This window comes from Pongo pygmaeus, chromosome 10 (assembly GCF_028885625.2).
Source record: "Pongo pygmaeus isolate AG05252 chromosome 10, NHGRI_mPonPyg2-v2.0_pri, whole genome shotgun sequence".
Classification (NCBI taxonomy): Eukaryota; Metazoa; Chordata; class Mammalia; order Primates; family Hominidae; genus Pongo; species Pongo pygmaeus.
In genome coordinates, this window is record NC_072383.2 from 80297820 (window position 1) to 80586177 (window position 288358).

Below are 288358 nucleotides of genomic sequence, written 5' to 3' on the forward strand. Positions count from 1 at the left end.
CTATTTCTCCACATCCTCTCCATCATTAGTTGTTTCTTGACTTTTTAATGATCGCTATTCTAACTGGCATGAGATGGTATCTAATTGTGGTTTTGATTTGCATTTCTGTAATGACCAGTGATGATGAGCTTTTTTCCATATGTTCATTGGCCAAATAAATGTCTTTTGAGAAGTGTCTATTCATATCCTTTGCCCACTTTTTGATGGGGTTGTTTTTTTCTTGTAAATCTGTTAAAGTTCCTTGTAAATCTGTTAAAGTTCCTTGTAGATTCTGGATATTATCCCTCTGTCATATGGATAGGCTGCAAAATTTTCTCCCATTCTGTAGGTTGCCTGTTCATTCTGCTGATAGTTTCTTTTGCTGTGCAGAAGCTCTTTAGTTGAATTAGATCCCATTTGTCAATTTTGGCTTTTGTTGCCATTGCTTTTGGTGTTTTAGTCATGAAGTCTTTGCCCATGCCTATGTCCTGAATGGTATTGCTGAGGTTTTCTTCTAGGGTTTTTATGGTTTGGGGTCTTATGTTTAAAGTCTTTAATCCATCTTGAGTTAATTTTTGTTTAAGGTGTAAGGAAGGGATCCAGTTTCAGTTTTCTGCATATGGCTAAGTCCATCATCTCAGCCCAAAATCTCCTTAAGCTGATAAGCAACTTCAGCAAAGTCTCAGGATACAAAATCAATGTGCAAAAATCACAAGCATTCCTATACACCAATAAAAGACAAACAGACAGCCAAATCATGAGTGAACTCCCATTCACAATTGCTACAAAGAGAATAAAATACCTAGGAATACAATTTAGAAGGGCTGTGAAGGACCTCTTCAAGGAAAACTACAAACAACTGCTCAAGGAAATAAGAGAGGACACAAACAAATGGAAAAACATTCCATGCTCATGGATAGGAAGAATCAATACTGTGAAAATGGCCATACTGCCCAAAGTAATTTATAGATTCAATGTTATCCCCATCAAGCTACCATTGACTTTCTTCACAGAATTAGAAAAATCTACTTTAAATTTCATATGGAACCAAAAAAGAGCCCATATGGCCAAGACAATCCTAACAGAAAAGAACAAAGCTGGAGGCATCTTGCTACCTGACTTCAAACTATACTACAAGGCTACAGTAACCAAAACAGCATGGTACTGGTACCAAAACAGATATATAGACCAATGGAACAGAACAGAGGCCTCAGAAATAACACTACACATCTACAACCATCTGATCTTTGACAAACCCCTTTCGTATTTTTTGTTTGTTTGTTTTTGTTTTTGAGATGGATCTGGCTCTGTTGCCCAGGCTGGAGTGCAGAGGTAAGATGCCGGCTCACTGCAACCTCCACCTCCTGGGTTCAAGCTATTCTCCTGCCTCAGCCTCCCGAGTAGCTGGGATTATAGGTGCCTGCCACCACGCCTGGCCAATTTTTGTATTTTTAGTAGAGACAGGGTTTCACCATATTGATCAGGCTGGTCTCAAACTCCTGACCTTAGGTGATCCACCCGCCTCGGCCTCCCAAAGTGCTGAGACTGTACCCAGACTAAAGAAAAGATACAGAAGTAAATAAGAATTACATACCTGTAAAATTTAGTAAAATTAAATGGCCTGGGAAATTGCTGTTTCATAGGGTGTTAAAAATAAATGCTGTTGATGTGATGATTTGTGATTATAGAAATTAGTATTTGAATTTTAAGCTTTCTAGTTAAGTAAGGGGGAGGCCAATTTTCCATGAGAGTATTTTCAGAAAAATCATCTATTAAAAACAGATATAGGCGGGGCACAGTGACTCATGCCTGTAATCCCAACACTTTGGGATGCTAAGGCAGGTGGATCACCTGAGGTCAGGAGTTCGAGACCAGCCTGGCCAACATGGTGAAACCTTGTGTCTACTAAAAATACAAAAATTAGCCAGGTGAGGTGGTATGCACCTGTAATCCCAGCTACTTGGGAGGCTGAGGCAGGAGAATCACTTGAACCTGGGAGGCAGAGGTTGCAGTGAGCTGAGATTGTGCCACTGCACTCCAGCCTGGGTAACAGAGCAAGACTCTGTCTCAAAAAAAAAAAAAAATCAAAGAATTAATAGAACACGGTGTTTTGGATGCTATGTTATTTGTTATTGTTGTGTTTTTTTGTTCGTTTGTTTTTAGGTTTTTTTTTTTTTTTTTTTTTTTGAGATGGAGTCTCACTCTGTCACCCAGGTGGGAGTGCAGTGGTGTGATCTCGGCTCACTGCAACCTCCACCTCCTGGGTTCAAGCAATTATCCTGCCTCAGCCTCCAGAGTAGCTGGTATTACAGGCAGGTGCCACCACACCCAGCTAATTTTTGTATTTTTAGTAGAGACGGGGTTTCGCCATGTTGGTTAGGCTGGTCTCGAACTCCTGACCTCAGGTGATCCACCCGCCTTGGCCTCCCAAAGTGCTAGGACTACAGGCATGAGCTACTTGGCCCAGCCTCACTCCCACTTTTTGAAATTCTCTCTTTGCTTTGTCTATTATTCTGCTTTTGCTGGGGTTTGCTATATTACAAACAACTGCAAAGTCTTGTTGACTTAAGGAAACTAACAACTACTTCTGACTCTAATTACATGTTTTCTGTGCCTCATGTCTAGTTACAAAGTTTCTGTGCCTTGCTTGGCATGGCTTTGCTCCAAATTATGCACTGGTTTCATACTTACAGGGTCTCAGGTTAAAGGAGCAGCTTCTCTCTGGGACATACCCTTCTTTTGGCAGGGGGCTCCAGAACAAAAACCTTGGTAGAAATTTGTAGTGCTTCTAGATCTGCTCAGATATGGTGTGTGTCATGTCTGCAGATTCTCCATTAGCCAAATAACATGACTGAGCCCAAAGTCAGTGAGATGTCAAAGTATTCTCTGCAACTTACCTGGCAATGGGCAGAGATGAATACTCTTTAAGAAAGGGAGAGGTATGGTGGACACAATAATAAATCTATCACACTTCTGGCTTTTCTCCTTTCATTGGCTCCTTCTTTTTGATCTTTTTTATTGTTGTTGTTCTTCTCTACCTTTTTAATGTTGAAGGACTTCTCGAACTCCTGACCTCAGATGATCCACCCACCTCGGCCTCCCAAAGTGCTGGGATTACAGGCGTGAGCCACTGCTCCTGGCCCTTAATGTTGAAAGATTTCAAAGATTATTTCTAGACGACGTTTTTTTCCTTCTATATATGTACTCTCTTCCTACTTTATCTCAGCCATTCTAATTGTGAGAAACATGCTTATGTGTCCAGACCCAAAGAATGGACCAGAGGCACTAAAAACAGCACTAATTAGGCTTTTTAATAACGGTCTTGCAAGATCAGGTATCTGATGAGCAGGCACATCCCGCGCAGTCACAACAGGTCCTTTATCTCCTAGCATGCAAGTCCCTCCCCCAGTTCCTCATTGGTCGACTGCTGTGGAGTTACAATCTTCCCAGACATCGCCTAAGTTTCATGATCCCCCTTGTAAGGTTATACCCCATTCCCTTCCCCACTTAAGTTTCAATTTCCCAATAACAAAACATTCTTGCCTTTTATGGGCTGACCCCTCCTCTAAATTCCGTTTGCTTATTGTGACCTTCCAGGTGCATGAGCCGTGCGGTTTGTTACATTTGCAGGCTGGCTGCCAGTGCTTAGATTTATCATGCCTTGAAAATAGACCACTCAAAATGTTTTCTCACATAATGGTTCTTAAATATTAAGTCCATTTTAATGACTCCCAAATGTACATTTTATTTTTTATTAACTTCTCCCTTGAGATACTCCAAGCAGTACCCTTGATTCATCACACACACACACACACACACACACACACACACACACACGCACAGAATCCCTTATGTTTCCGTATCTCATTTTATTACTCCATTCTCACACTGCTATAAAGAACTGCCCAAGACTGGGTAGTTTATAATGAAAAGAGGTTTGATTGACTCACAGTTCTGCATGGCTAGGGAGGCCTCAGGAAACTTACAATAATGGCAGAAGGGGAAGAGGCATGTCTTACATGGTGGCAGGTAAGAGAGAGTGAGTGTGAGAAGGAAGAACTGTCAGACACTTATAAAACCATCATATCTTGAGAGAACTCATTCTCTGTTATGAGAACAGCATGGGGGACACTGCCTCATCATCCAGTCACCGTCCACCGGGTCTTTCCCTCAACACATGGGTATTACGGGGATTAAAATTCAAGATGAGATTTGGGTGGGGACACAAAACCTAACCATATCACTTGCTAAATAGTTCCAATTGTCCACACCAAAAACAAAGAATTTGTTTTGTTGATTTATTTCTTCCATCTGACATTTCACTCGTTATCATATCCCCAAAATTTTGCCTTTAATACATATTAGGAATTGTTTACTTCTCTTCATCTCTGCTACCTCAACCCCAATTCATCTACAAAGAAACCAAATCATGGGAGATTTGTTGACTATATAAAAAAAATACAGTCCCAAGCCTCAGAGAGCACCCAATTTAACAATATGAACCAACACATGCATTTTTAAAATGGTAAAATCATATGACACATACTAAATTTAAGGAAAGTATTTTGGTAGTAAGAGATTCATGTAAGAAATAAATTAATTCTGGTTTTGGTAGCGACAGAAATTAACAAAAATGAGAAAATTCTCCCTCTGCTTTTTCTTATGGGATTAGTACCATTTTACTAGGCACACTCTGAAAATGGGTGCATATATGTTAGTGGGGAAGATTTAGGGGTAATGATTTTAACATAAAGGATGGGAGAGAGAAAAAAAAGATGAGAAGACAGATAACCAGTTAGAAAGCTGGTGAGCAATCCTGAGAACCTCAATTTGAGTATTGAATGTGGAGATAAAGAAAAAGACAGAAATTCTATAGATGGAAGTTTCCTTCTTTCACACAACTCAGTTTTAATTGTGGGAGGAAATGCATGCTTGCTTTTACACTAAGTTATAACAAGAAAGACATCCCTCAAGACACTTATAAATTTTGGTGGCTTTCTCTATACTGAAATTATGCAATATATTTCAATGTCTATTATTAGCTAGATCTACAACACCCCAAAAAAGTGGGAAATGAAAGCCAAAATAAGACAACCAGAAGGAAACATATATTGATATTCTAGACTTATTGTATCCTGTTCTCATTTTTAGAAATACTCAAAATTTTTAGAAAATGGAAATATGTCATTTAGGTATCACAACCCTTTACTGAGGTAAGCATTATCTTAGTCTCAAAAACTCTTCGTTTTGTTTCAAGTTAAAAATCAGTGAAAGCATTATTGATCTAGCCTCTTAATATAAAACACTGCACCTTCACCTTCACCCAAGCTGTAAATTCAAAACTCAGCGTATGATTGCTCCATCAGTCCAAAAAAAAAGGCTGTTGGAGGAATTTAGAAATAAAATTTAATATATACAGGCATCCAAGATATGACTTATTCATACTTTTATATTTTTAGTGTCAGCAGTGAAACTAAAGTTTTCACTACTTTATGTTAGATTTATCTTGGATACATTTTAAGCATTAAGAATGAAATGACAGAGTCTATCATTTATATCAATATTATAATCTCTAAAGTGACCTGTGAGGTTCCAAATATATGCATAGAAAGCCAGTAATACATTATGATAAGTATATATTACATATGATTCCCTATTGTCTTCTGTCAGTCCACTAAGCAGATGCATCTCTGGTCCCAAGGGGCATAGGTAAGGTAACATGTTTATATATGTCTGAAAGTTCCCATTTGACAATCCTTTCTCTACACCTCTAGCCAGAGGACAGGTTATGCAACTGGAAGGAGTAAAGCAGTGTGCTGAGATAAAATATAAATAAATCCCATAATACCTCTCCTGATTAAATCCAGTTTTCTTTCCTGAAACTTTGCTTAAATGTTACCCATTCTGATGACAGAAGCCATCTGTTTTTGTCTGGGCTTTTAAATAAACATTTATAGAACCCTTATCATATGCTAGCTACTGTTCTATGTACATGGATTATCTCATTTAATTTAATTCTTCTAAACACCTAGTGAAGTTTGCACTATTATTATCCCCATTATGCTGATAAAGAAATTAAGATTTAAAGAGTTAGTGACTTGCAGAAGGTCACAAACCTAGAACACAGAGGCTTTGGTTGAGACTGTTTTTTCCGTAATAATTCTTAAATCAGAAGGGTCATGGAAGCATATAATCAGGCATTCTGTTCTTCCAACGCTAAACATTTTTCCCACTTAAATTTGAGATTTACTTCTTTTCCATGGAAACAGAGATGGGTCAAGAGAAAGGGTGGGAATTATATCTTTTTAATTTGACATTAGGCAATTGACATATTTCTTTTTCTTCATGGAAATAAGTCACCATCCCTTGAAACTAATGGGTCATCTTCATGTTTTAGAAACATTAAATTTAGAAATTTAATTCATGATGCAATTTACCAAATACTATACAATCATTCCATATATATTTATTTTATTTATGTATTTAAGTCCTACTTTATCACACAAATAATTGAGTTGTTCATACAATATTAATTATAAAATAAAACTAGGTCCCTCCTAATGTAACTATAAACTATAAGGTTGAAGGAAACTTAGACCATCGGCCGGGCGCCGTGGCTCAAGCCTGTAATCCCAGCACTTTGGGAGGCTGAGGTGGGTGGATCACAAGGTCAGAAGATCGAGACCGTCCTGGCTAACACGGTGAAACCCTGTCTCTACTAAAAATACAAAAAAAAAATTAGCCGGGCGTGGTGGTGGGTGCCTGTAGTCCCAGCTACTCAGGAGGCTGAGGCAGGAGAATGGCGAGAACCTGGGAGGCAGAGCTTGCAGTGAACTGAGATCGTGCCACTGCACTCCAGCCTGGGTGACAGAGTGAGACTCCGTCTCAAAAAAAAAAAACAACAACAGAAAAAGAAAGAAACTTAGACCATCATCTCTGCCAACCACACATAAAATATTTCAAACATGTATTGTATCCTACCTAGGTTTAAACATCTGTGATAGGGAGAAAATCACCATGTACAATGTCAGATTGTTCCATCAAAAACTCATATACCTAGCTTTTTTTCCCATATATTGAGGCAAATAAGTCTTCCCGTACAATCTATTTGTTGAATCTAATTTATCCCTTAGGGGTCATTTTTTTAACAGTTCATCAATATTCACATATCATACAATTCATCCATTAAAGTGTACAATTCTAACTTTTTAAGTATATTCACAGAATTGAGCAACTATCACCACAATCCATTTTAGAACATTTTCATGACCCCCAAAAGAAACATCCTTCCTATTAGCAATCACTCCCATTTTTGCCCCAATCTCTCCAGCTCAGGAAACCACTGAGCTACTTTTTGTCTCTATAGATGTTCCTATTCTGAACATTTTATATATATGAAATTACAAAACCTGTAGTATTTTTTGACTGGCTTCTTTCTCTTAGAATATGTTTCAAGATTCATCTGCATTATAAAATGTATCAGTACTTCATTTCTTTTTATTGCAGAATAATATTTCATTGGATGAATATACCAAATTTTATTTATCTATGTCCCAGTTGATTGATCAAGTTGTTTCAACTTTTTCACTACATTGAAAATTCTGCAGCAAACATTTGTATACAAAGTTTTTTTTTGTAAATGTATGTTTTCAATTCTCTTGAAATTCCATACCTAGGTCTACCTGTAACATTTTAAGGAACTGCCAAACTGTTTTCCCTAAAACATAAAGTGTCTGTGCCATTTTATATTGCCACCAGCAATAGGTGTGAGGGTTCCAAATTCCCCACATGTTCATCAACACTTATTATCTATCTTATTTTTAAGCCATTCTGATAGGAGTGAATTAGTATCTCATTGGTTTTGATTTGCATTTCCCTAATGCCTGATGGTCTTCATCCTCTTTTCACTTGCTTTTGGCCATTTGTATGTCATCTTTGAAGAAATGTCTACTTGGGTCTTTTGCTCTTTTTTTAATTGGTTTATTTAATTGTTTTAAAAATTGATTTGTGTTGTCTATATTAAAGATGTGCAATATGATGTTTTGAGATACATACAAATAGAGAAATGATTACTGCAGTCAAACGAATGTACATATCCATCACCTTCCATATTTACCTGGTGTGTGTGTGTGTGTGTGTGTGTGTGTGTGTGTGCATCTGTGAGGTAAAAACACCTAAAATATACTCTCTTAGCAGATTTTTCAGTATACAGTAGAATATTATTAACTACAGTCTTCATACTGTACATTAGATCCTTAGACATATTCATTCTTCCTAACTGCAAATTTGTAGCCTTTGATCCACATCTCCATTTCTTCCTCTCATAATAACTACAGTTCTAGTCTCTGTTTCTATTTATTCAACTTTATATTGTAGGGTTCTGCATATGAGAAAGGTCATAGAATATTTTTCTTTCTGTATATTGCTTATTTAACTTAGCATAATGTCCTCTAGCTTCATCCATGTTGTCAAAAATGGAAGTAGAGTCAGTCCTCCATTTCTGTGGGTTCTGCATATGCAGATTCAATAAACTACAGGTAATAGATATTAAATAGATAAATAAATAAAAATTAATAAAATAACACAAATAAAAAACAATATAGCATAACAACTATTTATGTAGCATTTACATTGTATTAGGTACTATAAGTAACCTAGAGATGATTTAAAGTATATGGGAAGATGTGCACAGATTATATGCAAATACTATGCCACTTTATTTAAGGGACTTAAGCAACCACAGATTTTGATATCTCCAAGGCATGCTGGAACCAATCCCCTGCAGATATCAAGGGATGACTATATCTATTTTTTAAAAACTGAATAATATTCCATTGTGCTTGTGTGTGTGTGCGTGTGTGTGTGTGTGTATTTTTCATCCATTCGTCTGTCAGTGGGCACTTAGGTTGTTTCCACATCTTTGCTACTGTGAATAATGCTGCTGCAATGAAAATGGAAACAGATATATCTATATGAGGTTCTGATTTCACTTCCTTTGGATATGTTCTTAACAGAGGGATTATTTGCTAACAAGCCCACTAAGAAAACACAGTGGGGGAGGATAATGTTTTCAATAAGTGTTGTGAAAATTAGATACACACATGCAAAACACTGAAACTGGACACTTGTGCATGGTATCTTATGCCATACACAAAAATTCAATATGGATAAATGACCTAAACAAGAAACCTAAAACCATAAAACACCACAAAGAAAACATACAGGGAAAGCTCCTTGACATTAGCCTTGGCAATGATATTTTGGATATCACACCAAAGCCCAGGCAACAAAAGCAAAAGTAAACAAGAGGGTCTACATAAAACTAAAATGTTTATGTACAGCAAGGGGAACAATAAAATGAAAAGGTAGTCTATGTTTTCAAACCATAAATCTGACAAGAGATTAATATATAAAATATATAAGAAAATCTCACAATTCAATATTTAAAAAAATGAACAATCCAATTTAAAAATTGGCAAAAGTCCCAAATAGAAATTTTTCCAAAGAAGGCATAAAAATGACCAACAGGTATATGAAAAGGTGTTCAACATCACTAATCAATAGGAAAATGCAAAAAAAAAAAAAAAAGCCAAAATGAGCTATCACTTCACACCTGTTGGGATGGATATATCAAAAAGTCAATAGACAAAAGTGTTCCTGAGACTACCGAGGAAAGAAAACCCTTACACACTGTTGGTGGGGATGTAAATAGGACAGCCATTATGGAAAACAGTATGAAAATGACTCAAAAAATTAAAAATAGAACTAGCTTATGGGTTACTTTTCAATTATTGAATTGTAAGAATTTCATATATACATACTCTGGATACAAGTCTTTCATCACATATGTGGTTTGAAAATATTTTCTCTTTCATTCTGTGGTTGTGTTTTTGCTTTCTTGATGGTATCATTTGCAGCACAAGAGTTTTTAATTTTGATGAAGTCCAATTTGTGTATATTTTTATTTGTGCTGTTGGTATTATTGGGGCCATTTTGACAACAATAATCAAAATTCCATATAATGGGCCTTCAAATATTTGAAAACAACTCTTATGTCTACATGAAATCCACACTGCACCTAATCCATATTTCTTTATTAAATATTCTAATGTCAGATCTTTTCAATATATTCATTGCTTTACTCTGTAAGTGACTATTTTAAGTATAGACTGAAAAGTCTAGGTAAGACTAAAAATTTTGTGTCCTTCACATTATTTTTTTACTTCAAATACTAGTTCTTATTGGATCATGTTGATATTATAGATATGTAACATTTCTAAGTTTCTTTGCTGCTTTCTATATTTGTGTACAAAGCTCTGTAAGCAACATTGTTTTTAATGTAATGCATAATACTCTATTGTGTATTTGTGTGCATGTATATAAAATTTCACCTTAATATTTTATAGAGAATGAAACCAAGCATCATTTAAAAAATGTAAAATTATCTTTAACGGAGTTAAATGTATTTTAACATCTTATATATTGAAACATTGAAACACACACCTTCAGACACAAGTAAGAAATACATCAATAAGATAACAGATATTTATTAATAGAAATTTTAAATACCGCTTGTAGTTTTTTTCTCAACATAGATTTTAAAGATATGCATTAAAAATTACATAAAATATACCTGTATAATTTAAACTATATTTATAAAACAAATACCTGATTTAACCAGGTAGAGAAGTAGGACATTGACAACATTTTGGAAAGCCTGGAATTATGTCTTCCTCTGTAACATCCATTTCCCTCCTGCCTTGAGACACCCAATATTGTAACTTTTATAACAATTATTTATTGCTTTTAACAATGTTTTTTCTTGTTTTTTAACTTTATATAATTAGAATAATTTATTATTTAGCGACTTGGCTCCTTTGTTTATCATTATATTTTATCAGTGCTATGTGACATTCCGTTGTATGAGTATACCACAATTTTTAATCCATTTTCTTGTGGATGAACATTTATGTTGCTTTCTATTTGTGGTTATATTTAAAATCTGATGCTTGTAACTATCTAAATTCTTATAACTATCTAATTTTAAAATCTAATTCTTATAACTATCTCCTCGTACACACATGCAGGAGATTCTCTAGAGAGTATATTGGGAAAGGAATAAATGTTCTTCATGTCTTCAACTTTACTAGAGAATGTCATACTCTTTCCCAAAATATTTATTAAAACACTTGTACTTCTGATTCATACCAGATTTTATTTATTTTTAAATTTCACATGTCCCTCTAGTGAATAAGTAAGGATATCTAGTTACGAATTTAGTTTGTATTTCTTTAATAATAAATGAGGGGGATTAGCTTTTTATTTGTTCAATCACCCTTTGGATTTTTTTTGTTTTCTAAAGTATCTGTATAAACCTGTTGATTTTCTTCAATGAGTTGTAGGAATCTCTACATATTAAGGATATGGATAACCTATTTGTTATATGTGCTGCAACTTCTATTCTGCTATTTTTTAATTCTTTTGATGAAAAAAATATTAATTTTAATGTATTTGAACACTTTAAGGGTTTTCTTGTTTTAATGAAGAAATCTTTCTTCAGCCCAAGATCATAAAGACATTATCTGATTGAATATTCTAAAATCTTAACTTTAATCCACCTACACTTCACTTTTGTACATGGTATGAGAAGGAGTTTACAATATCCATTAATTTCTTGATGAATATTCAATTATGCCATTACGATTAATTTCAAAGCCCATCTTTTTCTTACCTAATTGCAGTGCCACCTCTGTTATATATGCCTGGTTCTTTTTCTGGACTCTGTGATCTGTTCCATTGGTCTATTTCTCTAAACCTGCCCAGTACAGCACACTATTTTATAGCTTTATAAGGAATTTTAATATCTTTTAGAATGCTTTCACCAACAATTATGTTTTTCTTTCAAGAACGTCTTACTCTTTTGCATTTCCATAAAAATTTTGTAATCAACCTCGTAAATTCAACAATACCAAATCTATAGTGATCTCCGTGGGAACTGTGCCATAACTACAGATCAAATTGGAAAGAAATGTCATCTTTTTAAAACTAAGTTTCCCAATCCATGATTATAATACATTACTGTTTATTTATATATTTTAATGACCTTCAAAAACGCCATAATTTTATCCATAGAGATCTTATACACTTTTGTTAAACTTGTTCCTAGGCATTGACATTTTTTGTTGCTACTGTGAATGTTATATTCTAAAGCTTCATTTTCTGTTTGTGGCTCATATAGCATTGTATATTAATCTACTGTTTGGTATCAATTTTGTATCCAGAACCTTTACTGAACTGTCATTAATTTTACATAAATTATGTATTTAATGTTGAATAGGATTAGTATTATCAGCATCCAGGTTCCAAAGCCCAAGAGAAAGCTTTTAGTATCTACTGAAAATTGGTATCTTGGTAACAATATCACATAAGCCTTATCAAATGAACTAGGATACATATTTCCTTATATTTCCTTTTCTATCCTCTGGAAAAGTTTGCATAAAATAAGAATTATTTCTTGTTGGATTATCTGGTAAAAGTCACAAGTAAAGCCATCCAGATCTGAAGTTTTTTTGTGAAAAAATGTTGATCACTCAATTTATTTTATGTTTATAGGAATATAGAATTCCCATTTTCTATTTTCCCTTGATTCAGTTTGAGTAAGTTATCATTTCCAAGGAAGTTGAACTTTTTTCCATATTTTAAAATTTATTCACATAATTATAATACCATCTATCTAGTTACGATATGCAGCACCTGTAGTTATGTTCCTTTTTACATTCTTTATATGAATTATTTATGCCTCCTTTTTTTCATAATTAAGCCTGCCAGAGGTTTGTCAATTTTATTTCTCTTTTCTCTCCAAAATGCAGAGTTTTGTCTTGGTTGATACTTTCTCTTGTATATCTGTTTTCTAGATCATTAATTTTTCTCTCACATTTATTATATTCTTCCTCATACATTTTAGGGGTTTATTTTGCTATACTTTTCTAAATTTTTGAGACAAATGGTTGACATTAATTATCCTTTAAGATAAATCTTTAAGGACACAAATATCTAATCATTGCTTTAGCTATAGGACCCTGAAATATCTATTTAGTTTTTCACTATTATGAAGTTAAAAATATCTTCTAATTTCCAATATGATTCCTTCTTTAAACCATGGATTATATATAACTGTTTAATGAGTTCCCATCTTATGGAATTTCTCTTGTTAACTGTTACTGCTAACCTCTCAAAACTTAAGTGCATTTTGGTAAGAGAACATGTTTTATATAATTTCAAGTGTTATTACATTTTTGAAGCTTTCTTTGAGAAACATTGTCAATATTTTTAAAGTTTTCCATATATGCCATATATATATATAAACACACACACACATATATACATAAAATATGTATGTCCTTGAGTATCTGGGTTCATTAGGTCAAGAATGCTAATTGTATTGTTCATACTATACTTATGTTTTGATCTCCTTGTTGTATCAACTAATGAAATAAGTATGCTAAAATCTGCCACCACAACTGAAGATTTATTTATTTATTTCTATAATTCTGAATGTTCTTCCTTCATATATTTGAGGCTATGCTAGTAGGTATCCATATTTACATAAATTTTCTATCTTCCTTAGACATTGAACCATTTATCTATGTGAAGTGACTGTCTGCATCTCTCAGAAATCTTTTATACACTGAAGCCAATTTTGCCTAATAGTAATATAGCAGCACCTGTTTTGTTGTTGCTCTTGTTGTTAGTGTTTGCATGGTAAATTATTTATGGCTTGTGGGTTGTTGTTATTGTTGTTGTTTTTACTACCCAAGTGATAAGAATTTCTACCACAGTTCAATTCAAAATCTCACATATGATGGTAATTTCTTAACGAATTTTTTTCTTTTCTCCAGCTCTGCTAAGTGCAAGAGAAACTTTTCTTGTAATATCCTAGGGATGAGGGGATGGGTAGGAACACGTTTAGCTTTTAGTTCATACTTATTGTGAGATTGTAGTCCTTTGAGGTCTCAGATTTATGTTGGGGCCTCAGAGTTTCTGCATTAGCACTGCCCCACACCTTTTTTATTGTTTCCCAGTCTTTTATTTCCACACACAATTTGTCATCAGGCCATCAGATCTGAAACTCAAGTTGGTCCAATTAACAAAATTCCCATGGAGCAAGAGTAACTTCAGCTCTTGGCCTCAGCCTAGCTTTCAAATTTCCCAGGATCGTAATTAGCCATTCAACACATTTGCTATCCCTCTAAAAACTTTATAATCATTTTTTTCTATATATTAACTGGAAAGTTAGTATATTATAATAACTAAGAATGCAAATGCTAAATGCATATATCTCAACCCTGCAGTTTACTAGCACTATGATTTGGGCAAATCACTTCACCTCTCTGAGCCTCAGTTTACTTCTCCATGAAGTGTAGATAAATATACTACTCACCTCATAGCGTTATTGAGGTATTTAAAGAAGAGACTGAGCTTAAGAGATGTAGCACAGCTCAGGATACATTAGTCCAAATACTTTGAGTTGCAAGTTAAAAAAAAAAAAAGAACCCTGCCTCAACTGTCACAGTAGTAGGAAGTTTTACATTACACACACTTCTGAAGGTAGGAAAGCTCCAGGTTATTGTATTTACTGGTTCAAAGACATTATGAATGAGTGAAGTATTTCTATCCTTTCCTGCTATACTTAGCAGGTTGACTTTTTCCCTTCATGGTCTATAGATGATATTTTCCTCTTCAACCATCTTCTTCTTTATGGAAAGGTTTGAAGACCTTAATAAACTTTTCTTTTCCTCTGTCTTTCAGAAACTTTCCCATCTTAGTTAACTTTCCTTAAAGGTCAGAATGTTCTCCTGTCCCTTTCTAAACTTACCAGTGGTAAAACGTTATAGCGGCACAATGATGGTCTTAAATCAATCATGACTCTGGAGCTAGAGTTGATGTTTTTTCCCCTTGAACACATGCTACACAAAAGACAGTTAATAGCTGAACAAAATTTGTGTTTTGTTAGTAGGAGAAGGAGAGGATTTGCTTTGGTTAGAAATAAATAATATCTTCTAAAATTTCTATTATTATTCTTAATTGGGTAATTGATAAAATGTATTCCACAGGGCACAACAAAAGCTAGACCCTGAAATGCACAGTTAGAAATTCTCTTACATGTTTACATTAATTCATTAATCAGAACTCTTTGAATAAAGTTACTACGCAATTATTTTTCTAAACAACTATTCAAATATCTTTTTTCTTTCTCACAAGTATAAGATTAAAGAGCTTTTCTACTGACTTACTAAAGTTCAGAAACAAAATGCCTAATGTTTAGTGAGTGAGGTTGTTTATCAGTCTAGTATTTCTGTCCAAATGAATTTAGACTGACATGATTCATTTGAAATGAATTCCTCTTGGCTCCTGGTGGCCAATTATTCCTTTCCTAGCTGCTCGTAAATTACTATTTCAGTAATTACTTCTTGTTTTTGGTCAAGAATCAACATCATAGATGTTGATCTTCCCCATGGATTATAAATATTAATAGTGGTGGCAGTGGTAACAGTACAGATAATATTTTGAAGGAATCTACTATGTGCTAGGCTTTTTGCTAGGGTCTTTAAATATATCAAATCATTTAATCCCCATGGCAACCCTGTGAATCTGAAACCTTGGCACAGAGTAGACAAGTTTCCTGTGCCAGATAAAAGTATCCAGAATCTGGAGCCCACACTCTGGGATACCGTACAATAATATAATATTGGCTTGTACTCAAGCCTCATAAGGTGTATGATATGATTTGACTGTGTCTCCACCCAAATCTCATCTTGAATTGTAGCTCCCATAATCCCCACGTGTGGTGGGAGGGATACAGTGGGAGGTAATTGAATCATGGGGGCGTATATTCCCTGTGCTGTTCTCATGATAGTGAATAATTCTCATGAGATCTGATGGTTTTATAAAGGGCAGTTCGCCTGCACACACTCTCTTGCCTGTTGCCATATAAGATGTGCCTTTGCTCCTCCTTTGCCTTCCGCCATGATTATGAGGTCTTCCCAGCCATGTAGAACTGTGAGTTAATTAAACCTCTTTTTCTTTATAAATTACCCAGTCTCTGATATTTCTTCACAGCAGTATGAAAATGGACGAATACAGCATAATGTAATATATGGTAATTTTATTGTGAGTTCTCAACAAGATCATGTGACGTTTCTACCATATTATGTTTAACTACTTTGATTACTTTGCTTTTACCTGTCCAGTATCTCAATCTTACTTGGACTGATAAATGAATTTCCAGTTAATATCTTATCAATGTAATTAGCTGCTATTAATCTGTAATTTCATGTTTGGGGTTGGAGTTAGCTCAAGTCACTACCTCCTAATGCCAGATTTTCCATAATTTCATGTTTGAGATCTCCTTAGAGCTGTAATTTATTTTACCACCGCTGCTTCCTAATCCTAAACAAGTCCATTGGACCTTATTTTTGAGAACAATTCATAAAACCTTCACATCAGGAAATATTGACAAGTGTCAACAAAATGTGTTTGAAGACTTAATAAACTTTACTATAAATAATCCTTATTTTACAGTAACTAAAGTGAACCTTTCAACCTTATTTTTCACACATATATTTAAGTCTATATGCAAAACAGAAACTATTTATTCACCTCTCCCTAAGTGGAATCAAGATCTTTGCTGGTTTTAAGGGGAAAAAATTTAATGTCAACAAATATAATTTTCTGTTAAATTCACACACATTTTGTTCATGGGCTTAGAATAAATTTTTAGGAAATGTAAATATAGCTCTAGACAATTATGTGAAATTATACTCTCACTTTTTTCTAAAATTTAAAATGCTATCCATATATAATATATTGCATCACTGTAGTAACTTTTCAGTACAGCTGTGGTTTTCATCATAAATTGGTAGTCAATGAGCTATATCTCATGTCCAAGCCATCACTGGTATTCCATCTGTAGCTTTTTCTAAGTCCAGAACATTTTTCTATTCCCACCCTGATGTCAGTCCACAGCTGTACTTCCTCCTTATTTTCTCAGTTTATATAACTGCTTCTTGGTTCATTCTACTAAAACATACTGTATCAATATCCAAATATAGCAATGTTAGAAAATATATACTAAATCTCAGATTTCATAGGCAGTAATGAAAATGACTTTGGGAGGGAATGTGTAACCATACTGCACAGCATTCTCAACTTTTCTGTCTTTCTAATTATTCTTTTTGTCTTCACCCCTCATTTATTGGATTCCCTTAGTTTTCTGTCCCTGACTATTCAGATAAGGCTATGTCTGCTTATTGGTATGGTAGGGGAAGTGGTTGCAGGGGAGAAGGTTATAGGCATTTGGTAAGCTATGCATTATCTCACTAGAAAAATGCCCATATGTACCTACCTATCACACCCATACCCCCCCACACACAATAGACAATCCAAATGGAACAAATCACCTATGCACCTTGATATTATGTATTCACAATACAAGTATTATTTTCTTACCTGCCAATAAGGAGTTATGATTACCTGCAGTTTGCAAGCTGTTAAAAGAAAAAAGAAATAACTTCTCATTGCATAAAGTTCTCACATTTGGAGGTAAAAAGCATTTATAATCGATTTACTTTTATTAGCGACTTTGAAGAAATTGATGAGGAAAGTATTTTCATCTGAAGGAATAATAATTGAAGGCCCTAGTAATTAAACCAGAAGACTTTTTCCCCCACATTTAAAGGACCATTACTCTGTCATGGGTCTCATTTTGATTTCAGATGGTGGCCTTATTACTGAACCAAGAAAAAGTATTGAATATTAATTATAGAGAAAGAGTTTCTCTGTTTTATACCAATCTTAACATGTATTCTCTTTGCATTTACTTAAAAATCAGCAACTACTATAAATTCAGCATGAAACTTAATATCACACACTGTTCTAAATGTGGTTTGCAAGCATTCAAATACTCTGATTTTCTCAGTTTGAAATGGGATCTTCTCCTACATCTTTTCCCTGTCTTCTCATGAGTTGAACTAAGAAAGTGTATGAAAAACTACAGCCTTTTGCATGCATTGCTACCAAAATTCCTTTCAATTCCCACCTCTTTTTTTCTTAGTGGTACAGTGCCTCTTAGATTCTGATGCACACACCCAGTCTCTGATTGTATACAGAAGGGGAAGAACTGGTGTGGCTAGAGGTTGACAGTACAAAGAGAACCTCAAAAATCAGTATCTGAAAATAGACAGGATGTAATGAAGGGATGAGAAAGGGAGTGGTGTCTTAGGCAAAATATTAGAGCTGTGAATGCAATGATGACCAACATCTGACCCAGTCCTGCCCTCGTGAAGCTTGCAGTCAAGTTGGATAAAAAACACATTAATCAAATAATCACATAGTAAAGGCAATGTACAGTATGCCTTGAGGGCTTGTAACTGAGAACCTGAAATGGTCTGAAGGGCCAGACAGAGAAGAGTTCCCTGAGGAAATAAGACTTCAAATCTGAGGAAAGAATGGTCTTAAGTAGGCCAGTGAACAGGGATCTTCCCTGTTTTCCGGCAAGCAGGAGGAGCTAATGGAGACATAGATCATTTGGACCAGTGAAAGAAGTGCAGCATTAGAGCCTGGAAAAGAAGGGGTAGAGGTGTTGAGACCAAAAAGATTTATGTAAATCATGATAAAGATTTTGGTTTTTAACTTGAAAGCAATAAAAAGCGATAAAGAGTTTTATTCAAAGTGGTGACATTATTAAATTTGTATTTTCTTTTTTTTAAATTTTATTATTATTATACTTTAAGTTTTAAGGTACATGTGCACAGCGTGCAGGTTTGTTACATATGTATACATGTGCCATGTTGGTGTGCTTCACCCATTAACTCATCATTTTGTATTTCAAAGATCATTCTGGCTGCAGTTTGGAGTTCTCTTCTGCATACTTCTTATCTGTGATCCCCTATCTCCCCTTTTTGGAGCCTAGAGATGCGGTTGCAAAGGATTAAAGCAAATTACTCTTCCATCACACCGAATAAATCGGAGCAAATGGTGACTTGTTTTTCACATCTATAGCAAATTTAAGGTGTTTATTCCCACCTCTGAAACCATTAAGACGGTTTGTCTACATTCATACCATCACAGTAACTAATATCAACTGGCAAGCTTCTCTTGGTGGTACCTGCCTCTGGAATTTATTGAATGAAATCTGCATTTGCTTTCTTAGAAAAATAACTTAAACCTAAATGTTCATTCTGACATCTGCCTGATTATCACTTAATTATATTCAAGAGTCCCAGTTAATAGACATTTACATGAATAATAAGTTTATATTTTATTGCTATGCTATTTGTATTGTTTTTTAAGATGCATTTTACTATATGAAAATAGAAATGACAGTATAATCCTCTTCTCTGTAACACACTTATGATTTTTTTCTGAGATAAATATGATTGTCTGCTTAAGGCACAAACTTAAAGCCATATATCATATTTTTTTTTATTTTAGCACTATCCAGTTTCTAACTTCTCTGAGATGTCTTATTTCCCTAATCCATTATCACTTTTCACAAATCCAGATAAAGGAAAAGCTGAAATTGTATAATTTATGTGGCTAGGAAATTAATAAATAAGCTAAGGAAATACGCCATCAAAACAGTTAATTCTACAGCACTTTTTTCACCTTTCATTGTAAACTACACATTTAAAATAAAATAAAGTATTAACAGTACTGTCTAGACAAGTCTTGCCAACCTGTCACATATATATACCACCTGATGCCATTTTTCATCCCTTTTCAATTTGTAGAAGTTCTAAAAATACAAAAAAAAACTTTCTAAGAATAGTAGCATTGATATCTTGAAACAGCAACACTATTTTTAACTATTATTTTCTATTGCTGTTTTCTGGTAAAACTAGCTCCATACTTCCACCCAGTGGGATTTTTTCACAAAAGGATTAGAGAAAGAGGAGAAGAAAGTAAGAAATGGGAAGGAGAAGAACAGAAAAAGAAAGAGAAGAAGGAGAAAGAGGAATTAGAGCATCAAGGAGAAGGAGGATGATAAAATTGAGGAAGAAAAAGAAAAAGCACTCTCATCTTTCATATTCCATGGGTGAAAAAAAGTCTTACTTTACCGCAGACTCCAATGTCATTTTTTGAAGGATATCCACTACTGAGTTATATTCTCACTTCTGTTTAGCAAAATGTGGTCTTGCTATGGGCAGGAATGTAAATGTATAATTAACAATAGTATCAGATTGGTGCAAAAGTAATTGCGGTTTTTGCCATTATTTTACTTTTGCCATTAAACTAATGGTGAAAACCACAATTACTTTTGCACCCATCTAATAGTCCAATATTGCATTTGACAATATTTTATTCTAATTCAGCAATCTAGAAAATCATTTGAAGCTCCAATGTAATAGTGCTTGAAAACATGTTCAGAATGAGGCCATGTTAGTGCCTTTTTAATGATAAAATTCTTTTCGAGGAATTATTTTAAAAAGAAACAAAAGTATTATATTTTATATAACAAGATATATAAAGAAAAATAATGCATATAAAAATCCCAAATCAGAGAGCAATTTAAGTGAATTTTTAGAATTAGTGAATCTGTAAATATCATTGATTTATTCATTTAACAAATATTTATTGAGCATCTACTAGGTATTAGGAATGGTAGATATAAAAATGACAAAAAGATTGTCCTGTCATCAGAGACATTTCTTTCTTATGAGGAGACAATCAGTAAGCATACAAATAAATAAATAACATAATGCCAGATAGTGAAAAATATTTGAAGAAAATTAAAGCATGTTAAGGGGAATGTTATAAATAAGCTATCCAGGGAATGTTTGTCTAAGGAGTTAACATTTGAACAGGAAACTAAATGACATAGAGAAGTAAGATCTTGTTTTAGAGCATTGCAAAATGAGGAAATTGCATGGAAAGGGCTATGAGGTGGGCCTGTATTCAAATAACATCACAACAGTAGGTTGGACGTTTTGTGAATTCTTCCAATTTTTTTTATATAAGCTTGTATGAGTTGGGGCTCATTATATGCAAACAAAATTATACACCTTATAGAAACACATTGGAATATTTGAACGCCTATTGGCGAACTTTGGTCTAAAAAAATGTACCCACAATTCTCCAAGGGCTGTTGTCTCCATTCAACCACACAAACACACACACACACACACACACACTGACAGACTTCCAAGCCAAGAAGTTTTCTGGTCCCTGAATGACAACGTAATATATCCACATACTCCTAATTCAAGAGACCATTTCAGGCCGGGCGCGGTGGCTTATGTCTGTAATCTCAGCACTTTGGGAGGCCGAGGTGAGTAGATCACTTGGGGTCAGGAGTTTGAGACCAGGCTGGCCAACATGGTGAAACTCCATGTCTACTAAAAATACAAAAATTAGCCGCGCGTCATAGTGGGCACCTCCCAGATGCTCGTGAGGTTGAGGCATGAAAATCACTTTAACCTGGGAGGTGGAGGTCGCAGTGAGCTGAGATCATGCCACTGCACTCCAGCCTGGGTAACAGAATGAGACCCTGTCTCAAAAAAAAAAAAAAAAAAAAAAAAAAACAATTTCATCCTATCTGTCCTGGGCTAGTTGTGTTAGTATCATTTGTATGTACTACTTGAGCAAGATGAGTTTTAATGCCCTAGTGTTGAGTGTTATATCTGCTCCTTTAAGGGAGTCCAAACATTCCTGAAAAAAGATAGTATAGTGTTACAGTAATACCCTACCGATGAATTTAGCCAATGATTCCAAAAATCTCTGGTTCCTCATGGGTCTATTTGCCAATCCTTTCACTATCCATTATTTTTTACACACCTTTTAAAAAAGAATCCATCATTTTAGTGATTCCTGTTGGCATAATATATTCTTCAGAATCTATAAATTCATTTTGAAAACTTTATCAGATATTTGTGATTGAGATTGAAATGATCATGGCTGTCTTAAAAGACCCAGAAAGGAATCAATTCTGGCTATTATTCCTGTGCATGTAATACTTGAAAAGGCTCAGTGAAACTATTCACTTCATGGGGGTAATTAAACTTCAAGAACCACATTTAAGCTTCTTTACTAGGAGGATGGGAATATGTCACAAAATAAATGCAAACAACCATCATAGTTGAAAACAACTCCAGATCATTGTGAAATTAAAGTGGTGACAAGGATGGTAATTGCTGTTCTTTGTATATTTCAACTTGAAGATCATAAATAAGCCTGAAAGGCTGAACTACAACACAGATATCTAATTAAAAAGCAATATTTGACTGTACTAGCAGTGTAAATCACTAAAAATGGCCTCTGCCCTATTTTTGAACGAGGAATTTATTATCACACAGCCCACCTTGAACCTCACCTTCCTCACCTAGCAGCAGTATAAACTGGTCTATTTGCCCAGCTGATTTGCTGATACTTACATGACCTCCTATTTGTACCCATAAACAGACTTCATTGTTGGCACTCATCTCTGCACTTCTGTCTGTACGTCCCTTCCAGGAAGGCCCAGGAAGATAGTCTGGCTGTGCCACAGCCTGTCTGGATTTCAAAATGCTGTTTAGATTTCTTTTCACCTGTATTTGCCATCTGGGAACTCAGTATGCTTTAGGTGTAGTGTCCATGCCTGGAAAAAGGAACTACCCTGAAAAATTCCAAGTAGGTAAGTACTTATATAGTATATATAACTACTACATTATAGTAATCAAAACAGCATGAAGCAGACACATAGACCAATAGAACAGAACAGAGAACCCAAAAATAAATCTTGCATTTACAGCCAACTTCTGTTTGACAAAGGCGCCAAGAACATACACTGGGGAAAGGACACCTTCTCCAATAAATGCTCTCAGAAAACTGAATATTCATATGCAAAAGAATAAAACTAGATCCCTATATCTCATTATATATATAAATCAAATCAAAATGGATTAAAGACTTAAATGTAAAATCTGAAATTCTGAAACTACTAGAAGAAAACATTAGGAAAAAGCTTTAGGACATCAGTCTGGGGAAAGATTTTTTTGAGTTAAGATACCAAAAGCACAGGCAACCAAAGCAAAAATTGACAAATGGGCAAATGGGTTTATATCAAGCTAAAAAGCTTCTGTATAGCAAAAGAAACACAGTAGAGAGACAACCTATGGAATGGGTGAAAATATTTGCAAACTATTCAACTGACAAGTGATTAATAATCAAAATATATAAGAAACATAAACAACTCAATAGCAAAAAAAACCCACAAATAAGCTGATTTTAAAATGGGCAAATGATTTGAATAGACATTTCTCAAAAGAAGACAAACAAATGGTCAACAGGTTTATAAAAAAAATGCTCAACATGACTAATCAGAGAAATGAAAATAAAAACCACAATGGGATATCATCTTACCCCAGTTAAATGGCTATTATCAAAAAGAAAATAACAAATTCTGCCAAGGATTTGGAGAGGGAATGCTAGTACACTTTTGGTGGGAATGTACATCAGTGCAGCCAATATGGAAACAGTATGAAAGTTCCCCCCCCAAAATAAAAGTAGAAATACCATATGATTCAGCAATCCCACGTCTTTATCCAAAATAAGGAAGATCAGCATATTAAATAGATGTCTGAACTCCCGTGTTTATTGCAGCACTATTGACAATAGCCAAGATACAGAATCAACCTAAGTGTTCATTAGTGAATGAATGGATTTTAAAAATGCAGTGAAATATGCACAGTGGAATATTATTCAGCCATAAAAAGAATGAAATCTTGTTATTTGCAGCAACATGTATGGAACTGGAGGACATTATGTTAAGTGCAAAAAGCCAAGCACAGAAAGACAAATATTGCATGTTCTCACTCCTATGTGGGAGCTAAAAAAATTGATCTCCTGGAGGTAGTGAATCTAACAGTGGTTACCATAGGGTAGGGAGAGTAGTAGGGGGAAGGATGAAGAGTGACTGGTTAATGAGCACAAAATACAGTTCAATAGAATGGATAAGATTTAGTTTGATAGTACAATAGGGTGACTATAGTTAACAATAATCTATTGTATATTTTAACATAATCATAGGAGTGGATTTGGAATGTTCCCAAAACAAAGAAATGATAAATGTTTTAGGTGATGGATATCCCAATTTGATCATTACATATTGCATGCTTTTGTCAGAATATTACATATTTGCCATAAATACATACAACTATTATGTATCCATAAAAATAAAAACAAAGTAGCCACCATATTAAAAATGTTCTCCATGTGCTATAATAGGTCTGAATATATAACCTCCCAGACTAGATAATTAACATTACAGGATACAGGTTATTTTCCATTTGTAAAAAGCTCTTATAGATAACCCCTAATTAAGCTTTCCATATAATACTGTAATGCCTATAATTTCTGTACAGTACTAGCCACATAAGTGATAGCTATTAATAATGATAATAATTATCATTAGCAATTATAATTTGAAATATTCAGTAAGTATTTCCTAATTGATGAATAATGTGCCATCATGCTAGGATGTAGAAAATCAATAGTGAAGGAATAATTTTGGTGTATATTTTCATGGAATTTATAGAATATCAAAAATATTCATTAAACTAGCAGTATAAATAGGTGTGATTTCAGTGACATGAGAGAAGAAAAGGAAGTACATGTGCCCTAGGAGTATATAATGAAGATGGGTGGGTGAGTACATGGGGGATGGTGACAAGAAAAACTCTCTAGAAGAAGTGACACTTAAATTGAGACCTGAAAAACAGACAGTCATCAACGGAGTTGTGGTGAAGGTGAAAGGTAAGAACTAATCTGTTTCAAGCAAAAGGATCAGCACATTAAAAAGCCTTGGGGTGGAAAACAAAATGATAAACCTGAAGAACTTAAGGAAATCATTCTGGCTTCATACAGATCACATGGCGAGAACTGGATATAAAGTGGGGACAAGAGAATAAAAGTCAATGAAAGACATCCTTTAAAAATTAGAATTTATCCCAAGAGCATGGGAAATCACTGAAGGGGTTTTATACTATGATATAACCGGACTTGTGATTTAGAAAGAATAGCATGGAAAAATATACAAAATCTATGAGACTACAGGACTTTCCTTATCACCACAATAACAAAGTCTGCTGCTTTTTAAATCCACTTTGTATTGCCCATGAATATAGATTAATTTCTTACATAGGGAGACCTAGAAAATCTAAAAGCTCTCAAACTACAAAACCCCTAAGCACATTGGATAAATGCAAGAAACATTTTAAAAATACATAGTAGGTCAAAAGAAAGTAACACAATTTCACAGACAAAAGTGAGGAGTAAACTAAAATCCAGAACTGTAAATGCCAAGTTGGTGGTATGTTTTGGTGGCGTGCACTGTTGATCTTACTAAAAGCTATATGAATTAACTGCCTCAAGTCTTACACCATTCCCCAACCCCAAACATAAACCTGGGGCCCTTAAACAGGGTACCTTCATATGAAATGGTGAGCTATAAAAATGTTCCGTTTTCTCACCGAGAGAAAAGAAAAGATAGCTCATCTCTTCTTTCTGGTCTGGATCTGTGATGGAGGAGAAAAGAAATTCAGCCAATAAATGTGACCATAGGCCTAATTTTAATCAGGTTTTGTGTTTGAATTCCCACCACCTGCTTGGTCCAAAGCTTAAAATGTATATAAAATGTTGCCTGCAGGCTGGTAAATCTTTAAGATTCTTGATAGAAGGAAATGCAAAAAATCATTCTTATAGGATGCACCCTAAATCCAGAAAACAGAGGATCGCCTACTGTAGATGAGCAATTTAAAATTAGAAAGCACATAAGGAAACCAAGAGCAAAAATCAGCAGATGCTACAAACAGGAGGTACACCCCTAAGACTTCAGAAAATAGAACAATCTTATACAAAATAGTAAGTTTATTTAAATGACTAAGTAGTTAATGGATGGAGGAGAAACTCTGAATATAAAAATAAATACAAAAAAAAACCCAGGCAGATTTGGGAAAGCCCAAATATATTTTCTAGAAAATAAAAATTTAATAGAGAGCAAAAATAGAAAATGAAATGAAACTGAACAGATGATTACTAACTTATTAGATGATTCTGAAAAAATTACCAAGGAAATAAGAAATGACTTCAAATAAGAATAATGATTAATTTGGGTAGATAAATAAAGGTGGAATTACAGAACACTTGATCACAATAATATGGAAAACTTGATGGGGGTTATTAAAAGGAAAATATACTAAGTCAATTATTTATTGGGGAAAAAAGCAGAAATTCCGATCTCTTTAAACTTTAGTTAACTATATATGTTAAATTTAGAGGGTAACATTTAAATGAATATAAACAGAATACATCATTTACAAATGATTAGAGAGAATAAAAGACAAAGTAAATTCCATCAATCTGATGGACTACATCACAAGGAAAAAACAAGCATAATAAAAGCAGCATAAAAATGGCGGAAATAAAATTAACAATAATTACAATGAACATAATTTCTAAATACCAAAAACATATAGACCCCAAACAATTGCACGTAAAATGATATTTTTTTAAAAGACAGCAAATACTGTCAAATACTAATAGAAGCTATTCTTCCAAAAAAAGTTGGCATAAAACAATATAAAATTTATGAACAAAAGGAAAAATATATGAAATTATTATTAGGCAAAAAGAATGACTGAATGATAAAAGGAAAGATTCACCATAAGTGTGTATGTACCTAATAACAAAACTTTGAAACAATTATTTTTAATTTTTGTGAGTACATAATAGAGGTATATATTTATGGGGTACATGAGATGCTTTGATACAGGCATGCAGTGTGTAATAATCACATAATGGAAAATGGGGTGCCCATCCCCTCAAGTATTTATGCTTTGTGTTACAAACAATCAAATTATAGTCTTTTATTTATTTTTATTTCTTAAGACAAGGTCTTGCTGTGTCACCCAGGCTGGAGTGTAGTGGCATGATCATGGCTCACTGCAGCCTTGACTTCCTGAGCTCAAGCAATCCTCCCACCTCAACATCCCAAGTATCTGGGACTACAGGCATGTGTCACCACACCCAACTAATTTTTTAATTTTTTTATAGAGACAGGGTCAAACTATGTTGCTCAGCCTGGTCTTGAGAACTCTTGGGCTTGAGTGATCCTCCTGCCTCAGCCTCCCAAAGTGCTGGGAACATAGGTGTGAGCCACTGCACCCAGATGCTTTTATTTTAAAATGTACAATTAAATTATTATTGACTATAGTTACCCTAATAATATAACTTTAAATACATAAAAAGCAATAGTAGGAGAGCTAAAATCTCAGGGTCCCTTATCATTTTGGCTCTCAATTCCCTCCTCATTTTTTGTGATTTCCTTTCTCATGAGTTTAACTTCATGTTTGAGAAACTTTTCTTATATTTTAACCAGTCTTTCCAGACGTTTGTCAGGATACTTTTTCAGGACATCAATTCCTGTACATAGGTAAAATTGGAAACTTAATTTATGGTTTGTGGAAACCGACATATATTGTAAAATATAAAAAGATTCCTGGTGATGATGGACACCTAAAGGAAAACCTCAGGGGAGGGAGAAGTAATGAAGGGGTGGTTACCTCAGGGGAAGGAGAAGTAGTGAAGGGAGAAAGGATGAGAAAGAAATAGGTTTGTAGAAGAATACACAGGGGTTCCAAAGTTATCTGTAACGTTTTCTTTTTAAGATAGTTGGTGGTACTCAGGAGGCTGAGGCAGGAGAATTGCTTGAACCCAGGAAGTGGAGGTTGGAGTGAGCCAAGATGGCACCACTGCACTCCAGCCTGGGCGACTGAGCGAGACTCTGTCCCAAAAAAAAGAAAAAAAAAGTGATTACCAAAAACATGTAGAAATATTCTTTTAATTCTCCTTTTGTCAGCCTTAGCTTATTCCCTGTCTGCACATTTTTCATTTTTTTTCCACACAACAATTGAACGAGAAGACTGCAATAATTGATGGATTTAAAATAAAGCATGCCTGAAGAAACTTTCATGCATAATACCATATGTAAAACAGCTTAAAACTGGCTGTTTTTGAAACAGCCAGTTGTAAACTGAAACATCTGAAACATCTGTCAGACTTTGTCGGATCAATTTAGATATGTTCCCCTCATTCTAATTTCCTGTTAGTTTGGCCATTTCCCTAGTTCTGAATCCTTTTTTTTTTTTCATTATTATACTTTAAGTTCTAGGGTACATGTGCACAACGTGCAAGTTTGTTACATATGTATACATGTGCCATGTTGGTTTGCCGCACCCATTAACTCATCATTTACATTAGGTATTTCTCCTAATGCTATACCTCCCCCAGCCTCCCACCCCACAACAGGCCCCAGTGTGTGACGTTCCCTGCCCTGTGTCCAAGTGTTCTCATTGTTCAATTCCCACCTATGAGTGAGAACATGCGATGTTTGGTTTTCTGTCCTTGCGAAGTTTGCTCAGAATGATGGTTTCCAGCTGCATCCATGTCACTACAAAGGACATGAACTCATCCCTTTTTATGGCTGCATGGTATTCCATGGTGTATATGTGCCACATTTTCTTAATCCAGTCTATCATTGATGGACATTTGGGTTGGTTCCAAGTCTTTGCTATTGTGAATAGTGCTGCAATAAACATACACCTGCATGTGTCTTTACAGCAGCATGATTTATAAGCCTTTGGGTATATACCAAGTAATGGGCTGCCTGGGTCAAATGGTATTTCTAGTTCTAGATCCTCAGGGAATCATCACACTGTCTTCCACAATGGTTGAACTAATTTACACTCCCACCAAAAGTGTAAAAGCGTTCCTATTTTTCTCCACATCCTCTCCAGCATCTGTTATTTCCTGACTTTTTAATGATTGCCATTCTAACTGGTGTGAGATGGTATCTCATTGTGGTTTTGATTTGCATTTCTCTGATGACCAGTGATGATGAGCATTTTTTCATGTGTCTGTTGGCTGCATAAATGTCTTCTTTTGAGAAGTGTCTGTTCATATCCTTTGCCCACTCTTTGATGAGGTTGCTTGATTTTTTCTTGTCAATTTGTTTAAGTTCTTTGTAGATTTTGGATATTAGCCCTTTGTCAGATGAGTAGACTGCAAAAATTTTCTCCCATTCTGTAGGTTGCCTGTTCACTCTGATGGTAGTTTCTTTTGCTGTGCAGAAGCTCTTTAGTTTAATTAGATCTCATTTGTCAATTTTGGCTTTTGTTGCCATTGCTTTTGGTGTTTTCAACATGAAGTCCTTGCCCATGCCTATGTCCTGAATGGTATTGCCTAGGTTTCTTCTAGGGTTTTTATGGTTTTAGGTCTAACATGTAAGTCTTTAATCCATCTTGAATTAATTTTTGTATAAGGTGTAAGGAAGGGATCCAGTTTCAGCTTCTACATATGGATAGCCGGTTTTCCCAGCAACATTTATTAAATAGGGAAACCTTTCCCTATTTCTTGTTTTTGTCAGGTTTGTCGAAGAACAGATGGTTGTAGATGCGTGGTATTATTTCTGAGGGCTCTGTTCTGTTCCGTTGGTCTATATCTCTGTTTTGGTACCAGTACCATGCTGTTTTGGTTACTGTAGCCTTGTAGTATAGTTTGAAGTCAGGTAGCATGATGCCTCCAGCTTTGTTCTTTTTGCTTAGGATTGTCTTGGCAATGTGGGCTCTTTTTTGGTTCCATATGAACTTTAAAGTAGTTTTTTCCAATTCTGTGAAGGAAGTCATTGGTAGCTTGATGGGGATGGCATTGAATCTATAAATTCCCTTGGGCAGTATGGCCATTTCCACAATATTGATTCTTCCTATCCATGAGCATGGAATGTTCTTCCATTTGTTTGTGTCCTCTTTTATTTCATTGAGCAGTGGTTTGTAGTTCTCCTTGAAGAAGTCATTCACATCCCTTGTAAGTGGGATTCCTAGATATTTTATTATTTTTGAACAATTGTGAATGGGAGTTCACTCATTATTTGGCTCTCTATTTGTCTATTATTGGTGTATAGGAATTTTTGTGACTTTTGCACATTGATTTTGTATCTTGAGACTTTGCTGAAGTTGCTTATCAGCTTAAGGAGATTTTGGGCTGAGACGATGGGGTTTTCTAAATATACAATCATGTCATCTGCAAACAGGGACAACTTGACTTCCTCTTTTCCTAATTGAATACCCTTTATTTCTTTCTCTTGCCTGATTGCCCTGGCCAGAACTTCCAACACTATGTTGAATAGGAGTGGTGAGAGAGGGCATCCAATTATAACTTTCAACCAGTTCCTATTTTCTGGGTTATTTTTTAAAATTTACATTTCTAATACAGCTCTGCTTCTGAAATCATGGACTGAATTAAACGTCTTCTCTTACTGTCCTTTACTAACATTTTTTGCCATCAGTTTCAACAATACCTAGAAAGCGTTAATGACAAGAAGAAAGGAATACTGTATCAAATCATACACCCGTAACCTGAACCTAATAATCTTTGCTGCCAAGGGAAAAAAAATAGCTCTCAGGCAGGAATAGACATAATTCCCTAGTAGTTAAAAACATGGCTGTAAAGTCAGATGAAGCTGAATTTATATCCACACTCTACGACATCCAGATATGTCACCATAGGCAAGTTTCTTTTCCTCACCTAAAAAGCAAGGCTGAAAATACCTATCTTACAAAGTTGTAAGAATTACAAAAACAAAGTATAAAAGTGCTTAACCATTAATTAACATTAAAGTAAGCAGTTATGAAAAGATACCTTAAAGTTAGGACAATCATGACGCTATCAATTGTTTTTGTGACCACTTTTTAAAGTACAATAACTTCCTTCTGCTCAGAACTCTTTAAGATTGAGTATTCTTTTCACTTGGATGTCAGATATATATAATATTTACCTATTCACTACATTTGTTGTTTATTGTGTGTCTCCTCTACTCCCTGATGGACTATAACTTTGACAAGGGCAAGGATTTTTGTCTTGTTTTTTCATTTGCTTTTTCTAACCAAATGCCTGCACAAAGTAAATGCTCAATAAATACTCACTAAAGTAAATTTCATTGATTTTGTGAGTACATGTGCAATCACATCCCACACAAACACAAATCCTGTTATTATAGTTCTAACCATGTTAACACCAACCTAACTTTAACTTCATGATCATGAAATCTATTTTTGAAACAACATTTATATAATGATAAAAATTTAAAATTTTCTAAACTCATATTTAATCATTAATCATCATTCCTAGTTCTCATTTAATCATCACAGCAATATCATACACTGGGTGCTATTATTGTGTACATTTTACATATGGAGAAATTTAGGCACAAAAAAGTAGTTGATTTGCCTAGAATCCACTGCAGTAAGTGGTAGAGCTAGGCTATACCCATTTGTTCCACAATCACTCAATATTCAAAACGTCATAAATATATAGAGCTCCTGCAATTTGTGACAAAAGCAGAAAAGTAGAAAATCAACATAGGCTTCCTGAATGCCAAGCTACAACCTGAGGATTAGTGAAGTCTCTCAGCTCCTGCAGCAATTGTCTCCACTTCTTTTCTGTTACTTTAATGTTGCCTCATAAAATTAATCTTCTTAAATATGTTACAAGGTCTTTGAGTTCAGAAGCCATGGATTAGAAGTCTTTGAAGGATCCAGAGCACCTTATAGAATATATTATACATATAGTACATATAAATCTCCCACCAGTGCCTGACAAAGAGTAGTCAATAAATGTTAGGTCCCTGAATCTCACAGTGGGGTGGTGGGAAAGAGTATACAGGTCAGACGAATAGGTTTGAGTGCTACGTCTGTTACTTCTTAGATGTGAGGCATGATTAATTTTTCTTAATTTCTTTGAGACTTGGTTATCTCATTACATAAAAGTCATATAGTAATACCCACCTTATTGCTGTCCACATTGAGAATAGCATATAAATAGACACTGACATGGTTGGTGCTCAATAAATATTAGTTATGCTTTCCCTCCACTAGATGATTGACTTTATATGGTATTGATCTTAGGGTTTATTATAGACATCAGATCCAGAGTCAGCAAAAGTACTACTCTTGAATATTTCTGCATACAAAATACAAAATGTGGATCTCATTGAGAGTGCAGTCTCCGAACACCTGGAGTAGTCCATTGCTACTAAAATGATTTTCTGATCGCAACTTTAATTAACAGGGCCTAAATTCAGAATGGATGAAAATAGTTATTGTAGCCACTACTTTTTGGCACACTGAAACTACTTAGATGATCATAAGCAGCTCAGACAGAAAAAAAGTACTTTAATAGATATGGGAAGAATAAGATACTAGAGAATGACTTTAAAAGGCACACTATAATGCAATCAAATGAAAAGTATAGTATTGGAAGACATTCCCTAGTGTGCTACATCATAAATGGGAAATTTTCTCTGTGTGCATGTATTTTAATTAGGTGCATTAGGCAGGCAATGTATATTAAGGGTGGAGTTGTCAACACTACAAATTCTACAAATAGCAACCTGCTTAAATAAGAAGAAAAAAAGTATTCCTCCAGTTTGGACCTCCCATAGGAAGACTACAGATTTTATTCAGAAAGAATAGGGTCCTAAGGCACTGAGACTTTTGACCTGTCTATCCCTAGTACATCAGAGGTCTAAAACAAAAGCCAGAAAAAATTGTTGACTGTCGTGGAAAACAGAACTGAATTATTTTATGAAACATAAATAAATAGTGTTTGTATCTCAAACAGCTTTACCTCCAGCACCTGACATCATTTATAGTTTGGCTTTAGCGTCAATATATTAGTGAATTAATCTCATTATGTTAAAAATAGACCTCTTTGCTCACACCATTTAAAATTGAAGTCACAGATTGAAGCTCACATTTCAACAAAGGACAAAAACCTTTGAACCCATCAAGCCAGTTGATTTATCAACTTGTCTAAACATTTATCTTTGGTGTCTAATACTTGTTTTTCTCTGATTAATCTCAGATTCCAATCTTTCCCCTTTAAACATGCTTCTATCAAAGTATAAGAGAAAAAAAAGGTACTTTTGGAAATCCCGGCTCAATGTTACTTGAAACGCCCTCTCCTAGTACCGCACAACAAGTCATTTTGCTGTTCGCAACTTGCAGAGGTTGCTATGCAACCACAGGGAGACTTCAAGCCACAGAATATGGGCACATGAATTAAGGTGTTAGAATAAAATTAGTTGAATGTGTGTGTGTGTAGGCAAATACTGCATAAATTATCAGACAGTAATAAGCCGTAAGTATAAAGCAGTTTTTCTGTGAGGAAAAAAGAAAGTGAGCCAGAAGCAGCAGATTTTTTAGTTAGAAGCTTACAAAGTTCTTACAGTTAATTAGGTCTACCATTTAATTTGATCATTCGAACTGCAGAATAAGCATAAGGTGCAAAGAAAAGAACAGTGGGTGGACAGTTAGTAACTAAATTGGGCAGCTCACACCAGTATAAACCTCTTTTTTTTCCCTCCACGTGGGTAGGAAGAACATAAGAATATATAAAACTAGAGCATTGTACTGAATCATGTGTGACACTATTTATGACAAGATGGGATACATGATATTCACAACCTCCCACTTTTATGCAAACAAAAATAAGGATACACTAGAAATATATGTGAATGGAGCATTACCTCAAGCCTACGTGATCTGTAAAGCCAAAGGCAAAGTGGAAATGTTCAAATAGTCTGTAATGAAATAATTTCCATTTGGGATGTCCTTTCTTCCTAAGCTTTATGAACCAAAAAGATCTTTATAAGTCTTTATCACTTGGGAAAATAGTACTTTAAATGCTAGTAATACTAGTAATGGTAGTAACTAAAATCTAGATTTTAGTTGGGCAATTGCAATACTTTTGTCAATGCCCTTCAGCTAAAGACCACCAGAAACATACCTGCAGTTGAACAAGTTGAGTTTATTACTTATTGCAGTGAGGAAGAATATGCATAAGAAACTGTGGGACATCATAGTAAGAGGTTTCATAGGCTGAATCATGTTTTCTCAAAATTCATATGTTGAAGTCCTGACCATAGCACCTCACAATGTGATTACATCTGCAGATAAGGTCTTTACAGGGATTAAGTTAAAATGAAACCATTAAGATGGGCTCTATTCCAATCTGACTAGCTTTTTAATAATAAGAAATTTTGACACATTGAAAGATTGATAGTTTTATACAGAGAAAAGACCATATGTGAACACAGCAAGAAGGCAGCTATCTACAGGACAAACAGAGAGACTTCAGAAGAAATCGAACCTGCTGACACTTAATGTTCTTGGACTTCTAGCTTCCAGAATTGTGAGAAAATAAATTTCCATTATTTAAACCACCCAGTCTGTGGTACTTTGTTACAGCAGCCCTAGCAAACTAATATAGAGAGTGTTAGAAAAAAAAATCTACTATAGGGTTTGTGCTTTGGTTGGGTGCTTTTGAAGAGAATCTAAGTAAGCAGGAGTTCACTCTAAGTGCTGACAAAAAGAAGGGGGCAATTCTGTGTTCTGATATCTCAGTAAGTATCATCTATATGTAAGGCAGACAAGAATGAGGCTAAAGCTGTAATTGGTAAAGAAGTAGAAGTCACTCATGTTAGCCATGAAAGGGGGATGTTTGCCATTTTGCAGATGGCACAGTGACCTTGTTTTTTCTGTGTTTTTAAAAAAATTAAGTGGCCTTGTTTTGTCTTGCTTTGGGACAGTCTCAGAGTGACTTTGATGCTGGTGTTTGATGAGATTTCTTACATCCAATAGGTGAACAACTAGCTACGAATGCCAGGCCAGCTTCAAATGACACTGGAGAGGCTAGAGCTTTGGCACAACAGTTCCTGGTTCTTGTTCACCTTTGAATCATTTTAAAATAATAACCCTTTCACTTAATTGTAAAATTATAATATACACATATACAAGGCTTGAGACTGTTTAGTACCATGTGGAATTTACTAGAGGAGCCAAAAAGGTTTACTGCCACACACAATATGATCTTCTTTCATCCATATTGTCATAGATGTATTTTCTCAACACAGTCCTATCTCAGCTGAGTAGCTAGGCTGCCATAAATATAAGTGACAAACACTCCTACTGATTAAATTACCACAACTGTTGATATTTATATTGTATTTCTTATTTGCATAAGAGCTTTTCATCATCCTGTCAGTTTTTCCTCACAAATAAAGGAGGCTATGGATGACCCAAAGAGATCAGATGGCTTTCCAAAAGGCATAGTTGGTGGAGTCAAAGCATGAAGTCATCTTCTGAGCTGTGAGTTCACTCTCAATATATTCATGCTTTATTTATCCAACTAACATAACACCATGGTGGCTGATAAAGCAGATCTGGGGCAGGCTACCTCCATTTATACCCCACTCTGCCACTAACTACCTCTGTGACTTCTAGAACATTGTTTACCATCTCTGTGCCTCAGTTTTCACATCTGTAAAATGGAATTTCTAATAGTATCTAGCTCATCAGTTTGTTTCACAGATTAAACAAGTCAGCACATGAAAAATGTTTGGGATAATGAAGACTCATAGTTAGCATTTATTAAATGCTGGCTACTGTTGTGGGAGAACTGTATCCCTTCAAAATTCATATGATGAAGTTCCAACTCCCAGGGCCCCAGAAAGTGTGTGATGGTTAATATTGAGTGTCAGCTTGATTGCATTGAAAGATGCAAAGTATTAGTCCTGGGTGTGTCTGTGAGGATGTTGCCAAAGGAGAATAACATTTGAGTCAGTGGACTGAGAGAGGCAGACTCACCCTCAATGTGGGTGGGTCAGTGTGGGTGGGCACCATCCAATCAGCTGCTAGCATGGCTAGAATAAAGTAGGCAGAAGAAGATGGAAGAGCCAACTTGCTGAGTCTTCTGGCCTTCATCTCTCTCCCATGCTGGATGCTTCCTGTTCTGGAAGATCAGACTCCAAGTTCTTCAGCTTTTGGACCCTTGGACTTATTCCACTGGTTTGCCAGGGGCTCTTAGGCCTTTGGCCACAGACTGAAGGCTGCAGTTTCAGCTTCCCAACCTTTGAGGTTTTGGGACTCAGACTGGCTTCCCTGCTCCACAACTTGCAGATGGTGTATTGTGAGACTTTGCCTTGTGATCGTGTGAGTCAATACTCCTTAGTAAATTCCCTTCCATAAATACATATATCTCATTAGTTCTGTCCCTCTAGAAAACTCTAATACAGATTTTGGTAACAGGAATGGGGTGCTGCTATAAAGATACTCAAAAATGTGGAAATTACTTCAGAATTGAGTAACAGGAAGAAGCTGGAACAGTTTGGAGGGCTCTGAAGAAGATAGGAAAATGTGAGAAAGCTTGGAACTTCCTAGAGACTTGGAGGGCTCAGAAGTAAGGAAAATGTGGGAAGGTCTGGAACTACCTAGAGACTTTTTGAGTGCCTTTGACCAAAATGCTGATAGTCATAGGGACAATAAACTCTGGGTTGAGGTGGTCTTAGATGGAGATGAGGAACTCTGGAGGAACCGGAATAAAGGTTACTCTTACTATGAAAAGAGACTGGCAGCATTTTGCCCTTGCCCTAGAGATCTGTGGAACTGCGATGTTAAGAGAGATTATCTAGGGTATCTAGTGGAAGAAATTTCTAAGTGGCAAAGCATTCAATAGGAAGCAGACATAAAAATTTGAAAAATTTTCAGCCCGATGATGCAAAGGAAAAGAAAAACCCATTTTCTGGGGAGAAATTCAAGCCACCTGCAGAAATTTGCATAAGTAATGAGAAGCCAAATGTTAATCAGCAAGACAATGGGGAAGAGGTTTCCAGGGCATGTCAGAGAGCTTCACAGCAGCCTCTCCCATCACAGGCCTGGAGGCCTAGGAGGGAAAAATGGTTTTCCGGGACAAGTCCAGGGCCCCCCTGCTATGTGTAGCCTTGGGACTTGGTGCCCTGTGTCCCAGCTGCTCCAGTCATGTCTAAAAGGGGCCAAGGTAGAGCTCAGGCCGTTGCTTCAGAGGGTGCAAGCCTTAACCCTTGGCAGCTTCCATGTGGTGTTGGTCCTGCGGGCATATAGAAGACAGGAATTGAGATTTGAGAACTTACACCTAGATTTCAGAAGATGTATGAAAATGCCTGGATATCCAGATAGTAGTCTTCTGAGGGGGGGAGTCCTGATGAGCCTCTGCTAGGGCAATTCGGAACAGAAATCTGGTCAGAGCACCAACACAGAGTCCCCACCAGGACACTACCTAGTAGAGCTGAGAAGAGAGCCACCATCCTTCAGACCCCAGAATGATAGATCCACCAAAGGCTTTCACCTTGCACTGAAAAAGCCACAGACACTCAACACCAGCCAGTGAAAGCAGCCAGGAGACGGGCTGTATCTTGAAAAGCAACAGGGATGGAGCTGAACAAGGCCATGGGAGCCTACCTCTTGCATCGGCATGACCAGGATGTGAAACATGGAGTCAAAGGAGAACATTGCAAAGCTTTAGGGTTTGGCTGCCCTGCTGGATTTTGGACTTGCATGGACCCTGTGATCCCTTTGTTTTGGCCAATGTCTTTCTTTGGGATGGGTGTATTTACCCACTGCCTGTACCACCATTGTATCTAGGAAGTAACTATATACTTGCTAGTTACTTGCTTTTGATTTTACAAGTTCATAGGTATAAGGGACTCACCTTGTTGCAGATGAGACTTTGGACTTGGACTTTTGAGTTAATACTGGAATGAGTTAAGACTTTAGGGAACTGTCGGAAGGGCATGATTGTGTTTTGTAATGTGAGGGCATGAGATTTGGGAATGGTCAGGGGTGGAATGATATGGTTTGGCTGTGTCGCCACCCAAATCTTATCCTGAATTGTAGTTCCCATAATCCCCATGGGTCATGGGAGGAACCTGATGGGAAGTATTTTATTTATAGGGGCAGTTACCATCATGCTGTTCTCATGATAGTGAATGAGTTCCCATGAGATCTGATGGTTTTATTGAGGCTTTTCCCCCTTTTGCTCAGCACTTCTCCTTACTGCTGCCATGTGAAGAAGGACATGTTTGCTTCCCTTTCCACCATGATTGTGAGTTTCCCAAGGCCTCCCTATCCATCATGAAGATGTGAGAAGGTTTGGAACTTCCAAATGTGAGTCAATTAAACCTCTTTCCTTTATACATTGCCTAGTCTTGGGTATGTCTTTATTAGCAACGTGAGAATGGGCTAATACAAAGCAAGTATATTTAAAATAGTAATTAAATTAAAATGGAGTCCTTAAGGTGAACTCTGATCCAATGTGACTGGTGTCATTATAAGAAAAGGAGATTAGGGCACAGACAACACAGACACACAGGATGAACATGTCAGGACACAGTGAGAAGGCAGCCATATGCAAGACAAGGAAAGAAACCTCAGAGTGAAACCAATCCTGCCAACCATTGATCCCAGACTTCTCAAAAATTGTGAAAAAAATAAATTTCTGCCATTTTTTGCTGCTAATTTACCTTGAATGTGTCTTTTCTTTTAATTTATTCTGCTTTTTGTGCTATTTTTATGATTAGAGAAAGACATTTTCCACAGACTGAGTAAAATAAATCATTTTCTTATTGTTCACATGTTTTGAGTAAGGTAGTTTCACAACTGACTTGATTCATTTAACTTCTTTTTCTTTTCTAAAGGTTAGCAGTGTTTATAATAGGTATCGTTTTGAAAATGTTCTGTTGGTCAAGCCACCCAGCATATGCTATTTTGTTATAGCAGCCTAATTAACCTAATATAGCTGCATTTATAAATATTAGCCACTGCTAGTGACAGAACAATTCCAATAAATTCTTCTTGTCACTTCTTAGTAAAGATATTGAAAGAACACAAAATACCTTGTTTCACTTTTTAAAATATTTGACATCTTAGATTTTTAAACTGTTTTTCTTTTCTTTATTATTATTATTATTATTATTATTATTATTTTGAGACAGAGTCTTGCTCTGTCGCCCAAGCTGGAGTGCAATGGCATAATCTCTGCTCACTGCAACCTCTGCTTCCCAGGTTCAAGCGATTCTCCTGCCTCAGCCTCCCGAGTAGCAGGAACTACAGGCACATGCCACCATGCCCACCTAATTTCTGTATTTTTAGTAGAGACGAGGTTTCATTATGTTGGCCAGGATGGTCTTGATCTCTTGACCTCGTGATCTGCCCACTTCAGCCTCCCAAAGTTCTGGGATTACACATATGAGCCACCGTGCCCAGCCTAAACTGTTTTTCTTTCTCTTTTTTTTTTTCTTTGAGACGGAGTCTCACTCTGTCGCCCAGGCTGGAGGGCAGTGTCACAATCTCGGCTCACTGCAAGCTCTGCCTCCCAGGTTCAAGCAATTCTTGTGCCTCAGCTTCCCAAGTAGCTGGGACTACAGGCGCCCACCACCATGCCTGGCTAATTTTTTTGTATTTTTTAGTGGAGACGGAGTTTCACCGTGTTAGCCAGGATGGTCTCGACTCCCGACCTTGTGATCCGCCCGCCTCAGCCTCCCAAAGTGCTGGGATTACAGGCGTGAGCCACTGCGCCCGACCTTCTTTTCTTAATGTTTCTTGATATGGTTTGGCTGTGTCCCCACCACCCTCCATACTCAACTTGAATTGTATCTCCCAGAATTCCCACATTCTGTGGGAGGTACCCAGGGCAAAGTAATTGAATCATAGGGGTGGATTTTGCCCGTGCTATTCTTGTGATAGTGAATAAGTCTCACGAGATCTGGGGGTTTATCAGGGGTTTCCGCTTTTGCTTCTTCCTCATTTTTCTCTTGCCGCCATCATGTGAGAAGTGCTTTTCGCCTCCCACCATGATTCTGAGGCCTCCCCAGCCATGTGGAACTGTAAGTCCAGTTAAACCTCTTTTTTGTTCCCAGTTTCAGGAACGTCTTTATCGGCAATGTGAAAATGAACTAACACAGTAAATTGGTACCAGGAGTGGGTTGTTGCTGAAAAGATACCCAAAAATGTGGAAGCAACTTTGGAACTGGGTAACAGGCAGAGGTTGGAACAGTTTGGAGGGCTCACAAGAAGACAGGAAAATGTGGGAAAGTTTGAAACTTCCTAGAGGCTTGTTAAATGGCTTTGCCCAAAATACTGATAGCAACATGGACAATAAGGTCCAGGCTGAGGTGGTCTCAGATGGAGATGAAGAACTTGTTGGGAACTGGAGCAAAAGTGACTCTTGTTATGTTTTAGCAAGATGGCTGGTGGCATTTTGCCCCTGTCCTAAAGATTTGTGGAACTTAGAATTTAAGAGAGATGATTTAGGGTATCTGGTGGAAGAAATTTCTAAGCAGCAAAGCATTCAACAGGTGACTTGGGTCCTGTTAAAAGCATTCCGTTTTAAAAGAGAAACAGAGCATATAAGTTCAGAAAATTTGCCGCCTAATGATGCAGTAGGAAAGAAAAACCCATTTTTTGAGGAGAAATTTAAACCAGTTGCAGAAATTTGCATAAGTAGCAAGAAGCCTAATGTTAATCCCCAAGACCGTGGGGAAAATATCTCCAGGCCATGTCGGAGACCTTCACGGCAGCCCCTTCCATCACAGGCATGGAGGTCCAGAAGGAAAAAGTGGTTTTGTGGGCCAGGTCTATGGTCCCTGTGCTGTGTGCAGCCTGGGGAATTGGTATCCCATGTACCAGCTGCTCCAGTCATAGCTGAAAGGGGCCAACATAGAGCTTGGACTGTGGCTTCAGAGGGAGGAAGCCTCAAGCCTTGGCAGCTTCCACGTGGTGTTGAGCCTGTGGGTGCACAGCAGTCAAGAATTGAGGTTTGGGAACCTCCGCCTAGATTTCAGAAGATGTATGGAAACACCTGATGCCCAGGCAAAAGTTTGCTGCAGGAGTGGGCTTTCATGGAGAATATCTGCTAGGACAGTGTGGAAGGTAAATGTGGGACTGGAGCTCCCAAAGAGAGTCCCTACTGGGGCACCGCCTAGTGGAGCTGTGAGAAGTGAGCCACTGTCCTCCAGGCCCCAGAATGGTAGATCCACTGGCAGCTTACACTGTGCCTGGAAAAGCCACAGACACTCAGTGCCAGCCTGTGAAGGCAGACAGGAGGGAGGCTGTACCCTGTAAAGCCCCAGAGGTGGAGCTGCCCAAGACCATGGGAACCCACCTTTTCCATCAGCAAAATCTGTGTGCCAGATTGCCCTCACATCTGAAAATGGATATTTCTTTTCTACCACATGGTCAAGCTGCAAATTTTCCAAACTTTTATTCTCTGCTTCACTTTTAAACATAAGTTCTAATTTCAGATCATCTCCTTGTGAATGCATATGACTGTATGCTTTCAGAAATAGGTTACATGTTGAATCATTTGCTGTTTAGGAAGTTCTTCTGCCAGATACCCTAAATCATCTCTCTCAAGGTCAAAGTTCTACAGATCTCCAGAGCAGAGGCAAAATACTACCAGTCTCTTTGCTAAAGCATAGCAAGAGTGACCTTTGCTCCATTTCCCAATAAGTTCCTCATCTCCATCTGAGACCACCTCAGCCTGCACTTCATTGTCTACATCACTATCAGAATTTTGGCCAAAACCGTTCAAGTCTCTAGGAAGTTCCAAACATTTGCACATTTTCATGTCTTCCTCTGAGTCCTCCAAACTATTCTAACCTCTGTCCATTGCCCAGTTCCAAAGTTGCTTCCACTTTTCAGGTATCTTTATAGCAGTCTCCCAAACTCCTGGTACCAATTTTTTGTATTAGTTTGTTTTCACACTGCTATGAACTACCTGAGACTACATAATTTATAAACAAAAGAGGTTTAATTGACTCACAGTTCCACACGGCTAGGGAGGCTGCAGGAAACAAAATCATGTGGAAGTCAAGGGCAAAGCAAAGCACGACTTGCATAGCAGCAGGAGGGGGAGAGAGAGAGAGAAGGCTAAAGGAGAGTGCTACACTTTAAAACCATCAGCTCTCATGATAACTCACTCACTGTCAGGAGAACAGCATGGGGGAAACCACCCCCATGATCCAATCACCTCCCACCAGGTCCATCCTTTGACATGTGGGGATAACAACTTGAGATGAGATTTGGGTGGTGACACAGAGACAAATCATGCCAATATGTAATATAAATACATATATGTAAGAAAAATACACACTATTCACTTCATATATATAAAAAAGCGTCAAGTCATTAGGTTGGTGTTTTCATCAGAATCAATGTGAATTCACCAGAGATAGAAAAATAAAACAGAGAAAACAAGTATACTACATAATATTCTGGATTCTTTTCATCACAAGAATAGGCCAAGAACGCACAAGAAAACCAAATAAGTCAAATTAAATGTTTTTTGCAAAATTGCAATATACATATTGCCCTCTGGTCATCCTGAAAATAGACATCATCCCCAGCCCCACTTATAATGAAAAAAAAAAAACTCAAACAAATTAAGCATTGATTAGAGGTACAGCCAAATATAGGCTCAGTGATAAAAGAGCTAGGGAGAGTGAAAAAGATCCTATCAGTATAAGTGATGTCATTATGGGGAAGAATATGACCCAGGCATAAATGGATTAACTTGATCCTGTGAATTTGAGAAAGTGTTATTCTATTGAACCTGGCCTCATCAGGGTGCATTATTTAGGCTACACTGCTGTAATAAAGAAAATTAGCATAATTAAGCAGCTTAAAGAAGACACAAATTTATTTCCCTCTCATTTGATGGTCTAAAGTGAGCAGTCCGGGTTAATAGGCTGCCTTATTTCATGCAGCCTATTTCATTTTCATTCACTCAAAAACCCAGGTTCCTTTCTTCACATTCTCTCGCCATTTTTTAGTGCCTTCCCTTTACCTGTATGAGTTTTGGGTCACTGCCACATTAAGGTTGCCTCTGTCTAATAGGCAGAGGAGAGTGTTATGGAAAAGAGCCAGGAGTAGGTTCAGAAGTGGCACACATTGTTTCCATTCACATATTTTTTAGACAGAATTTACTCACATGACCACACTTAACTTGGAAAACTTGGAAATAGGGCTATCAGTGTACCGAAGACAGGGCAGGTGAGCCTAGATGGAGTTTGCCTCAATATTGAAGCAACATAATCATGCTAAAATAACTAATAAAAACAGAGAAATGGGAATTAAGATGTATATTTGTCTAACCTGAAATTTTTAAAAAGTTTTCTAGTTGCTTTTTTTCTTATTGAATGAAAGTAGGTATAAATAAAAATGTCTACCAATAGCTAATTCACACAACAAATTTCAGAATGTAAAACAAATTTAAGTCTTTATGGGAAAACGTACAATAAAGTGTAAATCATCACTATATAGTGTTTGAAATATTTAATTGAAACAAGTGTTGTAATTATTTTATCTTTTGTAATGATGTAAAAATGTAGTTTAAAATCTATTTTACACAATTCTAAATCACTTTAAATTTTGTTCTTATTTTACACATGGCAATAGCCTGAATACAAAAAAAAAAAGTTTTCATTTAATAAATTCAATTCAAGATGTTATATTTTTGTGGTTACCTAGGTAATAGTTGCTATAGCTCTGGAATGCATTATCAGTTTAACACTATATTCATAATAGGTCCTACAGTGTAGATTCAGATCACTATTTTATAGACTGTCATAAATAAATATGTTAATCTTTGCATTATCCATCAATATCAAATATGCTAACATGTTCCATTATCATCAATATTCCAAATACCAATTTAAAATCTATTCTTCCCTAGACAGGGAAGATAAAAAAATTATATACAATTTCATAATTGTATATTGTACATATATTGGTTTTAAAGATGTTAACAGCTATATAATTGAATGTCTTCAAAAAAGAAAACATCAAGTACATTTCTATGCTAAAAACATACAAACATATATAGAGTATAAATAATCCAGAAAAGATTTTTAACATGATATTCATTTCTACTAATTAAATCAACTGTTATGTAATTGGTTAGCCAACGACCCTCTATCTTGAAAAAAAATTTGACTTCAATTTACATGTATAATTCCTGGATTTTTAATTATTAAATTGGAATCCATTCTGAAGTACATAGAAGTTTTGATTGATGTCTCACAGGGCATAAATAATTGCCTCTTTTAAGCTGTTTGGTAATTTTAAAGCAATAAGTAGCATTGCATACTAGAATAAGCTAGAGCTTACTGTCAGACTTGCAATCAAATTTCGTGTGTGAAATTAGCTATGTGATTTTGCACAAGTTACCTAAAGCTCAGAGCCTCAGTATTCTCATCTCTAAAGGACATTCATAGGATCATTTTTCGTATAAAGTGAGGTAATTTATATGGAAACCATCTAATAATAATGGTATGTATGAACTCAAAGCAATTACTATAACATAACTACCAATCAATTTCTCCTTTACTGGTTTAATTGTAGATGCAAAGATCCAAAGCAAATTGGATGTTGCTCCAAACTCAAAAGATGTTTTTAATTTATGTTGATTATTGATATATTTAGCTCTAGGTATCGAAGGTAGAAACTTCTGTATTACCAAAACTTTTCAAACTCTTTTTCCAAAACACAGTGTTTATAAAGAGGTTACCACTATCTATATTCTAACTATAGCACCATAAAATTCAACTAGCTTTACTAGCTCTCTCGACTAGAACTCAGATCCCTCATCTGTACGATATATGAATATGATGAATATGGTACAAAAAACAAAATATATTGTACCTTTTAAAAATCAACCTATTCTAGGGATAAAACGTAAACACACTCACACATACATACAGACACTTATATTGCCTCTCTTTTCTCAGGCTCGAATTCCCTTTTCCTTACCCTTGCTTTCCAAAAAGGCTTTCATCCCTTCTATTCCAATGAAATTTCTCCTATCAATATTGACTTCCATTTTACCGTTTCCAAAAGTCAACACCAAGTCCTCATCTTAGATGACTTATTAGAAGCATTTGACATTGGTGATTATTCCCTCTCCTCCTTTTATTTTAATAGTTGGCTTTCCAGGACACTACATCTTCTAATGTTCTTCTTACCTTTCTGACTGCTCCTTCACCATCTCCTTTGCTACCTCCTCCTCTTCATACCTACTTTTAGATTTTGGAGTGCCTTAGGGCTTAATCAAGGATATACTTCTCTATTTATACTCACTTTTATAGGTGATCTCATCCAAATCTGTAGCTATAAATGTCATCTGTACATTAGTGAGTCCTAAATTGAATTGTCACTCTACTTGTCCTATGACTTTTAAGAAACCCATATCACATTAACTGTTTACATGTCAACAAAGAATCTCATGATCACCTTAAATGTAACATATCGAAAACAGAATTCTATCTCCCCATCAGGCTCACAAACCTGTTCCTCACTCAATTCTTCCCCTTTATGTGTACATTTGCTCAGGTCATAAGCTCTGGAACCATCCTTTACTTCTCTCTTTCCCTCATTGTCTATATCCAACTCATCAGAAAGGTATGGTTTGAATATACGTCTGATTCCTACCTCTTCTCATGGCCCTACCACTAACACTCTACTGAAAGGCACAATCCTCCAGTGTGAATTTTATAAAAATGTAAAACAGATTATGATACTCTCTAGTTCAAAGTTTCCATGGGCCATCTGTAATACTCAGAAAATATCCTAACCATAGCCCTTATGTTCCTAGTCTATCTTCACAATCTCATCTCCTATCTCTTTCTACTAATTTTCTTCACTTCAGCCATGGCTTGTTCCCATGTTATCACATTCTCATTTTCTGTCTCCTCTCCCAGAATGACCTTGCCCAGATTTTCTTGTGGACTAAAGCTAACTTCCAAGTCTCTGCTCAACTATTATATTATCAATGGCCTTTTGCATCATCTTATTTAAAATAAACTTCCCATATCACTTTCTCTTCTTACCTTATTTTCATCTATAACAAATGTAGTGAACAAAGACATGTTGCTCTCAGACCCACTTCCAAGAAATAATCTGCTGCCTAGAAATGAGCAATGGCGTTTTCTGACAGTTCTCAGCCATTAACTCAACGAGTATAGGTGATACTCTGTTCTGTGTGACATGAGCTAATGGCTGAGAAATGTGTTACTACAGAGACCTAGCCATTTCTAATGGATTTTTTTTTTGTTCTGGAGTGCTTCTGTGGACTGCCAGATACATTGTCAATTACAGCATCATAACTGACCTCTGTTCATTCCCACTGCCTCTTTTTCCCCTTCATTGGTTTCACTGGTTTGCACTCCAACAAAATTTTAAAATTTTACCCTCCATTTTAGTGTGTTCTTTCTAGAGGACCCAAATTATACAGCAAGCTATGTCACATATTTGTTGACTATATGTCTCCTTCAATAGAATGAAAGTTTTATTAATGCAGTGAGTTTGTTAGTCTTCTTAACCATTATATTCCCAACTACCAAAAAAGAACCTAGGATAAAGTAGGTCCTTAATAATTATGTATGATTAAATGAAGAATGACTTTGAGTAAATGAATTACCTAATGCATAAACATTATAGTACAATTAATAAAACATAAAAAGGAAAAAATGTCAACCCACAGTTTTGCCATCCTAATAAATCAAGCCTTTAAATTATGTTTTCTTCTCTTTAGCCACACACTTACAGTATTACACATAGTTTTACTCACAGCATTGCAAATATAATTTGTAGTCTACTGGTTATTTTATGTTAATACAAAATATTTCTAGGTTGTTATAGTGTTCAAACTTTACATTTCTCATGTTGTTTATGTTTCATTGTATAGATATACAACAATTTGCTAAATTGTCAGGATTTTTAAAACAAAGTTTTTAATATTAGAGGTCACAACACAGCAACTTTTCTTTAAATGTTTACATTTTTTTTAACAAGTAACAGAGCTAGATTAGGTGATTTTCAGAAATATTAGGTTAGCAATAGGGGATGTATATTTTTAATTCCATACAATGAACAAAGAGGTATAGCTTGTTGCACTTTACCGAAGGCAATCAGACAGGTGTTAGAAAAGGCTTTCACATTTTAGGTGGGCCTGATAGAAAGACTATAAATTAAAGGGAGAATAAACTTAAAGTTTTGCCTGACCTCTAGAATTGTTTTTGAATTATCTTTACAATTTTCCTGACCTTAAATAAATTGTTTTCTAAATGGGCATGCAAACTTAGATTATGTCCTCAAGTTCCCTGCATAGATGCTACAGATGCTAATAAGAGGTTGTAAATAGAGATGGTACCAGGTTCATAACAATATAATTAGAAATGTTTGATCTTTAGAGCACAAGTTACTTAATTTGAATAGTAAGAGCATTTCTCTCAGTTTAATCTAATAGTGGTCTCAAAAGCTGACAATGTAACAAATGTATATTTTACCACATTGTGGTGATACACTGAGTGAAATCTGGTTTGAAAAGATATAATCTAATGCTACTTCCTAGTCCTCGATACATACAAGTAGAAGCTTCTTGACATATAAGGTAATGAAGTAGGAATATCAATAATCCTTATGTATCTACTATAGACTATAAGATAAGAGTCACCAGCAGCATTAAATATTGTTTCACAAAAATGCTTAAATGCTTGCTCTAGTACTCCAACTAATTCTTTGACCTATTTGCAGAAAAGCTTTTGAGGGCTTCAGGCTTGACTTGAAGTACAATAGAAATTATTACATTAAATGAAATCTTTTTAATCTTTTTTTCTTCAGATTACAAAAGTAATGCATATATTCATTGTATTAGTTAGGTTAGACTAAGCTATGGTAATAAATTCCAAAATTTCAGGGGACTAACATTTATTTTTGGCTCATATATATCAGTGTGGCTCTCCTCCGTGCAATAAATCTGAACTGAATTTCCTTCCATCTTTTGGCTTTATCATTCTCATCAGCCTCCGCAAGCAGCCAAAACTAGAGAAAAGAAATCATGGAAGAGACCTACTCACTCTGTAAAAGCCTCAGATGAGAATAACACATTTCATTTCCATTCATATATTTAGCTGCATAACTATACTTTGTCCACAAGGGAGTTAGAAATATATAGTCTCAACATGTTCATGATGATAATCCTATTAATATAAAAGGAGAGAATAAAATTTTGAGGAAAAAATCTGTTCCACATTTATACAAAATTGAAACATCATGAAAACATGCCTTTAAAAGTAAAAATTCCTCTTAAAGCTGCCCCTCAGAAACAACTACTGTCAAGAATTTGTTACATATTCCAACTCACTTTATTCATATGCTTGAATATATTTTAAATAAGTCTATAGTGTGCCTAATAGTTGTAAACTTTAGAATAAAATCAAAGCATTTTAATATGGATAATAAGATGTTAAAGAGACTACTGAAGAATTTCATCTCCCCTTCCTCACTGCATATCAGCCACGTAATTTTTACTTCTGTTCAGGAAATAGTCCCATTTACTTTGCAATTTTCTCTGTCTGAAACCTTCCAATTCATTGCAGAATGACAGCCTTATTCTTCAGATCTCAACTCAGAGGGCATCTCCTCAAAGAAGTCTTCCTTCAGCATTGATCAAAGGTGGTCTTTTCCAGTCAACCAACTCTAGCTCAACAAAAATTTAAATTCCTTTTCACCGCCTGAAATAATTTTCTTTACTTATCTCCACTAAAATGTAATCTCCAAAACAAAAGGACCTTATCTATCTTGCTCAGCACTCTGTGCTCAGTATATACAATGATGCTTGATGTTATAGGTGCTGGATGAATGAGTGTATGAATGGATGTTTCTATGGTTGTGTAACAAACAAACTGAAAATGTAGTGGCTTAAAAAATTAATTTAAAAATGATTTGTTATTTTTCATGACTATGGATCAAGAATTCAGGCAATGCTCAGTTGAGCAGTTATTCTACTATACATGATTGTAGCTGGATTCACTCATATGTAGCTAGCTGCAGCCAGCTGGTTGGTCCCGATGTACTAACCAAATGTACTAAGTGGATTTCTCATGCATCAGGGTGTCTTTCTATATTACTTCTAATTATCAAATTATCCAGCCTGTACTTCTTTACATCATGGCTGCTGAGATCCAAGAGGAAGGAATAAAAGTTGTAGTATCTCTTAAGGTCTAGTGTAGAAATCCAAGAATATTACTTCCACTGTATTCAATTAGTTTAAGCAAGAGATAGTACAGCCCAGGCTCAAGGAAAGAGAAAGTAGACCAAATTTGTTCGAGTCTGTGCATGTACAACAAAGGGAGGAATTATTGAAAGCTACATATGGAGATTATATACCCCAGTCCCAATAACTGTGTCAGTCAGGACACAATCAGTGAATCACTAATAGCTAATATTACAGTTGTAGAATAGTTACAGAATAAGAATTTTTTTTGTGGGAATTAGACCTTAAACAATTGTGGGAGAAGCTTGAAAATTAAAGTCTGAAAAGGGAGGTTGGAGGATCAGAGGTGTCATTGACAGTCAATCTGAGATGCCACATAGATTCAACCACCAAAAAAGGATCATAAAAGAGGAGTGGGTGGAAACACCTACAGGAAGGTGTTATCTTTATGGGTTCCCATGTAATTATCTGGTGATGAACTTGGGGCCACGGATGGTCACTAGGGCCCGCAATTGGAGAGAAGAACTAGACAGACACTGGAACAAAGCCAAGCAGGAACTTGCCAGCATTTGTGTACCTCTTATCTGGGTCTGAGACTGATGGTCAGCAAGGCCGGGAGTCCAAAAGAAGAGCTGGACACATAGTTGAGATGCATAGGGAAAAGCTAAAGCCCAACAGGCACCTCTGTATTTGTCTGTCATTTCAGATAACCATGATGACCATCAGAAAATGAAGCCATTGCTTGCTTCTGCTTTCCCAATCTCAAGCAAATTACTCTTTTGACCAACTATAACCTGAAACCATTCATGAAAAGAGTTGGGAGAACATAATTAAATTGATACTTTAGAAATCACAAAAATGTACTTATTCTTTTCATTGGTCAACATAGCCTGGATATCTTTCAAAATCAATACATGGACATCTTTCTCATTATTTTTAATAGCTGTATAATTTCTTTCCAAGTTCTGCTATTGCAAGCAGTGCGGCAGTGAATTGCCTTGAACAAGAATTCTTTTCAATTGTGAGAGAGGTCTGTAAAATAAATTTCTAGAAGTGGAAATGCTAGCATAAAGGGTATATAAAATTTTAAAGCAGTTATTGCCAAAATGTCTTCAAATAGGCTGTAACTATATTGTTTTGGAGACTGCCATAATTGAGTCAGCCTTTCTCTCAGATGGATCATATTGTGATTCTCATAATTGCAATGAAAAGGAAATTGCAAGGCATGGAGGAACAAAATGAAATTAAATGCCTTCATCTGCCTTTTAGTCCTGATTAAACATAATGTACCTAAAATGTTTGAATATTATCCACTCTGATTTTAGTCTTGTCCCTGAAGGTGAGAGTTTACTCCTTTGAAGAGTCCTAAATTCCAGACATATTAGAAGGTAAATGAGGAAAAATAAGGGGCCGGGCGTGGTGGCTCACGCCTGTAATTCCAGCACTTTGAGAGGCTGAGGCAGGTGGACCACGAGGTCAAGAGATCAAGACCATCCTGGCCAACATGGTGAAACCCTGTCTCTACTAAAAATACCAAAATTAGCTGGGCATGATGGCACATGCCTGTGGTCCCAGCTGCTTGGAGGCTGAGGCAGGAGAATGGCTGGAACCAAGGAGGCGGAGGTTGCAGTGAGTTGAGATCGCGTCACTGCACTCCAGCCTGGTGATAGAGCAAGACTCCATCTAAAAAAAAAAAAAAAAAAAAAAAAAAGGAAGTAAGGAAGGAAGGACAGATGCTTTGGTCCATGATCATTTTCCCTAGACAGAGATCAATGTCAACAATAAAATCTAGCCAGCCTCTCAGGACTTTTCCCTGTAGGCCTCTATTTAAGCAAAATCTCTTTAGACATGCTCAGCTGAGAAATAAAATACTTTTCCCTCCATTAAGTTTAGTTAGCAAGTTTGCTGAACACTAGAGGCTCAAGAATGGGCTTTAGATACATTTTTTACTCTCCCTAATAGGAAAGGTGAGGATAATAATGACAGAGATCTCAACCTAGTGCTTGTTAGAATCCCCTGGGAGTATGCTAAAAATTAGCAATATCTATGCTCCAGTTCCAGAGATTTTGAGCTGATTGGCTGGAGGTATCCAGCACTGGTATTGTCTAAATGATACACAGGTGTTTCTCATGTGCAGCCAGCGTGAGAACCTCAACCTTGGAGAAGAAGCACTATATTCCAGTGACAACTGGAAGACCTCATTTACAATTGATATCTGTAGGACTCGTTTTATCCAGTCCCATTAGAAGAAATGAAATTACTCAACTTTCATTAATTGGAGATTTTTCTGAAAATTCCCGTATAACAAATGTTTGCCACTCCTGCTTACAAAGTTTGAAAGTGTCTGTTTCCCCACACCCTGGCAAATACTAGTTATTATTAGTAATTTCCTTTTCTTTCTTTTTGTTAAACAGAGTGGAGTCAACTACTTCAACATTGTTTCAAATATATCCTTTGCATTATTGCTGAGATTGAACATCTTTTAATAAGTTCTTTGGATATCATGCCTACTGTGAATTGCCTGTTCATATTTGTGCTCTATTTTTTGTTGAACTGCTCATTTTTCTTTCATTTATTTGCAAAGGCTATTCATGTAGATAATATCCATTTGTCTTTTATATATGCTATACACATTTTCCCCAGTTATTCACTTATTTTTTAACTTTTGTATGGTGATTTAAGAAGAAAATTGTTTAGTCAAATCTGTCAATACTTTCTTTTCTTATTTTCTTTCATGTCTCCCTCAATCTTATATTATTTTTTAAAAGACTACATTTTCTATTGTGTTTGTTTTAATCTTTCATTCTATCATCTTTCTGAAATTAGTATAAGTAAAGTAGCCAATTATTTTACATTAATTAGCACAACACAATATATTATTACAGCACACTTCCATTTTTAGATACATTTTTTACAAGTTATAAGTGTTTTTAGCCTGATTATTCTTAAAATCACTCATGTTGATTTCAAGAATCTGAACTGGTTAAATATAGATCATTCTAGCTATTTTACTGTAATTCTCAGAAAAAAAGGAATTAAGTAAGAAGCTATTTATACTTTTTCTCTCAGTCCGAAATGCATTCTTTATGTCTGTAACTTTTGACACAAATACATTTTAGAGATATTTTTAAGTCCTCCAGGTTTGAATTTTAGAACTAAAAAATCAGAAACATCACATTCTGTAGCCATCAATTGTTTATCTTGCTGAGGAGATTATCACTTTTCTGTGATTCAATTATGCAAATAAACTCTAAAAACAGAACTTAGCATAAGTGAAATGCTACTTTAAAAAGCAAAATTTTATAAAAAATAAATATACACAATAATTATCAGCTCCTTTTATTTCTTTAGATTAAGACTGATTCTGTAACTCTCATGCTTGTGACAAAGCAACGTGACCTTGGAAAGATGTCTATTTCCTTATCTCTAAAATGAAGATACATAATAATGTTGATTTTAAAGTGCTATTATAAGGATTAAATAAAACAATACATGAAAAGTGCTTAGCAAAATGTCAGATGGAAAGCTAACACCCATTACATAATTGCTGTTTTTATTCAATTAGCAGTCCTATTACTACTACATATGTTATGAGGCACACATTACATTTTGATATTTTCATTGTTTTCATAGTGCCATAGGAAAACTCACTCTAGTCTGGCTTTGTCCTCATTACTCCATTTGGTACTGTTTATGTCAAAGCTACCAACAACTTCCGTGAAACCAAATCTCATGTTCACCTTTCTGTTTATATCTTACTTATGCTTCTGTCTGCCTACCATATTAACTTTATTCTCTCCTCTTGCCTCTTATCTTATTCTTTGCTTCTGTCTTGCTACACTGCTTCTTTATGATCTTTTCTTCTCTACTGAACTGCTAAATGCTGGATTCTTTGAGGCTCTGTTTTAAGTCACTGTCAATATTCCCACAAGGTAATATTTCTAGCCTATCTCATAGGATTCATGGCTTTAAATACCAACTAAATATCAAGGGCTCCAGCCCTGACCTAGAACCTGTCTGGAGTCCTAGACAACAACTTTCCACCTGATATCTCGACATGAATGTCAAATAAATATTTCAGACTTAGCTGTCCAACTTCTCCCTACCTCATAACCTAGTACTTTAAAAACTGTTAAAAATGTAAATTAGATTTTGTTTCATTCTTCCTTAAAATCTTCCAATGGTTTCCCATTGTACTTTTTAAAAAAATCCAAATTCTTTACCCAGTTTACAAGGAACACTCCATAGTCTCTTTCTTTGACATTATCTAATTAGCCTCTTCTCTAATTAGTAGTCATTTATACTTCAGCAACATTGGCCTTCTTTTTATCTTAAAACGCAACATACTTAAGTTTGCCCTAACTAGTACTGCTTCTGGTTTGCATGCACCTAGCTATTCCTGGTTCTTCATCACCTCTTCAGAGAGGATGAGTCTACTAACATAGCTCCACAGTCACTGTATCATGAAGTTCTTTATATTCATTGGAATTAAATATTGTGTAAGTGCTTATTTATTTGTTTGTTTCCTCTCACCAATGCAAGCTTCACAAAAGTAGAGTTCTTCTGACCTAGGTTCACATCTCAAAGAACAGACCCTAGTACTCAGTAAGAATTTGTTGAGTGCATAAATAAACACATTATCCCTCTTTACCAAAGAAGAAGTAAAACTTGAAGAACTAGTGCCAAACTAACAAAAAAAAAAAAGAGATGAGAAATCACTTTCCCTGAAACTTTTCATACTTTAATTGTTTTTAAACAAATTTTCCATTCAATTAATGTTCACTAAATTGCTAATTAAGTGCTATCTGGAAACAAACAACTAAATATTAGGCATGATTCCTAAAATCAAGAAGTTGTTCCTTTATATGAGGACACAACTGAACACATGAAAAGCTAAGTAAATACTTGATGGTAAATGTTAGATGCTAGAAAAATGACTGATATACATAATAAGAACTATTGTAATATTCAAATGTATTTATGTTACAAGATAATTATTGGCAACATTTATTTCTGTTTTCTTCATTATTGAAATGTAATTGCATTTTTAAAAACTTTTGATTCCCAACTTGATATATAATCTGGTAACAAAACTTTGAGAAACTCTAAAGAACTATGTTAGACAATTCAAAAAAGTTTTAATGTAAACAATACTTACTAAGAAAAGATAATTAAACTAAAGCCATTTTCAAGTCGAGTAAGTGTTTGGGACAGAGAAAAAACTGTTCTGTTTTGAGTAGAGATGGATATATTCGGTTGTTCTGATATATATATATGTATATACTGGGAATTATTTGAAAACTAGTTATATGTTTTATACAGTCATGCATTGCATAATGACATTTTGATCAATGACAGACCATATATACAGCATGTACAACAGTGGTCCCAAAGATTATAACACCATATTCTTACCAGACCTTTTGTATGTTTAGATATGTTTAGACACATAAATTCTTACCACCGTGTTCCATCTGCGTACAGTATTCAGTAGAGTGACATGGTGCACAGATTTGTAACCTAGGAGAAATAGGCTATGCCTAATAGCCTAGGTGTGTAGCATAGCCTAGACTATCTAGGTTTTCATAAGTGCACTTTATTTTGTTAGGATGATGACTAGATCACCTAACAACACATTTCTCAGGCTGTGTATCTGTCATCAAGCAATGTATGATGGTAGTTGTAAACTAAAAATAGTTTATTGCCTACTTTTGATGCAGAGATTTCTACCACCAGTGTCACTTCCCCCCAAATTTTGTTTCTCTAAAGTAACTCACTGTACAGTCATGATTTCTGAGGTGAGTCTACATAATGCAACTCAAATATAGTGATATGATTTTGATTTTTAAATCACAGTATAAATGGGATTAATAGATTCACATATTTCTTGTTAAAAATGTCTGAGGTAATATTAGTTCATCAAATGCCTAGAGAAAATGAATAATACTGTTGCTGGGGAAAGGTCACAAAAAAAAGGAAAGTGTAAAGATTATAAATGTTACCTACTTTATACTTTTGAAAACAGCCATCCTGGACATCCACTAACACCAAGATTATTTAATTATTCTTAGAAGAAATGGCAGAGAAGGTCAAGTTTAAGTAGAGTCTATCAGCAAAAGACAACAATCCTCAATTCTCCCTGAAAACCACTCAGCAAGATATAGACTTGAAGTCATCGTGTATGACCATATCACCATGGTAACCTCCAGCTCAGGCTACTTGATATCTGCAGAGCAGTAAAAACATTCCTTTAAAGAGAAAAGAATGCATGTAGGTCACACACAGGCACACAAAAAATGAATGTGAGAGACAAAAAGATTCATTTCCAGGGAGGTGCATGGCAAATGTTGTAGGCATTAAACATTTGGACAATAAAACTGGGAGCATTTCTAATATGGCAAGAAGGAAATAACCATAAAATAAAATTTTCCTGTACTTAATCTAGAAAATTTTCCCCACCTAAAACCAAAGTGGGAGAAATCCCACTTCTCCTCCTCTGAAGATACAAATTACTTTTTCAAGAGCCATGAACATCTATCTGAGGTATTAGTGAAGAAGGTATTAGTGAAATATATTTGCCCATAAAGAAAGCTGTGCTTCACTCTTTGGTGACAATACACGTCTGCATGAGAAATAAGCACAGAAAAATTAACTGTATAATACACATGTATAATGTATATTAATTGGTAGATACTTTATATGCATTCACTTTCTTAATTTTTCCCATCAGTCCTGAAGTATAGGTACTATTATTTTTCCTAGTTACAGATAGATGAAGAATGTAAAATACAAATAAGTTCAGAAATTTTCCGCAGGACACACAGCTAATAAGCAACAAATCCAAAATTCAAAGTGAGACAGTTTGGCTCAAGTGCCTGTATTTGTAACCATTGTGCTAAGACAAGACTGTAATACCAACACAGAATTTCTTTCTCTTTACGTACAAATGATAAAATGGCTTAATTCTTAAAATGATAAGCATTTATTATCTATAAGCTTATTTGCATTAGGAATTCAAGAGTAGCCAAAATAAAAAATTATGGCTTAGGGTTTCTTAATGAGGTTGTAATTAAGATGTTGGCTGAGGCTACAGTTATCTGAAAGCATGACAGCAGCTAAAATATCTGCCTCCACAATGGCTCCTTCATGGCTGTTGGCAAGAGACTTCACTTCCTTATCTGTTGGACTTCTGCATAGAGCTTGTTTGTGTGACCTTACAAAACGGCATCTGGCTTCCCTCAGAGTGAGAGCTTCCCCAAGAAGTGAGAGTAAGGCAGTAGCCTAATTATCACATGCCATCGCTTTAGGCATATTCTGCTGGTCATGGAATGGCATGTGTTTATGAATACCATATACAAAGCCATGAATACCAGGAGGAGGGGTAGACTGATTAGCGCACCTGTAATTTTAATTTCTTTGATTAGTACAAAGCAGAGCTGGGACCAGAGTGAGGCAAGTGAAGCATCGAAGGGGCAAAATGTAAGGAGGTACTCATCCTTGTGTGCCGACTCTGAACATATATGACCCAGAGAGAGAGTCCCTCTTTATATTTTGTGTCCTAGGTATCTTGCTTGCTTTACCCTAGTCCCAGCCCCGGTATAAAAAATAAACGTTTTTCCATGTTTTACTTCACCATTTCTTCTTTTGTTTATTATGAAAGCAGAGTCATCACTTACCTACTGGAGTCTTTATCTTATGATTTTGATTATCTTTAAATTTTAAAGATATTAAGACTATATTTCTGTTATAATTTTTGTGGTACACTTTGTCTTTAACATATTTCCAATATTCTTACTTCTGTCACCTGTCTTAGAGGACAAGAGTGGAAATGTTGTTTTAAAGTGGTCTTAACATGGAGTCCCATGAGATGCTCCCTGAACACCTTAATATTATGATGTTTGGGTTATATTATGCCAATTTTTTTGAGGTTATGATTCATGCTATTAACCCAAAAAAGTTTGAATCTACTGCTTACTTATGAATTACAACATCATATTTGCAGACTTTGGTTTAGATGCTCTCATTTGTCCTACAACACTTATTTGTCATTTTAAATAAGGAATATGAGTTTCATTACTAATTACTGATTGGCAAAAAGAATTAAGACAGGAGTAATTTCTGGAATTCAATTTTACTTAATTAAACTTTAAGAAGAGATTTACAAAAAACACTTTAAATAGACTTAAAATTTATATTTATTATACAAGCAATAGTATGACTAAGGACAATGCCAGAGGAAAGAATGCATACCAACTCTAAACATATCAATTTTTTTTTTTTTTTTTTTTGAGAAGGAGTCTTACTCTGTCGCCAGGCTGGAGTGCAGTGGCACAATCTCGGCTCACTGCAACCTCTGCCTCCCGGGTTCCAGCCATTCTCCTGCCTCAGCCTCCCAAGTAGCTGGGACTACAGGCATGTGCCGCCACATCCAGCTAATTTTTCTATTTTTAGTCGAGATGTGGTTTCATCATGTTGGCCAGGATGGTCTCAATCTCTTGACCTCTTGATCCTCCTGCCTCAGCCTCCCAAAGTGCTGGAATTACAGGCGTGAGTCACTGCGCCCAGAATGAACAAAAGTTTTTTAAAATCACTAGTATGATTACATTGCCAAACCCAACCTAGTATTTAAGTATTAACCAGAGATTACTAGTTGCCGCCAATCTTAAGTTGTTATTATTATGCTGTTTAAAATATGATTTCATGCCATTTTAAGTTACTCTTTAATTCTTAGAAAGAAGTAATATATTTGGAAGTCATCCAATATATCCCTATGAATTAAACTCCCTCACTTTATAATCATGTTATTTAATCAAAAATTAATTTCCTGCCAGAGTGGCCTGTTAAGGATTTGCTTATTCTGACTTTCTTCTCTGAAACTTAATTGAACTCAGCAGTCAATAGCTTCTCTCCCCAGGTCTTGGATAACAAAATACATTTTAGTTTCTTCTTTTTATTTTTTTCCCCATATTTATCATTTCTCAAACGTAATTTTTTTAAAAAAAAATGCTTTTCTTTTCTACAATGATTAAAGCAATTGAAAAGAATAAACAACTCGCCATTAATTGATTATTCTTGAGGCTTTGCTATTTTTAAATCAACTTGGGATGATTTTCAATCTCTTCTGATATGCTTTCACATCCAATTAAAAAGCATATAATAATGTGGAACTTTCTAACACAGTCTAGTCTCTTGGGCAACTGAATGGTGTTTGGTTCATTCTTGCTTCTGTTGTCAGCTCTGGTCCATGGAAGATATCCTTCCGTGGTGATCTAGGCAACCTCATGATGAACCAGGAATGTGGTGAAAGCCTTTCATGAAGGTGTGAAAAGCTTTAAAAATTTAGGTTGCAACTGGAGCACTCCAGTCTGGCGAAAGAGTGAGATTCCGTCTCAAAATAAAACAAAACAAAACCCGTTTGTTCCAAACATAGCACAATTTTTATTGCTAATTTGAACACACACACGTAGATAAAATAGGTAATGATGAAATCTACACTCCAAAAAGATTTGGAGCAATAATGAAAAGAACACTGGAAAGGAGGTTGGTAGTCAGCACCACATCCTAACAATAAGTAAAAAGCTGAACAAACTGAAAAATTAACAGCTCTTCTTAGATCTGTCAGAGAAGTGAGATCACAGGGCAAACCACTGCCCCCAAAATTGTAGAGACAGACAAATAGAAGTGGAGAATCACAACTTATTAAGCAGGAACTACCCAGAAGAAATGTCCATGAGAACCAGTGCCAGGGTAGGAAAACTTGAACTGTAATTGACAAATACCTGGAGGTTGACTATGGACAACTCTGAGTGTTAAAAACTCCAGAAGGAGGCAGTCACGGAGGTGCCCTCTCCCTTTTGTGAGTTTTACCTCTAGGAACTCTACCAAGTCCTCACAATAAATATTGGAGAAAAATTCTCGTATGCTTCCAGAAGAGGGAGGGAAAAAGTAACCATTTAAAAAATACAACAGAGCATTCTGTTCTTCTTAACAAGGCCTGTCCTCATGATAAACTATTTTACTACAGGCTAACATGGTGGAGTTTTATCAGAGCCTAACATACCAGGAGGAAAGGAAATATCCAACTTCAGTCCACTGTAGCCATCCTGTCCTACCTAAGCAAGAAATAAAACTTAGAAGCACTGGTGGAGTTCAAAGTTCAGGAATACAAGTTCATCAGAAGTCTGAGACAAAATCATAAGAGTACATAATGCTTCCCCTTCCCTTAAAATATACCATCACACCACTAAACGCCTATTTACTAGAGTTCCTTTAACCTAGTATATCACGTCTATCTTTCAACGCAATATTACAAGTCATACTAAAAGGAAAAAAAAAACCTATAGTTTGAAGAGATTTAACAATCATCAGACTAGTGTCAGATGTGGCAAAAGTGTTGGAATAACCAAATAAGGAATTAAAACTATACACATATATGTATATATGTTAATAACATGCTAAGGGTGAAAAACCTGACATGTGAGAACCAACATATAATGTAAACTGACAAATGGAAATTCTAAGAAAGAACCAAAAAGAAATGTTAGAAGTCAAAGACACTGTAACAGAAATGAATAATGCCTTTGATGGGCTCCTTAGTAGACTGGACGGAGCTAAGGAAAGAATCTCTGAGCCTGTGGATATAACAAAAAAACTTCAAAAACTGTAAAACAAAGAAAAAAATTAATAAAATAGAACATAATATTCCAGAATTATGAAAAAGCTACAAGGTGTGACATATGTGCAATGAAAATGCAAACAAGAAAGAAAGAGAAACAATATTTGAAGCAATAATGACAGAAATTTCCCAAAATTAAAGTCAGACAGTGAAGCACAGATCCAGTAAGCTTAGAAAATATCAAGCCAGATAAATTCAAACAGAACAAAACAAAAACTATACATACGCATATATTTAAATTTAAGAATATCAAAGAAAAAATCTTGAAAAAAGACAAAGGTGAAAAATAAAACAGCCTTTACATACAGAGGAGCAAAGATAAGAATGACATATAACTTCTCTTCAGGAAACACACAAGTAAGAAGAGAGTAGAGTGAAATATTTAGTGTTGGGAGGGGGAAAAAAACAACAACCTAGAATTCCTTACCCTGAAAAATTTTCATCAAAAGTGAAATAGAAATAAAGAATTGAGGGAATTTGTTTCCAATAGACTTACCTTGCAAGAAATGTTGAAAGATATTCCTCAGAGAGAATGAAAATGTACACGTCAGAAACTCAGATCTATATAAAGAAAAGAAGAGTATCAGAAAGGGAATTAAGTGAACGTTAAATTAAAAACTTTTATTTTTCTTATTCTTAATTGATCTATCAGATAACAGTTTGTTCAAGATGATAATAGCAGCAGTGTATTTGATTATGTATGTTTATGTACATGCTTTACGTGTACATATATGCTTATCTATGCTGATAGATAAATATTTGAGATATGAATGACAGCAATGATAAAAGGTACAGGGAGAAGAAATTAAGAATATCTTGTTATTATAAGGTAATCACACTATTTGTGACATGATACAGTATTAGTTGAAAATGGACTTGGATAACTTGTAAATGCAAACTCCAAGGAAAACAGTTAAAGAGTTTTAAGTTAAAGAGTTTTAAGGCTGGGCACGATGGCTCATGCCTGTAATCCCAGCACTTTGGAAGGCCGGGGTGGGCAGATCACAAGGTCAGGGGTTCAAGACCAGCCTGACCAATATGGTGAAAACCTGTCTGTACTAAAAAAATACAAAAATGAGCCAGGAGTGATGGTGCGCACCTGTAATCCCAGCTACTCAGGAGACTGAGGCAGGAGAATCACTTGAACCCAGCAGGCGGAGGTTGCAGTGAGCCAAGATCCCGCCACTGCACTCCAGCCTGGGCAACAGAGTGAGACTCTGTCTCAAAAATAAGTAAATAAATAAATAAAAGAATTTTAAAATAAGTATAATGGATATGGGAATAAATGTGAGAAAATTGATTAAAACCAAGAAAAGGCAGGGAAAAAGTGAAAGACAAAAATAGAAACAAAGAGCAAGGTTAACAAATAGAAAATGTAACACATATGGTAGTTATTAATCCAACTATATCAATAATTACTTTGAAAGTCAGTGGTCTAAATGCACCAATTAAAAGACAGAGATTGATTGTCAGAGGGGATCAAAACAAGACCCAACTTTACGTTGTATACAAGTAATTCACTATAAAGATAAAGACGTATACATTAAGAATAAAGGGATGGAGGAATATATACCATGCTAACACAAATCAAAGAAAGCAGAAGTAGCATTATTAATCACAGACAGAGCAGTGTTCAGAGCAAGGAAAGTTATCAGTGATAAATTATAAGGGATAAAGAATGGCATTACATAATGATAGGGTGACTAATACTCCAAGATGACAAAACAACCCTTAATATGTATGCACCTAACTACAGAGGATCAAAATATGTGAGGCTCAAAATACATGATAGATTTGCAAAGTGAAATAGACAAATTCACTATTACATAATTGAATATTTTAATACGCCTTAATTAGACATGGATATATACATCAGGCAGAAAATCAATAAGGACATAGTCAAACTCAGCAGAACCATCAATCACCTGGATATAATTGAAATAACTACTTTATCCAACAACAGTGTAATATACATTCTCCTCAAGCTCATATGGAACATTCACAAAGAGGGAACAAATTCTAGTCCATAAAGCAAATTTAACAAATTTAAACAAATATAACAAATTTAAAATATTTTTTAAAAAAATTCTTTAAAAGTAAAAAAAAAAATAGAAATTATGCAATAGTTGCCCTCATACAATGGAATTAAACTAGAAATCAATAACCAGAAGGTAGCCAGAAAAATCCCAAAATACTTAAAAATTAAACAATACACTTCTAAATAACAAATGAAATAAAGAAGAAATCTTAGGAGGAATGTAAACATTTTTAAGCTGAATGAAAAATAAAAAAAAAGTATGAAAATTTGTAAGGGCACAGCAGTGCATAGAGAGAAATTTATAGCATTGAATGCATCTATTAGAAAAGAGCAGTGATCTAAAACTCAATAGTCAAAGCTTTCCACCTTAGGAAACTACAAAAAGAAGAGTGAGACTAAAGTAAGCAGAAGAAAATAAATAATAATGATTGGGGCAGAGATCAATAAAATTGGAAACAGGAATTCAATAGAGATAGACAATGTAAATAACTGGTGGGTTTTTTAATTCAAATTGATATTAGAAAAGATCAATGTAATCAGTAAGCCTCTAGACAGACTAAGAAAATAGAAAAGAGAGAGAAGACACAAACTACTAACATCATGATGAAAGAGGGGACATCACCACAGATCCCATGGACATTACCACACATCCCATGGACATTAAAATGGTAATAAAGGATGCTATAAACATCCTTTGGGATGTTTATTTTTGGCATTTTGGGCATATCTCTATGCCCAAAAATTTAATAACCTAGATGAAATAGATCAATTTCTTTTTTTATCATTATACTTTAAGTTCTAGGGCACATGTGCACAATGTGCAGATTTGTTACACAGGTATACATGTGCCATGTTGGTTTGCTGCACCCATCAACTCATCAGTTACATTAGGTATTTCTCCTAATGCTATCCCTCCCCCAGCCCCCCGCCCCCCAACAGGCCCCAGTGTGTGATGTTTCCTGCCCCATGTCCAAGTGTTCTCACTTTCAATTCCCACCTATGAGTGAGAATATGCGGTGTTTAGTTTTCTGTTCTTGTGATAGTTTGCCGAGAACAATGGTTTCCAGCTTCACCCATGTCCCTGCAAAAAACATGAACTCATCCTTTTTTATAACTGCATAGTATTCCACGGTGTATACGTGCCACATTTTCTTAATCCAGTCTATCATTGATGGACATTTAGGTTGGTTCCAAGTCTTTGCTATTGTGACTAGTGCCACAATAAACATACGTGTGCATGTGTCTTTATAGTAGCATGATTTATAATCCGTTGGGTATACACCTAGTAATGGAATCACTGGGTCATATGGTAATTCTAGTTCTAGATCCTTAAGGAATTGACACACTGTCTTCCACAATGGTTGAACTAATTTACACTCCCACCAACAGTGTAAAAGCATTCCTGTTTCTCCATATCCTCTCCGGCATCAGTTGTTTCCTTACTTTCTAATGATTGCTATTCTAATTGGCATGAGATGATATCTAATTGTGGTTTTGATTTGCATTTCTCTGATGACCAGTGATGATGAACATCTTTTCATGTGTCTGTTGGCTGCATAAATGTCTTCTTTTGAGAAGTGTCTGTTCATATGCCCACTTTTTGATGGGGTTGTTCTTTTTTTCTTGTAAATTTAAGTTCCTTGTAGATTCTGGATATTAGCCCTTTGCCAGATGGGTAGATTGCAAAAATTTTCTCCCATTCTGTAGGTTGCCTGCTCACTCCGATGGTAGTTTCGTTTGCTGTGCAGAAGCTCTTTGGTTTAATTAGATCCAATTTGTCAATTTTGGCTTTTGTTGCCATTGCTTTTGGTGTTATAGACATGAAGTATTTGCCCATGCCTATGTCCTGAATGGTATTGCCTAGGTTTTCTTCTAGGGTTTTTATAGTTTTAGATCTTACATTTAAGTATTTATTCCATCTTGAATTAATTTTTGTATAAGGTGTAAGGAAGGGATCCAGTTTCAGCTTTCTACATATGGCTGGACAGTTTTCCCAGCACCTTTTATTAAATAGAGAATCCTTTCCCCATTTCTTGTTTTTGTCAGGTTTGTCAAAGATCAGGTGGTTGTACATGTGTGGTGTTATTTCTGAGGGCTCTGTTCTGTTCCATTGGTCTATATATCAGTTTTGGTACCAGTACCATGCTGTTTTGGTTACTGTAGCCTTGTAGTATAGTTTGAAGTCAGGTAGTGTGATGCCTCCAGCTTTGTTCTTTTGGCTTAGGATTGTCTTGGCTATGTGGACTCTTTTTTGGTTCCATATGAATTTTAAAGTAGTTTTTTCCAATTCTGTGAAGAAAGTCATTGGTAGCTTAATGGGGATGGCACTGAATGTATAAATTCCCTTGGGCAGTATGGCCATTTTCGTGATATTGATTCTTCCTATCCATGAGCATGGAATCTTCTTCCATTTGTTTGTGTCCTCTTTTATTTCATTGAGCAGTGGTTTGTAGTTCTTCTTGAAGAGGTCCTTCACATTCCTTGTAAGTTGTATTCCTAGATATTTTATTCTCTTTATAGCAATTGTGAATGGGAGTTCACTCATGATTTGGCTGTTTGTTTGTAATTGCTGTATAGGAAGTTTTGTGATTTTTGCACATTGATTTTGTATCCTGAGACTTTGCTGAAGTTGCTTATCAGCTTAAGGAGATTTTGGGCTGAGACTATGGGGTTTTCTAAATATGCAATCATGTCATCTGCAAAGAGGGACAATTTGACTTCCTCTTTTCCCAATTGAATACACTTTACTTCTTTCTCTTGCCTGATTGCCCTGGCCAGAACTTCCAACACCATGTTGAATAGGAGTGGTGAGAGAGGGCATCCCTGTCTTCTGCCAGTTTTGAAAAGGAATGCTTCCAGTTTTTGCCCATTCAGTATGATATTGGCTGTGGATTTGTCATAAATAGCTCTTATTATTTTGAGATACATTCCATCAATACCTAGTTCATTGAGAGTTTTTAGCATGAAGGGCTGCTGAATTTTGTCGAAGGCCTTTTCTGCATCTCTTGAGATAATCATGTGGTTTTTGTCATTGGTTCTGTTAATGTGATGGATTACATTTATTGATTTGTGTATATTGAACAGCCTTGCATCCCAGGGATGAAGCCAATTTGATTGTGGTGGATAAGCTTTTTGATGTGCTGCCGGATTTGGTTTGCCAGTATTTTATTGAGGATTTTTGCATCAATGTTCATCAGGGATATTGACCTAAAATTCTCTTTTTTTGTTGTGTCTCTGCCAGGCTTTGGTATCAGGATGATGCTGGCCTCATAAAACGAGTTATGGAGGAGTCCCTTTTTTTTATTGATTGGAATAGTTTCAGATGGAATGGTACCATCTCCTCTTTGTACCTCTGGTAGAATTCGGCTGCTAATCTGTCTGGTCCTGGACTTTTTTTGGCTGGTAGGCTATTAATTATTGCCTCAGTTTCAGAAGCTGTTATTGATCTATTCAGAGATTCAAATTTTTCCTTGTTTAGTCTTGAGAGGGTGTATGTGTCCAGGAATTTATCCATTTTTTCTAGATTTCCTAGTTTATTTGCGGAGAGGTGTTTATAGCATTCTCTGATGGTAGTTTGTATTTCTGTGGGATCGGTGGTGATATCCCCTTTATCATTTTTTATTGTGTCTATTTGATTCTTCTCTCTTTTCTTCTTTGTTAGTCTTGCTAGCAATCTATCAATTTTGTTGATCTTTTCAAAAAACCAGCTCCTGGATTCATTGATTTTTTGAAGGGTTTTTTATGTCTCTATCTCCTTCAGTTCTGCTCTGATCTTAGTTATTTTTTGCCTTCTGCTAGTTTTTGAATTTGTTTGCTCTTGCTCCTCTAGTTCTTTTAATTGTGATGTTAGGGTGTTGATATTTAGATCTTTTCTGCTTTGTCTTGTGGGCATTTAGTGCTATAAATTTCCCTCTACACACTGCTTTAAATGTGTCCCAGAGATTCTCGTATGTTGTGTCTTTGTTCTCATTGGTTTCAAAGAACATCTTTATTTCTGCCTTTATTTTGTTATTTATCCAGTAGTCATTCAGGAGCAGTTGTTCAGTTTCCATGTAGTTGTGCGGTTTTGAGTGAGTTTCTTAATCCTGAGTTCTAATTTGATTGCACTGTGGTCTGAGAAACAGTTTATTGTGATTTATTTCTGTTTTATTTTGCTGAGCAGTGCTTTACTTCCAACTATGTGGTCAATTTTGGAGTAAGTGTGATGTGGTGCTGACAAGAATGTATATTTTGTTGATTTGGGGTGGAGAGTTCTGTAGATGTCTATTAGGTCTGCTTGGTGCAGAGCTGAGTTCAATTCCTGGATATCCTTGTTCACTTTCTGTCTTGTTGATCTGTCTAATGCTGACAGTGGGGTGTTAAAGTCTCCCATTATTATTGTGTGGGAGTCTAAGTCTCTTTGTAGGTCTCTAAGGACTTGCTTTATGAATCTGGGTGCTCCTGTAATGGGTGCAAATATATTTAGGATAGTTAGCTCTTCTTGTTGAATTGATCCCTTTACCATTATGTAATGGCCTTCTTTGTCTCTTTTGATCTTTGTTGGTTTAAAGTCTGTTTTATCAGAGACTAGGATGCAACCCTTGCTTTTTTTTGTTTTCCATTTGCTTGGTAGATCTTCCTCTATTTTGAGCCTATGTGTGTCTCTCTTCAGAGCTGTCAGACAGGGACATTTAAGTCTGCAGAAGTTTCTGTTGCCTTTTGTTGTGCTATGCCCTGCCCACAGAGGTGGAATCTATAGAGGCAGTAGGCCTTGCTGAACTTAGCTGGGCTCCGCCCAGTTTGAGCTTCCCGGCCACTTTGCTTACCTACTCAAGCCTCAGGATTGGCAGACACCCCTCCTCCTGCCAGGCTGCAGCCTTGCAGGTCAATCTCAGACTGCTGCGCTAGCAGCAAACAAGGCTCTGTGGGCGTGGGACCTGCTAAGCCAGACACAGGAGAGAATCTCCTGGTCTGCTGGTTGCTAAGACTGTGGGGGAAACACAGTATTTGGATGGGACTGTACAGTTTTTCCAGGTAGTCTGTCATGGCTTGCCTTGGCTAGGAAAGGGAAATCCCCTGACCCCTTGCACTTCCTGAGTGAGGCAATGCCTCACCCCGCTTTGGCTCACTCTCCATGGGCTGCGCCTACTGTCCAACCAGTCCCAATGAGATGAACCAGGTACCTCAGTTGAAAATGCAGAAATCACCCGTCTTCTGTGTTGATCACGCTGGGAGCTGCAGACTGGAGCTGTTCCTATTCGGCCATCTTTGAACAGACCCCTCATGAATTTCTAAAAGACAAAATCTGCCAAAATTTACACAAAAAGAAATATAATTTTTTCTATTAGACATAGACAATCTGAATAAGGCCCTGTCTATTAAAGAAATTGCATAAATAATAACCTTCCAAAAGAGAAAGCACACAGCCCAGATGGGTTCACTGTTGAATTCTATAAAACATTTAATGAAGAAATTATACCACTTCTCTACAATCTCTTCCAGAAGGTAGAAAAGAGGAAATGCCTTCTAACTTATTCTGTAAGGCCAGTATTAATCTAATACCAAACCCAGACAAAGACATTACAAGAAAACTACAGACCATTATCTCTCACGAACATAGATGCAGAAATCCTAAACAAAATATAAGTACACAAAATTCATCAAGGTATAAAAAGAATTATGCACCATGACCAAGTGGGAGTTTTCTCATACATGCAGACTGGTTCAAAATTCAAAATTAAGCTTATCGTATTATCAAGTGAAAGAAGAAAAAAATCAAATGATTGTATCAATAGATGAAGAAAGGGAGAAGGAGGGATGAACAGGTGGAGTGCAGAGGATTTTAGGGCAGTAAAATTATTCTTCATGATTCCACAATGGTGGATACATGTCATTATACTTTTGTCTAAACTCACAGGATGTACTACGCCAAGAGCGAACCCTAATGGAAACAATGATTTTGAGGTTTCGATGTAGGTTCATCGATTGTAACAAATGGGTAACTCTGATGTGGCGTGTTGATAGTGGGGAAAACTGGGAGTGTCAAGGGCTGATGTATATGAAAACTCTCTGTACTTTCTGCAGAATTCTGCTGTGAATCTAAAACTGCTCTAAAAATAACGTCTTAATTTTTAAATACTGGACTAGCTGTGAAATGATTTAGTTTCTAGCTTCAACTCTTTCTCTAAGTTCTTATATCTTTGGATCTCAAAATCCTTATATAAAATGTATGGGGTTGAACTAAGTTAAAATATGATGATTAAACTAAAATCTAAAATGAGAATATTTACCATGTATACAGTATAAAATAATGACAAAATTTTAAATGGTAGCTGTGTTTAAGTTTCTATTTTAAAAACAGAAGTTATTAAAAATATCCATAGTGACAAAAATATTACCTGCCTGAGCTTAATTTATATTCAGATGGCAGAAATATCAGGGGAAAAAAAGAAGTATATGTCACTGTATGATACTGTTACTGTATGACATCACTGAAACAAGCTTTATTGCAAAGAATAAAAATTAAAATATACACTCACCATAAGTAATGCTAGAATTCCTTAATGCTTATTAAATCTGTATTGAAACCTATTGATAAACATTTTGTTGTAAATTCAATTAACAGTTTCTATTTAGGATGCAACACTTAATAATGAGCCCAATTATTGAATGTTTGAGAAATAATTGTGGTTGACCTAGATTATTTGATACATCTGAGGACAAAGTCTATTTAATTACAGATTCTGAATAGGAACAGAAAATACTCTAAGTTGATGGTTCTTCAAGTGTGGTCCGTGATTTAGCAATCTGGGAACTTCTCATATAGCCATATTCTTGGATCCTACTCCATACCTAATAAATCAGAATTTTGGCAGTGGAGCCAGATAATATGATTTTTTAAAAGCCCACCACCTCATACTGAGGGATATCAAAGTTTTAGAATTATTTATCTAAATATTTTATGTAAGAATAAATTTAATACAGGTTAGGTGCTTACAGTATAATTGAGAAAGCTACAAGAGCAACCTCTGTACTGTGCCTCCAAAAATAAAGAACAGAAAAAGAACTGACCTGCTAAAGTTACCACCTCCTTATCTACTACTGGAACAGCTGGTTTCAAGAATGTAAGCTATAACTGCAAGGTGTCAGGATGCTGAAGTTAAATTTATTATTTATGCCAGATATGTCCCTCTCAATACCAAAAGCTGAAGAATGAAGGCTGAGAAGCAGCTGCAGACAGACTTCACTTCTCTAGGACTTTGTTTCTCACAGAATGACACTCAAAGAGGACAGAAAGACTGCTCCTGTCTTCCAAATCTCATGCCACTGCTCTTGATTGATAGATCACAGTGTGCAATCAGAAACAAAGATGTAATGGTATAAACTTAGGGCTATCTATTGACACTCAATGGGCAACACAGTTAAATCTCCACCTAAACATGATCCATATGAATTATCATTTGGTTTCACCACTATATTCAAGCATAATTTCAGAAATAGTAAGGAAACAAAAGTTTAGAAGCAATTACAGTATTTTAAAGTAATGACTACCAATTTGTTACATATCATTGTCATTATTTATGAATTTATGTGTTTGCATATTTATTGGCTAAACCGAGCAAATGAAATAATTCTCAGCTACACCTTGGGAAAATATGCCTAAGCAATTTATATAAAGAAAAATAGATGATAGATACCTAGATTGATAGACAATAGAACATATGTTTGTATAATATAGTATGTTACTCTTTATACACTCTGATTGAGGTAGGCAGAGTATAATATATTTTTATATGAAGAAACTGAATTCCCAAATTATAAAATGCCACACGGTCACATGGCTGATAGGTGCATAAAAGAATGTATGTATCCTAACTCATAGGTCAATGCTTGTTCCAATACACTTTAATGCCTTTGTCTATATATCCTCTGAGAATTCTTACAACAGCAACAGGGCATGACAGAAGAAAATGGGTACTGAGCCAAAGGCAGGAAAATAGTGTGAATGCAGAGTAAACAGAGGAACAAAATAGTGGCCCAGGGGTTTAAAATAACACATCAAGTCCAAATGCTAATATTGCAAGTCTAACACAATTCCATGTATATATTAGTCCAAACAGCTTGGCTATGTCTGCTAAAAACAAACAAACAGACAAACAAACAATCCCCGAATCCCAGTGACTTAAAACAATAAAGTTTATTTCTGGCTCCATTGAAGGATAGATGGGGACCTTAATTTGCCTTCTCTTTATTCATGAACTCAGGCTGATAAAGCAACCATTAACTGTAACATTACTGATCATCAAAACAGAGGAAAATCACCCTCTATAGAGTCCCTTCCTGATATTTAAATGACACACGTCACTACTGCTCACAGCTCATTGACCAGAGTAAATCACATGGACTCACCCAACTACAATGGAGCTAGGAAGTAAAATCCTATCATATGCTTGCAAGGTGGAAACAAAGACAGAAATATTTGGTGAATGGTATTACTGATGACTACCACAGAGTCAAAGTCAAATTAGAAAAAAAAAAAAAGAACAAAAGAAATGTATCAAGAACTTGAAACTGAGGGTCAGAGATAGCCAATTTGAATAGATGAAACAATGTTTATAATAAACTTGGTATTTGTTAGTAATTATTTTCCATCATGGATATAAAGAAGCAAAAGAAATCTGTCTACAAACTTCTTTGTAGTGAGACAGACGTTCAGAGAAAAACAGAGCAAAGAGACAGATTATTACAGCTAGGAATCCTAATGATTTTCTTGGTCTTGACTCTATTCAAGAGAGGCTCTTCTGCCCTTCAGTTCCTTGAATAACTCAACATCTATTATTAAATTTCCTATTTCTCTTAAATTCACTCATATTAGTTTCTATTGCTTGCAGTCAGCAGGGTTTTGATTAAGGCAATGGTACTAATTAATTTTGTAATATTTCTCTATCAGGTGAAATACAATATAGGTTCTAACATGGTATATTGAAGTAGTTTCTCTCAAAATTAGTGGGCCTTATTATATTTTCCCTGCATGTTATCTACTGATAAGAATTATTTTTAAATTGGAATTACTATCACAATATTAGATAAAGGAAGACAGTGATAAGGAATTTGGATATTTTCCTCTAGGTTAAAATATTGAATATCATTACATTAAGTGAATACCAATTAAAATAAGTTGTTAATTTTTTTAAGGTTTTTTTTTTGCCAAAACAGAAAAAAAATGTAAGGGAATTTATTTAAGAACTGAGAAAGTGCCAGTTGACCCAGCAACTCTCATCTAGAACTTAAAATGCTAAAATAAATTTCATTATCAGTCAGAGAAGAACAAATTATCAAAATGTATAATGATATTCAGAGAGAAATGAAAGACAGACATCTTTAAAAAGTGTTCAAGTGAAAGAAGCAAAAATAAAATGTTGAAATTCAGAATAAAATTTAAATTACCTCCACCAGAGCAAGTGTAATATAAAAGAAAAACTTTCTAAAATCCTTAACATGATTCTTTCAGGAATATTTCATATCAACTATCCATGTCTTTGCATGTAGCTATAACATCTCCATAAATTCTCAAATTGCAAAGCAGCAATCATAGGAAATCACCTTTCAATCTTTTTTGTACTCTATATACAAGAAAATAATTTGGCTCACATTGTGAAAAAATTAGACAATTGTGGATGAAGGCTGTCAGATAATCCAAACTGTCAGTTTGGTTTGAACATTTCTGAAAAGGGGAAAAACTTTGACCAGAACTGCCAAAAATATGCCAGTCACTTTAGTGCATACTTGAATAAACATGAAACAATATTTGTATATGCTGATTAAAGACAAGATTTTGCTATGGATTATAAGATTCCACTCAAAAACGTTTTTTTGTTAGTAGGAAAGCCAGTAATGCTTTTAAACATAAAACAAATGCTGAAATCTGTTTCCTAGAAAATGTCACATAAGAGTATGATATTAATCACAAAAGGTTAAGTTTAATGATCTAAAGTAAAACATATATTGCCTGCCATATGACTGTGGTTTAATAATTTGTCTCCCTGCATACTCCTGCGATTTTCAGCAGCAAAACATATTTCTCCAAACATATGCTTTTGAATATTTTTCTTTTCAATTTACATAAGATACAAAAAATGTGATCTTAAAAATCATTCCTATTCTCCAGTCTCAAGAAGTTTCAAAAATACTTAGCAGACATAAAATTAGCAGACTGAGATCCAGTGGTGAGTGGTTCTCTGCAATGAAATAGTATTGATCTATTTCAAAAATAGTTGAGTGTCTACTGGGTGCCAGATGTTATTTTTAACTGCTCAGGATTCAGCTGGGAACATGGTAGGCCAAGGTCTCTTCCTCAGTAAATGTTATTAACAAGTGATAAAATATTCAAAACAAACAAATAAATATGTGATTAAAGTGCTACAGATAAAAATTAACTAGGGTATTATGACAAAAAAATTGTATACCAATGTTCCTTGTCAAGATTCAAATTGGGTATTCCAACAACTTCTTTTAACCTTATCTCATAGCCTCAACAATACAGCATTTATTTATCTATAAACACTTTTAGCATGTGAAAATGGTAATTCTTTTCCCATACAATGCCATAGATTAAAAATATATTTATTAACATTAGCCTGTTTTTTCCTCAAAATGGACAATAACAGCGTCTTAAAACATTCATTTTATAGATGGAGAAAATGAGCCTCAGGGAACTTAAATGGCTGGCTCAAGTTTATGTGGCCCAGCAGAGACTTGAACCTAGGTGCATTGAAGAGAAGTTTATTGGAATTTGATGATGTTAGGCACATCACAAATATTATAAAAATGAATATGGCGCAGTCCTGACTTGAAAATGTTTCATAGAGAACATGGTTTGCTGTTCCTAATCCCCGGGCAGCAGCAATCATGCTTCTAAAAATAACCAAGGAAAAAAATCTAATTCTCAGAAGACACGCGACACCAGAAGAAAGTCTGAGGCTTAATGTCAGTCTTCTGGTTTGATGACCCTCACCTCCAGAAGCCATCAGAGATTGGGTACAAAATATTTAGGTCACCTAGCTTAAAATGTAACCACCCCTTCCATTTTATAAATGTTATCTAAGGTAAATAGAAGAACCAAAGATTAAGATCAAGAAAGACCATTGGCATGGACTTGGTTACTTTCCTCATGTGTAACTAACATGCTCATATTTGAAGGCTGAGGAGTGGTCATCACCAGAGTGTACTCAGTATCATGTGCAAAATAGGGGAAGTGACTCTCTCCTGGTTTAAATGCAATCTGATAAAATGTAGCTTCTCCGATCATTGATGTGGTGCTAAATGGCTTTCAGAGAATTAGACTTAGCCGGCTAATTGAGAGACAATCCAGTAGATTTCCCTAGAGGTACTCTGGATAGATTTTCAAACTAAAGGGTTGCTGAATTCCTGGAGGTATCGTCTTTTGAATGAGATTCAAAATGGAAGTGTTCATGTTGGGGCTAAAAGGCCTAATACTGGTTAATGTCCACAGCAGGACAGAACAATTGCAAATTTAGGAAATTGTTCTCATTTATGTCTCCAATAATATAGGTAATGTTCGCAAATCAAGTTCTTCCCTGCTTCAATTAATTCATGTTTATTAATAAAATGAACAGATTAAGTATATTTGACTTTATTGTACACTATATATACATTTGGGAGATCTCCCACATACATATCACTAGAAAAAAAATTGCACATTGCATTAAATAATTTAATCATTAAAATATTAAAGTGGGACTAATTATTTATTTTCCTTCCCTATCTTTACCTTCTTCTCAGGATCATCCAGTGTATATACCCAATTATCTTGGAGATGCTACTTCTACAATTTTGTTTTGTTTTGTTTTTGCACATAATAATTGGGTCAATCAAGGTTCAAATAAATGAGAACAAAACCCCAGGAATCTCTGTGACATTTATATTCACAATTCCCTCCATGGCGTCCATCCAGTCCTGGCACAGACCAGACTCCTGTGTGGTGCCTATTGTGCTTTGCAGAAGTAACCTCGTATGTGCTATTAAGCAGGTAGATAGGGGAGACTAGTTCTTCAGACAGCCCAAATGCAAGCCTCCTGCGTAAGCACCTGCTCCCACATTCATGACTGATAATGCTCCCAGATACAAATTCAAGCTCACTGGGTAAGGCAAGGAAAACAAGAGGAAAAGGAAGAGAAATAGAGAGAGAACACAGAACGGTGACACTTATGACATTAATTAATCAATTAGGAAAATAGAGGAATTGAAGAAATTGAGCATAATATGGTCAAATGTAAAAAGCAGGCCAAAGAAGACAAGTTTAAGAACAAGATGAGAACTTTTAATCTAATTAATATGCTTTTGGTAAATCAAAAAATGTATACTATGCTAAAACTGACTAAATCATAAGACTACAAGGGAGTCCAAGAGTATGTTAGCTTCACTTCTTGTTCTCTGAAAGGTGAATTTCTAAACTTCCCAACTGAATGGTTCTCTCATCTTTTCCTGAAAACCCCTAGGGACAAATGACTTCGTAGCCTCCTGAACAGATTGACATAAAAATTTCAGGATGGTAAACTTGATGGTGTTAGATATAAAAGAAATGGTTAATTGCTGTGCCATTTTGAAACTTAATTTTTTCTAGTTTTCCAATAAATCATTTTATGAGGTCTATTTTAATTTAGTTTTTTTATAGTAAGAGAATTATAAATATAAAAATTTGAATCAGCTCTGTAATAGAAATTTTGGAAGATGCTAGAAATTATGAATAGAAAAATTAACCACCTATATTCCTACCAACCAGCATCCCAGCATTAGACTTTCTTTAATTTCTTTGGTATATTTGCTCCTTCACATTATTATTTTATTATTATTTGTATTTTTTTTTTTTTGAGACAGAGTCTCACTCTGTCATCCAGGCTAGAGCGCAATGGCGTGATCTCGGTTCACTGCAACGTCTGCCTCCCAGGTTCAAGCTATTCTCATGTCTCAGCCTCCCAAGTAGCTGGGATTTCAGGCACCCGCTGCCACACGCCCCACTAATTTTTCTATTTTTAGTAGATACGGGGTTTTGTCATGTTGGTCAGGTTGGCCTCAAACTCCTGACCTCAGGTGATCCAACCACCTTGGCCTCCCAAAGTGCTGGGACTACAGGCATGAGCCACTGTGCCTGGCACCTCCTTCACATTATTAATTCAAAAATTTGGCCAGGTGCTGTGGCTCATGCCTGTAATCACAGCACTTTGGGAGGCCAAGGTAGGGGGGATGACCTGAGGTCAGGAGTTCAAAACCAGCCTGGCCAACATGGCGAAACCCCATCTCTACTAAAAATACTAAAATTAGCTGGTGGTGGTGGTGCACACCTGTAATCTCAGCTACTTGGGAAGCTGAGGCATGAGAATTGCTTGAATCCAAAAGGCAGAGGTTGCAGTGGGCCGAGATCACACCACTGCAGTGCAGCCTGGGTGACAGAGCAAGACTCTATCTCAAAAAAAAAAAAAAAAAAAGTCAAAATTTGGATTATTTTCTCTGTGTGAAAATATATATAAATATATGTGTGTGTATATATATACACACACACACACACAAACATACACACATATGCACATAGAAATAAAGTTTTGTATCCTCCTTTTATTCTTTTTCTTTCTTAGAGACAGGGTCTTGCTCTGTAGCCCAGGCTGGAGTGTATTGGCGCGATCACAGTTCACTGCAGCCTCAAACTTCTGGGTTCAAGTTACCCTCCCACCTCAGCCTCCTCAGTAGCTAGTACTACAGGCACACACCACCATACCCAGCTAATTTTTTATCTTTTGCAGAGACTAAATCTCTCTCTGTTACAAGCATGAGCCACTGGGCTCAGCCTACTTTTTTAATTAAACATTACATTATGAACATTTTTAAAGATTTTAAACAGTAACCAAACTAAGATTTTTAAATAGTGCTGTAACAATGTAACATATTATAGTGGGTTGAATGGTAGCCCTCCAAAATATGTCTACTTGAATCTGTGACCTTATTTGGGAAAAAGAATCTTTGCAAATGTGATTCAGTTAAGGATCTTAAAATAAGATAATCCTGGATTAAGGTGGGCCTTAAATCCAATGATACGTGACCTTAGGAGAGAATAGAAGGGGCAAAAGACAGACAGAAGGTGTTATGAAGATTGAGGCATAGATTGCAGTGATACACCAAAGATTCCAGTGGCCACTAGAAGTTAGGACGTGTGGAACTCATTCTTCTTCAGAGATTCCAGAAGGAATCAACACTTCGATTCTAGACACTGGCCCACAGAACTGTGACACAATACATTTTTTGTTGTCATAAACCACCCAGATTGTGGTAATTTGTTATGACAGCCCTAGGAAAATAATACACATGGATAGATCATGATTTACTTAACCATTCCCAGAGGAATTTTTAAGATGAATTTTTTTCTTTTTAAAAAAATTTTGCTATCATTAATGATGCTAAAATTAATATCCTTGACATTCATTCATTCATTCAACAAATATTTATTATAAACACCTACTACATGCTGGATACTCTTCCAGAAAATTGGAGAAATGAGACATCATGGAGCAAGGCAAGGGTTTCAGTCCTTGTTGAGCCTAAATTTAACTGAGGGAAGACATGATAATGAATACACACGATAAGTACACAAATTATAAGTATGTTGGAAGATGTACTGTGCTATGGAGTAAAGGAAAAAAAAGCAGAATAAGGGAGTTTGAGTTGGAAGGATTCGATCTGCATTTTAAACAGTCTAGTTAGGAAAGACCTTATCGAATAGGTGACATATGAGTAAAGATAGATGAGAAGACAGTGGGGAGTTAGCCATGTAGCTATCTGAGGAAGAGCTTCCAGGAAAAAGGGAGAGTCAAAGTAAAATGCCAAAGATTATATCTTTAGGATAAATTATCAGAAATGTAATTATCAGGTCAAAGTGTGTGGATATTTTTTAACCTCTTGATAAATGTCAAGAAATTGTCTGGAAAACTGCATCAAATTAGACCCTCTGAAAATGCATCTGAGTTACTGCTTCCCCAAATTTCAATACTGTATATTATCATTGTTTTCATTAGCCAAACTGAAAGGCAAAAAACAGATGAAAAACTTCATCGCTCAAATTTGCTTATTCTGGTGAGAATGTATCTAGAAATCATTTTTATTTTTTTCTTTTAAGAAATACCAATACTTGGAAATGCATGCTTTTAAAAAAATATTGAATTGGGAAACTTTATTCTGTGAATCAGAAAAGTTTATTCTGTGATCTACGGTCTTTAATATATTGTATAAATGTCTTTTCCCAGTTTGAAGCTTGCCTTTTAACTGCTTATATTTACTTAAATATACAGAAATATTTTTAAGTTTACATACTAAAATATGTACAACTTTTTGCTTTATGATGCACTTTAGGGTAATACTCTATTATTTCTTATCTCCAAGAAAAGATGGATAATCAAATATATTATTTACAATTGTTTTCTAAGCCTGTTTTAAAATGAGTGTATTTTACAAGAATACTACAACTTTTTGTGAAGTATGACTAGGAATTTAAAAGTTGTTATATTTGTGTTTCCTAGCAAAATTCAAAACTTAAATGCTCATTTTATGTAAAATATTTAAAATGAAAGCATGGAAAATTCAATAATGATAAGAGTTTAAATATATCATTCTGAATATTTTTTCAAAATTTAATTATGGCTGTACTATGTATAGCATATAGTTGAGAAATTTTAGTTTTAAAATAAATTTTAAAACCTTTATCAACACATTATTGTACCTTTAAATATTCAATTTTATTTATAACATATTGTGCTTCATAAAATAAATTACACATCACAATATTATATATTTAAATAAATCTATATAGGCTTATTTCAGAGATACTGTGGGTTCAGTGCCAGATCACCACAATAAAGTATATATGGTAATAAAGTGAGTCACATGAATCTTTTGGTTTCCCAGTGCATATAAAAATTATGTTTACATTATACTGTAGTCTATTAACTGTACAAAAGCATTATGTCTAAAAAAACCCAATGTATATACCTTAATTTAAATATACTTTATTGCTAAAAAAATGCTAGTGATCATCTGAGCCTTCAGGAAGTCGTAATCTTTTTGTCAGTGGAGAGTCTTGCCTCGATGTTGATGGCTGCTGGCTAATGAAGGTGGTGGTTGCTAACGGTTGGGATGGCTGTGGCAATTTCTCAAAATAAGACAATAACAATGAAATTTGCCTCATCAACCAATTTTTCTCTTCAGAAAAGATTTCTCTGTAGCCTGTAGCATGCAATGCTGTTTGATAGCATTCTACCCGCAGTAGAAGCACAATAAAGCGGAGGGCAATAAAATGAGGTATGCCTGTATATACACACATAAACATACACACAGCAGATAATATATATAGAAAACAAACAACAAAATCTAGAACAAAAATGAAATGGATATATCAAACTCAGAATAATAGAGTTACTTTGATAAAGCATTAAATTTAACACTAAGCTTCCTGACTTAAATAATATCTGATACAACAAAATCAGGTCTACCTCTGCTATCACATAACAAGCAGCCCACAGGGCTTTTGTAACCTTTGCTTGATTTAATTACTGTCACTGAGAAGTTCAGTGAAGCATTTTCTGCTTCCTAGCAGTCTCCATCGTTCTAATATTTATAAATAGCAAAGAGCAGCAGGCTGCAAATAAAACTTCCATTGGAATAACATACCCAAGATTAGCTCATTTATAAGTTCCTGCTAAATAGTCAATCCCCTTTTAGCTGATCATGTTTTCATCCTTTTCTAATTTCCTACACTTGAAGGGGAAAAGCACTTAAAAATATTTAGAGGTATTATTCATTCAAGGTTTTCTTCTGTTTCTATGTATATTCTTACATTTGAAAACTATGCTCATGTGATCAAATAAGACAAAAGAATATATATTTATATATATTTATTAACTATTTTACAGTCTTCTGATTTTTTTCTGACTTTGGTCATAGAAGGTAAGTAGAAATCACATTTAATCTACTCATTTCAATTTTATGTTATCTGCATTGTGTACATAAACTAAATGTATGCCAAAAATTTCCCTCCTTCAAAAGGAAATTTAGATTCATTCCTAAATGATTTGACTTTTGGAGGGCTATAAATATATAGGCACTTTTTTATTATGTATGTGTAAACTTTGACCAATCAAGATATTTGAGTGAATATTTTGAATTCTTAACTTTATTCCATGAATCAGTAAAAGAATACATTCTTAAACAATTTGTAATTCCTCACTAGTAAAACAATGCCTTGAACTCCCTCTGCTGGCCTTATAAGGGTAGTTTAACTTCAAAAAGTCATCCACATATTTGTATAATAATCTAGCATCGAAAAACAGAAACACTTCATATGTTGTATAATGACTTCAACTATAATAAAAATTCAAGTTAAAATATACTTATCCTCTTTTAACCCTAAAAAATACAGTTTATATCATAAAAAGTGATACTGAAAGGCTATTACTATAATATAAAATCACAATAATCAAAATAGTTTGAGGCCTGGAACTCCCAGCCTCAAGCAATCCCTCCACCTCAGCACTCCAAAGTGCTGGGATGATACACATCATATGCCTGTATCAAAATATCTCATATACCCCATTACTACATACACCTATATACTCACCAAAATTAAAACTGAAAAACAAAAAAAACAGAAGCAGGCACAGGAAAAATTAAAAAAGAAAGAAAAAGATCAGTATAAAGAGTAGAGCATCCAAAAGAGTGTGTTAGGAATTTAAGGAATTGTTACAAGCATGACAATTTAATCAAGTTGGGAATTAGGAGTTTATTAATCAATGTATACTTAAATAGTTGGTCATATTTCGAAAATAAAACAAAGACGTACATCGACTTCATACTCTAAACCAAAATAAATTCCAGACGGAATTTAAAAAATTTAAATATAAACATTAAATTAATATAATCATTGCAACAATATTTTGAAGAATTTCCTATCTTTAGATGGGAAAGGTCTCTCTAAACAAAACAGGAAGCTTAGCAGTGACAAGGGAAAAATAGTCATATTTATCTACACACATATTTTCATAAAAGGAAAACACCATAAACAACATCAAAGGCAAATGATTGGGGCAAATATTGCAACAGATATGATAGATAAAGGCATAAATTTCCTAATACACGAAAAGCTTCTATAAATTGGTGAGAAATAGTAAAGGAACTCAATAGAAAAATAAGCAAAGACTTATGCTAAGGAAATTCACAGAAGAAATCTAAATAGTCAATAAACATAAAAAATCCTGCTTGTCCTCACTAATAGTCAAGGAGAATAAGAGTAAAATGCACAGTGAGGATTACAAGTCATTAACGGGATACTTAAGCCTTGGGCTAATTGGCAAAAATTCAAAATATAACAACATCCAGTGCAAGCTGCTGCAATCATTTAAAAAATATTTTGGCAATATCAATAAATCAAAGACACACACACACACACACACGCACACACACACAGGCACACAACTTTTGCTGAAGTAATTTCACTTGGAGAATATCTCCAATGAAAACAAAGTACCAACACCAAAGGACATGCATCTGGTAACACGTAATGTAATTTGTTTGTAATGGCAAAAAACAGGAAACATTCTAATATTAATCAAATATGAAATACTTGAATACATTTTAGTACATTTTCTTATATAATTATTTAAATAAAATATATAATTATATACATATTTGTCAGAAATAAATATGTATTGCTAATGATGAATCATTAAGATGAACCATGATAAATAATTTTAAAAAGCAGTCACAACAATATGGCATTTGTATATGATTTTTCATGTTTGGGTCAGCATAAAAGAAGTTGTGGAAGGAAAGGACTAGGCCCTTTACAGCAGCTATCAATGAGGTAGGAATGGAGAGGGTGGGGGGAAATTTTAATTTTTCTATATACATTTTTGAACTTTTTTACTAATTAAAATGGGTATTAATATTTTTTATAATTTAACATCTTAATAAAAATTAAAATTCAAAGATAGACAGCTAAAATGAGGTATTCCTATATATCTTTCAGGACATAAGGTTTGTTCTGTACATTTTAGGTCATAGGCTCTATCATAATTCCTCTTTATTTTTCGTTTATTACCCCCAAAATGTAAAAGAAATGCTAACCTTCCAGCAGTCATGTCCATGAAATTCAGGTGAGGAGAGGAGAGAGGCAGCAGGGGAATTTTCCAGCACTCATATTTCGGAAAACTCCCCAATGGATGTTGAAAACCACCTCTTCAAAGCCCACCCTGTGCTCAGGGCAATGGCTTTACATGTTAGGTAAATGATAAAACGTTCTCCCCACTTGTTTTCCACAGGTTTCACTGGGGGCTGGCTGTGATCACCTGTGACAGCAATACTGATTCCAAATACAGTTTCAAAATTATGCCAGAAAAGTAGTGCAATATTTTTTTTCTTAACCTTGTCTGCACCTTAGAATAAATTAGAGAATAAACAAAGAAAAAATATTGTGCTCAAGTTGATTGAATCAAAATCTTGGAGATAGGCATTGGTTCTCCTGTGCTGTATTTTGTTTGTTTGTTTTTTGTTTTTCGTTTTCTTTTTTTTTTTTTTTTTTTGAAGCTCTTCAGGTGCTTCAAAAGCACAGTGAGTGTTGAGAACCATTAACAGGGTAAGGGTCTCAGGCCTGGTGCTAAGGTGGTAATTGGAAACTATTTTTTCAAGTTTCTGCCCATTTTAAAAGCAAAGGAATTAACTGCTCTTTTACTTCAGACTACCTTTTTTTTAAGGACTATCTGTATAGTGAACAGCGTTGAGAGAGCTGAGAGTAGGTTTGTTTAGTGTCTAATATAGTAAAGACAATGCCTCCCTCTGGGTCAAAGGTTGGGCAAATCACAAAAGATACAGATTTTCTAAGCTCAGAGTTCCCCTGTTGTGATAAAACCCCACTGCATTAATAGCATCCAGCTGGCCTTTACTGAAGAACCCTGTGGGAATCAGGTTTCAGGGAACTGGTGAAAAAAAATGATAATACTCTGGCTACTGCTATTGTTGTAAATAATAAACTGTTCTCTGTCTTTGAGTCAAGAATCTTGTGTCTTCTACCAGTATTCATAAAATGTGGAGGCTAATTTGTTAGCTTGCAAGTTGGGTAAAATCTCAGACCCTTTGCAGTTTTTGACAGAAAGTTCCAGTTTCTCCATAACCACATCCACCCTTCATATCATCTTGGCCATTCTAAGAGATATGGTTTTAATTCACATTTCCCTAATAACTAATGATACAAGGCATATTTTCCTGTGCTTATTGCCATCTATATATTTTCTTTGGTGATATGTATCTTCAGATCGTTGGCCCCATTTTTACAATGGATTGTTTGTTTTCTTGTTATTGAGTTGTAAGATTTATATATTTTGGAAGCAAGTCCTTTGTCAGATACGTAATGTGCAAATACTTTCTCCCGGTCTGTGGCTTGTGTTTCCGGTTTCTTAATGATGCCTTTCAAAGAACAGATGTTTTTTTATGTTGACAAAGTCATAGTTATCAATGTTTTACTTTATGCATCATACTTTTTTTTTTTTTGATGGAGTCTCGCTTTTTTGCCAGGCTGGAGTGCAGTGGCGTGATCTCTGTTCACTGCAACCGCCACCTCCCTGGTTCAAGCGATTCTCCTGCCTCAGCCTCCCGAGTAGCTGGGACTACAGGCGCGTGCCACCACACCCAGCTAATTTTTGTATTCTTAGTAGAGATGGGGTTTCACCATGTTGGCCAGGATGGTCTCGATCTCTTGACCTCGTGATCTGCTCACCTCGGCCTCCCAAAGTGCTGGGATTACAGGCGTGAGCCACTGCGCCCGGCCTACGTATCATACTTTAATCTAAGTAACCTTTTCCTAAGTCAAAATCACAAAGATTCTTCTAGAAATATATTTTTAGCTTTTATATTTAGAACTATGAATCATTTGAAGTTTTATACAGGCCAAAGTTCTTTTATTTCTGCATATGAATATTGCAGAATTGAATATTTCATATGAACATTGATTAACCACCATGCATTGAAAGGATAATGCTTTTCCTCCTGAATTACCTTGTTAACAATGAAAAAAATTGATTGACTCTACATGGGTTTATTCTGGACTCAATTGTATTTTATTCATCTTTATATCTACTTTTATGCTACTTGCACACTGTCTTGATCAATGTAACTTTGTGACAAGTTTTGAAATCAAATAGCTAAATTTTCAATTTTTTTCTTCTTTTTCAAAATTGTTTTGCATATTCTAGGTCCTTCACACACTGCTATGTTAGGCCCGTTCAGGATGGCACGTTGGAGTTAAAGTATAAATGATGTTCAAAAGGGCTGAACAAAATGAGAAGTCACAGAGTTTGCTGGACATTAAGACAGGGAACATGTGTACATAAATCTGGTTTGCACAGGGTCAGTAAGTTATTTTCCATTTGTGGTATCAATTAATGGGAATCTGGTTTTATTGTCTGACCATTCCATGTCCTCTTTCATTCTGATATTTTTGGTTGTTCTAGTAAATTAACTACTGTCATTCGGTCTTATCAACAACTGCTAATTTCTTCTTTTATTTCATGTTTTCTTGAAGGTTCTGTTATGCACTACATGCAAAAGATTGAGTCAGTCTCAGAGATTTGTTGAAAGGACTGTACCGGGTAATCTTTCCTAAAATAACCTGTAACTGTAACTCATGGTTACAGGTTTGGGAGTTAATGTGAACATCGCTCAGACAACATTTAGACTCCACCAGAGGACTGGATTATGATTTCCAGGAATCATTTTAGTCCAGATGCAAGGTTCAAGAAAACAGATCCAGAAGAACAGAAATTAATTACATAGAATCAAATACATTAGTAAAGCATATTTAATTGTGGTTATTTCTTTTGGCATGCTATTGGTATTATTTTTATAAATCTATTTTGTGATGCATTTTAAAGGAAATCTTTCCCTTTATGATTAATTTATCTCTAACCCTTAATTCAGTAGATTATAGTTTTGCAATTTGAAATGAAACTTTTTAAAAATGTTATCTGATTCTCAGAGACCTCTCCAAATTCAGAAACAGATGACTGTACTGAGCCTTTTTATTCATGGCAACATTTATTTCATAGGTTCAAGAAGAATCCATCCTTCCTTTTACTGGGACAAATTGACAGTACCACTCAGGTCATATCATAGAATTACACTTGATCATAACTCTCTAGAGCTCATCATTAAAAAGATAAGTATTTAACTTCACATATGGAGCAAATACCCAGAGCATCCTCACACCAAACTGGGCTGTCACCTATGATATGACTTAACAAAGTCCCAGTCTTGCAAGTGATAAGGAAAGTCACTTCCTAGCCAGGAATCTAAGAATATTTGAGTGATTGCAAAGAGAAAATTCACTCAAATTTATAGGCACTGCAATAAATCTTGCATAAAAAGACTTTTGTTTTTTGTTTTCTAGACTCGAGCAAAAAAGAGAAATTTAAAAGTCTAATCCTGTTTTCCTCCTGAAATATTCAGACCATAGTTAATTTTCTAATCGCAATTTGTTCAACCCTATATGCCCTATGAGGCTTATATTAATTAACACTTCTCAAGGTACCTATGTAAATAATCAGGTTAAAATATTATGAAACTAGCCAGCTTTGTGATTTGGAACAACCTTTAGAAATTACTTATGATCATTATAAGGGGACGCTTAAGAAAAATTATCCAAAATTTGGAAATAAGGCAAAGTGAGAGCAGCATATCCTTTTAATGTCAAATTCAAACATTGATCAACTCAAGAAATAGTCCTTTATCTAGGGAAATCAATAATTCTATTGCTATGTTTAAAGAATTATCTACTATTGATTAAAGACTCAAACTATGTAATTTTAAATGTTAACTTGTGTAATTTTGTCTGGTATTTCCTTTCAGTAGAAAATATAATCCCAGAAATTATGGTTTTATTGCTTTATAGGATATTAACAAGTTTTGTGTCTCACTGGCAAGCTCACTCAGTATTATTTTTCCAGTAAGAATATAATTCCTGTTTATTTGAACCAGCTTAGTCTTCCTGATAGTTATCTCATTAATGAGTTGCATAAATTTTGACAGGTGTTCATCTGCTATTTTATGATAATCATATATATATATGTAAATATATATATATTTAAGAGATAGAGTCTTATAATGTTGTCAAGGAGTATGCTGGAGTATAACAGCTATCCACAGGCATGATCATGGTGTACTACATCCTCAAACTCCTAGGCTTAAGCAGTCCTCCTGCCTCAGTCTCCTGAATAGCTGGGACTACAGGTGCAGGCCACCATATATGCACTTGCATTCAATCTGTTGCAATATGTTGTTTTGGTTGAAGTATTTGAAGACGTTCGTGCTTCACACAGATATGTAGTTGGGGAAATAATAATTATTTTTACAATAGTCTTTTCAGTTAATTAGTCTAATTTTTAATGATAGCTGTGTTTAGCAGCCAGTTTGCAAAATTCCATGCTTACCAGGCTCACACCTTCCTCAATAACACATTTCTTAGTGCCTTGAGAAGGAAGTATCCTCAATTGCCCCACTTTAAGGTAAAGTAAAAAGGGGCTGGGCAGATTCATTCCAACATTTCTATTTTTTTGGGTGTTTGGACTTCATCCTTTAGAGAGTGCCAGCAAAGTTCAGGCATTTCCTCTTTTTAAAACATGGGTTATTGGTGAGTCCACACTTCAATTAGTCAACTTATCAGGTTATTAATGTCTTTTTACATGTGTTAGTGAAAATATTAAATTCCATATTATGGGTGAATGCATCCATGACAATGAGTTCAACACAATTGCACCTTACATTTTATCTTCCTTGGTATAATCCCTTAAAACCCATTCCCACACACATTCTCTTGTCAATACAGATTGGTGAAGTGCTGAAATTCTTGCACTACTTTTCATCCATTCTAGGTCTGGAAGAAATTATAGGTGCACCATGAGAAGAATAAGTTTGTGAGGCAAGTGTATTCATTCAAAGATTTTTTTATACAGAAGAGATTTGTTTTTGTTTTTGTGGTTTTTTTTTTTCTTTTTTTACTATTTGTCTTCTATTTGACGAAATTGATGGTTGGACTGGGAAGAACATGAAAATTCTCAGCCTTATCTATGCTGCTCAAACGTCTCTGTCTTGTGGTTTAAAACTTCACTGATTTTCCACTGATACTTTTCTATCAGCATAAGATACCTAGAGATGTTGAGAATTTATTTGAATTAAAACTCCACAACTGTCACAATCAAACCTTGGACTTAGTTCTCTTCTATATCTTCCCTATGGCCATAGGAAATGAGAGGCTCATTCAAATCTGCCTTTAGGCTTTCTGATCACCCACACCAGATATTTTAAATTTTCAATAGCACAATTTCTACATCTACACTCTCTGGTGTTATGAGAAGAAGCCGGGTGACACCAAAAAGTTTATAATTACTCTGTTAGCCATTGCAGCCAAGTTTCATAATCATTAATATCCCAATCCCTCGGCCTGCTCATGTATTTCATCCCATGACAAAAGCTGTAATCATTTGAGTAATAGTAATGTCACTACACATAATGAATTATCCATATCTCATTTATTCCCAATACTCCTCAAATATGTAAGAAATTCATTTCCTAAATTTGAAGTTCTGTTTCCTGGGGCTGCTTCTGATTACAATTATTTTTATTTATTTATTTATTTTTTATTATTATTATACTTTAAATTTTAGGGTACATGTGCACAATGTGCAGGTTAGTTACATATGTATACATGTGCCATGCTGGTGTGCTGGTGTGCTGCTGACACACCAGCATGGCACATGTATACATATGTAACTAACCTGCACATTGTGCACATGTACCCTAAAATTATTGTACCAATCAGATTCCTGACAGAAAGCAGATGACACAAATCAACTAGAGAAGAGGTTCATAAATAAACCATTTACACAGGTACAGACAAGGTATAGGGAAATCACAAGGATTGTGCCAAAACCTGATTACAGTAACATTTCGAGGTTCTTACTCCCCACTTCCCTGTACACACACAGACTCTGCCTATGACTTTATTTTAGTATTTCTCACAAAAAAATAAATTGGGGGGTAATCCAAGATTCTCCCTTGCCTACTGCATCCCACTTCAGTTAATTAAATACCAAGTCCCATCCATTTCACCTCTTATATATACAGCCAACTTATCTTCTAAACACAGTGACCCCCTGCAGTGTGGCATCATGGTTCGATGCTTACTGAGTGATAAGAATTTTAGTATAACATTCATTGTATAATGTATACACCGGAGCCTCAGAAGAAGTTGTGTAATAAGGAACTAAGTTGCATAGGTTCTTCTATGTCATAATAAGAAGTTCATTTTTCTTTAAATTACAGCAACAGAAAAAAATAGGGGTAGCAGAGCCCTTTATATGTCCATAATATTTTTGTTTTTGCAGTTAAATGCTCAGCTTCAGAAAAAGCATTAATACATCAGCACAAAAGACGTGGATTTTAATATGTAGCACATTCAGTTATAGCACTGCAAAGAGAATTAGTAAAGAAGTAACTATAAACATCCAGCTGCAGAGTTTAAGCAGTCTCATGCTGTGACTACAGAGAGTGCAAATTATATATTCTCATCTCATTTTAGAAACAAAAATGCATTATATTAAAGCCTAATTTATGTTACAACCTGGGAATTATTAAGTTTAACACAATTTATACAATGTATAGACTTACTGAATTCTTTATTTTGGTTAGTATCACTGAATAAATGTTAAACTGCATTACATGAGATAGATAGCATCAACACATACAAAGGTCTCCCTACCTGAACTACTGCACCATTTTTTTTTTTAAGAGACAGGGTTTTACTCTGCCAACCAAGCTGGAATGCAGTGGTGTGATCCTAGCTTGCTGCAGCCTCAAACTCCTGGGTTCAAGTCATCCACTCACCTCAGCCTCCCGAGTAGCTAAGACTACAAGGGCACACCACCATCCTTGGCTAATTTGATTGATTTTTTTTTTTTTTTGGTAGAGACACAGTCTTGCTATGTTGCCCAGGCTGGTCTCGAACTCCTCGCCTCAAGTGATTCTCCTATCTTGGCCTCCCAAAGTGCTGAAATGACAAGCATGAGCCACTGCACCCAGCTACTGCACCACTTATTGACAATAAATGTCAAGACAAAGCATATCTATAGTTCTCTCTGCTTATTTTGTATTACCTACATAATCTGTTGTAGTAATATTTATTAATATAAAGTGTGGGTGGCTGCATTACTTGCAAACTAAGTGTAACTTAAATTCATGGATCTTAGTCTTTTTCGGTCATCTAAAAAGATCTAGAAGGTATCATTTCATTATAATTCATTTTTAAAGATAAAATATGATAAAGAAGTAACTTTCTATGAGACCCCTATGAGAAAAACTAAGTAATATCTACGTACATGATGTCCCACTCCTATATTTATTTATCCTGTTTTTCTTCACTCAACAGCATGTCTCTGGCCCAATTTAATCCAAAAATGTAAGACATACTTATTTCTGAAGAATGATTTTCACTATAGGATAGAACAGACAACTCTCTGAACAGTTGAAACAACTTCACCATGTTAAACACTCTTCAATTGCTAGAAAAAAATAGACCATGGAATCTTGAGTTTTTATAAAGCAGTACAGAAGAAGACATTTGTAAAATAAGAATAAATGCTAGGTGGAAAGATCAATTTGCCTTTCTTTTCTAAGCCCCATAAAGAATTCTTCAGGCCAGACAGGCTTTAATAACTGTCTAGCTTTGGTTCAAAGAGTATATATCTAATAGAAAGAAAGAACAAATGTCCCTCATGTGTTCCAAGGAAAGGATTCCTTTATAAATGTCAGGGTAATAGCTAGAGTTTTCTGCTATTCTGAAATTAATCATTGCAATGTTAATGGTTCTTTATATGCTCAGGAAGTGGGGAAAAGCAGAATTAACAAATACATAGTCCAGGGCCACAATCTCCCTATAACCTCTGTTTATCAAACCCACATTCTTGGGTTCCTCAATATGGGTTTCCATGTTCTGTTTTGTTTTGTTTTTTAAGGGATAGGAACATAACTCAAAATGTTAATATCTAATGCTAATCTCTTTAAATGAAAAAATAAAATTATTTTCTGAAAGCGTATTTCCTTCCTGAAAGATCTGAATAAAACGAAACCCTCTAGAGAACTAAAGTTTCTAAGAGCATACTACAATATATCAGATATTATTGAAAAGAAATGTGGCAGCTATTTTGCTTCAAGTTAATTAGGAAAATAAAATATGCTTTCTCTTAGAAATCATGGAAATTGTTGGAACTTTTTGATAACTTAATTAGGCAATTTTATATTTAAATAAATGTAAATAAGGAATTGGAAAATAATCATTTTCCTCTCACTCTCTTTCAGAACGATGCAATACTGTTTTTCTGCATTTCCTTTTCAGTAAAACCGATTATTTGGGCTATCCAGGGGAGTTTTTAAACACTTGATGTATATTTATGATGATAGTTAATATGCTAAAGCTTCCCAAATACACATGTGATATAAATTTATTTAGAAGTATTTAGTATAAAACAGAAAATTTTAAAGGAAAACTCATTGGAAAAATGTTTAAGGATTTATATACACAAATTTCATTACATTGTCTTTTATTTTAGGATAGTCATAATTGAAAAGTCAAAATTTGGAATTAAAAGATTATGGCACAAAATTATAATAAATATTATTCCACTATGAATCACTAGAATGCTGATTTAGAATAGTTGAAGATGTAAAAACATGTTTTTTAATATGGTGAGAATAACGGACGGGCATGGTGGCTCACGCCTGTAATCCCAGCACTTTGGGAGGCTGAGGCAGGCAGATCACCTGAGGTCAGGAGTTTAAGACCAGCCTGGCCAACATGGTGAAACTCCATCTCTACTAAAAATACAAAAAAAAAAAGAAAAAAATAGCGGGTGTGGTGGCGGGCACCTGTAATCCCAACTACTCGGGAGGCTGAGGCACGGCAATAGCTTGAACCCAGGAGGCAAAGGTTGCAGTGAGCCGAGATCACGCCATTGCACTCCAGCCTGGGTAACAAAAGTGAGACTCCTCCTCCTCCAAAGAGAAGGAAAGAAAGAAAGAGAGAGAGAGAAAGAAGGAAGGAAGGAAGGGAGGGAGGGAGGGAGGGAAGGGAAGGGAAGGGAGGAAGGGACAGAAAAAGAAAGAAAGAAAGAAGGAAAGAAAGAGAAAGAAAGAAAGAAAGAAAAAGAAAGAATAATAAGAAACACTATACAATTGGGAAGATGTATATCAATGCATTAATCATTCATAATTCTAAATCATTTTTCTTTTTAAAAACTCAATTTCTGTGACACTAACATTTATATTTTTCTAAATATAATATTTATATACATACGCATCCTAAAAATATACTGCTATTCAGTTTATTCATTAGCAGAATTAATACTGTATAAAAATTTCTTGGTCATCAGATAACTGAATCATTTTGCATATACCTTTGATACTAGAAAACAAGATAAGTATGTACAGCTGGTTTTTAGTTACAGTTTCTTTGGAAACATACACCAGTTTGGTAAGTTTTGAATATCTTTTTTTCATTTTTGCAATTGTGAAATGAATCACTGGCTTAAAAGAAACTTTTATTAACAGATAATGAATATCATTCCTATTTGGAAACCAAATGCTTGAATCAAGTAGGGTACTAAGTTGGAAAATTCTGTACACAGAAAACAAATATTGAGTAATTTAATTTGGATGCATACTATTCTATGTATGAAGTGTGTGGATCCTGGACTGCACATAAGTTAATTTATTAAATATGGTGAAGGGACACAAAGCATAATTTTCTCAACTGAAAAATGACAGCAATAATAGTATCTATCAGATAATTGTTAAGAGGATTAAATGAGACAATGCAGTATTGGACAATTTTAATATTACTATTTTATAATTTCCATGTTATTATTCAACCAATCATAGGATTAAGTGGAATCATAGGGTTCAATGTGAGATTAAATGAGATACTATTCACAAATCTCTTACACAGTGCCAGGTACTTATATGAATAACAATAAAAATGGTAGTTTTACTTCCTAAATATGTATCGTACCAGATTAATAGTGTCTCAATATTTACATATTCCTCTAACATTATTTCTTTCATGATCCCGAATTACTAATTTGCTATTAATTGGCCTCAAAATGCTTATCTTTCGTGTGGAAATATTTGGTAATTGTGTTATGAGAGGAAAAATAATATGCTTAACATTCAGCAAAGTACTTCCAAAGTCCAGAATGTCCAGACTCTTAGCTTATATTAATATGAAAATATGTTTAGAAATCTACTTCTGAAAATGGGCTTTTTCAGTGAAAAACATCATTACCCTTTTTGTGGTGCCTGCATTAGTCTACTTAAAAAAGTATGTGCAATTAAACTGAGAGGAATATAAAGTTTAATTTGTGTCATATACTTAAAATAATAATAATTATTATTATTTTGAGACTTGGTCTTGCTCTGTCACCCTTGCTGGAGTGCACTGGCACTAACATATCTCACTGCAGCCTTGAACTCCTGGGCTCAAGTGATTCTCTTGCCTACCATCTTGCATGTAGGTGGAACCATAGGCACATGCTACCAAACCTGGCTTGCTTATTGATTGATTGATTGATTGATTGACTGTAGAAGTGGGATCTCACTTTTGTTGCCCAGGCTGGTCTCCAAACTCCTGGGCTTTGAACAAGTGATCCTCCCACCTCCACCTCCCGAAGTGCTGGGATTATAGGCATGAGCCACCGTGCCCAGCCAAAATATTACTTTTTGAGTAACATTAAGTGTCTAAAAAGTTTTCAGGAACAGGGAGACAAGGGTAAGTAATTAAAATATTGGGAGATATTATTTGTAAGGTATTCAACACTCTTAAGTGTCATTTGAGAATTTTCGTATTCTCCTTTAAGGGTTTTAATTGCCATTGATTGAACAAGTTTAAATCCTGTGACAATGACAACTCTGCATGATTTTCAATCTGGCAATATAAAAATGATATTAAAGATTATTACTACTGCCTCTCTGGGGTATAAAGAAAATATTATTGATATGAAATATAATGTAATTAAGACCTATAATATTACAGAGAAATAATTGCAATTACAGGTAATTACAGGTGTTGACACATATAGGCTTTTTTCTAAAGCAGTTATTATTTTTGGCCTTTAATCCAACACAAATTTTATCAGCAAACCTGCCAAATCCATCCATGACACATTTGGTGGAAAACTTTTTCTAACTGACTGTACTTCATTGCAAACAATATAAAATTGATGTATAACATATCAGAGTTAATATAATAAACAATAATAGCTAACATATATGAGCATTTACTATGTGCCAGTTGCTGTTCTAAGTGCATTGCAGGAAATACTGTATTCAACCACTTAAGTTCTTATGATATACATATTATTTTAGGTCTACAATTTCTTACCTATTATTTTGAAAGCCAAAAACCTCTGAAAACTTTGTTTCATTTACTCTCACACAGGTAGAAATCTAACTTGGATTGATATGAAGCTATTTATATTCTTGAATTATGTCTCTTAGTTTGAATATTTATTTATTTTGCTGCAGTGATTTTAATATGCCTGAGGCTCTGCTGTGACGGTTATATAAATGTATGGTATTCACTGAACTATTTTTTTAAATCCTAAATATCCAGAATTCTGAAATACTCCCAGACTCCAGAGTTTTGGGAAAAAATATTATGAACCTATATCATGCTCATTTTACAGATGGGGCACAGAAAAGGTAAATGATTTTGCAAAATTGCACTGCCAGTAAGCAGTTGAAATGTGATTTATTTCCGTGTAAACATTTAATATGGTTTTAAATGTTTCTTCCATCCGCCTTCCTTTTTCCTTTACTACAGAATCTCAGAAATGGAATACTAGATGCACACCTGTAGATGAATGTCATTTTAAGAAGGAAAAACTACCTATAGGGTACTATACTTACTAACTAGGTGACAAAATAATCTATATACCAGACCCCGTGACTCACTAGCTATATAACAAACTTACACGTGTACCCTTGAACCTAAAAGTTAAAAAAAAAAAAAAGAACAGCTTACTGCTCCCAATACTGCTAGCTTAAAAAAAAAAAAAAGTCATTTGTCTTGAGAAGATCACATTGGTCAGCCCAGATGAGCTGATTGAAGCTGGGACATTAATTAATTTGAATGTGTATGTGTGTCACGGTTGCGCCGACAGGGTGCCAAGTGCTGTGCCAGTTTCTACTGTTCAAAAACCCCACTGTGAATTACTATATAATAATCAGTCTGAAATGTGGAATTACAGAACAAGCAAAGCCTTCAACGGGCTTAACAACATCTGTCTTGATTGAAATTTCAGATGGAATTTCTAGAGATATCTATATAGCAGCTTGGGATGGGAGTTAGGAAACTGAGTTTCTGTTTCTAGCTCAGAAACCAGATTATTATGTGACCTTGAATAAATAACTAGGAAGTATTTTACTTCATCTCTTTCCATTTATAAATTCTGAATTACATTTAGAATTCATGGTAACAGAATTTGAAATGAAAGAAATATATATGAGTTTAGTTAATTAAGCCATTTTTAGGAAGGCCTTAGAGTAGTATTTATTATTACTTCAGTGTCTAATCTTGAAGCTCTATGTCCCAGTTTCACTGTGTCAGAAGCCAAACTCAGATTTGTCATTTCTGCAGTGTATTCCAAGATAAAACATTTAAGCTAGTTCTCAAAAAGTCTTTAATAGGTTTTTTTAAAAGTGACAACTGAATAATAATTTTGTAATCACAACTCTAAACATAGGTTCCATCCTTAGCCAAACTGTAAATATGTAAGTTAATAATTCGAACATATTTGTTCCTATCATACTCTATATAAATCATTAATAATGTTTCTCAATTTCAGTAATTATTGGAACAGCAGAATACTGCATACTGATAAAGTATTTCAACCAACAGCAAAGAACAATTCTCACTTTTCATATTAGATTAGTGGTTTCTAATTTCCTAGAACAGTACATACATCTTACTGGTAAAATTTCTATGTATACAAAAAGGTTGTAGGCATGACTCATATGAGTGGTCCACTTTTTAGGCTACTAATGTAAAAACATCCCTATAAAATTGAAGAATGCAGATAAGACTTCAGAATTGATGACAGAGCATATACTCTTTAAAGAATATATGAATGTCCCTAATTATAGATCATAATTATTCATATTGCAGAATACATCTCAAAAATTTTTAAGTGACTAGCCATGGGTTATTATAAATTGTAAGCCTCTCTTCTCTGATTCAAAACTTTGATTTTCTTCTTACTCTATTAATAAAGCATACCAAAAATAAATTTGCCTAGAAATGCAGTTTGGGAGTAAGAATGTAATGAATGAATTTACCAGTAGTTTATCATGTTTTACTAGGGAAAACAGTTATTGTGAATGTTTGTAACTTAAGATGATACATTAGTGCCAAATTGTACATAGATGAAGACAAAAGAAATCCAAAATACCATTTTCAAAATGCAAGCATAAAATGCTAGTCACACAAAAATGTCAATGCTTTTAAAATAAATTCACTTTTTAATCTACATTTAAAAGCATAAAAATTAACCTTCAAAATGTATAGCCACAGTGACTCAAGTAGAATTTCCAAAAGATTTTTTCTTAAGGATGGCAAGAGGGAATGAATGGTATTAAAGATGCACTTGACTTTCTCCACTGCTGTGAACTGATAATTTGAGGCCTACTCAGGTGTAAATCTAACAAACCCAACACTTTTTAACCCAAGCAAGGTTCCTCTACTTGTTTTTCTATTCCTGTTGTAAAATTTTATACATAATACGTAAAACATATATATGTGTGTATATATATGTGTGTATATATGTATATATGTGTATGTATGTATATATGTGTATATATATGTGTGTATAGGTATACGTATATGTATCCATATGTGTGTATATATACCTATACACACATATATATGTATATGTATGCATATGTATATAATATTGGAGGCTCCCACAAAAGAAACTTGGAGAAGGAGAAATAGAGTAGATCCTCTATATCCCCAAGATCCTCAATCATCTCTGTTCTGTATTAGGAAAGTAAAGTTTCTCAGTGATGTTCTGGGGATGGCTATATCTGAGTTTGTGGATTAAGTAAATACTGAGCTGGTTGGATTGTTTGTGTGGGGTATTTTAGACTATCTAAGCTCCTCTGCTGTGTGAGTTCCCTAATTTGGGATTATAGCATTTGGCTGACTCTGCTTTGTAGGTGATGTGTCCAAAGTGTCAAACTTCATCAGTTCCTTCCTGTAGTTTTTCCTCTATCCCAGAGGAGAAGATTTGACCATAAGGAATTCAGTCAATTCTAGGATACATCATCATTTAAATGTCACCATATATCAGAAGTTCAGCCATGGAGTTGTTTCATTGAGATAATTTTCTGAAACGTATACATCGACATTGTATTGCTATAAACAAAACAAGTCGAAATTTTCCTTGAACTAACGAACCCACCTAGCCAGTGATGAAATATTTTTGATGGACAAAATATTTCCTTGCCATCTCTAATAGATCCTGTCAATCTGCAACACTGACATAAGGAAGGCTAAATGACTAAGCCTAATAAGTTAGCAGGTAATAGCCAATAAGCTCTAGTTCCATAAACCCAATTGGAATAGGGAAGAAGGAGTTACTTACAAATCAATCTTTAGGACTTGCACTAAAGACTTTTTGTCTTATTTCCCTTTATTACTTTGATATTTTTCATTTCTCAAATATTGCTGAAACTGACATATTTGTGATGAGAACTATTGTTTTTAGCCCCTGAAACTGAGTTATAACAAAGGTTGTCCCCATTCAGACCACATGACTTGTGTAATTTTCAATCAGGTAAATTGGGCCTCTTCAGAGAATCACAAGAAAGATTTCACAAACCTCAAGTGGATTATGACCACTGGGGACTAGAGCAATCACAGATGTGGAATAACTGGAATTACAAGGGACTGGTAGTATGGAGATATTCTGTGTATGAAAAAGAAAGTTTTCATACACACAGTCATTTTTGCAATACAAAGGCACAGGCTGTCACTATGTATTTTGAATATACAGTACTAAGAACTGAATGTGGTTAAGTGCTGAGAAAAAAAGAATGATCTCATGATATTTAGGCTAAATCACCAAAGAATGCCAGAATAATAATATTAAAAGGGAAAGATTTCCTAAGGAATTCATTCTGCCGTATTTTATTTTGTTGGCTCAGGGACAGAAGATGATATCACTGTCATCTCCTTGGTTCAGGGTTATTGGGCAGGATGACTGTCTCTTAAAGTTGTCTGCTTCTAAAGACTTTTGATGTAGCCTCAGTTTAATATCTCATGTGAAAGAAACCTACTGATTTGGGTTGGCAGTTGTTTCCACAGTGACACAGAAGAAACAAAAATGGTGTCCCAGCAATGTTGTAAAGCATTTTTACATTGATGTGTTATGCATTGTGTATCCTCAAAAAAATACGTTGGAGTGATATCCTCCAGGACCTCAGAATGTTACTTCATTTGGAGATAGAATCTTTACATATGAAATCGAATTAAAATGCAGTAATTAGGGTAGACCCTAATTCAATGACTGGTGTCCTAATAAAAAAGAAAATTTGGGCACAGAGACATACACACAGGAAGAATAACATGTGAAGACTGGAGTTATGATGCCATAAGCCAAGGGAATTACCAGAGCCAGAAGAGAATCCTGGAACCAATCTTTCCCTGTGATGCATCTTCAAAGGGAGCATGGCCCTCCTTACACCTTGATTTTGGGTTTCAGACTTTTGGCCTCCAGAACAGTAAGACAATACATTTTTGTGTTCTAAGACACTGACTTTGTAGTACTTTGTTATTGTAGCCCTAGGAAATTAATACAATATGGCTTCTAAACGACACACTTCCTGGGTTGGAGGTCATGCAAAATTTTAAGAGTTGTTTCCTTTGAAGAGGTAGCTCATCCCTGCTGTGCATAAAACTGAGTAAAGGAAGTTAGTTTCTGACAGCATCCAGGTAGGTCTGCATGCATTAGTAAAGTTTTTCCTAGTGGTAGATGGTGTCTTGTAATGATCTTATAGAAAGTCCATGGGAGCTCTGAGGAGAGGACTACATGGTTATTAATGGTAGTGGGAAAATGTAGACCAGGGAAAATTAAATGTTTATGAAAATTTGGACAGTGTCATCTTCAGTGTCTCCTTTACTCATTCTACTTCTCTTTAAGACTGGGGTAATGCTAACAGTGAATTTTCTGGGTTAGTGGAAAGATCTAACAGAGTTTCTTTATGCTTATTCTCATGAAATGAGTATTTCCATTTGGGAATGTATGGTTTAATATTTTAACAACTGTGACAGTGTTAGCTCTTTGGCAAGGAAAAGCGTCTATCCAGCCAGAAATTTTTACCAACAATAACTAATGTGTATACATAGCCTAAAGATTTAGGCAGTTGTATAAATCCCATCTGTAAATCCTCAGGAGTCTTGAGTAGAGGAACTGAACCATGCCTCACCTTAACAGATGTACCTGGATTATGCTTGTTATCTACCATTACTTATTTAATGCAAAAGTAGTTTTTTTAATTCTATAACGTGAACAATCATAGAATAATTTGACCTGGGTTCAGTGGTGGGATTGTGGTGCTATAGGGCACTAAATTCCAAAATTGCCAAAATCTATCTTTATGGAAAGGGGATCCCCAACTTTGCCTTTCAGAAGGTTGAGCTAATCACTGTAAGTCAATCATAGCCAGTTTAAATTGAGACAATTCTTCTTCTGAGAGTTTGGTGGAGAGAGATGTCCATTTTAAAGCATCCCTTTTAGCTGGAATTTGAAAAGCAGCTCATTTAGCATTTAACCTTGCAAGAGCATTGCCCTCAGATTTTGATCTGCATATGCACTTCTATCTTAATAACTAGGATCTCCTTGTGAGTTTTTAATCACTTTCACTAAAACATTACTATTTTTCCACTGGTAGTCAAAATATCTTAAGAGGTCATAAATCCTTCCAGTTTTCATAATATTCCAAAATCATGAACAATTCTTAAAGCACATCTGTTCTCTTTTTATCTTTTGCCACAATACAAGCTTTAGTCAGAGCTATTAATTCAGCTACCTGGGAAGATAGAATACAATGTAATGAGCTGCTTTAATGGCTGCATTTTCAGTGGATACAGAAAGAAGGGGATGCCATTGTCTTTTTTTTAAAGTAAAAACCCATCTATAAACTATATTAAATCAGAATTAACTAAAAAGGTGTTTGTAAGGTCTGACCTGGGTATGCTTAATTCCTGAGTTATTGTTATAGCCATGTTTTCCCTTCATCTTGAAGAATTCAAGTTATAAGAGTACAATTTGAACAATGGTAAATAGTGATGCACAAAGAATAAAAGGGCTACATAAATGTAAAAGTTGTTGATAGAGAAATGTCGAGTGCTGCCTAGAAGTAACAGTGATTTCCCAGTACATGCAAACCACAGAGTTAATGAAAAGTAAATGCCACATTGGCAAAAGCTTTCACCAGTTTGGCAGCTGCTGCCACCTCCTGCAAACATGAAAATTGGGTTAGATCTTAGTTACCAAACCAAGGGATATGCTAAGAGACAAAATAAACAGGCTTCTCTTGAGTTAATATTCCCAATGCATCATCTTGTCTTTCTTGAACAAAAGAGAGAAGGTTTTTAGATGATTTAGGGATACCCAAAGTGGGATGTTGTTAAAGAGAATCCAAAGATGAGAAAGCTTCTTCTAGTTTTATATGACATGGGGAAGTCTCAGGAATTGTCATAGTAAGTTCATAAGAGGACTGAGCAACTTTTAAAAAAATAGGTATTTATTGCTTGCAATAACCAGTCAATCCTAAAAATTTTTTCATTGTCTTTTAATTTAGAGCTTTAGTAAAATGGAATTTTCTTTGTTTTGGTGTACAAAAGAAAATACCCATGTACTGACAGATCATGACTCAAATAATTTGCTCAGTTTCTTGGCAGAATCACTTTTCTCTAGATTCCTTATGCCCCTTTTCAGCTAATCTTGAAAAGAAATATGGAGTCTCTGTGAAATACTTAGATCAAGAGGGCACTGCAAAATATCATCTGCATATTGTGTGAGAATGGACCCTCAAAGAAGTCACTTTGTTTGGATTGAAAACAAATTGATGAGGAGTCCATAAATCCAATATGTGGTATAGTAGACCCCTCTTATCAGTGGGACATATGTTTCAAGACCCCTAGAGGATGCATAAAACCATGGATAGTACCAAACTCTATATACATATTATTATTATTTTTTGATCTAATAACCCAGATGGCTACTAAGTGCCTAAGACAGATAGCATACACTGCTGGGATATGCTGGATATGATTCACATTTCAGGGAGGACACAATGAGATGGTGTGAGATTTCATCATGTTACTCACAACAACAAACAATTTAAAACTTAGGAATCTGGAATTTTCCATTTAATATTTTTGGATTGCAGTTGGCCACATGCAACTGAAACTTTGAAAAGCAAAACCAGGGATGCAGAGGGTTGGGCGGGGGGTGGAGCAACTATGGTATATAGCCACAAATGCTGTTAATTTTCCCACAAAAACAGTGAGCAAATGTTAACTGTATCTACATGTGTACTAAAGAATGCTGCACATACATCTACCACTATAAATAAATATTTACTTCTTCAGCAATTGGATGACAAGACAGATTCATATTGGAAACTACCAGGAATCTAGAAATCATAATTTTATTGCTTATCCTGAGTTACTGAATAAATGGGTATCCTTTCCTGACAGGCTTCTGAAACGGCTATATGGGAAGATTGCAAGGACTGAGATATGGCTGTCCTTATTCTTATGAAGACTCAATAATCGATTTTATTCCTGTGATTTCTTCAGGTTTGTGTAGATATTGGAATGACGTTGGTGGGGGGTTATAAGGATTTATTTGAACCTTACTAGGTCAATTGCAAATATTTCTCTCATCAGTAGAATCTTTAGCCTGAAGACTAGAAGTAGTCTGATCTAACAGTGCACCAGGAGAGTCCAATAGATGCAAAGGATCTGCTGTAATTTGGGTTGCTCCAATGTGCTGCCTTCTGGTGTACTTTAATTTCATAACACCATGACAGAGTAAGTCTCAATAAGTTAGTTGGAGCAATAAGTTAGTTGTAGTTAGTTTCACACAACTGAAATTGGGAAAAGTTACAAGTCTGGTAAAATCATAGCCTATCAGTGTTTTGCTGGAGACACCCTCCCCAGTTATTTTATTGGTTCTCTGAAGAACAGACTGAGATAAAGTGGTGAAATTTAAGGTAGAAAATACAGCATGCATATCCTCTAGGAACTGGAAGGCCGACCGTGCAAATAGATAAAACACAGAGCAGACAATGGGGTGTTACTGAGGTCCTTAGAGGAGTGTCATTGTTGGACCACTAATTTGACTTCACAGGCTACTTATCCGTTTTACCAGGAAGCTCCTTTTCCAGTACCCAGTCATTTTACAGATGTCATATTTCCCAAAAAGTTAAATACCTAACTATCATGTGTCTCAGTCATTCTACTCCTAGGTAGTTACCTAAGAGAAATTAAAGTGTATGCCCATACAAGACTTACACACAAATGTTCACAGTAGCTTTATTTTTAAGAGCCAGATCAGGTGTGGTGGCTCACACCTGTAATTCCAGCACTTTGGGAGGCCAAGGAGGGCTAATCACTTAGGTCAGGAGTTCGTGACCAGCCTGGTCAACATCGCAAAACCCCGTCTCCACTAAAAATACAAAAATTAGTCAGGTGTGTTGGCATGCGTCTGTAATCTCAGCTACTTGAGAGGCTGAGGAAGGAGAATCATGAACCCAGGCAGTGGAGGTTGCAGTGAGCTGAGAATGCACTGGTGCACTCCAGCCTGAGCAACAGAGTGAGACTGAGTCTCAAAAAACAAACAAACAAAACAAAACAAAACAAAATGCCTATCATGCCTATCAACAGGTGAATGGATAAACAAATTATATATGTCCATACAATAGAACACTCAGCAATACAAAGGAGCAAACTTTTGATAAATCCAACATCATGGATGAATCTCCAAATAATTATGCTGACTTAAAGAGGTCCAGACAAAAAACTTTATAGTATATGATCCTGATTATATAAAAATTTTGAAAATGCATACTAGTGACAGAGAGCAGATAAGTGGCTGCCTGGGATTGATTACAACAGGCCATAAGGAAACGTTAGGAAGTGATGGTGATAGGTAGTTGATTGCCGTGATGGTTTCATGAGCATATACATGTGTCAAAAGTCACCAAATTGAACACTTTATGTATGCTCAGTCAATTATACTTCAATAAATCTTTTTGTAAAACCCAAGGTCATCAGGCCCATAAGTAGCATTTCCACCACAGGGCTCTCTATCAGCTCCATGGGTGATTCAATCAAGTGCTCTTGATGGAAATTATCCAAATACATAAAGAGCACCCAATGTTAATCTGCCAGCAAAATGCAGATGTCCCACCTTTCAGTATAAATCTTTCCTCTTATCAAACTCCTGGGGAGAAAATTAAGTCTACATATTAAGTTACCTTTCAAGTTAATGTCCAAAGACCAAAATAATCAAAACCCAGAATCAAATTCTCTCACTGTAATAAGGTAAAAGTTGAATAAAATTAAAGCCTTTCCCAGTTTCTTATTGGATTCACTCATAGGCAGAAATGTTCTTAATGCCTCTTAGGATTCCTTCAGCAGCTGCAGCCTGGCTATCTCTTTTTGGATATGGATACAACACATTCATTTGGCACTTCAGAAGTTAAATTAATTCAACAACTCTATGGTGTGCCTCAACTTACAAAAGGTCTGGAGAGTTAATAAAACACCCAAGATAATTACAATACTTGCCTTATATCCACCAAATTTAAAAGGCAGTTATCCTGTACAAAATTATGCTCCCAGAACTCAGTAGTATTTATTGCCAAAGACTACATGTAACAGAAACTCTATAGCATGAACTCATGAATCAGTAGGAAGGAGGATAACCAGTGATGGCTTTAGCCTTATCAGAATGCCAGTCACATAAGCTGCACACTTAAACTAAGTTGGAAGAAATTTGTCAGCAAGAAGTTAAACTTTTCACCATGCATTTAGCATGGCACTCTGTATCTTCTCTTTCAGAAAGTGACATCTGAAACACTGATGCTATCTTACCAAGTATAGAATTTGGAGTGGTCCAGTCCCAATCACCAAGTCAAAGGAGACCTGATCTTTTCCCAGTATGTTCAAATATCTTCAGATTCAAAATTTTCTCTTTTACACAGCATTTCAATAACTCTCAGAACAATTTAGACCTTGAGCTTTTCTAGAACTTTATATTGCAACCAAGGCACATATATCTTTAAAAGTAGCAAATACTGATAGTCATTAACATCTAGCATAGCTATGAATATTTCTTCTTATATCATTAAATCCTTGCCATGAATAAAATTGTTTTCTGGTGTCGACTTAGCAGCATCTTATGAGGCCTTTGCTGCTCACACATGCATATTTAATGTAGGCCAAGGTCAAGCTGCAGTAGCCTGCATGAGACCACTTGCACATGCCAGTGCCTTTGTTGATGCCAGCACTACAGTAGCTTGCTAAGCCTCACCTTGGGCTGGCATCTGGTGAGGACATCCATGAGGCCAGCATTTGGGTGAGCCCCACTTCCACATTCTCTGTCTTTGCTGAAGCCAATGTGTCTCCATCACCCTCACTCAAACTCTGCTTCATTGAGGCCTGCGCATATGTGCTTAAAGCCCAGTATTGCACATTGTCTCTACAGAAATTACCAATTTCTCTAGACAAAGATACCCTAAACCTTTAGGTCAAAATTCCATGTGCCTTAAGTCTTAAAGCCTCTTGCCAAAACTGCAACTAGAAGCCTACTTCACACTTACAAAATCAAATTAATAGCCCTAATAGAAGCCTCTACAAACTACCAAGATCAAAGCTCCCTACATATACATTAAGGTCTGAAACCAGAAACCATAAGCTATGGCCACAATTAAGCCTATTTCTATGTTGTGCTCCTTCAAATTTTATTCCTGTTTTATTTCTTGATGTAATAACCCATACAGCACAAATTTCTAGATATATTTTCCAAAAATATCCATCCCCCTTCTAACATTTATCAATATAGCCTGTTCTTCACTTATAGTATTAGAATAGCAATTAAGAGTACATGCACTCTGCTGACAGCCCAGGTCCTCCTCCCAGACATCATTTATTACTTTACCTCCCCTGGGTGGAACAAGTGGGACAAGAAGTAAAGATACCATGAGTGTTTGGATGATGGTGTCTTCTCCACATGGAAGGAAACAATAGGGAACCGACAGGAAGTATTTCCTCCATCAATAATAACATATTCTTTCTAACTATTTATGAGATATTTAAATAATACCAAGCTTGCTTCCCTTTGTAACTTTCCTCATGCTATTTCACTTCTAATCTTTTTAACCTCGAAGGCTTTCATCAAATGCTATTGCACACATGAAACTTTCTCTAATTTCTTAAACCAAAAACCTCTTTCTTCTCTGAGGCCCTGGTCCAACATTTTTCAAGTGTGGTGAGGAGAAACCACAGCAGAATCACTGGGGTTGCCTGTTAAAACATCCATTACTAAGCCCATCTACAGCATCCAAATTCCTTAGTGTAGGGACCTCAAACATGCCTCTTAAGAAGCCTATAGGCCAGGCACAGTGGCTCACACCTATAATCTCAGCACTTCGTACGGCCAAGGTTGAGCCAAGAGGATCCCTGAGGCCAGTTCAAAACCAGTCCAGGCAAGGCTGAACATGGCAAGACCTCATCTCTACAGAAAATGTTAGTGAGGTGTTGGCACGCACATGTAGTCCCAGCTACTCGTGAGGCTGAGCAGGATCACTTGAGCCCAGGAGTTCGAGGCTGCAGTGAGCCATGATCACACCACTGCACTCCAGCCTGGGCGGGAGACTGTCCACCACCAAAATTTAAAAAAAAAAAAAAGGAAAAGCTTCCTGGGTGCTTCATTGATACACTAAAATCTGAACCTTTTGCTTTATCTGATTGTGACTGATTACTTTTTCCCCTATTATATCATTACTTTGCATTTATTCCTCTACAAGAACTTTGGAATTTTAAAGAGTAACTCCTTAATATAAGCCTTGCATAAAGCAGCTGTTTAACAAAGTTGTTAAAATGAATATAACTTGACTTTCACTTGTCTCTCAAAAGGACTAGATCTCCATGTTTTGTCATGATTGTCTAGAAGTGAAAATGCACAAAAATTATAAAGCAATTTACTGAAATAATTTATCCTGCATCATGATGTGCTGTCTTCACCAATGTAGCCAAATTTAGGCTTTCTGGGCTGTATATTTTAAATGCAATATAGTGCAATGCAAATTTCTAAAGCATTGCTTTTCTATGCAATGAAGATTAAGTTCAGTGTTATCTAAGCACTTTCTACTGATCTTGAAATGCAGAATAAATTAGTAGACTGAAAGAGCTCCCTAAAATCTTAATGCAATTTCAGATTGTATTTGCTATCATTTATAAAATTTTATTATTCAATATTTGGCAAGTATTATTGGTCAGTCCTTTTTGCTTACAATGACTATATATATAGTCAAACCTTTCTCACTCTTCTGCAATTTGCAAAGCATGAGAAGCAGTTATCCCAGTGGCTTATCTCGGCTCACAAGGGTACCAACAAGGCAGACAGAGATAATGTTCTTAAAGTATAGGGTCCATAGGAACTGGAAAGCTTAATTCTTGCTGTGACACTGTGGGGTTTCCATCATTACTTAAAAGACCTTAGACTAACAAGCCATGTACTTCCATTATAAATATCAGACTTTGAGTTCACTGCTTTATCAAGGTCGCTTTGTTATATGGTGAGGACAGTTTATTTCAGCACCCATCACCCTTGTTAACATGTACTTAAAATAAATAAAAAGTCCAAGGGGAGTCTTTGCCTCCCTCATCATTAAAATAAATTTTAAAATAACTGTTTACTAAACTGAAACATTTCATTGAAATGCTTCATTGATAGCTCTGATTCCTTATTTTTAAAAAAATTTATTTCATATAAATCTCATGTGGTACAAAAGTACTACATGCTTGGGCCTGTCTGGCAAATAAGAGGTTCTTTCAGTTCTTCAGGCCAACCTTCCTTCAGAGGCAAATAAATAAGAAACATATGTAGAACATATTTAGAAAATTTTTTACCATAATAAAAATATGTGAACATCTTATATTTAGCATAGTTTAGCAATCCAGTTTATGTCGACAAATTTAGTTCACTGCTGGGAGGCACTTGTCACAGAAGAACCTAATAGGCAGCAGATATTTTAACCTGTAGGAATAAAATGTTTAACATTTTTCTTGTATTTTTTGTAGAAGGTACTCCATTTGTACATTCAAGTTTGGTTGGCCCTTTTTAGTCTTTTTGTTCAATATTTTAAATACTTCCATTTTCTTCTTTTTGTACTGCCTTTGGGCTTCTTCTCTCTCCTGTTTTCTCCTCTCGAATTCCTAAAATTATTAACATATGTAACTTTCATTAGCAACAAACAGTAGATACAGTTCAGAAATTGTTTTCAAATAGCTATTACTAAGCAAACACTCTAAGGTTTGTCTCTTCTATTTTGCAAGATGTGCAGTTTCTCCTAATTGAAGCAAAGTACCCTCTTTGCCTTCACATTATAACAACACATGGTATAACAGAGAATTTTCATGATCACAAAGCCCCAGCTCTATATAAAGACAATTTTAAAAGGACATTAAATGTTTTACAGCATAATGATCATTACTGCACTTCATCTGATATACTATTTCCAAAGGTGACAGATAGTTGGAAAAAGCATAAAGCTGTGCTAGTTAATACTGGTCCAGTATTCCCATGAAGAAATTTTCCTGCTTTCTCCTAATCTGCCACCAGCTTAAGAACAATGAAAACATTTTAGATGTTAAGAATTCTTAATTACAGATATTCTACAGCAAAAACAAGCAAAATTACATATCATCTTTAGGGTATTTTTAACTGACACATTATACTTTTTAAAGCTACAGATTAATAAAACTTCAATGCAAAAACAAGAACTACCACAGTTGCAACAAAATGACAATTTTGTTGAGGCTGTGGGTAATTCTGTATTCATTTGAAAAAAGTGTAATTCTGGTCTACAATTCTGGTTTTCTAAATAATAGAGTGCTAACTTTTGCTAAGCTAAAATAGTAGTTCTCTTTTTTTTTTTTTTTTTTCAGGCAAGAACACCTCCTTATAGTAAAAAAGTATTTTATTCTAACACCTCCCCTTTTGCTTTTACTTTCTTCAATGTAATGTTATGAAAATCATCTATATTTTTCTTAGGTCAGTGGTTCTCAAGTTTTATTATGCATAAAAATCTTTTGAGGTGCTTGTTAACAAGTGCAAGTTCCTGGACCACACTCAGAGAAACTTTGTCCCAGATGTTCACAATATTGAGCTATAAACAATGTGTTCAAAATCGTATTTTTGACCTACTAGCATTGCTTGAGATAATACAAGCAAGGAATTGGAATAAGATGCAATCCTCTACCTTTGCTCAGACTACTCATTCATTCAACAAATATTTACAGAGAGAATACTGTGTGCCCAGCACCAAGACGCACAACAGGTATAGTATACATATTTAGGATAAATAAGAAAAACTATACTAAATATTTTTAAAGTAGAACTTACTTGTTTCTTAGCAGCACGTTTAGCTTGTACCTGTTCATATTCTTCTTGTGCTTTTTGATTTGATGTTTTCTTTTTATTTTTCTTTGGAATTGTAAAGCAGCTTTTAATTGGGGGATGAAGAAATAGGACTTTATTAGTAAAATGTCCAAAAAGGTATTAAAAACACAGTTGTAGCTTTTAAGAGTATACATCAAATAAAAGGCACAAATGTGGATTCTTAGAGAAATATTTCAACTAGGAAAAAATATAGAAAGCTATGAAAAAGTTTTAAAAAAAAAAAAAACTTTTAAAAGTAATGAAACCAGTATATGAATGACAGAAATGCCAGACTGAAAAAACAATTAAACTTATTGTTTAAGGATGTTAAGAAAATTATGTGTATATATGAACTTTAATCTCAAAGTTTTCTGAGCCCCTCCTCTCTATTCCATTTTATCTACTTAGTCATGAATCACCATATCTTGGACCTAGACACCATTTTGAACTGTTCTATCTTTAAGTACTTCTCACCTCTCTGAAGATGTCCTTTTTGCCAAGGCTAATCCAACTACTTGGAATTCCATTCATTTCCTCAGTATCCTTGATTCAGTAATAACTTTACTTTCCTCTGTCATTCAACTTTTCACTATACTCTATAACTACAATATAATATTTTAATAGCTACTAGTTACTAGTGACTCTGGACTAGTAACTAGTGACTGCCTAGTCCACAAATCCAGAGACCTGTTCTCAGTCCTATTCACCTTCAACTTTATAGTACAGTAGCACACCCCTTATCCATGGTTTCCCTGTTCCATGGTTTCAGTTACCTGCAGTCAACAGAGGTCCAAAAATATTAAATTGAAAAATTCCAGAAATAAACAATTCATATGTTTTAAATTGTACACCACTCTGAGTGTTTGCTTTAAGTGAAAAGGTAAAAGTTCCTGACTTAATAAGGAAAGAAAAAAAATCATATGTTGAAGTTGCTAAGATCTATGGTTATAAAAAATCTTCTATACATCAAATTGTGAAGGAAAAAGAAGTCCATGCTAGTTTTGCTGTCACACTTCAAACTGGAAAAGTTATAGCCACAGTACATGATTTAAGATGGAAAAGGCATTAAATTCCCAAGTAAAAGACACTAACGGAAATATATTCCAATCGACAGAAACTGGGTTTGGTACCATTTGCAGTTTCAGGGCATCCACTGGGGGTCTTGGAACATCTTCCAAACAGATAATGGGGGACCACAATATTTGATAGCTGACTAATCCCTACACAACTTTTCTCTGTGGACTGAGCTGTCACTGTATTTCTCTCTTTCTCCAGTCCTGAAAAGCTTAACTTCTTCAATGACAACATTTTCCCTGTTTCCACCCCAAAATAAACCATAATCTTTAAAAGCATGATTTTTTACCTTCCTTTCTCACGATTTAAACTTCCTTACTTCAATTATCACAGAATAACTCAAATCTACATTTCTAGTGCTAATCTTTTCCCTGAAATTTATACTGATTATTTAACAATATAATGATCAAGCCTACCAAAAGAAGTAAACTTTTTGTCTCTGCCTTCATCCCCAATTACATTTTTCCCCCCGTGGTCCCATTTCCTGTTATTTTTAGCGCAAATAGCCACGACTTTAAAAGATACGGTTTTAATGAAGTAAAAAATTATGCTCCCAAGTTAATACCCAGCTTCTTGCAATTTTAGATTTTAGCATTGTTTTTTAACTTGAAGTATGCAGCGATAGTTTTTTATAAGTTAACTCTTATAAAACCAAAGCGTCACAGAGCTGTGCATTTTCAACTGCAACCCATTTCTGGTCCTCTGCAGAAAATCCAGATTAATAGTAGTAGCTAACGCTCAAGAGCATTAACCACGTACCATATATACCCTTTAAGATCCTCATATATATTAACTCACTGAGTCTTCACAACAATGTCATGAAACACCTTAGGAACACCTGAGTTTATGTGAGTAATCCATTCTGGAGCTGTGCAACATAGCAACTCTGAAGTATATATTCATTACGGTATTATCTTCCCAATTTAAAGAGGACATAGTGTTATTTTTCCCATTTTAAAGAAGAGGTCACTGGGGCACTAACATGTTGAGTCTGGCTCTAGAACCCATACTGTTAATGACTAAAATTATAACACCTCTCAGAAGTTATTTTTCAAAAATATATTCATAACATATGGTCCAATCAAGTTACCACCTGTACTCGAGAGGAACAAACCCAAATTCCAGAGCTCTTAATTCCCATTACGTTACTTTGTCAATTAAGCTAAATCAGCCTAATTCAGTTATTGAAGCTAAAAATAGAGCTTCCATGAAAATGTTTCCCTAAACTGTGACTTCTAAAATGTGTTAAATAAGAAAAAATCCAATTCCTATGTAAATTATCCTATAGTACTTTTAAATAATAAAACAACACTTAAAGGATTTCAAATGAAGAAAATACATACTTCACTGTTTTAATACATTGTTCTGGCTGAGGCTGGTCAAAGCTACACTGATCTTCAAATAAAGGCTGGTCAATGCTACGCTGTTCTTCAAGCAAAGGCTGGTGAACTTGTTCTGACAAAGGATGGTCGACTTTTCTTGGTTGCTTCCTAAGTCTTTCCTCTTCAGCTAAATAGAGATGTTTCAGATTATCTGGGTATCGATCTGTGAATTGAGATTCCAGTGACGTTTGAGGCTTCTTTTCCTTCCGTAGCAATTTCTTGTAACTTTGCTGTATTCTCAGCTTTCTTCGAAAAGCAAAGCCTTGTCCTACATTGAGGAATATCATCCAAAATTACTTTCAGAGAAAAGAAGTTGAGCGAAGAATGAAGCTGTGAATTACAAATGAAAACTTTTTTTACATCATCACATTCAGATTCTAGGATTATGTTTTGCTTTAAAAAATTATTTCAAGCAACAAATTTAAGTTGATGGATTGCATAGCAAGTTGGCCCTTTGCAAAAAGACCAGGCTAACAGTCATGCAGAAATCCAAGTAAGAATCTCAAAGAAAAACTGACCAGTTCAGACTGTTGCACAACTGGAGTTTACAGCCGTATTCACAAATCAAAACAAATTCCTTGGTTCATCTAAAACAATCTGAGCCTTCAATAAATGCTTAAAAAATAGAAAAAAAAAATGCCACATCTAGTATCTTACCTTGGAGAAACTACTATATATGTTTTCGAAAATGTTTCAACACGAAAGAAAAAGACAGTGTATGGCTGTCTGAAAAGCCAGCAATTATCACAAGACTGAATTTAACATTTATATATTCCAAGTGGGATCTACGGGACCTTACAGACAGCAATACAAAAGGACAAACACAAATTAATGCGAGGGCTGGAGGGCCTCGGGTATTTGTAGTAAGGAAGAATTCGGAGTAGTGTTTCTGGCCCTGTCCTCCTCTCTATCCTTTACCTTACTACATGTGCAAAAGTTCACAGGGCCATAGACTCTCTCTGCTCAGTTTCTCAGGAAAAATATAGGAAAAAAGTTCTGATGAAATACAGGGTTACGTCAGGAAAGACATTTAAATAATTAAAGTTAGCAACACTGCTCCGTCTTCCTATCTAGAGCTCTGCGAAGCTCACAGCTTTAGCGGGCTCAGGAATGAATTCCCCTGCTCCAGGGAGGACCGGGTCTGGTTCCTAAATCCTTCTTCCAAGCTTCAGCGGGTCTTGTATCCTAAGACTTAGCAAGCCTGAGGACTTGCAAATGGTTGCCTTCTTACATACCCTCGCGAACGCTCCCCACGAAGGCTTGCGGGTGGTTAGGCCTCCATGTCTTCTGTTTCACATTCTTATTCCTGTACCCGACCGTGGAAACCCCTTCACCACGCGCCTCAATACCACCAAGCCGCCACTTCGCGGACCGCCTCACCGGCGCCATTGCAGCCGACTAACTGCGTCATCAGAAGACCACGACGGACGCCCACAAAATACGTCACCAAGCCGAGTCAATCAATCGCTCAGAAAGAATCCGGCTCGGAGTTCTACTGAGCCTGCCTGTGCTAATTTGGGCCGAGCTGGCGCCTCACGGCCATGTTTGCGCCACCTACAGCCTGGGAGGGTGAGCGTCATGGCGGCTTCTTGCCCTCTCCCGGTGACCCTGGACCTGCCCACGCTACGTGCCAAGTTGCAGGGACTGCTGCAGTTCCTGAGGGATGCCCTGTCCATTTCCAATGCACATACCGTGGATTTCTACACAGAATCCGTGTGGGAGGAGCTGGTCGACTTGCCACCGGAGACAGTGGTGGCTGCGCTGAGGAAGTCAGCGTCGGAGGCGCAGGCCCGGCCCTCAGAGACGCGCCCCCTAGTGGAAGCAGAGGGGGAAGCAGGTTGGTTTTGGGGGTTAGGCGGGGCGGGAAGGGAGGCGGAGGAGAAGGTCCCGGCAGGCGAAGGAGCCCCCTGGTGGAAGCCAGCAGAACCAGGTGCGCGGCGGCGGAGGCGGGGCGGCCCTCTGGGAAACCGAGGAGAGGTCGGATTAGTTGAGGGGTGGGGTGGGGATGTTCTTTGGCATCAGGATCACTCTTTCTTTGGGTGCTTGTGTATTTCCACAATTTAAAGAAAGCAGGAAACAGGGCAGGGGAGTTCCTTCATCCAGTAATTCCATAATAATTGACGCAAGGGAAACTAGGGGAGCATTGCTCTCACAGGTTTTATAAATTCTAGGTGGAATCTTCCAGCATGTGGTGGAAGATTACTCAACAGTTAATAAAGATAATTTCAAATGGTGGTAATGAAGTAGAAAGTAAAAACAGTGTAATGTGGTAGGGATTGTGTAAGGAGGCTCCCTCAATTTAGGAGGTCAGGAACATGAGAAGGCACCAACCTGCAGAGCCACAGGAAGGGGTTGCAGGTGGTGGGAACCGCAGGCTAGGCTTGGCTCTAGCCAGGTGAGGGGCTGCAGGTGCAGGACGGGAGGCAAGCAGCGGCCAGATGGCACAGGACTTTCTAGGCCTTGGAAGGATTTTGGATTTTAAGTGTGATGGAAACCTTTGGGATTATTTAGGCAATATAGTGACCTAATTCACATTTGAAAAGATAACTGTGAATTATTTGAAGAATAGACTAGTGGGGCAAAAGCTTAAGCTGAGAGGCCAGTTAAAAGACTATCTCAGTAGTACAACAGATGATTGTATCTTGGACTAGGATGGTATTCAAATATTCACTATTTCATTTAAAAACTATTTTAAAGTACCTAATATGTGTCTTGAATTTTTGTAGGCTCGAGGTTTTCCTTCCCTCAAGAAATGTAGATTCTTCTCAGGCAAGCATATTTTGGAAGTAGAATAATGGATACCAACAGGCTTCTGGGATTGTTACTTTCCTTCTAGACTTCCCAAACTTACCCTTACTAGTGAACTTTATTCATTGAGCATTCTCTGAATGCAAAGCATCACTAGAGGGACCTCTTACAATAGCACTTGGTAAATACTGTTGTTGTTTTTTTAAGTCATTGTTATTGAAAAGTTAGGCACTTCTTAAGTTTGCTCTCATAATAAATATATGGCACTTATGATGACATGACAATTTTACTTAAACTCCAAAAGAGCAGAGTCTTTGTCTGACTTGTCAACTGATGTATTCCCAGCACTTGGTAAAATACTTGGCATACATTAGATACTGGATGAATATTTGTTGAATGGAGGAATTGAGTTACTCATGTTAGTTTTAAATAAATAAGATGAAACTACTCTCAAGTTTAGAGTGTAAGACTTTAATACGTGTTTAGCCTGGTCTCCAGACAATGGTAGAGTTAGATTGTCTTACATATTCTAATAATAATTGGATTATTTGATATTTACTATATACCCTGTAGTGTGCCAAGCGTCTTCATGTATATTTTCTCTTTTAATCTTTACATCAGCCTTGCAAGATAGGTTCTGTTATTCTCAATTTGTGAAATTATAACTTGAGGAGTTAATTTGCAAGGGATATAGCTTATAATGGAAGATTCTCAAACCTGGGTCATCTGACTTGAAACTTTTTTAGTGCTGTAAGAAAAAGAAAGTATACTAGATAAGGGAGGAGTAAATAAGGGGAAGAAGAGAAAAATGTTTGCATTTTTAAGTAAGTTGTTCTGGCAAGACCTCACTGAGGTAACTCTAACTCTGAAAAGATAAGAAAAAAACCGAGCAATGAAGATCTCTGGAGGGAAAGCAGTCCATTTAGTGACAACAGGGAGCAGAAATGCCCTGACGAGGGAGCCTACATGGTGTGTTTGAGGAGCTGCAAGGAGACTGAAATAGATTTCCACTAGGGACTCACAAGGAGTATGGTCTTGTGTCCGGAATCGTTGGGATCTTGGTCTCACTGACTTCAAGAATGAAGCCGCGGACCCTCTCAGTGAGTGTTACAGTTCTTAAAGGCAGCGTGTCCGGAGTTTGTTCCTTCTGATGTTCGGATGTGTTCGGAGTTTCTTCCTTATGGTGGGTTCGTGGTCTTGCTGGCTTCAGAAGTGAAGCTGCAGACCTTAGCAGTGAGTGTTATAGCTCTTAAGGCAGCGCGTCTGGAGTTGTTCATTCCTCCTGGTGGGTTCGTGGTCTCGCTGGCCTCAGGAGTGAAGCTGCAGACCTTCGCGGTGAGTGTTACAGCTTACAAAGGCAGTGTGGACCCAAAGAGAGAGCAGCAGCAAGATTTATTGCAAGGAGTGAAAGAACAAAGCTTCCACAAGGTTGCCGCTGCTGGGTCCAGCAGCCTGCTTTTATTCTCTTATCTGGCCCCACCCACATCCTGCTGATTAGTCCATTTTGATGGGGTGCTGATTGGTGCATTTACAATCCCTGAGCTAGACATGAAAGTTCCCCTAGTCCCCGCTAGATCAGCAAGACACAGAGCACTGATTGGTGCATTTACAAACCTTGAGCTAGACACAGGGTGCTGATTGGTGCATTTACAAATCTTGAGCTAGACACAGAGTGCTGATTGGTGTATTTACAATCCCTTAGCTAGACATAAAGGTTATCCAAGTTCCCACTAGACTCAGGAGCCCAGCTGGCTTCACCTAGTGGATCCCACATTGGGGCCTCAGGTGGAGTTGCCCACCAGTCCCATGCCGTGCGCCTGCGCTCCTCAGCCCTTGGGTGGTCGATGGGACCGGGTGCCGTGAAGCAGGAGGTGGTGCTCGTTGGGGAGGCTCGGGCGGTGCAGGAGCCCATGGCGGAGGGAGGGGGGCTCAGGCATGGCAGGCTGCAGGTCTCAAGCCCTGCTTTGCGGGGAGGCAGCTGAGGCCCGGTGAGAATTCAAGAGCAGCGCTGGTGGGCCAGCACTGCTGGGGGACCTGGTGCATCCTCCTCAGCTGCTGTCCCGGGTGCTAAGCTCCTCACTGCCTGGGGCCGGCAGTGCCAGCCGGCTGCTCCGAGTGCTGGGCCTGCCAAGCCCACACCCACCTGGAACTCGTGCTGGCCCGCAAGCGGGGTGCGCAGCCCTGGTTCCCGCCCGCGCCTCTCCCTCTACACCTCCCTGCAAGCTGAGGAAGCCGGCTCCAGCCTCGGCCAGCCTAGAGAGGTGCTCCCACAGTGCAGCGGTGGGCTGAAGGACTCCTCAAGCGCGGCCAGAGTGGGCACCAAGGCCGAGGAGGCACCGAGAGCGAGTAAGGGCTGCCAGCACACTGTCACCTTTTAGTCTTCTGCTGATATTTTATGAGGGGTTACAAGTAAACATTATTCCCAGAGCTGCAATGCACAGTTTGGAAAAGCACACTAACAGATGTTCAGCACAATCATTTGGTGTTTTATGGAACAAAGTTTTTTCTAAAAGTCCTCAGTGTATCCATTTCAGTAGGTTTCATGTGCCAGGTGATCTTCTTGTCTAATTAGAGTCCTAAGAGTTTCTTCTTCATTGTTCATCTAAAAAGAACTAGAATAAAATATTTAATTCTCTAAAATAAAAAGGAAATACGTTAGAAATAACTATCTTTTCGGTGCATAAATTATGGCTTTCCAGACAGACTGCCTGGGTTCAAATATTGACTCCAGCACTTATTAACTGTGCCAACTTCGGCAATTTGCTTCAACTCATTGTACATTAGTTCCTCATCTGTAAAATGGGGGTAACTTTAGTACCTGCCTGATGGGATACTGTGAAAGGTAATTCAGCTAATTTATAGAAAGGGATATCTTTCAGGTGAAGTGAACAGCAGGTGCCCAAGCTGGAGCACGCTTGGTGCATTTTAAACACAGCAGAGCAGTCTTGGTGAGACTGGTGAGAGATGGCATTTGGAGGTAGCCCAGGACATCCTCACATAAAACTTGTAGGCTGTACTCAGTACTTGGCTTTTATTCTGAGTGAAATGCGAAGCTCTTTGAGAATTTTATGTGGTAATGTGATACCATGTGATTTATGTTTTAAAGTCTGGTTTCTGTGTGGAGAAGAGAAGGTAAGAAAAGTGAAGGAAGGTAAGGGAAGAAACAGGAATATAATATAAGAGGCTATTAAAATAGTCCAGGGACATTTCAAGGAACAGTAGCTTGAAGAGGTCAGATTCTCCTGCAAATAACAATGATGAAAACTGGCCAGATTATTAAAAACAACTGTAAGATTCTGGAAAATGACCAAAGGCAGAAATATAAGAAGAGGTTACTATTGAAAAGACTGACTGATTGGGTAGGAAGTCAGAGTTTATGGCTTTCTTGCTGGGGATGCTCCTAGCCCCTGTGGATCTAGCAGTGGAATACCACATCCTTACCAGGTCAAGGTGGTGATGGCAAAATTCAGAGATCGGAGCAGGTGCAAATTTAAGAGGTACATTCTGGAAACAGGAGAGATACTAAAGGTCTGAGATCTAAGATCTGAGTATAAATGCTGCCTGAATCCCCAAGTGATCTCTTAACTCCACATGCCTGGGAGACCTAGAGATCCTAGCAGAAACACTGGCAAAAAACTTTTGAGAGGCAGAGCTTCCCCTGGCTAGAGATTCTCAAGTTTGCTGCACCTTCAACAGAGTGTATTCCCTAAAGTACATACAACTTGGGTGGTAAATATCAGAAGCCTTATTGAATTCTTGTATGAAAGGACAAAATTCAAGTTTGGCAGAGCAACTGGAAATTTAGACTAGGGAGTCTTTGAATTGTAAAAAAAGGAACTACAGAAAGGGTGAGCCTCAAAATCTGACTAGAAAATCTACCCAAATCTTTATCTGACTGCTAAACTCTGCAGGCTCAGGTATACCACCAGACAGTGGGTAAATAAAAAGCAACTAAGCAGAGACATCAGCTGCTGCACTCTGAAGAGGGGATAGTTTTCACAGTTTGAGTCAAAACAAGTTGACTTCCCACTATTAATAGAACAACCACCACAAATCCTTAGGAAAACAAAATAGATTCACTACAATAAAGTATCTGCCATTCCATTTTTCAACTAAAAAAAACTACTAGATGTTTAAAAAAAAAAAAAAAGGAAAGTGTGACTCTAACTTAGGAAACTAACTCCAAGTAAGCCCTAATGCTGGATTTTAGTACCTATGATGAAAGAATTAAAGGATAGTGTGACCCATATTTAGGAAAAAAAGAGTAAGTCAATAAGTGCTGATCCTAATTGGGCTAAGGTGTTGGATTTCAGCGGCTGTTATAAATATGTTCAAAGAGCTCGAAGAAAATACGCTGGGAGAATTAAAGGAAACTATGGTATTAAGGAATATTTAATTATAGTACCTGCTTTATGCCCCTTTGAAATGAAAAGTACACAGTCACTGACACACAATTGTATTAATGTTATGTATTATCTATTGCTGCATAACAAGTGGTTTAAACCTATACTATCTCATCAGTTTCTGTGGGTCAGGAATTTAGGAGCAGATTAACTGGGTGGATCTGGTTTGGGATCTTATGAGGTCACAGTCAAGATGTTGGCTGGGGCTGTAGTTGCTGAAGGCTTGATTGAGGCTGAAATATTTGCCTCTGTGATTATCTCATTCACATAAGTGGCCATAATATTTCATTTGCATAGGTGGCCATAATGTCTCATTCACGGAGGTGGCTAGTTGGTGCGTGCTGTTGGCATGAGGTCTCACTTTCATACCATGTGAACTTTTCCTATGGGGCTGCTTTTGTGGAAACTTTTGTGTTTACAAGACGTTCTTGTTTTTGTCTGCACTCAGACATGATTATGAAGTTGGCATGGTCACAAACCTTGACTGATGTCGGTGTACCGAGAAGGTTTTCATGTTTATTAGGAAAGACTGTGGCCTACATGTTAGTTCAAAGCCAGCTATGAGCTGACATCTGTCTGTTACATCTGGGGTTTTTTTCTTCCCTTTTTTAAAAGTAGGGATAATATTACCTACCTTCTAGGACAGCAAAGGTTAAAGATGATGTATACATAGCACCCAGCATAGAACTGAGAATATAGCATGGGTTAATAAACTGGCTAATACATGATTATGATGGTTATGGTGATGATTGGTAGTGATGGTATAATTAGGTCTTTACTTGGAAGAAATAAATTGTCCAGAGTTTCTGGAAGTTTATGTTCTAAACAAATATATTTTTTGCCATATTAATAAATAACATACTATTGTTATTGTCTGTTGGCTTGTCTGTATCTGCAACTAAATTATAAACTATCAAAAAACAAAGGTAGAATGTTTGTCTTTTTCACTATTTTCAGCATCATAAACAGTTTCTGTTTATAGATGAGTAAATTAAATGATTCTATTTTTACATTAAAATTGTTTATTTTTAATTGGCAAATAAAAATTATGTATGTTTATTGTGTACATCATGTTTAAATAATTCTTGAAGAAAGAATGAAGTTAAACATAGATCTAATAAAGAGTCATTGAAGGCACTCCTTGCACATGTCTGGAACTCAACTAGACATTTATTATTTCTGGTTGATCCCTAAGTTATATTTATTATCATTGTGTATGATAATAAATATTAGTTATATGATCCAACTAATAGATTTTTAAATTTATTTGAAGAGACACAAATCAATAACTGCTCTTTCCCTATGTGGAAATATAGTACTTTATTTAGTACATTGCAGATTACAATAAAATACCCTGGAAATTTGGAGATAAAGTCAGAACAAGTATCACTTCAGGTTAAAACGTCTAAAAGTATATAATATAGGCGAGATTAACCATCTGCAGCAAAAAAGCCAGTAGAGATAGCTTCTAAATATTTTGCTGATAGGATAAATATGACCTATATCTGATTTTGGAGATTAAGATTTCGTTATAGCTCCTTCAAGGAAACCAGACTGTGTTTTTAGGAAGTAATGACTGCATGTGTAAATCTGTAACATTCTCAGCAGAATCATCATTGAGCTTCAGAAATTAATTGTTGTTTAATGGAATCTAGAAAATTCTTCTGAAAAGCAAAAGGGGAAAGATAGTCTAAGTCAGGATAGCCAAAATATTTTATGTAACAGAAATAGATCAATACAACAGAAGCAACTTAAGCAGCTTACTTAGCTTGCTGAAAATTTTAAGAATATCTGGCCTCGGCCGAGTGCGTGGCTCACGCCTGCAATCCCAGCACTTTGAGAGGCCGAGGCGGGGGGATCACGAGGTCAGGAGATCGAGACCATCCTGGCTAACACGGTGAAACCCCGTCTCTACGAAAAATACAAAAAATTAGCCAGACATGGTGGTGGACGCCCGTAGTCCCAGCTACTCGGGAGGTTGAGGCAGGAGAATGATGTGAACCCAGGAGGCAGAGCTTGCAGTGAGCTGAGACTGTGCCACTGCACTCCAGCTTGGGCGACAGAGTGAGACTGTGTCTCAAAAAAAATTAAAAAAAATAAAAAAAAAAGAATACCTGGCCTCATTTGTTCTCATTGTAATTCTAAAATTACAAATGAGTGTTACAGATTATTGTTATAGGTATATTTCTCAGTGGAAACTAATACATTTGTATTTCAAAGTCGACATGTTATAATGTTATTTAAATTATCTGGGGAAAGCCTAATGAACTCTCAGGAATTCCAGTTTCTGTGCCTGCCAAAGCACAGGGTTCCTCTAAGGCAGTGAGTCTCCAGGGACTTTCTCTTGACTTTTCTTTCAGTTTCTTGAGGCCATATGCTGCTTCTCCTGTTTCATATTATTACTCAAATGATCCTACCAGGATTGGGTGCTGAGTAAATGTTTATAGAATCAGTTCCTTTTGGTGATCATCTGGTGTAATTATTTTACTACCGTTTTAATTGAGCAACACAGAAAGTGTATGTCCATGATAGATTATTCTTTTATCAAGCTTGTCTTTATTTTTTTTTTTTGCATCTGAATAAATTAAATGTTTTCTTGGCCATCCTAAGTAGTTTTTATTGTTGGTGGTGGTAGTAGTTCGAATGCATTGAAATTACACTCATATTTAATTTGAAACACACGAAGGCAGAAAGCATGTTGTTGGAAACAGAAAGTGAGAGCACAACGGAGAAATAATTAGTGTGTTCTGTTTTACTCTGCTGTATGTAACTTTTATTCATTCACTTTCCTTATATATTTTTCTGAATTCCGTTTTCTCTTTTTCAGTTTTTCTGAGTCGTTTTAGATTTCAAATGTAAAAATAATATTACATTATAACAAGATAGTGGCCAGTGTCAGCCGCATTCCAGGGGAACTTCTGTAATCATAAGTAAGAGAGAGCTGCAATGCAAACAAATCTTTGAGAACCAAGGATAATTTTTCTTTTTGTCTGTTTGATATATAGAAAGTGTCTTCAGATTTTCATTTTAGATAAAACTATTTAGAACTTAAATTTATTTTCTAATTTTTAATGGTACCTCCTCCACTACTTTCCCCTCTCCCCATATCTTTCAATTAGAAGTTCAGTAAAACAGAGTTCATGGAGTTTCCTTTCATCTGTTGCATTTTTCCTCATTCTACTTATATTATACTGTTTTCCTGTGTTTAGCCAATCATCATATATTTGGTTGCCTCTATTAGTTTGGATTTTTAAAATTTTATATCAAATCATTAAACTTTCCTTGTAAGCTTATAGTTATAGTTACCTGTTATCATCATTTATAATAATTTAAATTCTTTCCTTGGTTTTAAAAAAAACTTTTCTACATGATTTCATGCCTTCTGGAGTCTGTATTTATTTCGTTTACTCCTCATCACCTCAGTGGTTTAATCATTCCTTCTATAAATGACATTATTATTCTTCCTGTTATCTCATTCATAATCCGCCAATTCCTCTTCCTCCGTTACTCTTGCATTTGCTGTTTTTCATTCCCATAGAAAATAGTTCAGTGTCACCACTCCTTTTTAAATCTTGCAACAGAATTTTTGTAATGGCTTCCAACCTGTTGTTCTTGCCTTTAGACTGTATTTCATTTGTGTTGCCACTCAACAGCTTTCAGATTTATTGTCCAAAACCATAGTTCTGATCTTGTCATTTTTCTGCTCAAAACCCATCAGTAGGTCTTCATTTCCTACAAAATAAAGTTCTTCACCTTTGGCCTTATCTTGTATCTGCTCTTCAGCTGGAACTTGGCTACTAATATAAACAAATAGGAGATAGCATGGAAAGAATATGGATTTTAGTGTCAGTCACACATAGTTTTGAATCCTGGCTCTGATACTTTAGTACTGCATAATCTTGTGCAATTTAGTTAAACTTTTGCAGCTTGATTTCCCCTTTTGAAAAATGGGAATCCTAATTCTTGTCTGAAAAGTCTCCATAAAAGTAAATGAAATATATGTTAAAACGTAGCGTACAAATGAGTAGGCCCCATAATAAATAATAGCCACCTTCATCCTACTCTGATTCTGTCAGATGGAGGCAGACTAGATGCAGAGTCAAAAGACCTGATTCTAATCCATCTCTAACTCTGATTAGCTGTGTTATCTTGCACAGGACATTTAACTGTAGGGCTCAATTTTCTCATCCAAGAAGTAACTGCGTAAGTTGTTCACCTATGGCAGAGGTAGAAAAATAGCCACTGCCAGACTTGTGTGGCTTAGAAACACATCTCATTTAACCAATATGGTGCCTACATTTTTTTTTAGCCAACATTTCAAGATTGACAGATTTCAGATTTAACACACACACATACACACACACAGACACACACCCCTGGAATTGTAGCTTCTGTGGAAAAAATTAGATCTGGCCATTGTGTTGCATATCTCTGTGTGGCAGACAGCTTCCTTTTGGGGGATATATCCATTTCATCTAGCTAGCTTCATGAATAGAAGTAATCTCCCTGGCCCCCTAAGGTACCAGAGGTTCAGCTCTAGGGTTGCAGGCTCCAATCAGTTGCCTCATACCCCCTGAAAATGAATTCAGGAATTTGTTTCACCTTCTCAAAGGAGACTGATAACCAAAAATAGTTATAAGTCAATTGAATAAAAGATACCTAGGGTTTCTTCCAGTTCTCAAATCCTAGGGAAATACAATGATTTAAATATTTTATCTTCAGACCTTATTAGTCCCTGCATTAACACCATGGTCATGTTGAAGGGCTGCGTCAATCTGGATCTTGAAATGAAAAAGTCTATATAACCAGTCAGTGGGTCATCTAGATAATAAGTGATTCAGCTTCCTACATGATCTGACCCCTGATCAACTTTGATTATGAAGATGGGTGAAATAATTTGATGTTCCTAATTTTTAAGATATATCTTCAGCCAAAGCAGAAGGGAAGAGGTTTGAGGAAATGGTTTAGTATTATCAACACTTCTCTTGGAATTTTCCCTCTACCCTTAAACTGTATACTTTAGCTGCCTTGTTCTCTGAATGTACCATGTGTTTTTTCTCTAATTTTGTTCATGCTATCCTGTTTGTTTAGAGCTTTCCTACTCCCATCTATATAATAAATGTTCATTTATATTGCATCTTCCTTCAAAGCCCAGGTCAGATTACACTAAATTAGTAATGAAATTACTCATTGTATATTATTTTATTCATATCTTCATTAGAGCACTTAGTCCACTGTGTTGTAATGATTTGTTTTCTTTAACTCTCCAGTTTTCTTTAATTCTCCAGTGTGTCCTGGTGTGTAGGATATAGTAAGTGACATATAGTAGGCACAAATTCAGTGTTTTGTGTCCGGAATTGTTTGTTCCTCCCAGTGGGTTCTTGGTCTTGCGGACTTCAAGAATGAAGCCGCGGACCTTTGCAGTGAGTGTTACAGCTCTTAAAGATGGTGTGTCCGGAGTTTGTTCCTTCAGATTTGTCCAGAGTTTCTTCCTTCTGGTGGGTTCATGGTCTTGCTGACTTCAAGAATGAAGCCGCGGACCTTCGTGGTGAGTGTTACAGCTCTTAAAGGTGGTGCAGACCCAAAGAGTGAGCAGCAGCAAGATTTATTGTGAAGATCGAAAGAACAAAGCTTCCACAGCGTGGAAGGGGACCTGAGCGGGTTGCTGCCGCTGGCTGGGATGGCCAGCTTTTATTCCCTTATTTGACCCTGCCCACGTCCTGGTGATTGGTCCATTTTACACAGTGCTGATTGGTCCGTTTTACAGAGTGCTGATTGGTGCGTTTACAATCCTTTAGCTAGACACAGAATGCTAATTGGTGCGTTTTTACATAGTGCTGATTGGTGCGTTTACAATCCTTTAGCTAGACACAGAGTGCTGATTGGTGCACTTATAATCCTCTAGCTAGACAGAAAAGTTCTTCAAGTCCCCACCCAACCCAGAAGCCCAGCTGGCTTCACCTCTCAATCCCCGCCTCTAAACAGGACACCCCAACTGGTGTTGGGAATTGGCCGATGACAGCTCTAGCTAATTCCTCCTGGATAGGGGTGAAGAAGGAGCCCTGCAGTTGTAGTGTCCTCCAGAGGGGAACTCTTTAGGCCGGTGAAAGGGCCAGTGGGTCAGTCCAGGGGTCCTTGGTAGAAGTTGTTTGTTGAGTTAATTTGGGGTTCCATTTGTAAGACCATCTGTAACTTGATGGCCTCAATCCTAGAGGAAACAGATTTGACAAGGAGGTTAAAAATACAGGGCCTGAAGGCGAGTAATAGCAAGATGGCTGCCACGGGACCTAGAAAGGGGAGAAGCCATGTCGCCCAACTCCAGAGGTTGGTATAAGAGTTTGAAAAGTGTTGTTTGATTTCAGAAGCCTTTTCCTGTAAATGCTGGGTGGCATCTCATACTATCCCTGACTGGTTAGTGTAAAAACATTACTTTTCCCCTAAGAAAGCGCAGAGTCCTCCTTTCTCAGCAGTGAGGAGGTCTAGGCCTCAGCGGTTTTGGACAGTCACTGCTGCCAAAGAGTCTATTTGGGATTGTAAAGAGAAGACCTTCAATTATCAATTATAGGTTTTAAATTTACCCTGGTTTTTAAAGCAATAGGGTATACTGTTTTTCTTTACTACTTCTCTCTTTGACTCTTTCTTTGTCTCTCTCTTTCTCTCTCTGTCTCTGACTCCCTCTTTGTCTCTTTCTCCCTCTCTCTCTCTCTGATTTTCTGTCTCTTTCTCTCTTTCCTTTCTGCTGGTCTTTCTCTGCCTCTGCCAGCTGCTTATGCTGCTGTTCTCCCCTCTCCTTCCTCTTTTTGATGGCTTCGGCAGTGTAAGACTGCCACCTCCTTGGGTTTTTGCACTGCATGCAATAACTCCATGACTTCTTTGTGGTATTTGATGGGGGTTCCCACAGAGGTTAGGAACTCCCTTTCTTTCCATATTGCAACATGGGCATGTAGGATTAAATGAGCACACTTACTATCTGTAGCAAAGTCTCCCAGTTACAACTGAGGAGGTGGGAGAAATACCCGATTACAGGCTGTCCCAGGATTCCTCAGATGGTAACGAACCTTGAGGACAGTCATCCAGGACAGGAGATTAGCACTGAGAAGGCCACACCAGTGTCCAGGAGGAAGTCAATTTCCTGGCCTTCAATTGTTAAAAGTACCTGAGGCTCAGTGAGGGTGACGACGTGAGCTGGTGCTTACCCCGGGCACCCTCAGTCCTGTTGTTGGGTCATCTGGTTGGGGCCTTCTGGCCCAGAGAATCTTTGCCCTCTGGGGCAGTGTGCCTTCCAATGATTGCCTTGGCATAGTGGACATGGACAAGGGGGTGACTTGTTTCTCATTGGACAATCTTTTTTAAAGTGTCCTTGTAAACCACACTGATACCAAGCCCTACCGGGTGATTGGCCTGCTCCATTTTCTGTCCTCTGAACCACCAAGGTTTGTCTGTGTGAGGGCCATGACTAAGGCTGTGGCCTTTGTCTGATCTTCCTTTTCCTTTTCGGACTGTTCCTCTTGGCCCCTATTATAGAACACCGAGAGTTCCACATTTAATAATGCCTCCAGATTTTGTTCATGGCCCAGGGCTCACTTTTGGAGCTTTCTCCTGATATCTGTGGCTGATTGGGTAATAAACTTATCTTTTAAGATCAATTGACCCTCAAGTGAGCCGGGTGACAGGGGAGTATATTTTCTTAAGGCCTCCTGTAGCTGCTCAAGGAAGTCAGAAGGATTTTCTTCCTTTCCCTGAGTTATGGTGGACATCATTGAATAATTCATGGACTTTTTCCTAATTCTCCTTAGTCCTTCTAGAACACAGGTCAACAGATGTTTATGACTCCAGTCCCCATGATCTGAGTCTATATCCCAGTGGATCCATACTGGGGACGGCTTGCTGACTGGTAGGGAATTTGTCCCTTTCTTCAGCTGTCATGCTATCATTTACTTGACTAAGATACGAGGTATCTCCAAACTCTCGTGCTGCAGCTAAAGCTGCATTCTTTTCATTAAAGGTCAGGGTGTGATCTATAAATAGCATGACGTCTCTCCAAGTGAGATTGAAGGTTTTCCCTAGACCTTGTAGGACATCTATATACCTATCAGGATCATTTGAAGGCTTCCCCAGGTCTGCCTTGATCTGCTTTAAATCAGAGAGGGAGAAGGGGACATGTACCTGGGTTCGGCCAAATTCCCCCCTCTACAGCTTGAAGGGGACATAACGAATAGCCCGGGGATTTTTGTGGTCCTTTGGAGATATATTTGCTTGTTTCTTTCTGGGCAGGGGAGATTAGAGGAGGCTTATCATTAATAGGAAGGGGAGCTATAGGGAAGCTAGGATATGGGGGTAAGCTGAGAGGTCCTCCTGTGGGATGTAAATTGCAAGCTTTGCATAGTTGTGTATTCTCCTTCAATGAGAAGAAAGCTTGGACGTAAGGTATTTCACTACATTTGCCTTCCCTTTTACAGAAAAGGTCAAGCTGCAAGATAGTATTGTAATTTGTACTGCCCTCAGGTGGCCATTTTTCCCCATCAGAGAGAGAATATTGGGGCCAGGCCATAGTGCAGAAAAAACTGAGCCACCTCTTTTTTAGGGTTTGCAAGTCAAATTGGTCCCAGTGGCTTGGGATGCATTTCAAGGGTGAGCCTGTTGGTGCCTGAGTGTTTCCCATCTGAAAGACAAAACTGCCTGTGATTTTGGTTTGTTTGTCTCTCCCCCTGCCCAAGAACCCACAAGGGTCCCTGGACCCTGCTGATTGGAATTGTTGCACTTGCCAATGCAGCAGCAGAAACACTTCTTGCCCAAGAACCCTCAACGGTCCCTGGACCCTGCTGATCGGAATGTTGCGCTCACCAACGCAGCAGCAGAAACACTAGTTTTCCTTCTAAACCACAAGGAGGACCGAGGAAGGTCAGATTTAGTGGCCCTTACCGATGCATTCTCGAAAACCTGCACCCTTGCCTGTCCTCCTATACCACAAAGAAGCCCAAGAAAATGCGGATTTAGTGGCCCTTACTGACATATTATCAAAAACCTGTTAGAGTCGTAAACGTTCTCCTGTTAGTATTGGGACCTTACCACTGTCCTATAAATACGTTATGCCCCAAAAATGAAGTGGAGGGCCATACCCTGAGGGAGAGAAGGGATCTCAAGGTTTGAAAGAATGACACCTTTTGTCCTCACTTGAATAGGAAGGATATCATTTCTGAAGCTCCCCATATCCTAGCTTCAGGAATAGCTTTTGTTAGGCCTGCTTGTCTGAGGGTCTGAGGAGGGATCCTAAAATTCCAGATAGTCCCTCCTACAATGGGGCTTTGGGCAAAAATTATGTCTTTCTGATGGGTGAGCCTGGGTGCCTAAAGAAGGCAATAGAGTCCTGGAGTTTATACTAGAAATCATTCATATAGGAGAAACTAGAAAAGCATCAGAGACAGGGAGTGGTTTTTAGAAGCGGGACTAGCCTCGGAGAAGAGAGGTGAGAGAAAGTTTGACAGGCGTTAGGACCCAGGAGGCAAGGGTCAGGATAGATAGGATAGATGAGTGAGTCTCGCTGGGGCAACATAACTTTGAGAGTTCCGCTCATGGCCACAGGGTCAACCAACTTGTCAGGACCCTGGAGCTGATTGGCTTTTCTCTCTGTCAACCCTGGGCTCAGCCCAGAAGTACAGGAAAAGCAGAAGCTGGTTCCAGGCAAACCAATGCTCCCAACTCCAAAGAGCCAGGGGTTGTTAGCCCTTTCCCAGAAAGCCTAACACCCGTGTCTTTAGTCTGGAGGTCACGCTAGTCACTTTTAACTGGCCAATAGGTGCCCAGTATTGGCCCCCAAATTCTAAGGAAAAATAGGACAGAATAGCAAGCAAAAGAGGTCCAATGGTACTCACCGCTTGGTGATAGTCCCTTTGTGATTGCCAAAATGTGTCTGGAATTGTTTGTTCCTCCTGATGGGTTCTTGGTCTCACTGACATCAAGAATGAAGCCGCGGACCTTTGCGGTGAGTATTACACTCTTTAAGATGGTGTGTCTGGAGTTTGTTCCTTCAGATGTGTCCAGAGTTTCTTCCTTCTGGTGGGTTCGTGGTCTTGTTGACTTCAAGAACAAACCCACGGACCTTCGCGGTGGGTATTACAGCTCTTAAAGGTGGTGTGGACCCAAAGAGTGAGCAGCAGCAAGATTTATTGTGAAGATCGAAAGAACAAAGCTTCCACAGCATGGAAGGGGACCTGAGCAGGTTGCTGCTGCTGGCTGGGGTGGCCAGCTTTTATTCCCTTATTTGGCTCCACCCACATCCTGCTGATTGGTCCATTTTACAGAGCGCTGATTGGTCCATTTTACACAGTGTTGATTGGTCCATTTTACAGAGTGCTGATTGGTGCATTTACAATCCTTTAGCTAGACAGAGTGCTGATTGATGCGTTTACAATCCTTAGCTAGACACAGGGTGCTGATTGGTGTGTTTTTACAGAGTGCTGATTGGTGCATTTACAATCCTTTAGCTAGACACAGAGTGCTGATTGGTGCATTTATAATCCTCTAGCTCGACAGAAAAGTTCTCCAAGTCCCCACCCGATCCAGAAGCCCAGCTGGCTTCACCTCTCAGTTTGTTGAATTTAATATGGTTACATAGAGAGTATGTGGGCGTTCCAAGTGTATTGAACAGTGTAAGCAAAAGGGTGAAGCTGGAAAATTATAAAGCATATTTCAGGACAGTTAGAAACATGGAGCAAAGTATTAATATATTTTTAAGTAGCTAAAAATAACATCAAAAAATATTACAGATAAGTTTTTGGAGGCTTGGCTGTTAAACTGTTTGAAATCATCTTCCATGGGGACAATAGTAGTGGTCTAGAGATGAAGGATGTGTGCTGAGACAAGGTGATGGCAGTGGAATAGAAAGGAAGTGATAGTTTTGAAAGATGCTGTACAGAGAAAGTTGGTAGTTCTTGGTGACTGTTTATATAAAGTTTAGAGAAAAGGAAGAATCAAAGGTAATTCCAAGATTTTGATTGTGAACTTACAGAATAATAATGAACAAATGGTACCACTAGCAAAATTAGGAGAATCAGCAGAGGAAGCTGGGGAAATAATGCATTGCATTTTAGATATATGTTGCTGTGGTCTGAATATGCTCCTCCAAATTCATATGCTAAATATTAATTGCCAGTGTGATGGTATTAAGAAGCAGGACCTTTAGTAGGTGATTGAGTCTTGAGGGTGGAGCCCTCATGAATGAGATTAGTGCCCATATAAAAGAGGTACAAGGAAGCTGACCGCCCCTGCTGCATGTGAAGATGTAGCAAGGGGCACCATCTTGGAAGCAGAGAGCAACCCTCAATCTACACCAACTAGGTTGGGGATTCATTTGATCTTGGACTTCCCAGCCTCTAGAGCTGTGAGGAAAAAAAAATTATGTTCTTTATAAATTACTCAGTGTCAAGTATTTTATTATAGCAGGAAAGGATTGAAACAGTTGTGTTTGAGGTCTTCCATGTAGAGATATTTAAGAAGTCCCATTCAGTGCCTCCCAATCACTCACCTACTACCTTAAGTTTTTAGAAATGATTGAGATGTTTCAAGTGTAAACTGTCACTACTCTGGGCAGTAGGCTGAATTAGTGAGGTCCAGAAGTGATTGAAATGAATTTAAACCTACTGATGTTTGAGAAGAAGGAATAGACAACCTTTGAGCATCTCTTTTATGACCTTTATAATATCAGTATTCTTCAATACTGTGGTCATTAATAGAATTAAGAATAGATCAGTGGAATTTATCCCTTATGACCTCAGAATGCCTGGTTACCCTTATATCCCAATTTAGGTTTGCAAAAATTACTTAGCATTTTGTCAGTATGAAATTGTGGTTGTGGCCAATACAACAGGTATGATCTCTGCCTTCAAAAATGTACATCTCAATAAGGAAGATAACAGATATCAATAAATGTAGCAGAAAACAAAATGGAAGATGAATGGATTATACCTTTCTAAGCAGAATTTTATTCTAGTTTCTTCCCATTTAATGTGGGAATTATACTTTTTCTAGATTAAGTAATATATGAAAGTCCATGCTCTGAGCATTGCTCAAGAAATGGTTTTCAATCTTTATATTCTTTAAATTATTGAATTTCCAATTATGCGACAGTACTTTTATCAAAAACTAGTTGATTTCATTTTCCAGGTAAGTTTTTCAACTCATACAAATTTTTAAACTCATACATTCATCCCTCTTTTTCAACATTCTTTATCTTCTAAATTAAAAACATGTACATCTCTCAATCATTGTATTGCTTTCATGAGTTAGTTTTGATAATTCTCTGCAAGAAATTCTAGTCCCCCTGCTTCTGCAAGTCAAGCTGTTCTTCATTTGTAATTTTATTCTTCTCCATGTGTTTCTTAAAAATTTCAATGCCATTTTATTGGGAACTGAAGTAATCTTCTATGACAATTATTTTTAATTTAAATCATAACAGCATTTTTACAATTTATTCAGAGTTTCACCACAAATGGCTCTATCTTTGACAACAGTTATTTCTCAAAATTTATCTTAGTTTACTATCTTTGTATCTATTGACTATAAAAGCATTATCCAAACACAGTGAACCTATCTTTTTGTCTGGAACACTTTCATTTATAAACCTTTAATACTGCTTAATACTTTATAATATTTCCTACAAAAGACAAATGTGGAAGCATAATCTTATTGTTAAATTATCTTTAAATAATTACTTTTTGGAGGGGGAGAGTCATTTTTAATCTTCTTTGCAAACTTTAATATTATAATTTATTGGCCTGGTGCTGTGGCTCACGCCTGTAATCCCAACACTTTGGGAGGCCGAGGTGGGCAGATCACGAGATCAGGAGTTTGAGACCAGCCTGCCCAATGTGGCAAAACCCTGTCTTTACTAAAAATACAAAAATTATCCAGGTGTGGTGGCAGGCACCTGTAATCCCAGCTACTTGGGAGGCTGAGGCAGGAGACTCTCTTGAACCCGGGAGGCAGAGGTTGCGCTGAGTCGAGATCATGCCATTGCACTGCAGCCTGGGTGACGAGCAAGACTCTGTCTCAAAAAAAAAAAAAAAAAAAAGAAAGAAAGAAAATATTGTAATTTATTTCTACTTTCGTTTGGTTTGTTTTCAGTCTTTTTTTCTGTTCAGCTCATATATGAATTAAAAAAAAATTTAGTCAAAAAAGTAAATATCTCATGTGGCTGATTCCTCTCTGGATCAAGTGGTTGTATGCGTCACCTAGCATATCTCTAGGATTATGCAAAAAGACAATAAACTTGCCTTTATTATAGATTTAAACCTGCATCATGCAAATTTATTATAACCATTTACTGTTATTAACATATGTTGTCAAATGGAATATTCTGACCTGTATGTTTGGTATCTTAAATTATTTCTAGTTTTTTGTTAGCTGGGTGTTATCTAAAAAACTCAGCTTAGTAATTAAAATTGTGAAGAATGAAAGAGGATCTGTTTAATAATGAAAATACTGGAGTGTAAAGTTTAGTTTTTTACAGTTAGACTAATTTTAGAAATACGAAATTTACCAGTGAAAAAGGAATAATCCCAGATTGTTTAGGAAGTAAAAAACTACTTAGTTTTTCTGCTTTGAATATTTAAAATAATTTCTAGAATCAAGAGGAAAAACAGTTAATTGAATTGTTTGTCGTAATTTCACATTGTGTGAGATGAAAGGTAAGGAAACTGTGAAAGATAGTAATGTTAGTATCTTAGGTCACAAATCGCATTTAATAGCTAATTTAAATGAATGCCATAGAACTGCTGCATCAAGAAAAGGCTTAAATATACACAAATATTCACAAAACTTTATGTACTGTTTTAGGTGATTCATAGCCCTCGTAAACTCTTAGACATCAGGATAAGAACTGCTGGTTGAAAACATTATTAGTATTACAGTTGTTTGAATTCATCTTGATTTAGGCCAACACTTGTGCTTCTTCTTTATTTTTTTTTCTTGTAACTTCTGATTTCTTGTTAAGAAATATTCCATTTTCAAACATTTATTTAACTAATTTTTGTCAAGTGCTGAAAAGTGTTCGTTCTCTGAGTAAACACTGCATTTCAGGTTCAGCTACAGAGTATCAGACCAGTGTCTTTAGGCTGATACCAATGACAGTCACTGAAGCTTAATTCTTCCCTTTTACATAATGATTGCAATCAAATGGGGAATTTAAATTTAACATTTAGGTTGGGTATTTTACTTGTTTATTTTCTATACAGCAATTACCTTGAATAATGGCTTGTAAAGAATAAAATTGACCTAACTTTTATGAACTATACACATCATTACAAAAACTAAGGAAGTAGTAAAGAACAAGATCTGTTGGAGATAGGGTAGGAGCTAGATAGAAAAAAAGTATGTGTTTACTGCAAAGACTGTTCGCTTGTTCCTTTTACTTGGCAAATGATTATAACAAAATTCAGTTGAGAGAGTAGAATAAACACATCTATTTTGCATTAATGTTGAAAGGGAGCTTAGAATAAGAATAGAAGATGAAATTGAACTCAAATTAATGAAATGCACAATGGGAAAGAAAAATACAGTTTTAAGAGAGGAGTATAACTTAATTCTACTCCCTCAAAATCCCTTATTAGTAATTTGGTTATGTTTAAATTTACAGTTTTCCTGAGACAAAGAGTGCTTTATGTGCCTTGCCTTAATAATAAACAAACTGGCCGGGTGCAGTAGCTCACACTTATGATCCCAGCATTTGGGAAGGCTGAGGTGGGAGGATTGCTTGAGCCCAGGAGTTTGAGACCAGCCTGAGTAACATAGTGAGACCCTGTCTCTAGTAAAAATAAGTTTAAAAAATTAGCTGGGCACAGTGGTGCATGCCCTTATCCCAGCTACTTGGGAGGCTGAGGTGAGAGGATCACTTGAGCCCTGGAGATCAAGGTTGCAGTGAGCCATGATCATGCTGCTGCACTCTAGCCTGGGCAACAGAGTGAGACCTTTTCTCAAAAGACAAAAACAACAACAATAATAAACAAATTGACAAGTCTTAGTTATTTTTGGAAGCCCAAAAGTCTAGGCCCAGATCAAGATATAAAGAGAGATATTGGTCTTCTCAGTAAATGGACAGTGGCAGTGACAGTGACTAAGGTAGTGACATTTTGAGGTGCTGTGGGGTAGTGGAGCCTACAGTGGTGTTCAGAAATGACAACCTAAGTAAGAAATGATGTATCTTTGGTCAGAAAAAGGGAAGAACAGAGGTTGCTATCAATTCAAAGCAATTACTGCACTGAAATAAATATATTTTTTAGTATACTTTACATCACTTTTTAACATTTTACAATTTGATATTTATTTTGTATTTTGCTAACCAAATTATATTTGATTTATCAAATTTGAATTTATTATTCAGAAAATATTTATACATATTTAATTTATTCTTAAATGCTTCTCATTTTAAATGAAGTTTAAAGTTTATTGGATTTCTGGGAATTTAGTATCTGTTGTTTTTTGTTATTTTTTGAAACATTTTGAGATTATGGGAAATTAAAACATTCTCGTGAAGCAAACTTGAAACTTTATTCCAGGTATTTAAGGCATAGCTGAAATTATATCTACCATATTTCACATCAAATTTAGTAAGAAGTATCATTAATACTAAAACTCTCTCCTGCACTTGAAAGTTGATCTTGGGACATGATGCCCAGTGCTAACCAGTGGATTAGCAGAAACCAAGTAATTCTTGCTTTCATCCTACGTAGAGCGTAGTACCCAGTGTTAACTATTGGACCTCCATGTTTGTTCTCAAGGTGCAGTTCATCCATCCTTAGTCATGCCTTCATTCTACTGATGGAGATCTTGCACTCCACTCAGGTTCCAGAGTCCAAATCTCCTTTCCCCCAGCAGGTCCCACATTTAAAAGCTAAGTGTGCATATTGATCTTTCTCTCAATTTCTTCTCTAGTAGCCTATAAGATGTTCTGGCCTTAAATATTTGAGGTTTTAAAAATTCTATATTCCAATAAATTTGGAAAGTTGATCCAAGTGTTAGGACACTCAGTAACTTAATTTGGACTTAATGGTTTGAGGGTTGCCTATTTATGTTCTAGGCCGTGTGTTAGGAATATATATTAAAATATAGTTAATTGTTCTCTATGTTTCCATGTGTTCTCATCATTTATTTCCCACTTATGAGTGAGAACTTTTGGTATTTGTTTTTCTGTTCTTGCATTACTTTGCTAAGGATAATGACCTCCAGCTCCATCCATATCCCTGCAAAGGATATGATCTCATTATTTTTTATGGTTGTGTAGTATTCCATGGTGTATGTAATCTGTACAGTAAACCCTCATGACAAAAGTTTACCTATCTAACAAACCTGCACGTGTATCCCAACTTTAAATGTTTATATATGTGTATATATATATAGTTAACTACATAATTGTATGTGTGTATATGAATGTACATGTATATAAGTGTATATATGTATTTGTTTATGTGTGTGAATTACATAAAACCCTATGAAATAGATATTGTTCCCCATTTTATAGATGAAGAAATTGAGTCTTAGAGCAGGTAAATAAATTGCTCATGGCCACAGGGATAGATATTCTGAGAACCAGAATTCAAACCCTAGTTCTTCCTCATTCATTCATTGAGTACCTTCTATTTGCTGTACATTATTCTAGGTTCTGAGGATACAGCAGTGAATAAAAATTCTTGTCTTCTTGGATCTTGCATACTATACCAGATGGTGATAAGTGCTTTAAAAAATTAATAAAGACTCAGAGGGTGATGAGAGTTCAGTGGGATTGCAATTTTAAACGAGACTGTCAGAGAAGTTTTCACTGAAATGGTAACATTTGAGCAAACACCTGAAAGAAGAGTGAGCCATGAAAATTCATGAGGGAAGGTGGTCTCAGACAGAGGTAAAAACAAGTGCAAAGGCCTGGGTAAGCTCATTCCATGTGGCATCCAGTAGAATTCTAACTGGGAGTTGCTGAACCCCCTTCAATCCATATTGAACATTTGTTGTCTGCATACACTATAAATAGTAAAACACTAAGTCTCATAGACAATCGTTAAGTTATAACAAAGTAGCTTTATTCAAATTTAGTTTTTAACTTATAAATAGTAGGTACCCCTGAATTGTTTATTTTTTATTTAGCAAATCAATTTCTAAATTTCTATTTCTTTGCATATTTTTGTTTTCCCTGAAATTAAACTATGAAGAGTCTGTTAGAGTTAAAATACTGTGGTTACATTTTCCTATTTTTACATTTAATTTCATTTTTATAAGTAATGTAGTTAAGTGTGAAACTGCTTTAGGAATGGTTAAATGCACTTTATACATTCAATGTGATGTTAATATTGGTACAATAAGGACATGCATGTCAATATCTTGTTAATTTTATTCCTTCTAAGAGCATGGTTTGCATGTTTATATAACATATTTTTTCACTTCATATGCAACTATAAAGTGAGCTGAAATAGCTTAGGCAAAATGTTTTCTAGCACATAATTGGATGATATAAATTGATTTCTTTTGAAAGCAATAGTATATATTCTATTTTCTTCCCTTGGTACATTATAGGATTATGAACAGATTCAAAACATTCAGAAAACTTAACTCATCCCATCTTTAATTTTCAAAGTTCAATAAGACAGACTTTAGCTTTTGGTTAAGCTGTATTAAACAATTACCAAAGATTGAATTCAAAAGTCACCTGCTGTGGAAGGCAAAGCCTTAAAATGTTTAAGTTTGCATTGAATAAAAGTAAATTTCCATTTTAGAAAACATGTTCAATTCAACTCAACCTATTGAGCATTGTCTATCAGAGTTTTATTGATAAGGGAGAAAAATCAACTATGAAGCTATTGCAGTAGTATTGGAGAGCATTAACAAGGTTTGAAATACAGTAGTGATGGGGGAGGCGGTTTTCAAATGAAGGACATTTTTACATCAGAGTTGATGGGTGGCTTAGCATGTGGATTGATGGCACAAGAAGCATTTCAGATAATGTAAAGGCTTTTAGCTTTGCCACTGGGTGAGTGATAAGGCTATTAAACAAGTTAGAAAATAGAACAAGGGAAAGATTTTGGGAGCATGAAAGTGTTCAGTTGAGTTTTGAACCTTTTGAATTGAAGACATCTGTAGGACATTTATGCAGAAATGAAAACAAAATACTTCTATGTCATTGTGAAGATTATAATTAAGAGGACACTGTTGATTTCTTCTTGAAATTCTGAGCCATAAGACAGATCTAGGCTGTGTGATAATGATGGTAGTGACCTTTTCCCAACCCTGTAACAGCAAAATCTCAAATTTAGTACATAATTGCATTTTACTTTATGTCACATTCTAAATGTTTTAAATCACCTTTTTCTCATCCTGAGATTATAAACATTCCCTGGTGCTATTGAAGTCCTTGTAGTGGCCTCAGTGATTGCTATTACCATAGAACCTTAGGAGAATTTATTTTCCTTTTATAGTTGATGATGTTATAGTAGTAACTGTACTGAGGGATTGCTGTCATTCATGCATTCATTCATGCCTTGTGCAAAGTATTGTTGCTTTACAACTGGGCATAAAGCATAGAGTTACTTTGTTTCTGCAAATAGATATCATAATAAGATTTTACAAAGATGTTTCTTTTTCAGAGACTTATTAATTATTTTATATGTAAAATGACTTTTTAATTTCTTAAAACTTTTTTTTTTTGACTCAGAGTCTTGCTCTGTTGCCCAGGCTGGAGTGCAGTGGCATGATGAGGGTTCATTACAGCTTCGACTTTGCAGGCTGAAGCAATCCTCAGCTCCTCAAGTAGCTGGGACTACAGGTATATGCCACTGTACCCAGCTAATTTTTTAAAATTTTAGTAGAAATGAGGTCTTGCTATGTTGCCCTGGCTGATCTCAAACTGCTGAGCTCAGGCAATCCTTGTGTCTTGGCCTTCCAAAGTGCTGGGATTACAGGCATGAATCACTATGCCCAGCTAATTTCTTGAAACCTTAAAATTACTTTTAGTGGAGAGGGAGGTGTAGAGAGGAGTGAAGAAAGTGAAATAATTAATAAAATATAATATCTTAGGATGTCACTGTATATTGATCTCTGCCAGAGGGAATACTTGCCAGACTTGATTCTGAGAGTCAGGTCTCCCTAACGCTTTTCTTTCTGAGATGGAGTCTCGGTCTGTCACCCAGGCTGGAGTGCAGTGGTGCGTTCTCGGCTCACTGCAACCTCTGCCTCCCGGGTTCAAGTGATTCTCCTGCCTCAGCCTCCCAAGTAGCTGGGACAATGCTTTTCTTTACTGCTGTCCTGCTTGATTTCCTTTGTTTGTCCACTGTACTTACAACTGTGGCATGCTAATGGAATGTCAGAATTAAGACCAAGGTCTTAATTCATACTACCTTGGATTCATCCACCTAGTGTCTGTACAAACTTTGATACATTACAGCCTTCCTACGTCTCAGTTGTTTCCTCTGTAAATGAGGATAAGAGCATTATGTCTACTTATAAAACTGTCACATGAAAGGTAAAGTGCTTAGCACAGTGCCTGGCACATAGTATACATACAGTAAATGTTAAAATAATAGGGATGAATTATTGTAAGACCTAACAGTACTCTGTTTTTCTTAAAGTGCTGTATAACATTCAAGTAGAACAACAGACATTTATTTTTATTTGCTAATTATAAATTTTATACATTCAGTGATTGTTTTACTTTATTTTTATTTGTAAAATATTATATGTTTTTCTGTCTTGAGATTTTTATAATCCAAGATGTATATATATGACTCTTCTGTCTTTCTCCTTATACATTGGTCCCTTGTATACAAACAAACAATTGAAAAAAATAAACTGAGATATATCCTGGTCTCATATTTGTAGAAAATGATCTCCCCTGCCTCTTTCCTTTCCTTCTTCCCTCATGACCAATTAGCCTATCTTTTAAGAACCCATCTTATAACTGGTCTTTTCAGAAACCTCTGTGGAATAGTGATATGGGGTACATAGAAAGTAAGAGTAAGTAAAGATGATAAGTAAAGCATATATAAAGCAGAACAAGGACTTCCAGTAGAGGGAGATGTAGGCCAAACAATCAAGCCATATGATATGCAGGTGCGATAGGCAGCAAATTTAAAGTTTTCCCTGCATAAAAAATCTAAGTACTAATTAATTTACTAAATATAAGTTAAGTAACACTGGAATTTCTGTTTTGCTAGTTGCCAAATCCAAAGCGATTATACAAGTACCTAGGGAAGAACTGTGAGGACTATGTGTGTGTATTGCCATTGTCCCTTAACTTTCTCACGTAACTGTTTCAGAGATGGAGTCAAGACTAGATCATAAACACCTCTCTCTCTCTCTCTCTCTGTCTTCCTCCCTCCCTGCCTCCCCCCTCCCTCTCTCTGAATCTTTAAAAATAGCAAGTAATGGAAGTTATAGGCTGGATAACTTGAAAACAAAGAAAGTACAGCAGCTATATTTCCATAATTCAAAAATATTTTTTCATGGAGTTCTAGACTATCTGAGTAAACTAGGGTTAGCCCTAAATACCATAAACTATTGGACTGAATTAGAACACTATCCTTTTTTTAAAAAAAATATTGTTATAAAGATAATATTGTAACTCAGATCTTTAAATTTCTGAAATTGCTGAGACCTGTACTTAAAGGAAATTAACAGCATTTAATTCATGTTGGATTGGATTTTTTTCAAGTCTTTTCAGTAGGATAGTTAAGTTGATTTTAACGTTTACATTTCCAACAGAAACATCACAATTCTTTCTTTTGGCAACATTGTCCAATAGCTAACTATTATAATGGTCCCTCAGCACTTGGAGATTTAATACTCTTATTCTGTCACACTCTACAAAATTGCTGCCTTGGAACTTGGGGATGTTGAGACTCCCCTTAAACCTGAGAATTTCACTTAATAGTTGACTGAGTTTTCCAGTTTGTATCATGGCTAAATATTTTGATGTGGATTTTATTACTTTTGGCTGAGTTAGTAAATTCAGTTTATAAAATATCCATAGAAATTTACATCATTCGCAACATATATCTTAAATTAATTTACTCTAGTAATTTTAATTTATGTTTAGTTGATTCAGAAATGGAAGGTATATATCTCTGCTGATTTTATTCATATTAATGAATTTGGTAAACATTACCACCACCAGCTTAATAGATATTAGCTTAAATATGTAGTTTTTATTTAGAATTCTACAAACCCTCCTCACTTATCTTACTAATCTTGCTTTAAGTTTTGTCAGGTAATATCACTATTTTTTGTGTTTAAGAATATTTTTATAATTTAATAAGTAACTACAGAAGATTAGCTATGCTAGAGAAGACTTCATAGCCTATAGTATGGATTTTTTTGGTGGAATTAAACTTCTTGCCTAGATTGCAGCGTGGTTTCATGAGGTGAACATTTTGCATACTTCATTTAAGCCTTTAAGATGTGTGTTTTTTTGAATTATTCAAAATTAATTTTCAATGAATGGGCCTGATTGGACTTTCCCGTCTAATGAGCTCCTTTGAACTACTGCAGACAAATTGGAAGGCTTTCTTTTAACTCTTTTAAATAAATTAACTTGCCTTAAAAATGGGCATAGAACAATGAGTTTGAGCTAATCTGTCAGTGTGCCTATGTGCATCCATCATAATAAGCAGGGGTGTGCTGCAGTAATAAGCTTAAAACTCACTTACTGAAAGCAATGAAATTTAATTTTTATATATGCTTTGTGTTCATTGTAGTTTGATAGTAATGCTCTCCTTGCTCTAGTCACTCAAGGATTCAGGCTGAGGAATGTTCCGTCTTGACACATGCTTCGATTACAGAGCTGAGACAAAAAAGAGTACTGAATCTTCTGACACTCTTAAAACTTCTGCCTGAAAATGGTATGGTTCACCTTGGGAAGATACAGCCACACCTGAGTTCAACAAGGTTCATGATCCTCCTACAGAGAAGGGCACTAGATATTTGCAAACAGCACAACAGTTTATCATTCTAGTCTAAATTAGTGAGTATTTGGAAACTGCTGACAGTTACACACTAAGCTGATAGAATGTCTGGTTTAAAACTGGCCATGGGAAGAAAATGAGTTGTTTTCACCAGGTTATAACCTGATTCGTTTTGGAACTCATATTGACAGTGCATTGAGCACGTGCACCCCACCCCCCTGCCACAAGTCTGCATCATCCACATGATGCAGGAACTGTTTTGCAGGAACATTTATATACCACTGGGAATATTACCGTTGTTCCTCATGCACTGTGGACAGGGAGTAACAGTGTTGTCTGGGCTGACTACCTTTAAATGCACAGTTATAGGCCAGCCAGGACAGTTCGTAAATTTAATAAATACATTACTATTCAGATTTTAACCAACCTACCTTCCTTCCTTCCTTCTTTCCTTCCTCCCTCCCTCCCTTCTCTCCTTTCCTCCCTCCCTCCCTCCCTTCTCTCCTTTCCTCCCTCCCTCCCTTCCTTCCTCCCTCCCTCCCTTCCTCCCTCCCTTCCTTCCTCCCTCCTTTCCTTCCTCCCTCCCTTCCTTCCTCCCTTTTCTCTCTCTCTCTGCCTCTGTCTCTATCTCTGTCTCTTTCTTTCCATAAAAAAGGCCTGATTGTAATTTGGAGTTTAAATTTTCAATTGCATAAAATATTAAGAGAAAACTGGGTGTTCCATATAGCTAATTGTTTAAATAGTAAATACAAATGGAGCCATTAGATATATTGCCAAAATTCACAACAAAATGAAAATATTGGCATTTGTTATAAAAATTGTTCATTTATTGTTTATTAATATCACACTAATTAACCATTAATTATTGCTGAAGACTTTTTCTATCTTTTTTAGGTATGACTGATTTTCCCAAAATATTTTGTGAAACTTCTCAGAAGTTGGTGAGTGTGGAAGCCTTTGCTCTGGCTGCGAAATACTATTCTGTACAAAACTTGGGAATATGTACTCCTTTTGAACAGTTGCTTATAGCCCTTCGAGGAAATCAAAACCAGAGAAATGGTATGTCTATTTATGTGTGTGTATATGTGCTTTTTAGGTACTTAGAAGCAATACTTTGTTCATATATGTGTATCTTTCCAAAATATTATTAATTTATTGTTAGACCTTAATATATAAGTCCTGACAAATTAGCTATTGTTTAGAAGAGTAGGTTTTCCCCTTGTACTATATTAAACAGAACAACTTATAGATCTCCACATTTTTTTCTACATTAACTCTTGTAACTTCTACTTCAGATAGTTCCTGCCCCTCAAACACAGATCACAGTGAGCTCCTACAAATTCCAAAATCTACATTATTTTTGTTGCAGCAGGCTAATGTTCTCTATGGGAAGAGGATGGGAAGAGTTGAAGGGGACATTTGGGGATGTGGGGAGAAGCATAGTGTCAGAAAGTGGGGATGGTGCAAATTAAAAAAACAGATATGATAATGTGGTAGATTAAAACTCAGCCATATCTATAATAATATTCAATGTAAATTGTTTCTACATGCCAATTAAAAGGCAGAGATCAGAAGGCTGTGGTTAAAAAAAAAACTCAGATTCTTTTATCTTACACAAACCTCTTTCATATCTCTTATTTGATCCTCATTTTTCCCCACCTTTTTATTTTGATAATTTCCAAACCTACAGAAAAGTTACAAGAATGGTACAATAGACCCTGTATACTTTTCACCTAGATTCACCATGTGTTCACATTTTGCCACATTTGTTGTAGTTCTCTTCACACACACACACGCACACGCACACATACACACACACTTCTCTCTTTCTGAATCTTTTGAACATAAGTTGTAGATATTGTAGCATTTTACTCTCAAATACTTCACTCTGTATCTCAAAATAACAAGGGCATTTTCCTACACATCCTGTAGTTTATTAGCACACTCAGGAGTTTAACGCTGATACAGTAATATTGTCTAATAAGCAGTCTATATTCCAGTTTCTTTACTTTTTCCAAGAATATCTTTTAGAGCCATTTTTTTTCTTCATACAGGAATTAGTCTAGGCTCATACCTGACAATAGTTATCATGTCTATTTAGTCTTTTCAATCTTAAATCGTTTCTTACCCTTGCTTTTGTTTTTCCTGACACTGATACTTTTGATATCTATAGGCAAGTTTATTTTATTGTTTCCCCAAGATTAGATTCAAGTTATACATTTTTGATAGGAGTACTACTTAAGTGATTCCTTTTTCATGTATCAAATTAGGAAGCACATATAATTTTGTCACATTATTGGTGACACTAAGTTTACTCACTTGGTAAAGGTGGGTCTACTGGAGTTCTCCATTGTAAAAGGACCCTTTTATCTTTCAGTCCAATTCTTTTATTATTATTGTAATTTTTAAAATCTCTATAACCATTTTAAGCAAAATTATTTCATAGTGTTCCCCCTGGAGCAAGAGAGGGGCTGTTTGGTGAATTATGGCTCTCGGTAAGAACCATTATAGCTGCAAATGGGTTCACCAGCAACGTTACTATGGGGGCTGTAGTCGACTGGCAATGAAAGCTCTAAGGAGAACACTCTATCCCAGGTGCTGGTAACTGGCAATAAACGAATGTACCTCTGAATCAAGGGTATAATCCTTGGCCCCTCCCCCAATGTATAAAGTTTAAGGGCCACAGTTTGGGCATCAGAGTGAGTAAAGATGTTATATCCTAGGCAGGAACAAACAGAAAAACCACCATTCAAGGTCTGGATGGACTCTGTTGTGTCCAGTACAAGAAAGAGTTGACTTAGCCATGTAGAGAGATGCATGCTGGTGATAAGTGAGAGTTGAGGGGCTATATTCCCCATCCTGGAGTAATCAGCATATTTGTTTACTAGGTTAGTATCTGCCAGCAGAATGACATTGTGGAATTCAGACCTCTCTGATGGAGACCATGTCCTAAAGTACCCTCAGAATGTTACCAAGAAGGTGCTACCTTCCATCTACAGGACCATAAGTAACCAGCACTTAACACCTGGAAAGACCTCATTAAAACCCAGTATCCCAATGTGGTAATCCCAGGTTAAGCCTATACCAAGGCATTCGCAGATGTCAACACTGTCGTGCCATAATAATCATTCCAGCCCTACATTTCAGTTCCCTACCACCCAACTCCCACATGACTGATGATGTTGACTACCTTGTCATATGCTTTTTGGCCATTTTAATATACTTTATAATGTGTAGCATACAGTGTATACTCGTATAGTCCTATAGTTCTGCAATGAGGGAAATGTCCTGTGCTTGTGCTGCTCAGTATAGTAGAAACTAGCCACATGTGGCTGTTAAGAACTTCACCTGTGGCTAGTGCAGCATAGAATGTTAATTTTCAATTATATTTGATTTCAGTGTAAATTGCAATAATCACATGTGGTTAGCAGCTATTATATTAGACAGCACAGGTAATGAAATGACTGTTTAAGTTTTTTCCCCCACTTTTCTACTGGGTGATCCTTTTTGTATTGATTTGTAGGAGTTTGTTTTATTTTATTCTCAGATACAAATTCTCTGTAGATATATGTATTGGAATTATCTTCTTTCATTTGGGGCTTGCCTTTTTACCTCATAATGTTGTCTTTTGATGAAAAATTTCTTTTGTAGTCCACTTTACCAGTCTTTTCCATTATAGTTAATTGTTAAGGAATAGTTTTAATGTTCTATGGATTTTTACATTTAGTTTATTAATTTAAATTTAATAGACATCTACAGAACTCTCCACCCCAAATCAACAGAATATACATTTTTTTCAGCACCACACCACACCTATTCCAAAATTGACCACATAGTTGGAAGTAAAGCTCTCCTCAGCAAATGTAAAAGATCAGAAATTATAACAAACTGTCTCTCAGACCACAGTGCAATCAAGCTAGAACTCAGGATAAAGAAACTCACTCAGAACCGCTCAACTACATGGAAACTGAACAACCTGCTCCTGAATGACTACTGGGTACATAACAAAATGAAGGCAGAAATAAAGGTGTTCTTTGAAACCAATGAGAACAAAGACACAACATACCAGAATCTCTGGGACACATTCAAAGCAGTGTGTAGAGGGAAATTTATAGCACTAAATGCCCACAGGAGAAAGCAGGAAAGATCCAAAATTGACACCCTAACATCACAATTAAAAGAACTAGAAAAGCAAGAGCAAACACATTCAAAAGCTAGCAGAAGTCAAGAAATAACTAAAATCAGAGCAGAATTGAAGGAAACAGAGACACAAAAAAACGCTTCAAAAAATTAATGAATCCAGGAGCTGGTTTTTTGAAAGGATCAACAAAATTGATAGACCGCTAGCAAGACTAATAAAGAAGAAAAGAGAGAAGAATCAAATAGATGCAATAAAAAATGATAAAGGGGATATCACCACCGATCCCACAGAAATACAAACTACCATCAGAGAATACTACGAACACCTCTACGCAAATAAACTAGAAAATCTAGAAGAACTGGATAAATTCCTCGACATATACACCCTCCCAAGACTAAACCAGGAAGAAGTTGACTCTCTGAATAGACTAATAACAGGCTTTGAAATTGTGGCAATAATCAATAGCTTACCAACCAAAAAGAGTCCAGGACCAGATGGATTCACAGCCGAATTCTACCAGAGGTACAAGGAGGAACTGGTACCATTCCTTCTGAAACTATTCCAATCAATAGAAAAAGAGGGAATCCTCCCTAACACATTTTATGAGGCCAGCATCATCCTGATACCAAAGCCGGGCAGAGACACAACCAAAAAAGAGAATTTTAGACCAATATCTTTGATGAACATCGATGCAAAAATCCTCAATAAAATACTGGCAAACAGAATCCAGCAGCACACCAAAAAGCTTATCCACCATGATCAAGTGGGCTTCATCCCTGGGATGCAAGGCTGGTTCAATATATGCAAATCAATAAATGTAATCCAGCATATAAACAGAACCAAAGACAAAAACGACATGATTATCTCAATAGATGCAGAAAAGGCCTTTGACAAAATTCAACAACCCTTCATGCTAAAAACTCTCAATAAATTAGGTATTGATGGGACGTATCTCAAAATAATCAGAGCTACTTATGACAAACCCACAGCCAATATCATACTGAATGGGCAAAAACTGGAAGCATTCCCTTTGAAAACTGGCACAAGACAGGGATGCCCTCTCTCACCACTCCTATTCAACATAGTGTTGGAAGTTCTGGCCAGGGCAATTAGGCAGGAGAAGGAAATAAAGGGTATTCAATTAGGAAAAGAGGAAGTCAAATTGTCCCTGTTTGCAGATGACATGATTGTGTATCTAGAAAACCCCATTGTCTCAGCCCAAAATCTCCTTAAGCTGATAAGCAACTTCAGCAAAGTCTCAGGATACAAAATCAATGTACAAAAATCACAAGCATTCTTATACACCAGTACAAACAGAGAGCAAAATCATGAGTGAACTCCCATTCACAATTGCTTCAAAGAGAATAAAATACCTAGGAATCCAACTTACAAGGGATGTGAAGGACCTCTTCAAGGAGAACTACAAACCACTGCTCAATGAAATAAAAGAGGATACAAACAAATGGAAGAACATTCCATGCTCATGGGTAGGAAGAATCAATATCATGAAAATGGCTGTACTGCCCAAGGTAATGTATAGATTCAATGCCATCCCCATCAAGCTACCAATGACTTTCTTCACAGAATTGGAAAAAACTACTTTAAAGTTCATATGGAACCAAAAAAGAGCCCACATTGCCAAGTCAATCCTAAGCCAAAAGAACAAAGCTGGAGGCATCACGCCACCTGACTTCAAACTATACTACAAGGCTACAGTAACCAAAACAGCATGGTACTGGTACCAAAACAGAGATATAGACCAACGGAACAGAACAGAGCCCTCAGAAATAACACCACATATCTACAACCATCTGATCTTTGACAAACCTGAGAAAAACAAGCAATGGGGAAAGGATTCCCTATTTAATAAATGTTGCTGGGAAAACTGGCTAGCCATATGGAGAAAGCTGAAACTGGATCTCTTCCTTACACCTTACACAAAAATTAATTCAAGATGGATTAAAGACTTAAACGTTAGATCTAAAACCATAAAAACCCTAGAAGAAAACCTAGGCATTACCATTCAGGACATAGGCATGGGCAAGGACTTCATGTCGAAAACACCAAAAGCAATGTCAACAAAAGCCAAAATTGACAAATGGGATCTAATTAAACTGAAGAGCTTCTGCACAGCAAAAGAAACTACCATCAGAGTGAACAGGCAACCTACAAAATGGGAGAAAATTTTCACAACCTAGTCATCTGACAAAGGGCTAATATCCAGAATCTACAATGAACTCCAACAAATTTACAAGAAAAAAAACAACCCCATCAAAAAGTGGGCGAAGGATATGAACAGACACTTCTCAAAAGAAGACATTTATGCAGCCAAAAAACACATGAAAAAATGCTCACCATCACTGGCCATCAGAAAAATGCAAATCAAAACCACAGTGAGATACCATCTCACACCAGTTAGAATGGCAGTCATTAAAAAGTCAGGAAACAACAGGTGCTGGAGAGGATGTGGAGAAATAGGAACACTTTTACACTGTTGGTGGGACTGTAAACTAGTTCAACCATTGTGGAAGTCAATGTGGTGATTCCTCAGGGATCTAGAACTAGAAATACCATTTGACCCAGCCATCCCATTACTGGGTATATACCCAAAGGACTATAAATTATGCTGCTATAAAGACACATGGACATATATGTTTATTGCGGCACTATTCACAATAGCAATGACTTGGAACCAACCCAAATGTCCAACAATGATAGACTGGATTAGGAAAATGTGGCACATATACACCATGGAATACTATGCAGCCATAAAAAATGATGAGTTCATGTCCTTTGTAGGGACATGGATGAAATTGGAAATCATCATTCTCAGTAAACTATCGCAAGAATGAAAAACCAAACACCGCATATTCTCACTCATAGGTGGAAATTGAACAATGAGAACACATGGACACAGGAAGGGGAACATCACACTGTGGGGACTGTTGTGGGGTGGGGGGAAGGGGGAGGGATAGCTAGCTTTAGGAGAGATACCTAATGCTAAATGACGAGTTAATGGGTGCAGGACACCAGCATGGCACATGTATACATATGTAACTAACCTAACCTGCACATTGTGCACATGTACCGTAAAACTTAAAGTATAATAATAATAAAATAAAATTTAAAAAGTTTTAAATTTCCTAGTTAGTAATACATTTTTAGCATGCCACAAGATACTCTTAGAACAAGGACTTCTGGTCCAGGCATTATGGATTATGATGATTAGTTCTCTGGATTTCTATAAGCTTTGAAATTAAGAGGTAAAAATCTAAAATAAATTGGACTTCATACTATTTAAAAAAAATTATTTATAGTGGCTAAGCTAGTAGAGATCTATCCAGAAACCACAGTAGAATCTGTGTATTATTTTCCTACTTAATTTCAAAATATATGAACATCAACTGATAATTCCTACTAAATTTTGTTTCTTTAATAGCAATTTTTACTTTTATTTTCATTAGGTGAAAATCAGAAGGCAGTTGAGTTTATGAATATGAAGAAATCTCATGAAGTTCAGGCAATGTCAGAGCTGATCAGCAGCATTGCTGACTACTATGGAATAAAGCAGGTAAGAGTATTTCCCTATGTTTTTAGGTGTTAAAATTATTGCCACTTTTTGGTATTATTCAAATTTCACCTTTTTACTGTCAACTAGCCTTTAAAATGTCATTAAATAATAGCATCATTTAAACATCAGATCCTTTAAACATCAGATTCTTTAAGCATACAGTGTTATTCCCTAGTATATTGTAATTTTAGAAAATTTATAGTAAAATCAAGACATGACTGTTAATATTTTGCCACACATTTCATTCTTTTCAGAGTGGACAGAAGTTAAGCTTAATTCTCTTTGATAAACTTTCACTCCAGTCTGAGGCAGCATTATGAGGATGATATTCTGCAAAACTGTTTGCTGCTAGATGTTTTCAGGATACGGGTTACCAAGCTGTAGTCTGGGATACCTGCATCATTATAGTAACACAAAGTAGTTATGTTTTTAAGACTTGGATTATATCATAGTGTTTGATTCACAATGCATTCCTGTTTTGAAAAATAGTTTTTATGGTAGATAATGATATTGGATAGTAGATTTTAAAATAAGATTAATGATTGTACACACTGGCCTATAAAAATAGTAAGTTATTTTTCTTATTCCTTGTTTATAAAAATAGTAAGTTTTTTCTTATCTCTAGAAGAAGATCAGTGGTGGTAATGGAGATTTTCGTTCCTGTAATTTTTATTAGGTATTAGAATCTTTCCATGGATTCACCAAAACTTGAGAGTTTGAGGATGATTAGAAAACTATGAAAGTTTGGCATAGGCTTGCAGAGCCACTTGTGGCAACATGGATCTCTAGGGTGGGTATAGAGTAAGAGCTAAGGTAATACTAGTTTTCAGCCTTTTCTCCAGATTCTCATACCTAAGGAATATCTATCAGTACCAGTAACAGGCTTATGGCAATGATACTCAGCTGGAGTCGAAGAGGCAAGCCCTCCCCCATGGTGCCATATCAGAATCTTGGGGAGCGAGTGCTGTTTCTAAATATCCTTCAGGTGGCAGCCAACCTCTATTAAGAGCAGTAATAATGGGATTGGTCTCTAGAGGACCAAATACATAATTTAGTTAGAATTAAAAGGGGCATAACGAACTCAGGCTTAAGGCATCAGTTAATACAACAGGAAGTCCACTGGAGACGACAGAGCCCTAAAGACAGAAAATTCAGATAACTGGTAGTCAGGTAAGCTGGATAAAGGTTACCTGACATGTACACATGGATGGTATGAATCCAGTTACAGAGTAGGAGAGTGGAGTAAAGGTCCAGTCTTGAGGGGAAATCTGGTCTGAATGAGGCAGAACAACAAGAACTGGACTTAGATTTTATATAGAAACCAAGGCAAAGACCCAGTCATTTAGTTTGGGAATACAAAGCAGAAGCAGGAAAATATAGAAGTGGCCAAAACATAATGTGTACTATATGAAAGGGATTTTAGTCAGGATTCCTATGGGGTTGGTTTTACAGATTTTACTTTTTATTAAAAATATAATGATGTATCACTGTGTAAGATTTATTTACACTTTAAATATAATTCAGTCTTAATCACTTTCTAGCCAATGTGCAAAATTTGTCCATAATCCTAACTTTATTGAGATATAAATGAACTTACATTAATTGTACAGTGTGATGTTTTGTTAGTATGTGTGTGTGTGTGTGTGTGTATATATATAAATGTTATATAAAACATATATAACATTTCATCGTGCATATATACCACATTTTCTTTATCCATGAATTCATTGATGGACATTTAGGTTGTTTCCGTATTTTGGCTATTATGAATAGTGTTACAGTAAACATGAGTGTCCAGATATCTCTTCCATATACTGATTTTCTTTTTTTTTTTTTTTTTTGGATATATACCCAGTAGTGGAATTGCTAGATCATATGATAGTTCTATTTTTAATGTTTTGAAGAACGTCCATACTGTTTTCCGTAATCGCTGTCTAATTTAAATTCCCACCAACAGTATATGAGTTCTCCTTTCTCTACATTCTTGCCAACACCTACCTTAATGCTTTTTGATAATAGCCTTTCTAACTGGGATGAGATGATATCTCATTATAGTTTTTATTTGCATTTCTCTGATGCTTAGTGATATTGAACATTTTTCATATACCTGTTGGCCATTTGTATGTCTTCATTTGAAAAATGTCTATTCAGATCTTTTGCCCATTTTTAAATCAGATTATTTGCTTTTATTCCATTGAGTTGTTTGTGTCCCTTATGTATTCTGGTTGTTGATCCCTTGTCGAGTGGGTAGTTTGCACATGTTTTCTCTCAATCTGTGTGTGTCTCTTCACTCTGATTGTTTACTTTGCTGTACAGAAGGTTTTTAGCTTGATGTGATCCCATTTTTGTCCATTGCCCATTTTTGCTGTGGTTGCCTATGCTTTTGACGTCCTACTGAAGAAATCTTTGCCTAGACCAATGTCCTAGAGTGTTTCCCCAATGTTTTCTTCTAGTAGTTTCATAGATTCAGGTCTTAGATTTAAGTCTTTAATCCATTTTGATTTGATTTTTGTATATGGTGAGAGATAGGGGTCTAGTTTCATTCTTCTGCTTATGGATATCCAGTTTTACCATTTATTGAAGAGACTGTGCTTACCCTAATGCATCTTCTTGGCACCTTTGTTGAAAATGAGTTGGCTGTAAATGCATGGATTTAATTCTGGGTTCTCTATTCTGTTTTATTGGTCTATGTGTCTGTTTTTATGGCAGTGTCATACTGTTTTGGTTAGTATAACTTTGTATTATAATTAGAAGTTAAGTAGTGTGATGCCTCCAGGTTTGTTCTTTTTGCTCAAGATTGCTTTGGCTGTTCTCGGTCTTTTGTGATTCCACATAAATTTTAGGATTTTTTTTTTTCTATTTCTGTGCAGAATGTCATTGATATTCTAATAGGGATTGCATTGAATCTCTAGATTTCTTTGGGTAATATGCACATTTTAACAATATTGATTCCCTTAATCCATGAACATGAAATATCTTTTGGTTTTTTTGTATCCTCATCAATTTATTTCATCAATGTTTTGTAATTTTCACTGTTGAGATCTTTAACTTCTTTGGTGGCATTTATTCCTAGGGATTTTATTTTGTAGCTATTGTAAATGAGATTACTTTCCTGTTTTCCTTTTGAGATTGTTCTCTGTTGTCATATAGAAATGCTACTAGTTTTCGTTACTGATTTTGTATCCTGCAACTTTACTGAATTTCTTTATCAGTTCTAATAGTTTTTTGATCGAGTCAGTTTTTCTAGGTATAAGATCATATCATCTGAAAACAAAGATCATTTGACTTTTTCCTTTTAAATTTGGATGCCTTTTATATCTTTCTCTTGCCTAATTGCTCTGGCTAGGACCTCCAATACTATGTTGAATAAAAATGGTGAAAGTGGGCATTCTTGTCGTGTTCTGATCTTAGTGGAAAGGCTTTCACTTTTTCTCTATTCAGTATGATGCTAGATGTGGGTTTCTTTATTTCTTTTCCTCTATTAATTTTAGGTTTGGTTGGCTCTTGCTTTTCTAGTGTTTTTTTAAAGGTGTATTGTTAGGTTGTTTATTTGAAAATTTTCTACTTTTTTGTTACGTGCATTTATTGCTGTCAACTTCTTGGTACTATTTTTGCTGTATCCCGTGGGTTTTGGTATGTTGTGTTTCCATTTTTATTACTTTCAATACATTTAAAAATTTCATTCTAATTTCTTCATTGACACATTGGTCATTCAGGAGCATGTTGTTTCTTTCCCATGTGTTTTTATACCCTTCGAAGTTTCTCTTGTTGTTGATATTTGACATAATTTCAATTTTTGAGACTTATTTTGTGTCCTAATATATGGTCTATCCTTGGGAATGGTCCATGTGCTGAGAAGAAGACCATGAAGCTGTTGGGTGAAATGTTCTGCAAATGTCTATTATGTCCATTTGGTCCATAATGCAGATTATGTCTGCTGTTTCTTTGCCTACTTTCTGTTTGGATGATCTGTCCAATACTGAATGGAACTGTTGAAGTCCCCAACTATTATTATATTTTTAAAATGCAGATTTAATAAATACAAATTTCATGAGGTAAGTAGAAACCCAGATTCTGAAATACATAACCTTATTGGTGACCATAGAGAACTAAACAAGAATATCATTTTTACCGCAACCATATTGCTCCCTACATGCCGAACACCCTTGTCTCTTTCATTCACATTAGCAAGGCTTCTTAATTTTTATTTCTAAAACATGTTCACTCATTCATACTTGCATGCATTCATTCATTTAGCAAATATTTCTTAGCTTTTAACCATGTTCCAGGCATTATTTTCTATACTGAGGGTGCATCAGTGAACAAAACAAACAAGAAATATAGTTGCCCTGGTGGCATTTATGTTCTAATTAGGAGAGATTGACAATAAAAAGGTTATGAATTTTAATATATATGTTGATATGTTTTAAAGATGAAAAATTAAAACAAAAGGGAGGAGCTTATCTGGGGATAGTTAATTAAAGTTTTTGATACAGAGGGGAAGGTCAAGTAAGACCTCATTGTAACGATAATAGAGTTAAAAACTTCGGAAGCTAAGCTATCCATTAGATGATCTAGAGGAAAAACTTTTCTTATAGAGGGAACAACAGGTTCAGTGGCCCTGAACATGCATACTTTGTTTCTGAAACATCCAGGAAGTGAGATTGAACAAGCAGAAAGTAGTAGGAACTGAGGTTGTGGTGGAAGAGGACAGGACATTAAGTTGCAATGTCTTGGAAGTCATTGTGATAATTTGGGTTTTTTATCCTGAATGAGACTGGAAGTCATTGGAGCCACTGGATCATTCTTTCTACTCTGTTAGGTTGTATTATGAAACAGATATTTCCACTATATTTGCGTCTTTTCTTTACCATAGTCTTTGTGGACATTCAAGCTGGTTACTTTGCAAAATTAGCTCCTGTCTGAGCAGGAGCTTCCAGAGTTGAAGCAAAAAGACGCAGCAAACGTAGGAGTTAACTGTATGAGATAAAACCAAAGAGGCAATGAGGGATTTGCTAAGAGTAGTGATATGATCGGACTTTGTTTTTCTCTGTTGAAAATAGAGTGAAAGGGGACAGGTGAGAACAGGGAGATCACTGAGAAAGCCATTGCAGTTAACCAGGCTCAGGATGGAGTTGGTATGAAGTAGCTCTGGTAGGTGATGAGATCATGGATTTGCTCACAGTTCAGATGTAGCTTATGAGAGACATCTTGTTCTTTACCTGGAGGTATGTTACAAATGTGAGAGTCATTAGCTTGGAATGGTAGTTAGATCTCTAGGTCTGTCAGCAAAATGTATCTTTACTGTCTAAAGTATAGTACCATACTAATGTTATTACAAAATTTAACCACTGCTTGTAACAATGTTTCTGTGGGAAAGTCTCCTAAACAACCCTCCCACCAGGTATTGGACTAGAGACTCTTCTATCTTCAAACCTATAATGTATGGCATATGATCCAGCAGGGAAGTCTATTGTGGGGAAGGGCAGGAGATCAGGATGGTGGGGATTTTCCTATTCTGATCAGATAGTTTGAAGACAAAACTAATTAAATAATAGAGTTTCTACTATATAGCCCTTGCATGAGTATGATATGGTATCTGCAGTTAGACTGTAGTTTCTTAAAGTCAAGAATTTACAGTTGTATGCTGCATAAGGACATTTCAGTCAACAACAGACCATATATAAGATGGTAGTGCCATAACATATAATACTGTATTTTTATTGTACCTTTTATATGCTTAGATACACAAGTGCTTATTTTGTTATGTATTCAGTACAGTAATATGCTGTACAGGTTTTTAGCATAGTTGTGTAGTAGGCTATACCATCTAGGTTTGCATAAGCACACTCAAAGATGTTTGCACAACAGAATTTCTTAATACATTTCTCAGAACATATTCCCATCATTAAGTGATGTATGACTGTATATAATTCTTCTATGTTTCCCTGCAATACCTATCTTAGAATAATAACATAAAATGGAAGTATAGGAAATAATTACTAAGTTTATTTTGTATTTATGAGACATTATTTACTGGAGTTTTTCCTATGAACTGGTCTTTTTCCTATGAACTTGTAAGACCTTGAAACGTTTTGAGGATTTAATTACGGATATGCATTACTGTAAGTATAGGAATGTTTCCTTGAGTTCTCATACTTACGTCAAGATTTCATTGACTTTAGGAATTAAAGATATGTATAAGAGTAGGTAATGATTTGTTGTGATAGTATTTCTATAGTTCTCCATTTATTTTATGAAATGACATGGCAATTACAATGTTTATAACTTTTTATTCTTATTTTTTTTTCATTGAATGTGTAATTTAGATATTCACCAACTCTAGCTTTGATAAATTTTGGTAATTATAACAGTTAATGTAACCACTAGCATAATTAAGAATATACCTATCCTCCTAAAAACTTTTCTTGTGTGCTTTTGTAGGATATTTTCTTTTTCATTCTCAGAGAATCACTGATCTGCTTTTAGTTTTGACTTTTCTAGAACATTGTACAAATGGAATCATAGTATGTAGACTTTTCATTTCAGTTCTTCCACTTAGCACATAGCATTTGAGGGTGATTGATATCTTTTTGTGTATTAATGCCTTGTTCCATTTTATTGCTGAGTAGTATGCCATATCCTATAGTCCAGATATGCTATTTGTTTTTTTATTTACCAGTTGATGGACATTTGAGTTGTTTCTGTTTTTTTGCCTACTATTCAGAGTAAGACTTGTCTGAATATTCACATATAAGCCTTTGTGTGGACATGTTTTCATTTAGATAAATTGGAGTGAGATGGATGGGTCATATGTAAAGTGTATATTTAACTTTATGGTAAACTCAGTGTTTTCCAAAGTGGCTATACCATTTACATCTGCGTATATCTCACTGTGGTGGTTGTTCGTATTTCTCTGGTGATATTAGGCATCTTTTCACATTGGCAGTGTGTATATCTTATTTTGTGAAGTGTACGTTTGAATATTTTGCCTGTTTTCTAACTGGGTTGCTTGTCTTCTTACTGAGTTGTAAGAGTTCTTTATTCTAGATATAAGTCCTTTCTCAGATAAATGTTTGGCAAGTATTTCTTTTCATTTTTATCTTTTTGAATAGAAGTTTTAATTTTAATAAAGTCCATTTTTAAAATTCTTTTGTTATTCCTGATCTTTATGTCCTACATAAGAAATGTTTGCCTATCCAAATGTCACAATTTTTCTCATGTTTTCTTCCATGAGATAACATTTTTTTCTATTATGTTTAGATCTGTGATATACTTTTAATTAGTCTTTGTGTTTGATTTGTAGCAGACAAAATTTTTTTTCCTTTTTTTTATATCAACATCCAGTTATACCAGCACCATTTGTTGAAAAACCTATCTTCTTCATTAAATTATCCTGGGCACTTTGTCCAAAATCAGTTGATTATGTAAGTGTGGATCTATTTCTGTACTGTTTTTTTCCCATTGATTTATATGTCTATTTTTATGTCAGCTGTTTCTTTCCATTTTTTCCATTGATTTATGTGTCTATTTGTATACCAGCTATTGCTATACTATACTGTTTTAGTTTTATATTTTTGAATCAGTAAAATTCTTCAACCTTATTCTTTTTCAAAAGTGTTTTCATTATTCTAGGCATTTTTGCCTTTTTAAATTATAATATCTACTTATCAATTTATTTACAAAGCTTAGCTAGGATTTTAATTAGGATTGTGTTGAAATGCGAAGAAAGAATTGCCATCTTAGCATTGAGTCCACATTTCATGAACATAGTATATCTTTTTATATCAATTTTTTAGTTTTATGCAATGTTTTATAGTTTTCAGTGTATAGGTTTTGTACATCCATTGTTAAATTTATTCCTATATATTCTATTTTTATTCTATTTTAATTGTTTTAAAATTTTACTTCCTAATTTTTATTTTTTATTTTTTTTTATAGAGACAGGATCTTGCTATATTGGCCAGGGCAGTCTCAAACTCTTGGCCTCAAGCAGTCCTCCCTCCTCAGCCTCCCTGAGTGCTGGGATTATAGGTTTGAGCCACCAAGCTTGACTCCTAATTGTTTCTTGCTACTATATTATATGTGTTCTGATGATTCGTTGTTAATTCTATTGCCGTGCCCTGACGCATTGCTAAATTCACTTACTATTTCTGTTAGCTTTTTGTATATTCTTTAAGATATTCTGCAGACATGATTATGTCATCTATGTACAAAAAAGACAGTTTTCCTTTTTCCCCTACATTATTTATTTCTTTTGCTTCTTTTTGTTGACTTATTAAACTAGCTAGAACCTCCAGTAAAATGTTGAATAAAAATGATGAGTGGTTGGTTTTTCATAGGAATAAAAAAAATTAAAATAATATTTAAGTTATATAACTCATTTGTTTACTTTAAAAAATCTAGAATGCTTTCTATTACCATTTGCCTAAAATTCTTTAATTTATTCTTTTTTTCTAACCTTAGGTGATTGACTTGGGTTCCGGTAAAGGCTACCTAAGCTCTTTTTTGTCCTTGAAGTATGGCTTAAAAGTTTATGGAATTGATTCCTCAAAGACCAATACTCATGGAGCTGAGGAGAGAAACAGAAAATTGAAGAAATATTGGAAACTCTGTCATGCTCAGTCAAGATTAGATGTCAATGGACTAGCATTAAAAATGGCAAAAGAAAGGAAAGTGCAAAATAAAGTTAAAAATAAAGCTGATATTGAGGAAGTGTTTAACAACAGTCCTACAAGTCAAGAAAAGATGTCTACCTCAGATATTTTGCCTGATTTTTCTGGCTCTGTAATTTCTAATATCAGAAACCAAATGGAAACCCTTCATTCTCAGCCACATCAAGAAGAAAATTTGTGTTTTGAAAATTCCTTTTCTCTTATAAACCTTTTGCCTATTAATGCCATAGAGCCTACTTCTTCACAGCAAATACCCAACAGAGAAACATCTGAAGCCAATAAAGAGAGAAGAAAAATGACATCAAAGTCAAGTGAATCAAATATATATTCACCTTTAACCTCTTTTATCACTGCTGATTCGGAACTCCATGACATTATTAAAGATTTGGAGGTGACTTTACTTTTGAATTATTTAAATTGATTTACAAAAACATTGTATTCAATTTTAATAGTAGCTTACTTAACATACGTGTCTTACTTGATCACATTAATCTAACAGACCAAGGAAATAAAATCATAAGTAGGCTTTCGTTATTCCCACACCTATCAAAACCTGACATGAGCCTGTTCAGAATAGAGTATCCTCTACTCATTTCAAGCCTCTTAAATCAAATTGAAGTCCTAGCACAAAAGCTAGTAAGTAAACTAAGTTCTCATTCTGCAGTTTAGGAATTGTTAAAATTCTGAACAAGTAATTAAATTTTAATTTAAATTTGAAGTAAATGGGTATCTAGGAACAAAGTAATGTTCAATGTTACACTTGCCAATATGGAATTTCCTTGAGCAAAAGTAGCTTCTAAGTGTTCTTCAAAGCTTGAACTTTTTCTAAATTACAAGTATGTCAGTTTATGTAATTGAAAGACACCAGATCTTAAAGGCAATGTTGTATGTTAAAACAGTATTATAGAGGAGATTCTAGAGATCATTTGGCCTAACTCATTGTCTCAAAAAAGAAAAAAAAAGGTAGCTTTTGGAGTTGTATTACCCTTGTAATTTTGTTTTTTTTTTTTTTAAAGAAATTCTTCCCCAAAGAAATGTATAAATAGGCCAGGCGCGGTGGCTCACGCCTATAATCCCAACACTTTGGGAGGCCGAGGTGGGCAGATCATGAGGTCAGGAGATTGAGACCATTCTGGCTAACACAGCGAAACCGCATCTCTACTAAAAATAACAAATATATATATATATTAGCCGGATGTGGTGGCAGGTGCCTATAGTCCTAGCTACTCGGAAGGCTGAGGAAGGAGAATGGTGTGAACCCTGGAGGTGGAGCTTGCAGTGAGCCAAGATCGCGCCACTGCACTCTAGCCTGGGCGACAGAGCGAGACTGTGTCCCCCAAAAAAAAAAACGAAAAAAGAAATGTGTAAATAAAAGAGATAGTAGTTCTTTTTTTTTTTTTTTTTTCTTCTTTTATTATTATTTATTATTATTAAACTTTAGGTTTTATGGTACATGTACGCAATGTGCAGGTAAGTTACATATGTATACATGTGCCATGCTGGTGCGCTGCACCCACCAACTCGTCATCTAGCATTAGGTATATCTCCCAGTGCTATCCCTCCCCCCTCCCCCCACCCCACAACAGTCCCCAGAGTGTGATGTTCCCCTTCCTGTGTCCATGTGTTCTCATTGTTCAATTCCCACCTATGAGTGAGAATATGCGGTGTTTGGTTTTTTGTTCTTGCGATAGTTTACTGAGAATGATGATTTCCAATTTCATCCATGTCCCTGATAGTAGTTCTTTATAAATTTAAATCCTTGTTTGATAGCTGACCATTGTTTTACCAATTTTTAAATGGGAAATTTTTCTTTTTCCCAGATATTTTTGGATTTAAGGGAATCTAGTGTACCTTCATTAATTCTTTTTCTTATACATGAAATTAGTAATTAAGTTACTTTAGACTTTCTTTTAGGGTTAAACAATCTCAATGACTTTAGTTTAACTTAAAAAAATGTAAATTTCTAGTACATTTTCTCGCCTTCTAATTTTCTCAAAATCTTGCTGAAAATATATGATCAAAACTGTATACAAATTCTTGTAAGAACCATCTAAAATAGGATACACTGGAAGAATGTTTCTTGGATCCTATAGCAAATCACAATTTAATAACAGAATTAACTAACACCCCCTATTCCCCCTACCCTCTCGCAACACTTAAATATTTTATAAGTAGGATAATATGGTGATTACATATTTTTGTCTCCTAGCTGCTACTTGCTAATATTAACTAATCCTATGTGATAAATACAATAAAGACTGAGGTTAAATGTTCTTTTATTTTCTTTAGGGAGAGTTAAATTAAGCTTAAAGAGAGAAATTCGTAGCTTTATTACTCTACCCTTAAGTAGCAATAAATCTTGTCTGAATTATTTTTTACTGATGACATCATAATCTCTAAATAAAACCTATCTAAACTAATCATCAAGAACAGCAGAGTAGCTGTATAACCCTCTAAAAACTGTGCTTTGAAAAGAATAGTGCTTGAAGCAACTGAGTGTTCTATCAGGTCAAAACCACTTACAGGCATAATTTTTTTTTTTTTTTTGGTAAGTTTGATTACAGCTCTCTTTTATATCTAGGACATAGGCTAAAATAACATTTTAGTAAAATAATTTTTAAAAATGTTAGTGAAACAATTATATGCTGACAACAGTTATAAAAATGTGCTTGAGAAACAAGTTAATATTTATGTTGTTTTGAATTTGTAATTTAAAGTAAATTACAATGATAAAAAATGGACAACGTTTTCTGAATTTTATTATATGGTAGTGTACTAAGTCATTTACAGGGATTAGTTTACTTAAATTTTGAAAGAACCCATTGAGATGAAGTACTGTTATTATCTCCATCTTACAGTTGAGGAAACTGAATGCTTTCCAAATCACACTGTAACAGAACTTGAATTTAAACAGGCTGTTTCCCGAGACTGTGCTCTTAATGACTGTACTACAGGTTATGCAATTAGTTCATTAATAACTATTTCTTTAACATCTCTTAAGTAAACACATGTATCTTTAATATTTACAGCTTTAAAATTAATTTTAGTTGGTATTATAAAGTACCAACTAAAATTAGTTGATGAGTAATACTTTAGAGAACACTTTGAGAGACATGATGATTTAATTTTAAAAAACTAGAAATTAATATACCTATATTCACAGATTTACACTAAAAACATGACCTTTACATTATCATGGTTTGAGTGTCATCTGGAAAGTTGAGAGGCTAATATTAGAAATTTTTTAGTTCCAAATGGTAAAAGTATGTGATTCTAATAGGGTACAGGTTTTCTCTATTAATTTTTTTTCTGTACAAGTTTCTTTTTACTCCTACTTTAACTAAATTTTTATGAGTCATGTCAAAGACAGAAGAGTATTATTAGTAAATTCAACTTCAAAATGATTGTTATGTTGAACAAGATTCTGTGCATGTATACATTTGTACTCATTATGTGTGTGTGTACATTTAAATTAGGCGTTGGATAATTAGAATAAACATTTCATAGGAGAATTTTAAATATGATGTATACTATAAAATTTGGAAAAAAATTTTTAATTAAATTTTATATTGTCATATTTGATGCGGTGTATAAACTAAGCTTTTTGTTGTTAAAGTAGAAATACCAAGTTTGCAACAGTTATTTATTTTTCGTAACAATATTTTATAAGGTTTTGATGGGCAATCTGAGATGTGAAATTAATTTTAAAAATTAATATGGTCAAAGTGTGATATAAATTTATAACAAAGCACAGGTTTGGTCTAGAAATACATGTTACATTTGATTAGTCCAATTTTTGCTTTGTCTAGTTGTTAAGCAAATATTAGTTGTAAAATGAGAGAAAATATAAACAGGTAAATAAGTGAAATGACTGAAAAAAATTCAAAAGTTGTAAAAAGAGATCACAGTTATTTTACCTATAAAGAAATAATTACTTACTATGAAAATAAAAACATAGAATACTTTTTAGGTAGAATTTGATAATTATTAACACCTTTACATATTTTAATGGATGTTTAAAATCTTCAACTCATGCTGTGGGCGGTACAATGTGCTTCTAGTCCCAGCTACTTGGGAGGCTGAAGCAGGAGGATCATTTGAGGCCAGTAATTTGAGTCAGTAGCACGTGATATTCGTGCCTGTGAATAGCCACCACAGTGCAGCCTGGGCAACATTGCAAGATCCTGTATGTAAAAATAAATAAAAATTTTAAACAACCCTCTTTTTAATTACCAAATTTTATTTTTCTTCTTGTATTTTAAAGGATTGTTTGATGGTGGGTCTCCACACTTGTGGTGATCTGGCTCCAAATACTTTGAGAATATTTACCTCCAACTCTGAAATCAAGGGAGTTTGCAGTGTGGGTTGTTGCTACCACCTCTTATCTGAAGAATTTGAAAACCAGCATAAAGGTACAAGTTCTCCATGTGTCATAATTTTTATTCATTTGAGCATAATGACTATTTTCTGTTTCTCCCCGTTTTTTCGTCATTACCGTGATTTGGATCAGCATTTAAGATAACATCTGACTTACTTGCACTTTTAGTGTTACAGTGTTATTGAAATTTAATGCATCACCACCTGTATATTTGTTATAGTTTCTTTGGTCATAAAATGGGCTTAATGAGTGCTGAAGCCTTTACAAATATTTGAAAATTTTATGTGATACATATTTTAGAGAACTTCTGTTTTAAAATACTTATGAAGTATACATTTACTGAGATAGTAAAACTGAGTTATTTTGTTATGAATATTGAATTTCAAAGTTTGCTTTTGTTTCCAAAGCCTTTTTTCATTTCTGAAGGAATACCGATATTTAAAAAAGAAAAAGTTCTTTACTGTATTTTGAAGAGTCAGCATACCAAAATTTCAGAAAACTTTAAAACTGTGTGATTGCATTAAAATAATAGTATTTATGCTACCTGTACTTAGAAGGTGCTGATGAGCAGAGTATGGAGTAGGTTTGCAAGATTTGAAGCACCCCACGTATTCATTCAGAGCAGCTCCTGAAATAGCTCTATTTGCTCCATTTTACGTGTTAAATCTTTCCATAAGATATTGTAAGATATGATTTCAAAACTTCTGGTTCAGGTTAGATGGTTATTTGGTATACTAATAATAGTAGTTGGTTTTTATGTTAGTTTAATGATATATTTATCTGTGTCCTTGCTAAGAGTTTTAGATCGGGAATTTTTAGGTTACCAACTTTTGTGTGCATTAAGATGGTATTGGTTGATCTTTTCTTAGTTTTAAAACCCAGATTAATATATTTTAATTATTTCTTATTTAGTCATGCCCAGGAGGTAAACATTGTAATTGTTTAATTTTATTGAAATGTGACAAGGTGAAACAGAAGCCATTTTAGAATTGGCACAAACTATTATGAAATATAGTTAATCAAATTATAATTATTTTATGTCAGTGTTTTGACATTTTTATTTTAGGAGAAGTATGAAATAGTGAAATTATGACTATATAGAGATGGAATGAAAGAAAGCAAATTAGCAAAAATTTAACACTAGTTTAATTTAGATGGAGAGTATATGATTGTCATGCTATTATTACCAACTCAGTTTTTTCTAAGTACAGAAATTTTCAAGACCAAAAATTAGAGTAAAAAATGAACTTATAAAAAAAGGTATTTCTACTAAATTATATACCCACATATTTACATTATATTATAGTATTTTTATGTATCTTTACTGAAATAAATGAAAAAATACTTTAATGCAATCACAGTTCTACAGCTTTTTAAATGTTCTATGTATAACATTTTCCTTAATTGGCAGTAGGGTAAGATTTATGTAGGTAAGTGCTTCCTTTTGGGGTTTATTATTTGGTTGTTAGTTCAAGAGTTTCCTGTTTTGTAGGTACAATGACATTTGATTAATAAATGGCTCAATTTGGAGACAGATGTAGACACTTTGTGTGTCATTAAATTTAGAGACACTAATCCCAGCAATTTGGGAGGCCGAGGCAGGCAGATCACCTGAGGTCAGGAGTTCAAGCCCAGCCTGGCCAACATGGTGAAACTCCGTTTCTACTAAAAATACAAAAAATTAGCTGGCCATGGTGGTGGACTCCTGTAATCACAGCTATCCTGGGGGCTGAGGCAGGAGAATCTCTTGAACCCAGGAGGCAGAGGTCGCAGTGAGCCAAGATGGCACCACTGCACTCCAGCCTGGGCAACAAAGAGCAAAACTCCATCTCAAAAAAAAAGAAAACAAAAAAATTAGAGTCACTATCCTTACCCTACATTTTAAGATCTTTAATTTCAGTTGCCTGCTTCCTTCTTTCACTTCATCATCATTGCCCCCAAGAATGCCTTCCCATTCCAAGGGGACTCCCTCTCCTCTTCACGCAGTACTTTCTTAAGACTGCCATCTCTGGTCTGGACCCTAGCAGCCATCACTCTGTACTGTGAAGTCTCAGAGGTAGTCTCAGGATTTTCCCACCAAAGATGAATCCTATCCTTTTTGGCAGTATACTCTACTCTCTCTCACACTCTTTTCTGCACAGTTGCACATTACTCTTTCTCCAGAGTGATCCCTAGAGCTCATTCTGCTGGTTTAGGATAGTGTCTTTCCTAACATATTTAAATTAAAATTTGTTGTGTTGCTGTGGATTGTGAGCAATTTTATCTCTTGTCTGTTTTTTTGTAAAATATGTAAATAGATTCAGATTTAGGTGACTATCATTATTTTATGGTAACCAGAAGGTGTCATTAGTGCATTTTTTATCTGATGTTGGATTCTTCAATCTCATACTTAAAAAAAGTAGCAGAAGTTACTTGCCAGGATTGAAAAAAGAAATTTAGTTACTCCTTGCTGATCCATTTTAAATCAGCTTTCCAGTACCTTTTCTAATAGATTATTGCTTTAAACTGTTAGCAAATATTCGTTGGTCATGTATTCTAACTAAAATGAATTTGAATAGGGCATGTTAGATAGAGAGGGCTTTGAAAAACCTAAAGGAAGAAAGAAGCAAGATTGTGCATCCACATATTGTCATTGCCATTTCTTTCCTGCAAATGAAAAATTGGTAGATTGATTAGTCTTGAGAGGCACCAGATTCCATTCACTTTTGTATCTTCAGTACTAAGCACATTCACTCAAACGTGATTGAATAGATGAATGTTTGTATAATGTGTGTCAAAAACAAGTAACTAGGAATAGAAAGAAAATCACTGTTTTCCTGCCTTGGCAGCTGCGTTTTACACACATAAGAGAGTATGTTATTGCACTGAACAAACATTTATTGAGCAGCTACTATTTTCAAGGCCGTGTAGTTGGTACTTTATGTAAAATAAAGGGAAACGGGGGAGAGGCTCATAAAAAGTCAATAGTTATGGAAAGAGATAGGAAAAATAGATGACAAGCAGAGTTCAGTTCAACATCATCAGTGCCAACTGTGTTCCGCTCTGTGCTTAGTGGTGGAGATACAAAAATGAGATATCATGTTCACCCTTAAATAATTTCTTTAAAAAGCCCTCAATCCTAGGAACCAGATAATCCTTATTAGTAATTTTTTAAAAACATTCTTTTTTTGTAAAAACCATTTAGAATAGAAAATTCAAATAACAAAGGAAAAGAAAATACAAAGTAAGTCCCCATACCTATATTGGTTTTTTATGTATCTTTCTAGGAAAAAAAAGTACATATACACATTCTATATTCTTATATGTTTTAGGCAAACAAATGTATAAACTGTTCATCACCTTTTTTTCCACATAATATATTTTTCATAGTCTTTCTATATCAGCACAGAGAACGTTGCTTTAGTCTTTTTCATTTTGCAAGGTGTTTAGTATATTGTATTTTATTTATTCAGTACTAAATAGTTAATACTTGCTATTGTATTTTATTTATTCAGTACTAATAGTTAAAAGAAGAAGTGGTACTCTTCTTTTAATAAACCAAAATTTAGTGAACTGTTGAGCAGTTCAATGTAGAGTTTAGAGAACATAAAATATGGCACTAGTGTTCATCTTTGTTTTCTTTATCATCAAACATTAGTTTCAAAATAGTATAGTAATTGCTATAAGACAGGGTATTACATCTGTTATCTTACAGCAGAGTAGCATGTAGCTCAGTCTGTGAGGGGTTGAGGGTATGTTCCCATGTGGTGATATCCACTGTGTCTTGAAAGATTCAGTAGAAGTTAATCAGACAAGGAAGTAAGAAGTGTATTGCAGGCAGAATAAACAAAGGCATGCAGTGATAGACGTTTAAAATCAAGTTTTTTTTTTCTCTTTGACTTCATAGTCACTCTTTCTCATTGTAATTGTCTTTTCTTCTGTCTTATTCTTGCTCATATCTTTCATAGAAACAAGTATAATGATAATCCTAATGTCCATTTCAGTCAGTAAAAAGGCATGATTTTTATTGACCTCCTTTCACATTTAAGATTACTCCATAATCTGTTTTCCAAAAATCTCTTCTTGGTTCTCTTAGTTTCTTTCTTTAGTACTTGGTCATTCATAAAATCATTTTTGAGTCTTCTAAGGAAATTAGTTGAAGAGAATAGCTCCAAATTTTTGCACACTAGAAATGGAAGCCTCTCAGTTAGCAGATTCTCAAGCATTAGTCTTGTATCCTGCCTGGGTAAAGGCAGTTTTGTCTTCTCTTCTGAAGTTGCTGTTGTTCACTGTGGGATTGCAGGACATTTTGGCCACAGGATTTAAATAAGAAAAAGTGTTGGAAAGGTTTGTGAGAACCGTGACCAGCAGCTATAAACTCTGAATTTCCCTCCCTATAGGAATAGTAAACTGGAAAGGCCTTCCTGTCAAAAATATCTTACCCATCAAGAATCATTGATATGATCAGGCAAACAATGCTAGGCTTCAGTGGGGAAAGCTAATAGTAATATTTTAATGTTACTTAATTTCCTGATACATACTTGAAATGAATAGACGATTGGGAGTTTTGCTTGTCGGGAAAGCAAAGAAGAAGCAGGAGGAAACAGGACTGAGTGATATGATGAAATGGGTGGGGATGTATGCAACGTGAGTACCCTCAAATACTTTGGAGGTCAAGAAAACAGTTGGAAAGCCAAGAGATAAGAGAAAAATGTGGAAAAATAAGTGATAGGAATAATGAAAGTAAACTTGGTTTATATTACAGTTTTGCCTAGCCCTGGACTGCCACATTTTCTCATCTCAAAAACCAGATGGAAAAGGTAACATACTCCCTTTTCTCTTTCCAACACTCCATCTCCATTTTTCTCACTGTATCTTTGCTGTAGTAAAACAGAGAAGATGTGAACCATCCCATGAAATTTTTATAACAGTATTTCTCAATTCTAGCTGCCTAGCTGAGTCGAATTTGACACTTTTAGTGTATAGATGCCTGGATCTGCCTCTTACCTTCTGAATAATAATCTCTAGGCATAGGACTTGAATATAAGTATGATTAAGAAGTTCTATAGGTAATTCTGATGAATAGCATGGTTGAAAACAAGGTATGTATTATGATTATATAAGAAGACATGAAGAATTCTACAGGATGACTTACAGATATATGTTCAAGATTATTTATAGTTATTGTTCTTCTATACAGAGACTTAGATGGGTCCTAGTCAAGTGCCAGTTTGTGGATTCATATGACAGGTTAAACTCAAAAGGGCCTGGGAGTGTATATCAAAGTCCAAAATGCAGAGAGCTGGAGTAACTAGACCAAAACAAAAGTCCTTGAAGTATAGAGCTCAGAGCAAAAACCTGGGGAAAAAAACACAGATGCAAGAGGGCAGGAAACTGGGTCATAAATAGGGAATGAAGTTAAGTGGTTAGAAGCTAGACAAATTCAAGGAGAAAAATCTAGAACAAGCAAAGTATGTTTGGGATAATTATTATGGGTATCCCTAGATTTTTGATAGCTTACCTTTATCAATGAACAGATGTGACTCTGTGTGTGTGTGTGTGTGTGTGTGTGTGTGTGTGTGTGAAGGCAGACAATGGCAAACAGAGTTGGTTCTGGGCTATTTAACAGAAACTATTTTGATAGATGGAATATGGACATAGCCTTATTTTGTTTGTACAGTGTATGCTATGGAGGCCTAGTATTCCATACTAAAATACAAATCTACTGCTATATAGTTTGATCACTATGCTAAAATATCTGACTTACAGAGAAAGGGGTTTATGTGCACAAAGTTAGCATATTTCCTGTAATATATCAAGCTCTAGGTTCCATGGAGTTATATCTCTGAATGGTCAAATATGTCATGTGTCCTTCTCTTAATATCTTACACACCTTCACCCTCACTTTATTTGCACAGCTGTTTTTAAGTTTGAATTGGGGCAGTGTTGCCCTTTGGGATGTAAATTTGAGTTATTAATAGTCTAATATAGTACAGTAGAAAATTCTGGTATGTACATTGCTACTTTTTATGATGATATTTACTATGTAAACAATATATGTTTTCCATGAATGTGTCTACCCAATACAGTGTGGTAGACCATGGTAGTCTGTCATGAATGTCAGTTTTCAAAAATACCGCAAAGCACTCTGAGCCATTGTGAATACTGAATTTATACCATATGTTTTAAAACTACTTTTAAATATTTTTACATTATAAGCCAGTCGTCCCTAGGAGAACAAGAAATACCAGAAACATTTTTATTGCAGTCCTTTATAGAGTGTCTGTTTGGCCAAGCTTGATTAATGTTTCAGTATTTTGAATATTGATTATTGTAATAATTAATTTGAAGTGTTTACATTATTTCTTCTTCTAGAAGTTGTGGAGAGAACTTTTTTGGGTAAATATCAGTATAACTTGGTTGTTTTCCTGATAAAGGTATAAACAGAGGAAGCACTACTAGTTACCAATTCAGATCCACACATTTTTTCTTCTTTGCTAACTGAACCATGATTTTGTTAAGGAATCATCAGTTGCTACTGGGAGCAACTCTTGCCAGGACGCAAATTTGTGACTGATGTGCTCCTTCCCTGCCTCCTCTCAGCCTAGTAGACCCAGGGCGTCTTCTAGTATTGTTAGTGCACGCCGCATTTGCACAGTCAAATATCAGTGGTGTAACCCTCGAAAGCCTACAGGCTTAACTTCATGTTTACCCCCAGCCTTAATATGATATGGGATAAAGAGGTGATTCTCCCATAGATTCCTCCATTTACTTAAAAAAAATAAAAAACAGTAGAGGGTCACAAATCATCTTTTGATGGTGTCTTTCAATCTGGTGCTGCCATTTCTGTGTCAAACAGAAATTTGTCAAGGGTGCATGATACCTATCCTAGTGTAGATTGTTTCTTGAGTTGTATCATCTCTGGAAATTGTGAGGGAGGAGGCTACATATCTACATATGTAGATCATTATCTTTACTGTTGTTGAGGTTTAAAAATTGTTCCTTTGCTTTAAATTTAGAGGTACTTCATCTGAAAAGGTGTCTAGAGGTTGAAGAAAAACGTGTTGAGCACATTGTTTGAACATGTAACATACTGTTTAAGTAAGCTTATCTTACATTTACAGATTTCTCAAATATTATATATATGATACTAAAACTGCTAACATAACATTAATCAGTTAATATCAGCACTAAATCATTTATTATATCATAGAGAAATGTATGACTAATGTCTTAGTCCAGTTAGTGGCAATGAATTAATCCTATCATTGAAACAGTGCAAACAATTGCTGTCTTTTCAGTAAAGATTTAACAATATTTTCTATCTTATACAATATGTGTTTTCTTAAACAAGACTGTTTACTGCTATGGGCTTTTAGTGCTGGAAGTTTGGAGGATATTGAGGAATAAAGCATTGTTTCTCTTTTCAAAACAGCATGAATTTGACTTCCATTTCCAGCAGTGTAAGAGATGAAATTTTTGAGTGTTCCTCCTGCTACAGTTCAGCTAGATCCTGGCTAAATTAGAACATGTATTTTTTTAGGCATTGCTGAGTCCACACAAAATAAGGGAAATCTCTATGGATCAAGAAAAATCATAAACAAAAAATTTAAAAGAAGAGAATGGTAAGAGGGAGGAAGAGGAGTTGAGACCAAAGGAGGGAACTATGAGCCATAAAGTGATAGATAGTGTTGTTCTGAGATAAATGCTGGTCACATTGAGATCTAAAGACTTATGATGGTCCCCAACTAATGGGGAAGCTGATCCTGAAATGTCCATACTAAGCCATACCCTTGAATGAGACAAAGCAGTCTTTAGTCTGTCTCATGCATAAGCAAATTCAAATCCTTTAAGGGAACTACTTCTTAAATTCAGGCTCTTGAAATTTCAACAGATTAAAATCTATTAAATATGAGCTCAAATCTTAGAAAATCCCAACTAAATCATAAGATACATGTGGCTAGATATCTTGGCTGACCCTCCTATTATATTGAACTAAAAATGCTGAATACAATTAATTTTTCCTAGAAGCATTGAAATGCTGGAAACATATATCCAGTCAGTATATAGAAGAATGCTGAAGTCCTCAAAGATAATGGAAATGCTGAAGCTACTAAGGGTATTTGTGTACCATGGCAAACTTGAGCTTTAATAATTTCATAATTAGAAACCACAAAGGTGGGAACAAAAATAAGGGTAGCAGTGGTAGGAAGAGAATAAATTTGAAAAATTCAAGAAGCATTTAAGATTGTTTAAAGGAGATAAAGGAAAAGGGATTATCAAGGATTATTATCAAGTTTCTGTTTTGAGCAGCTGGGTGGGTGACAGAACAACGTATATGATAGGAAACACTAAGGGAGAATCAAGTTTTGGGGCAAAGTTGGAACATGTTTCTTCAATGTTTTTGTTTCATTCCTACCATTTACCATAAAGTGGGGTATATAGCAAGCAGTCAACAAAGGAATAACATATGAAATAAAATTATAAATGGTATAAATGGTTAAAAAAAAAAAAAAAGCACTGATTCAGCACTGGTCAAAACTAAAGAAGAGACAAAGGTATTTGATGAGACCTCTCCAGAAGAAATAATTATGTTGACATAAGTAATTTGAGAATTCAAGGTACTTGTTTGGCTTTGCTCTTCTTAGCAAAGATAAGAAACAGAAGAAGGTTAGAGAAAGTTTATATTCCATCAATCACTGGAGCAAAATGATCAAAGCATACTACTCTGGTGAGACAGAGGTCTTACTTAACTTTAAATCTACACAAAGTCAGATTCTTTTGTGATTATAAATTATAATTCCATGCTTCGGTATTCCTTGAGAAGGAACAAGATGCTTCCAAATTAACTAATTTTTAATAAAGAATTATTTAACTTTACAATTTAATAATTAAGAAGCTTCCTATTAGCTATGAAGGTTTATTTCCTCTTCCAAACATGTGATCTTTAACCACAAAGCATATAATGACCACAAAAGTTACTAAACATGTTTATGGAAGAACATTATGTTTGTTCTCTTGGTTATAGTAGTAGTTTCACATTTTTTTGAGTCAGACTCACATTAAGAAACATTTTTCAACACTACCTGGTATATAGAGAAATAAATAAAACTAGTACTTACGTTTTACAAAAAATAACTGGACTCTTTTTCTTTTTGGTTAGTATTTGTTCCTTAATAGGTACTTAATCTTATAACCCATGCATTCCTGTTGACAATCTTATTCAGTTCCTTTCTTTCAAATTTTATAAAATATTTGTCACAATCTAATCAATTGATTTCATGAGCCTTTAATGGGTTTTGACTAAGCAGTGTGATGGTAAATGTTTAATGGTTGGCTCTGCCTCTGAATAAAAACCCTAATGTGTAGTATTTCCTCATTCCATTGTGCAAGTATACCTAATGTGGTCAGTTTCAAGCTACCAACCTGATGTCAGTAAATGCTGGGTTGGCAAGAGATGCACACAGTCAGCTCCCTCTGGACCCAGTAAGAGCCAGCTTTTCCATTCCACTGGCTTTCACCTACAGTTTGTAAAACATCACTATATAAATTTGTTTGTTCTTACTAACTGAATTTGCTGATTTAAGCTGCAAATCAACTTATCTGTGTTATCATTTGTTTACCAAATAGTATCTGGCATATATCAGATGCTAAATATATATTTTTTAAAAAAATAAGTTACTTTCTTTTGACAAGTATAAAAGAATATTTATGTCCTTTTAAGTTTGTTCGTATTTCAGACATTGAACTTTTCATATAAAGGCTCCAGTTTCTCAGTGGAATCTCACAGGGATTTTCCAGATTCATAAATTTCTTCTAAGTTGAAGAGGAAGTATTTTACTTTACTTACTATTGTGCCCCAGCATTACATGTTTATTACTATAATTTTTTTCTAATAATTTGAACATAAAATTTGAAAAAAATAAAGTTTTAAAACAAATTATGTGATTGATTATGCTTCAAAATAAATCCTTGAAGAAAAGAAAGATTTAAAAAACAGTTGTATGTGATTGGTTATATTTTAAATTAATTCTTTTCAGTGACTCTCTTTTGGCCTTCCTATAAATCATTAGTATTTTGTCAAGAATCTGGAGATTGAGGCATGAACATTTTTTAGCAACTCCTAATTTAAACCATGAAACTAGAATGAAGACTTTGAAATAATGAGAACATAAGAGCCAATTTAGTAACAACAACATTGGGCCATAAGTATCAATAAATATTTATTCAACATAGAATATGCTGAGATTTAGGAGGCACTCAGCAAACTAAGTATGCACCCACTGCCCACTTTGCTAGATACTGAAGATATCTAAATGAAACATTTTAAAGTAATATATAATATAATAAATAGGTTTTGTTACAGATAAGACAATTGTAATACAGTTTGATAGGTACTGTATTAGAGTTATGTATAAGTTACATTCCAAGCATAGAGAGAGTGATTTCTAGATGTCCAAGGGAGTGCAGAAACACTGCATAGAAAAGTTGCTTTGAGCGAGTAGCGTTCTCCTCTGTCTCTGCAGTATTGTGACCTGGATGAATTGGTTAGCTTTTGTGGATCATCTGTAAATTAGTGAAGCAAGAGAGGGGTTAAATTAGATGATCTGTCTCTTCTGGTTCTGATGATACCATTCTATAACTTGAATGTAGCTTTCCAAAACATGCGTATTATTTCAATTTAACCTTATTTGTATTTATGAAGACATTTACTTTTAGTATCTTTTTTTTTCTTACTTATATTGGATTTGCATAAATAAATAATAAATAATAAATACTCTACTTTCCTGCTGTGATTCTGCATTTGGATGATAATAAGAAATTTTTGAAAATTATACTTTTACATTTATACCAGTATAATAATGGCCATAAGTGTTGTTTCTCCAAGTTTTATATGTTTGGGTTTTAAGAAGTAAAACTAGCAACAATTTATAACAAATGTATATATATATTTTTTTCTTAACTATATTAATATTAATAGTGTATTAGTTTGTTTAGTAATTCAGTGAGGAACTATCAGGATCTATCTCGGCTTGAATTAAGTTTCTGGTGTGGCTAGTGTAGGTATTGTTCTTTGCAATCCTGTAGTAGATGAGTAGACTTTACTGCCAGCCTTGTAGATTCAGCTGTTTATAAGCTTTTGTTACAATATCACATTACTCCTCACTGTTCAGCTGGACCTATGTCTCAGAAACATTCTTGCCAATTAATATGAGATGAATACTGAGATTTCTAGATGTACTTGGCATTCTGTGCACAATTACCTCACTCTGACAGCTGTATGTGATCTTCAGTCAGCTCTGTGTTTTCTAGAATACTGGCACTGATTTTATTTTTGCCATGGGGCATGTTCTTGCTGCCTTTAAGTAGTTAGAAATGGAACTTTAATATATTTTGCTTATTTTTTTCTTTAATTTGCACCTCGTTATTTTTTGTGACTAATAGAAAGTGGTTTTTGAAGCTCATGCAGATTGGATTTATTCAGCATAAAAATGTTCTCCCTGTGTTCATGGTAAATAAAAGAAGCCAATAATGTGTTTAAATCCAAAATAGAAAATGAATATGTCCACTTAAAAGTAGTAGTAAAGAGGAAGAGTTTATACTTTGTATATAAAGTAATATGAAAGCAAAATTGACAAATTCTTGTCAGAGAGTTGACAGTCAAATTAATATAAGACAGGTTTTAAAAAAACTAGATTATAATCTACTCATTTTATATATAAATCTAGATTTTGATACTGTAGAGCAAATAACCTTGAAAAATATTTAGCCATAGCATTCTCATTTCTTTTTTCCTGTGGTAAATAAATTACCAGAAAGTTGCCTAAATTTTCTTCATTATCATCCATTTGACACAATGTGTGAAATTTTTATTGGTATGAAGTTACAACATCATCTGTAATATTAGTATAAAAATTATCTCAGGTGTTCCATATGTGTCTCATTATAAATTATTTTATCAAGCATGGAGTTTTGCAGCAGACGGAACCTGTCATACACAGTGAGAAACTCCATTGGGAAGCTGCTATCACAGTGTTTGCCAAACCAACACAATGTTTTCTCTCAGCACCTGGGTTTTGCCATTGTATAGTCATGCATAAAAATACCAGGACAGTTGTATCTGGACTGATTCATTAATAAAAAATGTTTTAATGTAGATATGACTCCATTAAAGTAATATAAATGTCTTTTAAAACTGGGTGTTTATTTTCTTTTTTATATACATCACACTTTATATACATATACCTTGAGATCACATTTCCAGCCTGCATTTTTAACCAAAGGATAAGTGAAATACTAGTACATTGATCATATAAAGGAATTAGCAGTGGAGATGAGAAGTAGAAAAAAAGGATATTGTAAATCGGGCTATATATACCTGGTGTATTAGGCAGGGTGTTCATACCCATACATGTAATTAGATTTATTAAGAATGGGCTGACACAATTATGGAGGCTGACAAGTTCCACAGTATGCTCTCTACAGGCTGGAGACCCAGGAAAGCCAGTGGCGTACATTCCTGTGTGAGACTAAACGCCTGAGAATCAGGAATGCCACTGGTGTAAGTCACAGTCCAAAGGCAAGAGAAGACGGATGTCTCAGCTTGTGCAGTGAGGTAGTGAGGGAGAGAATTCAACCTTTCTCTAACTTTTTGTCCTATTCAGACTCTCAATGGGTTTGATGATGCCCACCTATATTAGGGAGGGCAGTCTGCTTTATTCAGACCTCATTCAATTCAAACACTCATTTCTTCCCAAAACTCCTTCACGGGCCATCCAGAAATAATGTTTAACCAGATATCTGGGCATCCTATGGCTCAATCAAGTTGACACATGAAATTAACCCTCACACTTGGCATGGCCCAGTAGGAAACAAATCAGAGATAATAAATTTAATCATTTTATTGTAATCATTACTATTTTACTATTACCAACTCTCTCCGTTTGTATTTTCTGGGAAACAAAACTTCATACATAGAGTCTATATCTCAGTGATTTAAATTGAAGGTACAGTCTGGTGAAGGCAGAAAGGAGCAGTAGGGGCTCAGTCCATATTTATGGAATGAATTAGTTAATTGCCATGAACATATAATCATCGTGCTGTGATTTTCTTTAAATGTCTTGAATTCTAGAATCGTTAAGTATCTCCTTTACAATTTGAATCATTGTTGACAACTGCACATAAACATTATCTTTTTAAGTTACTTTTTATACCCACATTTTTTCTGATCATTTAAGAGCAGAGCAATTTTTAGAACTTGCCTGCTTTTAAATTGCCTTCTATATTATTATTTTTCTGGTTATACTATTTTTAGTTTATTCTTCATTATTTTATTAATCCTGAAGAGTAGGTCTGATTTACCTAATTATTTAATTATATTTATCATTTAGGTTTTTTTTTTTTTTTTTGAGACAGGGTCTCACTCTGTTGTCCAGGCTGGAGTGCAGTATCATGATCATGGTTCACTGTAGCCTCGACCTGGGTTCAGGCAGTCCTCCCTCCCGAGCTTCCCAAGTAGCTGGGACTACTGGTGCATGACACCACACCTGGTCAATTTTTGTTTTGTTTTGTTTTTGTCATAAAGACAGGGTTTCACTATGTTGCTTATGCTGGTCTTGAACTCATGGATGGGCTGAAGCATTCTGCCCACCTCGGCCTCCCAAAATGCTGGGATTACAGGTGTGAGCACCATGCTGGGCCTATCCTCTTAGTTTTAATATATTTTAGAAACTGGTAACATGTAAGTACTTCACAAATCTTGATAGTTCAATATAGTGTTTAATACACCTTTTATCCTTAGGCAATATTTTGAATATCATATATACTTGGCCTTATTTAAAACCTGAAATGAAAATCAAGAAAATTTTATAGAATTGTCCTATAACCTCTTATGCTAATTATAAAACTATAAAATTCTAAGGTGGGAAATGAGTTTCTAAACTTGCAACTAAAACTGAGAGGTCATCTTTACTTGAGAGTGTGTCAATCTACATGGCAATTCTTCAGATACCCTTGAAGGATATTTTTAAGGAAACCTAAGGAGTCTTCATCAGTCCTTAAAGAGAATAACATGGAACAGAGACTAATGTTTAAAACAAGGTAAAATAGCTGGTGAATGACAGATACTTGACTTTAAAAAAAAAATCTATATTTTGTGGGAGATTGTAAGATGCCTATCAACCTAAATTTTACTTTATTGTTTCAAAGCATTATAAAAGTGATGTAGATGCATGTGACACACAAAAAGGAAGCTTTAATAAAAAACTTTCAACTATGAATGAACTCAAAATATTAAACAACATTTATTTCTATGTTTACCTTTCAACATAAGTAATAAATATATTCACATTATAAAATGAGTTCTGAAAGTAAGCAAGCATATACATTAAAAAGTTAAAGTTTGTTTGGCATCACTTGTGACACTCCCTTCACATATTTCTTGCTATGCACGTACATATACAAATGGGTACAAGTACAAATACCTCTTTTCTAACAAAAGGATTCAAACTGAATTTAATAATTCATTCATACATTTATATATTCTTTCGAAAATATTTATTGAGTGTCTACAATGTGCCAGATACTTTTGAATGAGAAGTGGAAAAAAAGTCCCTGCACTCATGTGATTTACCTCCTAGTAGGTAGAGACAGCAGAATAACAAGCAGATATATATCTAGTACATCAGATGGTGATAAGTACTATGGAGAAAAATAAAGCAATGTGAGTTTGGAGGCATGCTGTTTTATATAGGGTAGCCAGGAGAAGCTTTGTTGTTAAGATGACGTTGAGCAGACAGTTGAAAGATGAGGGAGCAAGCCATGCAGCTGTCTTGGAGACAGTCTTCCAGACAGGGAACAGCAAGTAAAAAACTCAAAGGCAGGAACCTGTTGGCCTTTCAAGGAAGAACAGAGATGAGCATGGCTAAAACAGTGTTGTGATAAAAAGCAGGGAAATTTCTTAGGGAACTATTGTTGGAATCCATATGGAAGATGGCGATAGTGCAGATCAGAGGGGAACTTTGGAAGAGATGGTTAAATTCTGAATATATTTTACATGTATTGACACTTAATATGAAAGTGTAAAAGAGAAAAGCAAAGTATATATCAATGGCTTTTGAACTAAAATAATGGAAGAATGGAGTTGTCATTTATTGATCTGGATATAACCACGGAAAGGGCAGAACTGAGATGAGAGTTGTTCAGTTTCGGACAGGTTGACTTTGTATATGTTTTGATAAATATATTGTACATGGTGCTATTTATAGTACAGAGAAATGTAAAGGCACATCAAACATAAAGGTGTAGTACTAAATCATGACTGCATAAAATTAACTATAATATATACTATTCTGCTGTAGCAATTTTGTAGCCATCTCCTGTTGCTATTTCATTGAGGTCAAATGTTTGAAATACCCACTTTAAAAAATGTGTGACACTAATCATCTCCACCTGAGCAGTTAGTCTATTCAGTAAGTTGCATATTGCAGTAAAAATGATATTTCACAGTTCTAGCATATTTCTCATCTTGTTTAGTATAAAACCATAAGCCTTGAATAACATCATGGGATCTATACTAAGTGCCACTCGTGATGCTGTAAATGTTCCCAAGAAGGCAAGTCATGACAAAAAAACTTGAGTTCCTTAATATGTACCATAGATTGAGGTCTGCAGCTGCGGCTGACCACCATTTCAAGATAAATGAATCCATCATAAGGACTATTGTAAAAAAGAAAAGAAAATTAGGGAAGCTGTGAAAGTGTCACTGACACTTTTTGTGGAAGGTTTTTGAAAATGCAGTTTTATGTGGGTATGTGATTGCGAAAAGAAAAGCCTATCTATAAACACTAATTTGATTTGAGAAAAAGTGAAGTCATTATATGACAAGTTAAAGCAAAAGGATCTAAATCTACATCAGTAAAGGATTTAAAGCTGGAGAATTTAATGTCAACAAGGGATGGTGTGATGATTTTAGAAAGATGTTTGGCTTAAAACAAATTGTCAAGATAATAGGAGAAGCAGCAGATGCTGATCAAGAGGCAGCAGACAAGTTCCCAGATGCTATTAAGAAAACTGTTGAAATGTAAGGGTATCTTCCTGAACAAGTTTTCAGTGCAGATAAAAGTGCCATATTCTGGATTAAAAAAAAATGCCACAAAGAACACTTATTAATAAGGAAGAGAAGCAAGCACCAGGATTTAAGGCAGGAAGAGGTAGGCTAAGTCTACTGTTTTGTGCAAATTCAATCAAGTTTATCATCAGAAATGTCCTTATCTCTAAAACTACTAACTCCTGGGCCTTGAAGGGAAAAGATAAACATCAGTTGCCTGCTTTTCAGTTGTACAACAAGAAGGCCTGGACAAGAACCCTTTTTCTGGATTGATTTCTTCAATGCTATGTCTGAAGTCATGAAGTATCTTGTCCATAAGGGGCTGCTTTTAAAGTTCTTTTGATATGATACTGGACAATGTGCCTGGCCATGCAGAACCCCATAAGTTCAACACTGCTTTAAAGAAGATGTACAGATAGCTAATAAGTATATGGAAAAGTGCTCAACATTACTGATCATCAGGGAAAGGCAAATTAAAACCACAATGAAATGTCACCTCATACCTGTTAAAATGACTGCTATTAAAAAAAAAAAAAAAAACCCGCAGGACAACAAATCTTGACAAGGATATAAAGGGAACCCTTTTACATTGTTGGAAGGAATATAAATTGGTGCAGTCCCCGTGGAAAATGATACGGAGGTTCCTCAAAGAATTAAAAGTAGAATTACCATTTTATTCAGCATTCTGACTTTTGAGTATGTATCTAAAGGAATTGAAATCTGGATCTCGAAGAGATATCTGTACTCCTGTATTTATGACAGCATTATTCACAGTAACCTAAGATATAGAATCATTTCATCTCCATTAATGAATAAATGGATAAAGAAAATGTGGTACACACATACGATGGAATATTACTCAGCCTTTAAAAAGAAGCAAGTCCTGCCATTTTCTACAATATGAATGGACCTGGAGAAAATTATCTTAAGTGAATTAAGCTAGGCAGAGAAAAATACTGCATGATCTCACTTGTATGTGAAATCTAAAATAGTCAAACCCAGAAGCAAGAGCGGGGGCTGGGTGGGAGAGAAATAGGGAAGTATTAGTCAAAGGGTACAAAGTTTTGATTATACAAAATAAAATTTGGAGATATATTGTGTGTATAATATAGCGCCTATGATTCACAGTACTGTATTGTATACTTAAAAATTCCTAAAAGGGTGTATCTTATATTAAGTCCTTTTACTACAAATGGAGAAAAAAACAGGGAGCAGACAACATTTAAAGGTAATGAATAAGTTTTTGGCATTGCTAATGATGTTGGCTTGATGGCTTTACAGGTGTTGACTTATTTCCAAACACATAAAGTTGTATACATTACATATCTGCAGCTTATTATATGTCAACCATACCTCAATAAAACAGTTTTAAGAAAAGAAAGGGAGGGGAAAAATACATATCAGGTGTGAATTGTTCATTCATTAGAAATTAAAGAGTATTTAGCCATGAATTGAGTGACTGGCCCATATTAAGTACTCAATAAATATATATAATATTAAAAATCCAAATTGTAAAAAGTCGAAACAGCAAATGAAGTGTGAAATGAAGCTGGCAAACCAGGCACAAGCAGATCATGTAGGATTTTGTCAATCATACTAAGGATTGGGGTCTTAGTATTAAAAGGAAAAAAGGGATTTGTTGAGGAGAAGAAGGATTTTTTAAACAGGAAAGTGAACTGATGAGGTTTGATTTTTTTTTTTCTTTTTTTGGAGGTGGAGTCTCGTCTGTCACCCAGGCTGGAGTGCAGTGGTACAATCTCGGCTCACTGCAACCTCCGCCTCCGCCTCCTAGGTTCAAGAGATTCTCCTGCCTCAGCCTCCGAAGTAGCTCAGATTACAGGTGCCCATCACCATGCCCGGCTAATATTTGGATTTTTAGTACAGATGGGCTTTCACCATGTTGGCCAGGCTGGTCTTGAACTCCTGACCTCAGGAGATCTGCCCACCTTGGCCTCCCAAAGTGCTGGAATTACAGGCGTGAGCCACCATGCCCGGCCCTGACGAGGTTTACATTTTAAAAGATCATCATGGTTGCAGAATTGAGATTGGAATACAAGGGAGCAAGAGTGGATGTTGGCACACCAATCAAGAGATTGTTGTACCAGTCCAGGTAGTTTGGGATGGTGGAAATAGAGAATTTATAGATTTGAGGAAAATTTAGGAGATAAATAAACAGGAATTTCTAAAACAAACTGAATGAGAAAGTGTCAGAGATGTCTCCTGAATTTTTTGACTTGTGTAAATGAATAAATATTACTGCCAGTTATTAAATTCTGAAACTTCATGAGATCTAGATTTGTACTATGAAGTTAGTTAAATTTTAGACATGTTGATTTTAAGGTGCCAATGAAATATCCATTTGGAAATGGTGGTTAGGATGTTGATAAGGCAAGAAATAACTAAGATCAAAGCAGAACTGAAGGAGATAGAGAAGCAAAAAACCCTTCAAAAAAATCAATGAATCCAGGAGCTGGTTTTTTGAAAGGATCAACAAAATTGATAGACCACTAGCAAGACTAATAAAGAAGAAAAGAGAGAAGAATCAAATAGATGCAATAAAAAATGATAAAGGGGATTATCATCACCGATCCCACAGAAATACAAACTACCATCAGAGAATACTATAAACACCTCTGCTCAAATAAACTAGAAAATCTAGAACAAATGGGAAATTCCTTGACACATACACCCTCCCAAGACTAAACCAGGAAGAAGTTGAATCTCTTAATAGACCAATAACAGGCTCTGAAATTGAGGCAATAATTAATGGCTTACCAACCAAAAAAAGTCCAGGACCAGATGGATTCACAGCCAGATTCTACCAGAGGTACAAGGAGGAGCTGGTACCATTCCTCTGAAACTATTCCAGTCAACAGAAAAAGAGGGAATCCTTCCTAACTCATTTTATGAGGCCAGCATCATCCTGATACCAAAGCCTGGAAGAGACACAACAAAAAAAGAATTTTAGACCAATATCCTTGATGAACATCAATGCAAAAATCCTCAATAAAATACTGGCAAACCAAATCCAGCAGCACATCAAAAAGCTTATCCACGAACATCAAGTGGGCTTCATCCCTGGGATGCAAGGCTGGTTCAACATATGCAAATCAATAAACGTAATCCAGCATATAAACAGAACCAAAGACAAAAACCACATGATTATCTCAATAGATGCAGAAAAGGCCTTTGACAAAATTCAACAGCCCTTCATGCTAAAAACTCTCAATAAATTAGGTATTGATGGGACGTATCTAAAAATAATGAGCTATTTATGACAGACCCACAGCCAATATCATACTGAATGGGCAAAAACTGGAAGCATTCCCTTTGAAAACTGGCACAAGACAGGGATGCCCTCTCTCACCACTCCTATTCAACATAGTGTTCGAAGTTCTGGCCAGGGCAATCAGGCAGGAGAAAGAAATAAAGGGCATTCAATTAGGAAAAGAGGAAGTCAAATTGTCCCTGTTTGCAGATGACATGATTGTATATTTAGAAAACCCCATCGTCTCAGCCCAAAATTTCCTTAAGCTGATAAGCAACTTCAGCAAAGTCTCAGGATACAAACTCAATATGCAAAAATCACAAGCATTCTTATACACCAATAACAGACAAACAGAGAGCCAAATCATGAGTGAACTCCCATTCACAATTCCTTCAAAAAGAGTAAAATACCTAGGAATCCAACTTACAAGGGATGTGAAGGACCTCTTCAAGGAGAACTACAAACCACTGCTCAACAAAATAAAAGAGGATACAAACAAATGGAAGAACATTCCATGCTCATGGGTAGGAAGAATCAATATCGTGAAAATGGCCATACTGCCCAAGGTAATTTATAGATTCAATGCCATCCCCATCAAGCTACCGATGACTTTCTTCACAGAATTGGAAAAAACTACTTTATATGGAACCGAAAAAGAGCCCGCATTGCCAAGTCAATCCTAAGCCAAAAGAATAAATCTGGAAGCATCACGCTACCTGACTTCAAACTATACTACAAGGCTACAGTAACCAAAACAGCATGGTACTGGTACCAAAACAGAGATATAGACCACTGGAGCAGAACAGAGCCCTCAGAAATAATACCACACATCTACAACTATCTGATCTTTGACAAACCTGACAAAAACAACAAATGGGGAAAGCATTCCCTGTTTAATAAATGGTGCTGGGAAAACTGGCTAGCCATATGTAGCAAGCTGAACTGGATCCCTTCCTTACACCTTATACAAAAATTAATTCAAGATGGATTAAAGACTTAAATGTTAGACCTAAAACCATAAAAACCCTAGAAGAAAACCTAGGCATTACCATTCAGGACATAGGCATGGGCAAGGACTTCATGTCTAAAACACCAAAAGCAATGGCAACAAAAGCCAAAATTGACAAATGGGATCTAATTAAACGAAAGAGCTTCTGCACAGCAAAAGAAACTACCATCAGAGTGAACAGGCAACCTACAGAATGGGAGAAAATTTTTGCAACCTACTCATCTGACAAAGGGCTAATATCCAGAATCTACAAAAAACTCAAACAAATTTACAAGAAAAAAATAACCCCATCAAAAAGTGGGTGAAGGATATGAACAGACACTTCTCAAAAGGCATTTATGCAGCCAACAGACACATGACAAAATGCTCATCATCACTGGCTATCAGATAAATGCAAATCAAAACCACAATGAGATATCATGTCACACCAGTTACAATGGTGATCATTAAAAAGTCAGGAAACAACAGGTGCTGGAGAGGATGTGGAGAAATAGGAACACTTTTACACTGTTGGTGGGACTGTAAACTAGTTCAGCCATTGTGGAAGACAGTGTGGCGATTCCTCGGGGATCTAGAACTAGAAATACCATTTGACCCAGCCATCCCATTACTGGGTATATACCCAAAGGAATATAAATCATACTGCTATAAAGACACATGCACACGTATGTTTATTGCAGCACGACTCACAATAGCAAAGACTTGGAACCAACCCAGATGTCCAACAGTGATAAACTGGATTAAGAAAATGTGGCACATATACACCATGGAATACTATGCAGCCATAAAAAATGATGAATTCGTTTCCTTTGTAGGGATGTGGATGAAGCTGGAAACCATCATTCTCAGCAAACTATCACAAGGACGAAAAACCAAACACCGCATGTTCTTACTCATAGGTGGGAATTGAACAATGAGAACACTTGGACACAGGAAGGGGAACATCACACCCCGGGGCCTGTTGTGGGATGGGGGAAGGGGGGAGGGATAGCATTAGGAGATATACCTAATGTAAATGACGAGTTAATGGGGGTGCAGCACGCCAACATGGCACATGTATACATATGTAACTAACCTGCACGTTGTGCACATGTACTTTAGAGCTTAAAGTATAATACAAAACTATATATATATGTATAACGGATATTGATAATGCAAAACTAGATCTCACAGAAGAGTATAGGATTCCAGATATAACTTAGGAATGGTAATGGGTTGATAAATATCTCCCAGAAAGTCATGTTCATGAAGAACTTCAGAATATGACCTTATCTGAAAACTGGGTCTTTGCAAATTTAATTAGTTAAGATGGAGTCATCATACTGGATTGGGTGGCCCTAAATCCAATGATTGATATCCTAGGAGAGCGCACACAGAGAGACACAGAGAGAAAACTGCCATGTGAAGACAGGTAGAAAATGACAAGGGTTACTAGTAATCACCAGAAACTGGTAATGGAAGAAACAATGAAGTATTCTTCCCTAGAGCCTTCAGAGGGTCTGTGGCCTAGCCAACAGCTTGATTTTGGACTCCTGGCATCCAGATTTGTGAGAGAATTAATTTCTGTTGTCTTAAGCCATCCAGTTTGTGGTTATTTTGTTACTGCAGCCTGAGAAAACTAATACAAGAATTATCGTTGTGTATTGCGGTATAGATAAGATATCCTAGAGAAAGAGTATAGTTAGGGGAAGAGTATAGGTAGTGCAAAGGTTACAAATTGGCTTTCACTGACAGAGGTCCTCACAGACTAATTTTGGGCAATTTGGGCAATTTTATTATGCCCACCTTGTGCTTTAAAAAGCAGTAGGACCCAGCAGATGTGATACTTGGTTATCATACAAATAGGTTTATATCTATTACATCTTACCTACCACTTTATACATGTGTTTAACCACTGCAGGCATTTGAGTTTTTGAGCCTTTGTTCAAAGAAAGTATTAAAGGGATGTGGGGAGTGGCAAGAGAAAACCATGGGAACATTTCATAGGCAGATAGAATGTGATGAGTCAGCAAGGGAGTATAAAGAGAATTAAGGCCACAAATAAGAAAGAATGGTATTATGGAAGCCAGATGAAGAGATTGTTTAATGAATGAGGTGTCAAGAGTTTCCGGAAATCTACAGTATTTTTTAACCCATTGTGTTTGTTCTCATAGATTACACTGTTGAGGGAAACAAGAGCTGCTGCTGACATGGTTAATGTGTGTGTTTTAGAAAAATAATATTGCTCTTAGTATAAAGGATGGGCAAGAAGACAAAACAAAGCGACAAAAGATTTAATGAGTAGGTATTGCATTACCAAGTTAGTAGCTAATGAAGACTGAATATGAAAAAGAAGTATAATTAAGAAGATGTATGTATAAGAATTTAGAATAATGGAAAATTGTTCTAAAGTTCAAGCTTGTTTAATTAGGTGGATAATGATATTAACACAAGAAGGAATAACTAGTACAGTCTCTAAAATTAAGAGATTATTGTTTCTAAAGCTTGCAAGAAATACTAAGAAATAGGATAGAAAAGAAGAGACTTCATCTATTCCAAAATTATGGAAGTGAGGCTAGGGGAAAGCAATTTGATTCACTGATAAAGGATGATTAATGCTTAATTTGATTAGATTTGAATATGGGTATATGAACGCAAAGAGAAGACTGATACATAAAAGTAGAAATGGTGAACTCTTAACTTTGATTCAGGTCATATGAGGGAGCTTCAGTCCTCACTGCAGACAGAATGAAACTAATGAAACAGATTCTGAAGATAATATTGAGGATCTACATAAAAGGCTTTGTTTGACTTTGAGGGTTTGCTGCCTCCTTTTCAGTTGTTTGCACTTAACTCCATTAGATAAAGAGCAAAGGTGTGAGGCCACTGTGATCTCAACCGCAAAGGAAACTGTTAGGCAGATTCAGAAAACTTCAAGATGGTTATGTAACCACGTGGTGTCCAGAGGAGTGATGTGTTTTCATATAGCTTTGAGCGAAGGCTGGCAGTTCCTGTAAACTGCAGTTGTATCTTAAAGTTCCTAGGTGTTCTGGATAGGAATTCAGGGAGCCAGGTGCATCAAGGAAGACTGCCCTTCTGTCCTTCATACGTTGTTAAATATTTAAGAGGGAACTCTCTTACACACAGGTTGAGTACCCTCTGTCAGCCTTCGTTGTGGTGGTAAATAGTAGCTTTATGAGTTCTAAGGGAGACCATAACCCTCCTTCAGCCTCATAATCTTCATCAGCACAAGTCAGGAAACATATCTGAAGTAAGACCATCTTTTATTATGCTCCACTTCTCCAATCACAGCCCCATGGGCTCCAGGTGTGATGGCTCCCTTGTTGGCTTCCATCTGTATCACCTGGAAACAAGAGGGATCCCAGGAATCCTGTGTCTCTCTGCCCAGATCTTCCCTTTATCACCAGAAATCAACTGGGAAGCCCAGAACTCTGTTCCCATGCAAAAATTTTCACCCCATCTTCCCTCTACCACAACACTTACAGCTTCTCCACTTTGTCTCCAGAACTCTGAGAACTAATCCCATCATGCCTTTTATCCCTGTTCATATTAGCTACCACCAGAGCCTGAGGACTCACAGCTCATTTCTTATTCCTAGGACCCTAATCAAAGGTATCTCCATAAGCCCTTGGTTTTGACTAAGTATCCCATTTTCTGGAATTCAGTCAGTCATTATCAAAATTGCCTATATATACTGCCTCTTCTCTGAAAGTTTCTTTGTTTTCCTACCTAATCAAAACCTAGCTCTTGTAATGAAGCACACTGTCCATACTCCTCAAGCAGTGGATTTCTCTCCCACATTCCTTGTATGGAATAAGCCTCCATACTTCTCATTGCTAATTGTAGACTGTGTGTGTTATCTAATGTTGTGTAAGAAGTCACCCCAAAACTCAAATGGCTTATAGCCACAACAATTATTTAGTATCTCTCATAGTTTCTGTGGGTCATGAATTTGGGAGTATACTTGGCTATGGGTTTCTTGTATTAGATTTTTCCTTCTAATAATATACCCTTTCCAGTGTAGTGTATTTTTCATATATGCTGTACCCCTTTCAATCTAATGTTAAGTATTATTTTTTCTAGTCCAAGTTTTCTTTAGATTATCATTGAGGAAAGACCTCTGTGCCTGTTTTCAGGAAAGTACACGAGCTTTTTTCCTGGCAGCCTAAGGTAAATTGCAGAGCAGTGATGGTCCACTAATTATACCTTTCATTACAAATCAATTTTTTTGGATTCTTTTCATAATTCTGCACTACATTGACTTTCATCTCTTTTTCTTCCAGTGTTACAAATTTGTTTGTTTGTAGGTATTTGGTTAGTATATTAGAAGAGGTTAAAAAATTGTAGTCAATTATTTTAAGCTGTAATATATTCTCTATTTTGTTTTGGGGAGTAACTATATCCTACTGGAAGCTCAGTTTTTAAATTTTTGTTTCATATTTCATTAAATCTTCCTCTCATCCTTATGGCATGCTTCATTAGACTTAAATCTCTGCTCAAATAGCACACCCTCAGAAAAAGACTTCTGTGTTAATTAGAACAGAGATGTTTTATGGGTATTCCTGAGATATTGTTTCCCTTGTTCCCTGGGTTTTGCCTGTGACCACAATCATCATCTGTTTATTCTAGTGTGATATACAGATTTTGCTATATTCCAAGAGTGCTGAGCTATAAAAAGTTTGGCAAACATTAAGATGAAGATTTAAATGTAAAATAGATTTAGGACCAAAGTAACAGTGACTTAAACAAGACACAGGGACATTTATATTTCAATCCAGAGGTCAACAAGTAGAACTGCTCTAGAAGCTCTGTACCAAAAAGTCTTATAGGAACTGAAGGTTCTTCTATTTTTTTGTTCTACTCTCTACTGCTCTTGTTTGCATGGTCTTAGTTTGCTTGGTACCATGAACACATTCCAGACAGAAAAGAAATTAAGTAAGCAGGTAGGGGTAGAAAGTGTGGGTGAAAAAACATACCCCCCCATCCCTTTTAAGTACATGACCTGGAATTTGTGCATATAATTTCTGCCCACATTCAATTGGCCACAACCTAGTCATGTAGCTATCCTAGTAGTTGCATGGAAATCTGAAAATTGCAGCCTCTAGTCTCAGCAGTTGAGTTCTCTGTTACTACTAGGAATAAGGAGAGAATGGATGGGTAAAGGGAGGAGTAGCTGTTTTATTGGTTAGTAATAAACCAGTTTGAATAAAATAGCACACCCCCGTCTCTCTAGCCCTTTACTTTTTACAGCAAGATCTGTATTTCTCTTTTTATTTGTTAGGAAAAAAATAAAATACTTATTGTAACCCTTTCATTTAGTAATAATCATGTCTCACTTAAATCATAAAAGCTTCAGTAAAACCCAAACCAGTCTTTGAAGTCATCTTGGAAATAGAAGTAGCCCAGAGTCCCTAGGACTTGGATAGTCTGCAAGGGCTCTATGAGTCCTATGCAATTGTAAGTGAAATTGTTTGTTAAGGTACATTTATATAGCATGAGTGTTTAAGAGCATGAGTTCTGGATTCAGATTGCCTGAGTTTAAATTCCAGCTCTGCCTTGTGCTTGATTTGTAAGTAAGGCAATTGACTTAACTTGTCTGTCTGTGCTCAGTTTCCCTATCTGGAACATGAGAATAATAGTATACCTACTTCACGGAATTGTTCTAGGAACTGAAGCTAGTTAATACATTTAAAGGACTTACAATAGTGTCTCAATGTTAAGTGCTGTGTAAATACTAGCATTTTTATTGATACATAATATTTGTACATGTTTACAGGATATATGTGATATTTTGATAAATGCACAGAATGTGTAATGATCAAGCCAGGGTATTCAGGGTATCCATCACTTCAAGCATTTATCATTTCTGTGTATTGGGAACATTTCAAATCTCTTCTAGCTGTTTTTAAATATACAATATATTGTTGTTAACTATAGCCACCTTACTGTGCAATCGAATATTAAAACTTATTTCTGCAATCCAATTGTATGTTTGTACCAATTAATCTACCTCTCTTCATCTACCTCTCCCTACAGCACATATACCCCTCCCAGCCTCAGATAACTGTCATTCTACTCCCTATCTCCATGAGATAATATATTTAGCTCTCACATATGAGTGAGAATGTGTGATATTTGCCTTTCTGTGCCTGGCTTATCTCACTTACCACAGTGACTTCCATTTCTACCCATATTGCTGCAAATGTAGGGTTTTATTTTTTTTTTGACCAAATAATACTCTATTGTGTATATATATACCACATTTTCCTTATCTATATCTATTCATCTGTTGATGGATACTTAGGATGATTTCATATCTTTGCTACTGTGAATAGTGCTGCAATAAACATGAGGTTGTAGATATCCTTTTGAGATAATTGATTATTTTCCTTTGGATAAATATCCAGTAATGGGATTTCTGGATTGTATGTATGGTAGTTCTGTTTTTGTTTTTTTGAGAAACCTCCATGCTGTTTTTCATATGGCTACATGATTTGCGCTTCCCTGATGATTAGTGATGTTCAGCATTTTTTCATACACCTGTTGGCCATTTGTATGCCAACTTTTCAGAAATGTCTGTTCAGATCCTTTGGCTGCATTTTAATTGGATTAGTTGTTTTGCTGTTGAGTTGTTTATTTGTATTATTATTTATATTCCTAGGGAGGATGGTCCATATCTTCCATCTGATTATCAGTAGGGTCTGTTATAAATTTTTATTTAATACCTGAACATCTGGATAGGCTATGATTGTAACATCTTTCATAGGCTATGATTGTAAAATTTAAACTTGTTCTTTTTTAATCAAAAGTCATCTGATCCCTCATGGTACAGAAGTTTATTTAGGGGAATCTATCCCAATTGCATTTTCTTGCAAAGCACCTTTTTGTTTTTATTTTATTTTACTTTTAATAATATAATATAAATTAATATTTATGTTTATCTCAACTTTTTTTTTAATTGTCACTGGGTTTGTTTTAAATAAAATTTTCTAGATCTTAATTTAAAATAGAAATTGCTTTCTTTTTCTTTTCAAAAACCCTGTGGAACTAATAGTTCTACATAAGAAATGTTAACATCACCAAGTTGCATGTGTAACTCTATAAGCTGAGTAGTAGATATGTGATTAAGTAACGAACATTGATTTTTGTTTTTGTTGTAAAACATAGGTGCAATTGAGCTGAATTGGGTCAATTGAAAATATTACAGTCTGTTAGCATAATGAAGAAATAAGAGCCTGTACAGCTGTTCTTTTTCTGAAAGTGGAAGATAGTGGCTAAAAGAAAAAATCTGATGCTTCAACATTGTTAGGAATGAATTTATATTGTTCTATAATAAATTGCCAAATGTCATATTTAATAAATCATTTTTAAAAAGTCAGGTCAACAATAAATTTTCAATATCTCATTACTTATCTCCTATAGTTATATTGAATATCAAGAGTATTTGCATTTTAAATTGCTAAATCTTACAGAAATTGTTTTGTCAAATTGGTTGGTACCAGACTTGGAATTTAAACACAAAGCAGCTGTGTTGAGCAAATACCATTTTCATAACATTTGTATGCTTTCAATTAACAAACTGGAATGAACTGTTAAACATCACCATTTCCATGTTTAACTACTGTTTTTACTTTCTCAATGACTGATTTGCTTTCTTGGTAGATTATTTATTTTAACTGAAAAAGAAAGAATTTTATTTAAATAATCCGTATTTTTCCCCCATCTGCAGAACATACTCAGGAAAAGTGGGGATTTCCAATGTGCCACTATTTAAAGGAAGAGAGATGGTGCTGTGGTCGTAATGCCAGAATGTCAGCATGTTTGGTATGGTTATATTTTTTCCTGGAGTAACAGCTTTATCCAGATGTTGTAGAATTTATTATTTTTGGATAGTATCATGCATTCAATGCCAAATTTTGCAGAACATCCTCATTAATGCTTTTGTGCATTGGAAATTATAAGAAAAAAATGACTTGCCCTTTAAATAATATCCACTCTACATGAAGTGTAATGATAAAATTATATATAAGTATTTTAATTATTATATAAAATATAATGTAAAGTGTTCAATACTTTATCCAACGCTGTGTGGTTTGTGTTTCTTTATAGCAGATCGTTTGGTTTCCTAAATTTTTATAGAATCAGAAAAATATTAAGCTAATTGAGATATGAAGTAACTATCTAATTAAATAAAACATTTATTGTGCTTCATTTGACTAGTGCCCTCAGACCTAGAACACTGTAGCCCATAATGTTCTCTATTCATGGCACTATGTCAGTTTACAAAGAAATGAGTTAAATAATGTAAGTGATTTTTGTGTTATCAGAAAACTAAAATACTGCAGCTATGTAGAATTAATAAATTTGGAGATCTAAAGTACAATGTAAGGACTATAGTTAATATTGTATTATATACTGGAAATCTTCTGAGAGTGGATTTTAGGTGCTCTTACTGCACACACACACAAATGGTAATTATGTAAGATGGTGGCTATGTTATTAATAAATTGCTTACCTATTATAATCATTTCACTAGATATAGATGCTGCTCAGCTTATGATGGGGTTATGTCCCAATAAACCCTTCATACGTTGAAACTACAGACAAAAATGCACTTAATACACCTAACTTACCAAATATCATAGCTTAACTTAGCCTACTTTAAACGTGGTCAGAACACTTAAACATTAACCTACAGTTGGGCAAAATCATCTAACACAAAGCCTGTTTTATAATAAAGTGCTGAATATCTCATGCAATTTATTGAAAACTGTATGGAAAGTGAAAAATATAATGGTTGTATGAGTATTCAAATTATAGTATCTACTGAATGCATATCACTTTTGCACTATTGCAAAGTTGAAAGTTGGGAACTGTCTATATATATATAAACATCATGTTGTACACTTTAAATTTATGCAATAAAATATTTAACAAAGTAAAATAAAATAAAATACAGTTGATTAAATAATATGTTTAATGTCCAACTGCAAGATAAACTAATTCTTTTAGGACCCATTATTTCTATGCCTGTTACATAGCAATATAAGAAATAGTGTGCCAGTGTTCTAAGTTATATACTAGAATTATCTTAGAAATGTATTTATGCTAACATAATAATTTCCTTTGGTAGCCCCACTTAAACTACTTTTCTGGAAATTTGTCTTGTTCTCTCATTCTCTAGTAAATGGTACTTGTTCAAGTTCTTGTTAGAATGACAGGTTCTTCTTGGGATAACTTGAACATCAAAATGCTCATAGCCAGTGTTATATACCCTTGACGCAAGAAATTGAAATAGTCTTTATGAAGTGAATCTAGCCTCAGAGAAAAGACCTCAAGATATTGGTATCAGGGATTTCACAACGTAACAAGATAGATCTATCTCTCTGTGGTGAGACCCACAACTAATAGTCCTCACTCATAAGCAAAATACTTTTAATCAGATTTATGTTATCCTCATTTTAATTATTAACAGAAAGCCAAGAGTCAATACATATCTAAGGGAAGTTTAACCAAAAAAAAAAAAAGAGATTAGATTTAAAAAAAGAAAAAGCAACTGGGAAGAAATGTAGACTATCTAAAAGAAAAGAACTATGTAATATCCCTTAGAAAGACAAAAGATTATATTGTATCCATAAAAAAGAATTATTTCTATTAAAATAAACATTCAGAGAACCAAAACGAATACTTTGGAAAATAAATTCTGTAAATGTAGAATTAGCAGACCATGCTGGCCTTAACTTGCCCTGATCAATGTCAGCTGCCCATGGAATGCCCTTCTCCTTAGCTCCATCCCAACCCATGTCCACCTTGTCTTATTTTTTTGATTCCAAAGTAATGTTGGAAAATCTAAGGAACAATTCTTTTAATATATCTTATTTTATTGCCTTTTGCTCCATAACTGACATTTTTGAAAAATATTCAAAGCTTAAGTGGTCTTCTTTAAAAAAAAAAAAAAGATACTTTGCTGGGTTTTCTGGGGAATGCTTTCAGATAAACAGTTAAGGATACTAACCAGACACAAAATATTAATTAAATTAGAGCAATAGCATTAGCATACGTTAAGCCTGATAAAACTTCTAAATTATTCCAGACTAGTATGAAATGAATGCTTGGTATGTTTTCTTCGTCCTCTTTGTCATTGTTCAAGAACAGTGTTAATGTTTGCAAAACACTTTTTAACCACCTACCTGATTATCTTTTATTATGTAATCACAATTTATTATTTCTATTTCTAAATTAAGCTCATCGGCAACACATACCAAAAGCAGTCTTGGGGTATATGATATTTTTATGGACACCAAATCGCCTCTTTTTAAATAGTCTATTTTTTTTAATTCCGTTTGGCCTTTAGGAAAATTTATAAGAAAAATCTAATCTGAAATTAGCACAAGGAGTACCATAAATGAAAACTCATTGTTATCTTCAAGGATAAATCTGTTCTGGACCTGTTGCTGTTTAACATAATATGAAAATTATATAATAGCTGTCTCCTGTATTCATAACATTCTACTTGGCTGTAGATGTTCAGTGAAAGTATCCTTCAAGTAAATGGGAATATTACATTTTTTTTCTTCAAACCATTTCTGTGAAGCCAGTTTTCATGCAACGAACTCTTTTTCCCACTAACTCCACATGGTGTGAGCGCATGATAAACCAGGATTCAAATAACAAGTTTTTAGTTCTTGCTCAGTTCTTTGCTAACTAGCTATGCAATTTAAGGAAAGTTACTTATCTTGACAGTGATCTTGTGTATCTACAAAAATTGCTCTTATACTTATAAAACGATATTGTAAATTATCTTTTCATTTTAAAAGTGTGTGATTTAGCTATATGTAAACAGTTTCATTTATGAAAATATAAAAACCTGAAGCAAATATGGGTATTTTAAATTTGAGTAGCAAGTATATGCACATCTCTTATACATTTATTACTTTTCTGTGTTTGAAATGTTTCCTAATTTAAACTTTTTAAATAAAATTTAGCTAAAAATTATATATATTTGGAAATATATCTAAAAACTCAAAGTTTCAAAAGACTATTCTATATTTAAATTATGACAAATCTTTCATATATTTTGAATTATGAGTATTTATTATAAATGTTAGGAAATATTTTGTAAAAAATGTTTTGGATTTTAAATAAATATAAATGTAAAAACCAGTATATATAAAATTGTAAAAATATGTGTTACTTTCTCTTCTACCTGGCACTTGATCATATGTGAACTTGATTTGAATTTGTAGATCACACAGACCAAAAATACATATAGTTTTCCAAAATAAGTTTTTAATTATAATCTGGATTTTTTTTGTTCACTAAAAGATGAAATCATGTTTATTAAAATTATGAGAAAATATGTTCAAATATAGAAATATATCTATGTCTGTATATGTGCATAATAATAGTGTTGGATTTATTTGATTGTTTTAGCTACACTAAAAATGAACCAAGACTATGTCATTTCATTTCTTTCCTGTTTTCTAATTCCTTCTGAAATTCAAGGACTGTGTATAATTAGAATTGACATTCAAGGATATGTGTTTGTGTATATGACACACATCCATTATAAATTAGCTCTAAATTACACAAGCATACTAGTTAACATTCTTTAATGATATTAACACTGTTAAGTGCATAAACTTACATATTATCACATAATTAATCTTTCTAAATGTCAGTTTTACAAACTCTTATACAGTGTGTTTATAAATCTTACAAGATAAGACTCAATATATCAGCAATCTGTCTTGTTTTTTTCCCTTTAAGGCATTGGAGCGGGTTGCAGCTGGCCAAGGGGTAAGTAAGAGTGTTAACTGATGAACAGGACAGTTTTTCTCTCAAGTACTCTTCATACTTGACCTGCTGATGAACTTAAAACCTAATGGAATTTAATAAATATCTTGTCCCAGATGCATATTCAAATCTGTGCATTTTCTGTAAGTTTACTTTAAAAGCAAAATGAACTTTTCAGAACTTTTGAGCTTTTAGGAAAATTTCTGCATTATGCTCTTATACTACTCATTTCTTTGTATTGTACTAAACAGTCTCTAAATATTTCTGAAGAATGCTGTTGTTGACAATTAGGTTTTTATGTGCTTAGTTCAAGCAAAGATAACCTATATTATTCAGTACATCATTTTAACTATAGTCCAAAACACATACTTCAGTTGATTGTTTGATAAATTTTTTCTTTACTGACTTGATTACCCATTAGTTGCAGTAGCCAAATGGGTTTGCACTTAGACATAGAAGTTAAATATAATCCCCCAAATATCCATGTAATTGTCTTATCCTTTACCTTGTATTCAGGAAACATTAAGATTTTTTTAAGAGTTTTTGGACCCTTTCATAAAATTTTTAAATTTAACCTAAAGTTTAGAAATCTTTCTTTTGCTTTTGTTCAAGGAACATTAATGTGTCAATTTGAATTGTTAAAAATAATAATTTAAAAAATAATTTTAATAACAAGTATCATTTACTGAGTGATTACTCTGGGCCAGGAACATTGTGAAGCATTTTGTATGTAATTATCTTTTTAATATATTCACTGTGCCTATCTTAAAATTGATAAAATCTGATTCTTTTGAAGTCATTAGCGTTAGAGCATATCATTTGAGTTTGGGGACTTTAAGTGTGTGGGACTTCAGTTAAAAACTGCTGGTTTGCATCATGTCTTTATCACTTACTAATGACCCTGGACACATGTCATAATTTCTCTGTAGCTTAATTTCTTTATCTGTAAAATAGGGAGAGTAATAATAATACCTTCCTATAGGGTTGTTAGGATGAAGTGAATGAAAAATGTACAATGCTTAAAACAATGTCTAACACATAGTAAGTGCTCAATAAATGTCAACTGTTGTTGCTGTTATAGATAATTAATAATTATGATCATGAAAATAATAGCTAAATTTGACGCAGAGCTTACCAAAGTACTATTTAAAGATCTTCTTGTCAACTGAGATAATAAATACATAGTACTATATAGTATGTACTCTTATTATCCCATGATACACATGAAGAGACTGTAACAAAGACTGAGACTTGAATCTCTGAGTCTGCAGTTCAAGCTCTTAACTACTATACTACATATCAACTTAATGGTTTTCTAGAGGTCTGGGGAAAAAAAAGAGAGCTTTTATCATAATACTCCAATGCATTCGTGTGGTGTTTTTTAATTTTACAAGTGTTTGCTCATACTTACATTCAATCTTATCAGTTGTGTATTATCCTAAACCTGCATGAGAATGTTATAGAGCAAAAGTTTAATAGTGTGTTCTAGTTCCCTTAATTAATTGCAGAGCCCTGACTTCCAACTTAGTGCCCTTTCCACTAGACCTGTAAAATGCATGTCTGATACACATGCTTTAAGGATATACACTTTGTGTTCTCTCCCATTTTAAAAATGCATTAAAATGTTAAGTTAATGTATCACTTAAGGGAAATAAAGTAAACTGGCCACATCCAGTTTATTCTTGGAATAGTCAGGCACAGACTTTTCAGGAGATATTGATTCCCTTTCCACTTACCCATCTGTATTTACCAGGATAGATAGTCTGACTTAGTTATTCCAGGAATGCACATTTGAAGGCATTTTATAACCTCTTCCCTTTCTCTTAGGAAACAGCTGTAAAGCTCTTACTTACTCAGAGTAACTTGAGAATGATGACTTTTTCTGTTCTGCTGTATTTTTCTGTGCATTCAATTTTTTATGTTACCTTGTTTAAAATGAACTTCTTGTTCTTTTTTGTTGTATTTTACAATCATTTTAATAACAATATAAATACATATTTATTTCAAAGTTATCTTGATACCATTTAATGTAATTTGTTCAAAGGCATGAGAAAGAAGAGATTTTAACTATTTTTAGGCGTTTCATATAAAATTAAACTTACCTATTATAGCTAGTCAAACAAAAAGTTAGGAACTTTGTAAGCCATTTATAGTACTAATATTTCAATTCATGCAATAGTAGATTTGCCAAAGTGACTTTGAATTTCAACAAAATGTTATAAGAATAGGTATTAATATTAAAAATGTATTTCAGCATTTTTATGAGATAAATGAAAGGATTTTTAAGGAAGTGGGGGACAGACGATAAAGTAGAGATTTTGGTGCTGTAGAAAAGAGTTATTCAAGATGAGAAAATCTCAAATGGAAAATATATCCAGAGATTAAGAAATTCTAAATGAAATGTTTTGATGTAATTTTTAAGGGAAGTTAAGTTTTGAAATCCATCATTTTTTTCTCAAGTGAAGGCATTTGTGACAAATTTGGAAAGAGATTTTATATAAGAATTGTGCCTTTGAAAAGTTACAAATTTTTGTGTGGGCACTCAAACATGTATATGAGTCTACCTTCAGTGAATTATTTTAGCAGTTATTTGGGGACTGTGATATTTGTAACACCATCCCCACTATTCCTACTTTCCAGTGGTAGAACCTGTATTCTTTCACAATGCTCTAAGAGTCTACAAGTCTGATGTTCGCTAGTAACTTCAGAGGGCAATGCCATCAGGGGAAGATGTAAGGAAAATGATTGACCCTCAGCTCACAACTTTTAGTTTTTGTAGTTTCAGCAGCACAATATGGGAAGTTAATATTAAATAAGGGAGAGGGGCAGTAGAGTAGGTTTTCTGCCTGAGCACGAAACATTTATATTTGCTATAAACTCCATCTAAATTAAAACATATTTATTCTAGTTGAAAACATGTGAAATAACAGTTTTGGACTCCAAAGGATAATAAAAGTTACAAAAGGATAACTCCATGGATATACACATTTCACTGAATTATATCTTTAAAACTTTACCAGTCGTTGGACAGTTTTCAGTTTTACCTTATTTGACTTCTTAAAAGCATTCCGTATTGTTGACCTCCTTCTATTCTTACTCATTTTTTAAAAAAATAATAACTGCATGCAAGCTGGGTTGTTGTTGCTGACATTATTTTGTGTTGGATGTTCCTATACTATCAATATCGAGATCTGTGGGGATGTGCATAGGGTTTTGGTGACTTGTAGTTTCTTAGTTCGAGTAATTCTTTTGCTGCAGTGACGTGCTCTTTTATAAATAGTAATGTTTTACCTTCTGCTCTTTTGAAACAATCATGCTTCATTGGAGCCCTTCTCTTCAGCTATTGCTTCTTTCCATTCAAAAACCTTTGAACCTTTATGGGACATCTCCCATATCTCTTTCTGCAAGAAGTGAAGCATTGTCAAGATTGCAATCTCTTATCCTATGTTCTTTCCAAGGCTCTACTTTTCAACTCTGTAGTAACCGATACTGTCTTTCAGACCTCAGACAAATCTTTATATTTCTTTACTTAGGGTAGTATCTTTCTTTCTTGGTGTGACTCCTAGCTGTTATTATCTTTATTCCACCTCCATTAAGACAAATCTACATTCTCTTCTTTTTCACACATATCCTTCCTGACTCTTAAATGCTCCAGAGCTGACTTGGTTTGTCTTGAAAGTATTTCTCATTTTTAACTGATAAGGACTCTATTTGGGCATTAGCTTATTGTTCATTGATTATAACTTTTCTTTCTTATTTACTACTGTTTCTTTTATGGTTTCTTTTTTTTTTTTTTTTTTTTTTCAGAATTACTTTCACAATGAGAATTAGCCTCAGGGTAACACTTTCACTTGTAATGGAAAAATTATAAAGTCATCCTCTGTGTTTAGCAACAAAGGTTTCTGACAGTCACGTATGGTTCCAACATTCTGGTATTTATTTTATTTCTGTTTTTTTGTTTCTTGTGCTTATATATGTCTACATTTTTTTCAGCTGCCTACTGAATCACTCTTCTATCGTGCTGTTCTTCAGGATATTATTAAAGATTGTTATGGGATCACCAAATGGTATGAGGATTTTATTTTAACAAGAATAACTATGTTATATTGTAAGTAAAGTGACTTTTAGTCTTCAGGTGAATTTATGCAGGGTCACTGTTATTAGTAGAAGCAACTTTGAATTTGAGCATAATGTCAATAACAAGTACACAACAACTGTATCTTAGGTTAATTATCATTAAAGTGGGGGCTCTAATGATTCCTTCTTGTCCTGAAAGCTTGTTGTAATAATAAAATAATCTATGTAAAATGTACTTTAGAAGTTTTGAAGTATTAAAATATTAAGTAGTTCAGTGACGATATTATATGAGCAAGAGTCATATTTAGAATGTTTCACATCCAGTACAGCATAAACACTTAACTCTAATTAGAACAGATATTGATCATAAACAACTATTACAGCCCTTCAGGTCTCTGCCAGTAGAATACTAGCACTACATATGTTTTGTTTTGTTCCTGTTGCCCCTAAATAATGCACTATTTATACAGAGAAGCAAGGGGTAGGAGAATTTTTTTCATAATATTTGTTCAACAACTGTTGTATTCAAGCATACATTTGTAATTCTGGCAGGTTTTATGAATGGTCTCTTGCTAATTACAATTTTAGGATTCTGATAGTTATTTGGTGTAATAGGATTATTCTACAAATTAAAATAAGGCAATTTTCAGGTTCTCAAAAATCAGTTGACATTTATTAAAAGATATAAAAAGGATTTTTAGATTAGCTATTACTTCTCTGTAAGAAAAAATATCCACTTTTTACCGATAGAAGTTACTACATACAAGTACCTACACAGACTGTTTTCAACTGTCATTCCTGTGTAGATAACTCCCAAATCTGTATCTCAGTCTCCATTCTCTTTTCCATATCGTCAAAATGTCTAAAACTGAATTTTTTATGTACTCCTGAAAACTAGTTCTTTCTCCTATATTTACCCCAAGATGATAATCTTGTTGAAAAAAGCCATAAAATTGTGCAAATTCATGTCAACTCAAATATTTACTACCTGCCTTCTTTAAAGACCTCAAATCTGTTCATGTGTTTATTATTTCCTTTATGACTTCTTAAATTTCTTTTTTTTCTAAACCTTTCTTCTCACTTAAAAACTTAATACTTTCCAATGCTCCACATTCCTGCCTTCCTTTAGTATTCAGAAGATAGCTCGTATTTATTAGAAGACTTTTCTTCCTGTGCCCCATTGACCTTTCAGTCACATTTGACCATGTCGGTAATTGTTTTTTCTCTAAAATCTCTTCCTCATTATCTTCCATTATTCTGTATTCTCTGAGCTTCATTTTTCTACTCTGAGCACTCATCTGTTTTCTTTACAGTTTCTTAATTATTATTCCATCCCCTAGGTATATCTAGCCATTCTTTAATGTTTTATATGCAGCTCCTATCTCTATATTTCGTCTTTCTCTTAGGATCCTTACTACAAATGACTCTTGAAATATGTAACTAGCTCCCACCTCTTTTTCAGAAGTCCACATCCACTTTCTCATTTTCATCTGAATAACTTCACTTAAGTACCTCACAAATACATCAGTCAGCTACATCCAAAACCAATGTTCTCTTCCCACCAGTTCTATTCTTTTCTTTTCTCTTGACTTCTAATAAACAGGTGTTATTTCTGGAAATGGCATGACCGTTATCAAACATTAGAAGTCTAGAAATGATACTTGATTCTGCTTTTATCATCAGACCACATAATTAGTTATCAAGATTTGTACATGTTATTTTTTTTTAATCCAGCAGTTATTTATTGTGTGACAGACAACATGTTAGGTCCTGGGGATTCTGGATGCATAGGTAATGGTTTCCACACAAAAGCGATTTATGTTCTAGTCAGGATGGCTTATGTGAAAACCAAACGGAATGATTGAAGCCTGCTTTCAATAACAGACTAAATAATTAGGACTAACCTCACTTCTGAGGAAACAAAACAATGCCAGAGATGTGTGTGCACATGCGTGTGTGTGTTTAAATTTGTTTTTACTTGGTTTGAGAACATCAGAGACCTATTGAAGTAGTTAAGAATTATAGGACAAAAATCAAAGAGGAAATGGGATTTCAAGAGAAGTAAACCCAGCTTTTATGGCTGCACTTTCCCCAGAAGCATCTGTCAGTTCTGGAATAGGCAACTGTCCACCCATCAACAGAGAAGGTGAGCACAGCTTTCAATAGAAAGACAGTTCTAGTGAAATAAAAGTTAGAGTTCATGGTCTGGTGAGGACTCGGGAGCAAGCCAAGTAAACCACTCATACTTTAAGTTAGGTCTCTAAAGATTCATACTGTAAGAGTAAGAGTGAACTAGAACAGTCCTGAAATGAGTAAAGCCCCATTTTGAATTTTCTCAAGCTGCGATTAAAGTATTTCAGATTATTGCTTCTGCTAGCTGCCTACAAGAAATAAATTTCCTCTGGACAAAATAATGTAAATCTAAGCCTCAAATTATCACTAACATCGTATATATATATAGTACCTTACAAAATGAATCCCAAATAACCAGCTATGTGATGAAACAAGACAACATGACCAAAATCCAAGATAAACGACAGTCAACAGAAATGTACCTTTAGGAAAGCCAGAGAAAGGCTTAAAATAACTATACTTGAGAGAGTTCAACTCTGGAAATATAGAATAGATGTACTTTTCTCTATTTTTCCTGCTAAGTACAACTAAATCCCCTGAACATTATATATAAAATGAATACAAAAAGACAAAAGTTAAAGAGAATAGAGCAGACTGGCTAGGGGTTTCCGGACCGAAGGAACAACACAGTATGAGTCCCCCGGGTTTTCTTTTTGTTTCATATAGCCCAGGATTGGAGTTGACAAAGGTAGTAATCCAGAACCACCAATAGGGATAGAAAAAAAAAGAAATTTCAAATGAAAACTGAAAGACCAGGAAGCGGGCAGGCCTAGAAAAACTTTTATGCATAACTGCCATACTATAGCAAAAAAAAAAAAAAAAAAAAAGAAACACACACACACACAGAGAAAAACCTGTGACTCCACTCTCACCTGTGCCAACAAAGGCCAAGTACAGAGCCTACACTTTCATCCTTGCCAGGCTGTAATGAAACTCCCTTATAACCCATTTGTGGAGGTATTAGATAAGGCTGAGTAGGAAACTAGGACTTGTATCCAACTGTGATAACAATTAACGCGATACCACTACCACAGTGTCATAGAGACCATGTGAGAGGCCTGCACTTCCTACCCACCCAGCCATATGACACCCCTCCTTTCCCCCACTAGGGTGATTGGTATCAAGGAAGGCCTAGTAGAGAGTCAGGACTTACACCATCACTCAGCAGTAACAAGGTAACCCGTATCAGGGTGTCAGTGGAGATCACATGGGAATCTGGAAGTCCCAGCAATAACAAAGACCTTTAATAATCAATAGAAGCTGACTTACCTTTACACAAAAACTTGTACAGAAATGTTTATAGCAGCTTTATTCCTGGTCACCCAAACTGAAAACTACCCAGATGTCCTTCAGTGAGTGAGTATTTAAGCAAACTGTAATAATCCATACCATGAAATACTAAGCAATGAAACAAAAAGTATTGTGGATACACACAACAACCTGAGTGAATCTCCAGAGAATTATACTAAATGAATAGAAGCCAATCCCAAAAGGTTATATACTGTGTGATCATATTTATATACATTCTTGAAATGACAAAATTATAGAATGGCAAGGTATTAGTGGTTGCTGAGGTAGGAAAAGAGGGTGGAGTAGGCAGGAAGTGCATATGGCTGTAAAACAGCAACATGAGTGATCCTTGTGGTGATGGAAGTGTTCTGTATCTTGGCTGCATCCACATCAGTATCCTGAATATTACTGTCATGAGACATTGTGGAAATCCAGATGAAGAGAACACCAGTCCTTATTGTTTCCTACAACTGTATGTGATTTTATAATTATCTTAAAATTAAAAGTTTAGTTTAAAGAACTATGCTCAATATGTACATTGAAATAAAATATTTTTTTGTCAGAGAACCAAAACATTAAAAAAATCCAAATGAAAATTCTAGAACTGAACAAGAAAATGACTAAAATCAAGAAATCTGTGGATAGTCTTAACAGCACTTTAGACACAGCTAAAGAAATAATTAATGAACTGAAAGACAGGTCAGAAGAAAATATCTACAATGAGGCATCAAAAAACAAAAAACAAAGTTAGAGAATAGAAAACAAAGACTAAGAGCTATGTGGAATACAGGGAATAGGTTTCATGTACATGTTAACTGCAGTCTGAGAAGAAGATGAGACAGTGAATGGGCAATAGCAATATTAAGAATTTTTCAATCCTGACAAAAAGATATCAATCTTAAGATTTGGGAAGTACACAAATTTTATGGTGAAGTAAAAAGAAAACAAGTTCTAGACACCTAAGAGTAAAATTGCTGAAAATAAAGACAAAGGGAAAATTCTTAAAGCAGCCAGAGGTGAGAGGAGTGAAGGAGGGAAGCAGAATACCCCCAAAGGAACTAAGTTAGTCTACCAGCTGAATTCTCAGCATGAACAGTGGAAGCTAGAAGTCAGTGATATCTTCAAAGTGCTGAAAGAAAGTAGCCTACAGCCTACACAGCCTATCTGAAAATACATTGTCAGAGGAGACAAAAAAAGAAAAAAGAAAAAAAAGAATGCAGCATACCTAAAAAATAACCTCAAAAGAGTAAATTTAAGTCATGGCATTAGTCCGTTTCTATGTGGCTATAAAGGAATAACTAAGGCTGAGTAATTTATAAAGAAAAGAAGTTTATTTGGCTCACAGTTAAGCAGACTATACAAGAAGAATGGTCCCAACGTCTCCTTGGCTTATGGAGAGGGCCTCAGCTGCTTTCATTCATAACAGAAGGCAAAGTGTAGACAGCATGTGCAGAAACCACATGGCAAGAGAGGAAGCAAAAGAGAGGGGAGGTGCCAAGGTTCTTTTTAACAACCAGGTCTTGTGGAAACTAATAGAGCAAAAACTCACTCACTATCCCCCCACCTAGGAGGGCAATAACTTTTTCATGAAAGATCTGCCCCTATGGCCTAAACTTTTCCCATTAGGCCCCACCTCCAACATTGGGGATCAAATTTCAACATGAGGTTTGGAAGGGTCAAATATTCAGACTGTAGCAGCCTTCAAAACGGAGTTGAAAAAGTGCAGAGATAGAGAGCTTATTCAAGGAAATAATACAGAAAACTTTTAAACTCAGAAAATGATACAAATACTTCAGTGTAGGAGAGTTAAAGACTTTTGAACTCAACCCAAATAAGACTACTCTAAGACATATAATAATCAAAATCTCAAAAGTAAAAGACAAAGAAAGGATCAAAAAAGCAGCAAGGGAAAAGCAGCTCTAATTCATCTGGCAACAGACTTCTCAGTGGAAAATTCAGGCCAGGAGGAAGTGGGAGGACATTCAAAGTGCCAAAGTAACTGTCAACTGATAATATGGTGGCCAGCAAAGCTATCTTTCAAATACGAAGGGAGATACTTTCCCAGATAAACAGAAGCTGAAGGAATTTATTACCACCAGAGGTGTCTTACAAGGCATGCTAAAGGGAGTTCTTCAATCGGAAAGAGAAGGATGCTAACATGCAACAGGAAAATCAGCTGAAGGTATAAAACTCATTGGTAAAAGTAAGTACACAGACAAAATTCAGAAGACTTAATACTGTAAATGTAGTATGCACACAATTCATATCCATGATATAAAGACAAAAAGACATATATCAAAAATAATAATCATAACATTTGTTAAGAGATAGGCGTAAAAAAGTAAACAGACATCAAAAAGTCAAAATGTGGGGGTGATGGAGTTATAGAGCTTTTTTTTAGCTTTTTTGTAGTAACAAAATTGCAGTAGTAATTCCTTACCAATCAATAGCATTGAAAGTAAATTGACAAAATTATTAAAAGATATAGAGTAGCTAAATGGATCAAGAAAACAAGACCCAGCTATTCTTATATGCTACCTACATGAAGCTCACTGCACCTGTAAAGACAGCACACATAGACCAAAAGTACAGAGATGGAAGAAAGATACTCCATTCAAATGGAAACCAAAGAAGAACAGGTACTGCTATATACAGTTACCCTGGAACAACACAGAGTTGAATATACCCGACTCTATAGAATTCAGTAAAAGAAATATTAAGAGCAAAGTATGTAACACGTACATCAAGAAAAGTAGAAAAACTTGAGATAAACGACCTACTAGTACACCTCCAGGAACTAGAAAAGCAAAACCCAAGCGCAAGTTCACTTATATGCAGTATTTTTTTTAATAAGTACATTGGAAAATATATTTGAGACTTGTAACAATTGAATAAACTCGCACACAAACCATGTAGCCTAAAAATATCAACAAATTAAGAAAATGAGGTCTATCTTGAATGCATAAAATATATGCATATTGTTTATCATTTACTACCATAAAATATATACAATTTATAATAAAAGTCAAAATTTATATAAAAACTTCTGCACACAAACACAGACCATATGTGGCACTATTCACAGTCAAGAGAAATGTAAACTAATGTAAGTATGAAATATTAAATCATAACCACATTAAATTAGCTATAGTATATAGTGTAATAATTTTATAGCCACCTCTTATTGGCATTGTATTGAGCTCAAGTGTTATGAGTATTCGTTTAAAACACTTTGTGTTGCAAATCTCTGTGAGCAGTTTATTTCTCCAATGGATTGTGTATCAGTAAAAAGTGATCTCTCACAGTTCTTGTCTATTTTTCGTTGTCTTTAGGGCAGTACCATAAACCTTGAATAACAATACCATGATATCCATATTAAGTGCCACTAGTGATCCTGGAAGTGCTCCCGATATGCAGAGAAGTCATGACATTACAAGAAAAAGTTGATTTGCTTGATATGTACCATAGATTGAGGTCTGCAGCTGTGGTTGCCCACCATTTCAAGATAAATGAATCCAGCATAAGGACTACGGTAAAAAGAGAAAAAGAAATTCCTAACATCTTTGCTGCAGCTATAAAGCTTGTGCAAAAAACTTGTACTTTCTGTGAAATACAAATATGTTTTAATTCACTATGATATCGGTAAAGCTTCTGGTCAAAAGTACACTAGTAGTAGTTAAGCTTTGGAGTAGTCAACAGTTACATGCAAATTTTTTACTGCACAGGATGTCGGCACCCCTAATCCCCATGTTGTTTAAGGGTCAACTATACTTACATCACATAAAATAGACTTCAAGCCAAAAGAGACAAAGAGGGTCAATATATAATGATAAGCAGGTAAGTTCAGCAGGATATAACAATTGTAAATGTATATGCACCCAGCACCAGAGCGTGAAAATATATAAAGCAAATGTTAATAGATCTAAAGGGAGAGATAGATTGCAATACAATAACAATAGGGGACTTGAACACCCCACTTTTAGTCGTAACGATTAGTCAGACAGAAATATAACAAAGAAACTTTGTGTTAAACTACACTGTAGAACAACTGGACCTAACTGACATTTACAGGACATTTCATCCAATTGCTGCAGCATATATATTCTTTTCATCAGCACGTGGATCATTACCCAGGATCATATGTTAGCCACAAAACAAGTCTGAACCAATTCAAAAAAGTAGAAATCATATCAAGTATCATTTCTGACTACAATGGAGTAAACCTAGAAATCAATAACGAGAGAACCTTTGGAAACTGTACAAATACATGGAAATTAAACGACATGACCCTGAATGACCAACAGGTCAATTGAGAAGTTAAAAAGGAAATTTTAAAATTTCTTTTTTTTTTTTTTGAGACAGTCTCGCTCTGTCGCCCAGGCTGGAGTGCAGTAGCACAATCTCGGCTCACTGCAACCTCAGCTTCGCGGGTTCAAGCTATTTTCCTGCCTCAGCCTCCCCAGTAGCTGGGATTACAGGTGTACGCTACCACGCCCAGCTAATTTTTGTACTTTTAGTAGAGACGGGGCTTCACTATGTTGGCCAGGCTGGTCTCAAACTCCTGACCTCAGGTGACCTGCCTGCCTCGGCCTCCCAAAGTGCTAGGATTACAGGCATGAGCCACCACGCCTGGCCTTAAAATTTCTTGAAACAAATGAAAATGAAGACAACATACCAGACCGTATAGGATTCAGCAAAAGAAACATTAAGAGCAAAGTATATAGCAATAAACACCTACATCAAAAAAGTAGAAAAACTTGAAATAAATGACCTAATAGTATACCTCAAGGAACTAGAAAAGCAAAAACCAAATCCAAAATTCTAAAGAAAGAAATAATCAAGATCAGAGCATAAATAAATAAAATTGAGACTGAAAAAAACCCACGGAAGATCAATGAAATGAAAACAAGTTAGCATTATCTAATAAAATGGAAAATATATATACATGTCTCAGCAGCTTTACACCTAAGTATATATATTAGACAAAGTCTTATATGTATGCTTCTAGAAACTTTTACAAGAATGATCAATTGCAGCAATGTTTATAAGAGCAAAAATCCAGAAACAAAAAACTCATTAATAGAAGAATATAATAGAAGAATTGTATTATATTCATGTATATAGAAGTATTTTATATACCACAATGCAAATGTATGAATTACAGCTACATGCATCAATGTGGTTGAATCTTGTGAATATAATTTTAACTGAAATCTCAGAAAAACTCCTATAAAATGGTTCCACTTATATAATTCAGAAAAGAGCAAAACTGAATAATTTAGGAATATAAATATGTGGTAAACAAGCAAGAACAACATATGTAAGGTAAACACAAGATTCAGTATCATAGTTTCCTGTGGGAGTTGGGAGGAACAGTGGATTATTAGGCAGAGTGATAAGGTAGGGAAGAGGAGAAGTACATATAGAAATCAAGGTATTTAATACTAGTAATGTATTTCTCAAGTTTGATGTTGGGTACAAGAGTTTGTTTTATTTACATTCTTTATGCCTTACACATATTTTGTAAATGCTTATTGCTTTTGTTCAGTATCACTAAAATATTAATCTTTTATCAGGCTATACCCCACAGTCAGTTGAGCCACATATTATACTCCCGATATCTAATATAGACACCTCATTATAATGATAAGAAAAAATAAGTGGTTAAAAGCTTGTGTAAAGTCATATAGCCTGAAAGAACCAGCATCAGGACTAAATTCGTAGTCCAGAAAGGTTTTCAGCATCCCATTCTTGTTTTTAATGGTAAATTCTCTTTGAGATATTTTTAATATGAGTTGATTTGCAAGGCTCTTTGTATTAGCATTGTAAATCAAGGTTATTGGAATTACTGGCCAGCAATAGTACTAAAGACAGAAAATAAGGTCACTTAATTAATTCTTTTGCACTTTCTTTATTTTTCTTGCTAGCTAAAATAAATCATCTTCCAGTAATAATATTGTTTTAGAATAACTGAAACATTATCCTGAAAGTTCTTTAAGTGTAATTGTTTATATAGCCTAAGGTTAGAAGTAAGCCTTTTTCAGGGATTTAAGGATAACATTTTAACTTTATTATTTATAATTGTGATTTAGCCCATTTATGTTGAAACTCAATAATTTATGGAAATTTATTTATAATTAGTCCTTATCTATAATAGAAACTTTCTAAGGGGAATAAAATGCCAAGGAAGGAATTTCATGGATTAAAAATCTTTTAAAACACTTGGAAAGAAAACAGGGAAAATCCAATTTGTATACTTTTTTCACTTTATTATTCTCTTGCATAATAAGAAATGTATACAGCTATACAAAAAATATATATAGTATTTTGCTACCTATAATTATGTTACCTAGTTTAATTTTAATTGTGATTTTGCTATAATCAAATAGGAAAGTGATCTTAAAAACTATCTCACAAAATTAAAGATAATCATTTAATCCATAATGTGTGGTTAAGTTGAAATTAGAAGGTATCTTTTGAACTGAAAAGTAACTTGAAGATTTTTTGGAGCTCCCTTAAATGATAGCTATTTACAGCAAAATTTTATGTTGTTGATCTTTTAAGTCTTTCAATATGTATTAGCATACAAAAGGCACAAAATAATAATAATGTTACAATAATTTCATAAATATTTTGTGATTATGGAGAAACTGAATTTTAATACAATCTGTCCTGCATGTGTTTGCTTCCATTTATTTAGTATACCTCTGCTTCACCTTTCTCTAAAATCTCCCTCAAAAATGCTGCTTCCTTTGAAAGTGTTACAAGCAAACCATGTTCTTACAATTGCATTTTTGGAGAAGCATGTGAGTGTTGTTGGATTCACTTGAGTAGAATTTTAATTAGATCCAGTGCATTCACTTTTATTAAAAGAAAGTATACTGATTCCTTTTTAGCATGCTGACCATGCTTTATTCTGACAGAGGGGCCCTTTTTAATCTGTTCTTAACTTCTCATCATTTGTCTTTCCCAAATAGTCATGTCACTTTTCTGACTTTCAAATGTTTGCTAATAATTCTTTATGCCCAAACCTAAACTATTATTGTGGCATTCAAGGCCATTTCAAATCTGTTATTAATTTCATTCCAGCCTAATCCATCATCCCATTCTTCCTGTGCACCATGAACAGCTGCCCATGCACACCGTCCTGGCACGCCAGATTATTCATCATTTCCCATGACATTATTTTTACACTTTGTATGTTTTCTTGGAGTTGTTCTCTCTACCTGGAATATTCTCCTCCCTATTTCTGCCATCCTTTCATTCCAGGACCTCTGGAAGGTGAAATTCTGAGTTTTTTAAAATCCAGTTTAGAAGACATCTCTGTGATAGCTTTCTTTCCTCCTTTTCTTCTTTTTCTGTTCTCCTATAATACTTAAGCTGTGATTCACTCTTCTTACTGAACCTGAATAATACAATTAATTGTATTTCTACTCCTCTGCTACCTTCTGAGCTCCTTGATGACCATTTTTTCAGTTTTATTAAATGAAATGGTATATCATAGTGCTTAAGAGCACAAATTCTAAAAATCCTCTTTGCACCCAATTTTCCCCTCTAACCACTGTCCTATGTTGGCTCTTTCCTTTATAGCAAAATTCCTTGAAAGTGCTGCCAATTTCTTTTCCATTTCCCTTAAACATGTTTCAGTAAGATTTTATTTCCATCACTCCAGCAAACCACCCTTTTCTGGTACATGAATGACCCTATGTTGTTAAATTGCATGATCCATTCTCAGTCCTCTTCTTACTTTGCCTGCCATTAGTATTGCACCCAATTTTCCACTCTTTATTGAAATACTTCTTTCTCTCATATTCTAGGGAAAGACTCAGGATATACTCACCTTTCTCTCTTGTTCTTTTTTCAGTTTTCTTGCTGATTTCTTATTTTCAAACCTCTAATTGTTGAGGTGGCTTTTTTTTCTGTCTATACCTACTACATACCTTATTTCATCCCATCTGGTGGCTTTAAGTATCATCTATACTGGTGAATCCCAAATTCACCTGTTAATGACAATCATATTCTTCCAGGTACTCAGACCAGAAATCCTTAAGACATCCTTGACTCTTCTCTCTCACTGCCTAGGTTCAATCTTTCAGCAACTTTATAACATCTCCCTTCAGAATATATGTAATTTTTTTTCACTTTTCACCATCCTCAGGACCATCACTCTGGTCCAAGCCACCATCATCTTTCACCCAGATTATTGTAATAATTTCCTAGTTGGTCTCTCTCTTCTACTTTTGCTTACTATAGCCTATTCTTTACACAATAGCTAGAGTGATACCATTGACATTTTTAAGTGGGCTCCTGCTCACAATCTTCCAGTGGCTTATGTTTACCTCAGAAGTAAAGCTAATGTTTTTCCTGTGACCTGAAAAGGCTTATGTCATCTGGCTCCTCATTTTTTCTCTGACCTCATTTCTACTCTTCTTCCCTTTGTTCATGTCTGTGCCAGATGCACTAACTTCCTTAATATTCCTTGAAAATACCAGAAACACTTCTCTACTCAGGGCCTTTAATTATGCCACATTCTCTGCCTGGAACTCTTCCACAGATAGCTGCTTGGTTAGCTCACTCTCTTTCTTCAGGTCTTTTATTCAAAATTATTATCTTTGAGATATCCACTATTTACCATCACTCCTTTCTAACTTTTCATATCTGCTTTCTCTCCTCTATGACCAGGTTTTCATTAGTTCTTACTATCTAATATATTAATAGTACATGTTTTATTTATTTGTGGTGTTGATCATCTCCCATCTCAAATATTTTTTGTTTCCTTTCGTTCACTTCAAGTAATAGAACCAAAGAACCTGACTCCAGAGTATTTTAGAAAAGCTTTTGAAAGAGGATAAATCAGACTTTGATTATTCTGTAACTGTTCTCCAGATTCTTGTCCTAAAGTGCAATGATTCTGTGAAAATACCTAGGAAGAAAAGAATTTCTTAAAAGTGAATGCTTCATGCAGTATCCTCCTCTTTAAGACCTAAGTGTGTATTTATATTTTAAAGACTCCTAATAGTTTGGTGAGAGACAGCAGTGTGTCACCATTAAGAACATAAGCACAGGAGCTCTACTGCCTGGTTTCTAATCCCAGTATCCCCACTGCATCATATCAGTGTGGTCTTGGGCATATTATTTTATATCTTTTTGCCTAACTTTTCCCATCTGTAAATTGGGGTTAATAGCAGTACCTACCTCAAAAGGGTGTTTTGAAAATGAAGTTAAAATCTATAAAGTACTTACAACAATGCCTGGAACATACTGAGTGATACTCTATTATTATTAAAAGAAATCTCTTTAACTCTGTTGAAACCTATGCTTACTTGTTCATACAATCTTTCTTCTCCCAACTATGTTTAGACAATTAAACACTGTTTTGCAGAGCCCGCTCTGAAAAACACAGGAAAATCATGAAAATAATTATTCTGATTTTTAGGGTCTCATTTGGGATTTAAGTGATTATTTGCCTATCAACTCCAAAGGAAATGACAATAACAAAATAAATATTTTGTCATAATTTTCTTTAATATCACAAATATTGATAGGGAACTATAAAATATTTTCGAGAATTCCTCTGAAATATTAATATGTTGAAATGTTAATATTTTCTTTTAACTACAGTAAACAGTTTATCTTAGGAACACAGTGTGTCATCTTTTCTCTTTGGTGAATGATTTTTGCTCTCCTTTTATTCTTTTCTATCATGTCTGTTTAATGACAGAAGTTTCTGTGCCCATAAGGCTCTATGTGTTAAAAATTTCTTCTAGACTGAGCTATTGTTACATTAATACTTCTACATGGAGGCAACATAAAGAAATTATAAGTTTTTATTTTAAATTATTAAATATGAAGAGTAAAACATTATTGGACCAAAATGCCATAAATGATACTCTCAAGAAACTAAAGATTTTTGTGAATTTTCTTTCATAGCACGTTCTCTTATAAATGAGACTGCCATTCCTGAAAAATATAACACACTCCATATTCCTTTTGTGAATAATCCTATTCTGCCCTTTTATTTTCTGTTTAAAGATTCTTTGGCCTACCTCTTTTTCTTCTATTGCTTAACTAATACAATTGCAGTATTTAGCCAGGTGCAGTGGCTCACACCTGTAGTCTCAGCTACTCAGAAGGCTGAAGCAGGAGAATCGCTTGAGCCAATGAGTTCGAGGCTGTGGTGAGCTATGATCATGCCACTGCACACCTGCCTGGCCAACAGAGCAAGACCCTGTTTCTAAATTAAATGAATGAATAAATAATTTTTAATCACAATATTTATCCTTAAAACTATAGACCCTTCTAAATACTAATGAATGAAATATTTCCCTTTCCTTGCACCTACAAAAGAGCAGATTACATTCTACATCATAAACTCACTTTGCAGATATTATTTTTAAGATTACTTTATGAAACACCAAGCCTTCTAGAAATTGGTCTCATATCATGCAAAAGTAAACTTTAACTTCCAAAAGTTCTAAAGTCTGATTCATTATACTTAATAGTGGTAATAATACTATACCTGATATTTCTGTTTTCTGAAAAATATCCGTTTTTTCTTGAGCCATGCACTGTATATTGAATATTTTATTTTATCCTCAGCCTTATGAGATAGATTTAACACCATTCTACTGATGATCAAGAAGAGGCAAAGACGTTGTTTAATAAGGGTAGAGTGCGGATTCAAGCTTGTTTCAGGCTTTAGTTCAAAACCTATACCAACCACTACACTATCATGCATATACAACATTTAAATAAATGTTTTTTAAAATGAATGAATAAGCAACCTAATTAACATGTATAACATTTGGAAATCATAAACATACTTCTGACTGGTCCTAATTGCTGATGAGTTGGGGCAGTAAGTCTAGCAATAAATGACTTGGGAAGAACAAATCCCTTCCTATGAAGTCTATTCCCTCGTATAATTTTTTAATTGTTAGAATTATTTAGTATCCCATAGTTTCACTAAAACACTAAAATTCTGTTTCCTTAATTATAGCAGGAGGGTCTGCATAGCTTTTCTGTAAGAATATGTACACACACTTTGGTGTGGTGTCATGGAATCTGTTTTGCTGTTTACCTGTAACACAGAGGTGGCCATTCCTCATCTGTAGTTTAACAGTATTGAGTATGAATCCTATTCAAGTAGTATGCTGGAGGTAATATTGACTAATAGTTAATATCCCAGATTATGAAGTCAGATGTTGGAAAGTTTACTTAACCTCTGTCTACTTTAAAATCTTTAAAATGGGGATAATAATGGGACCTACCACATGGGGTTATTGTATGAATTAAGTGAGTAAATGCAGCAAAGGACATAAGAATTACTGGTACATAGTAAACAAAATTAATACTAGCTGTTATTTGTATTGTTAACTTTGCACTTTCTCTTACATATTTCTTCAGTAGCTCTCTATTTTAAATTACACTTATTTGTATAACTAAGCCTGCCTATATGCTTATCTATTATACTTGAATACAATAGATAGACCTATTTATTTTATTAATGCATTTTTCTCTTATTGTGTAACTAGATGTATTTGTTTCTGCTAGCTGAGAGATTATTTATTTAATTCATTTATGGAGATCCTGCTGTGTGAGGTACTATGCTAGGTTCTGGGGATATTGTTACGAGCAAGACAGCTGTGTTCCAGCTGATTAAAGTAGTAGTCTCAAACATATTTTTACGCTTCACACCTCTGTCAAGAAACATTTCTGAGCATGTATGCATAAATGAATATTTATTCATAAGTGGTATACATGTCTCTCCACTAGCATATTATATAGATTTTACAGTAAACTCAGAAATTGAAATTTAAAAGAGACAAAATAGAAATAAAAAAATCTAATATTCTTTTTCCCTTTGGATGTGTGTTCACCCACTTTGGAGAATTCACTGGCTTAAAATATCAAGGGGGAGATGATCAGAGAAACAAAGAAGAGAGAGTATGTGAAGGAAAAGTTCGCTGTGTTAGGAGCCCAACTTCTGGAGGGCCAGAAAAGGCTTAACTAAGGAAGCAATATTTGAGACGGGATCTGAAAGGAGGAGTTTGGTGTTTCCAAAGCAAAGGGATTGAGAGTATAGTGTTCCAGGAATAGTGTTTGTAGCTAAAAGCATGGTGTGTTCAAGAAACTAAGAGAATGCCAGTGTTGTTGAGGAGGCAGTGTCATAAAGAGATGAAGTAACATGATCACATCATCAACTTTCTAGTTCTAGTTGAGTGATTTTTTTTCCTGTTATTGCTAAAAACAGGTCTGAAATAATACAGATTAACAAAGGACTTAAAGAAAAAGTCTTATGTAGTAAATTACTGCTTAACACACTAAAAGCAATCTTATAATAACCATACTGTGATACTTTGCTACAGTAAAAAGTATTGTATTTTGAAAGGGAAAACTAAAACAAGGCCAAATCAAAATTGAAAATGTGTCTCTTATTTTCAAGTAGTCTGAAGGACAACACCCAGGAAACAAATCAATACCATCTATACTTACACTATATTCTCTCTTACACTTATAATGTTTAATACTTATTTGGGAACATTTTACTCAGGGTCTTTCAACGGTATAATAAAAGCAAAATCCAGACTATAATACCAGTAATTGTAAAAGCAATATTAATGAAAGTAACAACAACAGCTTACATCATGGCTCAGTTCTGAGCACCTTATATGTGTTATGAAATTTAATCCTCATAGTGACTCTATGAAGTAAATGCTATTGATATCCCATTTTAATGAACAAGAAACTCATAGATGATAGAGCCAGTCTGACTGGAAGCCACCCTCTTATGTACTATTCAATGATTTTTCTCAAGAGCTACTCCATAAGACAGTGAAGAATGGTATAAAATTGAAGCCAGAATAACTGGCTTATGGGAAAGACTTAAGTGCTTGTCCTTTTGGATTTAAAAAAAAAAATCAAAACTTAACAGCTTTTTTAAGCTGAGCAGCAGGAAGTTAATATTAAATGGCATATTTTCCTGGCTACACAGTGAAATCAATTATTTTGTGATACATAAGATATATATCTATTATATGGTATCTGTTACACCTAAGATGTATAGAATCTGAGAATGATGTGTATGTGTAGGATCCTGTATATGTAGGATCTGAGAATGATACAGAAACCTACAAAAATATATTTTCTGCCTTCTGGAACCTATACCTATTCAAGTGACTATTAAATCAAGGCAGTGATAAATAACAAATGAATGAAAGAACCATAGGGGCTATAGAAATTCAAAATTAGAAAAGATTATTATTAGTCATGTTACCAAAAAGAACGTGTACATTTACACTTTATCATAAAGGAAGACTTCAGTTCAACTAAGTTGTAGAAGAGAGTGGGGAACTGTGTAATCCATTAAGAGGAAACTGCATGAGCAAATGTACCAAGGCAGAAATGTGGAAGACAGTCTGAAACAATTAGTAGACTGATCTAAGGAGAAAAAACTAAATACTGGAATGTAATGGGATATGTGGTTGAGAAATGTGATTATAGTGGGCCCTGATTGTTTAAGGAGTTTCAAATTTATCCCAATAAATGGGAGAGGTATTGAAAGCTTTTGGAGCAGAAAAGTGACAAAATAAAAAGGCTCTTAGAAAATAACATGTAGGAAGAAGTGAAGAAGAGAGACTTCAGTTTTAGAGGTCTTAATTAGGAAATAGTTGGAATAATCAGGACATGATGTAATAAAAAGTGGAATTGAGATGCCGTCTTGAAATTGAGCTGAAGAAATATGTTTTGAATATATTTTAAAGGAAGAATTGATAGAACATTATGTCTAATTAATCAGAGGTGTTAATATTTATATTGCCAAGAGTAAATGAGGCTTTATTCCTTGTTTTTGATCATTCGTAGTTAATTTTTTTATCCTCTTGATTTTTACATTACACCTAAATTGTAACCAAATTTATGAGATGTGGTACTCTAGCATTGTATTGTTTAAATTCAAAATCATCCCAGACTACTTTGTGTACATGATTAATAAGCATTTGCAGGGCATAAATGAGATCAAGTCAGATCCATCTTATTATATGGGGCTTGATCAATGGCTGGAATTGGAGAAGTTCTCTTTGCATAGCTGTTGAATTATTGCCTCTACTAACAGGTGTTGTCATGAGATGTGCATTGTAATATTGAGCCAGTAAATCTCAAATGTGTTTCATAGCACAATGGAAACTTTTGAAAGACCAATAGCTCCTTTTAAAAATGAGGCTTTTTAATAATCTGTTTAAAACTTCTTTCCCACAGCCTTCACTGCTATATGTTATAAGAATTGTCAGAAGCAGATCCTGAATACATCATAACATGTAACTTTAAAATGTCCTCAAAAGTATTACTATATTTTGATCACATTTGGATCTTGTACTATATCCACAGAAAATATTTAAAAATATTTCATGATTGAATTTAAAACCACCTAAAATTTACATTGGAAAAACTAAAAATTTATTCAATTTTGTTTTACAGTGATCGGCATGTTGGTAAAATTTATTCCAAATGTTCTTCTTTTCTGGATTATGTCAGACGGTCTCTAAAGAAGCTTGGATTAGATGAGTCCAAGGTCAGTATATTATTTTCAGAAAAGACAGAAGAACTTCTATTTTATAATGAATTGAGAGAATACAAAATAGTTTCCCTTCTAATTTTCTCTCGTTTGTGAAAAGGTCCAAATTATATTGAAACAAGACCTCCATCATCTTTTTTCCAGTTTATCCTTCTTGTCATTGTTGAAAGTTTACTGTCATGTATCTCCAGAGAGTTTCCCTCTTTTAGTTTGAGTTAAAAATGTGCCAATTTACGAATCAAAATACAGTTAAAAAGCAGGACAACAGTACAAGTGAGAAATAGAAGTAAAGCAAGAGAGAATGGTTTTAATTTTGAAATGCATCTATTTACAGCTTATATAACTAATTAAAATTAAAAATCTTAAATTCAAAAGCCTTCAAATAGGAGGATCTTGAAAAGTTGTAATATAGGAGGCCCAAGTTAGTAATTGATAACATATTACTGAAAACAGAAAGGTAAACTTGTTGACTGATAGTAATAAATATTCTACCACTGAGGAAAAAAAAAAAACACAGCTTTCAACATTATTCAGACGAGGTATTAACTAAAATATTAAATGAACTTGGATTACTCCGGCATTTTGAATTGATTATAAATTGAAATGAAGAATAGAGTAGGTGGTCAAAGGAATGAAATAGATTTCTTGAAAATGTTACAAGGACATAATAATGTTATATCAAAGCTAAAGGGTATTATTATTTGTTATATAAATTATTCATTTAGTCCCTAGTTGCTTTATTACTTAAAGCAATTGAACTGGGACTAGTCAGTTTCCTCCCCTTTAAAATAGCTATAAGAAAGCCATAGGATTTAGGAGGATTAAATTAGGTAATATACATAAAGCTCTTAACACAGTGTGCATGGTAAATGCTAACTATATAATACTCCTTTTAATTATCATAATCCCTTTATATGTACTACGAGTAACATCACAGTCAACATGATGCTTATAAATATTTTTATTTAGTCACTAAAATGAAGACTCTCCTAGTTTTTGCATAAATGAAGGAGAATAGATAAGGTTACACTAATTAATTTATTTCTAGGTTATTTTCTAGGTTATTTAAAAAAAGTTTTTCATTCATCTGACTGATCTTCCTTCCAATTAGTCTTACCTAGTGCAAACCTTTAGTGCATATCTCATTTCATGTCTTGCATTTAATATCAAGAACACAAACCTAAGCATTATTGTCACAAATTAAGAGCTACAGTTTTACTTAAACTTAATAAATTTAAAAATTTATTATCATTCCTTCTGGCTTTGTTTTCCCAGTTTGTCTTTAATAATAACCACAGCAAATGTTTCTTAATATATTTATTAGTATATAACTAATAAGATACTAATAATAGTTAATATTTACTAAATACTTACTCTGTGATAGATATTATGCTATGGACATCACAAACATTACCTTACTTACTTTGCACAAAAACATTTACAGTGAATAGCTTCCAGTCCAGCATATAAAAACTTGGAAACTGCCACTCAGACTTAGCAAGTAAAAGCTAAAAACAAAAGAAAAATCCACAGGTCTTATGAGAAGTGAGGTCACAGGGCAAACTGCTACCTCCCAAACTGGAAAGACAGGCAAATACAGAGATTTACAACTTACAGGAGCAGAAATCGCCACAGAAACCTGTGCCAGGGTAGGAAAACCTGAACTGTAATTGACAAATTGTTGGAGGCTCAGTGTGGACAACTTTGGGAATTAAAAAATACAGAGAGAACCACGCATAAGAGACCACCCACACCTTTGTGAGTTTTACCTTAATGAGCTCAACCTGGTTTTAGAGAATAGTGGAGAAAAAAATCCCCTCCTGCTTCCAACAAGGGGAGGAAAAAAATAAACATTTTTGAAGTACGCCAGAGCATCCTACTCTTCTGAATACTTTCTTATGAATAGTTTCTCAGAAGAAACTATATAATCAGAACTTAACCTGCTAGTGTTTTATCAGAGCCTAACTCACCTGAGGGAAGGAAAATAACTAGGTCCAGCCAAATCTAACTTTCCATGGGGGAGAAAGAAAATATCCAACTCCAGCCTACTCTAGCCATCCTGTACCACCCAAGAAAGGGTAAAAATACAGAGAAGCACTGATAAAGTTTGTAGTACAGAGACACAGGCTCACTAAAAGACTGAGACATAATTATAGGACTACAAACCATTGAAAATCATTTCCCCTCCCCTCACACCTTGCCATCATATCACTAAGGGCTTACTTACAGCAGTTACTTTTACCCAGTATGCTATATCTGGCTATCAAGAGAATTACAAAGCGTACTAGGAGGCAAAAAACACAGATTGAAGAGACAGAGCAAGCATCAGAACCAAATTCAGATATGGCAAAAATTTTAGAATTATCAGACCAGGAATTTAAAACAATAATGAGTAATATACTAAAAGTTCTAATGGACAAGGTAGACAGCCTGCAAGAACAAACTGAAAATGTAAGGAAAGAGATTGAAATTTTTAAAAATAACTAAAAGGAAATACTAAAGATCAAAAATACTGTCACAGTAGCCAGCCATGGTGGCTCACACCTGTAATCCCAAGACTTTGGACAGCCAAGACAGGAGAATTATTTGAGCCCAGGAGTTTGAGACTAGCCTGAGCAACATGGTAAGATTCCATCTCAGCAAAAACTTCAGAAATTAGCTTAGTGTGGTGATATGCGCCTCTAGTCCCAGCTACTTGGGCAGCTGAGGCAGGTGGATTGCTTGAGCCCAGGAGTTTGAGGCTGCAGTGAGCTGTGCTTATGCCATTGCACTTCAGCCTGGATGACAGAGCAAGACTCTGTCTCCAAGAAAAGAAAAAAAAAACAAAAATACTAGTATAGAAATGAAGAATGTTTTTGATGGGCTTATTATTAGGCTGAACACAGATGAGGAAAGAATCTCTGAACTTGAGGACCTATCAATAGAAAACTTGAAAACTAAAAAGCAAAAAGCCCATATGTTTCAAGCTTAGGAAGATCAGTTACATGCAAAATGAAATCATACCTAAAAGTAATAAACATACTGAGTCACCTTTGCTCTATTTATTCCAGAAGATCACAGTGATACTAATCTTTGGATAACTTCCTCTATCAACCTGAGAATATCAGGAACACTTCAGCCTCCTTGCCAATGGCTTTGTCTTCCTTGACTTTTTTGACAGGATCTGCTGATGGCTTCACCTTCACATCCACTTATTTTAGTTCTTAAGCCAATTATGTCCTAACCAAGAACCTTCAGTCCCACCATCAAGTGGTGAGAACTACCTCAGTTGCTAACCCATCTTCTATCACATATGATGTGGGGAGGGTCTCTGAACAACTGTGTCTGTAATCCACTCATCCAACCCACACTCTAAAAGTTACAGTATATGGTCCACCTTTGCTTATCTAGACCCCCTTATATAGATTTACTGTAAAAAACAAATTGAATAAATAAATACATGGAGGAGAAGAGACAAATGTCTTATGGAAAAAGAGTTCCAAATAATTTATATAGATATTTCCTCCTCAAGGAGATAGAGCAAAACTCCCCATTCTTTAAGTATGGCCTGAGCATAGTGACTTTTTTCCAAAGAGCATAGTATGTGAACAGCGGAAAAAGAGGAACTTTCCAGTGAAGGACCTGACAAACAGAATCTCAGCCAAGTAATCAAGCTCAACATGAAGAGTGATAATTCATGTTGCTAGTATGTACTCTTGTTATAAGGTGAGGAATATGGTACTTTATTCCTATGATAGTTCTTTCAAAAGCCTATCCCCACACTATGAGAAAAATATCTGACAAATCCCAGTGGAGAAACATTCTACAAAATACCTGACCAGTACTTCTCAAAATTGTCAAGGTCTGCAAATCAAGACAAGTTTGAGAAACTGTCAAAGCCAAGAGGACTAATTGCAGTGTGGGTTCCCTGGATGGGATTCTAGACTGGAAAAGGACATTAAATAAAAACTAAAGAAATTTGAATATAATGTGGACTTTAGTTAATAATGTATCAATACTGGTTCACTAATTATAACAAATATACCATATTGTAAAATGTTAACAGTAGAAGAAAAGAGTATACAGTATATGGAAATTCTCTGTCCTATTTTCAAAATTTCTGTAATACAAAACTGTCATAAAATATATTTATTTTTTAGAAACAACATGAGATAATTAACGTTTACCAAACCTTTGTTTTGTGCCAGGCACTGTGCTAAAAGCTTTGTTTATATTATCTCATTGAATACTAAGGATGGCCTTATGAAATAAGTGATATTCTTATTGTTTTATAGATGAAGAAATTGAGACATAAGTTAAGTGGATTTCTTTAGCCCAAAATCTAGGAAACAGGGGAGGAAGGATTCTAATCCAGGCTGTCTAACTCTAGAACTCATGCTTCTGTTTGTCATACTTATATAACTTATTAACAGACATTGAGCACAAGAATGCTTGTTTGACATTTTTCCAAAACTAGCAATCATCAGGCAAATAAACCTACGAGAAAAAAATAAAGAGAAAATTCATGCTTGTCAACAGACAAAATAAATGTAATTCTAAAACAGATTAAGGAATTAAAGTTTGAAATAAAGGCAGAAAAAAAATCAAGGAATGATGAATCTTACTAAAGAGCTAAAGATTTGCTTGTATCCAGGACTTTAACCCATGAAAGTCTGGCTGATGGGACGAAACTGATCAAATGTATGAAACATTTTGGGTACTAAGATGTATGCGGTCTAACGCATAGAATATATTAGAGTTAAAATCACTGTCAACAAACTACAAGCACCTGAGCATGATTTCTTATATATTGTCTCCTACTCTAGTTTCTCTTTAGGACTGGATATCTTCCTGTAGGTGACTCAGAGCCCACTAAGTAGGCCCTACTAGGGCCTTACTGCACAGCTTAATTCATGCTAGTTCCTTTTCCTAGAGACTAGGAGTTGAGCAGTATGGAGCAATGGCATTCATAACCAGTACTTTCAGCTGCCATTCAGTGTGCACTCTCAATTTATAAGTTTGCATGTCTGTTCTTGCCTAAGGATGATCTATACCAGGCAATGCTTCCATTCCAATGCCTTCCTTTTATCTTTAGGAAGTTGAAGAGGCTCTCACTGGCTTTAACACTCAGTAATGATGTCTATGATACAAGACCATGAATATACATTCATGAGACCATGAATATACAGTGCTATAGACTGCTAGAACTTAATTCTCTTATCTAGCTATAATTTTGTGTTCTTTAACAAACATTTCCCTATTCCCCACTTCACCCTACCCTTCCAAGCCTCTGGAATCCTCTGTACTATATTTTATTTCTATGAGATTAATGTTTTTTCCAGCTTCTGCATATGTGAGAACATACCATGTTTAACGTTCTGATGCTGGCTTATTTCACTTATCATAATGTATATACATAAATATACATGTCTGTAACATGAGACCATGAATATATTTCTGACATCTATCTTTAAGGTGTATATATACAGCTTAAATGAGATACTCTCTTCATTTTAAAATTTTCTTATAATCTCTGTGATCTAATGAGACTGATTTTTAAGCATTTAATTTAAAAAGTTTATTAAAGCATGAAATCAGTCTTCAAGCACTGAATTTTTCACTGAGAAACACATGAATACAGTCGTTCCTTGCTATCCTCAGGGGTTGGTTCTAGGACTCCCATGGATATCCAAATCCATGGATGCTCCAGCCTCTAGTGTCATAGTATTTGTATAGAACCTATGCATATCCCATATCCTCCTGTATATTTTAGATAATCTCTAGACTACATATAATACCTAATACAGTGTAAATGCTATGTAAGTAGTTGTTTTACTGTATTTTTTTATTTTCTTTTTTATTTTTTAAATGGACACATAATAATTGTACATATTTATGATATACATAGTGATGTTGCAATATATATTATATATAGTGATTAGACCAGGGTTATTAGCATATCCATCATCTCAAACATTTATCATTCCTTTGTGTTGGGGACATTCAGGATCCTCCTTCTAGCTATTTGAAACTATATAGTATATTATTGTTAACTATAGTCATCCTACAATGCTATAGACCACTAGAACTTAATCCTCTTATCTAGCCATAATTTTATATTCTTTAACAAATCACTCTCTATAATGCACTTCCCCCTACCCTTCCAAGCCTCTGGGATCCTCTGTACTACATTTTACTTCTACGAGATTCACTTTTTTTTTCCAGCTTCTGCATCTGAGTGAGAATATACTATGTTTTTAACGTTCTGATCCTGGCTTATTTCACTTAACCTAATGATCTACAGTTCCACACATGTTGCCAGGAATGAAGGATTTCATTATTATTTATGGCCAAATCATATTTCATTGTTTATACATACCACATTTTCTTTGTCCCTGTTAATCTGTTCATGGACACCTAGGTTGATTCAATATCTTGGCTATTATAGATAGTGCTGAAGTAAACATAGGGATGCAGATGGCTCTTTGATATATTGATTTCTTTTCCTTTGAGTAAATGCCAAGTAGTGGAATTGCTGGATCATATGATAGTTCCATTTATAGTTCTTTCCGGAACCTCTATCCTCTTCTCCATAGTGGCTATGCTAGTTTATATTCTCACCAAGAGACTATAGGAATTCCTTTTTCTCTGCATCCTTGCCAACATTTGTTATTTTTTATCTTTTTTCATAATAGGCATTCTAACTGGGTGAGATGATACCTCATTGTGGTTCTGATTTGCATTTCTCTGATGATTAGTGATGTTGAGCATTTTTTTTCTATATTTTTTGGCCATTTGTATGTCTTCTTTTGAGAAATATCAGTGCAGATTATTTGCCTATTTTTTCCTTGGATGTTTGGGTTTGTTGTTGTTGTTGTTCTTGTTTTGCTGTTGAGATATTTGAGTTCCTTATATATTCTGGATATTAATTCCCAGTTGGATGAAGAGTTTGCAAATATTTTCTCCTAGTCTGTAGATTGTCTTGTTCACTCTGATGATTGTTTTGTTTGCTCTGCGGAAGCTTTTTTAGTTTGATATAATCCTCTTTACTTATTTTTGCTTTAGTTGCGTGTGCTTTTGAGGTCTTACTCAAAAATATTTTCCCAGAGCAATATCCTGAAGCATTTCACCTATGTTTTCTCCTAGTAGTTTTGTTGTTTTGGGTCTTATATTTAGGTCTTGGATCCATTTTGAGTTGGTTTTTGTATAGGATGAGAGGTGAGGTGTCTAGTTTAATTCCTCAGCATATGGATATTCAGTTTTCCCAGCAACATCTATGGAAGTGATTATTCTTTCCCCAATGCATATTCTTGACATCTTTATCAAAAATTAGTTGACTGCAGACACGTGGATTTATTTCTGGGTTCTCTGTTCTATTGCATTTGTCTGTGTTTCTGTTTTTATGCCAGTATCATGTTGTTTTGGTTACTACAGCTTTGTAGAATATTTTGAAGTTTAGTAGTGTGATGCTTCCAGCTTTGTTCTTTTGGTTCAAGATTGCTTTGGCTATTCTGGATCTTTTGTAACTCCATACAAATTTTAAGACTTTTTTTTCTAATTCCGTAAAATGTCATTGGTATTTCGATAGGGATTGCATTGAACCTGTACATTGCTTTGGGTAGTATGGTCATTTTAATATTATTAATGCTTTGGATCCATGAGCATGGGATGTTTCTCCATTTGTTTCTATCCACTTTCTTCAGTGTTTTGTAGTTTTCCTTGTAGAGGTCTTTTACCTCCTTGGTTAAATTTATTCGTATATATTTTATTTCCTTTATAGCTATTGTAAATGGAATTGACTTCTTGATTTTTTAATCTAGTTCATTTTGTATAGAAATGCAATAATTTTTGTATGTTGATTTTATGTTCTGCAGTTTTACTAAATTTGTTTATTAGTTCTAAGACTTTTTTTGGTAGAATCTTTAGGTTTTTCTATATATAAGATCATGTCATCTGGAAGCAGGGAGAATTTTACTTTCTCCTTTCCAATTTGGATATCCTTTATTTCTTTCTCTTGCCTAATTGCTCTGATTAGAACTTCCAGTACTGTGTTGCATGAGAGTGGTAAGACTGGGCATCTTTGCCTTTTTAAAGTTCTTAGAGGAAAAGCTTTCAGTTTTCCCCCTTTCAGTATGATGTTAGCTATGGAATTGTCATATATGGCCTTTATTATGTTGAGGTATGTTTCTTCCATGTCTAGGTTGTTGAAAGCTTTTATCATGAAGGGATGTTGAATTTTATCAAATGCTTTTTCTACATCTATTTAGATAATATTACAGTTTTTGTCCTTCATTCTGTTGATGTGATGTCACATTTATTGCTTTGTGTATGTTGAACCAGCCATGCATTCCTGAGATATATCTCACTTGATCATAGTGTGTTATCTTTGATATTCTGTTGGATTCAGTTTGCTAGTATTTTGTTGATAATTTTTGTGTTTAACGTTTGTCAGAAGTATTGGCCTGTAGTTTTATGTTTTTGTTGTTGTGTCCTTATCTGCTTTTGGTATCAGCATTATGCCGGCCTCGTATAATGAGTTAGTAAGAATTCCCTACACTTTAATTTTTTGCAATAGTTTCATATGAATTGGTATTCATTCTTTTTTAAACTTTTAGTAGAATTCATCTGTGAAGCCATCGGTCCTGGAACTTTCTTTGTTGGAAGACTTTTAATCACTAATTCAAACTTGTTACTTGTTATTGGTCTATTCAGGTTTTCTATTTCTTCCCGGTTCAATCCTGGTAAGTTGTGTGTGTCTAGGAACTTGTCTATTTGCACTGCATTTTCTAATTTTTTGGTGTATAGCTGTTCATAGTAGTTTCTAATGAGTCTTTATATTCTGTGGTATTTGTTGTGGTGTCTGTATTTTTGTTTTGGATCTCCTTTATTTGGTTCTTCTTGCTTGTTTTTTTTTTTTTTTAGTTTGTTTCACTAATTGTAGATTTTGTTTATCTTTTCAAAAAAACAATTTTTTGTTTTGTTCTCTTTTTAATTCTCAATTGCATTTATTTCTGTTCTGATCTTAATTTTTTTCCTTCTACTAATTTTGGATTTGGCTTGTTCTTGCCTTTCTAATTACTTGAGATGTATGATTAGGTTCTTTATTTGAAATCTTTCTAGATTTTTGATGTAGTTATTTATTGCTATAAACTTACCCCTTAATACTACTTTTGATGCGTTCAATAGGTTTTGGTATGTTATGTTTCTGTTTTCCATTGTTTCAAGGAATTTTTTAACTTCATTCTTAGTTTGTTTTTTCTTTTTTTCACCCATTGGTCATTCAGGAGCATGTTTTTAAATTTCCATGTATAGGTTTGAATTTTCCTCTTGTTATTGATGTTTAGTTGTATTCCATTATGGTCAAATAAGATACTTGGTATGATTTTGATTTTTTTTTAATTTTTGAGACTTTTTTGTGTCCCAATATATGGTTAATCCTGGTGAGTATTCCATGTACTGATGAAAAGAATGGGTATTCTGCAGCTGCTGGGTGAAATGTTTTATAAATGTCTGTTCTGTTAGTTTGATCTAATTGCAGTTTAAATCTAATGGGGTTTTTTTGTTGATTATCTGTCTAGATGATCTGTCCAATGCTGACAGTGAGGTGAAGTCCCCAACTATTACTGTATTGGGGTCCATCTGTCTCTTTAGATCTAATAATATTTGCATTATATATCTAGGTACACCAGTATAAGGTGCATCTGTATTTAAAATTGTTATATTCTCTTGCTAAAGTATTCCCTTTATTATTATATAGTTCTCTCTTTATAGCTATTGGCTTGAATTCTATTTTGCCCAATCTAATCCTGCTCAATTTTTCCGTTAGCATAGAATACCTTTTTTTTTTTTTTTTTTTTTTTGAGACAGTCTCAAAGTCTGGAGAGCCATGGCGTGATCTTGGCTCCCAAAGTGCTGAGATAACAGGTGTAGGCTACCACATCTGGCCAGAATATCTTTTTGTAATCCCATCACTTTAAGCCTATGAGTGTGTTTACAGGTGAGGTAAGTTTCCTACAGGCAGCATATAGTTGGGTCTTTAAAAAAACAAAAAATCCATTCTTCCAGTTTATATGTTTAAAGTGGAGAATGTAGTCCATTTACATTCAGGGTAATTATTGACAGGTGAATACTTACTTCTGGCATTTTTAAAATTGTTTTCTGGTTGTTTTTTATATCTTTTTTTTGTCTTGCTTACCTCTTATTTATTTTTGTGATTGGGTGGTTTTCTTCAGTGATAAAGTTTGATTCCTTTCTCTTTTGTGTATCACCCTTACCAGTGAGTTTTATAGTTTTCATGCTTTGGTAATGGTGATTGTTATTTTTTCACTTCCAGATGTAAGACTCATTTGAGTACTTTTAAAGGACAGTCTAAGGGCGATGAATTCTCTTAGTTTTTACTTATCTGTGATCTGTGAAATATTTTATTTCATCTTCATTTCTGAAAGATGGCTTTTCTGGGTATCATGAAAGATCATGGCTGGCAGTTTTTTTGTTTTATCTTTCAATGTTTTGAATATATCATGCCATTCTTTCCTGGCCTATAAGCTTTCTGCTGAAAAAATCCACTATTAGTCTAATTGAGATTCCCTTATATGTGACTTGATGCTTTTCTCTTGGTGATTTTAGAATTCTTTATTTGTTCTTGACTTCTTTAATATGCCTTGGAGAGGACCTGTTTGGGTTTAATCTATTTGGGGCCTTTGAGCTTCCAGGACATGGATGTTCATTTATCTTCCAAGACTTGGGAAGATTTCAACTATTATTTAATTAAGTATGTTTTCTATACCTTTTTCCTTCTCTTTTCCTTCTGGAATACCCATAATGCAAATATTTGCTTGGTGGTCTTAAGGGTGTCCCAGAAAGCCTATAGGCTTTTTTTTTTTTCTTTCGTTTTTATACATTTGTTTTTGTCTGTCTGTATTATTTCAGAAGACCTGTCTTCTGGTTCAGAAATTTTTTCTTCTCAAAGTCCTTTCCTACACCAGCATTATCAAAGTCTGTATGATTTTTCTAGCCTAGTGTGTGAACTAAAATTTAGATCTTTGCTAAATTTTTTTAAATAACCCAGCAGAAAACAAATACTGTTCCAGTCCACTAATAATCTCCCTATAATCTGTTTAAATTTGTAAGTTGGTCAAATCTACCAAAAAGATTGGCCAACTAGAAAAATTTGATTTTCAAATATACTTCTAAGTATTCTTATGAAAAGATGTAGCAAGGAGATAAAGAATGGAATTCTGGGAGAAAGTTGTCTTTATTTACAAAGACCTTTGGAGGAAGGGTCAGCTAAGGACAAGGAGGCATGAGGAGGCACTCTGAAGAAGAAGCTGGAAAACTACTTCCTAAATAACTCACCCCATAATGCATCCTCAAGGGATCATCTTAAGCCTCATCCTACTTGTGGCAGATACTGTAGTTTTTTTAGGTACAAGTGAGTAGAGCAGTAGGTTAGCCTGTCATGCTACCTTGCATCTATGATGGAAAGGTGTCATCTATGTGCTGGGGCTGAAGGATGTGCCCTATATTTGGATCCTCAGATGAAATTGTCTGGATTAGTAGATCCCATGTCACCTTTTAAAAGCAAATGTGTTAAGGGGAATTACGTACCTTTTGAAAGAGAATGCCTTCTTAACTATAGAAAGTGCAACCAAAACTGACAGTGGCTTGTATTGTTGCTATGTTGTGCACAGGGGATGGTTCAGTGATGTGAAAATCACCCTGTCATTGGAGATTAAACCAGCCAGGAACACGAGTATTCCCATGTCATCTGGAGTCTCTAACCTCCACTCCTCCAATGCCATCACCCATGCAGAGTCATGAACCAGTAGTTACTTCACCTTCTCCAACTCAGCCAGCAGAAACCCAGATTACAACAACAGAAACCCAGATTACAACATTACAACATTACAAACAAGGACAAAACCCACCAACCCCATTGTACTCTTACACAACACATGGGAATGGCACCATGACACAATCTTCAAATTGCCTTTGACATAACAATCAAACTCATGTCCCCAGCACAAAATCCACAGATCACCACCATCACTAAGGGGATGTCTATGGAAATCTGTATTTCTGCCTGGTGTTTCTCACTTTTTTGGATGTCAACATTAACATAAAGTATTTCTACATCATCTGCAAGATGCTGCAACTGCATATGGTTCTGTTGAGAGACCTTCTGTATTAGACTGTTCTCCCACTGCTATAAAGAACTGCCCGAGACTGGGTAATTTATAAAGGAAAGAGGTTTAATTGACTCACAGTTCCTCAGGGCTGGGGAGTCTTCAGGAAACTTAAGATCCATTGCAGAAGGGGAAACAAACACATCCTTCTTCACACCCCAATAGGAAGGAGAAGAATGAGAGCTGAGCAAAGAGGGGAGCCCCTTATAAAACCATCAGATCTCATGAGAACTTACTATCATGAAAATAGCATGGGGGAAACTGCCCCCATGATTCAATTACCTCCCACCAGGTCCCTCCCAGGACACGTGGGGTTTGTGGGGACTGCAATTCAAGATGAGATTTGGGTGGGGACACAGCCAAACCATATCACCTTCTAATTGGAGCTTTGCAGAGTGCAGGTGAAAGACAAGTGCAAGCAGAAGATGATATCTACATTATTGAGGTTAATCTTTATGTCATGGATTAAAGTGGTGCTCTTTGAGGTTTTATGCCCATCACTGTAGAAGACAGTGACCAGATATTACCATGTCAGACATATTTTAAACTCCAGGATTATTTTTCTATGTCAGTTTCATCTAGCATTTCAACATGTCAATGGTATTGGGTAGAGTGAGTCTCTAGCTCAAAACTCTGTGTAGTCAGCCTCATTGTTAATATAGTTCTCATTTTTTATGCTAAAACTGATTCAATCCTTCTGATCATTGCAGAGTTCCCTCTCCAACATGAACACTTCAGAATTGTATGTTCTCTTTAGACTCCACAAATCTTGTCTCCATCAAAGAGAATAATCACTGACAATGTAGGAAATGAACTTCTATCTTGGCCACCAAAGCTGCTGAGAAGAAAGAAATAGGACTTAAAAATCAAATCTGATTTGAGACTTTATTTGAAAGAAATTCATGATTATTTCTTATTTCTATATTGTGACTCCAAATGTTACATTTCTTAGGTTCCTCCAAGGGTTCCCAATGAACCCAGGTTTTTATTTCATCCATGAAAATAAAATAGGAGTTAGTCTCATTTGACTATAACAGGTATATTTGTTTTCTCATGGCTCTGGAAATATGATGCATTCAGTACTTGATCCCTGGATCAGGGTAGCTATTTTACCAGTCAAAAGAAGTGAGTATGGACCACGTAGAAACTAGGAGGAGAAAATCATTTGCCATGTGATTAAACACTTTTATGCTGTTTCTACTATGTTCGTACCACAATACTAGGCACTACGGTAAACAACCAGCAGGCTCTCTCAACTAATTTTTACAGGGCAGAACTGAAAGGGAAAACAGGAAAGAATAGGAAAAAGAAAAGCCTTTCTGCCTTAGAAAAGTCACATTGCAAGTCTTATAGTGTTGGGAACTGTCACTAGTTTCAACCCAGATTCTAAACTTGTAAATGCCTTCAAACCACTTATGTATTTAAAATTGTTTCAGAAAGTTGAAGGGTCTTTTTCATATCTAATCAATTATGGTGTTATTTTTCACAATTCAATTGTGAGGCTTATTGTAAAAATACCTTCAGTTACCAGTATAATTGTTGAGAAATGTAGATTTGCAAGGGCTAGTTTTGTCAGAAGAGAAACATTTCTGCATGAAGAGTTAAAGCTGGGTATTAATTTCTATTTCAATTTGAGTAAACCCTGAATAATTCATGCTTGGGGTTTAGAGGTGCTCCCATCATAGTGGTCTAGGAGGACAAGATGCTTGCTTTCAAAGCGAACATTTTCAACACTGTTCTGCAGAGGTCTAAGAAACTAATACATCCTTTGAATGAAGGTCCTATGGGAAAATAAAATTGTGACTCATGGTATTTCACATTTCCTAAATGAGACCAGCCTGATCTGGCCTAAATATTTTTTTCATACTACAGTGTTTTCTTAAATTGATGCAACATGCATAAACCTGGGAATTTGAAATTAAAGCTCAGATTTGTAGTTTCTCTGAAAAGACTTGGCTAGATTAGACTGCATTCCTGTGTGGTCAGGGCCCCACTAGACTGGGCCACATTCTCTAGCCCTGCCTCCTCATTTTTGTTACCTGCCTGGTGCCTACAGGGCTTTCAGTTTATGGCACCTGCCCTATTCTCTATATCTTTTCTGGATATTTATTATGCATGGTAAAGCCTCTGGGAATATGGTTGGCTTTGTTTAACACAGCATTGCCCAAACTTGTTTGAACACATGAGCACAGTGACTAGTAGCATTCCGTGAAAGAGAATATATAGGGACTTAGGGTACTAAACAGGATTAAGAATAGGGTGAGAGTTCTAATCCTAACTCTTAGTGGTAACATTAGGGCACGTTGTTCTTTATGTCTAAATCTTTTTCATCTATTAGATGTAATCATTTCCATACCAACTATGTCATATGATGGTAACTCCAATAAAATGTTACTTGTGAAAACCATTATAGATTCTGAAGCAGTTTGGAGAACTTATTTAAAAATACTATAGAAATGCAAAGTATTTTCTCAGTGATTTCATAATAATAGCAGATCTAGCATTAGTTCTCAGTAAATAATTTCAATGGTATTATATTCATAAGTCTCTTGGGTATCTTTTTAATAGTTTATTTTTGAAAAAGTTGATGAGAAATTTTCCTACCCTCTTACACTGTAAAAAAATTGTCAATAACTGAGAGAGAGAATAGATAAGATGGAGAAAGGGATAGAATTTACTTAATATGAATTTTTCCTATAAATATATTAATCTTATAGATTGCATTGAGTTTTGTTTTTTGTTTTTGGTTCTTTGAGACGCAGTTGAGATTCCATTACCTGCAGTCTGTCTTGGGACATTGGGACATTGGTGTAATTAAGACTGTATATTTAAACTTAAGTTTTTCACATCTTTAAGAAGTAGCAGAGCCAATTGTTCACTTATGTCTATAAAGATGAAATAATTTTGTGAGTTCATGAAAGTGTGAGAAACTCTTAGTGGTTGTCTAGGTTAATTTGTATGTGCACTCATCAATAACATTTTTTTGTTTTTTTCATTTTGAAAAAAAATTCTTGGGCCGGGCGCAGTGGCTCACACCTGTAATCCCAGCACTTTGGGAGGCCAAGGCGGGCAAATCACGAGGTCAGGAGATTGAGCCCATCCTGGCTAACACAGTGAAACCCCATCTCTACTAAAAATACAAAAAATTAGCCAAGCGTGGTAGTGGGCACCAGTAGTCCCAGCTACTCGGGAGGCTGAGGCAGGAGAATGGCTTGAACCTGGGAGGCAGAGCTTGCAGTGAGCTGAGATCGTGCCACTGCACTCCAGCCTGGGCGATAAAGTGAGACTCTGTCTAGAAAAAAAATTCTTCTGCTTGGTCTATTCTGTTATTGAAGCTCTCAATTGTATTTTTTATTTCATTCCTTGAATTCTTCAGCTGTAGGATTTCAATTTGGTTCTTTTTTATATCTATCTCTTTAATTTCTCATTCTGGATTTCATTGACTTATCTATTTGTACTGAGTTTTCTTAAGATTATTATTTTTGAATTATTTTCTCTGGCATTTTGTGTCTTTCCTTATAGTTTGGTTCCACTACTAGAGGATTACTGTGTTCCTTCGGAGGTATCATGTTTCCTTGCTTTTTCATGTTTGATGTGTCCCTACATTGGTTTCTATGCACTCAGTGGAAAAGTCACATCATCCAATTTTATGGAGTAGGTTTCATAAGTAAAGGCTTACTCATATGAATGAGTTTTGGGATATTAGTTGGGTGGGGTACATTTGCTGTGGTCCTAGGTGGATGCAGTAGTGTAGTGTCCACATAGATTCTTCAGATGCAGTCCATGCTAGTGGCATTCATGAGTGTCTCGGTGGCCTAGGCTGAGAAAGTTTGTGGACAGTGGTGGGGCAGCTTTGCTAGGGGTGGCCTCACTGTGCTGTTTCTCAGGTTGGGGGTGGATGCCTGCATATCATGGGTCAGCCAGCTTGGAGCTGGCATTGGGGTTATGGGGAGTTACTCTGGCTGAGAGTACATATACACAGTTGCTCAGCCAGCCTGGGGTGTGGCTGCCAAGAGCTGCCCACAGGGATGTTTCTCAAGGCCTGGGACAGGAGCGCAAGGCTCTTCAGCTGAAGAGAGGGCATGTCCCCTCTCCAGGGGAGGGTTGCTTCTCAAGCCTGGGATGTAGGCACACAGCTACTTGGCTGGCCTGGAGGCTTGTATACTGGGGATGGTCCCCAGAGCTATTTCTCAGGCCTGTGTCATAGGCCCACAGCTGCTCAGTCAGCCTGGGTGATCGCCCTCCAGGGGCAGCCTGTAGGGCTGTTTTTCTCAAACCCTGATTGAGTGCATTGGGCCTTTGGGTAGCTCAGCGGGTGCAGCACCACAGGGCTGTTTGTACATTGTTGGTTGTGGGTGTGTACTTCACCTGGCCTCAGAGCATGTCAGTTGTTTGGAGGCTTCATGGCCTCTCGCCCTCAGGAGAGGGCACGCAGCAATTTTGCCAGTTCAAGGGTAGGTTTACACTAGACAAGATTGCCAGACTGCTTTTGTGTCTGGAAGTGAGTTGGTTTCTCTGCTGTGTAAGATCAGAGTGACAGCCAATCCTGGACCCAGGCCCCGTGCAGCTTAGGTTGTGGCAGTCAGCCACCCATATGGGCTTGGTGGGATGAAGATAGAGCCTCAGTGGTATAGAGGTAGTGTTACTGACTTTCAGAGCAGGGTGCACTCCTGATGTTGCTCTGGTCTTAAGATGGCTCTGCACTGTAGAAGCTTGGCATACAAGGCTAGGTGGGAGTGGGGAGTGCACGCATTGTTCTCCTAATCTGGGACAATGCAGCTGTGAGTGTTCCTGGAAGCTCTCCAAACTGGGCTCACCACTTATGAGGACTATGACATTCTCTTGTAGAAGGGATGGTAAGTGTTTGTGGTAGCAATGGGGGCTGGTAGCATTCTTCTGCTTACTTTTTCCCTGTAACAGGAAGTTTCTTCCGCTTTGGGGCAGATCTCATCCAATCAGAGAAGATGGAGTTACAGAGGCTAGGTGTCTCCAAGCTGCCCACCTGGACTTCTAATCACCACAGGTGCATCTGCACTTCCCTGCTGCACTCCAGTGCTCTCTGTTCAACACTCCAATCAAATCTCATCTGTATATTCATTGCCTTGTCTCTTTCTTGTATGGGGGAACTGGCATCAGGCATCTGTAGTCAGTCATCTTGCTAATGTCCCTTTGCGTTGTTATTTTTTTTCCAGGTACTTCTGATCTGCAGATGATTAAGTCTGTAGGTACAGAACCTGCAGTTAGAGAAGGCCAGCTGTATACTTCTTATGTGCTTGTAAGAACAAGGACATTTTTAGTTTGATTTGCTTTGGTTTTTTTTACACACAGGTTTGCATATGGTTTCACTGTTTGGAGTTCTCCCTTGGCTTTTTTGCATCAAACATACTTACAATGCATAGTCTATAATATCCAGTTTTAGATCTCTTAAAACAACAAACTTTTTTTTTAATTTTACAGTAAAAAGGTGTTCTCACCTTTTCTTTCCAGGATACACTCAAAAGCAACAAACAGAATGAGAAAGAGAAACAAAACTCTCTTTGACAATATCAGAAGGAATTTGAAATCTTAAACTATGTATATTACAAAGTACAATGAAGGTAAAAGAGGGATGCAGAAAGATGCCAAGAGGAAGTGCCCACGGTTACAGATCTCAGACAAAATCAACAGAACATAGTTCTCTGAAGTGTCATATCCTGAGGAACAAAATCAACAATCTCTAGTTTGAAACAAACACAACTGGTGACCAGCATGGTGCTTCCCAATTTAGCACAACAGAAAAAAAGAAAATGGAGTACTCAAGAAATCATATTGAAGAAATATGTTTTCAGGGAGCAAGATAGGAAAGATTGTGAGTTCTGAGTTATCTTACAACTGCTGATCTTCAGATGGTAAAGGAGAGAACTAAAGGCTGTAATTCAACACACACAATTTTGTGAGATGAGAGTTTTTGCTGCCTTGAAGTTCAGGCCTGGATTTAGTCCAATATATTCTTCTACAAAAGTTTGCTCCAGCAGGGACTCATTTGATTCAAAAAAATGGCAAACTTTTAAAAAGGATGGGGAGTGTGTAATCTGCATGGGTTCTGTACGAAGTGGGAGAGTTTTTCTGGAAGGCTTCACAAGAAATTGAATGAGACAGAGCCTTACTTTCCACTACCCTTTATAGTTTTTTAAATTCAGAAGAAATTTAGTGCTATAGTGAAAAAAAAAAGTGGACTTTGAAAAAATAATAAATTTATTTAAACATTTGCAGATAAATCTGAGTACAAGTCTTTTCAGATTTTTACTCATTTTATCCAGCCTTTCATTTGTTCTGACCACATTTAGTTGACAGCAATTTCTTTTGGTGACTCTGCTTTATCAGGCCTTTCTGTCCAGGGGAGGGCTGCTTTTTTAAAAAAAATACAGAATCAATTTTTCCTGTTGCTTTCATATTTCATTTGTTGTATAATACTTATTTATATGATAGTTTGAGTATTCCTTATCTGAAATGCTTGGGACCAGAAGTATTTCAGATTTCAGATTTTTTTTGAAATATTTACCTTATATACTTACCATTTGAGCATCCCTAATCTGAAAAATCCAAAATCTGAAATGCTCCAATGAGCATTTCCTTTGAATGTCATGTTGGCACTCAAAAAGTTTCAGATTTTGGAGCATTTCAGATTTTGGATTAGGGATACTCAACCTGTATATTATGACAATAATGTAACTGGCATAGCAAGTTTAGAAATAAATACAATTGACTCAGTAACAAAGCTCATCTAGCAGGAGCAAAAGCACAATTGAACTAGAGAGTGGCCTGCTAAATACAAGAGTTCAACATACTATAGGTATTTGTTTTAGAAAAAAAAGAAAAAGAAATAAAAGTAATTCTCTCTGATGGATTTGTGAAGTGCATGTTAGAAGAAACTACCTTAAGTATGAATATATGCCATTGTGTTCCTCTTGCCTTTGAATTTTGCTCAAAGATGTCTTGTTTTAGATACAGTGTTGTAAAATTTAATTTTAGTCAAAAAATGTTTGAGCTCCTCCTGTGTGCCCAAAGCATAATAACAAATGAAAGTAAATATTTCCTTATTAGTTGTTGAAATTAAACAATATTAATGGGATGTTACTGGTGGTTTTATTTATGATGTGCTGCATAACCTGTATCAGTGTAAAAATTTTAAGTAATTTAGAGTTATCTTGACTTGCTTCATGAATATCCTTAGAGTGAGTTCTTCAGACACCTAAGGTTGTATTAAATTGACGGCATGTTTATTTTACTTTAGGATATGTTTGACAAGGAAAAATATTTTTAAACTATTGTTAAATTTATTGTTGTTTTTTATCTTGAAGCTGCCAGAAAAAATTATAATGAACTACTACGAGAAGTATAAGCCTCGAATGAATGAGCTGGAAGCTTTTAATATGGTAAATGTCAGAGTTAAGCATATTAAATTGGATATGTTGCTAGAGTTGAATAGGGTCCTATTAAATTTTATTATGGGCTAAGCAATCTATGTTGTTTTTCTCTTACTGTAGAAAAACTGTTTTGGATCATTTCCTATTTCAGGACTATATTAAGTGTCAGTAATGTAATAAAGAGAACACATGGTAGATTTCTCTTTAAAAAGTATTATAAATGCACAAAAAGTTTCAGAGTCCTTTGAACACATATTGGTCCCAATGCAGTTATTTCACAAGCATTCCTTTTAATGAATTTCATTCTTAGTACCCCTTTAAAAGCTTTCTATCACATATGATTGCTTGTTGGAGTCTACCTCACAGTCACTTAAAGGACATTCTTTTCCTATTATTAAAGAAAACCTTTTGATCTCTGAAATATTCATTTTCTGAAAATGTACACGGATTTTGGAGATTCAGACTATATATACTTCTGTAGATACATTTACTTAAATATAAGTTTAAGGAAATAAGCTAGTCTTTTTTTTTTTTAAGTACCACCAACCTACCTATCTAATTTTTTTTTATTTTAGTTGAAAGTTGTTCTGGCTCCCTGTATAGAGACTTTGATTCTTCTGGATCGACTTTGTTACCTGAAAGAGCAGGTAAATTATGTTATTTTAAAATACACAACAAATATCTTATTAAATACAGTAATATAGAGCCACTTATATCTAGGATAAGAGTCTTTCACATAAAACTAGTAAGAAAATTTTTCTCATTATATTTTCACAGTTTAAATGTTCATTCCATCCCTTTTTAAACATATAAACATATGTACAACAGATGTTTTCAGCAAAGCTGCTATAATAAAGCTTACGTTCTTTTAATTGTATGGTAATTACTATACATAGGCAGTGAACATAAACCACTATATATGAAATATTGTATAGCTGAAATTTATAAAGGCCAGACATAAAAGATATTGTATATACATTTCATTTTGTAAGAATTTGTCTTTTAATTCACTTTTGGAGTGTTGGCCGTATGGATTCTGCAGAATAGAAACTTCTTTCTGATCAAGGAAGATTCCTTCTGTTTTTTCACAATCTTACTTATCTATGTTAAATGACAAAAATACTGTCTTTTGGGTTGTCTTTAAGGAAAATATTTTCTGCAGATTCTGTTATGAGCTATGGTCAAAATAAAGTTTGGTGAACTGTTTAAATTAAACCCATTCATGGACTCACCGAATGTTTCCGCTATAAACTCTTTAACAATTTTATTTTGTCATATGGGGAGCTTTACTTTCTTATTTTGCTAATTGGAACAAATGCTAATTGAAACAAATGGATATTTAAAAATGTTTGCTTTGTTCTAATTTGTATTTTTATGGAGAAAAGCAATTTTTAAATATGTAAATAATGGTGTACTTTCCTAAGCTGCCAGCTAACTTCAAATCACTGGAAAGCTTTGGTTCCTAAGTTAGTGGGTGATAAAATCGGTACCTATTTTACTAGATTCTCACATCCCTTTTCAAAACAATCTCCATTGACCTATGTACGAGAGGTAAGCAAAACAATGTGCACAAAGATTAATAGGTTGTAATGAAATGATAGAAATTATAGACATGTTTTTAATATTTCAATTAATATCTTATAAAGTAATGCACATTTATGTTAGAAAATTTAAAATACAGGATATATAATAAAGAAAATTAAGAGTAGTCATAATCCTACCTTTTATTTAATAGCTTCAACTATTAGATTTTTAGTATATTTAAGGAATCTCTCAAATATATATGGTTATAACATATATATAGTGCACATTATTTGTACTTTAATTAAAATTAGAATAAAATTATAAATGCAGTTTTACATCTAATTTGTTTTATTTTATTCAGAATTTCCCACCATATTAAATGTACTATAGAAAGTGAACATTTCGTCATAAAATAATTTATTTAACTAATACTCATTTGTGATTGGCCACTTCCAGTCTTTCACAACCGTAGCAAAGAATAAACTTGTAATTCACTCTCTATGTACATCCTTGTTTCCTCAGCATAAATTTTTTTGAAGGTGTAATTGTGAATGTTAATTTTGTTTAACAAAGAATAAGAATTTTCTATGAAGCAGCTTTGTTTTTATGTATTTTTTATATTACAATATATAATCCAACTCATCTCTAATATTTTTCTTCAAGAAATGGTTGTATATCTAAATCACTTATCAATTTGCAGGAAGATATTGCATGGTCTACTCTTGTGAAGTTGTTTGATCCCGTGAAATCTCCCAGATGTTATGCTGTTATTGCTCTGAAGAAGCAGCAGTGATTTCCATTGAAGCAAATTATTAGATGTATTTCTCTATGAGACCTGTTGCTGAGATTGCTTTTCTAAACATGTATGTCCTGTTATACAAAAATTTTTAAATGACTGTTATATATTTTAAATAATAAAATAATGGCTAACAACAGAAGGTTATAATCCATTTTTCCGTTGTCAAAGCATACATTAATAAAATAAGAACCTGTCATAATAATATAAAACAGTTGACCTACATTCCTGAGTTAGTACATCAGTAGAACATTGTAATCTACGTCTTAATTCCTGTTCAATATTTTAGACCCCTTACATTTGCTACAAATCACATTTTGATGTATTGAATTAAACATAGATAAGAGGTAAAGGTAGCTGGTGCGGAAGATCATTTGCAATTTCTTCCACATTTTAGAAGGGTTTTTCTGTTTTACCAGGAGGGAAAAAATCTGCACTTAAAGGGAAGAAATACCCAGGAACCAGGTCAGAAATTTAAAAGTGCCTCATTTAAAGCACATTTTACACTGGGTTTTAATCTAAGTTACATGGGATATTCCTTTAAAGAAAGTTGTATCTTATAAGTAAGATAGTCTCTTTAGGGATTCTTGAGGCAATTTATCTTACTAAAATAAAGTGATGGGTTGGCACTTAATGTAATTACTTTATGCTCTGTAAAAAGCCAATCTGAGTAAACCAAGAGTCAATGGAATGAGGCCAACACTCTGCCCATTGTGAAACAAGTTCCTTTCATTAGAAAACTTGAGGATTCTAATGCATACCAAAGAGATGAACAACTGGGATAAAGCTTCCTTGATCCTCAACTAGAGAGATTTTATAAAATTTTCCAAAGCAAAAAAAGTAACTGCTTTTTTAAACGTTGGCATTCATCCACAATTAAGAAGAATAATTATATTTATTTGTATTGTAATATAAATATTGAGTTTATAGCCTCAGGTGATCAGGTTCTTTGTACAGATAGTACAATGCTTAGAAAATAAGCCATTTTTAAGCTTTTTTTTCCTGCAAAATTTCAAACATATCTAGAAGTGGAGAGTAGAGTATAAGGAATCCCCATGTACTCATCACAAAGTGAATAATTATCAACATTTTACCAATTTTGTTTCATCTATACACACATAAACATGAACATGCACACCCCACCCACACATACCCTAGCTGGAGAATTTTAAAGCAAATTCCAGGAGTTCGTTATTTCTAACAGTTATGGGTTTTGTTTTGTTTTTTCAAAATAACATCTATAATTGTCCCCATTCACATATCTGCAATTGGCTGAAAAAGTCTTTATATTAGTTTCTTCAATTTAGAATCTAAACAAATTTAACACATTTGCATTTGCTTGATGTGTCTCTTAGGTTGTTTTAAATATATGATGGTTTCCCCTCCAGCTTTAAAATTTCATATTATTTTTATTTATTTAAGAAACCAGGTAATTTATCCCATAAAATACAGATAGATTCTGTAGGATAAATTTCTCGATTTACCTGATTATACTCTCAGAGAGCCATTTAATACACCCATCTCAAGTATTTCCTAAAAGCTGTTAGATCTGGAAATTTATGAGAGTTAAGTTATTATTATGTGTTTGTTTATTTTTGTCTTTTGGCAAAAATACTTCATCGTTAGTGTTACGTACTTTCTATTGCATCACATCAGGAGACACATCTTGTTTGGCTGTTCCATGTTTAGTGATACTAAGATTGATCAGCAGCTTCAGTTGTTTTATTTATTCAATATAAAGTTTTCCCATTAACCTTCATCTAAATGGTTTTAGCAGCCAATGGCAATGATAGAAAACAGGAAGAAAGAAAAGAACCAGACTGTGAGTTCATTTGTCATATTCATACTGACTGCCAAGAATCCCCCTCAGTTTCAATTTGTCCATTGCATTCTTCTAAATGTAGCCTTCTTGTTTCAGCATGCTGTGATTTCCTCATATTGTTGACTATAAGAGTAACTATTTCAGGAGCAGAAAACCTTTTCAGCCAACTTTTTTCTTTTATAATTTTCTATGTAAAAGTTTAAAATCCTTTCCTGGTACCCAAATATTTTTATAACATTTATTTCTCATTATAATAAAGAAAAATACTTTATATGTGTAAAACACCTTTCAGTATAGAGAAGTAAATTACAACAGGCCGGGCACGGTGGCTCATGCCTTTAATCCCAGCACTTTGGGAGGCCAAGGCGGGCAGATCACCTGAGGTCAGGAGTTCCAGACCAGCCTAGCCAACACGGTGAAACCCTGTCTCTACTAAAAATACAAAAATACAGGCGTGCTGGCACATGCCTGTAATCCCAGGTATTCGGGAGTCTGAGGCAGGAGAATCACATGAACCGAGGAGGCGAAGGTTGCAGTGAGCCGAGATCGCGTCATTGCACTCCAGCCTGGGCGACAAGAGCGAAATTCTGTCTCAAAAAAAAAAAAAAAAAAAAGAAGTTAATTATAACAGTTTCATTAGCAAGGCAACTTGATTATAATTTCCCTATGTTTTAAACAGTTGTCAGAAATTATGTGTATCCATTAATGGTTTCCATTTTTATTAATCAGTTAAATGTGTGATGCAAGCATCAAATCAACATGAGATAACTGCATTTATCACACTGAGATAACATTTCTACAGAAAGCAAAGAAACAGTATTTCAGGCTGCAGCTTTGTACACATGAATCCCTTTGCAATGGTTGTAGACTCCCATCTCAAAAACTGCACTTTGAGAACTAGTTTACAGTTTAGCCAAAGAATGTGGTGCCTGGGCATGAGCACAAATTCTGATAATTAAATTCTGAGTGAACTAAATCATGACAGTGCTTAACATCTCAGAGCCTCATTTGTAAAATGTGGTTTTATTTACTTTCATTTCATAAACATTTATTGAGTGCCTACCATTTGTCAGAAATTACGCTGGGCATTGACAGTATGGAGACAAACAATATGCCACTGTTTTCAAAGAGCCTACAGTCCAGTGAGAAAGATAAACAATAAAAGTATTAATTACAATAGTTACAATAGTCAAGATCAGAACTGAAGGGTTCAGGATATAGGATTCTTAAGGGCGTTTTCAAAGGAGTAGCCAAAGGGAACAGGGACTCAGTAACAGTAGTAGTATAGTGTTGACTCATGTGAGCTAAATTGTTTTGTATCATTGAGTAAGTCACTTAACTGTTTAGTGTGCCCCAGTTTTCTTATCTGTAAAAAGAACGTAAAATAGAACTCACTCTTTAGATTGTTAGGAAGATTAAGTGTATGAGTATGTTATTGAACTACCTGAAAATGCCTCCAAAAAAAGCTGCTAATGAAGTAAAACTACGTTTTTTATAGCTCACTGCAGTAACAAAGGGCATTGCTTTGACAGTCTTCACAGTGCATCTGAAGGGGGAAATTAGGGGAAGATATTTATAGGATTTGGAGGTCTGGGTTCAAAGGTAGAGAACAAACTGGGATTTCAAAAAGTTGATGACATAAGAGATTAGGATGAGCGTATATAGCAATGCACGGGTCTTGAAGCAAGTGTTGATAAGTAAATTGTTGCTTGGTAAGTGAATTCTTTGAGAAGTGGAGAGGATTGAGATAAATTAATGTATAGGAATTTTCCGAAGCAATGAAATTATTTATTGAGGTACAATCTTATTCCTATGCAAAGTTTTTCTGTAAAAACAACAACAACAACAACAAATAAATCAGGTAGTTTCAGTGTGGTTTCAGTTCGTAAACCTAGTATCTGTGTCATGCTGATGCAGATGTTTACAGTTCTCAATGTAAAGCACTTAATTCTACATAATGCATAGTGTAAAAGTAATAGTTGTGTTTGCTAAATTTTCTAGAGAGACTAAAATGTGAACTTAACCATATTTATAACATTGATTTCATAGGAAAAAGTGTTGTAAATTCTGATTAAACAGTGTCCAAATGGATATTTAGTATCCCCATTTAAAAGCTGAAGAATTCTTTACATTTAAAAGTGAAATTGCACAGCCAACATCATACTGAGTGGGCAAATGCTGGAAACATTCCCCTAAGAAGAGGAACAAGACAAGGATGGCCACTTTCACCACTGCTGTTGAAAATAGTACTGAAAGTCTTGGCAAGAGCAATCAGTCAAGAGAAAGAAAGAAAAGGTATCCAAATAGGAAAAGAACAAGTCAAGTTAGCTATGTTCCCTGATGATATGATTCTATACCTAGAACACCCTAAAGACGCTACAAAAAGGTGCCTAGAACTGATAAACGGCTTCAGGAAAGTTTCAGTATACAAAATCAATGTACAAAAATCAGTAGCATTTCTATACACCAATAATGTTCAAGCTGACTGACAGCCAAATCAAGAGTGCAATCCCATTTACAATAGGCACCTAAATAAATAAATTAAAAACACCTAGGAATACATCTAACGAACGAGATAAAAGATCACTACAAGGAGAACTACAAACTGCTGAAAGAAATTGTAGATGACACGAACAAGTGGAAAAACATCCCATGCTCATGGATGGAAAGAATCAATATCATTAAAACAGCTATACTGCTCAAAGCAGTCTACAGATTCAATGTTGTCCTTATGAAATGACCAATGTCATTTTTCGCAGGATTAGAGAAATGTATTCTAAAAGTTATATGGAACCAAAAAAAGGGCCTGAACAGACAAATCCAAAGCAAAAGGAACAAAGCCAGAGGCATCACACTACCTGACTTCAAACTATACTATAAGGTACAGTAGCCAAAAGAGCATGATACTAGTTCAAAAACAGACACATAGACCGACGGAACAGAATAGAGAATCAGAAATAAAGCCACACACCAGTAACTATCTGATCTTTGAGAGAGTTGTCAAAAACAAGCAATGGGGAAAAGACTTCGTATTCAGTGAATGGTGCTGGGATAACTGGCTAGCCATATGCAGAAGAATGAGACTAGACCCCTAACTTTCACCATAAAAATGAACTCAAAATGGATTAAATATTTAAATATAAGACGTTAAATTATAAGAATACTATAAGAAAACCCGGGAAATACCATTCTAGACTTTGGTTTGGGGATAGAATAAATGACTATGCCCTCAAAAGCAATTTCAACAAAAAATTTGCCAGGTGGGACCCAACTGCACTGAAGTGCTTCTGCACAACAGAAGAAACTCAATAAACAGGCAGCCTACAGAATGGTAGAAAATATTTGCAAACTATGCATCTGACGAAGGTCTAATATCCAGAATCTATAAGGAACTTAATGCAACAAGCAAAAAACAAACAACTGTATAAAAAGTGGGCAAAGCACACGAACAGACACTTCCCAAAAGATTTACAAGTGGCCAGCAAACCTATTTAAAAATGCTCAACATCACTGATCATCAGAGAAATGTACATCAAAACCACAATTAAATACCATCTCACACCAGTCAGAATGGCTATTACTAAAAAGTCAAAAAGCAACAGATGCTTGTGAGGCTACAGAAAAAAGAGAACACTTATACATTGCTGGTGGGACTTTAAGTTAGTTCAACCACTGTGGAACGCAGTTTGGAAATTTCTCAAAGAACTTGGAACTACCATTTGACCCAAGAATCCCATTACTGGGTATATACCCAAAGGAAAGTAAATTGTTCTACCAAAAGGACAGCTGTACTCCTATGTTCATCGTAGCATTATTCATAATAGTAGAGACATGGAATCAACTTAGGTGCCCATCAATGGTGGATTGCATAAGGAAATGTGGTACCTAAACACCATGAAATACTACACAGCCATAAAAAAGAATAAAATCATGTCCTTTGCAGCAATATGTATACAACTGGAGGCCATTACCCGAAGCAAATGAATGCAGGAACAGAAAACCAAATACCACATGTTCTTATAAGTGGGACCTAAACATTGGATATGCATGGACATAAAGATGGGAACCACAGACACTGGGGACTACAAGAGGGGTGAGGAAGGGTGGGGGCAGGGGCTGAAAAACTACCTATTGGGTACTATGCTCATTACCTGGGTGACAGGCTCACTCACACGCCAAACCTCAGTGTTAGGCATTAAACCCATGTAACAAATCTGCACATGTACCCACTGAATCTAAAATAAAAGTTGAAATTATTTTTAAAAACTACAAAAAAAGATACTTTTGTCCAATATTAATTAAAATATTAAAACCTACTTTGTCTGATTTTGATGTAGCTTCCTTTTGATGAATATTTGCAAATATGCCTTTTTCCTTTCTATTAATTTTGAATTTTTTGTACTTACATGTATTATATATGTCTCGTCTAAACAGCATGTTGTTGGGCCTTAGTTTTTCAGGTGAGTCTTTGTTTTTTAACTGAAGGATTTAATTTACACTCAGTGGAATTGCTGATATATGTGAATTTAAGTCTGCCATTCTTTTATTTCTTTTCTATATGTTCTGCCTGTTCTATGTTTCTTTTTGTCTTTTATGGCTGTTTTTGTTCTTGAGAGACAGAGAATCTCTATCACACTTAGATGTGGGCAAGCAGGGCCCCCTGTTCTAAGCCCCACACATCAAACGTCCTTGAACATTAGAGTCCTCTCTGGTGCATAGGACCATCTGGCTTGACAGTGCCGTCTGGGCAGGGCAGCCCTCACAGCCCTAGTCCAGATTACAAACTGTTGCAGGCCTTCTCCTCCTTAAGCAACTCTTAAAGAGACAGCCTTCATAATGAAAACAGTTTCAATTTTTCAGGAAGATATAATAATTCTAAATTTAGTTAACATATTCAGTTAACATAATCTCAAAATATATGAAGCAAACATTAACACAACTACAAAGAGAAATAGATGAATCTGCAGTCATTCCAGAAGTATCTTTATGTTCCTAGCTATCATATGGAAAAAGCAAACAAAATTATAAGGATATAAGATTTGAACAATGAAATAAGTAAAAGTAGCCTAATGGACCAATACAGTACACTGTACCCAATTACTACAGACTACATAATTTTTTTAAGAACATAGGGAACTTTTAGGAATTTGACTATGTGCTGGGCTTTAAAGCAAATTTCAATAAATTTCAAAAGATTGACATCATGTACAGTATAGTCTTTGATCACAATGTATTGAAGCTGAAAAAACAATGCTTTAAAATGAGTAGAAAATCTTAATTTGCTTTCAATTTTAAAATTCTACAGTGAAATTTGGGAGTCAAGGAAATCACAGTACACATCACAAAATATTTTGAAGTGAATACTAATGAAAATAATTGAAAGGAATCATAATGGAAAATTATGCATGAAAACCTATATTCTGAGCTAAAATCATGCTATAATTGCAGTACTACTTTTGTCACAAATATGAGAAAAGTACTGACAAATGATTTTAATGAAAGAAAAACACATTCGGGGTGATGAATGCATTCAAAAATCACTTCTTAGATAACTAACAAAATTGAAACAACTCTGTCAAAACTTAAAATTTTTAAAAATAGAACATTTAAACAATATCAGGAATTGAAAAGGGAACATCACTACAGATCCTACAGAAATTAGAGCAACTCTATTATGGTAGATGTATAAATTTGTAGGAAATGGAAAAAATTTCTAAAAGAAATGCAATATAGCAAAACTGCCTCAAGAAGGAAAGTAAATTACAAGTAACGTGAATGTTTAATTGAATTTGCAATTAATTCTTTATTAAGTCTACCTTTCAATGAAAGTACTTTGTTGATGTTGCATATAATTTAATCGATCACCATCTCTTAGTTAGCTGCCCTGTGACAGAGACTATGCTAGACACTAAAGGTGGGGAGAAAGATTTTAGCACTTTGACAGTTCCTAATTTCAAGAGTTTATAATCTAGTCATTGAAACATATATGCTAGGTATATGGAAGAGTTAAGATTTATTTATTTATTTATTTTCCTTTATTATTATTATTATTATTATACTTTAGACTCTATGGTACATGTGCGCAACGTGCAAGTAAGTTACATATGTATACATGTGCCATGCTGGTGCGCTGCACCCACCAACTCGTCATCTAGCATTAGGTATATCTCCCAATGCTATCCCTCCCCCCTCCCCGCACCTCACAACAGTCCCTGAAGTGTGATGTTCCCCTTCCTGTGTCCATGTGTTCTCATTGTTCAATTCCCACCTATGAGTGAGAATATGCAGTGTTTGGTTTTTTGTTCTTGCGATAGTTTACTGAGAATGATGATTTCCAATTTCATCCATGTCCCTACAAAGGACATGAACTCATCATTTTTTATGGCTGCATAGTATTCCATGGTGTATATGTGCCACATTTTCTTAATCCAGTCTATCATTGTTGGACATTTGGGTTGGTTCCAAGTCTTTGCTATTGTGAATAATGCTGCAATAAACATACGTGTGCATGTGTCTTTATAGCAGCATGATTTATAGTCCTTTGGGTATATACCCAGTAATGGGATGGCTGGGTCAAATGGTATTTCTAGTTCTAGATCCCTGAGGAATCGCCACACTGACTTCCACAAGGGTTGAACTAGTTTACAGTCTCACCAATAGTGTAAAAGTGTTCCTATTTCTCCACATCCTCTCCAGCACCTGTTGTTTCCTGACTTTTTAATGATCGCCATTCTAACTGGTGTGAGATGGTATCTCATTGTGGTTTTGATTTGCATTTCTCTGATGGCCAGTGATGGTGAGCATTTTTTCATGTGTTTTTTGGCTGCATAAATGTCTTCTGTTGAGAAGTGTCTGTTCATCTCCTTCGCCCACTTTTTGATGGGGCTGTTTGTTTTTTTCTTGTCAATTTGTTGGAGTTCATTGTAGATTCTGGATATTAGCCCTTTGTCAGATGAGTAGGTTGCGAAAATTTTCTCCCATTTTGTAGGTTGCCTGTTCACTGTGATGGTAGTTTCCTTTGCTGTGCAGAAGCTCTTTAGTTTAATTAGATCCCATTTGTCAATTTTGGCTTTTGTTGCCATTACTTTTGGTGTTACAGACATGAAGTCCTTGCCCATGCCTATGTCCTGAATGGTATTGCCTAGGTTTTCTTCTAGGGCTTTTATGGTTTTAGGTCTAATATTTAAGTCTTTAATCCATCTTGAATTGATTTTTGTATAAGGTGTAAGGAAGGGATCCAGTTTCAGCTTTCTACATATGGCTAGCCCATTTTCCCAGCACCATTTATTAAATAGGGAATCCTTTCCCCATTGCTTGTTTTTGTCAGGTTTGTCAAAGATCAGATAGTTGTAGATATGTGGCATTATTTCTGATGGCTCTGTTCTGTTCCATTGATCTATATCTCTGTTTTGGTACCAGTAACATGCTGTATTGGTTACTGTAGCCTTGTAGTATAGTTTGAAGTCAGGTAGTGTGATGCCTCCAGCTTTGTTCTTTTGGCTTAGGATTGACTTGGCGATGTGGGCTCTTTTTTGGTTCCATGTGAACTTTAAAGTAGTTTTTTCCAATTCTGTGAAGAAAGTCATTGGTAACTTGATGGGGATGGCATTGAATCTGTAAATTACCTTGGGCAGTATGGCCATTTTCACGATATTGATTCTTCCTACCCATGAGCATGGAATGTTCTTCCATTTGTTTGTATCCTCTTTTATTTCCTTGAGCAGTGGTTTGTAGTTCTCCTTGAAGAGGTCCTTCACATCCCTTGTAAGTTGGATTCCTAGGTATTTTATTCTCTTTGAAGCAATTGTGAATGGGAGTTCACTCATGATTTGGCTCTCTGTTTGTCTGTTATTGATGTATAAGAATGCTTGTGATTTTTGTACATTGATTTTGTATCCTGAGACTTTGCTGAAGTAGCTTATCAGCTTAAGGAGATTTTGGGCTGAGACAATGGGGTTTTCTAGATATACTATCATGTCATCTGCAAACAGGGACAATTTGACTTCCTCTTTTCCTAATTGAATACCCTTGATTTCCTTCTCCTGCCTAATTGCCCTGGCCAGAACTTCCAACACTATGTTGAATAGAAGTGGTGAGAGAGGGCATCCCTGTCTTGTGCCAGTTTTCAAAGGGAATGCTTCCAGTTTTTGCCCATTCAGTATGATATTGGCTGTGGGTTTGTCATAGATAGCTCTTATTATTTTGAGATACGTCCCATCAATACCTAATTTCTTGAGAGTTTTTAGCATGAAGTGTTGTAGAATTTTGTCAAAGGCCTTTTCTGCATCTATTGAGATAATCATGTGGTTTTTGTCTTTGGTTCTGTTTATATGCTGGATTACATTTATTGATTTGCGTATATTGAACCAGCCTTGCATCCCAGGGATGAAGCCCACTTGATCATGGTGGATAAGCTTTTTGATGTGCTGCTTGATTCTGTTTGCCAGAATTTTATTGAGGATTTTTGCATCAATGTTCATCAAGGATATTGGTCTAAAATTCTCTTTTTTTATTGTGTCTCTGCCAGGCTTTGGTATCAGGATGATGCTGGCCTCATAAAATGAGTTAGGGAGGATTTCCTCTTTTTCTATTGATTGGAATAGTTTCAGAAGGAATGGTACCAGCTCCTCCTTGTACCTCTGGTAGAATTCAGCTGTGAACCCATCTGGTTCTGGACTTTTTTTGGTTGGTAAGCTATTGATTATTACCACAATTTCAGCTCCTGTTATTGGTCTATTCAGAGATTCAACTTCTTCCTGGTTTAGTCTTGGGAGGGTGTATGTGTTGAGGAATTTATCCATTTCTTCTAGATTTTCTAGTTTATTTACGTAGAGGTGTTTGTAATATTCTATGATGGTAGTTTGTATTTCTGTGGGATCGGTGGTGATATCCCCTTTATCATTTTTTATTGCATCTATTTGATTCTTCTCTCTTTTTTTCTTTATTAATCTTGCTAGCAGTCTATCAATTTTGTTGATCCTTTCAAAAAAACAGCTCCTGGATTCATTTATTTTTTGAAGGGTTTTTTATGTCTCTATTTCCTTCAGTTCTGCTCTGATTTTAGTTATTTCTTGCCTTCTGCTAGCTTTTGAATGTGTTTGCTCTTGCTTTTCTAGTTCTTTTAATTGTGACGTTAGGGTGTCAATTTTGGATCTTTCCTGCTTTCTCTTGTGGGCATTTAGTGCTATAAATTTCCCTCTACACACTGCTTTGAATGCATCCCAGAGGTTCTGGTATGTTGTGTCTTTGTTCTCGTTGGTTTCAAAGAACATCTTTATTTCTGCCTTCATTTCGTTATGTACCCAGTAGTCATTCAGGAGCAGGTTGTTCAGTTTCCATATAGTTGAGCGGTTTTGAGTGAGATTCTTAATCCTGAGTTCTAGCTTGATTGCACTGTGATCTGAGAGATAGTTTGTTATAATTTCTGTTCTTTTACATTTATTGAGGAGAGCTTTACTTCCAAGTATATGGTCAATTTTGGAATAGGTGTGGTGTGGTGCTGAAAAAAATGTATATTCTGTTGATTTGGGGTGGAGAGTTCTGTAGATGTCTATTAGGTCCGCTTGGTGCAGAGCTGAGTTCAATTCCTGGGTATGCTTGTTGACTTTCTGTCTCATTGATCTGTCTAATGTTGACAGTGGGGTGTTAAAGTCTCCCATTATTAATGTGTGAGAGTCTAAGTCTCTTTGTAGGTCACTCAGGACTTGCTTTATGAATCTGGGTGCTCCTGTATTGGGTGCATATACATTTAGGATAGTTAGCTCTTCTTGTTGAATTAATCCCTTTACCATTATGTAATGGCCTTCTTTGTCTCTTTTGATCTTTGTTGGTTTAAAGTCCGTTTTATCAGAGACTAGGATTGCAACCCCTACCTTTTTTTGTTTTCCATTTGCTTGGTAGATCTTCCTCCATCCTTTTATTTTGAGCCTATGTGTGTCTCTGCATGTGAGATGGGTTTCCTGAATACAGCACACTGATGGGTCTTGAGTCTTTATCCAATTTGCCAGTCTGTGTCTTTTAATTGGAGCATTTAGTCCATTTACATTTAAAGTTAATATTGCTATGTGTGAATTTGATCCTGTCATTATGATGTTAGCTGGTTATTTTGCTCATTAGTTGATGCAGTCTCTTCCTAGTCTCGATGGTCTTTACATTTCGGTATGATTTTGCAGTGGCTGGTACCGGTTGTGCCTTTCCATGTTTAGCGCTTCCTTCAGGAGCTCTTTTAGGGCAGGCTTGGTGGTGACAAAATCTCTCAGCATTTGCTTGTCTGTAAAGTATTTTATTTCTCCTTCACTTATGAAGCTTAGTTTGGCTGGATATGAAATTCTGGGTTGAAAATTCTTTTCTTTAAGAATGTTGAATATTGGCCCCCACTCTCTTCTGGCTTGTAGGGTTTCTGCCGAGAGATCCGCTGTTAGTCTGATGGGCTTCCCTTTGATGGTAACCCGTCCTTTCTCTCTGGCTGCCCTTAACATTTTTTCCTTCATTTCAACTTTGGTGAATCTGACAATTATGTGTCTTGGAGTTGCTGTTCTCGAGGAATATCTTTGTGGTGTTCTCTGTATTTCCTGAATCTGAATGTTGGCCTGCCTTGCTAGATTGGGGAAGTTCTCCTGGATAATATGCTGCAGCGTGTTTTCCAACTTGTTTCCATTCTCCCCGTCACTTTCAGGTACACCAATCAGACGTAGATTTGGTCTTTTCACATAGTCCCACATTTCTTGGAGGCTTTGCTCGTTTCTTTTTATTCTTTTTTCTCTAAACTTCCCTTCTCGCTTCATTGCATTCATTTCATCTTCCAGGGCTGATACCCTTTCTTCCATTTGATCGCATCGGCTCCTGAGGCTTCTGCATTCTTCACGTAGTTCTCGAGCCTTGGTTTTCAGCTCCATCAGCTCCTTTAAGCACTTCTCTGTATTGGTTATTCTAGTTATACATTCTTCTAAATTTTTTTCAAAGTTTTCAACTTCTTTGCCTTTGGTTTGAATATCCTCCCATAGCTCGGAGTAATTTGATCGTCTGAAGCCTTCTTCTCTCAGCTCGTCAAAGTCATTCTCCATCCAGCTTTGTCCCGTTGCTGGTGAGGAACTGCATTCCTTTGGAGGAGGAGAGGTACTCTGCTTTTTAGAGTTTCCAGTTTTTCTGCTCTGTTTTTTCCCCATCTTTGTGGTTTTATCTACTTTTGGTCTTTGATGATGGTGATGTACAGATGGGTTTTTGGTGTGGATGTCCTTTCTGTTAGTTTTCCTTCTCACAGACAGGACCCTCAGCTGCAGGTCTGTTGGAGTACCTGGCCAGCCATATGAGGTGTCAGTCTGCCCCTGCTGGGGGTTGCCTCTCAGTTAGGCTGCTCGGGGGTCAGGGGTCAGGGACCCACTTGAGGAGGCAGTCAGCCTGTTCTCAGATCTCCAGCTGCGTGCTGGGAGAACCACTGCTCTTTTCAAAGCTGTCAGACAGGGACATTTAATTCTGCAGAGGTTACTGCTGTCTTTTTGTCTGTGCCCTGCCCCCAGAGGTGAAGCCTACAGAGGCAGGCAGGCCTCCTTGAGCTGTGGTGGGCTCCACCCAGTTCAAGCTTCCAGGCTGCTTTGTTTACCTAAGCAAGCCTGGGCAATGGCGGGCGCCCCTCCCCCAGCCTCGCTGCCGACTTGCAGTTTGATCTCAGACTGCTGTGCTAGCAATCAGCGAGACTCCGTGGGCGTAGGACCCTCTGAGCCGGGTGCGGGCTATACTCTCCTGGGGCACCATTTCCTAAGCCCGTCGGAAAAGCACAGTATTCGGGTGGGAGTGGCCAGATTTTCCAGGTGCCCTCTGTCACCGCTTTCCTTGACCAGGAAAGGGAACTCCCTGACCCCTTGCGCTTCCCGAGTGAGGCAATGCCTCGCCCCTGCTTCCGCTGGCGCACAGTGAACTCACCCACTGACCTGCGCCCACTGTCTGGCACTCCCTAGTGAGATGAACACGGTACCTCAGATGGAAATGCAGGAATCACCCGTCTTCTGCGTCGCTCGCGCTGGGAGCTGTAGACCGGAGCTGTTCCTATTCGGCCATCTTGGCTCCTCCCCGGCCAGAGTTAAGATTTAGATAATGACTTTGAGAAGAGAAAAAAATAAGTTGCTACATGAACACACGATCTTTTACAATGAACTATGTCCTAGTACTGTTCACTTCTGTTGCCAACTGTGAGTATGGTGCATTACTCATGGTTTCCTTCATGTTGTTTTTCAGTGTGTTCAGTACAATGGCTTATTTTCATGGAGAAGGACTGTTTAAGAAATAATCTTCTATATGAAATATGTGCTGTGGTTAACCTGTGACCAAAGGAACTCCAAGCTCCCACACCTTCCTGGATGGCTTGTACTTGGCTACTGGCTATATGTTTATCATAATTTATTAGTTGATGTGTTTATCTCAGTAGTTTGCCTTATTTGCAAATATTTTGTCATTGGAAGGCCTTTTTTAAAAAATATACTGTTTTCATTAGAATTTTCAAATGCACAATCCAGCAAAAAAGAGTTAACACATGTCAGCATAGAACAAAGTAGCATGTATTTAAATCTCATGGGAGGAAAAGCCCTTAACTTGCATTAAGTTATGATCAAACATAGTCAATTTTAGAAAAACAGAGAAATTATGAAGTTCCAGCCTAAAATGTACCACATTGCCTTCCATTTGGCCAACATGGGATTTTGTGTGCATCAGATGATCGTGTTGAAGTAACTGCACATGTATTTAGCTGCCCTCTCAGGAAAGGCAAAATCTTCTAATATTGCTTCAACTTTTCTAAGAAAAATACTTCATCTGAATGGTGGTTTTTCCATCAAGCAAAGTATATTCAAATAGTGTGTCTCAAGAGGAAGATAAAACAATTCCAGATACCATTGGATTATAACAACAGAAATATTTAGTGTTTTGGTGGCTTCAGAATATTTCTAATTTTAGTAGATAATATAATTCTGTGTACGTAGACCACTGAATAAAGGAAAAAGTGACAGAATTTAAATCATAAAAAAGTATTAGTGTTCTGCTTCCACTTAAACTAACAAGGATTGAACTAAAAAATAAAATAGAAATCAAAGGAGGGTTCAGTTTTAATGTTGTAGGATGTTAGACATTGCTTTGTGTATACAAGTAATGCCTTAAAGAGTCCACATTTGCATTCACATTACTAGCTTATACTTAATTTAGAAAGTTTAGGAAGCCATCCTTAACAGCATGTTATACTGAACTAAAGAATGATTTTTAAAGATTTTGAAGATCAATATTTAGGGTGTAACAACTGAAGGCTTTTGCAAGATAAATTATTTCATAGGTAACTTCTCTCTCATCAATAGCAAGCATAGTTGTTTAGCTTGCAGATAAACAGATTTGAAGTTCTTTTTTTTTTTAGACGAAGTCTCGCTCTTGTCCCCCAGGCTGGTGTGCAATGGTGTGATCTCAGCTCACTGCAACCTCCGCCTCCCGGGTTCAAGCAATTCTCCTGCCTCGGCCCCCCGACCCAAGTAGCTGTGATTACAGGCACCTGCCACCACACCTGGCTAATTTTTGTATTTTTAGTAGAGACAGGGTTTCACCATGTTGGCCAGGCTGGTCTAGAACTCCTGACCTCAGGTGATCCACCCACCTCGGCCTCCCAAAGTGCTGGGATTACAAGCATGAGCCACCGTGCCTGGCCAGGTTTGAAGTTCTTAAAAATATGATTCATACTTTTAGATATCTAGCACAGTTTTAATATCTACTTTTTTAATGTGGTTATTGGTAATGTGTTTTCATTCTAATACATTGGTAGTAAATGCTTGGAGAAGAATTAATATTGTTGCCATTAATAACATAGCTTCTAACTTTAACAAAGTAGGGGTAAATCAACATAAATTTCCTTAACTTTCCTTTATTATTAAAATAAAATTAAGTCTCATAAGCTTTGTTCAAAGTTAGGTAAATATACTGCTGTTGTAGTAGTATACTAGTAGTAGTAGACTAGTGAAGTCCCATCATATACACATTTAATGTATGTCCTGATTTTTAGATTCTAACTTCTGTACAAAATGCAAATTAATAAGGTGTATAGGACAGCTATTTGTTGGGACCAAAACAAAAATGCCATCTCTGAAAGACAGGAAACAGGACACTAAATCTCTACAGCTTTTCAAAAATTGTTGTGTGTGTTTCGGATCAAGTAACATATATTCAATCCCAACAAAACTTCATTGAACATCTATGAGCTGGACACTGTACTAGGTGCTTTTACACTTATCTCCACCCTCAGAATGATAAACTAATTATTAAATTAGTGCTGTAGATCATTAATATCAAAACATTCATTTACACCTAGGGAAAGAGCAGTAATACTTTAAACTATTTCATTCGTTCCCCATTTATTCTAGGGTTTTAATTGTTTTTTCTGAAGCATAATGAGACATTTCATGGGCTGTTCTATACACATGATCATGTTGTTTCCAAATAAAGACAGTTTTACATATTTAAAGAAAAAGGAATGAAGAAAACTTACAGAACTTGTAAACAACCTCAAAAGAGCAAAGCTTCAAGTCATAGAAGTATAAAAGCGGAAGAAAAGATAAACGGGGTAGAAAGCTTATTTAGAGACGTAGTAACGGAACAGTTTCCAAACCTAGAGAAAGCTGTAAACATCCAGGTACTGGGAGGCCAGAAGTCTCCAATCAGATCCAATCCAAATAAGACTACCACAAGACATAACCACACTATCAAAAATCAAAGACAAAAAGAGTATCAAGAGAAAAGAAATGAGTAACATTTAAGGGAGTTCCAATATGTCTATCAACAGACTTCTCAGCAGAAACATTATAGGCCAGGACAAAGTGTGATGATATATTCAAAGTGCTGAAGGGAGAAAACAAAAAACTGAACCAAGAGTACTGTACCTAGCAAAGCTGTCCTTCAGGAATGAAGGTGAGATAAAGACTCCTAGAAAAACAAAAGCTGAGGGAGTGTATTACCGCAGGCCTGTCTTATAGGAAATGCTAAAGTGAGTTCTTCAAGCTAAAAGAAAAGGATGCTGAACATACAGTATGAAAAGATATAAATTTTGACATTAAAAATTCAAAATGGGTGGCGGAGAGAGGGGTAAAAATGTAGAGGTATTTTGTGATCAAAATTAAGTTGTTAGCTTAAAATAACCTTTCATAGGCATAAGATTTTTTGGTAAGTCTCATGTTACCCCATAAAGCAAAAAAACCTACAGTAGATACACAAAAAGTAAAACGGAATCAGAACATACCACTAGAGAAAATTACTGAACTACAAAGAAAGGTAACACAAAAGGAAGTAAGGAACAAAGCATCTGCAAAACAAATAGAAAACAATTAACAAAATGCTAGTAGTAAGTCCTTACCTATCAGTAATTACTTTGAATATAAATGGACTAAATTCTCCAATCAGAAGACATAGAGTGGCTGAATAGATTTAAAAAAAAAAAAAAAGACTCAAGTATACACTGCCTATAAGAGACGTACTTTATCTAAAAGAACACACATAGCCCGAAAGTGAAAAAGATATCCCATGCAAATGAAACCATAATATAACAGAAGTAGCTATACTTATATCAAAAACATAGACTTTATGTCGAAAACTAAAAAGCAACAGAGAAAGTAATTATACAATGATATGAGTCAATTCAGCAAGAAAATATAACAATTTGTAAATATATATAAACCTAACATCAGAACACTGAAGTATATAAAGCAAATATTAATACATCTGAAAAGAGAGACCACAGCACAAAAAATAGCAGGGCACTTCATTACCTCACTTTCAGTAATGAACAGGTCATACAGACATAAAATGAATAAGGGAATATTGTACTTAAACTGCACTTTAGATCAAATGAATCTAACAGACATATACAGAACATTCCTTCCAACAGCTGCAGAATATACATTCCACCTAATCATACATGGAACATTCTCCAGGATAGTGCATATGTTAGGTTACAAAGGAATTGAAATCATATCAACCATCTTTTCTGAACACAATGGTATAAAACTGGAATTAGTAAAGGAGGAACCTCAGAAAGTCCACAAATATGTGGAAATTAAATAATCAAAATTTAATTTAATTAATATTTATTAAATAATCCTAAATAATCAGTGGGTTAAAAAAGAAATAAAAGGGGAAGTTTTTAAAAAATGCCTTGAGACAAATGAAAATTGAAACACAACATACCAAAACTTATGGGATGGAGCAAAATGTCTACAAGGGTAGTTTATAGTGAAAAAGTCCTACATTAATAGAAATATCTCAAATAAATAACCTAATTTAATACCTCAATATACTAGAAAAACAAGAAAAAACTAGGTCCAAAATTAGTAAAAGGAAGAAAATAATAAAGATCTGAGCAGAAATAAATACAATAGAAACTAGAAAAACAGTAGAAAATATCAATGAAACTAAGAGTTCAGAAGATAAATAAAATCAACAATCCTTTGGCTAGACTTAGTAAAAAGAGAGAAGACTCAAATAAATAAGCTCAGAAATGAAAAAGGCATTACAAGTGAAATAAAATACATGAGATCATATAAGCCTAAGACAAATGCATAAGTTCCTTTTCACATACAAACTGCCAAGACTGAATTATGAAGAAATAGAAAATATGAATAGAACAATCATGAGTAAGGAGATTGAATCCGTAAGAAGTATGCCATCAAAGAAATTCCAGAATGTGATGGTTTCATGGCTGAATTCTACCAAACATATGAAGAAGAATTAATACAATCCTTCTCAATTTCTTGGAAAAAAATCGAGGAGGAGGGAAAGCTTTCAAACTCATTTTACAAGGCCAGTATCACTCTGATACCAAAGCCAGGCAAGGACACTATAAAAAAGAAAACTAGAAATCAATATCTCTAATGAACATAGATGCAAAAAGTCCTCAACAAAATACTAGCAAACCAAATTCAACATCCCATTAAAAAGATCATTCATCATGATCAAGTGGTATGCATCCCAGGGGTGCAAGGATCATTCAATATATGTAAATTAATAAATGTGATACATCACATTAACAGAATAAAGGGCAAAATCCATATGATCATTTTAATAGATGTGGATAAAACACTTGGCAAAATTCAACATCCTTTAATCATAAAAATTCTCAAAATTAGGTATAAAAGGAATGTACATCAATACAGTAAAGGTTGTGTATGACAAATTCACAGCTAACATACTCAGTGGAAAAAACTGAAAGCTTTTTTCTAAGATCCAAAACAAGACAAGGATGTTCGGTCTCAACACTCCTATTTATTATAATACTGGAGGTCCCACCCAAAGCAATTAGGCAAGAGAAAAATAAATAAAAGGCATACAAATTGGAAAGGAAGAAGTTAAATTATCCCACTTTCCAGACAGCATGATCTTACATATAGAAAACTCTAAAGAGTCTGCAAAAAAACTATTAGAATAAATAAAATAAATTCAAATTCAATAAAGTTGTAGTATACAAAATTAACATACAAAAATCAGTATTATTTCTATATACCAACAAAGAACCATATGAAGAAGAAATGCAGAAAACAATCCCATTGACAATAGCAAAATAAAATCAAATACTTGGGAATAAATGTAACCAAGGAGTTAAAAGACCCTTACACTAAAAAGCATAAGCCATTGATGAAACAAATTGAAGGAGACACACATTAATGGAAAGATACTCTGTGTTCATGGATGAGTAGAACTAATATTGTTAAAGTTCCCATACTACTCAAAGCGTCCTACTGATTTAAGGCAATCTCTGTCACAATGCCAATGACATTTCCACAGAAATAGAAAATAGCAATCCGACAATGTCTATGGAACCACAAGAGAGCCTGTATAGCCAAAGTCAACTTGAATTAAAAGATGAAGAATCCAACTTACAAGGGATGTGAAGGACCTCTTCAAGGAGAACTAGAAACCACTGCTCAATGGAATAAAAGAGGATACAAACAAACGGAAGAATTTTCCATGCTCATGGGTAGAAAGAATCAATATCATGAAAATGGCCATACTGCCCAAGGGAATTTATAGATTCAATGCCATCCCCATCAAGCTACCGATGACTTTCTTCACAGAATTGTAAAAAACTACTTTAAAGTTCATATGGAACCAAAAAAGAGCCTGCACTGCCAAGTCAATCCTAAGCCAAAAGAACAAAGCTGGAGGCATCACGCTACCTGACTTCAAACTATACTACAAGGCTACAGTAACCAAAACAGCATGGTACTGGTACCAAAACAGAGATATAGACCAATGGAACAGAACAGAGCCCTCAGAAATAATGCCGCATGTCTACAGCTATCTGATCTTTGACAAACCTGAGAAAAACAAGCAATGGGGAAAGGATTCCCTATTTAATAAATGGTGCTGGGAAAACTGGCTAGCCATATGTAGAAAGCTGAAACTGGATCCCTTCCTTACACCTTATACAAAAATTAATTCAAGATGGATTAAAGACTTACATGTTAGACCTAAAACCATAAAAACCCTAGAAGAAAACCTAGGCAATACCATTCAGGACATAGGCATGGGCAAGGACTTCATGTCTAAAACACCAAAAGCAATGGCAACAAGAGCCAAAATTGACAAATGGGATCTAATTAAACTAAAGAGCTTCTTCACAGCAAAAGAAACTACCATCAGCGTGAACAGGCAACCTACAGAATAGGAGAAAATTTTCGCAATCTACTCATCTGACAAAGGGCTAATATCCAGAATCTACAATGAACTCCAACAAATTTACAAGAAAAAAACAACCCCATCAAAAAGTGTGTGAAGGATATGAACAGACACTTCTCAAAAGAAGACATTTATGCAGTCAAAAAACACATGACAAAATGCTCACCATCACTGGCCATCAGTTAAATGCAAATCAAAACCACAATGAGATACCATCTCACACCAGTTAGAATGGCAATCATTAAAAAGTCAGGAAACAACAGGTGCTGGAAAGGAGCTGGAGAAATAGGAACACTTTTACACTGTTTGTGGGACTGTAAACTAGTTCAACCATTGTGGAAGTCAGTGTGGCGATTCCTCAGGGATCTAGAACTAGAAATACCATTTGACCCAGCCATCCCATTACTGGGTATATACCCAAAGGACTATAAATCATGCTGCTATAAAGACACATGCACACGTATGTTTACTGCAGCACTACTCACAATAGCAAAGACTTGGAACCAACCCAAATGTCCAACAATGATAGACTGGATTAAGAAAATGTGGCACATATACACCATGGAATACTATGCAGCCATCAAAAATGATGAGTTCATGTCCTTTGTAGGGACATGGATGAAGCTGGAAACCATCATTCTCAGCAAACTATTTCAAGGACAGAAAACCAAACACCGCATGTTCTCACTTATAGGTGGGAATTGAACAATGAGAACACTTGGACACAGGAAGGGGAACATCACACACTGGGGCCTGTTGTGGGGTGGGGGGAAGGGGGAGGGATAGCATTAGGAGATATACCTAATGTTAAATGACGAGTTAATGGGTGCAACACACCAACATGGCACATGTATACATATGTAACAAACCTGCACATTGTGCACATGTACCCCAAAACTTAAAGTATAATAATAATAAAATTTTAAAAAGACCAAAAAAAAGATGAAACAAGAGGCATCACACAAAATATACTACAAAGCTACAGTAACCAAAACATCATGGTGCTACATAAAAACAGGCACATAGACCAATGGAACAGAATACAGAGCCCAGAAATAAATCTGCACATTTACAGACAACTCATATTCAACAAAGGTGCAAAGAACACAGAATAAGGAAAGGACAGTTTCTTCAATAAATGATGCTGGGGAAATTGGATATTTACATGCAGAAGAATGAAATTAGACCCTTATCTCACATTATATATAAAAATCAACTGAAAATGGATTAGAGACTTAAATGTAAGACCCAAATCTATGAAACTAATAGAAGAAAATGTGAGGTGAAAGCTCCATGACATTGGTCTGCCCATTGATAATTTGGATATGATCTCAAGAGGTAATAAAAGCAAAAATAGACACATGGAAACATCACACTAAAAAGCTTCTTCACAGTAAAGGAAACAATCAACAGAGTGAAAAGAGCACCTACAGAAATTTGCAGACTATACGTTCAATAAAGGATTAACACCGAAAATATATAAAGAGCTCAATTTAATAGCAAGAAAACAAATAACCCAATTTAAAAGTGAACAAAGGACCTGAATAGACGTTTTCTTAAAAGAAGACATACAAATAGCCAAGAGGTATATGAAAAAATGTGCTCAACTTCACAAATTATCAGATAAATACAAATCAAAACCACGATATATTACCTTACACCTATTAGAAAGGTTATTAAAAATAATAACAAGTATCGAGTAGGATGTGGAAAAAAGGAACTCTCACAGTGAGCAGGAATGTAAATTAGTACAGCCATTATGAAAAGCAATATGGAGTATTCTCAAAAATATTAAAAGTAGAACTACCATATGATCCAACTATCCCACTACTGAGTATATATCCTAAGGAATAGAAATAAGTGTATTGAAGAGATATCTGAACTTCCATGTTTATTGCAGCATTTTCCCCAATAATCAAGATATAGAATCAACCTAAGTGTCCATCGATGGATGAATGAATAAAGAAAATATGGTAAATACACATCATGGAATACTATTCGGCCATGAAAAATGGTAATCATTTGCAACAACATGGATGAGTCTGGAGGACATTATGTTAAGTGAAATAAGACAGATACAAAAAACAAACACCACATGATTTCATTCATAGGTGGAATCTTAAAAAGGTTGATCTCATAGGAGTAGAAAGTACAGTGGTGGCTACCAGGGCTGGGGTGGTTGGTGGGGACAGCAGGCTGGTTGGGGTGATGTTGGTCAAAGGACAGAAAAATTCAGGAAGGTAGGAGTTATAAGCTTAAGACATCTATTGCATAAGTCAAGTGTAATATGTTTAAGAGATATATAATTACATGTTACTGTATTCTTGAAAAATGCTGACAGTGGATGTAAGGTGTTTGTTCCACAATAATGGATACCTATGTGACTTAATGCATATTTTAATTTGCTATATTTCATCACTATGCAATGTTTATATACTTTAAATCATCATGTTGCATGCAGCAAATACATACAATTTCATCTGTCATTAAAAAATAATTTTTTAAAAAAGTTTGTATTATCTATATATCAAAAACTCTAGCTTCTATAAATATATATTGCAGTTTGGAAAACATAGCTCTTTAAAAGGTCTTTATAAATTTTTGGTAGACTCTGCACACCAAATTCTGTGCTTTTTCTGTTTCTCTCTGATTACGGCTGTCTTTTCACCCATGGGTTCTTTTTTTTTTTTTTTCTTTTTATTATTATTATTATTATTATTATACTTTAGGCTCTATGGTACATGTGCGCAACATGCAGGTAAGTTACATATGTATACATGTGCCATGCTGGTGCGCTGCACCCACCAACTCATCATCTAGCATTAGGTGTATCTCCTAATGCTATCCCTCCCCCCTCCCCCCACCCCACAACAGTCCCCAAAGTGTGATGTTCCCCTTCCTGTGTCCATGTGTTCTCATTGTTCAATTCCCACCTATGAGTGAGAATATGCGGTGTTTGGTTTTTTGTTCTTGCGATAGTTTACTGAGAATGATGATTTCCAATTTCATCCATGTCCCTACAAAGGACGTGAACTCATCATTTTTTATGGCTGCATAGTATTCCATGGTGTATATGTGCCACATTTTCTTAATCCAGTCTATCATTGTTGGACATTTGGGTTGGTTCCAAGTCTATGTTACTGTGAATAGTGCCTCAATAAACATACGTGTGCATGTGTCTTTATAGCAGCATGATTTATAGTCCTTTGGGTATATACCTAGTAATGGGATGGCTGGGTCAAATGGAATTTCTAGTTCTAGATCCCTGAGGAATCGCCACACTGACTTCCACAATGGTTGAACTAGTTTACAGTCCCACCAACAGTGTAAAAGTGTTCCTATTTCTCCACATCCTCTCCAGCACCTGTTGTTTCCTGACTTTTTAATGATTGCCATTCTAACTGGTGTGAGATGGTATCTCATTGTGGTTTTGATTTGCATTTCTCTGATGGCCAGTGATGGTGAGCATTTTTTCATGTGTTTTTTGGCTGCATAAATGGTTCTTTTTATATTAATAAAGGTAGCAAAGCAATTGGCATTGGAATTTACACAGAATTTTAAGAAAATCAGGATACAGTGAATTTACTGAGGCAAAGAAGTCAGGTTACTGGTCTGAAGCTCAAATTGCCTTAACATACAAGCTGTCATTTTTACAAATCCATGAAAAATGAGTCAGGAAATTGGTTCTTGAATAATATGGTCATGCCATTTTAAACTCTTTGTTTTTTCTTTTTGTTAAAAGAATGAAGAAAATATATTTAAATTACTCATAGTCCCACCACCAAATATAGATATTTTTCATTTGATTCAAATACATTCATTATTTATATTTGCCTTAATAATGAACATATCATTTAATATTCTGCATATTTTACTAATATTCTATAAAAAGCATTTTCTTATGATTCTACATAACCCTCATGATAATTATTTTTAAGACTCCATCCTAATGAGACATACACTATTTACCATAATTTTATTGTTAGATCTCTAGGTTGTTTCTGATTTCTTGCTGTTGAATGCTAAGACTGCTGTTAATGCCTTGAGCTTAAAGCATTTTTCCCTTTCTTCAATTATGTACTGTTCCAGAGCATATATTCCTAGAAATTTTCCATTTTTAAATATATATATATTTAAAATATTTAATTACATTGTTCTTCATAGCAGCTGCCAGCTTGGGAAATTATTAATGGTTAAACACAAGATCCATAGACAGCTTCATGACAATGAAATGCAAGCTTTGAATATTCTACTGCTTAGATATTTGTACATAAAAATACCAGAAAACATAGACAAGTAATCTACTAATGATTGGACAGAAATTGATTCAAATAAATGAAGTCTTTTACATAAATGTGCCAATAAACTTAATTCAAAAATATTACCCAAAATGCACAAATGACCAGTAACCAAACACATACATAGCATTTTCTATGTACCCCATATACTATAATTTTTTAAACACCCTATAACTTAATCTGTGTTGCAAAGTGTTTTCTCTGCCCCAAAGGATCCACTTCTAATCTAGTAAATGCAAAAAGCATATAGATTAAATGAAATCATGAACAGACAAGAAGCTCAATTTAAACCAATGTCATAATAAAAAAAAAGTACCCCACTTACCTATATTAGTTAATAGATGTCAAAATGGCCAGCTTGACAGCAATAGAAGAATGGGACCACTTCAATTACAGATTTCATGGAATTCCCCTCAGAATTTCCATTTTTATTGGCCTCTTATATTCAGCCCAAAGGTGTTGCATAAGCCCCTTCTTGGCAAGCAGGAGTACATCATCAATTTTTTTTGACAGTTTTGAAAGTCTACAATTTAAATTGCTGTTTCACCATTTCAGACTCCATGGAAAGTTCCAATATGTTAACATAATTCCAGATTCACTATTCTCAAGTTGTGCTGGTAACTGAGCAGCCTTCTCTGAAGGAGTCTTCTTGAGTGGCCAGATCTGTTTTAAAAATTTTAGAGGTGACTCCAACTTTATATTTCTCTTATACACATACATACCATTCATACACAGTGTCCTTGGCAACTACTCAATTTTTAAAAGGTTTTTTAAACTCCAAATGGCGTGATGGATTATAATAATAATGTCAACTAAATATTTATTGAGTGCCTATTCTGTGCTAGGTGCTGTTCTAAGCACTTTATATTTATTAATTTATTTAATCCTCACAACAATCTTAAGAGGAAGGGACGATTTTGTTTCTGCTGCAGGAAATTGAGATACAGAGAAGGTCAGGCACCTTGTTCCAAGTAGGAGTAGCTAGAGAGAACAATTGAATGGTAAAATCAAGATTTAAATTCAGGCATTCTGTCTTGAGAGTTTAACCACTTAACCACTACAGATACTCCCTTACCACTTAATTAAGGGTCTTCTGTGTTGGTCTTCTATTTTTTCCATTTCCTCTTGAGAAAAGCAAGATATTACTGGACATATAGCCCTACAGACCTCAAGAACTTGATGATACCTTGGTTGCCCTGCCTCTAAATAGGTAGGTCTCATAATCTGCCAAGGAATAGAATGGATTTTACAAATGGGTAAAATAATATATGACTTTTTCTTAGATGAAACCTAAAAAAAGTCTTACTAGGAAAATGTGTACAACTAAAATCATATATGTTGATTTTGAATTTTCTGTTTGAAATAATAATAGATATTTGCTTTAATTTTTATATTGGAAAGTTAAAGCTGAAAGTTAAAGTCATTTTTTTTCCCAAAATTACCTAGCTAAAACTGGAAGATGCTAAAACTCAAAATAAATAACAATTATGGACAATGTTCAGACAAGGCCACTTAATGACATGTCTGAAACAAGACAGACAAGGTTATTTTCAACATCCTCTCTTCTGATTAACATGAGTGATTGCTACTTTTTTACTAGTAACTACTCTGGGCCCACTTTAATTGTCCTGCCTCCTAGACTAAAAAAAAAAAAAAAAAAATTAAGAACACTTACTGACTTATCCCAGCTTCTTAAGAACATCCAGTACAGAACTGGACTCCATGTTTTAAAATCCAATCTTCAACCATGCAATTCAAGGCCAAATCATATGTAAGAAGTTCCTGCAAACTCTCTTTTACTAGGACAACCCATGGTTTCTCTGGAGTGCATTCTTACTGGCAGCAGTAACCTAAATAAATCTAACATGGTATGTTCTTAGAGCTCTTTGGTTGATGACCTATAATAGTTTCTAGATTGTTTGGCTACATACAAGGTGGTGCTAAGGTATATTAAAAAGTAATATTTGAGAAAAAACTTCAAATTTCCTATTTTGTGTATGTTGAGTTTAGGATGCTTTTGAGACATTCAAACAATGTTAAAGAAGTGGTATCACAAAGGAGAAGCTTGGATACACCTTTAGAAGTTACCAACATATAAATGGAAATGGAAGTCAGGGTATAGATGATATCACTCAGAGTAAAAAGAATAGGAAGGGAAGAATGGGAATCTATCACTGAATCCGGAATAACTCCAGTATGAAGGTTCTGTAGAGAAGGACTGACAAGAAAGGCTGAGAAAGTTCACCCAAAATTCAAGTATAAAAACCAAGAGCATATCATCACATAAACCAAAGAAGAGAATATGTCAGGGCCTAAGGAGTGACCAATGTTTGAAAACATTTTAGAGAGCAAGTAAGAAGACAATTGAAAAATGCCCTTTGGAGTTTGTGATATTAAGTGTCAACTTGATTGGATTGAAGTATGCAAAGTACTGTTTCTGGGTGTGTCTGTGAGGGTGTTGCCAAAGGAGAGTAACATTTGAGTCAGTGGACTGGGAGAGGCAGACCCACTCTCAATGTGGGTGGGCACCATCTAATAAGCCGCCAGCGGTAGCAGAAGAAGGTGGGAGAAGCTGACTTGCTGAGTCTTCTGGCCTTCAACTTTCTCCTGTGCTGGATGTGTCCCACCCTGGAACATGAGACTCCAAGTTACTCAGCTTTTGGACTCTTGGACTTACACCAGCGGTTTCAGGGGTTCTCAGGGTTTTTTTTTGCTACAGACGGTCTGCTTCCCTACTTTTGAAGTTTTGGAACTCGGACTGGTTTCCCTTGCTCCTTAGCTTGCAGAAGGCCTATCATGGGACTTCACCTTCTGATTGTGTGAGTCAATACTCCTTAATAAACTCCCTTTATATATACATCTATCCTATTAATTCTGTCCCTCTAGAGAACCCTGATTTAATACAGAGTTCATCATTGGTGTTTTTGTGAGAGATATTTTCAGAGTTATGATGGAAACAGAAGCCAGATTAAATGGAATAGGAGTAAGTATGAGGCAAGCGAAGTGAAGAAAGAAGGAAGGATCATCCAGAAAAAGGGACAGCATGATAGTACTTTAAGTAGTGGTTAAATGTATAGACTCTAGATTGAGACTGATAGAGTTCAAATTCCAAATTTGTTTATTACTAGCTGTGTGACCTTGGTCAATTATTTAACTTATTTGTGCCTCAGTTTCTCCATTTGTCAACTGGAGGTAAAACAGTAACAGACCACATGGGGTTGTGAGAAGGAATAGAGCCATTGTAGTCTTGAATGTAGAAATTTCTCAATGAATATTAGCAACAATTATTACAAAAACATGAAACAGCATGACACCCACAGGGGCTTGAAAATAGATCAGTGTGAATGGTGGGTGTAGGGCTAAGTCCTGAGAGATTGACAGGGTTGTCGACATAGAGGACCTTGATTGCCATGTTAATGAGGTAGATCTCCTCTCAAGCCATAGGATCCACTTAAGGAGTTTAATAAAGGATTGATATGATTATATTTCTGTTTTAGAAAAATCACACTGACTGTCGGCTAGATGAGGGATTGGAGCAGAACTGACATGGGGGCTAGGACAGCAATTAGTAGCCTATTCCAGAAACCTAAAGGAAAAGTGGTAATGCCTGGATTAAGACAGAGGAAGCAGAAATGAATAAGAAAAAAAAATTGTGAGAAAAGTCAAGGAGGTACAATTATTATGACTTGGTTTCTGATTGATATTGCAAGAGAGGGACAAAATGAAGTCTAGGATACACACCAAGCTGAGTGGCTGCTAGCTGGGTAATGCAGCCATTTACTGGGGCAGAAAATCCAGGAGGGACAAAGGGCTAAGGGGTTGCTTGGGAATTGGGAGGATGAATGCTCAGTTTTGGATATGTGGTATCTGTGGGACATGGGACACCAAATGAAGATACACAACTTATAATCCATAGGAAAATTTGAGCTCAAGATTTATAATTGTTGTTTCAGTCATGAATGTTCAAATGGTTACTGAGGAAGACGAGAGGAAAACATGCTTGAAAAAAATGTTATTCAGAAGAGTTAATTTAGGTAAATGATGGCAGTTGACAATAGACAAATGTTGAATCTTATTGAGAATTTAGTAGAAGACAAATAATGGCAACTTCTATAGCTGCCTAACATCCTCAAATGAGGTTCTTTTATTCAACAGTGGAGATTAAGGATGAGGAATAACAATAGGGACCAAGTAGAAGCCTAGCCCATTTCTCTTCCCTTCAGCCTCCCAGCTTCTCCTTGTGGTCCAGGTTATGTGAGAAAAATAAGCATCGTGCATTGGAGAGATTGGCAGGGGAAGAAGTGCCCGAAGAGCTAGCCACACTTCAGGGAAGCACATGTATGGTAAAAAGGTAGATGGTGTAGGGCAGTTGGTTTTTTCTAAATGGGGACTTCCAGAGGACCTCAGTGGAAAGGATGGCAGCAGTAAGGGAGTGAGTGAGAAGAAGGAAGAACAGAGCAGTACAGTCAGAGCATAAAGAAGGCTAGATGATTGGAGGGGCATGTTTTGTCCATTGGGGAAGGACAACAAGGTGAAGACATGTACTTCTGAGTTTTTGGTTTTTGAAACAAAGCCCCTGAGAGACCTTAGATGGTCACTTTCTGTCCCTGTGGTAAGGGGTATGATAATTCCTCAGCCCAAGTAGTCAGCTGTTGCATACTTATCTCAAGTGAAACCCTTTTCCTTACCTTCTTCCTGGCATGTTGTGCTCACATTTCCAGATTCACCTTAAACGTCATTCTCTCTAGAAATCTTCCCCAACTAACCTTAGCAGGCATAATTTTTCCTTCCTTTAAGCTTCCATGGCTTTTGGTGTACATATGTCATTGTGAGTAAAATATTCCCACTCTACAGTGGAAGTCAAAAAGATGTACATGATTTGCCCAAGGTGATCCAGATTTTCTGACTCCAAGACCAGTGTTCTTTGTTTTGTTTTGTTACATGTAGACACTTATGAGGCCACTCACTGGTGGCTTAGTCTTTTAAAAACAGAAAGGCACCAAACTCTAATAATCTTCTAGATTCATAGAAAATAGCTCCATGTTTGCCAGGATGGCTAGTCTTTGCTTTTGCTCCAACACAGGGGTATGTTGCCTTGCTTCTGACATGTAGGAAGAATGCAGAGAACATGTTCCTCATGGAAAGGGACTCATGAATGGACCACTGCTCAGGTAACAAAACTATCAGGTGTGCATTTGGCGTATGTGAAATGCTTACAAATTCCATGATTGGAAAGATATTTCTCTGTCAGACAATCCATTCTGTGGATAAAATGACTTGCCATTTTCAAAAGATCACAACATCTTTGTTTAGTCTCTACAATGTCTTTTATTCTGTTTTAATTTTTACTTTACAAATAATAAGTGTATATATTTATGGAGTACAATGTGATGTTTTTATATATGTATATACTGTGGAATAATTAAATCAAACTAATTAATATTTATCACCTCAACTATATTTTGGGGTGAGAACATTTAAAATGTACTCTTATTAATTTTGAAATACACATTATTACCTGTGGTTACCATGCTGTGCAATAGACCACTAAAACTTTTTATAAATGAAACTTTGTACCTTTTGACAAGTATTTCCCCTTTCCTCACCCTCCCACTGCCCAAGCCTCTGGTAGCAACCATTCTACTTTACTTCTATGAGCTCAACTTTTTTAGATTTTACGTATAAGTGAGATAATGCTGTATTTGCACCTCTGTGCCTGTCATTTCACTGAAAATAATGTTTTCCAGGTTCATCCATGTTACAGAAAATGACAGAATTTCCTCCTTTTTTAAGCCTACATGGTATCCCATTGTGTATATGCACATTTTCTTTATCTATTCATCCACTGATGGACACTTAGGTGGTTTCTGTGTCTTGGTTATTTGTGAGTAATGATGCAATGAACATGGGAATTCAGGTATCTCTTCTACGTACTGATTTCATTTCCTTTGGATATATATCCAGAAATAGGATTGCTGGATAATATTGTTATTCTATTTTTAGGGTTTGGTTTGTTTTGTTGTTGTTGTTGTTGTTGTTTGAGCTGGAGTCTCGTTCTGTCGCCCAGGCTGCAGTGTAGTGGCACAGTCTTGGCTCACTGCAATCTACGCCTCCCCAGTTCCAGCAATTCTCCTGCCTCAGCCACCTAAGTAGCTGGGATTACAGGCACGCACCAACACACCCGGCTAATTTTTGTATTTTTAGTAGAGACGGGGCTTCACCATGTTGGCCAGGCTGGTCTTCAACTCCTGAACTCAGGTGATCTGCCCACCTCGGCCTCCCAAAGTGCTTGGATTACAGGTGTGGAGCACCATGAGCGAGATTCCATCAAAAGAAGAGAAGAGAGGAGAGGAGAGGGGAGAGGGGAAATGGGAGAAGGGAGAGGGAAGAAAAAACAACATGGGGATAGAAGCTGAAGGGTCACAGTATATAAAGAAACTCCAGAGACAATGTTTGACCATGTGAAGCCAATGTTATGGGGAATTAACAACTATAGATGAAAAGATCATGAGAGAGGAGAGATTAAGGCAATACAGACAGAAAGACAGAAAGGTCATAAGATCCAAGGAGGTAGAGGGAACGCCTGATACCTGAGTTGCTTTCTGGAAGCCAAAGAACCACTATTCCTATGGTTTTTCCTTTCCATTCACTGTCTATTGTCTCCCAGCCTTCTTTGCAGATTCTTCTCTATTTTTCCTTTAAATATTAGTCTTCTTCATTGAGAGCTCTGACCTTGGGCTTTCTTCAACCTATTCTCTTTCCAAGGGGCATGGCCATGGCTTCCCATACTGCCTATATACTGATGAGGCCCAGATATTAATTTCTAGGATCTCTCCTGAGTTCGAGTCCTGCTTATCCAGATGCCTGGTGAACATTGCCGCTCCCCAAATACATTTTACTAGCCCTCAAAATGAAATTATCTAAAATGGAACTTTCCTGTCAAACCTTCCCTTTTTTCAGTACTTCTTTTTTGTGAAGGAAACCCTCAGCTGAAAACCAAAAATCATCCTAGAAAGCTCTCTCCTTTTAATTCACTTAAACATTGTTATATTCATTCTACCTTTTTCATTTCTTTTGACTCCCTCTTCTTCGAGTCCCACTGCTACTGTCTAAGCTCAGGGCCTCTGAGCTGCCCTTTCAGTTTCCTGGCATCAGTGTCCTAACCCTGCTCATAACTCTTCTGTGGCCATCCCATGTTCTTACAGGAAACCCTCAACATTTTCGCATGGCATTCAAATCCTCCATGAGGCTTCCCCTGGCTACTTCATCAACATAATATTTTGCTGCACTCCATCTAACCCCAGGTTTCAAGTTATCCAGACTTTCTGTGACTCCCACAACATCTCGAGTTGTTCCCTCCATCTGGACTTTGCTCTCCCTAGTCTCCCTTCCAGGAAAGCTAAGTTCCCTCTCTCTTCCTGTCAACACTCTCCTATGTTGTCCTTTAATATTTATGATCCTGCCTCCACAGGAAATCGCTATCTTTTTATTATGTCCCAACTATACTCTGTACAGATGCCTATGACAACATCGATAGCACTTTATTACACTTAATTTTAAAACTTTTGCATCCCTCTATTTGACCTGGAGGGGCAGAAAATATATCATTTTAACTGTTTGTCCTATGCCTAGCAGTGAAAGCATTCAGAATATGCTTTGGAGGAAAGGAAGGAAATTAACACACTGATCCTCTATGGAGAAAATAAATTAGTCCATCCTCTAAGAGAAAAGAATAATTCAAGGTAAGTGAAGTCATGAAATGCAGTGGTCATAATTCAAAATGCTCACACAGACACACACACACACACCCCCCCACACCACACAAAGCTTTTTTACGGAGGACAAAAAAGGGTATTGTCTTCTTCCTCAGAAAGATGTAACATCACCTCAACGATTGGAAGAAGAAACTTTCAAAGATGGGATAGCTAAGCAAAGAAGACAATTCTTGAACTACATAGATAAATTCTCAGATATATAAAGACTTTTATTTACATATGTATCTTAGCAAGAATACTAGGCAATAGGCAACTGGAGTTTGCTCCATGTTGATACTGGTAAAGAGAAATTGGAGTCCTTCACAGAGGCACGGTCCCAAGTACGCTGGCAGACAGGAGGCAGGAAGGGCTCTGTCACAGCTGATAACAGTGCTAAAGAGTCAATTAGTCTCTAATTAGCTGAGGAAAAGCTGCTGCTGCTGTTTCTGTGAGCCTAAAGAAATGTTTTAAGGACAGTTGAAATTGAAATGTAATCATCTCTGTTTAGGATGTAATAAATGATGCATGTAATCAAGGATGAGAGAGGACCTTCACTGCTCTAGCTAGTCTGGGTTACATGGGCTAAGGTACTGAATGAGAAATTGGGGCTGTGAGTTAGCAGCCAGGTGTTCCTCCCATTTGTACTGTGGTATTTAAGTGCACAATCATGTGCCACCCTTCAGTCCAGGAGTGACGGAAACTGCTAAGGCCAAGGAGGCACACTGAGTGTGGGTTGAGAAAGAGCACAGGAAACAGGGAGGAGCCCTTGATGAACGGACTTCTTCATCCAACAGCTCTGCACCTTGTCACAGTTTCTGGGGAAAAGGGACTGAGAGAAAGAACTTTTGCCTTCCAGAATGAAATGGTAAATGGCAAGCTGAATATTCTAGTCAAGAATGGGAATGTGCTTTGGCTTCCACATTTTAAGAATGATTTCTTCCTTAATGTAATGTATCCTGAGGGAACTGGGGGCAGGCAATGCATAATTTCTCCCTTGGCGGTTCTGCCCCAGAACTGTAGGCATAGAGTTGAGTTTGATGCTTGCACATGTTTCCTTTGTGTGAAACATTCTCTTTCATCTCTATTTAATGCCTTCTTATTCTCCAGGATTCCTCATGCACATCAATTCCTGTGGGAAGCATTTCCTGATATTCTGCCCACACCTCTACCAGCACCCAAGATAGGGGTAAGAACATCATCTAGGTCACTCTCATATGTGATTATTGGATCACATAAACATTATAGTGCCATGGCCTATTTATGTATCTACCTACAATATTGGATATGAATTCTTCATAGATAAGAATCATCTGATTCATCTTTGAATCTCCAGGTTCTGGCATGGAGATTCTTCTTCAATTAAGGTTTATTGAACTAAACTATATAAGATAAGGCAAAGCTGGTTATAATGCAATATTCAAAATGGAAGCATTAAAGATATTGTAATGTACTTCCCAGGGCAAAGGACAACCTAAGGAGTAGTAGGCCTGGGAAATGGGAATAAAAATGGCATAGCTAAACTATTTCTGGACCATGGACCTTTTGACAGTCTGGAAATGCCTTTATACTTCTCTGACAATGTTTCAAATACGTAGTAAAATACGTAATATGACAAACTAAAGTATTTCTTGACAAAAAATGTAGAAAATCTTTGTGACCTTTGGTTAAGAAAAGCTTTCTCAGGACACAAAAAGCACAAACCGTAAGCCAAAAAATTGACAAATTGGACTTAGTCAAAATTTTAAATGTCTGCTCTTCAAAAGAACTGTTAAGAAAATGAAATACAGGCCACACATTGATAAAAGAAAAACTGCAAAGCACACACCTGATAACTTGCAAGCAGAATACATAAATAACAAAACATTCAACTCAGTAAAAAGAAAGGCAAAGAGTTGGAACAAATGTCCACCAATGAAGATGTACAGATGGCCAATAAACACATGGAAAAATACACAATATCATTAGTCATGAGGGGAAATACAAATCAAAAGAACAAAGAGATATCGCTATACTGCCAATAGAATGGCTAAAATTAAAGGAATTGATAACATTAATCATTGGAGACAATACAGAACAACCAGAGCACAATATGTTGTGGATGGGAATACGAACAATAGAGTTATTTTGGAGAACAATGTGGCAGACTTTTATAAAGTTAAACATATACTTACCCTATGACCCAACAATTCCACTCATAGACATTTACTCAAGAGGAATGAAAACATATGTTCACATAGCAAATGTTAATAGTTGTTTTATTCACAGTAGCCAAAATTCCATTAACAGGAAAATGGCTAAAAATATTGTGGTATGTTCATACAATGGAATACAGCTAAGCAGCAAAAAGGGACAAACTACCAATATATGCAACAACACGGGTGAATTTCAAAATCTCATTATACTAAGTGGCTAAGTAAAATAAGCCAGGCACAATAGACTACATGTTATATGGTTCATTTATACAACATTCTAGAAAAACTGTGGAAACAGAAATCATATCACTGGTTGCCTGTGGACTCTGAGGGAAGAGAGGCATTGTCTACGAAGAAACATGCGGGAATTTCCTGCAGTGATTGAAAATATCCCAAATCTTAATTTTGGTTGTAGATATACAACTTGTATGTTTGTTAAAACTCACTAAACTGTATACTTAAAAGGGGTCAGTATTACTGCATGTAAATTATTTTTCAATAAAGCCTGAGTTTTTTTTTAATCTTAAAGTTTTATCAGAGAGAAATTATGAGTTACTAGTTATTAGTGTTACTAAAGCTAACTTGCCCTTTTAGAGAATTCAAGCTCAGGTTTTCCCCCCGCCCAAAGGAAAGGTATTTGTTCATGCTCTAAATACTGAGAGGAACAGATGCATTGGCTCAGCATCTTCCTGAGTTTGTATGCTATTTGGAAATTGGATTGCTTTGATAAATTACTTGCTAGCCAAGAAGAGCATTAAGGGATTATTTGTCCGCCATGATTTCAAATTTTTCCCTAATGATAAAATCATTTGAAATAAAAGAGTGCAGCCAAAGAAGTTTTACTTGGGAAGATATTATTTCATACATAGACATGTCAGAAACAGTGTAAGCATGAAAAGGAAATATATTCTAATGTTCTCTTTTTTACTTACTTTAAGTGTTGTAAATAATAGCACCAAACAATTTCAATCCTAAATAGCACATACTTCAGAATTCCCTTTAAGTGCTTGTCATCTTAAAGACTTGAAATCATATGTGGATGTGGGTGTTGTAAACTTCACTCTTCAATTTGAATCTTTACTTCTCAGTTCATTTTAATACCTGCATTAATTCTAACGATTTGGGGAGACTACTAGATTATAGCACTGTTTTAGCATGTTTATGTGCTCTAATATTTGCCTACTGCATTATATAGCACATTTTGTTTTAATAGGACTCTATGTGTTTTAAGAATTTCCTTGCAAATAATTGATATTTAAATCAATAATGCAAAGAAACATGTTAAAATCTTCATAAAGGCAATTTCTTTCATTTATTTGTTAATAGAACATTAACATTATCTGCCTTATCCAAAACAATTGTTTCTCATGTACAGTTTATGGAATGAAGAGCCACTCTTTATTTTAAATGAGTTCCTGTGTAACTATCAAATTAAATGAACTAATTCTTACCTTGAGGCCTTTTCAACATTTCGTCATAACATTAGTTGTTTTAATGAACTGGTGGTAGATAAGTTAATTATTTCCAATTTTTTTTATTGTGAGAAAGACCAACTACCTACCAAGTTAGCACATATTTTTACATTTTTCCTTGTATAGAGTTGAGTTTCAGGTAATTGTTTACTGTCTTTACATGAAGCTATTCTTTTACATATCTAGATCTGCTGATGTCTGATACACTGGCTACTGGCCACATAGAATTATTGAAATTAATTAAAATAAAATTAAAAGCGTGGTCATCCTAGATAAATTTCATGTGCTCAATAGCCACATGTGGTTTGTGGCTATCCTAGTGCTCAGCACAGATATAGAATATTTTTATCATCACAACAGTTGTATTACTTACTGCTTGTCTAGTCCAGGGTCAGAAAACCTTTTCTTAAAGTGTTAGATAGTAAATATTTTAGGATTTATGGGACAAGAGGCAAAATTGAATCTATCATTTAGGTACTTATTTAACCATGTGAAAAAATCAACCCATTTAAATATGGAAAAGCCATTCTTCGCATGAAGGCTGTAAAAAACAGGCAATAGGCTGGATTCAAGCCATAATTTGCCTACTCGTGGTATAGATAATTCAATCCTGTATTCATTAAGCAAATCTTTATTGAGTGCCTCTATCTTTTAAGCAGTGGCCTAAATATTAAGCTTAGAGTAGTGAGCAGGGAAACAGTTCCAACTCTCCTGGGGTTCAAAACATAACAGAAAAGACATATCAAAAATTAGACAATTATTCAATTGCTATAATTTGACAAGTACAATGAAGGAAATGTAGAAGATGTGCAGGGAAAACTAAACCAGCCTAAAAATTAGCTTGACTCTAAAAATCATCTGCAACTAATATTATGTTTTAATATGTGCCAAGTGCTGTTTATTTTAAACTTTCCAACTGATCTATGTGAAAAAGATGCTGTATACATTAATGAATCTAGCTAATATTTTTAATGGATTAATGTTCAGATGTATAATGTTCTCATAAACCATCTGTTCTATAAATCTGAAATAATGGTGCATCTAATGATAAAAATTATGTTTGAAAAAATAATATTTGTTGATATTTATAATTTTCTTTTACTTTTCTTTATCTAGAATCTTTTGTAAGAATAAAAATGTATGAATTGAATGTTTCCTCGTAATCAGAAAAACTTGCCACAGATTACTCCTAAAAGGGCCCGTAATTTCTATTAATTGCTTTAATCAAAATTCAAATTGAGTTCCTCATTAAACAAAATATTGTGATGCACATAAAACCAGCCAACTTTGACAGACTTTTTTTAGGACACATGACTTCTTTTTATTTATGAAAACTCAGTATATATAGTCAGCAAAGCAAAATAAAAATATATTCCCCACGATCCCTATACTAGCAATGTTCCTCAATATTATATTTGATTTTCTTAGGCCTTTCTGGGATTTTGCAGTTTACCTAAATGCTGCCTTTTTATTGTTAGTGTCAAGAACTTTATATAAATCTAAATATTTGATCACTGAGCATGTGTGTGTAAGAGAGACTTGAGCAAGCAGAAACCATTTTAAATTGGGCACACGCCCTAAATGACAGACAAATAGGCCAAATTGAACTTGCTTTTAGAGATTAAATCATGTGCCACATATCTGCTTTGTTGCAATAAATAAACCCCGAACTGTTAATTATGGCTGTTTATATATCAAGATGAGGATGAAATAAAGAGAATGAAATATTTCCCAAGGTCATAACATTGAATTTTTATTCTTCAGTTTCACTAAAATTAACAGGCCCAGAAGTAAATCCTACTGTCTCAGAGTTACATTGTTCTTTCCTGGTGACAAATTAAGTGTTCCAAGAAATTATAATCTGACACTTCCTTCATATTTTCTTAGAACAATGCATGTTGGACTGATGCCAAGAATACTGGAATTTAAAACCAAATAAAAAAAGTAATGACTGAGTCCATCAAGAAAAAAAGATTCTGCCTCTGAATTGCTAGCTGCAGCACTGCTTTTTGATCACTTTTGCACAATTCGTAGCATGGAGCTGCTACTGTTGTTCTTTAATACAGCTTTTTACATATAAATTAGCTTCTGGTGCCCTCAAGGTACATGTCCTCAGTTTATCTTTATTGAGAAAAAAAACGAAAAAACAGTGATAGCCATTTAATTTACAGGACTGAAGCCCTTCCACAGTAATAAGGTCTTGCTGTCATCTGGGGAGAGGTCATAAGGGATTTTGACCACTGGTGTACATTTTCCTTGTGGAACATGGAACGTCTAAGCACCTGATGATAAATTCGTAGATTCTTTTATCCTGTGTGTCCTCCATCTGCCTCCTTCATCTTCAGGAAGGGGCTAGGCTCCAACTCGCTCACACAATACCATCACCACTGAACTTGGCGGTACTCTTCCGATGATTTCCATTTGTTGGAAACTTGACATAGGAATTGGTGTTAGTGCAGAGGTGGAAGAGGGACACAGTCTGCTGCTGAGGCCATAAGAGATGATAATATAGATGCATTAGGCTGTCTAGGACCTACACCACCCTTTGTTTCTACATGGAATCTTCATCAGTTAGATCAGTATGTCCTAATGCTAATTCTTGAGGTCTCACCATATCCAAATGTTGTTTGGCACAGTTTCTACTTGCGTTTCCACCATTATCTTATGTCATTGAGGCCCCTCAGTTTTCTTACTGAGTCTATCAGCCCCACAGGAAAGCTCAAAATTTTCCCAGCATCTCCTTTCCCCCAGCAGAAGCTCCTTGCTGGGTTAAGATCAATCCTCAGCCACTAGGGAAAATGACAACCAAAAATTGCCAGCTTGTTTCAGTGATTCTCCTTTCCTTGGAATTTTTATTCATTCTATTTTCTTACTCTGATAACTTTAAAAATATGTTTATTTGTGGTTTATTTGCCTTTTTCAGGTTGTTGCATTGTGTTGGCCTGTGGTGACCTGCCTGACAACAGACCTACTAATTTCAACATGCTGACATATGTCTACTGTACCTCATCAATGCCTCTGTTCTGCAGAGCGAAAGGAAAACCTACCACAACGCATTTGATTCTATGAAGAGATAGAACTTAGTACGTAGTTGTATTTCTTAGAGTTTGGAAACAAACTATAATCATTTTTATTGGTATATGTTTGAAGATACCACAGAGGCACAAAACTGTTTTTAAAAAAATCAAGCACACACAAAGAAACAAAAATTGAAAGTTGTTCACTTGTAACCTATCTTTTTAAAAAATAGTGCTAAAGAAAGGAATTCCTGGGAAGTGTGTGCATATATATATATATATATATATATATGTATTTATTGTGTATATATTTACATTCTTATTTTAGACACAACTATTCAAATGCATTTTATTAATAAAATGTTTAGGAACCCATTTCCCACCCTCATTTCTGTGCTTTTAACTTTTGAGCATCAGGACCAACAACTGAGGAAAACATCTAAGTGTGTTAAGTCTGCTCATACGCCCTCATTTATCCCCCAACAATACACACACAACCTGCATGTATATACATAAATGGTACTTAATGGCATGTGAATTTTATCAGCCTACTCTGTTCTGTTGAATGCTTTAAGGCACAGATTAATATTCTTACAAATTGTTTTGTAATTTTTAAATATACTTTTTACTTCAAGATAATTTTAGACTTACAGAAAAGTAGGAAAAAGAGTTCTCATATACCTCTTACCCCAGTTTTCTCTAATGTTACACCTTACCTTCCCACAGCGTATATGTCAAAAGTAAAAAAGAAACATTGGATTTATTATCATATTAACTTAACTCCAGACTTGATTTGGATTTCAACAGTTTTCAATTAATGTCTTCTTTCTCTTTCATGACCTAATTCAGAATACCGCATTGTATATAGTGTTTTGCGATTTTTTTAAAAAATGGATGCTTTATAAGGTTCCACATTTTTTAATTCCGTGTCTTGTTTGTGCTTCTGTATAAGCATTTAATGCAACAGTGTTCATCTAAGTATTGCTTTTGAGTGCCAAAATACCATGTTTTTCACACTCCAAACTCTTAGGAAGACTTCTGAAGACAACTTGTCCCTTATTTATGATACTATATATTAAAGTAACTGAAAGTATTCAAAATAATGCTTACTTTGTGCAGAGTCCATGAACTCTAACCAAAACACATAAATGTCAAATTTGAGCGATACATTTTGATTGATTTTAAAATTCCATTTGAGGCACTACTTTTCTGAATAGATGCCCAAGGAAAATATTTTAAAATATTGTTTTATTAAAAAATTGTTTCCTATAGAATCTGAAAAGTTCTTTAGGTAGACTTTTAGTAAAATGTTTGAACAGTTTAAATGCTATTTCAGACTGTCAGAATGATGAATGTTTTTTAATTATTTTCGTAATGATTTATCACTCCAGTTTACAGTACTTGAAATATTTTTTTCGCTTCACCTAAATAACTGGCATTTTTGTGTTATGTTCTTTTCTTCATTTTATACTCTGCTCTAAAGCACTTTCAAATTAAAAAAAAAAACAGTATTGTATTCTAGGGCCATTAGTGAATGTGCATGAGCTATTATAGCCAATGAAATAATCATTATATGATTGAAGATTAACTAAGAAAATGGATTATGGTGTAATTAAAAACACCAAGATAGGAGGGACGCAGTGGTTTATGCCTGTAATCCCAGCACTTTTTGAGAGGCTGAGGCAGGCAGATTACCTGAGGTTAGGAGTTCGAGACCAGCCTGGCTAACATGGCGAAACTCTGTCTCTACTAAAAATACAAAAATTAGCCGAGCATGGTGGCAGGCGTCTGTAGTCCCAGCTACTTGGGAGGCTGAGGCAGGAGAATTGCCTGAACCCGGGAGGAGGTTCCAGTGAGCCGAGATCATGCCACTGTACTCCATCCTGGGCGACAAGAGCAAGACTCCGTCTCAAAAACAAAACAAAACAAAACAAAACAAAACAAAACAAAAACACCAAGATATTCCTGGAAAAGCTACGAAAATATGTTTTTCAGTTAAGCGGAAGCACTTATCAATGCTGCCAGTCCTGGTAAAGATTGCCAACTCTAATATAATATAAAGCAGGCATTTCTTGTAATAAATATGAAGAGGATATTAGCCTTGATCATAGCATAACTCTCTTCCAGGTAGGACTCCAGCTTCTGAAAGTCATTTTGTAATGTTCATCAACTGAAGATGACTGTAAAGCTCAGCACCAGTTCATGGAGGCAGCCATGTTTCTGATTAAAGTCTGGGCCTAGAGAGCTGTATGGAAAGGTTTGGAATAGAGGTGATTTAGCCTAGAGAAAATTGCTAAACCATGGGTTACACACTGGTGGCCTGTAGTCCTATTTTGTTAGACACAGACAATGGATTTTCTTTGTTTTTCATATTTGAATTAATTTCTGAATTCTTGAATATTGGCAGATTATGCTACAGGAATCTAAATTACTCTCATTTCTGCATGTCATTAAAAAAGTAGAGATGAATAGCAGGCCCCTTTTCCCTGGGGCATGCGCTTCCCAGCTACATACACAGCACCCACCACACCAGAGAGTTTCCCTACCTGGCAACTACCGGTTATCATCACTCCTTAGGCAGCTGTTTTCTTACAGTGAAGAAGTTCTGTTTCCATGGTGCTATCAAAAGTAAGAAAAGGAACTATAGTTTGAGAGGCTGTGTTCTTAACCCATCGACGCTCCTAATGGGCCCTGAAGATATTTGACCTTGTGACCATGTGTAATAAGGTGATACATGTTCATTGAACGGTGGTGTCCTCCTCCCCTGACTTTCAAATGGAATTCAGATACAATTTTTACCCTTATTATGATTATCTACAATTATAATTATGCTACTTCTAAGTATATGACCTGGGGCAAGTTTCCTGACCTCTCTATGCTTCACATTCCTCAACCATAAATAGGGGATAAAAATAGTACCTACATCATAGAGTTGTCAAAAGGATTACATGAGTTAATGTGTGGAAAGCACTGAAGATAGTGCCTGGTAAATACAATGTACCATGTAAGTGTTCACTGTTGCAGTCCTCATTTATTTTCTGATTATACTAACATTTCACTTATTCTGTGTTGCTCATGTCACCTCCTAATTTGTAAGTGACTGGTAGAAAGAAACTTGTCCCAAGGGTATCTGACCTTCACCCACACTTTGCACTTCCATCAGTCTGCATCAGTTTTAGGGCCTAGAGATGTATTTGCACATATTGAAGGAGGTAAATAACTACAGTGAATAAGATAACATTCAGAAATTCAGGACTGTGACCTTAGAGATCATCTAGTCCAGGAGTTGGCAAGCTTTTTCTGTAAAGGGCCAGACTGTAAATATTTTGGCTTTGTGGCCAGATTGTCTCTGTGGCAACTACTCAACTCTGCTGGTGCAATGCAAAAGCAGCCGTAGGCTCTATGGGACGAATAGGTGTGGCTGTGTTCCAATAACACTTTATTTATAGACACTGAAATTTGAATTGCATATAATTTTCACATGTCATTAAATATTATTCTTCTTTTGATTTTTTTTCAACCTTTTCAAAATGTAAAAACCATTCTTAGCTCTGGGCTATAAAAAACAGGTGGAAGGTTTCACCCAGGAATTCCACCTGGGAATTTTTGTTGAACAGTGAAGCTACCTGGGCCCCACTCCAAACCCATTGAATAAAAATCTCTGGGTGGTGGGGCAATGGAATCTGTGCTGTGAACATGCATGTGATCCCTACCAGTGTGGCTCTAGGGACCACACTTTAAGAAACTACCCAAGGCCTTCAAACGAGTGTGGAGACTTTATGGCCCCCCTCACAGATCTAAAAATGATTTATTAAGGTTAGTTATAACAAGTACCACACTGCAAATATGAATATGATCACTTTTGACTTAAATTACTTAAATTTACCCTTCACATTCTCTTATTTTTATTATCAAAATTTCTTGTAGACAAAGGTCATTATTTTCTTCCACTATGTTTAAGGAATGTGATAGCACCTTGAACTTACCCTAAAATCACTGTACATTAGAGAAATCCTGTTTCATGTTTTCATCAATGTAGGAATATGTGCATGTTTATTGACATTCTTTGTGGTGGCAAAAAGTAAAATAAACTCTGAAAAGAACTTTGTCCTGGTGAATAAATTGTGGTGCATAATTACATAAATTATGATGTCTGTATGTAAAAGAATGTGTTTAGCTACATGTACTGCCCTTGGGGAGGGATGTCCATCACATACTGATGACAACAACAACAAAAAAAGCAAAATGCAGAATAAAGTTTACAATACAATTTCATTTTCATGAAAAAAGGAAATACATGGATAATATTGGTTACTTCAGGCTGTTAAGACCAGATAAGGAAGTGGTGGGGAAAAAAAAAGCATTTAACTTTTTCTTTAAACACATCTTTATTGACTTTTATAGTAATTATTTTTAAATAGAAAAATTTTAAGTGCAATTGGGAACAAAACCTCAACCATTATAGTCTATTTGGTACACAAATCCATTTCCCTGATAAGAAAGAGAACCCAGCTTCCAACACTCACAGACTCAGGCAAAGTGGAAAGATTTAACTTACTTATAATGTGAATTCACCTGCAAAATAACATCATCATCATATTTTTTTGCTAAAGGGGAGTTACATTTATATAAAGCTCATCTAAAATCAAGTAGAGTCCTGACTTAGAATAAGCCTTGCTTTGACTAAATAAGTCAGAAAGAGGCAATCCATTCTGCTATTTTGGTCTTTATTTTCAATACACAGAGTATAATTTTCATAGGCCATGATTTGTTCCATTACAGAAAGTTTCTCAGAAAACTAATCCATCCAAATAATTGCTAATTACACAGCTCATGTTAGGCTTTCACTTTGCCCTCATATTTTTTGGCAACAGATTTCATAAGAGTTGTGGAGAGCATGATTATCAAATGCTCAACTAAATTATTCTGTCTCATTTGGGCACAATTGTCATTTCTATATAATTACATATGAGCATTAGGTGACTCATGCTTTCTAAAGTAAAAAAAGATCAATCTAATAAATCTTTTAAGCACCCAAAATTAAATATGCTTAAATTTAAAGTAAAAATTTTTAGACAAAAAGGAGAACTTCATTCTCTAACTGCAATTTGTTCATTTGTTCACACACCATTTACTAAGTGTTTACTATGGCAGGATGTGTGCTAGTAAACTTATATGTACTATTGCCCAAAATGATTACTCATCCTTTTTTTGCTCAGTAGAGAAAAGAAGCTTGGAAAAGTTAGCTTACGTAGTCCTATACTAATAAGTGCACAAGTAGAGATTTGACTCAGATCTGTGGAGCAAAATTATTACAGCACAGTGCCAGCAATTATTCTAGGTACTTTATAAATATGAATGCATCAGATCTTCATAATGATTCCCAAGGTAGAGACTTGCGTACATACCATTTTGCAGGTGGATTCATTCCCACAGAGGGAGGCTAAGTAAATGTCAGAGCTGGAATTCAAACCCAGGCAGCCAGACTCCAGAGGCCTTGCTTTGAACCACCACTAGATGGCCTTTTCCGTCCTAATGGCTTGTTGGTCCCATTGCACTGGTCTGCTTAGGAAGGCAAACAGATACATGAGGACAGAATAGAATGAATTGAGTGCTGAGGTCAACAGCTGTGGCTATAGCATTTGGACCTCTGTCACATTTAGTGATGAAAATTCAGTGCAATGCCTTAAGGAAGAAAACAGGGAAAGGAATTATCATGCTATGGACTGAATGGTGTCCCTTCCAAATTTTTATGCTGAAGCCCTAACCCCTAATGAGGCAGTATATGTAGATAAGGCTTATAAATAGGTAATTAAGGTTAAATGAGGTAATAAGGGTAGAGACCCAATATGACAGGATTAGTGTTCTTATAAGAACTAACACCAGAAGGTTCACTTATGTGCTTGCACTTTGGTTCACTCTCTCTTTCTCTCTGTCTCAGCATGCACAAAGAAGAGGGCACATGAGCACACAGTAAGATGGCAGCTTCCCACAAGGCAAGAGAAGAGGCCTCAGAATTAAACCTACCTTCCCAGCATCATGAGAGGAAATTTCCAGCGTCCATTACATTGAGAAATAAATTTATGTTGTTTAAGCCATCCAGTCTATGGTATTTTGTTATGGCAGCCCGAATAGACAAAGACTCATTGAAACAAGATAGTTCCCTTGATCTCGTCACAGGACTCATGAAGGGGTTGGCTCATTTACTCAGCCTGCAGCTCTCAAGCCTTCACAGGATGGGGAGCATGCAGGTGAGCGGGTGCAGAGGCCAGGATGAGTGCTCCTGGGTGCCAACAGGAGTAGAACTCTGTGCTGCCCCATGGCAGCATCTTGTGGGGTACCTGTAACCTGCAGAGCCCTAGAGTGGGTGTGTTACAGTGTGCTCTTTTAGCTTTGCCATCCATGGATGGCTTAAGTGTTTAATAGCTCAGTGGAGGGTCAGGGTGATATCCTTTTGCACGTACCCGCTTGGTACCTGAGTTCTTGTCTGGTATCCAGGAAGAATCAGGTTGCACAAACAAATCGAAGTGTGGAGAATGTGGAGGATTTTATTGAGTGGTGGAAGTGGCTCTCAGCAGGATGGGGAGCTGGAAAGGGGATCGAGTGGGAAGGTAGTCTTCCCCTGGAGTTCCTCTGTCCCCAGCCAAATTCTTCTCCAAAGTCCTGCCATCAAGCTGTGCCTTTGAAGTCAAGCTGCTTCTCTCTGATGTCCACCTGCCTCATCTCTCCCTCTCTGCCGCTCTGCCACACTGCAGCTCTGCCAGTGAAGCCTGGGGTTTTTATGGGTACAGGATGGGGTGTGGGGAAGGCCATAAGGCAACATTTGAGTGGAAAAACAGGAATACATGTTCTCACTTTGGGCCATTGTCCCAGGCTTGAAGGTGTGGCCCTCGCCAGGGACTGCCCTCTTCTACCCAGTATTTCCCTAGCTCCTGTCCATATAAATATCATGGCTCTGAAAAGTCCTGGGATTAAACACTCCCCATTAACATGGGATCCTAGTGCATAATTGTAGTGAAATCTCAGGGGGAGGAATGCTTCTTCCCCCATAGTTCTAACAAAAGGGTTGCAGTTGAGCCTTACTGGCCTAGCTTATGTCAGAAATTTATCCTTCAACCAATTACTATGGCAAAGGCAATGTATGCAGTGATTCGCTAAGCCTGGTTTAGTTATCTACCCCTGCAACCCCTAGCCTGTGGTCAGCCCCTTCTGAACAACAGGCTGAGGATGGAGAGGGGAGGCTTCCCAAAAGGAAATCAGAATGACTGTACCAGGAGAGAGAGAGAGAGAGAGAGAAAGGGATGCCAAGAAGGCAGTATCACTCAAGTCCACCAGTGTTACAAACCGACTAGGCCATTAATTCCCAATCACAGCTATGTGCTGAAATGATCCAGGAGTTTGTTAAAAAAAAAAAAAAAAAAAAAAAAAAAACTATGCCAAAGGCTTAACTTCGGATATTCTGGTTAGACGCTTTTTCTCAGAACTCTTTCTACAGAAACCAAAGACCTTAAGATACTTTTTTTTTTTTAAGTAGCTTAATGCTGAGGTTCAGCCTTTTCAGGTATAGGTTATTAGAAACTAATGAAAGAGTCCCAATTCAACCACTTTTTAATATTTGTTTAAAATGCTCCTCAAATGCACCCATGTAGCAAAAATGATAATATTCCTTCCCATAAAAATTAAGGAGTAGAAGAAAATTATTCTTTGAGAAGCAAATTATAAGATCTATAATCAATGGATTGCAGTATAAATATGCAAAGCAATCTAAAGGAGCCAGAAAGGAGTTTAAGGCCAGCAGGACAACAAGCACACAATGCATTCTTATCACTACATTTTGTGAATTTTCATGAATTCATGGTCAGCTTTGGTGCCAATAATGTGCACTCCCAACAGAAAAAGAACTACAGTGCATCCTTCTCTCCTCCAAGTATTGATCACTGCCAAATTCGCTAATTTTAGTACTGTCATTGATATCTTATTTCTATATTTCTGGTTTTTTGCTTGTGTAAGCAATAAACACGGGAAAAAAATCTAACTGAAACAAGAAGAAACAAGAAAAAGAAAGAATGTAGACCTCAGAAGAGCTGTGAAACCCCATTTTTCATCACTGCTAAATTCCTAGCTGAAGAAACTGCAGGGGCCTTCAAAGAAAAGGGAACTGAGTGTGTTTTATTTGGGACAGTGGTCTTCAGCTCATAGGAGTGCCTAAACATCTATGAATATGGGTATTTACAGAGGTGTTAGTCTTGCCCTGAAACTGTCAGGAGAAAAAATGGAAATGAGAGGTTAAGTAGTGATGGGAAAATAGTTACAATAGTCTCTTAGCTGGAAGCAACAGAAAATAATTCTGTCCTCATATTTAAACAGAAATTGAGTTTATTAAAAGAATAAAGGCTAGCTCATAGAAGGACCTTATGATAGAAACACCAGGCTTAGAATGTGAAAAGAAACAAGGTCAGACCAGAGCCAAAATCACGCCACAAGCCAATCTGATGATGACACCACTGGTTCACCATGGGAATCTGGGCCTTGAAGTCTGCTCCTCCCGCGGTGGGCACTACGGGCCATTGTCACATTCACTCCATGGCCCACATTATGCACATTCGGTACAGACAGTGATTTCTAGAACAGCAACTCCTTCATATAAGAAAAGTCAATTGCAACCATACTGCTTATATTTAACTTGTTTAAAGAATGTGCAATTTATCAATGTCTAATAAAAATTAAAATGTTCACAACTTATACAGTAAATCCTTTTGGGGGTATATGCCTTGGTGAAATCCACTCAGAATACACAAGAATCAACATATCCAAGGATGTTCATTGAAGAATAATTTTCCTGTTCAAATCTTTTATCAGTGGCTTAAAAGAGGAATTGAAAGAATTCCTACAAACTATCAAAGGTAAAAGATGGGATAGAGAAAAAAATAACTATAAAAATTAGGCTGAGTGCAGTGGTCCATGCCTGTAATCTCAGCACTTTGGGAGGCCAAGGTGAAGGATTGTTTGAGCCCAAGAGTTTGAGACCATCCTGGGCAACAAGTGAGACCCTGTCTCTACAGTTTTTTTTTAAACTAGCCAGATGTGGTAGCATGTACCTGTAGTCCCAGTTACTCAGGAGGCTGAGGTGGGAGGATTGCTTGAGCCCAAAAAGTTAAGGCTTCAATGAGCTGAGGTCATACCACTGCACTGTAGCCTAGGTGACAGAGCGAGATCCTGTCTCTAAAATAAAAAGTAAATAATACATAAATACATAAATAAATATCAGTTTTTCTGAATCAGAAAGGGGATTCCAAATATTTGTAAAAGCCTGGAACAGTAGAGTAAAACCAACAAAACAGAGTCAAAAATGATACTTTTTTTCTTTTATTTTTCAATAACCAACTGTACAAGTACAGGATGAGCAAGACTTGACTTGTGGGATTTTTCTTATAAAAATAACTTGATAGGTTTGAGTTGACCACAAACCTAATATATGTGTTATGACAGCTGAATGGGCTCAGCTCTTAGGTTACACGTGGGCCTTGTGTCCAACTAAGGAAGATGTAACTGTCTTCCAATACTATGTAGAAGACAGAAAACACTGAAAACCATAGAATGTCAGTTAAGCATGAGATATATTCTTCTGGGGAGTAAAAGATGAACAAATTGATAAAAATTATATGAATATGGATTTTGTTTTAGTTTAAGAAATAACTTTCTGGCATCTGTAGGTTTCCAATAGTTTAGAGAAGTAGTAAGTTACTACTTGAAGTTATCAGGAAGAAACTTGATGGCTGTCTATTCTATATTCGGTGAGAGATTTTAAATATTTTAAATTTCCTTAATTTTTTTCATTCAAAATTTTTATTTTTTAGGTAAGAACATAGACCTGCAGATTAAAGAAGAAAGAATACCAATAGCTTTGAGAAAATACTACATTCAAGGTTCTTCATCTAATTAATCTTAATTAGAAACCATGGGACAAAGCAAAAGGAATATCCCCACTGAGAAGTACTAAAGGTGAAGAGAGAGATAAAAATATGGTTATTTTAAAATTTTATCCCATCCTGGCCAGGCATGGTGGCTCATGCCTGTAATCTCAGGACTTTGGGAGGCCAAGGTGGGCGGATCACAAGGTCAGGAGATGGACACCATCCTGACTAACATGGTGAAACCCCGTCTCTACTAAAAATACAAAAAATTAGCCAGGCATGGTGGCGGGTGCCTGTAGTCCCAGCTACTCGGGAGGCTGAGGCAGGAGAATGGCGTGAACCCGGGAGGCGGAGCTTGCAGTGAGCCGAGATCACGCCACTGCACTCCAGCCTGGGCAACAGAGTGAGACTCTGTCTCAAAAAAAAAAAAGAAAAAAGAAAATTATCCCATCCTGTACAAGTAAGTGCAGGATGAGGAAGACCTGACTTGTAAGGATACTTCCTATGAAAATAACTTGAGGGGTCCGAGTTGCCCACAAATCTAATCTAACATGCATTATAGAAAACTATTACTAAATAGCCTTATTTTTGTCTCTCTCTTTTTCTCTTTAGTAAAATGCAGTGGACCTATTCTTTTCTCTATTTGGATGAAATCTTGAGCCAGCCTCTAACTTCACTGCTTATACTTAGATGGTAGTTCTGCAGTCACTTTAAATCACAAACACAATCTAATTTATAATGTAAAACATCCATGATTGTGTTATAATCAAAAGTTTGAGCCTGATTTAAAGTGGAAACACTCCTGCCTCCTCACTTCCATTGGCCAGAGCCTGTCTTTGGTAAGCTGTTTGCAGTGGGAGAGAGCCGGAAAAGAAAGAAGGGTCATGGAAAGAGATAAGGTAAAAAGGACATTTCTCCCCGATGGGTACTTTTGTAAGACGGTGATATATTCTCCAGGGAGCTACTGAAGGAGTGGAGCAGTTATTTGATGCTGACATGTTCTCTCATGGGATCCTTTTAATTTCTGGGAACTCCCTCAAGACTTTCCAATGGCAACTCCCTTTTCATGGGCAGGCCTTTAGCATTGGTGGGTCTCCACTGTCCTCCCCAGCATTCCTGCCCTGGCTGGTATAGTCGCTGTATCTGCAGTCTCCTTTCCCTGGCAGACCATGTACTTGAGGGGATCCCTTTAAGAACAACTCCAGGTTGACATCACAACCAGTTCTAGCCCCTGAGATCCAATTACCTTTAACCCACTATTGGACAAGACAGGTGCAGTCCCTTCTCAGGAGCAGCTCTCAGCTCTGTTGTTATCAGCTGTTTTACTTGTTCAATCCTGAGGTAGGGCTCAGTCCACAGGCCCAGGAACACCTGTTATACTCTCAGTGATCTTGCCAAGCCCCTCTCACCTGACCTAGCACTGGCAGACAGCACCACTACACCCCTCCAGCTGTCAACTAAGAAAGTCTTTTGATAAGTCCTCCCCAGATCCCACTCTTCTGGTCCTTTCATATCCCTGCTCTGGGTAAAAGACAGCTGGGAATGGGGCTCATGAGAGCAACGGACCCAAATATTTTCTTTGTAAATTTTGTTTTGAGCGTCTGTTATATACAATATCCATCATATCTTGGTGCCATGGTCAAGAATTCCAATGAAACATCATTTATACTCATATTGATTCCTATTATAGTCCTCTTAACTACCTATTTGATAGGCCTTAATAGCCATCTTTTACAGATAGGAAAACAGGCACACAGAGATTAAATATTTGCCCAAAGCGTGGCCGTACAGCTTGTAAATTTGAGACATGATACGAATCCAGAATCTTTTCTCCAGACTGTGCATCATGTTGTTTGGATTAGCTGGTTTCATTGTATAGAAGAATCAATCTATCTATTACTTTTCCTTGAGAAAAGGGAGGGTAAACCCAGTGTGGGGAGGGTGTTGCTGCTGTTCAACTGGAACCAAACATAATATTACAATCCTTGGGTTTTAGTCAATGGCTACGTAAAAGCTCTCCCTTGTAGATTGTTATATCCTTTTGTGAGCAGAAGGAAAGCAGCTACATTTGTATGTCATTCTGCCAATTTATCTGTTATATTTATATGACACATAAATTATAATAATTAACATTTGTTCAGCATTCACTAAGTGCCATGCATTATCCTTGCCATGCATTAATCTAAGTGTTTTATCCAAATTCTTTCACTCTTTCCTCTTAACAACAGTAAGACAGTTTGTGGTGGTGGTGTTGTTTTCTCATCTTAAAGATAAAGAAGGAGGTCCCAGGAGAAACACTGGGAGAAAACACCAAAGACAGAAGAGCAGCATTCCTCTTTCTGTTCCACCATTTACTGGTACGCAGAGTTTGCTAGACCAGTCACATAACTCCTTAGGGCCATATTTTCCTCATGTGTAAAATGAGAAAAATAATAACAGTCTTCTTTGCTTTGCAGGATCCTTGTGACAGTCAAATGAGACAACAAGTGGGTACGTACTGCCCGTATTCAAGCAAATATTATCACTGTGTTATTCCTGAGACTGCCATCCCATGAAAGGTAGCTCAGTAGCTAAAACTACAAGTTAATCTTTAGCTGAGTGCCACATGGCAAGGACCCCAGAAATGCTGTCCAACAGAGAGCAGCTAGTATACACTCCAGAGGAGAGACTGTTTCCTAAAAATCATTTAAACAGAAGAAAAGCAACTTTAGAATTAAAAAAGAGAAACTCAAAAATAGTGCTGTATTGCTGAGACAGAGCCAAGTTGGGGAACCTTTGGGAAACTTTTGTTTCTCTTGAGAACTGTTAGGTTTGAAAATGACAGCCAGGTGGGGGAAAAAGGATAAGGCCACAAAAGACGAGCAGAGAGAGAGAAAAAAAACACGAATTTGGGGAAAGCTAGCATAAGAATATGGAAAAGTATTTTTTAAATCCACTCAAAAACTGACCAGAGATTTCAAGATATGATTGAATGTTTGCAAAATGCCCCATCTGCTTCATTCCACAGTGTAGAAGAGAAACAATGGAAACTTTCTTCTCTTTTCCAACAAGACATAACAAAGGCAGAGCTGATGTAATTAATGAAAAAAAGATGGCTATTTGAAATAGTGAAGGCTCTGAATAACAGAATGGAATGGAAATGAAGTCCACATTTAGGGACAATTCATTATTTATCTGCTGTACTTTTTATGCACACCGTGTTCTGCTAATTCTCTCTCCAGGGAGAATACCAAACCAGGTTAGTAAGTGATACAAGCATGAGTAGTTAGAAGCTATGATATAAGCAGCGGGAAGATGGAGTTATTCCTTGAATATCAATTAGCATAGTCCATCCAAGTTGAAGACTCTTACAATTGAATACTTCAACTTAATGGATCTGTTTTCAAATTCCCTTTAATGGCCCTTCTGTGACCATAATATCTACTTTTCCAGACATCCTAAGTAGAAACCATTATGGACAATGTATGTAGCATTCTCTAAGGATAGCATATGGAGGGGAGAATGTGAGTTGCCAAATTTAGCAGCTCTAGAGAGAATGTTTTTGAATTAAACCTGAATCTATGGGGATTACAGTTCATTTATGACTGACAAAACATATCTTCCCAATTCTGAAAGATAAATCCCACCGATATACACGTGGATTTCACAGGGTTTCTCAAAAACTATAAGGAAAAAAAAATCCTTTTCAGAAAATGCATTTCTATAACTATTTTGGATTTATGGTAAGTCACATGTTCTTTTTGCAGTTTTCCTCAGGTTAAATGAGGAATTTTCTAAGTACTGTGCCAACTGTACTTACAAGCTGAGTATGCTCAGATCAGAAGATTCATCCCTTACATATTAGAGTAAGATCTCTGTTTTGAAAGAAGAGTGGAAGACTGAAATGCAGTGGCTATGGGTTTTAGGATTTTAAAAATAAGTAAAATTTCAAAAGTATGAGAGGTGGGACTGAAAGCATTGTCAAGTTTTTCTTTTGCTGAATAAGATCAGTTTTAATTTTAATTTTTTAAATCAATTCTAATATTACTCTATTTTTCTTTTCATAAAGATAATTGACAGCACAAAAGTTTGAAGTTTAAAGCGCAGATCTTTAAATTTAATGTACTTAGCTTCATGAAAAATTATCTTCATTTATCATAGTGTTCTAATTTCACCTTGGACCAGTGAAAATATTGTGGCAAACCAGCACTGGTCTGCAGAACCACAACTGAAAACCTCTAGCCTGATTCACTTTGTTAACATGAGCTAGTTCTCTAC

At 35.6% G+C, this 288358-nt stretch overlaps 2 protein-coding genes across 9 annotated transcripts; one reads left to right on the forward strand and one right to left on the reverse strand.

Moving 5' to 3' along the window:
• Positions 1 to 104956: 104956 nt before the first annotated feature.
• Positions 104957 to 110780, reverse strand: CCDC59 (coiled-coil domain containing 59). Of its 2 annotated transcripts, none has more exons than XM_063646530.1 (4): positions 110661 to 110780; positions 108931 to 109299; positions 106478 to 106577; positions 104957 to 105288 (listed from the first exon to the last, which is right to left on the reverse strand). In XM_063646530.1, exons 2-4 carry the CDS (start codon positions 109254 to 109256, stop codon positions 105127 to 105129), a joined length of 588 nt encoding a protein of 195 aa, XP_063502600.1. In that variant the 5' UTR covers positions 109257 to 109299; positions 110661 to 110780; the 3' UTR covers positions 104957 to 105126. The 2 variants fall into 2 exon arrangements, with proteins under 2 accessions (XP_063502600.1, XP_054299458.1); XM_054443483.2 differs by lacking the exon at positions 110661 to 110780 and adding an exon at positions 110205 to 110490 and having other exon boundaries at positions 108931 to 109237.
• METTL25 (methyltransferase like 25) lies at positions 110436 to 235084 on the forward strand. Of its 7 annotated transcripts, XM_063646527.1 has the most exons (13): positions 110436 to 110806; positions 137877 to 137992; positions 138950 to 139114; positions 145661 to 145767; positions 154234 to 154833; positions 158707 to 158854; positions 186914 to 187008; positions 190954 to 190983; positions 194974 to 195047; positions 212956 to 213049; positions 232557 to 232631; positions 233198 to 233269; positions 234847 to 235084. In XM_063646527.1, the coding sequence occupies exons 1-13, from the start codon at positions 110511 to 110513 to the stop codon at positions 234937 to 234939; spliced, it is 1965 nt and encodes a 654-aa protein (XP_063502597.1). In that variant the 5' UTR covers positions 110436 to 110510; the 3' UTR covers positions 234940 to 235084. The 7 variants fall into 7 exon arrangements, 6 of the variants coding, with proteins under 6 accessions (XP_063502597.1, XP_054299454.1, XP_054299456.1 ...); XM_054443479.2 differs by lacking the exon at positions 137877 to 137992 and having other exon boundaries at positions 110462 to 110806; XM_054443478.2 differs by lacking the exon at positions 137877 to 137992 and having other exon boundaries at positions 110511 to 110899.
• Positions 235085 to 288358: the final 53274 nt, after the last annotated feature.

Coding starts and splice junctions, on each gene's coding strand:
- CCDC59 (XM_054443483.2), bottom strand. CDS start 110,358: ATGGCGCCGGTGAGGCGGTCCGCGAAGTGGCGGCTTGGTGGTATTGAG. Junction 106,578..108,930: donor CAATGTATTAAAACAGTGAA/GTATGTATTTTC, acceptor CCCAATTAAAAG/CTGCTTTACAATTCCAAAGA. Junction 105,289..106,477: donor AACGTGCTGCTAAGAAACAA/GTAAGTTCTACT, acceptor TAATAATTTTAG/GAATTCGAGAGGAGAAAACA.
- METTL25 (XM_063646527.1), top strand. CDS start 110,511: ATGTTTGCGCCACCTACAGCCTGGGAGGGTGAGCGTCATGGCGGCTTC. Junction 139,115..145,660: donor AAATCAAAACCAGAGAAATG/GTATGTCTATTT, acceptor TATTTTCATTAG/GTGAAAATCAGAAGGCAGTT. Junction 213,050..232,556: donor TTGGATTAGATGAGTCCAAG/GTCAGTATATTA, acceptor TTTATCTTGAAG/CTGCCAGAAAAAATTATAAT.